Below are 272,402 nucleotides of genomic sequence, written 5' to 3'. Positions count from 1 at the left end.
TAATGTAGCTGTAGCTGGCTGCTGGCTGGAGCTTCATATTTCGCATGCGGACATAAAGGTGGAATCAATCTTCTCATCTAACTCTTGCCAAGAAAGTGGATTAAGCATTATCTCCCAAAATATTGAACTTTGCCTTTAACTTGTTTGTGCGTAGAAATTAGATCCAACTTTAAAGACCCTGCTCACCCACGGTGAACTCACACAGGTGATTTTAGTTATGCTGCCTGATTAGACTTTGTGCACGTGGAGAGTCCATGTTTGATTAACATCTCCATGTCTGTTCCCTCAGCTTTGTCCCACCTGTTAGGACGATGCAAATTGTACTTTTATCATTCTTATCAGAACATATTGTCAAGTGAGCTCTTGTCATTCTCATCATAGCTCTGCTCACCTTCAACCTGAGCAGAGATCAGTCATTTATAACTTCCGCCATTTGAATGAAAATGTTGCAGACTTTTTCAACAGTTAATTCAAAACATCCCAGTTTGTAATGGTTTGTTTGTAATGGTAAAACTAGTTGTGCATTGTCTATACCTTGTCAATAACAGATCAGTTACTTCCTTCCTAATGGCAAAACTCAGATACTCTCGGATTTCTCCACTATACCCATCTGATGTCACTTCTCTGTGACAATGCATAATCTGTGGTGATCAGACAGCAAAGCTCAGAATCAGACACACTGATGATATAAATGACCCACTTGGATTTTCTTTTTCTTGGCTGAAGGACATGTTTCTCAGTGCTGTCCGAGCATATTAAGCCACGTGATTGGTGCAGTGGTTTAGGAGCATCTTTGTAAGAGTTACCCAAGTAAACAGTACAATAAACAATGCTCCTGTTTGATAACTGCAGGTAATGAGCTCACCTCCCCCATATGAATATTAATGAGGTTCATAGCTTTGGGCTAATGTGGCATAGATGTTTACTGCATGACCTTGCAGTCTAAGGACAAGAGTGCGCTGGTTCATTAGCAAATGAAAACATTAACTTGACTGTTGCCATTTTTTGTCCATCTTCTCCAACAGACCAGTAGGATTGTTGGCAGCTGTCAAGTTAAGCACGCAGTTTTACGTGCATCACGTCCAACGTTTTGGGTTTTTTTTGACACATGATCAAAATTTTCAAGTAAAAATCTAGTTTTGGCTGCGAGAAAGCCATTTACTCTACAACCCTGTGTGCATGTGTAATTGTGTGCGTTTTTTTTCTGTATGCATGTGAATGTGCAGGTGAGGGTGAGGGGCCACAGCAGAGGCCGGGTCCATGTGTGATCCGTCACACTCGATGATTGAAATAATTGACGCCTCAATCGCTTCCAACTCGAGCTGCCCATCACAGCGTTACATCTGATGCGTGTCATCGTCTCTATCTGTTGATCATGAGCGGATGCAGTCGTAACACCTGATGCCCGCTTATTCTCCAGTTCGAGGGTCTGTCAGTCACATCTGTCATTCACATGTCAGTCACATCTGTCGTCACCATTAATAAGCGCTGTTGTGTCTGCCTACATATCTGCCCAATTGATTTTTCTCCCTGAAGTGTGCCCATGTGTCTGCATGTGTGCATTCAACACATGCTTTTGAGCGCATACCACTGTGCACGTGCTTGTATAGTGACGTCCCACACTAATGGAAATTCTAATAGAGCTAGACAGGGATTAGCGGATATGACCCTAAGCAGTGGAACTAGCAACTGTTAGCTACTGTGACTCTAAGAGGAAGGTAGCAGGCCAGAAGGGATGTACTATTGTGGCCCAGCAGTACATACATTATTCATTAGTTGTATTCGCATGGCTGGTGATAATGATTTTATCAAATCTGGCAAGGTGGCTGGTTGGGTGGGGGATACCGGCATCCTGAATGTTTATGTGTGCAAATCCTTTTTTTTTTTTTTTTATCCCTTTTCCAATACAGTATGTTCATGAATTTCAATATGATATGTTTAGCAAGAGAAATGGCAGGAGGCGTGAAACGGGAAACCAATCTCACCCCATCAGCTCTTAACTGATATGGCCACCACCGCCCCCCACCCACACATACGCACCGCGATAGGGTCTGATAGGGATTGAAAGGTGGAGACTATTGTGCTGTAAAGGCCAGCTCAGGTGTGCCGGAAGACAGGAGAACAAAACCGGCTAAACTTGGCAGCGCTGCTACCAAATAGTCTGCTTACCCAACGGAAAACGCAACTGGTGAATGGGCTTTCGATATCCGTTTACTCCAGACTGTCCAAACTGCCACCTGCATCGCTGAGGACAAACAGCGTTCACGTTACAAAAGCAGCGTGTCGACTGATGAGTGCAGACGGAGCAAAACAAACAAACAAAAAGAAACCCCAGCCATCCTGATGTTCCTCCGGTCCTCCTCTCTTACATAACATCCTCCACCTGCTGTTGGTATTACCTCCTCTGTAGTCTGCTTGTGCTAACATGCCATCACAGTCATTGCTGAGTTGCCCTTAAACTGCTAACCAGTTCCTCCCCATGTCTTGCATAATTGCATTACAGCCCAATAACGCTATGTTTGGGTAGGAGTGTGGGAACTGGTTGTCTAAGTCGCTGCTCATCCTCCCGGATTGGTTATTTCCTGTTTCAGCCGGCTCCTAGCAGGACACGACCTTCTCCAGCTAATTTGTTAGATAACACGGGGAGAAACAAACCGGGGGAGTGGGGGGAGACAGACAGAAAGAGAGGAAGGGGACAGACTGGGAAGAGAATGAGATCCGAAGAGCAGACAGGTGCCAGGAGACAGTCACACAGACAGCATATGTACACATGCGTGCACACATGCTCTACACAAAAGAAAAAAGAAAAAATAGAGAGTAATAGGCGAGAAGCAATGCAGTGGTATTGTCTGCTTTAGGTGCTGAAATGTCATCATTCGCCTGGGGGTAACAAGCTGTGAATGCGTGTTGTGCGTGCACCAGCGCTCAGTTCTGCTGGCGACTTTGTGCTCTCTCCCCCCGTTGAGGCTGTGTCAGGTCCTTTTGTTGAGTAGATCTGTTACCTTCCCCTGCCCTTTGTCCCAACATGTTTGCCTCCATAAATGTTAAATACTCCCAAACACTGGCTATTTCAGGAGCTTCGCAGTGCAGCAGACAGAGATAATGGGAAGTCATCAACCTGTTATGTAACCGTCCCTGTTTTTCTCATAAAATCCCGCAAGCCAAACATTTTGCTAAGTGATTTGATGATCCTGAGAGAGACTTGTTTTGTCAGTGGATACAGAACAAGTTATCTCCAGAGACAAAGAAAGCCATTTATCATTGGGGTGTGTTCTGTCTGGTTGCTAGCTCATATTCGGATATGTATAGATATACATTACGTTTTTTGGCAGATTAAAGACAAAACAAGAATTTATCCACGCTTCCTGTCTTTTGATCTAGACATTAATCTGCAAAGGCTCAACTTCTCAAGTTAAATTATGTAGAGTAAATTTCACTCTACAGCACGTGTGTGTTAAAAGCTGTGTTTCCACTGCAGGAACCTCCCCCAGGGACTAGGAACTTTTGGAGGAACTCCACCACAGGGACCACGGTCTAAATTAAGTTCTGGGGACATTATTTTACCCCCCAACGATTCCCTGCTCAGTGGGTAGCACTTTCTAAGAGAACAGGAACTTCTGGAGCTGGAGCTTGCGGTGCTGAGCGCTGATGATTGGTCGGATACTTGCAGCATTTTATTTCAGCGTCCATTTTTAAAAACCAGCATCTGCAAACCAGTTTGTTTTTTGTTTACTGTGCTTCTACACATCAACATGGAGTTACAGAAGAAAGCTGACAGCAGATTGAATGATGATGATCAGGCGTTATCGTTGTTGTATACATAAATACATTGTTTAACACATTTCAACATAACATGTTTGTCTTAGTCTTGGAAAAGAGACACTTCCAGGTTGTGTCAAACTTCACACTGTTTGTATTTACTTTTGTCACATGCACCTATGTTTGCTTGTATTGATGACAAAGGCAAATAGCTAACCTCACTAGTCAATAGTAACAATATGAAGGTGTGAATTTACCCATATTTTTGCCTGTGTCTGGAACATACAGAGCAAAAGAATGGACAGTGGAGTAGTGGATCATACTGCAGGAGTAGTTTCAGTAGTTTCTATGGACATGTTGATATATTTTTGCTTTAAAACTGGGTCACTGTTGGGATCCATAGTAACTGTTGTGAATCCAAGCTGAGTGAAGGAGCAGGCTACAAACTTTTCAGAGCCTCCTTTCAAGCCTACAGGTGGTGATTTTTTTGATACTCAAAACACTAGAAAATAGTAAAAATAGCAAAAACCACCACATGAGGATTCGTTCTTTTTATCCGAAGCCTATGTTACAAAAAGCCTGGTGGGTTGTACGATAGTAAAGGAAAGATGGGCGGACAAAAAAGAGTGAAGCAACAGCGTAACAGGAGCTACAGCTGCTCTCGTGGAAGGTTTCCAAGGATTGAGATTCTTCTTCGCTGTGCACCTTTCTCACCTCTCTACTCAAACCACAGCTCTATTCTGGTGCATTCAGTCTTACAGGACGCACATTTTAACATGACCTTCCTGCCATACTTGTCAGCGTGTCTGTTTGTATCATCTGTGATCTTTTTCATAAAATACTCATATTCGGTACTCATTTACGGTACCAATCTATGATGTTTTACCTGCGGGCAAATGTGTTCGCATCTTTACATGCATCCCGTTAGTGCATGCCTGTGCTCGTCCGCCGCGTCTTTGTTTTTGTGGAGAACCAGAGAGGCCAGAGAGCCAGCAATTAAAAAGAGGACTGGGACATCTAAAGGCTTAGAGGCACAGACCCAGCACACATGCTGGCAGTCAATTGGCAAACCAGGGGAGGTGAAATTGGAGAGAGAGAGAGAGGGAGAGGGAGCGGAGATGAGAGAGGGAAGGAGGAGGAGGGCAGGGTGAGAGCATGCAGGAGAGAAGGGGAGAACCAGAGAAAAGAGGGCGGGCTCAGACTCAGGCAGCGCACACACACCCTCTCCTCAGCCTTCAGTCTGGTCTAGGCGTGCAAGAGGCAGCATGTGTGAGTATGTGCTGTAACGTGTGTGTGTGTGTGTAGAGTCCAACGCTGCGCCGGAGTCTGGGAGAGACCTCTCTCACTGATGCAAGGATTCCCCTGTTCGCTCCCGGAGAGGACACGTGCTGACTGTGTTTTAACCACCACAGGGAATTAACTGCTCCACACACACACGCAGGAAACACCGGGAGCTGAAGTTAAAGGTAAAGAAATTCTCAATTTTGAGGATGTTTCGGGAGATTTGTGAGTGACAGAGACAGAGAGATGGAGTTGCTTGGGTGTTTTAAAGATAACTGGCTTCACGCTGTTTGTGTTTTATGATTTGTTAACCATTTGGATGACTGTTAATGGTTTGTGTAAGAAGGACAATAGGAGGTGAAGTTCCAAGAGTACAAGCTTTTTGTTGTACATGGTCCTTATAGATGTGTTTGTGTGTGTTAATGTCTGTATACCAATGTGTTTGTAAGCTGCCATGCTTTCTTACACAATGTGTCTGTGTGTGAGTGTGGTTTCTCTCCTCCTACAGTATACTACTGTTTGGTGGTGACTCTTTTCTCTTGATGGGTCTCTCTATCTCTGTCTCACGCAGACACACTCTCTCTCTCACACACACAAACATTCATACATTACTATAAATGAAAGAGAAGTGCAAGAAACAAAGCCTTTCACACATTATGTTCAAATAGCCATCCTTTATAGGCCGTTAAGTGTGAGTGTGTGTGTGTGTTGATGAAAGGAGTTTATCAATCATTAATGCTCTCACTGGGACATTGCCTAGTTTCTCGCTGGAGGTAATGTGGCGATAACAAAATACCTTAACAGCCCTCCAGGCTGGCACCACCTGACATTTCCCTGCCATTTAACAGACTGCACAGCTCAAAGGGCAAACACGGCAATGCATGTTAGTAGCAGTGTGTGCGTTTAATTGTGTGCTTTTACGTAAGAATTACAGGGGGGGTAAAATTACACGAGATAAAGTAAGATATCAAAGATGACTCACAATGTGCTTAAAGTAATTATTACTTGTTGGAGAGCTGCAGCTTCGTGCTCAAAATTTCTGGTTATGCCATCAAAGGTTCACAATGAATGAAATGAAGAAAGAGGGATCGTACACTAACAGATCTGGATCTGATAAAGACATTAGCCTACTTTGTCGGTGTGTGTGTATGCGCTGTGTTGTGTGGAAATATTAATAGAGTATGGGAGAGGAGAAACGGCTGAAGAGCAGAATAGAGACTAGACAGACAAAGAGGGAGACCTACTGTAAGAGCTACTGAAAGTCTTGAGGGAACAGCAGTTAAAGGCAGTGTAGAACTAAAGACTTGGCAGAGAGCGACAGAGTAAGAGAGGGAGGGTAAGAGACAAGCTGCAAGTTAAAGCAGACGAGTCTGCAAATGTGCACTTTTACCTCATAATGAATACTTCAGACGTATTTACCATCTGTCACTCAAGTGTGTGTGTGTGTGTTAGTGGATGTGTTAGGTCTCAGCTGTGCAGAGGGTCATCTTTAGGCATCCAGACAGCCAAAGAATTACGAGGGGTGAAAGGGCATTGAGGCTCTGCTGTCCTTTCTCCTCCCTCACTTTCAAGAAAGGGAAAAAAACACTCTTTTTGGGTATTTGGTTTGGTCTATTAAGAAAAGCCAGGACGCATCAAATGAAATATAGTGAAAATAAGACAACATGAGAAGTAGTTTAGATTTGTGGGCCATTTTGTTATTAATTCTTTCATTTGTATGGCTTCATAGTGCTGCGGTTTTTAACAAGCCAATCAAACATGACAAGAAGTCAAAAACACCTGCACCTCTCATTCACACACCTACGGCAGTGAGCTACCATGCAAGCATCTGGCATCAACCATCAGGAGGAATTTGGTGATCAGTGTCTCGCCCAAAGACACTTCGACAGGTGACAGGTGAAGCGCCAACCTTGTGACTAGTGAACGACACACTCTACCTCCTGACCCGCAGCTGCTGGAACTTTGTATTTTTTGTAACGTGTTACAACTTCTGTTGAATACCAATGTGCTAATGGATTTCTTTAGGACTGTTAACACTCAGATCTTTAGCAGAACCCTGATATGGTGGTAAATCATAAAAGGTGCTCAGCCTTATCGCCAAGATTTAAAATGCTATTAGATACTATTAGTGTTTGTTTTGGTTTTGAGAAGAATAAGAATTATAAACGAGTCATCGCTCTCTCTCTCTCTGTCTGTCTCTCTCTCTCTCTCTCTCTCTCTCTCTCTCTCTCTCTCTCTCTCTCTCTCTCTCTCTCTTGTTATCGTTTCTTCATGTTATCTTTGTTGCTGCAATTCACTGCTTCAGTTGCTGCCATGAGGAAGTTGAATATTGGCAGGGTGTTTTGAGGAAGTGATCCGTGAAAGGATTTATAGTGTCAGATAAAAACTGGCGTGTGTGTGTGCGCGTGTGTGTGCGCGTGTGTGTACGTACTTTTTTTTTTAAATTGACAAAGACTTTTGCGAATGCCTGGGGCTGTGAATGGGGGGGAAAGCCATTATCTCAAACACTGTTACACACTGCTCATTCAGGTTTATGTGAATGTGTGTCCATTTACTACAAGTGTGTTCTGGACAAACGAAAGTGTGTGTGTGTGTGTGTACATCCACACCACCATGTGCTCTGTCTGTGTACAGTAAGCTAATATAGTATGTGAGCGTGAAGAGGGGGATGGGGCTCTGTTAAGTGAGCCCCTGTGGGTGTGTGAGTGTGTTTGTAGTGTGTGTGTGTGTGTGTGTGTGTGTGTGTGTGTGTGTGTGTGTGTGTGTGTGTGTGTGTGTGTGTGTGTGTACACATTCTGACCCAGATTGATACACTGCTCTCATGTGAAGTCAGCTCACCTATAGCGCAGACATAGGTGTCCTTAAGAGGACATCGCATTCACCTACATTCATCCCGCTAACTCAAACCATAACCAGTACAACCTTTACCCTGACCTTAATCAAACATGCACTCCCACACACACAGTCACAGATACTCTGCGGCCTCAGTATAATCTATACTATAGATACGAATGTTTGAGTCATACTTATCCTTTGATCTGCTCATGTGAGGCATCAAATGACACATTATATAAATCGAAGCAGTAATCACCATCATCAACATGGGACTCAAGCGCGCTGTAAATACTCTCACATCTTCATCCTCTGCAGTGAATATGACTCTTCTGACCTTGTGGCAGGGCAGACGAACGCCCCCTTTATGATTACAGATACAGTACATAAGATGCAGTCTGATGAGCCTGTGGCGGGCACGATAAAGGGATGATGCAATTAACATGAAAGGGATGATCTCCCCTTTCTCTCTCATCTTTGTCCCCCTGCCTCTCTCATTTTCTAACCGTCGTTGGAAGAAGATGCTTCATCCCTCTTCCTCAGTGGTCCACTTATTTCCGCTGTTAAGCAAATATAGGGCTTATGCAGCCCCCAGTGCCCATCTCCCCACACGCAATCAAGCTGTTTAAATGTTTGTGTTCGACCGTGTGCCGGTGGGTTCTCTCTCTCTCTCTGTCTCTCTCTCTGTGTGTGTGTGTCTGACTCTCGCAATTCTCTGCCGCTGTCACTTGCAGCCCAGCAGCAGACAGATATTGTTGAAGTCTGTTTTGGGAAAACCAAGAAAACTGACAGCTGAGGGTGGAGAGACACCGAAATGTTTTTTCCTCTTCTCTGGTTTCACAGAGTGTGTCTAATTAAGGTGCCGGTTCTGTCATGGTCGCGTTCAATGGCAGGGGGAATCCCTTTGCAGTGTCGCCGATATAATTAGGCAATGGTTTCCAAGCTGGGGGTCGGGACCCCCCCTCCGAGTGGTGACGAGACAAATCTGAGGGGTTGAGAGATGATTTGCAGAACAGGGAAGCAAGAAAAAAAGCGCTTGCTACACAAAATCGCATTTACTTTCCTGATGTTCCCCCAATCTTTGTTTCTGGTGAATTAGAATAATTAAACCTCTTTAGTCCTCTAAAACTATTCATAGTCTTTGGTTGACTTGACAAAACAATGACTAAACAATGCTACAGGTGATGATGAGTCACAAGTAGACAATGTTTGATTTTAAAGCACATAAGTGAAACAGCTGGAAACCATTTTCCATATATATGTATGTGTGTATTCTCTGATCTTGGACTTTTGCATGAGCTTTAGAAAATATGAGAAATTGTGCAAGAGGCTGAATGAGTCAGTGTGAACACATAACACTGACTTGTTTGCTTATTTGTGTCCGTTTGTAATGTCACTCGTCTGGTTGAGCAGGGCTATAGGAGTTGTTAACTAGAGGGGGTGCGCAACGTCAGGTGAGGAACATTTGTTTTGTGCCAGACCCGTCAACATCAACCCCCTGATGAGAAGTAGAAGAGGATGCAAAGGGAGTGGGAGAAGCAGAAAGGGATGCCTCTAATTTGTGAGGGGGTCCAGACGGGGGAGGGGTGTCTCCGTGCTGACATGAGCTGGCATGTGCCCTCTTTCATTTCCTATCTTTTGTCTGTTCTGTGTCTGCTGATGAGTTGGGAGTTTCTTCCTTCCTTCCTTCCTCCGCTCCCTCCCTGTTTCTCTCTCTTTCGTTCTTGCCCTCTCTTTTTCTTTGTCTCTCTCTCGTTCTGTCTCCATCATCCCTCCGTCCTTCCTCTCTCGGTGTGACAGCGTTGCCATCCCTGTCGTGTCTGCCCATTATCTCTGATCAGTGTTGCGTTCCAGCCCACACATGGGCTCAGGCTGCCAGCCCATGATGTGTAAATGCATGTGTGTGTGCGTGTATGCATCTACATCTTATTTGATATACAGAAGGTTAGATCTTCATATTTTTATAGGGTGCCCTCCATTCAGAAAAGTGGCGAAAAAGACAGCAGAGAAAGGTGAATAATTTTGTTGACCGAGTGATTAGCAAACAAAGGATGTGTGCAGTGCAAACAAGCTGACTTGTGTCATTCCAAAGACTTACAATTTGAATAGCTGGTAGAGGCTGAGTTAATGTGGTTTAGTGGAAAAGGAAGCATGCTTTGAGACGAGACAGGAAACGGAACACGTTACCTGAACAGGAAGCCTTCGGAGTGAGAGAGTGGAAATGCATTTATGTGTGAAGTGCTGAGTAGGGATTTAAGGGAGGAATTACTGTGCGAGAGTGTCTTCAAACATTGTCTTTATGCTTTGTTTGCACTGGGGAGATTTGGCCTTCCTGGGATCTCCTTTTTTATCTCTGCTTGGAAATCTTTACACCCCCTACTTTGTGTGTTTTGAGTGTGTTGTTCTGTCCAAGTTTACATCCACATGACTGTAATTAAAGCAGAAGAAATGGGCCACTTGGCCATTGCCTCTCCTCTCCTCTCCTCTGCTCTCCTCTCCTCTCCTCTCCCCTTCTCTCCCCTCCTCTCCTCCATCCCCCACATTACATTAGTTGCATAAAGAGCATGTTGACCAGCGACTCAGTGCTCATCACGTAGTCACACTTCACGTTCCTGCTTGTTGACCTGGAAGTGATGCAGTGGGATTGTACAAGGCGGTCTCAAAAGCCTATGTGTGCATTTAGAAGTGTGTGCATGTGCAAATATGTGTGTGAATATGTCTGAATATGTGTGTATTCTCTGATGTGTATGGGGCGGGTTGACAAAGCGAGGATGAAGGCTTATGGGCAGAGATGCGTGGATTTTTTGGCTCTTTAGATTGAGTTTCTGTGGGGATAAAGATCCTGTGGTGAGTGCTGTATAAGGTTTCTATTAGACTGCATGTTTTTTTGTTATTGTCCTTTGCGTTAGCTTATAGAAATGTGAACGTGTGTGCATATGTGTGGTCAGGTTGCCTTTGTCCTCTGCCCTCAGGCCTGCACTCAGATGTCAGCGAGTCGTGTGGAGCTTATACAGGTCACTAATGCACTGAGAGAGGAGGGTCTATTCACCGTAGCCACTCAGAGCCCAAACAATAACCCACAGCTCGTGTCCGCACAAGAGCTCAACTCCCGGGAAATAGACCCACTGACCTAGATCCAAAGCCCATCTAGTGAAGAGACGCCACAATGCTGACATGTTGACATCCTCGTCTCAGTGGCAGTGTTGTTTTTGCCACGAGATGCCTTTTAAGCACTGGCTGAAATCCTAAAGGATAGAAACGTGATTGAACCCTTATTCGAAGCAGCCAGGGATTTAATGATAGCAAACTTTTATAACCTTTATAGTGGCTAGAGTTTACCCACGGTGGCAATAATTCCTACCCTTATAAGCAGCAGTAGAAAATGCAAGTGCCAGAAAGATACTGCTTTGAAAATGGAATAACACATAGCCTGGAGGTCATGTGTTATTTGACACAACCTCAAAAAGACCAATTAATCATCAATGAGAATAGTCATTAGTTTCAACCCTATCCTCTGAGTTTGGCTCAAGATCAATCTCTGTGTGGGAAACTGACCTAATGTGTGCTACTGTGTTGCTGAGACAGTTTGTTGTTGCTGAAATTTAAAGAACATTGATGCAACATTCTGGGCGTAGGTTGTTCCCTCAATCTGTAGCACCTTACTGTGTGCAAGCCTGTTTTTGTGTGTGTGCGTGTGCGCTTTCGATGCACAAATGAAGAAGTAGGCAGCAAGAGGGAGGGTCATTTTTCTTGTTTAAGGGCACACCAAAAAATTACACCATTTGACATGGATTGTAAATGTATAGATCTTTAAAGTGCAGACATCAGTAGCTACTATATATAATATATATATTAGCAGTTATACCGAAAGTGGTGTATCATAGGTAAGATGTATGTATTGTTTTGGTGTGCTGTGTTCTCTGTTGGCCTCAGAGGCAGAGACGCAGCGCGGCGAGCTACTGTTGGCCTGCCACATTCTTGCCGAACATTTCTTTCCCCACATCCTTCACTGCAGCACATTGTCCTCTGTCTCGTCTTGAAGGGGCTGCTTTGTTTGCAAGCACTGCTGTTGACTCAGGTGCAGGGATGTACTAAGATAACTTCCCCTTCCGCCTCCCGCTGTCTCCCTCTCCCCCTTCTTTCTGCAGTCTACCTTTGTGTTTCCGCTAACTTTTTCCTTTACACTACCTGCTTACTCACCTCTGTCAGGTTTATACTGTCATGGTTTGCCTCAGAATCTCTTTTTCGCCTTGTTACTCTTAATTTATTTTCTTCTCCCATCGTACCCACTCCGCTTTATCTTACCTGTTCTTGTGTGGCCAGTCCAAAGCCTCTCTCTTACTCCCTGGTAATGATTAGGGTAGTACTGCAAAGGTATTGCAGAGCCTCAGCAGAAATCTGAATTAATACAGTTCTTCTTTGTGTTTTATTAGCCGTCTTTGCATTACTCTAATAATTTGTAATACCAGAGGAAGTTAATACCTGCATATGGCATTGTTGCAGTATTTAAACCTTAATCACACAATCATTGTCACGCTGAATTTGGAATAAGTTATTAACATATCCAGGTTAATAGCCATTCTTTCAGTTCACTCTTGGCTAGCATGCTGCACGGTCACATTTTTTTTATTCTGTGCAGGCACCATGAAGCAGTGTCTTGGAAAAAACAGCCCCTACATTTTCTTATTAGACCCATATTTCCTATCTCACATCTACAATCGTGTGTACTCAGCTATTAAACATCTCATGTAAACCTGATTTATTGGGAAATAGAGATTACAATAAACCATGTGTGAAGAACTCAATGAAACTATGACATCAATCTGGATAATCGTAATAATGACGCTATTTGTCTGCTAGCATTTGTTCTTGTACGAACAACATAGCATGACTCACAATTATTTTCTTTAACACAAGGACAGTTTCAGTTTGTTTGATGACTAGCTATTATGTTAGTGCACATAAGTTTTAGTTTTATTATCAAAACACTTTCTTGAACTCCTTTCTCAAATGTTGTCTAACCCTGAAATGTTCAGGAACATTTCCTGCATGGGATCAAGTGTGAACGGGAAATCTGGACCACCAATTTCCCACATCAAGCCCCAGTAACGTTTCAGGGAAAATGCCAGGGTGGCTGTGTTGTGAATCCAAGCAGTGTCACTACTCGATCCATTTGTCCTGTCTGATCGGTACAGCAGGCCTGCAGTCACCCACCATCTTCCCTGATCTGCTCTCAAAACAAACCTTGCCCTGCCACAGCCCAAACCCAGTAACGTTAGCTCTGTGGGTGGAATGGCGGCACACCCTGTGGACTGCCTAGCCCAGAGACACGGCTACGATAGATGAAGAGATTGGTGTGTTTACTGGGGAACCCACAGCTCACTATCCCCTGAATCAACAAAGCCGCTGGCTGTTTGTTTCAAGAACCAAACGCAAGAAAAATGCAGACCCAACCAGAGAATACTGAATGACTAATGATTCAGACTATTAAATCATATTCCTTTAGAATTAAAGTTTCCCATTACTCGCAAATCGGTTTTCCGACATAGATCGGGCAGGGACAAGCAGTGACAGTCTAGGAAGAAGCAGGTAAAGGGTTGCGTTTGTCTGACGAAAGATGCCTTAACACGAAGTGAGCAAATTTGCATAATAAATACATTACAAGATCTTTGGACAAAAACAGCTTCTCACCCGCCATGTTTCTGAAAAGACTAAAGACGCCCTCCGCCTCTTCCGCTTACATCCAGCCATCCATTGCCATGGCGTGTCCCTCAGTGTAGCCTCATGAATAGTGAAAATCACTACGGCGCATCAAAAGTTATCGCAGTAATTTACGGAGAACTATGTGTGAAAGAGGCTTTACAGACAATCTGGTCACGTCTACACACACTAACACGGACAATAACCTCTTCAATGACTCCCTCCAGATAGTCCTCCTGCGGTCATATCGTTACTGACAACAAATCAGGCCTGTTCACATCCGCCCTACTTTGAACTGACACAGCATCTATCTCTATCAGCCCCTCAGGACCTATCAGCACCACTCCACCTCTTTACCTCTCATGTCTCCTTCCACCTCACCACACATCATTCATCTTTCTACCTGTGGCCCAACACTCGACTCCACCAGCTCCGCACCGCTCTAACAGCCTCTCATCCCCCTTTCAACACCATTATATTTTTTTCAGACCCTCTTGCCCCTCTCATCCCATTCCCCTGTCTCAGCCTCCCACCTCAATCAGTCTACCTTTGCCTAAAACCCTCTTATCCTTCTCTCTCACTCACTCATCCACCCTGTTATTTCTCTGTCCCTTCAGCCAGCACAGAGCGGAATAGGAGGTATTACCCACCAATTTGGCACCATTCACACCTGTCTGTGTCTGTCTGCAGGTGTCTGTATGTGTCTGCCTCTGACAATATGTAGTGTCAAAATCAAGTGTGTTTGAAATTGGCCTTTTTTTTTTTTACCCCAAATATAAGTTATTTGTTTCAAATACACACGTCTCACTCTAAACCTTGAAATCAATTCTATTCTCAATACTTAAAATACTTAGTGTTGAAAAGAAAAAAAACTTAAAAGGGTTAATAATGGGTAGGAGTCCCTTTATTAAGATGATATAACATCTTAACTCAATCATCTTAGGCTCTTTACAGAGGTGTGTCCCATCCCACTTCATTAGGTTATTGCCATGTCAACCAAACTCAGAGGAATTTGCCTCAGTGCAGCTGAAAGTAAACAGAAAAACAGGACAACCTGCACACATTGCAATGCAATCACAGCAAAAGAAAATCCAGCAAGACAAACAGCACAGGATTCCAGTGTGTGTCAGAGTGCAGCATTTATAAAAATAGACTATAGAGAGGTAAAGAAACTATAGAAGAAACACGATATTGTCAGAAAAGTGTTTAATTAGTATGTTAGTAAATAGTTGCTATGGTTTCTGCCTTCCTCATTGCTCCACTTTGTAGTTTTTTTGGTGATGAAATACCAAGGGAATCACTATGATATATAGATGCTTTTCAAATCAAGAATTGATCGACATGGACAGATGGAAAACACACACAATATTGGCTGCGGATGACACAGCTATCTGCTGTTTAATAAAACCCCAGATGTACAGGTCTAAAAAATGCACACACTGCGATGCCTGAGCTTCTTTCGCCATCTGCGTGCGCGTAGTCGCGTATCATTGCCTACGTGCCATTTCGAGAAATACCAATACGCTGCCACGTCCGCACAGTGCTCTTCCTCTTTTTTAATGCCTTCCTCTATCTTATGTGTACACTCCCGGCCGCTCCTCCCCCAGGCTGCGTCTTGCCCCGCAGGGTTTCTACGGTTACCAACTGAATCTGGAGCACAGTCAACGTCTCGTCCCACTCCTCCTGGATAATTAAACAACACTTCTTTACGGCTGCTCACATATTCTGGGCAGCAAATCACCACATGAATATTCAGGTGATTGGTTGTGATGACTGGGAGCCGATTGTCTGCGCAATCACTGTTTCATCAGGAAGAATGAGTGAACGTTGATTGAGAGAATCTGTCATGCAACCTGCCGTACTGTACGGCTGCACTCTATAAACAAGAGGATATCAAGTGGCACAGTAACCTACAACAGAAGATGGATTTAATTTAGGCTCACATGCCCTGATCTCCTCCTTCATCTCAGAACAAGCGAGAGAATGGAGTACTCTGATCATCTGGTGTGAAAGCCTCACATTAAAATATACATCTTGAAAGATTGTAATGGGCGGTTTAAATCTGTGGGGTTTCCTGTCTTTGAATTCATACAGGGACTCGCTGATGGCTGAGTTCGCACTCAGCAGCAGCAGCAGCAGCAACTACAGGGTGGAGCGTCAAAAGCTCCACGCACTCACTGACTCTCTCGGGCCTCCCGCTCAATGGAGGACTTGAGCTAGTAGGATTTTCTTTAAAATATGGTAATCCCTGACTGCACTGTGCTGCAGAGACAGTCAGCTGAAATCTGAGTTAAGGAGCGTACACTGTAAGCTCCTAGAAAGACGGAGGAGCGTATTTAATGAAGTTAGTGACACTTGAGGAGTAAAGTGGTGTGAATTGGCTGACACTGAATTTCACTGCCCTGCGTCTTTTTCCACTTGATCATCAGATGCCACACAGACGCTGATCCAAAATCTAAAATCTAGCAAAAATCTCATTTGGCAGATGATGTGCTGCACTGTACAGTTATCTCTGTCCCCCCATAAAGCTTGGCTCCTTCCCTCTCTGGCACATGCTTTTTAACAGGAGTGGGCAGTGAATATTCTTACCTTACTTCTATCAACAAAACCCCAAATCTTCAATCTTTGTTCTCCACTTCTCCGTTAGGAGATGACAAATAGAGGGGAAATGAATTACAATCATCTCATTTCCTCCCACTCCACTTTGTTCTGTCGTGTTTTTTTTTTTTTTTTTGCTTTGCCCTCCTCTATGGCCTCAAAATGAAAGCGCTGCTCAGGAAGGAATTATGATTTGTCTGTCACCAGCTAAAAGAAATTAACGTTTGATTTAAGTGGCAGCCGAGACTCACGCTTGCAGGCACGCTGTTTGTGCGTGTGCATGTGTGTGTTTAAGCTGAGAGAAAGGGGGGGGGGAGGATGTGGCGCGTGTCTTGTCAGATCCCGAAAGGATGAATAAGAAGCTAATCTCCCTCTCCGAGGGAATTCTACCAGTGATGTCTCAGACAGTCGCGTCTCAGAGGGACTGTGGGAGTGCAGTGGAGTGTGCGCTCCAATCTCCACAATAGGATGTTTTCAGAGCATATCTGACTGTTATCTCCACATTGGGTGGATATAGTTCCTCCTCAAATGTGAACAATGCACACACACCTAGGTGTGCACACGCAGACGTGCGCTCACGAACGAGTCCCTGCTCCTTATTTGTACAGACTGTTGAGCCTCCCTGCACCGAGTCCTGATTCACATGTTATTCACGGTGTGTTTGTTATCTTTCAAAGCAGGTTTGCTCAATGTAAACAACACGGCAGCCCCTGGTGTATGCATGCTTGTAAGTGTGTATTTCTGTAGGTGCATGCGCTGTGCAGGTGTGTGTGCAAAGTCTGGGAGCATGCTGACGCTCTGATAAGACCCCCTCCCAGATTCCCATGGTAGACTGTGTTGACTTGCTTGGAAGAAGTCTGCACCATCCACAAATTCCTTTGTTTACCCCCCAGAGTGTTAACCTCAGCGACTTCATTCCCTGCCCTGATAGCGGGGGTCCGGTAACCATTTGAGGAATGTGAAAGGTACGGGAAAAGGCCCTAAGGCAGGGGTGAATCCAGCGACTGCGTCATGTGTTTTGTGGCTTGATGTGGAGGGCGGTGTTCGTAGTTGGAGGGTGCAGAGAAAGGTCAGAGAGATCAGTCAAGCTGAGAGCTTCTCTGGTTACAGCAGCGTCTAGACTGGTCACTACTGTTACTGCTTGGACTTTTCTCATTGAGTAATCATGATAAAACACAACATTTGGGATGTCATTAGTAACATTAGTCTTGGGATTGAGCACACACAAGAGAATATTGTCCAGGATTTTTAAGTTCCCAAAAACTTTTGAGATCATAAGAGCATCCTGTCATGAACAGTTCACAAACTATATTAATCCAGTGTTAAAGTAGTGTGGGACTCAGTCTTTGTTTGTGTTGAGTAATACACCGTGACAGCTAATAGCCAAGAATAACTGCAGTAGACAAAGACTGGAACAACAGTACATTCCACAGTGAAACATACTGTACCTAATCAAAAGTCACCTGTCACCTAATGAGGCACCTTTTAAAAGCAGCAGATGACTTGCCTTATTTGTGGATAACATCCTGTTCAAATATGTTAGAGAAACTAATGTGCAACAGGTAATTTATCGTTAATAAAGACAACAGTTTTAAAAAAAAGTTACGCATATTCCAGGAGCCATCATCTCTATTCTGCTCTTGTGCAAATTAAAGCCGTTTACCTCAGCGGCGTATTGTTAAATCAAGCACAGTTACGATGGAGTTGTTGTCTTGATGTTGTTTATGATGGCGCCTGTAGCCAAGGTGCTGACGTGATTTCATCATTTCATTCAGCAGCCGCTCCAGCACGCGGTCTAGACTGCGACATGCTTTAAAAAAAAAAAAAAGCAACGAGGCAGGTTTTGTTTGGCTTCAATCACAGCACAGCGCTGTACAGTAGTGCACATCCACGTCATGGGTGGTTTGAATCTGGAGAGCGGAGCCGTGTGTCATGTAGGGCGGAGCTGGGAGACAGGTGCAGAGATGAAAAGATTGGCGGGGGGGGGGAAGTAGGGTGTGCCTGCTCCATGGCTGTTCTGACAGGCCTTTGGTATTTTTCCAAAGAGTGCGGGAGCATGTGTGTGAGCCAGAAAACCTGCTCACATTTCTCATGGGATTGTGCAGGTGTGTGTGACTGAAAGCATGTCTTACCTTTATACTATTGTACTGTAGTTGCATGCCACAGAATGCTACCTGCTTGTGTGTGTTTGGTGACTGGTGATGATAGGTGTTGAGCGTCTTTCTATCGCAACCGCGGCAATGTGAGTGTGACAGTTCCAGTTGTTGCGCTGTGTGACAGAATAGTTAAGGCACATCCAGTCCCAGTGCGATGCTCAGCCCTGTCTCCGTCTCTCTCTGAGTGTGTGTCCATTACACTCAGAAAGATGAGCTTTCCACTCTGTGCTTGGAAAACCGCAGATCTTCTATTTAAACATGTTGTTAGTGATAAATTCAGCGAATAAAAATCAAATATAGAGATTAGAATGAAGCGAAGGGAGTTGAATATTTATCGCGCTGTGTTTTTGGTAAAACATTTAACCAACATGGTATTTTGTTTCCGCCAACGTCGTTCTTTGTCCCCTCTCAGTGTGTGTGTGTGTGTGTCTGTGAGTGGGCACGTCTGCATGGTAATGATGCTTTGGCTGCTGTTGCGCAGGCCATTGTGTTAATACACTCTCTCAATGTGTTAATATACTGCGAGAACGAGAACGGTAGACTGAGAGAAAGAGAGCGAATAATTATGTTTCCCCTTTTGTCTCGGCTCCCTCAATTAAGCCTGAAGAGAGGCAGCCAGAGCACATGTCTACTTATCCACTTAAAGCTCAGCAACAATAGGACCCCCCCACCATGTCTCTCTATCTCTCCCTCCTCTCTCGTTCTCTGCATCTCTTCCTCCCATCACTTTTCCATATCAAACTTCTATTCATAGCACCATTCCCCAAAATGCTCTTTCTCTCCTTCCCCTTCTGTGTCTGCACCAAACCTCGGCGCCCTCCCCTCCATATGTGTTCGCCTCCAGCCTCGCCTCACCTCTCAGCTCTACGCGGGTTTAGCAGAGAGACCCCCCCACCCCCACCCCCCTCTCCTCGTTACCCTTCTCCCTCCTCCGTGCTCTGCTGCAGGGCACAGGGAGAGGAAAAACGAAGAGACTAAACATTTTAGACTGTACACTGCCAGAGGAAAGGCAGCGATTTGATGTCCCCTGTGTTGTGTCAGACAGGATTGTTTTGTTTGTTTGGCCTACGTGCTTTTCACCTCCGCCACAATGAACTCAGACGGATACACATATAGATGAAGTGTATGGCAATGTACGGTCAAAGTAGCCAAGAGTTCTCATTAGTAAAACTGCATTTCTTGAAGTATGTTGGCAGCATGTTTTTCATGAATGGGTTATTTTTCTTTCCATGCAGCCACTATGTATGCACTATCAACCTATAAATCATTTTACGCATTAAGTCCTTTGTTTGTTGTCTGATTCCAGATTTGAAAAGCAAGCCGAGCTAGATCCAGAATAAATATCGAGCACCTATCAAGCATTCTTTGTGCATTGCACTATGCGTGTTCCTGTTTGTTTTGGGGGTGGCCAGCATGTGGGCCGGGATAAGTCTCATCAGGCCGGATGGGATGGAGGAGGGATGAGAAATAAAGGGTAGAGCGAGAGGTGGAGGAGAAGCATCAGGGTCAAGTTTAGCTTATGTAACCGCTTCCCACAGCTGGGGGAAAAAATGCACTGCATTGGCTAAGTTTAAATTCATGAACACACATGCTGGCATGAAGCAATGTCAGAGCTGAAATGTGAAACAAAACACTGTGTATAGTTTCCATGCATTTGCTCAGCAGTTACCTTCACTTCTCTTATTGTCCTCTCTACTTCTCTATTTCTGAACTCTCATTTCTGCGTCTTTTCCAGGAGCTGTAACATGGTTGACTTTTTTTCTGCCCCAGAGAATAAACAAATTGACAGTGTTATCTGATTATAATCAATAACAAAAGCAGCAGCTGCAGTCAAAGATTAGGCCTGGGGGAACGACTTCCGCTTCTTTTGCATTCTGGAAAAAAATAAAGAAATGCAAGTTAAAATATTTCAGCAGATGTGAAGGATCTCATTTTTTACGTGACAGTGAAATGCTTTATCCTCCATTATGCTCCTGCTTACAGGCTTATCAGAACACAAACAAATCTGACAATAGTGTTTGCAGCATTGAGGGCAGCAGTCAGCTGAGGCTGCTGGGGGCCGACACAAACCGACCGAGAAGGATCACTTCTCACTTGTATCTGCTTTGCTTTACGTACAAACAGCATTTTTGTCTAGTGGTAAACTGAAATATGTGCACAACTGCACACAAGCAAGCATGCTTGTGCTTGCATACCTTCACACTATACATAGCACATTATGGAAATCATGGTCTACTCTAAGCAGCTCAGGGCTGGTATTAGGGAAAATTAGGTCGTGTTGGCATGGATCATTTAATTGAGTCTTAAGCAGAAAATCACACTCCGTAGCTGCTTTCATCTTCTGTCATTTCACAAACTGTGTGTGTGTATGTGTGGGTGGGTGTGTGTGTGTGTGGGGGGGGTGCGTGTGCGTGCCCATCTCTTTGTCTGCAGGGAAACAAGGGGTGTTTTCCCAAAATGTTCTGCGCACATGCCTGTACATGCCTGCGTGGTTTTGGGTAGGCAATGACTTTCAGGGTGCAGTTAAAAGAAATTGTGGTTGTTTGTGAGTTTTTCTCCCCCCGCAGGCTCAGACAATACCTCTGCGCTTTGTTTCTGATGATCTGTGATTTTGTATATGTGTGTTTCTTGTTTGTGTGCTGTTTTTTTTTTTTTTTACTTGCCTCGTTGCATTATCTTAACTCCAGGCTTACTGACCACCATGTCCTTTATTCTCTTTCATCCTGCATGCCGTCTCTTATCCTATAGACTCCCTCTCTAGAGTGTTTCACAGCTTTCCTTTCAACTCGACTTCACCCGCTTTATGTGACGTACCTGGCAGATTCTCTGCAGTAGTTTTTAGAAGCACCTTCCCGTCCTCGTCTTCTTTCTCCTCCTCCTCTCTGCGTTTGACACATCGGGTCACTTTGAAGTTGCGCGAGCTCCACTGAAACACTCCTCTCTCTTCCTGTTCCTCTCAGGGCAACCTGACACCACCGTTTGAGGATGTGTGGAGGATCATGCGGTCGGCGAAAGACGTCCCCGCACTGATGTGGAGAAGCTGGTGATGCGGCTGCTTAACAACAGGTATCGTTGGTCTCATATCACTGCAAAAATCTCCAAAAGTAGTTCAATTTTTTTATTAAATTGCAGTCTATTTGAATGTTTTTACTTTAGTCACATCATAAAGAAACAATTAACAATAAAGGAAGATTCTTAGAGGATTTGATTCTCAATACTGGACTCAATTATTTGTGAAAGCAGATTTTTTGACTTGTTAGAAGAGATTTCTGTCAGTCTCTCTCTGCTGTTGGAGCCCACACTGAGAACCTGATGGTGTGGGTTTGATGATGTGTGACTCACAGAGGACCAGCTGATCTGACAGCAGTTGACTCAGCAGCTCCATGAGCTTATATAACAGAGAGCATGAGGTGAAGCAGGATGCCCGGATAACTTTACGATCAACAGAACGCAGTTAAAAACAACAGAAAACCCTCAGGAAGCCTCTGTGTTTATGCCCCTATAAAACTTAAATTAACTCTATTGTCCCTGTGCGACCCTAGTTGAGTGCATTGTTCTAAGTAAATTACCGAACGTCAGAGTCAGTTAAAGTAGCAAAAAACTAGCAAGAGAATTTCCACCTCAGCTGTGAATACCTGATCCCTGATCTCATTCGCCTGACACCTCAACTCTGCAAGGCACTCAGAGAGATCCTGGAAACCTTTGGCGTACAACATTTAATGGGCCATCAAATGTTACTCAGTCATCCAGCACACAGATTGACCTGGTTTTCAACAATAAATGTGAGTGAGTAAACAGGCCGATTTCCATTGGATTGGGCAAGGCCTACAATTTGGAGATCATTTAAAAGCTATGTATATATCTGGCAATAATTACAAAACAAAATCCATATCTATTAACAACTTTAAACAAACCCAGACTTAATCACAGGCATGGCAGCACCCTTGCCCAGTTCAGTGGGGGATTGTGAGTGAAGTCACTATTTATGCATTAATTAAAGTAAAACCAGGAGTGGATTTTAAAGGTGCCAATAATAAGGTGTTTTGGTGCTTTTTTCAATACCTTACTTTGCTGAGCACAACATAAACCTTTTTTTTTCTCTTGACAAAACCAACTAAATTTACATATGATTACAGTAAATATCTGATCAAAGACTCAGACTCTGACCAAGCATCTTGTGCCAACAGACACTAGTGCTCCTGCTATTACTGGAGAGGAACTGAGGTTCGATGCAAATCAGGTTTTGACGTCTTATTTCTTTGAAACGTCTAAACTGAGTACTTTCCGTCACATATAGAAGCTGCTGTGTGTCCCTCTGTTGGTTTGATTTGGTTTAAAAAAAAAAACAAAAAAAACACAAACAGTTGGCAGATACATGTTTTTGTTTGAAATGTGTGCTGATACTTATAAATGTAATACTGATCTCTCCATTTTAAACATAAGAGGGATCTGGCTCACCAACCCTCTCATACAAGTGGTGTCATTGCTTTGGTATGAGGTTGATTAACTTAATAAACATCGATATGGATTATAGCACCCTTGTTCAGTTTGGTATGAGCCCAGGTGATCTCTGTGCCAGTTAATGAATACAGATGTTAGATATAAATCGCAGATGTGGTGCAGACCAGTAAGTTGTTGTAAAACACTTACATCACTACTTTCTAAACTTACAAGAATTAGTCATAGCCGAAATTAACGGGTAATGGGGCCATTTCTAAGAAGTCTGTATGTTTAACAGAAAGCTCTTCCTTATTCCACAGTTGAATCATGGGAAATGTGGAGAGTCAGAATGGTGACAGTGGTTTCTACGGCGATGTGACGGGACATCTCTCCCGTAAGCACACGTCCCGGTCGCTCCGTCTCTCGAACAAGCAGCCAGTCACCCGCCGTTCCCGGCATTCTTCTTCAGTGAAACAGGAACACAGGAACTCTGAAGCCTCAACTCGCTCCTCCAGCACCCCAAGCATCCCACAATCCTTAGCAGAGAACGGACTGGAACCTTTCAACGCAACAGATGCGTTTGAAGACTTTGGCATCAACCCTCACTGGACACAGCGCGTCGCTATGACAATGAGGCCCGAGTCCTATCAAAACGATGATGACCTCTTGGCCACACCAACTCCTGAGACCTCTGAGGCGGACACTGTCGCCCAGGATGGGGGAGAGGACTCCATGGGGGAGGGGGAGGGAGACATCGTCGGTGAGGAGAGGTACCTCCAGCGAATGACCGAGGGTCCGCGGGATGGAGGGAGTTTTAAAAAGAAGCGCTCCAAGTCAGCGGACATGTGGAGAGAAGACAGCCTGGAGTTCTCTCTGTCTGACCTGAGCCAGGAGCATCTGACCAGCACTGAGGAGATGATAGACGGAGGTGAGGAAGAGGAGGAGGAGCAGTTCACACGCCCCAGAGGCAGTGCGGGTGAGGATGGTAAACACACACGCAATTGTGTGTGTAGTCTATTTATTTTAAACCTTAAGAAATGTCCAGTTTTCTCATGCAGTCATTTAGAATTACATATTTCCCATGAATCCATACAGTAGATATTTATTTTCCTGGACTTTTTGGTCATTATATACTTAGGTTGAGAAAGGTGACTGGTGGTTGAAAAAAAAAAAATCATATATGTCTATATCTGTGCGTGTGGGCAGGGGTGTTAGCTTGATTTGATTCACTTTACAGTTGATGAGGGGGAGGGAGGTGGGAAAAATTGCCGGCACTCACAGAGTAAGGAAAAATGATTTGAGAAAATCTACTGATTGAAGGTTAGCTGCCATCCATCGGTTGCAGTAGTTCAGTTCATCACAGGGTTGTTAGCTTAACCGGCGCTGTGCAGGCGCTGCTCCAGGAGTTCAGCATGACAGCAGGCAGTAGCTGGTAACTTAACTGCTGAAGGGGTCTAAGCGCTGCCCCAGGTGGTCTGCTGGCTCGGAATAATGGATGGGCTTCCTGCACACACACACCTGGGCGTTAACTGGGCGTTAATCAAATGTATGATTAACGCCCAGTCACCAAAATCATACAGATTCACAGAAGGACACAGACACGTGGAAAAGGTTAATTTACACATCAGATGTGGCAAAGTAAGACAGTAATCAGAATACACTGACCTCTCTCTCTCACACACACACGCACACACACAAATACACACACTGCCGTGCAATAACCACCTGTGTATGTTCCAGGCTCAGCTGAAAGGGCATCGTCTCTGGACCATCTGTGCAGCCAGCAGAGTCCTGGCCTCAGGGGGCAGAGGAGCCGCTACGCTAAGAACCGGAGAGAGGCAGAGTGCGATGGAGATGGAGAAGGGGAGGAGGGGTTGATGTCTCCAACCGAGGAGGATGGTGGCGGGTACGGAGCATTCACGCTCCCCTGCCGACGCTCCCACTGCCTGTCTGAGGGCTTGGCAGGGCTTGGCATCCCAGCTGCACCGTGCCCAGCTTTCCAAGGACGCCGAGCACAAACTACACAGGTTAGATCACAATTTATGAATACATGAATAAATATATTAAGTAGATAAAAAAGTAATGAGTTTAAAAGTCTTCTTTTTCTGCTCTTCTCTGGTATTCTGTCTCTACTTTCTGACATACAGACCCCTAAACATAGAATGATAGAGGACTTTGTTTACCGGTAGTATCCAGGAAGTCCAGGGGGCCCACAGACATGACAGTCACTGCGGGATTTAACATTTTGTTGACAACCAGAGACATTTCCTGTGTGTGCTCATGCACGTTATATGTACGCGCCCCCAAGTGTGTGTGTATATGTGTGTAATGAGGAAAGGGATTACAAGGAGTCAGATGGAAAGTCGCTGTGACGCTGCTTGTCCAACACTGGCCTGGTTTCTTCATCCCCCCTACAGAAATGAAAGCATTAAAGCATAATATCTTTCATGCCCCATTCACTAACTACACACACACACACACACACACACACACACAGACACACACACACACTGTCCTAACATGCATAAATATACACATGAAGACACTTTGAACATAATTTAGAAGTTTTTCTTATGATCTTACAAAAGCAGATTCACTGAGAGGATAAAAGAGGAAGAAAAGTCACTGTCATGTATCACAAAGAAGCCATTTAATAAGAGATTCAATGGACAAAAACAAAGGAGTACATCAGTGTAATAAAGAACGTTCATGTGCTTCCTGTAATTTTCATGTGTCACTGATGAAAAAAAGTTGCCAAATAAGAAGGAAGCACTAGAAAAAACGAACCAGGCTTTTCTTTCAACTCATTCCCAGAACCCCCAAGCACCCTTGGATAGCAGAGCACCCTAAGTGCTTATTATAAATTCATCTAGCCAGGCTGTGGGGGTTGTTAGACCGGATATAAATAGACCGACAACACAGCAAAACAAAGAGAAAAAGAACAGAGGGAAACTCGGTTTGGTGAGAGAAACGTGTGAAAGCACAGAGAACCTCTCGCTCGAAGTGAAAAGCTTTCTTTTAGCAGATGTACATGGGCGCAAACACACATTCTGGATCACTAAGGCACCCAGCCATACATACACACACTCAGATGCAAACCCAGAAACCTCTTGTGTATCTTAAGCTGTTTTAAGAGAAAGACCATTCAGGTCAGTCAGATTATGTGTGTGTGTGTGTGTGTGTGTGTATGCGCATATTTTGGCTATCCAAATACATCAGTTCATGAAGAGACATTAATAATCTGTCAGTAAATCAGTTCTGTTCTGTTTTTCTACCTGACAGGACATCTCGGGTGTTTTGGGCGAGGGAAGTGAATATGGTGACAGCGGCATCGATGGCGTCACCACAGAGATAGACGGAGATGGAGAGTTGGTGTCACGGCGATGTAAGGCCATGTCGGCCTCTTTCTCGGTATACTCGGCCACTGAGAGCAGCGTTTTCAACGGGAGCGACAGCGGGAGCAGCAGCGCAGGAGGAGGAGAAGGAAGAGGCGGCGAGGGAGGCAGGGGAGGAGTGTATGAGAATTTCAGGAAGGAGCTGGACAATCAAGCCTGGGTTAGTTACTTTGTGCTTGCGTTATTCTTTTTTAAAATAAAGCTATTGAAGATAGACGTTTGTTGTCATTCAAATCATCCCACCACTCTCTCATCAGACACATCAGGGTCGGGACTGCACGGAGGAGGCTGGCTCCGCCGTGAGCGACGAGCAGAGCAGCGGCACACTCAGCAGTGCATATCCGTCGGACGCTCTGATTGGCTGCGCACAAGGCACGGTCAGGAAAGCAGGAGCGCTGGCTGTGAAGAACTTCTTGGTTCACAAGAAAAACAAGAAGGTGGAACCTGCAACACGGCGCAAATGGAAACACTACTGGGTCTCTCTGAAAGGTGTTGCATACACTTTTTATGTTAAAGATAGTTTGGAAAACAATTACAAGGGTGGAGGTGGAGAGCAGGAAGCAAAATGACCAAAACCTTTATTTTGAACACAATGGTGCAGCCATAATGTCACAGTCAGATAAACATCTCAACCTGACCCCAACACATTTAATCTCTCACTCTCTCTCCGTCCTGTTAGACTGTAATCTCATCAGTTTTAACACAGTCCATGCCCTTGGTTGTCACCTCTACGGCCCCCTCTCACCCTCTTCTGTGTGGCCCCTCGTTCCTTCTCCTTTGGCCTCATCACAATTTAATTTTACGGCAGCGTCCGTGTCTAATCCAATCTGGTCCTTGTGAAATGCACAAGATACAGATACAGCATCTGCAGCTGCCAGTCCTGCCTGCCTCATATCCACCTCTTTAAAAATAAATGCATCAGACAGTCTCATAGTGTTCCTCCAGACCTTGTGTGATACAGAAACACTAATAGTAATCAATGTAGACCCTTAAAAGCAATTGGAGATAAAATATAATGTTGATATATATAATACACTCTGTTTTTGTTTGATTTTTCACACATTTTAAATTTGTATATTGTTGCAATGTGGTGCTGAAAAGCCTTGTTTTCCTCATTAGTTTCAACAAAAAAAGGGTAAATACTTTACTTAATGTGACATAAGTAACAAAATTACTTTTTCTGTCTTTCTTTTTTCTCGCCCCCTTCTTCTGCATCCTTCAAGGCTGCACTCTCTTCCTGTACGAGTCTGATTGTCGTTCCGGGATCGACCACAACAGCATTCCTAAACACGCGCTGTGGGTGGAGAACAGCATTGTCCAGGCCGTACCCGAACACCCCAAGAAAGACTTTGTGTTCTGCCTCAGCAACTCAGTGGGAGACGCTTTCCTCTTCCAGGTGAGAGGGCCACTGGTGTTTAAAACACCCATGGGACTTAGAAAACAAAGGGATGTATAGGGAGGGGGAGCAGTGTGAAACAACAGTTTTATTTATAGTTCAAGACATAATGACAGGACAGTTTTTCAACCATTTCATTGTTCTTTGGACCCACATTGAGTCAACAGATCGCCAAAAGAGGGAGAGATGGCTGGGAATAACATACATAATTTCCAGCATTTGTGTGTGTGTGTGTGTGTATGTGTGTGTGTGGCACACAAGTACATGACATTTAGCCATGTGTGGGAGATAAGCCAGTCCTGTGTCGGAGTGTTTGTTTTATGTCTGACATGTTTAAAGGCCACACTGTCACAATGACAGTGATCCACCACAGTGACCATTGTGTAATATTAAAATGTGTCTATTTATATTCATGGCGGCTGTCCACTGTGACATTCAATCAAAGAATGGCAAGATAAGTAATAAAATGATGATGAGATTATAGTTACCATCCTCCCACAGAAGCTAACAATGGGCCTTCTTTTCTTTGCTATATTACCTGTTTTCTTAAATTCTTGAAATTATTCTTTCAAGACATCACTATTTAATTCTGGTTTTGTCTCCTGTCCTGTCAGACTTCAGGCCAGACAGAACTGGAGAACTGGATCACGGCGATCCACTCCGCGTGCGCCGCCGCTCTGGCTCGGCAGCACCACAGGGAGGATACGGTGCGACTTCTGCGAACCGAGATCCGCAAGCTGGAGCAGAAGATCGACATGGACGAGAAGATGAAAAAGATGGGAGACATGCAGCTGTCCACCGTCACTGATGCCAAGAAGAGGAAGACCATACTGGAGCAGGTATGGAGCAGAGAGCAGTGGGGGCTTCCTCATTGATACCCCATAGACACAAGAGGCGTATTAGAAAGCCTTTTCATATCATTATACTTCAGATTAGTCATACTTTATATCCATGTGATGCTAATATGAACCAGGTTTGTGATCTCATGTGTCGAGCACCCTGCTGAGTCTCCATTTGAGTGGAGTGAAAACACCTAAGGGCCTTTACAGATGCACATCTCTGTAACTTTGAACTGCACTGGTGCTCTCGCACTAAATCATCTTTACTGCATGGCGTCATCCAGACAAAACGCTCTCAAGGAGCACTCATTTCTAAACACGTCCAAGTGCGGCAGGATGCAGAATATTCGCAGCACATGTCGAGACGCATGCGATGCACACATTAGCACGCAGGTGAGCCTGAAGTCTCTTGCACATTCTCCCATATTTAATAGCTGTTTTGAAACAAGTCACAGCTGGAATTTCAAAGGTCTTCTAGCATCGGCGGAACATAGCACCTACCTTTATTCTTACTCGATGCATGTCTGGAGCTGCTGCCGAATGTTAAAGCAGCGTCGCATGTAAACATTGCAAGCAGGTTTAAGAATGTGCGCACTTGTGTGAGCAAGCCCCCATGTCTTTGTATGTGTGTGTGTGTGTATGGCATTTGGTTGATAGTCAATAAAAGTGAACAATATTATGTTAAAAAAAAAAAGCACCAGGAGGTGGTTAAGCACAATCATGCTGAACACTTCCCATTTCTGAGAAAACACAGGGGTTTGATTGCCTTCTATAAAGGCAGATTAACTTGAATTGTGAGATCAAAGGAGTGAAAGAGCCTAACTTGAGTGGTTGATTATATCATTATCTGACTTCTTTTAAGATCAGTATCTGGAACCACATTAATCTACTAAATGAGTTTGCATAAAGAGTCGGCCCTGGGATTAATGTTGAACTAAAGACTCAAAGGAGAAAGCAGTTGTATTCTTTTTGTATTAAGTACTGGAACAAATAGGTGAAGGCAGGGACCAGCACAAATTAAGTCTAGTGTGTGTGTGTGTGTGTGTGTGTGTGTGTGTGTGTGTGTGTGTGTGTGTGTGTGTGTGTGTGTGTGTGTGTGTGTGTGTGTGTGTGTGTGTGTGTGTGTCCCTGTGTTCCACCTCCCACGGCCCACCCTGTGATACATTGCACATAGCACAGCAGGTCGGTGACTGGTGGGGGTTGTGTTGGTGAGTAATACCTCTCCACAGGGGCTTCAGCACTCCCACATCTCACTCCTCCTGAAACCAGCAAATAACCAGCTAACAAAGAGTGATCTTTTATGCATATTTCATCTTTTTTCTTTTTCTTTATCACTGTTTCATCAGTATCCAAATCTGGAACCATTCCACGGATAAATCTGGATCTAATCTGCAAAGTTCGCTTATGTTGCATAATCACAAATCCGGCCCTTTCCCTCCGTTAGATCTTCCTGTGGGAGCAGAACTTGGAGCGGTTTCACATGGATCTGTTCCGCTGTCGGTGCTACCTGGCCAGCCTGCAGGGCGGCGAACCCCCCAACCCCAAACGCCTGCTGGGCTTCGCTTCACGTCCCACCAAGCTGGCCATGGGACGACTGGGCATCTTCTCTGTCTCTTCCTTCCATGCACTGGTATGATTGAAAATGCCCGTGCGCCCCCACACGTTTTTAGTGCTCGTGACTGTTCATTCCAACTGTCTCCATAACTTCCCGTAATTTTACTCCACTTAATCCAAAACGCAAATTCTGCCCCACGTGTCTCTACATGTTCAAGTCATTGCGTGACTGGTTCCCAATTGCTGACCCTCAATACCAGCCCAGCTTGTAGAGTGGGTGTGTTTATCTGGCTGTTAGAGTGAGCGTCTTACCACATACTGTACACCCACTAACTGCAAGAGTTCCTACTTGCCTGACAATCTGTGTGCAGACTAATAGGCATTGCATGTAGCCTGAGGTTAAAACACACTACAACTTACCAGTGGTTACTTGGGAGTAAGAGGAAGACGACATAACGAACATCCCTGTTCGCTTTGCACACGAGCTGCTATGTAAACGTTTTTAGAAATCCTGTACAGGCTGAGTAAGTTTAGTTTTTTATGACAGGCCAGAGTCTGCCAGGGTACAGTATATTGATTTGATTCCAAGTGGAGCAGATTCTCAGCTTAAATCGACCCAAGTCCACGCCTTAAAAATCTAACCCCGCAGTCTGAAGCAGCTGGCTACCTGGGCAGAAACACAGCTTTAGGTTACAGAAATATTTCTAAATCTAGTGAAGGATGGATAGCGTAGACTGTGATGGTCAGGAGGATGTAAACACTGCGGTGCATCTGTAGGAAAGCAGCAATGTTGTGATGGTGAAGAACAAACAACATTAGCACACATGCTAACAGGAAGCATTAAACAGTGCTAACAAATGCTAATAGCATAGCTTGTGATCTTGCTTGACCTAGAAGGTAAGCTGCTAGTTAGTGAGTCACCAGTGTTACAATATGATATACAGATTAACCTAGACTAGTGTCTTAATAGCACACTTAAGTAATAATAAAGACATTAATTTGAATCCTAACGAGTACTGACCCACGTCCAATGTGCCAATATGAGCAGCTGCATTCCACCGCAGCAGTAACAGCCACTGATTCACCATTAATGTTGCAAGTGCTAACATTTAGCCAGCACACATTATTCTAATGCAGCTGATTCCAGCTGAACGTATTTACGCTGCTAATATAAGCACAGAAATATGCATCACATAGTTCTCCTTCGATGTTTCTGAACGCACACTTGTAAGGATGGCTAATTGGCATCGATTGTTTCCATGGGTTATTCTTGAAGACATCTTGAAGTTTTCATTAGAAACACTGCAGCTGTGACATAATTGGTTTCTGTTGAGCCTCTGCCTCACTGCTGCATTCCTTTAGTTGTAGATTTGGCCCTGACCGTGTGGTACTAAATTAATTTCATTTGCTCTGTGGGAAATCAGGTTGACTCTCAGAAATGCTGTTCTCAGGCTGTGGCTCCCGACAGACTACATAAAGTTGAAAATCAATGATGTGACCATTTAACATTTAATATTAATTCCAACCTTTAACGCGAATCTATCTAAACTAGCCTTCTAAGAAAATGCGAACCCAACATAACTGTCCTCAATTTAGAGAATTTTTCTCCTTTCATGTCTCCTTGTATGAACACCGATTTACATGAAGACAAATTGCATTTACATACCTACACACATTGTCTTCGCTTCTTACATTCAGATCATTCTCTTCACAAACTCTCCTAACTTTTTTAGCTTGTGGCTAAAAGCCAATTCATTAGCTCAGCGCTCTGCACCGTGCTCTCGTCACCTTGAGCACTTCAAGAATGTGCAGAATGAATCGCCACCATAGACGGAATAATATATATGTATGCTGATGTGTATCATGCAGCTGTACGCCAAATTTCATCCAGGAAACACAAAGCAGAGCGGAGAGAAAGAGGTCTGTAGACTAGGTTCATACGAGTAGGCCATCACACACACACACACACACACACACACACACACACACACACACACACAGCATCAGAGGTTGATGGTGTTTTTTTGTGATTGGTGGATCAATATGAACTCTGTTAGTAAGCTGCCATCCCTGAGGCGCTTTCCCACAAACAGGCTTAACACTCTCTGCTCTGTTGACCCCCCCCCCCTCCCTTTTTGACTGCCTACACCCTCACTTCCTTTGTCTCGCTCTGTGCTTCCTACTCTATCTCCCTCAGTCTCTCCTTCTCCTTATCTGCCTTATTTTCTTTCTTCCCTTACTGTCTTTCTTCACCCTTTCCTCCATCTCTGTGTTTTCTTTTCTTCTTTCCCTCTTTTTATCGTCACACCCCTTTTTCTCCCAGATGTAAAGTGTGTCATTGTGTTAGTAAAATACTGCCATAACTGGGCACATTTCTGAGAACAGTCAAATATTTGCCACACATAAAGTTACTATATAAATGAACTAAATGAAACATATAGAATAAAGATTAGAGCTTGGTCATTAATTAATGAAATACATTAACATGAACTGATTAATATTGCTTATAGTAAAAGATAACCACCCTCTCTTTGCTGTTATTCCTCTGCAACAAAAGGAACACCTCTGACTCTTTTCTTTTTGTTTCAACAGCAATTATTTTTATTCACCAAGCTTGCTATTATCCATGGCCAAAAGACACGTCATAACAAAACAGGCTGTTAAAAGGCCTCTTGCACACATCTTACATAAGAAGAGTCCTAAAGACAGTTTGACCTATTATGTTTGACGTGTGTGTGTCTCATGAGCGGTGACTGGTGAGGAGTCCAATAAGCACACGCCCACACAGTACAGTATATGCTACAGCGTGTGTACATGGGCATCAAAGTATCCATCCGTGCACCATACAGTGAGTCAGAGCTGCTCATAGCCCAGTAGTTCCATGTGAATTAACCCAGAAATGCCAAGAGTGGTTTCTCTACGAATGTGTAGTAGGTCAGTGGAGGAAATGGGAGGTTGAAAGTGTTCAGTACGTGCTAGTCGTATATACCATGCAGAGTTTTTATGTGTTGGTTCGGTTTTCATGCCTGCGTGGGCATTTATATGTATGGCTCATTTCTAAGTGACTCATAGGGCAAACACAGACAGGTGCTGCTGTCAGTGTACGGTATGTATATGTAATCTCCTTATCTTTTCTTCGTCCTTTCATTTGAACAGCAGCTCAACAATTTAATAAAAACAAAGCATAAGAATGAGATTAGTGTAAAATATCCAAGGTAAGAAGATAGCTTTTCAATATAATTGATATATTATGTAAAATGTTTTTCTGTGTGAGAGACAGTGAATCTGAATTCTTTTTGTGTGCTCGAGAAGTTACATATGCTAAATGCTACTCTCACAAAACTTTTATGTTTTAATGGCTCTCAAATGCTTAATAGATACTGGATGTGGCGAGCTGTGTAGCCAGTGCCGTGCTGGACTCTGCACCCTTTTGTAGATAGCAGGTTGTTAAAGATTAGTGTGTTGTAAGTGGATAAGGATTTATTGTAACTTCCAAAAGACAATGAATAATTTCTGATCAGCTACTGTAAACAATAAGTATTTGGATAGAAAGTCATACAATTTTGTAGTTAGGCTTCAAATAGCCTTTTCCACTAGATTCAGGTTTTCTGTAATTATCGCTCTGGCAGGTGTCAGCCCGCACAGAAAGCAGCATCAGGAAGCGGAACCAGGCCATGCCTCGCACCTTCAGTAAACGCCGCAGCCGTTTCTCCTCTCTCTGGGGCCTGGACACCACCTCGAAGAGGAAGACCACGGGGCATCCTTCAATCAACCAGGTTTCCATAGCAACACGCCCGTGACTGCAAGCGTTTGATTGTGTGCCTTCTAGTTGTAGATGCCATAACCGAGATATGTTTGGGTGCATTTGTAATGTACTGCCGTTCTCTGTCTGGCTGCAGGTGTTCGTTGATGGGATGGCGCCGGCGAGAAAGCCATTGGAGCGGATGTCTGAAGACTCCGCCAGTGAGAAATCTGTAAGAGCTCGGAAATCTTTACTAGAAAAACAGCACCAACACAATATCAATATCCCTTTATATTAAGGATGGATAATAGATATTGTGTCCTCCTTGACGTTTTTTAGAGGTGTTATTTGACATCCGCCCTCCTTTAATGTCGACCAAGATGAAATAAACAAATCTCACGTTTGCTGTTGATAGGTCCTGCAGCCAAGGCAAGATGACAAAGTCTCGAGAGATACTGTGAATACTTATCTCTAGAATAATAACGTTCCTAAGGCTAAATTCCTCCTCCTTTTCTTAGTTTGGTATTCACTGCAGAGAACTAGAGATGATGTAGCTGTAGGCTAATTCCTTGTCATTGTTTGCCTTTCTCAAAAGCCAACATGAAAATCACTGGGGCATCTGATGAACATTTGTACTTGTATAATGGGTTACGGGCTTCTTCAGACCCTGAGGCCAGCAGCGTCGCTGGATTTTCCACCTCCTTTCACTTAACTGAGATCCTTTTGGTGCTCTGGCTCTTCATTTGGGGAGTTATCTGAGGGAAGCACAAAATCCCGGCACCCTTCTGCATCAGCGAGCATTTCTTTGAGGTCATTTTCGAGCTCCTGCTTTGATGTTTTCAGACATCCACTTCTCTCCTGTCTGAAGAGTGAAAGGAGACAGGAGAAATTTGCAGACTAGAAAACGTTAAAAGCGGCTGAATCTCCTCTTACCTCTATGTTATCAGATGTTTATTTGTGATAGATAAACAACGTTTTTCCATCTGCTGCAGCTGTTACTCCTTCTGCACCAGTCAACAAATTGTTTGTTTCACCAGACTTTGGCTCTATTGCTGCTTTCTCATTGTTCTCACTACTGGTGGGGAACAGTGCCATTATTCTTATTCTCTACCTTTTTAGCACATCAAATACTCTTTTCAGATCAGTGTTGACAGATTCCCATTTCTTCTTTTCAATTGCTCAAGGCAATTCCAACTCTATCAACATCACCGGCTATCGACTGGAGGGATATTTCTGCCTGCTATTCCCACTGAGACACATTTGATCTGATATGTTCAGATCATTAGCTTTCTGATGTTTCAACAAATTATGCAGGCATTTGCTACCAAAGGACTTGGCAGTTTCACACCATCTGTGCTCTTGGGTATCTGTGGTATTGACCGCAATTTACAGAGCGTTGCTTATAATGGACAATATCCTCAGAAAGAAAAAAAGATTATCCAAGGCAGCCATTTCCAGTAGTGCATTTTCACAGCCTGGTAAATGATGAATTTATATGAACTGTAAGGGAAAATGTCCAATTACCCATGGGTTGTGCAAGGACGAGCATGCCAGCTCCATATTTTATGAGGCCTCTATCTGAACTCAGTAGCTAGAAGAAAACTCTGCAGCACTAACCCACTCTGACTGCGGAGGCCCCCAGTGGCACCATGGGAGATCCATTTTCCTCCACCCACACCCAGCTCCAGATTAAAGGGTATGGGATGACAGTGAAGACATGCATGGGATGTAGTGCTCTTCGATTGGTTGTAAGACAGAGCTAGAAATGCTGCATCAGTCGAAATCAGCATCTCCAGCAAGATTTATTCCAAATGTTCAAATCTGATGGACTTGTCCCAGCTTTAATTCTCTGTTTGTTTGGGGGAATCCCGCTGATGGCAATAAAAGGGGATGGGAGAGGGAAAGAGAGTTTAGTGCACTGCCCAGGACCCCCGCCCCCCAGCATAGGCATCCTAGATGGGCCAGGAGGGGAGCCAGATGGTGCCGAGCAGGGCTGGGGAGTTCAGGGAGTTGGGGGGAGGTACTAGTTATGGGCCCCCCGGTCTGTTCTCTGTCTGAGAAAATGTGTGTGTGTGTGTGTCTGTGCGTTTTTTTCTTTATAACTCAGTGTGTATGTATTTTGCTTGTGCTTGTGAACATGTGTGTTTGTTTGTGCATACAAAAATGTGCTTTTGCATTTAGTTTGCTCTCCCTGTCTCCTTCTCACACACACACACACACACACACACACACACAGACAGTTCATTTAAACAGGGACCACCGGCCCAGACTGTTAACAGTCAGCAGATTGTATGGGGTGAATAAAAGATGGGGAGGAGGGAGATGATGGAGTGATGTACAGATAGAAGAGAAGGGGCACCAGAAGGAGAGGCAATGATTAGTGGGGGTGGGAGGCAGGGGGCGAGTGAGGAATGAAAGAATAAACGAGTTTGTGGATGCAGTTACCTGAAAGGAGGAGATAAGATATCAGTGACAGACAGCGTGAGGCCAAGTAGAAGAGGCGAGCCGGACACAATCCGAGCAGAGAGGCTGACACGGCTGCCAGATTGTCAGAGGTCAGACTGATGGGCTTAAAGGTTACAGACTACGGTTTGGACAGAGTGCACACACACCCACGGAGGTGTAAACCCACACAGATATGTAACACATACCCACGCAGGGAGACAATCGTATCAAGAGGCTCTCATCAACACAAATGAAATAGATTTTGTAATCTGATCTCTTGCTGCTTTCAGGCCACTGCCAGTTTCTATCATATTAGTTTAATCAATTTAAGCAAACCTTTTGTGAACAAGAAGGGGAATAGTGAAGAATTAGGAGGATTACCACTCGATTTTAGATATTTTAATTGTGGATAATAGAATATGGTTGTGCATTGTCTGGTTCTTATTCTTCTCTTAGCAGAATCTCAACTAGAACTGAAAGGTTTTCTTGATAACATTAAATTTATTATGGGGTGCGTTCTGTTTTTATTGAGCACAAAGGCTACTGAGACATGCATAAACTGTGTGTGTGTTGGTGTGTTGTATTTTCAGAAGGAGAGAGAGGGCTCAGTGAAAAATCTTCCTCAGCAAAACGTGGACAGCGACATTTGGGTTCCTGATTACCTGACTCCCTCCTGGGTTTGTCTGCCGAACAATCAGCCTGTCCTGGTCATCATACAGCCTGGGGAGACAGCCCTTGAAGTGCTAAGCACCACCTGCAAGGTGGGCCACGATGATAGCAGTGCAAACGTTACATTGCCGGAGATTATTCATTTGCTTCTGTAAGACTGAAGTGCATGCAGTATAATGCATTGTCTATAAGTTATAATTTCAGACCAAACTCATGCACTTTTTCAACACTTTGTCCAGACTGTTAGTCTACTCACATACATATAGACACACAGAAATGCACCAGCAGAACAGGTAAAAGTCAACAGCTGTTAAGCATGCAAACAATTAATTTTTACAGGTTTGTCATACACAATCAATCTTGAGGAACGAGCCTCATAAAACTGCGCACAGCTCTGTGGAGAGGAGTTTAGAATACCATAAGTGGTTACATAAAGGTAATAAAATCTTACCATTTTATAGCGTGTCAACAGCTTAAGACAGGCAAACATGTAAAAGTCATCTTTGTGGGGCACCAGTAGCTCACTTGGTAGAGCGTGCCCTGACCCGTCTCACGCAGCTTGTCAAACTTCTCTCCACTTCATATCCTCCTCTTCATAATTGGTCTCAGCTAGAGATGCACTAGAATAATGAGGCCTAATGATACAAGTTAAGAGTCTGTTGAAACACATGCATAAAGCCGATCAACGTGTGTGTGGGCATTTGTGTGCATACATGCCATAAACATGTCACAAGGAACTGGAGCGTCTAATTCATGGCCCCTGTGTGCTACATGGATGCATATATATATGTTGATTACATACATGATTGGATACATGTATGTCTGTGTCCTTTTTGTCACGAAGCGTCATGAGCTGTAGAGTGTGGTAATGGTAAAAGGAATGATGTGAGGTTTAAGGAGTTTAAAATATTATCCAGGTGTTTCATTAGAAGATGGGCTTGGCTTCAAATCGCAGGGACAATAAACCACAAGCAATCAGAGTAATTATGTCTTACTTTGGAAAAGAGAATGACGGAATGTCTGTTTTAGTTTCTGCCACTTACCATGTCTTTTCCTTCATTGCCCTCCTGTCTCTTTTGCCTCCAGACCCATAAGATAGACCCCTCCAGCCACTACCTGCGTTTGAAGGTTTGGATGGACAGCCAAATACTCTTTTATGTTCCCAAACTCGAGGAGGACATCTCTGATCTGGTGAGGAAACATACACTTAAACATTGTGATAATAACTTGTGACTTAATAGGGTGAATGTCCCAATTTTGGAGTCCAAATTGTCACATAATGAGCCATGAAACGACAATATTTCATCGTCAAGTAATGAGAGATATGGAGTACGGTAATTTCACTGTGTTTGTTGTTTGAACTTTTCTCTTTTTTTGGCATTCTTGTTGTATTACAGGCTCATCTGAGGATTTCAGGGTCTTCACCTTATTATGAATTAATTTTGTTGCATTTCAGGCAGCTCTGGATGCAGGCTTGTGCATGTTTTATGACTTGGTTGCAGATTTGATTTGCAATGCATACAAAAATTCCCAGGATACAAAAGAAGCACAATCACATATGCTCTAAATTATGCAAAACAGAACTCTGAGTGTGTTATGTGCACTATGAACTGTACCCATTTGCGCGTTTGTGTGTCTCTGTTTTGATTTTTCCTCATTATTTGTATAAACAATCACTCGGATTGGAAAAGACCTCACATCCACATTATTCAGCCGCCATAAACCCCAAAAGGAATTCTCTTTGTGACGGTGCTTTGTAGGTGATACCCTGAACTCTGTCTCAAAGCAAAGTCATTGTATAACTCACTCTTTTCCTGAAGAGGTCTTTTATCTTCCTGCTTTGATCAGTGACTCATTCCACCCTCTTTCATCCTTCGTCTATGATATTACATTATTATTTCTCCACAGTGAAGCACATTACACACTGCGGACTTCTGTTCCTGTCTGTTGCTTCATACACACAGCTGTGTCTATGCTCTCGCCCGATGTGAGGTCAAACCGTTGTCTGAGCACCCACTCACTTCTTAGACTTGACCCGGATTTTGACCCTCACATGCTCTGTTAAGAAGTCTGAATAATACATGAGCCTATCCATTCTTTATTGAGAGTGATAACATGACCTTGACCTTCTCCATCCAACAGCATCGCCATCCTTCCATTTTTTTGCCAATTAAATGTAATTTCCTTGTGTTTGCAGCTCTACAAAGAGATTGAGGTTTGCCCGAAAGCTACCAAGGTGATCCGGTTTGACAAAGCCGAGTCCTGCACCATTGGATATGGTATGCTCGTTCCTGACCGTACCCCTTTTTGAACCAGATAGACTCAGTTTCTGTCATAATAAATCACACTGATTTCATAGTAGACTTCATTGAGTCATGCTTTGTTAATGACTAAAGGGGGATGACCCAGCGTGTGTGCTTTTTGCCTTAAGTGGATCTAATCGCTTGGTAGTTATACTGCAGCAGTGCACACTGTCACATTGAGATATATCAAAGAGGACTAAAAGAATTAATGTCTGAATCTCTCTCTGTGTCGAATTCTGTTCGTGTGTAGGTTTTTCTGTGGCAGTTATAGATGAGGATGGGACGCAGCAGCTCCATATTACTGAAGTGAAAGAAGAGGGACTGGCCTCAGCTAAAGGTACATATTTCTGTTTATGAAAAAACAAACATGACCTGTGTACATTCACGTACGTGTACTTTCAGTGTCATGGGAGTTCATATTCGCACCAGGAGGACAAAGCAAACAAACAAGCCAAAATTCCTGGACTGTTACCAAAGCTGAAACTGCATGAAGAAACAACAGGTGTTATGTAAAGGGTTTGTAAAAGCTGGGTACATATTTCTGTCTTGAGTTGACGTTGCACTCTCAACACCCAAACACCTGACCTGAGAAATACCTGATCCCACATGACATCTTATCAGTGCAGCTTTGTGTGACTTGCGTTGCATCAGCTGCTGAGCCAGCATAGCTAAAGCTCTTTTGTTTGAGAGAGAAGCCTGGTGGCTTAGGACAGAGTAGAGAAGACACCTTGCCTTGAAAGGCGTTGGCTCAGAGAAAGATGGAAAGAGGGGAAAAGCTGCACACACGTTACTCTACACATTCTTTTTATTTTAGGCCCACCTTGCCCTTTTTAGTCCCGAGAGAGGTCGGCCTCTCAACGTCAGTTTGTCAACATGATGTGAACCAGAAGCTACGAAACAGAAAAGCAGAGTGAAAAGTGGAACAACATCTGGGTGCCTGTATCAATACGTCTAAAAAGATTTGAATCACCTGTACACTATACTTCTCAGTCTGATGATGACAGGCTTTTATTCTGAAAAAGGGATTGTGTGCCAAAACTTGATCCATGAGATAAGAAATAAAAAGATTCCATGCTTCCATTGCAGCTATGGAATTTTTTCTCCTTTCTGAGAGCAAAGAAAAACAGCGTTCCTTTGTCCGCATCTGACCGCTGTTTGAAAAGCCGGGTGTCGAGATCAACCCCCATTCGCGCGCTCCTATCTTTTAACCGAGCCAGAGAGGCCTAATGGCTTTGTGGAACACGCGGCTGTCGGCAGATACAGCACTAATGTACAGAAAATAACATGCCCCACTATTGTGCCCCAGGGTCAGACCAAGGTTACTCAAGTGTGAGATTGTGTCCTCCAGTGCATTAGCAATCTAAAAGCTGCTAGCTTAGCAGGCTGGCAGCAGCCAGAGGATACAGCGGTACTCACTCCCTACCTCTACATGCGAGGAGAGATAGAAAAAGCTTGCGACATCCAGACAACACAATGCATCTTTTTGCAATATTACATTATCGTTTGCTGAATCACAGAATTAAATACCTCAGGCGCGCCATACGTTGGAATGAGCCTGTGTGTGCGTGCATGTGTTTGTCTGAGAGTGAGGAGAATGAATGGGGAGTGAAAGAGATCGCGCTTCGGTTTCTGCAGGGTAAACGCAGAAACCAGGCCAGCGCTGGACAAGGAGCCCCAAAGGGTCTTTTCCCTTCCATCTCTTTTTCTCTCTCTCACTGTAATGCCTGCCCCCCCCCCCCCCCTCCATACAGAAGCACACACAAAGACACATGCAAGCAGCACACAACCAAGCACACACAGCAGTATATGGCCAGAGGGGTTATCTCTCTCTGTCCAATAAAGATTCTGCTACAGCTGACATTTCACATCCCAGACAACTAGGTCATAACTTGGGGCTAAATGTGTGCTTTGTGTGTCTATATATGTAACTGTGTGTGTGTGTGTGTGCGTGCCTGCGTGCATCTCTAGCATTATCAGAGCCATATCACAGAATGTCTGCTGTTTCTATTACGGTAGACGATATAAAATGAGACTGAAGAAAGGACAACAAGCTAACATGTGCTCATGTGTGACTGTGTTAACAGGACCGAAACCCTTTGTCTTACTTAATTCTGCAGGTGAGGCTGCTGTCAGAGCTCCTGAACAGCTGTCACAACCAATCAGGTTTATTGGGCGGGGTTGTCTGCTAATCGGTCCGCTGATTGAGTGCTAATTCGCAATTAGTGGAGGCGGGCACAGGTGGTCGAGGGAAGGGGACAGGCAAAAAAAAAAAAAAAAAAGCAAACTGAAGCTGTGTTCCTGTGAACTCTATGGTTTCTTTCTCCTATATGCTACCACACAGACTGGATACGTGATGACAGGACAGGAATAGACAGGCATTGCACCCTACTTCTTAAACCCATCCAGTCTTGTTAGATCAGGATTTGCCTCAAGCAAACAAGCGTAGAAGGATGCATTTTTAATGTATGGGAACACATTAGAGTCCCAACATGTCTGATTAGCCAGGAAGCTGCTGCTGAGGGCTATGGCAGTAAAGTTTTGTTATTGTACATCGTTTGTATACATTAGTAGGCTTGAGTTGATGGCCCACAGGAAAGTTACTGTGTTGGAGGGTGCTTTGTTGTTTGCTCACAGCCTGACGGATAATCTTTTCACTTACTCTGTGTTGCTTTTATTACTGTGTCAGTCTTTTTTTTGCAACATATTTCTCTCCAAGACTTTAAAGAACACAACTGCTGTTTTTTGGCATTTAATGAGACACCTGTATAAGCTGAATTTTACATTTCTCATTCTCCGCTAGGTTTGAAAGCAGGGGATGAGATTCTGTTGCTGAATGGTAAACCTGCATCTGCACTCCAAATGGATGATATGCGGGCTGCGTTTGTAAACCAAGCGTTGACCTTGAGCGTCAGCACCCTGCCTCAGCTGGACCCTCGGGTTCTATGCTCCCTTCCACCCCGGCGGTCAGACGGGGATCAGGACCTGGCCAAAGACATCTTCTCTCAGAGCCAAGGTGAAGCTTCCTGTTCTTCAGAAACAGTTGTGGATACATGGGATGAGTTGTTATTATTTGTGTTTTGAATACTTGCATGTTTCATTAGATGCAGGCAAACCTCTAGTGTCCTCTAGTGACAAATGTAGTGAGCTTCTTTATCAGTGTCACATTATTTCTAATAAGTTTGAGGGCCACGTCACTTAAAAGTGAGAAATCAAGAGTGGAAGTGAACTTGATTTTGATGCATTTGACCTGCAGCTTTGTCCAGCTGTGACTGTGGCCTGACCAGGAATCAGGTCAACTCACACTCTAAGATGCTTCATGCTGTTATGTAACAGATGCTGTTGGATTTAAAATCAGATCAGGATTATCCGTATTTATGTTTATTGTGTCTATAGCTTGACAGCACATTAGAAAGACGCTTTAATCGGAGAACCAGCAAAAACAAAACCCTTTAGATCATGAAATATCAAATTGCACAGTTCTTTCTTGTTCCTTTTAGTTTTTTTCATGTTTCTTGTCTTTGTTCTACTGTACATCATCTAAAGCCCCAACTTTGTATGGCGGACAAAAGGAGAATGCAGATAGTGATCTTTTTAGCAAAGGGTGAATAGGGCGATCTGCTAATTATGCATGGATGTTGTCTGCTAACCAACCTGCAGGCAGCCGCCAGCTCTCCTCTGACCTGCTCTTTTTATCTGTGCAAGGGCACCATTTGTATTCCTTATAAATTGGGGCTTGCAGTGCATAGGCTGACAAGCTGGCATTGTTTATACAGGGACTCAGAGCAGTATGAATATTAATAAGAATCCTTCAGCAGTGTGGAGCTGTCACTGTGTAGGATACGCCATACGCAGAGGGTCAGACGGAGACTAAAAACACTTCAGCAGCCAGATGGAGGTTATAGATGATGTCATGCTGAAGAGGAGACGCGTGAACGCAAGAGGCCCTCAACACAGAGGAGGCATTTCAATTGGAAATTTCTAACAGATACGGATGGAATAATAACCAATTTGTCTACACCATCATAACCATAATAAATACAGTAAGGGTTATAGGGATGTAACTCAGAACAAACATAAGGATGATGCTGTTAAATGAAGTTCATCATGGCGGAAGGTGTTTGCATAAATCCAAATGGATACGCAAGACTCAGATTTGGCTTTGACGCCTTTGATGTTGTATATTAGAGCCGATTGTGATGTGAATTTTACGATTAGGCTGTAACTGACAAAATCCAAATGGATACGCAAAATCCAAATGGATACGCAAGACTCAGATTTGGCTTTGACACCTTTGATGTTGTATATTAGAGCCGATTGTGATGTGAATTTTACGATTAGGCTGTAACTGAGTATTAGCCAGTGTATATATACACGCAGCGCATGGCTCCCTAATGAGTGGTGTCCTTTGGATCTGTCTCTGCAGAGGACATCCTGGACGATGTGTCGGGGTTGACGGTAAATAGCCCAGATGACAGTTTGGAGGAAGGACCACGGCTGATCCTGCAGAGCCCCGGAGGTCATCAGGAAGACAAAACCTGCACAGGCACTGGACAGAGGGTAGGATGCAGCATGCAAAGACATTGATAATGTGTACAAACAAACACAGACGCGTACATGCAACAGAGCAGGGGATTAACAGTCTTCTGCGGAGATCATACACAGCCTGCCAGATGTGTTGTTGCAGACAAATACCAGCAGCTTTGGTGCGTGTAGCACGGTGGTTCACTTCTCACTGTTTCTGATCTCAGATCAGTCAGACAGAAAAAAGAAAACACTCATACCATTGCTCAAAAATCCAACACATTCTGGATGTATATGTTAACAAATACTGTAGAGTCCATGTGTTAATGATTATATAAAATCCCTCTGGCAGGTCCTCTCAGGTGTGTTTTTTGTTTCTCTGAGCGTTTGTGTGGCATGTAGCCAGAAGGGGAATGCGAGACGTTCAGAGGCTTTTTCTCATGTGATACTTGTGACCTTTACACAAAGGCTGTTTTGGGACAGCAAGATCTGAGACACGGAACAACTGCATAAGTGTTTTGATCCATACACACATCCATTGCACCATATTTCACTCAATATAACTGCTCTGAAGTTGCTTTTTAGCGAATTCAAGTCAAAATTAATGGTTAATTTATGTAATAAATTTGATCTTAATCATCTTACATACAGTAAGTAACAGATTAGTCTTTATACAATGCTGTGCTTGTGTGCCGTGTGTTCAATGGCTTGTGTCTGTGTGTGAACCTGTTACATGAAGCACATGAACAGATGTGTGTTTGTGTGTGTGTGTGTGTGTGTGTGTGTGTGAACCTGTTACATGAAGCACATGAACAGATGTGTGTGTGTGTGTCCTCTCTGGAGCACAGAGATGGAGACAGACAGGTGAGTGAAAGAGCGAGTGAGCGGCATCACTTCCTAATTAAGATTACGTCTGGTCTGATCAGGGTCGGCGCAGTGATTGCTTGGACGTGCTGCCTTGTGCCAGCCGGTCTCCCTTGGATACGGTTGTCACTTCCATTACCATGGCAATGTATGATAACCAGTAACCACCGGAAACATTTTTTATTTTTTTGGTACCTCTCTGTCGATAGCCCAGATAGGAACAAAAGATGATGAGACGGCGCTGTGTTCTCGCTTGGATATGTGTCAGTGAGCTTCAGTCTCGAGGGAGAACTAATGGGTGAGCTCAGAGCCGGCTCCGGTCTAGACTCAGTCCTGTTGAACAGTGGTGCTTCTGTGACTCCAATGTGCCATTATTAGTTGAAAGCAAAATATGAGGAGATGAGAGAAAGGCCGACAGATAGGGTCGCCAGGATGGCTGCATAGGAGCGAGAGGCATGCACAAGTCTCATTTGGTGCACTTGATGTCTGGAAAATAGTCAGCAGTGTTAGATTAAACAAAAGTGCTTGCACCTCTGCACAGTTCCTAATTAACATTTAAAGGCCCTGCTATATTAAGCTCATAGTGTTTCTACATGCAAGCAGAACTCCATTCAAATCAGTTCTAACAAAAAACAGAAAACATAAAATGCAGTCTTTTATATATCAACTTTTGAGTAGTGTTCAGTTTAATCACTTCAATGTTTAAGAGTTAATGCAGTGTTGTCAGTGCCAGAGTATTTATGTGTTGTTTCATATAGTGAAGGAAACCCATCGGAGCAACGTATTACCATTAAATGAGGGCACAATATGCAGCTAGAGTGAAAACAGCCTTCAAGTCACTCTGCGCAAAATGAATCCTATATGTGTGTTCATTGACCAGCAGGATGGTTGATGAATTGTTATAACCACATGTGAAACAATATCATCTCTTTGGAGATGCAATAATGAAGGCTTGCTTGCCCTTGCATGTAACGTTGTCTCTTGGTTTGATGCTTAGCCAACGTGTTTGGTTTGTTGTCAGAGGCTGTTTCGCATAAATATAGACAAAGAAGAAAAAAAAAGCCCAGAGAACAAAACAGTGCATCAAAACAGTGCAACAGTCTATGATCTTCATCTCACCTTTCAGTTCCTGTCTGTCTGATTTAGCCTCCTGTTTTCATCCTCCTTTTTTTTTTCTCTCCCCTCCTTTTTCCTTTGCTAAGTGATTTATTGTCATGTATTCTGGGACCATGTTGGGTGTCACACACGACAGCTCACTGTTTTCCCATCCTGTCTCCTTGTCTGCCGTCCTTTTTTTGTTTTGAAAGCTCTTTCTTTACTCCCGTCCTTCCAGTCTCCTTCTGACTTCCTGTCCTTCTTTACCCTCCTCCTTCTTACTAGCCTCCCTGCTGTTCATTACCATAAACAACATGAGGCTGCTGTTGGCTCTCACGCAGCCCTGCTCCCTTAGCTCTCCAGCCGGCTGCGAGCCCTGACCTGAGCCTGAAGTACTTGGACGCTTCCTCCGTCAACAAAGACGATCCAAACTTACCACAGAATCCCTGGGAACTTCCCAAACCATGTCATTTCTCTTGGAGTGCGGGTTGCCCTTTTTTTTGCTTCATGTCGATCACGTTATTTTTCCCGCTCTCCTCTTTGGACAGGCTCTGAAGCACTGGGGGTTGTGTCTTACCTCATTTCACCCAGTGCCTGCGGTCTCATGGTGGCAAGGCTGAGGAAAAAGAGGCAAAGTGGGACAATTTTAATTATCCCCACATTCTAATTACTTCATTCTCCACAGTGTTTCACATCATTTAGTGGAGATAAATGAGTGTCTGGCTAGCCGGAGGAAACGGGGAGGTTCATTATTTTAGACAAAGCACAGAGCCACCTCCTCAATATGATAAACCAACCAGAGAATAAAACGGCGATTGCTTGCGATTACAACGATAATAGAGATGACGGTGATTACCAGTGTTCTCCGAGGTGTAGTCAGCCCCACTGACAAGTGCCGGTTATAATTGACAAACCTCTATCAGTTTTGGCTTAGAGGCATTTGAAATGGAAAATGCATTATTCAGTGTGTGGAGGGTGGTGGTGGGGGGCAGTTTTCATCAAGGATGGTTTTGATTGACTCCTGATGGTATAATTCCAGTTAAATAGCTCTTTGCATGCAGTGCATCTGTTTAATTTAGTCACTGACTACTAAGAATCCGTAATGTTAGTGCTGTAAATCTATCTTCTTTTTTAGGATCCTCTCACCGTTTGACTTGCCTCTTCCATCTAATCAGGCCCTCTGGCTTTGTCTTAGTTGTTTCTGTCATTTCACAGTCCTCCACTGGAGGGAGCACTGTGCTGATTCATTAGGACTCCAAAACAACAAGGTTTCCAACTCATGCAACGCATGCAACCAAGAGCAGATCTGGTTCTAAATGTATCAAGTATGATAATTGACTGGAATATGTCAGTATTCAACCATTTATTATTATATTAATAATTCCTCGTGTTTGTAATATATGATAATGTAGCCTACAATTCAAATTAAATGCACAAACCTAAGTTTTCTTACGTTCTGTCATTAGTCACCACTGCTTTAACCAAAAGAAACAAAACTCTTACTCTTGACGCTCGCTTCACCCTCATAACCTCCCAGACTTGCAGGAAGAAGCTTGCAAGTCTAAATGTTCATGCATAGATTTGTGAAGACTCATGTCATAACATAATCATCCTTTCCCTTGAGATTAAATGATTAAAGTCGCTCTGTGTCACCGCGTATATATCCCATCATTCCTCTTAGGGATTTATGGATTTGCATGTTTCCCTGATTTCAGATGAAACTGAACTTTAAGACTCTCCCTTCCTCCTCTCGGCATTCACTGGCGTTCACAAGTACATGCCTGTTCTGTCTGAGCAACAATGTCCGAGGAGGGATGAGATACGGAGCACATGCCAGTTAAAACTCCCTGTATTTCTTTTCACTTATACATATGTAGATTTTTACATGCCAGAATGCAATACACCAAGTGTGTAAAGATAAATAGCTGTGAAGTGTTCCTGTATGCCAACTAGTGTGTGAATATGTGGAAGCTGTGTTTATCCTGGCACTCGCTGTACATGGTTTCAGCTGACGGGTGTGAGAGCAGGTCTGGGCTCGCCTCCACGCTCCTCCCTCATGCTACACTTGCGTTACTGGTCTGAAGGGCGGATCTCCAATGTAGTACATTTTGTAAAAGGGTGAGGAGTCACCTCTGGGTTTTGGAATGTATTGGATTGACAAGAGTAAAGGTATTGTGGCCATGGCCTTCTTTATTTACTCCACCCCCCTCCCAACACTTACTGTTTGTTTTTCCTCCCTAGGCTGTTGTGTGTTTCTCATGAATGAGGTCAAAGCTCTGCGTGTTGCATGTGTGTAAGTCTATCTGTGTGTACACGTGTGCTCATTTGCTGGTAACTGATTTAACAAAAAAGGTCCTTTTTTTATCAGACTTGGAAGTGCATCATCAAAACCACACTTGCATTTGAGAAGATTTCTTCTTGAAGTTTTGACAGGACCTTTTTTCAAAGATCTTACTCAACTAAGCTTTTTATCGCAAATGTGTGGAGATGCAGCTATAATCCTGCTGGTGTTCACGCTTTGGAGGAAGGAAAATCCTTCCCTTCATGCATTCTTTTCTTATCTCCGTTCTCTGATCAGCTAATCAATCAGAATTAAGGCTGGTCTTGTTGCAGCACATATTACATAACTCGTGTTTCTCAGGAAAGTGCTGCGGAAGGTGTGGCTTTGCGAGGCATCACTTGGATGACAAGGGCGACGCTGCAAAGTGGATGTCAGGCTTTGGATGGCAGCAAGTGTTGTAGGACAGTTTGAACCTTCAGTCAGACCTGCATCAAATGCAGAACTCACTTCAAGCTGCTTTGGCTGCCAGAGGGAGATGTGTTCTACGTCAGGGCGTTTATTTTGCTGGGTACATCTTGATCCAGATTGGTGTCCAGATTTGTTCCCTTTGCTCACGCGGTCTTTCTGAAAGTGATTGCATTGTGCCGTTGGCACACAGAGTTGATGCTTGGGGCATTTGAGAGACGCGTGTTGAGGCACGAGAGCGAGCTCTAATCCATCAAATTCACCGTTGGTTTAATGACGCTGCTGTCCTTCTCAAGTGTTGTGACATAAGTCTCTCTGGGCTGTGATGAAAGAGAGAGAGAAGCCACATGCCTTTTGTCTTTTCCTGCTGGAGTGCTTGGCTCTCGCCACCCACCGCTTCCTCACCTCCCATTCTCTCCTCCCTCCTCTCTCCTCCCCTCTTTTCTTCCATCTCTCATGAGGATGTGATGTTTGATCTTGCTGTTTAATGTTGCGTTCCACCCCGCTGCTGCTCTCGAACACCTGGGCAGAAGTGAGATAGGCACCAAAGACGGAGGGACAGAGAAGAAGAGTGCAAGCGGGGAGATGACAGGGGGGCATGCGGAGGCAATCCAGGCGGATTGAGAAAGAGAGACTGATTAGATAGACGCTGTGGGATAAGGTGACACGAGAGCGCTGCTGTTTATTGCAGCATCTATTCAATCTGTGTAATGACCTATTTGTCTAGCTTCCACCACAGCAGTGTTTCGCAGAGCAGGGTCAGTGTTGAACAGCAGGCTTTTACTTTTACACTTCTGACCAGTTTGGCTGGACACGTTCAAGATCCATACATCCTGCTCAGTGCACCGTACCAGACGCACCTTTCGGAGGAAGATGAAAACAAATCCCCCTGGTACTGAGCGGCACGGAGGAACAGAGGCTGCCTGGACAGGAAAAGGGACACCTGACTTCTCGTTGAACTGTGTTTGACCTGCGAGCATGTCAGCCTTTAGGAGGAGGAGGAGGAGGAACTCCAAACACTCGACCGAATCCATCTATGATATGTTACAGCTGGTGAGCCGTGTGTGTGTGTGTAACAATTAATGTAATATTTGTCTGATCACACATTGTGGTGGCATCACTTCGTTAATCTTAATCCTTAAAATCAAAAAAGTCAAATTACTGACAAGTATCAGCATTTTTTTGTATCATCATTTATCAACAAGCCGCCGAATTAAAAGTTGTCGTACTTCACTTCTTGATTAGTAGTGTTGGTGGAGCATTAAGCAGCCTTAATGCTCCACCAACACTTCTCCACCCTGTCCCTCTGTCTCCATCTCCCACTGCCATCCGTCTCTGTCGCTGCTCCATCTGTCACTTGGCTGTCGCTAATTCCTCTGGCTGTCGAGGGCAAGACCTCGCTTACCAGTGGCGAGACTGTCAATGTCGTTGCTCTGTTTCTTGTGTATAGAAGCAGGCAGCATACAGTGTGGATCAGCGCTGCTGTTTGCACATTGATCGTGCATCATTTTTTATTTGTTCATGTAACATAATGTCAACCGCAAAGTCAATCATACTTTTTCAGATGTTCTAACATATCTGACTTGCTGTAAGCAACGTTCTCAGTGCACTGTGGGTGACTTTAGCTTTAATCCGTTATGATGGGGTACATTATTTGACTTACTTTTTTTGTGTGGTAGTTTTCCCTGTAGTGACTCAAGGAGCTCGTCTTGACTCGATGGGAGGAGCGGCAGCATGTGCGTCAAAACGTGTGTGTGCATGTGCGTCCGGCAGCGCTGCGAAAACCGGTTTGAATACCACAATGGAAAATTGTGTTTGTCATTGCTGCAGCCCAACAGGAGACAAGCCGTGGAATCAGCAAAGACAAGCCATGTCCCCGGCTGACCAGCTGTCTGTAAATCAGCAAGCAGAAGCACACAAACAGTCTTATCACAGATTACAATTGATAAACATTTTCGCTGACTCCACGCCGATGAGGGATGTTTGTTTGACACACATTTGCATAAAGCAGTTCTATGTCTGCAGGACTGATTTAGGAGCATTAATCCCATCAAACTAAATGATGATTGCTTCTGCTTTGTGCTTTGTGTGGACATTTTGGCTTCCATCACCCGATCAGCTGCACACAACAGAGATCCTCTACGTTGACTCACTGTGTCTAGTTGTGCTGCTTTGTGGTGGTTTCATTGCACTTGTTTGTTTGATTTTTAAGACGCCTCACAAGAAAGGAAGTGCCCAGTATTTCTCCTGCCTTATCAAATCAAACCTTTTAATTTCTGCAAAGCTTTTATGAAAGGCAGTTACAGTTTAATTAGGGTTATTGATGGTAATGAGTTTTGTTAAGGCTAGAAGCAGGCGTGCAGTGTTGGTCTTGGACAGGAGCTCCATTAAATGGGACGTGGAGCATGGATCTCTTGCAATTAGTGTTCAGTGTGTGGGCTGAGCTCATTCATTCTCCCACATTTCAAGGAGATTCTTTTCTCTAATTGTCTTAATCTACTAGTTCTGATGGGGTACAGACAGTGAAAAGATGAAAATGTGCATCTCTCTCACTCTCTCAACAGACCTCACAGTCCTAGCAGCATCCTGCCTGGGCTCGGCTTGCAAACAATCCCATGAAACCACAGATTCACTGATGCTTGATTAGAATCCACAGATAATGGAATTTTTGACCATAGCAAATAAATTAATCAGGCTGTATTTACAGACATTAGAAAGATGAATAATTGTTTTTGGTAGTGTGGGAATAGGTATTGCTGTATTACTCACAGTACATTACAGATTTGCCTCCACACATCCAGCCTCTCACTTTTGATGACGCTCCTATGTCACTTTCTCTCTATTTTTCCATCTCTGGTGCCTACGCACTGTTCACCTTCGCAGCCTTGGGACTATGAAAGAAACATTCAGACGTGGACGAAACCTCTCGATCTTTACTGTGTACGCTCCTGTGTGGGTTCCAGTCTGTCCTTCTTAAACTGTTGTTGCACATCAGTATGTAAGATGAGTCATCTGAGCTTTTTCCAAATGTTGGACTGTGTAGCCAAAGAGAGGCAGAGGGGATGAACCCCTATTTTTTACTTCATTTATTTATTTTTTTACATTACGTACCACCAGTTTGACCTGGCAGGTCTCCTCTTGCTCGGTAATTTGGCACATAAGCGGGTGTTGTTACGGCAGGTTTAGAGAGAATGCACTGATGCATTGTTGGTAGCGCATATTTTCCAGTTTGTTGCAGGTGTCTGTGTATGAGCATTATGAATAGTGGTGTATGTAACATCCTCTACACGAGCCTACATCCAATTTTTTTTTTTTTTTTTGTGAAGCAGCGTCTGTTGTTTTTCTCTTTCCGCCTGCAGTAGCTCACAGGAGAACACATACTTTTTAAAAATGTCAAAAATGCATCCATCAGCAGCTTTCTCGCACGTAAACTGACCCGTAAAAACCATCCCGGCAAATGCATAGAATGTGACGCGTTGGTGTTTTTATCTCTTTTTACGCAGAGCACGGAGCAAGTCACTGCTTTCTGCCGCAGTCTCCACGACATGAATCCCCTGGAGTGCCCCATGTCATCCTCCTCATCGTCGTCTTCGTCATCCCTGTCCCCGAGCCCCGTGTCAGCTTTCCCGCCCACAGCAGGCACCGCCACCCAGAGACAGCTCTCCCACGCAGACAAACTCCGCAAGGTCATCAATGAGCTGGTGGAGACGGAGAAGACCTATGTCAAAGTCAGTGGAAGCTCTCCCGGAATGTTTTGATTTGTTTCAGACGATCTGTAACGTACAAATCGATGCCTAGTGAGTCATCAACATTTGTGTCTGTTTGAAGGACACACAGTCTCATAATCAAGACTTTTCTGCTAAAACCGCATGCTGTTATTGTTGTAGGGAGCGTCATGATCATTACGAAAGGCGTATAGTGCTGGCATTCTTTTCATGCCATGTGGGTTATGTTGATACTTGTGGGAGCTGATTTCTTTCTGTTATGTAAAATCCTCAGTAATGACTCCAAATTAAACAGCCTGAACATCGATAGACGCCTACGTATGCCCTTCCTCATTCCTCCTGGAACGTCTTATCACTGCCTGATCTCGTGTTCCTTTCATGTTCATGTGTCTTTTTCAGGACCTGAGGTGCCTAATAGATTGCTACCTGACACCTTTGCAGAAAGAGAGCTTCCTTATGCAGGATGAGGTACTTTCTACCTGATTTGCATAATCAAAGAGTCAAAAACCGTGTATGAATTGTTGTAGATACTGTATAACATTAACCGTGACAGTGCTCTTAAGGTGGTAGCAGTGTCAGAATGACGTGCGTGTGTGTTGTCGCAGCTGGACGTTTTGTTCGGTAACCTCAGGGAGATGGTGGAGTTCCAGGTGGAGTTTCTCCAGACGCTGGAAGATGGAATCAGACTGGTGCCGGATCTGGACAGACTGGAAAGAGTGGAGCAATTTAAGGTGAGGCAAGGTTGATCCCTTGCACCCAATGCATCATTCAGTTTGTAATCCTGTAATAATTTTGTCTGGCTTCAGGATTATTTCACTAGGTTGCTGCTGTTCAGAACTGGCTGTTACTGGGATAGTTCATTAACTTGGCTCAGGGTGTTGTAGCAGCTGTGCCGACATGTGTTTGCTCTGACTCCTTTTGGCCAGCCTCAGCAGTACAAACGATAAATTTCACTGTATTTACATTTCTGGAACTGCTGGGGAACTCCCAAACAAAATACTTGCTTCACTTTGACTCTAAAGGGATCAAACACAGTTGAGATATTTGTTTTGCTGTTACTCAAAAAAATAATTCCCATTTACTGTAGCGCAGCCTTGATGAAAAGCTAAGATATCTCGTAACATGAATGTTTGTGTCCACAGAAAGTGCTGTTCTCCTTGGGTGGTTCGTTCCTGTATTATGCCGATCGCTTTAAGATCTACAGCGCCTTCTGTGCCAGCCATACCAAGGTCCCAAAGGTCCTGGCCAAAGGTAAAAACACACACATTCCTAATTGGCAAACAGCCACCACTTGCTCCTCTGCTGGTTATATAGTAGTTTATTGCTCTCTACCATCAGTGGCATATTGATAGCTGAGGGGCTGCTGTAGTAAAGGAAGCGTGTTGTTTGAGTCACATGCCCTGCAGCTATAGCAGCGTGTCTCCTTGCCCCCTGTGCGAAAATGAGTGAATGCTCACATTTCTGCTCCTCCAGCAAAGACCGACCCAGATTTCAAGGCTTTCCTGGCTGAGAGAAACCCCAGACAGCAACATTCATCCACGCTGGAGTCTTACCTGATCAAACCCATCCAGAGGGTCCTGAAGTACCCCCTGCTGCTGAAGGAGCTGTACTCCCTCACGGACCCTGAGAGTGAGGAACACTACCACCTGGACGGTAAGCCGGTGTTCTTTTACTCTTTGATGTAACATGGTATAATATAATCTATACTCCATGGAACTGTAAGTAATGAGAATAAAATAATTTCTTGTAATTATGATGAATGTTTGTCATTCATTCAGTTGCGATGAAGGCCATGAACAAAGTTGCGAGTCACATCAATGAGATGCAAAAGCTTCATGAGGAGTACGGAGCTGTTTTCGACCAGCTCATCAATGAACAGACTGCGGATAAAAAAGAGGTAAACATGATGTCACCCGTTTCATTAAGGTTCATGCAGTGTGAATCCAATAGATTTTGCAATGATGATTTCACAATCTGTTTTATTACTTCTGTTTATCTCAGGTGGCTGACCTCTCGATGGGAGATCTTTTGTTACATTCTACTGTGGTGTGGATCAACCCTCCAGCCTCTTTAGTCAAGAGCAAAAAAGACCCTGATTTGGCTGCTTTTGGTGAGGATTAATGTGGCTTTTGGATGACATGGTGGAATAGATTCTACCCTATGATCACCTTTCCTTATATATACCTTTCTTTATATGTACCTTTCTTTGATTTAATTCTATTTCATTTCCTAAAGCAAGACTAGAAGTATACTTCATGCGTTTATAAGTATGAAATTTATCCTAATATATCATACCGAAGTCATAATAGATGCTTCAGAAGGTTAGAATTTATTACCTTTCTTGGTTTCAATGCATCTGATAAACTGTCCACTTGGTGTACAGTTTTTAGTTATGAAAAGGTTCCTCTGTCTTAAATTTCAAGTCAAACACTTCAATACGAATATCTACAAAATTGATTACGTTGTGCCTTTTTGCATCTTTGTGCACAGGATTGGTCGAAACATTATGTAACTTCGAAAATCCCGTCAAATCTGCAGGATTTCAGAGAGATGATCTGTAAAGCGCTCATCTATCAGGGTTTAACTAGAAAAACAGTGTGTGATGCTTTGTTATAGATGAATAACAGACATTTTCCAGATACCGCAGATATGCAGTTACACTTTTTCCAGCAACAAAATGAACTCTGATTCTGTATGTTTTTAATATTCTTTGCTGTAGAGAAACACTGCGTACTGTATAGAAGCACATGGCCCCTTTTCCAACTGTATCCCACATAATGCTGTCACGCATAGTGTGGTGCAGCATGCACAGTGTGATGCTGGGTGCTATTTCAGATGGTGAAGAAATAGACTCGGTAAAAGGAAAACCCGGTCGAGCATATTACATGATGGATCTCCACATTATTCTGTACTTTTCATGTGAAGTGCAGCATGTTACAGTTACATTAATGGGATCACATACCCAGAAGTGCCCTCTGTCTTAAGATTTTACTCAGCCCAGACACTTTTGGCAATAAATATTATATCTGCACAGTATAAAGGCTTTCCCCGGCAAGGCTGCAGTGAACGGGGTTGGTGCTTTGTGCATGCAATGGTGTGACTTCGGTCCATTTCCATCTTTTGCGCTGCTGATATTGTGTGACAGTAGTGTGCGGCTATTTTTCCTCAAAAGCTGTAACTAAAAGCATCCACTGCCATCCTGCATCAAGCTGTCACTGTAGAAAACCGGGTAATGAAATGTCCTTTTGATGTATGCGATGAAGGAGCTCAGACCCTCCTAATGGTTTCTTTCATTTTCCTCTTCATCTCTCTCTTGCCCTCATCTAGTGTTCAAAACAGCGGTTGTATTTGTATACAAAGACTGCTCCAAGCACAGGAAAAAAATCGTAAGTATTATTTTTTTCTCATTTTCTGTTGATTAGTCCAGAGACACGCTGCGTTGGAGGGATGCACTGTGTGGACTGGGCTTCCTCTGAAGTGCTTTTTTAGAATAACATTTTATTTATTTAATTTTTTGGATGGCACATTGACATCCAATAGGCTGGATTGAATGAGAGTAGTTATTGGCGATTGAATAGACTGAGACCTTCTACGCACACTTTACTGTTCCCCTTGTACAGTTCAGTACAGTGCATGCTTGTGTCTGTTAAACCCCTCTTGTGCTCTCTGCTGTCACGTTGATGTATTGCAGCGGTTGTGCGTCAGATATCCAACCAGGCTCTCTCTTTTTCAGGGTGGATCTCACCGCGCGTCTGTGACTGATGACAAAGATCCTTTCCGTTTCCGTCACATGATCGCAACAGACTCTCTGCAAGTCCGCGCCCTTGCAAGTAAGTCTGTATAAATACAGTAACATGAGGCAAATGTAATTTTCAGTCATGCGTCACCATCCCTCCGGGTGTCATGAACACTTTGAGGTCTGGTTTGGTCTACCGGAAACTAGGATTACTGTTGGGATCAGTTCTAGCATTGTAAATGGTGACTCAAGGGATTACCTCACTTTTTTCTCTCCCAGTCTAGTTGACTCTTCTGGAAAACAAAGAAAAAAAGAAATAGATAAATTGTTTAATTTAGGTGCCAACTCACTGATACTTTTTTTTTTCTTTAAGGTTTTCTTAAGTATTCAGTCACTGAAATCTGCAGCATAATTTGAAATAAACGACCTGTAGGAACAAATTGCATCAGAGAAACGTGTTAATTATCCGGTCATTACTCTAAAATATGCATTGTACAAGAATTCAAATGTTTAGGCAAAGCTCTTTGAGGCACCATGTGGAGACTCCTAATTTGTCTTGCCAGGGAAGCATAGACCTCAAAATCAATATTGTCAGTCAGCCAGATGTCCCCATAATGAAAATCTGTCGAGTGGGGAAAGTGAAGGGATTTTTGATTTTGTGCTTTATGCATACATAAATGTATCACACACATTATTCTGCTGAATCTACACCAAAGGTTGGTGTAATTTACCAAAGTGATGTATCCTCACAAGGGAGATATTGGACTTCACGGTGTCTGAACAAGATTTCTTTTCCTTTCCCACTAGATGTGCCCATCACTTCAAAGTGCCCATAAGCCTCCATCATGATGTTGTTTAGGAATAAATGTACTCTGTATTTATATGCTGAGGTCATAGCATGGATCATTTAAATGCTGCAAGTCTCAGATGACTCAATATTCTCTGACAGCGGCTTCAAAGCCCGCTCAATGTTTCTACATTTCTACCCGTCAGAAAATAAATGATAACCCTTTATATACACAAAATAGATGAATACCTATTAGTGGGTCTGCATGCAATCTTTCTCATCCTATTTCTGTCCCAGACCAATCTTAAATCACCCTCTGGCAATTCAGCTCAAGTGTTATCGTTTATCTGCCTAATGGCCTGTTTTTAAAGGGAAAGAAATTGATGGTGGAAATTAACTGAATGCCTTTATACTTGTAGATCACATCTCTCTTCTCTCCCTGCTCTCAGACTCTGAGGGTACGCCAGTGTGCGAGATAGTTCACACAAGGTCCGAATCTGAAGGAAGACCCGAGAGAACTTTCCAGTTGTGCTGCAGGTATGAGTTTTTTTTTTTATTTTATTTTTCAAAAACTGTACACATGTATTCAAAACATGTCAGTTTTTAAAAAGGTGGGGATGCTGTGTAAAACATGAATAAACCAGATTGTGTCTGTTCTCTGCTGATCCTTTTTGATATATACTCAACTGTATGTGATACTGAACGGAGACCCTTCTCTTGTATTTTAATTTTAAGTTCTTCTCCTTTTGTCCAATCTGCAGTTCTCCAGACAGTAAGAAGGACTTCCTGAAAGCAGTCCACTCCATTCTAAGGGAGAAGCAGCGCCGCCAGCTGCTTAAGACAGAGTCTCTGCCACCCAACCAGCAGTACGTCCCATTTGGGGGCAAACGTCTGTGTGCCCTCAAAGGGGCGCGGCCCACCATGAACAGAGCAGGTGACAAAACTCATGTGCAGCTTCTAGCACACAGGAACCTTATTTTGCCGTTATTACAAAGAAAAACACATGTTGTGTAAAGAACTCTGCAGACTTACTTTGTCAGTAACAATGTTTGTACACGACAGTACCAAGATGAAATGACCTCTGTTCTGTCTGTTTAGCATCAGCTCCATCACGAACATTAGCCCGCAGGAAGCTGGTGAGGAACCGCTTCACCATCGATACCGACCTGGTTTTCCATGGCAACAACAACAACGGCAGCGATTCGGACCCCTCCCAACACTTGTCCTACCCGCCGCTGTCCCAGCATGCTCTTCTCCAATCCCACAAAGCTCAAGGAGAGGACACAGACCGCTGGGTGGAAGAGCAGTTTGACCTGGGTCGCTATGAAGACCAGGGGGAGGGCATCGACGCGGGGCAGGTGAAGGAGACGGACATTCTGAGCGACGACGACGACTACTGCGAGTCAGTCCGAACCGCGTCGGCAGAACCGACCGACCTGGACGGGAAGATGGAGGGACTCGACCTACAGGGCGGAGAGGTGAGGAGCCAGAGCCTGAACGGGCGAGCGATGAGTTCGATGCAGGAGGATGCAGTTGATCGAATAAAGCACGGTGATGACTCAGGCTCAGTAGACTCCTTTACCTCCTGTGGCGTCTCTCTATCCCGCTGTGCAACCCCAAACATAAAGCTCGCCCCCTTGAAGCAGTGTGCTGTGGAAGGGGCCACAAACAAGGACCATGACGTCATCTGGGTGCGGCGGGACGACTTTGCCAATGGGTGCAACAGCGACGTCTTCTGATTGGGAGTAAGACGAGATGAAGAACGTGCAAGAACATGGGAGAGAGACTGGATACAAGCTTTAAATAGGAGAAAATGTGTATAGAAGGTATTAAACCTCAGCCAGTCCTTCCTGTATCCCAACACTCTTCCTCCCACCTCACCTGTATCTCCCCTGTTCTGACAATCCTAAAGTACTGACACACTGAGTGAGTAAGGAGAAGTAAAATGTCCTCAGCTTCGTTTGTTGAGACCGCGAGATTCTCATCCTGAACTGCGTCAAAGAGGAACAGAAAGAATACAGGGTTATGAACACACACACACACACACACACACCTGTGGAATTGCATTTGAACGTATGAGCAGCACTGCATGTACACACTAGTAAACAAGCAAGTGTGTCTGTTTACTGTAAGTGCAGAGGATGCACCGACACGAGAGACTGCAGGCAGCTACTGTACCATGCACACATTGTACCGAAGCAACGTCATCACTGAACCCTGACCTGGTGGCCAGAAATGTCTATTTTTCAACACAGGAATGTGGGTGTTCTATTTTTTTGACTCAGAAACTGTGTTTGTATTTCAACACTCAAGGGCTGTGTGTTACTGAACTTCTCTTCAGGGGCTTTTGGCTTAACGACTGCTGTATAAAAGATGGTGAGATCCAACTAGCTTTATCGTGCTCGTTATCATTTTAACTTAATATCAGCTGCACATCGGTGTACAGTCAGGAGGAGGACAGGAGAGTGCTGTGAACCTCTTGTGTGGAAATGTTTTGAAGCTCACTTTTATCTCCTAGCATATGCTTTTTTGGAAGATGGCTCGGACCACAGATGCGTCTACCTATTCCTTATTTAATTATTGCCTTTTTACTGTCATGTTTAATGTTTACACCACGTTCAGCTGCCCAGTGTTACAAACCACCTTTTGTGTGTTTGGTGCCAGAAACAGGCTTGTGAGAGAGCCAGCGCTGCCCTTCACATGAATGTCCACTCTTTACTTTTGTTGCTCAAATAAAATGCCATTGCCATTTTATTAACTGATGGATTCCGTAAGGTCACTAATATACTGGACCTTTCTCACCCCTTGTTCTCCATATTCTTGATATATTACATAATTCCTACAAAAATCCTGTTTTACTTGAATTGTCTTTGTTTTGAAAAGAGGTATTCAACAGAGCCATGTCAGTGACTGTACCGACTCATTCAGTCGGCCTGTCGTCTTCTGACCGATTCAGACTTCTTCTTCTGCTCTCTCCAGCTGCTTTGACCTTTCGTCAGGTCAAGCGGCGTCACAACCACAAAGAAGCTTGCAGAGACAGACTTCACATCCATGACATCAATCCTGCCTGCGTTTTTTCCTGTATCCACCAGGCTGTGCTGTTTCACTGTCATCACAACACCACGCTGATTGCTGAGATCAACACAGTCATGCGCACCTTAATGGATGTATCGAGCACACACTTAATACCCAACTGTGAGGGGGGCCGGGGGGGTCTGTGAGCTGCTCTGATTCAGAGTGAGAGGAGAAACGATACACTTTGGATGTTGTCTTTTTATTATGATGCTGGTTTCTTAGAGTTTAGCTTACTGGGGTGATGGTGCCCAGTAAGGACGTTCAGATTGTGAGGTACAATCACCTGACCTGGAGGCAAGTCCTGTGAGACCCCCTTTGACTCCTTCCTTTGTACTTTTCAAACTGTGTTCGTACATAAAACTGTGGAGTATCATCATTTTTATGTTAAAATAAATTTTCTAAATTTAGTTTTGTGTGAAAGTGCTTATTATTTTATGCTTTGCACATGTGATTCTGCAGTCAAAGTAACCAAGGGTTCTCCCTCACAGAGACACCCAGCGTTTCTATTAACACCGTAACTGCCTCACTGAAGTTATTGGACCACACACCGTTGATAAAATAAAAAATGATTGATGCCAGACCGATTTGCAGATTGAATTACAGTCCTGAAATGTATTATGTCCAATTTAAGGCATTGCAAAAGATGAAATAGATGATCAGAAGCAATTTTGATGGATAACTGAACAAATATTCGGAGAGTGGAGGCAGTTAAAACTTTAAAAGGAAGTAGAGCCTTGATTCAGTAAAACCGTGGCAGCTGTGCTATAAAGAAAAATACATCTCATTTAAATTCAAACATCCGTTAGATGTAATTATATACCAGACTAAATGCCTTTGAAATTCAATTTGCAAACCAGAATGCATCAACAATGTCTGAAAAAAACTCATTTCCAGTGTCCATAAAGCTCCTACATAATATTTTCTGTTTTCAAGATGTATTGTTTCATTCAGTGTGAAGTATTTCTGCAGCTCTAGCAGACATTTACATGTATGGCACTAAACAGACTCTCTGCTCTGTATTCATATCAGGCGAGTGTAGTGGTAGGACGGTTGCCCAAGGACTCCTTCTGGAGAGGCTGGATGGTCATTTTCTGAGTTAATTAAAAGTTTGTCTATAGGCTGTTTGTCAGAGACCCAGGTTGGCAGGGTTTTTTGTATATATTTTTTTTTCAGATCACTTGGCTCCCGGCTTTGATGGAGCTCACAAACACTGATAAACAAAATGTCACTTCCGACATGATCCGGATTCTGCTTGAGGAGAGAAAGGCTGTGAGAGGGCTGGCACCGGGACTCTTCACCTAATCCAAATGTCAAGAGTCCAGAGTTAACAAGAGAGACATTCAAATCTAGAATAAATGCATCTAGCCTCATGTTGAATGCTACTCCAGTGACAAGACATGGAAAGAATGAAGGCACAGTATTCAGTCATGTCTCTATGAAGATGTTAGAATATGTTTGACCCTTCAGGTGACTCTTCACATCATTGAAGATGAATTCCCATGTGCTGCAGCCCTTGTTTGAACACTCCTTCAAGAGTCCTGGGACTGGATGGGAAGGCGTCCAGTGACCTAGCCAGATAAAGACCCTGCTTGTCTGCAGCGAGAGATAATCTGGCATCTGCCCTGTAACCTGAAGATTATTCTCCTCTCATCAGGACCGGTGGAGAGAACCGCAGCCAATCCATCTGCTCCTTAATCCAAACCGAATGGAGTCAAACTAGCCAGAGATAACCAGAATTAGACCACGGGCACCTTCAGCGTAAAAGCTGGTTTATCAAGTGTGAAAAATAGGTTCCCCTTACATGGAGAGATGATTAAAAAACAAAACAAAACATTGATTGATGGTTGTATTTCCAAATATATGACCAACTTTCCTACAACAAAAAGCGCAAAATCTATCCTCGTTGGAGTAAAGTACAAAATAAAGTTAAAACAGTGTGTCTGTAGCCTAAACCTGTTTACAATATAAACTTTTTACAAACGCCAAATCACATCTTTAGACAGTAGAATAACGAAATAAAACACTTGATTAATCGCCTTGAAGTATCTGTTTTCACAATATCTCAAAACGCAGGTGTAGGCTATTACTTACGTATGTTTTATTTTGAAAAGTCCTACCGGAAATTGATTCCATCTCGTCTTCCTTGACACTGATCCACGCGCTCTCACTCCCTCCAGCTGCTGCCGCCTCGGAGGCGCACAGACTCCTGAGTGAAAGTGGACGAATTCACGGACCGCTGGCTGATTTTTTTTTTCTTTTCTTCTTGCAGCCAGTTTTTATACAGAAGACCCGTCTCGTGGTTGATGTTGTACGGGAAAGTTGGATGCACCAGACCGCTGCTCATCATTTGTTTCTTTGATTAGGTGCGACGGAGTGATGCGGAGTGGAAAGAGGGATCGCACCGGAGATGAAACTTTGATTGCGCGCTGGCATGGCACGTCGGGTGTTTCAGCGCTTGGGTAGAGGCTGTTTCTGTCTGTCATGGTGTCGCTATCCGCGGTGAGTTCGCCTGGAGCACTATGGAGGACAGGAAGGGACTTTTCCTCTATCTTCTCTTGGCGGCGCAGCTCTGCCTGAGCTCAGCACAAGTCCTCAGAATCGGTAAGCGCAACAGCTGTTTACGCGCGGCGTTTGTCGGTGTGTGTGAGCTGGATGGACGGAGTGAGATAAGAGAGCATCTCTGTGTAACATTAGTTAAAAATCTCTGCATCTTGTCCCAAGCCTGTCTGTGGTTAGTTTCTCTTTCCTCTCAGCTCTTTTGGGATCAGTTCGGCGCTGTCGTGCGCTTTTGTATCCCATGAAAGTGATTGTGGGATTACTTGTTCTTAATATTACTGAGGTCGTTCTGTCAGTGAGGTTGTGTCAGACTCACTGAGGGAAAGATTACCTGCATCAAAGGACAAAATACACTTTGACAACTTCACTAAACGCTGCCGCCTATCAGCCCTGATTGAGTCCACAGAGCAAATGCACAAAGCAAAGGTCATTAAAATATTCAGAGAAGAATTTAAATCCTATTAAAATGCTCGCAGGATCCAAACTGAATGCAACCTCTCCTTCATTAATCCACCGTCAGTTTAAATGTCACCAATAAAGGGACAGTGTTTTTTTTTTTAATGATGATTGTTAGAATTGACTCAAAATAATCTTGTGAACTTTCAGTTTTGTCATTAGAAGCTTTGTTAAAAGATCTGTCCTCACGCACTGTCTTTGAAGGCATCTTTTTAGTCATTTAAATTTGAATTGAATTTCAGACTACATGCGCTTATTGACTGCACACACACACAGACACACGCAAACACCTAAAAGTAATGGATTATTGATCCCTCCCAGTATCAGAGACTCCTGTTGGAGCATTTTCATTCAAAATATGTCCCCCAGCAGCTGATCTTCACAAACGCAGAAACCTATCCATCACTGAGATGGATGCAGCGTGTGGCCAGTGAGGGCGGCGTGGTCATCCTCACTCCTGCTGTCGTAGGCCAGGGAGAGGAGCTAAGAAGAGTGACAGGACTGCACCCAGACCTGATCAGGCGGGAGGTGGCTGGTGAGCACTGTGGGCTGTGTTCATTATCCAGGCGACTCACTTTCAGGCTTTGAATCAGACCTGAGTTTAACTGTAATATGTGGATCTAACTGGCTGAATGAATTGAGGCTTGGTGGTGTCAGTGCCACGTGTTCTTAGCTTAAATAGGGTAGAGGTGCACATACAGTACACACAGAAACACTGTATACAGGCAGATTACTTTGAAAGTAGTGAGTTACTGCATAGAAATTGCATGGCAATAGTTATAATTAGTAACGTAATCCACTGGATTACAAAAAAATGTAACATAATATATAGTTTCTGGATTACTACAAACTAAAACATTGAAAATATTGCACTAGATACTAAAAATGGAGACGCAGACACAAAAATTAGAGTTCCACAAGTCTTCTTTTTTTCCTCTTCAAACATCTTAAAACATGAAAATGCATTTTGCACATTTGTCAAAGTGTGAGACGCACTAATAGAGGATTGGTTGCCATATTTCCAAGACACCGCCTGGGGTCTTTCTGTGTGGAGTTTGCATGTTCTCCCTGTGCAGCGTGGGTTCTCACCGGGTTCTCCGGCTTCCTCCCACAGTCCAAAAACATGCTTCGGTTAATTGATAACTCTAAATTGTCCATAGGTGTGAATGAGCGTGTGCGTGTTTGTCTGTATATGTAGCCCTGTGGTAGGCTGGCGACCTGCCCAGGGTGTCCCCTGCCTTCGCCCGAGAGACGGCTGGGATAGGCTCCAGCCCCCCCGTGACCCTGCAAAGGATTCAGCGGTGTATAGATAATGGATGGATGGATGGATTTCCAAGACACAATCAACAATGTAATTAAGTAATCCATGACATATAACTATAATCTGATCATACATTTTTTTTCAAATCTAATCTGTTTAGTTACAGTAATATGATTATGTATTCCTGATCACATCTAATAAATTAGTAACCACCAACAATATTATAACAATGTAACAATGTACCTGTGCAGTATGTCGTCATGCATCACCTACAATGCCACTATTCCACATAATTAGGAAAGATTCAGTTTTATAATAGATGAAGAGGGGTGGGTGTACCTTTTGAGCTTGCCTTTGTGGCCAACAGTCAATAGGTAGGGTTTCTGTAAAATGCTGCGTTTTGAATAATAATTTGTGTCTCATGTGGTTTTTCCACAAAGAGGTTGAATTCCAAGCAATTTCTTCTCCCTCATTGAAAATCTATGAATATGCAAATATTTTTAGCTTCAGAAGTCGAACCGCCGGACGCAAGGTGCCTCCTGCGCCACTGAAAAGTTCAATCCCCAGTCTGTGTGCGCTGGAGGTGTCAAGTTTCCACAGCGCACTTGCATAAACTGCATATTGGATCGTGAATCGGAGGCAAAATCCAGCCGCTATGTTTGTTTTAAACTCAGATGTAAGAGGAGCACAGGTAAACCCCCCACCCTGCCTTTTCAGCAGGTAAACGTGGGAGCAGCCTTTTGCTGTCAGACTGTGCACATGCATCATTCTGCACAGCGAAAGCCACACATTTAAATGAAGTAACACATTTTTGAGTGAAGGGGGGCTTTAAAAAGCCTTCTAAAATGACAAAATTACAGAAGATATGCACCAGCCAACCCGAAAGACCTCTCAGCATAAGCATTTTACTGTATATCTGCTAAATACTGATTCCAGAGGTGTTATTACTGTTATTGTGCTAATGCATAGAATTTAAGCATTAAATAAGCCTTTAACAGCAACTTGAACACAAGTGCCCAAGCAATACTGGGTGAAAAATCTGAAGAAGATGTCAGCAGATATTTGTTCTTAAGCATAAATGCATAACATAAGCAGTCAGTGCTGATGAGGATCAGTCAAAATGTGACCAAGATATGAATGAATGAGGCGTTTTAATGCTTTTCTTTTCACTTATCGGCTCACATACTGCATGCACCAGCACAGCTATATTTTTTGCCAAGCAGAATTTAAGGGTTCTGTTATCGGCTGCATTTCTTGGTGCACGCTTGCCTGCGTGTTAGATCTTTTTAGCATGGACAGCATTTGTTCATTTCATCCGGTGAAGTCCCCACGCAGGGGGTTTCTGATCTGCAGTTTAGCTCCGGGTCACAAGTTAATATTCAGGCTCATTCAGGACCAATAAGTTCAGGTCCGATGGTTCGGCTGAGACCCTCTTGAACAACACAAGTCCCGGGATTCACGCATGATTTACGCACATAGACACTATCAGTGTCTGCGAACTGCAAAGTTTGGCTCTGGGTGTCGCTTTCTGTTAAATGGAGTTGCTTAAGTTGGAGCTGTAACCTACATCTATAAAGAGGGCACCTGCTTAATTTTATTCATTAGTTCCTTTCTCTCCAACAAATGGCCATTAGGAATACGAATGAATCTCCCCTCAGCCAAATTGCCAGAGTTTTGGAAAGTTGGCCTCACTTCTGTCGAAGATATATACACAGATAAACTGGGGAATTGGCTCCCTCGGTCGTGTGATCGTTTATCATCCTGGCAGAAGCCCAGCACTCTTGGTTGTGAGAAAGGAGAGGGAGCTGTAGTTTGTGGCGAACCTGCACGGCGTTACACTCGTACTCATTTGTATGTATCGATCCTGTGATCTCATGAGGCTTTTCTCGTGATGAGTAGATTGATTTCAGGAGGGCGAGTGAAGCGGAGTCACTTCTCTGCACTCTTTTCTTTGTCTGATTCGGCGGCACCCGTGCCTGTCCGGCTCGTGAGCGCAGAACTGACGATTCTTGAACCTGAGAGAGACTCGACCTGAAAGGAAGCTGTGATTTTCTTTTTTTTTTGTCAGCACAATGAAAACTATAACACATGCTGCCTTCATGGAACAAAGCCAGTACCATAAATCACAAACTACAGCTAATCTTTTTTTTTTTTTTTACTGTCCTTTCAGCAGTTATGCAAAAAAGTGTCAAATTCTTAAATCATAAGCGGGTATTTAGCAACATGCTACAATTGAGGCTACTTATCTTATATTTTTAGTTTTTGGTTTTGTATAAAGGGATTCTTCTTGTGCCCCTTTTGCTGCTCTGGTTTTCTCTCCTCTCCATCCCTGAGTGCATTTTCGCCTCGTTTGCCCATTTGTACGGCTCCCTTGATTTGTTGGCGGGAACAAAATGTTTCCCTTGTGTTTTTCCCAACCAGGGTGCCGTCAAATGTCTGTCACTCATTTTGACACCTGAGCTCCCACCCCCCCACCCTGTTTTTTTTTTTTTAACCCTCCCTGATGCATTTCCTCCTGCCTGTGGCTGCATCACCTCTCCAAAGCGCGCAGAAATCCGTGTTTTCAGAGAGACAAAGATGGCAGCCGTTTCTGTTGCTGTCAGCAAAAAGCAGAACTTGTCCAGCTCAGTGATCTTTCAGAGATGTTAGAAAGAATCCATATTTCTTCCATCTCAGGTACTGAGTGGCAGTTTGATGTGTCACTGCCCACCGCTGAACAGTCCAATTTTTTCCCCTCAAACTTCCCTTATCTTGTCGGAAATGTGAAAATCAGTGGAACACGCTGAATAATTGCGAGTAAAAACCCTGAGTGGTTAACCACTAATGTGCACATGTAGCATTTCGTAGAACTGAGGCAGGCTGATCACTGTAATGATGGAAAAGCTGTGTGGAACAAAGCCCCCACTTGTTTGCATCTGTATGCAAATGGAAGGTTAGCTAACATGTTGCTGTCTGCAAGTCAAAAATCTCTTGTTTGGAGAAGTAGAAATGCCACAGCGCACAGTTATGCTACACAGACATTAATCACCACTGAGGCAAACCGAAAAACTTTGATTGTAGGTTCATGCCCGTCCTCAATTTGGCCATAATGAGCTGCCCTGTGTTTGAAGCAGCCTCGGTGCAGCTCGAGTGTGCTTATATTTTATGCAGATGAAATCTACCTGCAAACCCCAGTCGCATGTTAAAAAGCATTTATGGAGTCCCGTGGGTCGTCTGAAACTTTTAACGCTCATTTATGCTGTAGGACAGATGGATGTGTGTTCCTGAGGCAAATTATTCCTCATTATTTCGGAGCTGAATGAATGCTTTTAGAGCTGCGAGGTACATTAATTCATTTGCAAGGAGGGAAAAAAAAACACCTTGTTACAAAGAAAAAAAAAAGAACATTTTTGTGACTCCAGCAGTCACAATTCACAGTAGAGTTCAAGAAGGGATGAGGCATGACTAATGTAAAACGTAATTATTTGTAAATAGTGAAGTGACGGATTGATGGTGTCCATGCGCGCGCACACACACACACACACACACACACACAAACAAACATCTTTATCTCCCCGGTGGGTTGTTGAAGAGATTGATCGGGTCTGCGTGACAGCTTGGCACAAAGCTCAGATTCCTTCTTCAGCTTTTTGTTTTATGTTTTCCTCCCACCACAGCAGGCAGATAAATCTCTCATCCACCCGCTGAACTGTACCACACAGCCACATTTTTATGGCACAATTTTCCTCCAATTACAGCTATGTACCTGCTAATCACAGTAATTGCAGAAGAAACTACATTTTTATGTTAATGGCGTAGTAGTTCTTGATTATAATTACTAATTGGCTGCCGTTGTATTTACATGGATTTATTTGTGTCCAGGACGTGGTGTGAGTGCCTGTGTTTTTTTCAGATGCTTGAATTTAGGTACTGTGTTTGTGTGTGGGGAGTAAAGGCCTGACAAATTCACATTCCTTAAGCGTGCATACCAACCCAATCAAAGCTGATAATGTGAGGAAGCCACATGCATCAGCCAGTGATCATGATTGCACTGTAAAGCCCAGACATTAAACCAGGTTGGTAATAAAAAAAGATGTGCGATGCGCTAAGCTTGACCAGCAGTGGTTACCAAGCGTCTCCAAAATCCTGATGTGTTTCCTCCCCCTGCCGACCATATTATAGTGGCTTGTTTTATGTGAGCAACAATTAGCCTGGTCAAATTAATTGTCGGTAAATGTGTTGTGACGGGCAAATAATTCATCGCATCAAACGACTCCCCTGGACCTTCATCACTGCCTGTTTGTGGAAATGAGAAGCTGGACTTCAAAGGACTAGTTAAAGAAATACAGACTCTGAAGCACCCCCAGTGTCACCGCAGGGACCAGGTTCAAAAGGACCAGGACAGATCCACAGTATGTGCAGTCTTTGCACAGGATGTGGAAACCCTTTGTTCTGTGTCGTGCTGAGTATTAAAAAGGAGAAGCTGTAATGGTACAACTAGATCTGTAATCTTTTTTTTTTTTTTTTTTTTTGGTTTGATAGCTCCTCATTTAGACTATTTAATTCAAAGTTCTTGTATATGTGTTTCCCCAAAGTTTTAAGGGAAATATGCTTAATTGCTTTCTTGCTGAGAGTTACATAAGAAGATTAATACCACCCTAATGGCTGAACTGTGGCACCAGAGTCAGAAAGTGATTAGCTTAGCATCAGGACTGGAAGCAGAGAGAAACCATGGAACTATTTGTTTGGATGGGCCAGAGACTTCCTGGAGCCAGGCAAGACATAATTAGGGGATACAATTCCCCGTAAAACCACAACTTTTTGCATTCTTGCATTAATTTTTTTTTGTATGGAGCAAATAAACAAGGTGCAACCTGTAAATTCGTGGCCTTTAGAGGTGCTGGCAGGTGGGTTTTTCAGAACAAGGCTAGCTGTTTCCCCCTGTTTCCAATCTTTGTGCTAAGCTAAGCTAAATGACATGATCATCATATAACTCTCAGCAAGATAGTGAATAAGTGTATTTTCCACACTTTCACACCTTCACTTTTTTGAGCTATTCTCATTTAATAAATGACACATTAGATATTTTGTATCAATGCCAAACAACCATCATGTTCCTTTTTTTAAGAAAAAAATCACTCCACTTTCTATGAGGACAGTGTTGTCTTCCTCCAGGATTTCTACTCTTCTTCTCTACCGTTGTCTCTGTTCTGCCACACAGTTCCAGAGTGAGTGTAAAAGCTGCAATATGTTTGGTGAAGCCATCGCTATCTCCACATAACGCATCAGCAGCAGAAGAAAGGCAGGACACATTTTACCCGAACTGAACAAACAGTACAACAAATAGACCAAATTGTTTATAATTAGATTAAGTCTGAACAAACAGCTGCAAGATCAGCAAGGGAGCACAAACTTGCTTTTTCATGCAGAGAAAACTACCCTGGAAAAAGTAACCACAAGACTGACAATTACTTGTCCAATGATTTTTTTCTTTTTTTCTGTTTTTTCTTTTTTTTTTAGTCCCCGTCTTGACTGATGTGACTTGACTCGTCTTTCAAAAGCCCGTTTTGAACCACATGAAGCTCTTATAGCCTTTTTATTTCCTGCCCTTTCACACCGCGGGAGCAATTACGCTACTTCCGTTTCATCTCGCCTCCGAGTCCGCACTTCACATCTTCTGCACTCCGGATGGCAGGATGTTGATGAGGCGTTTCGGGGCAATTTCAGGAGTCTGTCTGAGCAGCATTGTTTCTTCAAAGCCCGCTGCCAGCTGGTCCATGCAGTGTGGCCGACGGTCCCCGTACTATAAAAGTGAGACCAGTGGAAGAGCTGCTAGCTTTCAGTCTGGATGACTTTCTCCCCACTTTGAGAAACAGAGTGTTTGGAATAAAATATGCCGCGGAGGAGAATTCTGATTGTTCATCTTGGAGCACTTAACATTCATCTTCATTTGCATGCTTCTGTGGGAATTCCAAATTAATTCTCTGCTTGTAGAATATTGAAGCTGGAGGCACTGAAACTGCAAATATTATCTTTTATTGTGGACATACCGTATTTATGGCATTGGTTATGAGTGGGAGATTTGATTTGCATAGAGAGGAACTATCTGAACTGACCCTCATTAAATCAGGCTGCAGAGAACACTTGGTTAAATTTTACATTGTACAGGCTGTTGCACTGCTTTGTTCAACAATTATACAGCGTATGAATGTTGTAGACCTCGTCTGGGTCACTGCGGTGACCGTTTTTGTGAATCCTTTTCATGTCTGTCTTCTGCTAATTGGATGAACTTGATGTCATTTCAGTAATATGGCACAATTTTCTTTATGGTAGAAGTTGTAATTCTGTCTTTATTAATGGTTAATAACACTTTCCCAGATGACCTTTGAGTTGCCAGCTTGTGAAAAAGGATTTGATGTTTAAAAACCTTTTTAATGAGTTATTCACGTTTTCAACTAGAGACACAATGTTTTAGAAAAAGTGAAAAATAAATGGATTACCTATATAACAGCATGAAAGAGAAAGGATATATAGCATGCCATGGAATGTTTTAAGTTAAGTTTGTTCTCGTTAATGGCTTAAAACTGATCTGTAAAGCATTACTAAATTACTACATTAATAGTGCATATAATAATATATAATGAAAAAAAAGATTAGTAACAACTTATAATAAAGCGAGCGTTATTAGAAAGATGTTTCTATAATACCAAAGAAACTGAACTCAGTTCATTGAGCCCATGACATAAGCTCCTCTGTTAGTATTTTCCTGTATTTGATGTAATGAAAGCAAATTCATCAGTGCTGTTGTTTGTACATTTGCACTGGCACGACTACAAATGTGTGTGTTTTCTGTTTGAACGGCAACCACTTGTTGATTTGGATCAGAAGTCCAATAATTCAGGGACATAATTACCAAATTCCACAAATTAAAACATTTTCCATGTTACAAACATTATTCATTCAGTTGCTGGTAGCTCATCCACCTCCACCTCTCATTATTTTGACTGTATTTGCTTCTATTTGTTCCTATTTAGCTTTATCAATCTTCGCACTTTTGTGCCACTCATTTATTTGTCATTGTGGATTTTCTATATTCAGTATTATTAAGTGTGCAGCTGCCTGTATGCTAAATGAGCACATTGACGATACTACAAGGTGCTTTAGAGGCACACATTAAAAGGCACATCGTTAGTGACAGGTGGAAGTGTGACAGCCAAATTGTGAAGTTTGTGTGTTGGGCTTTGAAGGGCTTCCACTTCACATAAACAGGAGCCCAGAATCCATCGCCTGTTATCTCGGAGGCCGCCGCAGTCGCAGCGTCTGTGCACATTGGCGGTGACCGTGTCCCTCTCTTTTTGTCCCCCGTCTCCGTGTGCAGGTGGTATTTTTGAGACCCGGGAGAGTGAGTTGGTGAGCATGGACGAGCTGGCGTTCAAGTTCGCCGTCAATAACATAAACCGCAACAAGACCCTGATGCCCAACACGACTCTGACCTACGATATTCAGAGGATCAACCTGTTTGATGGCTTTGAGGCTTCAAGAAGAGGTGGGATGTGTTTTAAAGACATAGCTATGCTAGCTAGCTACGTGATGGCAGCATTTTCTCCTTTGTGCATAGATAAGTGCTCTGGAACACTTAGCAACAAAAAATAAATGAGAGCTTACAGCAGTTGTAATTTTACTTTACTTATATTTTTATTTTGTGGGCTATTTAATATTTCCTCTATTATCCAGAGTGGGACAAATTTATTCATGTCATTGTGGTGTCTACATGCTGTTTGCTATGCTAATCTTACTGATTAGCATAGTGTATCTTAATTAGCATCTCTCAAAGGTAAGGTTCAAAGGTAAGAAATTCAGCCTTTAATTTCTCCGAACATTGGTGTATTTATGTATGTTCCTAATTCCATTAACAAAATATTAAACCCTCACCACTGAAAAAGGCGTATTTTTTCAAATTATTTAGCACGACAGCTAACCACATGAATTGAGGGAACCTTGACAAGCTAACATCACCATTTAGCATACAGCAGTAGCTAGGCTAACAGTAGTCATACAAAGGTGATCCATGTGTTTGTCTCACTTTGGCCAAGAAAGAACTATAGTTATGATCTTGCAATGGACTTTGGTTGTGAAACACTCTTAAATCAGCCTGTTCAACTCACACAAACCTGTATTCAGCAACACCTTTGTGTCGTTCTTTGCCTTTAGTGTGTGACCAGCTGGCTCTTGGGGTGGTTGCTGTGTTCGGCCCCTCTCACAGCTCCTCTGTCAGTGCCGTTCAGTCCATCTGCAACGCCCTGGAGGTCCCTCACATACAGACCCGGTGGAAACACCCGTCAGTGGACAACAAAGACACCTTCTTCATCAACCTTTATCCGGAGTACACTGCCATCGCCAGGGCCATCCTGGATGTAGTCACTTTTTTCAAGTGGAGGAAGCTAACGGTGGTCTATGAGGACAGCACAGGTAGGGCCCACTGGTTTTTTTTTTGTTTTTTTTTTATCAGTCCGATTGCCATTGCAACTTTCAAAACTGGTTAAAAAAATGGATGCATTAAAAGGGACATAATGGAAGGTGAGCCCCTTGATTTACTCAACCTTTCATGTGGAAATAAAAACGAATTTGCAGAAGCAAAGCCGTATCAAACTGAGTTTGAGAAAGAAAAACACCACTAATGTGGATATAATGATCAAACAGGGAGAGATAGATTCAGAGCTTATTTCACACAGCTACAACAGAAATCTGTCACTTAATAACTGTGATATAGTCTTTAGGACCAGGGACACATAATATATACTTTATCACCACAGTACCATTAAAAATCCCATTTTGGATCTGGATTTTAAGGTTTTTATGAATATCTCCAATAATAACTGAGTGAAGGCTGCATCCTGCTTAGAATTTTATTTCCCACTGCATTACTGGATATCAACCATAACGCTGCATGACATTTGAGGTGAAGAACTGAGAGGGAGAAGAGGTCAAAAGCGCTGGCTTGTGTTTTCTGGACCTTACAATATATTCATATATCATGATTATAATTACTCACAAAATTCAATTCGGCCGTCTATCACAGTCACCTTCCTCGTGTTGGCCAGTGAACCCAATCTGTGACAGGGCAAGAGTGGCTCACATCAAACAGCTGCCAGTATTCCCGCCCTCTGACTTTGAGCCAAGCTGCTCAAACACTGACGGCCATAAATCCACCAGAGTCCCATACAGAGTCCCTGCCCACGAACCAAGGAATATGAAATGCCGCTGTTGAAATGCCATAGTTTATAGATTTTTAAAAAATCTTTTCTACTCTATCAGAAATGTATTTTCCTGAAATGTCATACGGACATACACCTACACAGTTGCACACTGCTGCTCACACACATGTATGGGATGCAGGTACAGACGTGTTTAAAAACAAAGTGGGAGACTCTGAGAAGATGTAGGGAGTTAAGGAGGAGGTTTGGCTGCAGGGAGGTGCAGTGAATAGAGATCACATCACTTACTTAAAGGATAGGGGTCCAAGTTCCCCTGCTGAAGTGTACTTGAGCAAAACAATGAATTTCAGGAGTGATCTCCATCTGACCCTGACCTATGACCTTCCTGCAGCAGAGGAGGGAAAAACAAATGCTGAAGAGGGGATACTTGAAATGTCTGATTTGGTATTTTTATATATATATATATTTAAGGTCTAATGCGCATGCAGGAGTTGATCAAGGCTCCGGCAAAGTTCAACCTGAAGATTAAGATCCGCCAGCTGACCCCGGGTAACCAAGATGCCCGACCGCTGCTTAAGGAGCTGAAGAAAGACAAGGAGTTTTTTATTCTCTTTGACTGCTCCTATCGCATGGCCGCAGAGCTCCTGAAGCAGGTTTGTGCAGGGATTGATCGACGCCTCTTTTCATTAGTTTGTTCTGCAGACTTTACAACACACTTATGTGTCCTTTGGGGGCAAGAGCCTTAATGATTCTTTAATGGCTTTTGTTGTTGTTGGAAATCATATGAAACCTATTACCTTGTTTACTAATGCTTATAAGCTGATTTGAATGACAGCCATTAAAGGATGTGATGGCGAAAAGTTGCTGAGTTGGCTCTTCAGGAAGAAATAGCGCTTCCCTTATCATCATCAGAACTTTAAATGGTCCACAACTTATTTCCCATCCCGTAGATTTGTGTCTGTTTGGGAAAGCTATGCTAGCTCATTATTTTTGAAATTAACAGACATGCTGACAGACGTTTGTGACTATTCTTGTGTTCATCAATTCCAACATGTCTGATGGACAGAACAGTGAAAAGTCTTAACTTTAATGAACCTTTGTATTAAGCCACACAGTTGTTTCATTTATAACCAACACATAGAGAAATTCATTAATCACTTTTGTTCCTATTTGTGTACAGTGGGACATAGATTTTGAAAGTCATAAAGTAAATTAACCTCAGCGTATTAATGTGTAACACATTTGTTGCATCATGCAAAAGAGAAATGAGCAGAGAAATTAGTTTCTTATTGAAGACGTGATAATCTAGCTGTAGCACTGGAGAAATCATCATTAAACTCAAGCAAAGCGGGCTGACATTTGCTCTTCTTACACTCTTTCTTCTTTTCATTTCGCAGCTTTCATCAATGGGAATGATGACGGAGTACTACCACTTCTTCTTCACGACTTTGGTGAGAAAAAAGCACAGCTAAGCCACTGGGCAAAGTAAAACCACGCTCATCACCGTGAATGTTGCTGTGCGTCATCAACACAGTAAAAAGCAGAGAAAGTGACACCCCGACCTGGAGCTTAAATCTCTGTGCTGCGCTTTCTCTGCAGGATTTGTTTGCCTTGGACTTGGAGCCGTACCGCTACAGCGGGGTCAACATGACAGGCTTCAGATTGCTGAACGTTGATGACCCGTGGGTAGCCTCCACGATGGACAGGTGGGCCATGGAAAGACTGCAGGGTCCCAAACAAGAGAGCGGCCTGATGGATGGAATCATGACTGTAAGCCCTGTACTGTTATTTTGTGTTACAGAGCACCAACAGTACGAGCACCTACTCTGCTGAAAGCCAGTGATGCGCATTTGTATGCTGCACACGATTGCTTACAATTGTAAACTGCAAACATCTGCGAACCTGTAAACCTTTTTAGGAGCTATATATCAGCATGATTTAAATATAAAGAAAATAAAAAAGTATATTAGTTCCATCATTATATCTATACCACATCCTTGTTAGTTTTCTAATGGCACTTCCTGGAATAACCACTGCAGTTTGACATATTGCTTTTTTACTGTGATTCAGCTGTTTACAGCTGATGTTTAGTTGGGCTATTGAGCCTTTTGTGAGAAAAAAGCAATACCAACCCCATCTTCTTCCCGCTGCCTTCTCTGCAGACAGACGCAGCCTTGATGTACGACGCAGTGTTCATGGTTGCTGTCGCGTCCCAGCGGGCCACTCAGATGACCGTCAGCTCCCTGCAGTGTCACCGCCACAAGCCCTGGCGCTTTGGACCCCGCTTCATGAACCTCTTTAAAGAGGTCAGTGTCAAGATCAGGGCTCGAAAACCGTAGAGCTAAAACCCCTGTTACATCACCGGCATGACTTAAGGAACACCTGTTGCTTTCAGCTTGACCACCACACATTCTCAATGATGCGTTTAAAGGGCCTTTTGAAAGGGCCTTCCTGAGCACAAGATCCTTCATGTCGTGCCTCTCTTGCAAATCCACCAAAACTGGATGTCAGATCATTTCATGTGATTTGTTGCTTAACTGACAGGCCATGCTTTGCTTCTGAGAGTACACAACATGAAAATATACGGTATTTATAGACTTGTAAGTTGAAAGCATGTGGCCTGGCCCAACTGTCGGACTTGGATGCCTACAGACAGAAATGAGGCCTTTGATGCATGAGTGTTTTGATCTCTTAAGTCTTAAATCCAGCACAGGACTGTTGCCTGCCATGGAGAGGGAACATTATCATTCAATCCCCTTACTCATATTTTTCCTCTTGATGCCCCCCTTTCCTCCATCTCTCATTTTTTCTTTCTTCTTCGTCGCATCTCACTGTCTCTCTCCTCTCCAGCTTTTCGTTTTGTTTGAAGCATCAGTCCTCCTGTGTTATTCATCACTAGATAAGGACCTTTTTGATTGCAAGAACCTGTAATATGTCTCACACAGCACTCAATTAAAAGCTATTTCTGACAAGAGAGCGCAGAATATGAGGACACAGCTTTCATTTCAATGGCTGAAATTAAATCCTGGCCACTATAACCTGTGTGCTCGCTCTCTCTCTCCTCCAGCTATTGTAGCATACAATAGTCAGTTTTGAATTGTATTTTGAGTATATTGACACACTTTTGTTATTCAGTGCACATCAAATCATGACAAAAAAACACAGAAAAGAGGTTCATATCCTGGATTTTAAATGTTGGCACAAAGGTGCTTCTGAGCTTCAATTTGGGTGTCTTTTGCTGAGCTTTCGTGCCTCCACGCCAGCGACAGCTTTGGCGGGAGGCATTATGCTTTCGGGTTGTCCTGAGCAGACTGCAGAGCACTCAACGAAAAACGGGTTCCCAAAATATTTAGAGCCCGGTTGCACCTTTGTGGTTCAATAATGAACCAGGGTCAGTGCAAAACAGATTCAAAATCATAGGGTATTTGGGGGAAAAAATGGTTCCAACAGTATTCTCCCCTATAAAACACAGTGACTAATTCAAGTTTTAGTCATGCAATTACTCTTCTTTTTGAGCAAAAACTATTTCAAATGTAAATTGTACATTTGGTGGCTGAATTACACTGTCTGTATGAATATTAAAATAGGCATTATTGTCAGAAAGAGGAAAAAACATCAGTATATCTGGTGACTACAAACCTTCGAACTGTAATGTAGACTCTCAGGTAGACCTTCATCGCTCTCTCTCTCTCAGTAGTTCACAAAAGAAGAAGAGAATCAGTTTTTGATTCACATACATGTCTAAGAAAACGTCCAAAAACAGCAAAATATGCAGCACAGAATGAGTGAAAAACATGTTGATGGTATTACATGATAGAGGAAAAAGGAAAGCATTAAATGAAGTGACTTTGTGGAGGATGTGAATGACTATTAACATGCATTGTCTTTTGTGTTTCTATATCAACTCAAATGAACTTTTTGAATATCCCTACTGTAGAGACAGTAGGAATATGCATGTAGTTATTGGATATCATGAGAGAATGTACTACAGAACAACCTGTAGACGTCTCCCAGCCTTCATCTGATGTGATCCAGCGAGTCTTCCAGCCGTCTGTCAACACTGACGTCTTCTGGCTGCCTCTGGATCCTCTTCCCTTCTCCTCCCGGGACTCAGCTCCGAAGCTTCAATAAGGCTCCACACTGAACTCAGACTATCTCCCACTTCTCTCTCCCTCTGCATCTCTTCTCCGTAGGCACAGTGGGATGGACTGACAGGGCACATTGTTCTTAATAAGACGGATGGCCTGAGGAGAGACTTTGATTTGGACATCATCAGCCTCAAAGAGGACGGCACTGCCAGGGTGAGCACAGAGGCCTGGAACAGCCAATTACACCACTCTCATGCTGCTTCCACGCCGGCTGATTCATTCCATTAAGGCGGATGTGTGTGTGTGTATGTGTGTGTGTGTTCATAAAAGAGAGTGAGGTACTGTAGAGATTTTGTTTCCTATAACCCATCCACACATTAATTATTTGTTTTATCTTTGTCCGGTCATGAATATCAATAACGCTGCAACAACCGATTATCTCTCTCCACACTGTCTGTGCTTCATCTTGCCCACTTCACATTTTCTAAAGGGTGTTGTGGAGGGCGGGAGTCGCCTCACGAAAAGGTGGATCAAGGTTTGTGCCAGTGCCATGTTTGGTCTAAGCCTCCGTTGTTCGCCCCCTCCCTCCGTCTCTCCCCCCGCCCCTCTTATTCTCACTCTGTATGCCGCACACCTCCCTGCTCCTTGCCTTGTCAACCTTGTTTCTCTTCACTGGTTTTGTGTACAGCAATGCCATGTGTTTGACATTTCAGTTCTCCCTGTGTTCGGGTCCAGGCGTCGCTCTGACACTTGTCAAAACTTTTGTCAGCAGTGGTAGAAAAAAATACTATATTGTTCAAGCAGACATAACAATACCTCAATTAGAAGTAAGTCAGTCCTGCAGTTTCACTTAATGTAATGTCATTCAGTTTCTGCCGCTGGTGGCTGTGAGTAATAAGAAAGAAATCCTTCATTTTTGCAGAGACTTGTCAGTTCACTACTTAAAATGTGCTTCGCTATTAGGCTGCCTTCATACTTCCATGGAAATCATACAGGCTAGAAGTGCTTAATCGCAGCCAAGAGGGATCCAGTTAGCAGAATAGACAGCGTAAATCAAGACTTGCTGCATGAGGACCAGATTTCCTTTGTTGGCCTTCGACTGACACATGGACCCGTGCACATGTTAAATGCACACTCCAGTTCTGACAGACTTGTATCAAATGAGCCTTGTTTTTATCAAATTTAATATCAAATAAATTTAATGATAATTAATTAGCCCTGCTCTTATAGTTTGATGAGTGCAGGAACGAATGTTGAATTAATTCATCCCCTCAAACACATAGTGAACGACCAGAGGTAAAGTTCTTCCTCTCCGTCTGTGTCAGTTGTCAGACAGACAGGCATGTAGGCAGGCAGCAGCTGTCAAGGTGCAGAAGCAGTGATTTATACTGTAATTTTAATTCCATTCAGTACTTTCAGCCCTCAAAAGCCTCCCTCCAGAGGAGAGACCACAACATGGTAAGAAGGTCACATAAAATGCTTGACTTTATGGTCATGAAAAATGAATTATCAGTCCGTTGCAGTTGTGTTAGTTCTTGGGCACTGGAGTGTTAAATGCACTCTGAAGAGGATGATGGGACTAAACAAAGTGAAAGTCTCTTGGGAAATAAAGTATTTCCTCTTAAAGTTGTTGAATTTCTGGAAATAACAGGGTTTCCCCCCCCCTCTCAGTTTTCTTGGCCTGGCTTAGCATGTCTCCTGCTCTGTGGTAACGGTCTTCCAGTCTGATTTGGTTCTGGATGGAGAAGAGCTTTAGGATTCATAGATAACATTTTACTCCGAGCGTATGAGAGAGACTCCCTGTCAGTTTTTATAGCACACTTTGTTGTTGGAAGCTTCTCTGGTACGCACGATAAATTTGCAGGGCTATACACAGTAAATCCATGACTTAGAGGTTTAAAAGATGATGACTGTATGCTGTGCAGCCGTCCCAGGCTATATTTTAGCATTGATTTCTTTGGCTTGGTCAGATTACTTTATTACTTAAACTTCAAACTGACTAAACGTGCCGTTGATACTTCATAGAGGATGATATTTCCCAAAATAACACTGTTTTACAACACATGACTTGAGCTAGATTATGTGAAACCGCACAGACCAAAATACCCTCTGTACTCTCAAAAATATTGTTCTCACTCTGTCCATTTATCTTTGAGATTGAGTACAATACAATTAATTACATCCAACCCCATTCACTCGGTTGCTCATCTGCAGTGTCCATAGATAAGACAGATTTATGGACTCCTGCACACAGTGGACCCTTGCGAAAGTGCCACGGTGGAGATATAGAGTGCTTTTAGCGAGGTTATAAGTGAGCACATTTTCTGTCTGTCTGACTGGTTGAACAGAATAAGATAGAACATAATGAGGAGTGAAAAGCATGTTATCTTTTCCAATAGGTAATCCCACATAGCCCCTTTTTCTGAAAAAGAAATTGTGAAAAATAACACTGCACCTTCTGCAGAGCTCAGTTTAATAAGAGGCACTGATGCGTTCACCACTACTCATCCTCTTATACAGTGAATGGATGAACAGGCCATTGTTTCTGACTGAAAATACCCAAATTCATCACTTTTTCTTCACAAACTAAATAGCGAAAAGGAGGAACGCTCATCCCTGCCACTCTCTTTATTTCTTATTTACAATGAAGCTTGATCATTTAATGCACTTAACTTTATTGCATCACTGTCATGAGCCCCCTTGAGCTTTGCTCAGCTCTTAACCAGTGAGGGGATTTGAAAGGGTCAAAATCCAGCTGCCAGACGCCTGCTCTAATCTGATAACTGTGTGGATTATACCGCCTGGTCCATTGAACCGGACGCTCTCATTCACAGTAACTGTGACAGTGTGGAGGGTAAACACCATGTCGTCTTCTATCCCCCCACCCCGACCCTGTCTGACCCTGTCCTTCTTCATTCATGCTCTTCCTGCTGGTGTGATTTTCAATTCCTCACCATCATACTAGGTCTGTAAGTAATGATTACCACCTGTGTAAAACATAAGTTAAACAAAGTGTGATTACTTGCTAATCCTTTTTCGAGAAATGCTTAATTAAACATAGTACAAAGACGATATATTCAATGTTTAACCTCATCAACTTTGTTGGCTTTTGTAAATATCAAACAAGTTGGGACAAAAGACTGGGAAAGTTGTGAAACACTCCAAAAACACCTGTTTGGAACATTCCACAGGTAAACAGGTTGATTGGTAACAGGTGATAGTGTCATGATTGGGTATGAAAAGAGCATCCTGGAAAGGCTCAGTCGTTCATCAGTGAGGATGGAGCGAGGTTCACCACTTTGTGAACACATGGTTGGATAAAGCAGGTCACTACATGGGCTCAGTTTACTTCATAAAGCTGTTGTTGGTGAAGTTTGCAAATGAGTGCATTCTGTTCTGTTTATTCATGTTTTACACAGCGTCCCAACTTTTTTGGAATAGAGGATGTAATTCTCATTATTGATTACCCTGTGGATTAATCAATTAATCATTCAGTGTATAAACTGTCAGAGGAAAAGATACTTTATACAGACAGAATAGTTTCCTAATAGCCTAATTCAGTGTCATCAGCTGTCTTGTTTTGTCCGACCAACAGTCAAAAGCCTAAAGATATTCAGTGAATTGGTACATAAGGAACAAATTCTGGAAACTGGGGATGTTTAGGATTTTTGCTTTAAAAATAATAATGCAAACGGACCATAAATAATTAACTGATGACTCAAATATTTGCCAGTGTATCAATTTATCACCTCAGCTCTATACTCAAGTAATAATATGCACAAAAGCAAGTTGTCCAACAGTTGTTTTAATTAACATGTTTTTTGATTTATGTGTGTTTTTTAAAAATATCAGCTTTGTAGTATCATAGATTTAAGTAATGAAATATAAATGCTAATGGATGCCCATGCCAATCCAAAGCAATAATTCATCATAAAGAAACTTTAGCCTTCACATTTTTTAATGAAAAACAGCTTTGCTGTTCAGGCTGTGCGATATTTTGGATACCTGAGATTCAGATAAATGGCTGCACACAACAGGAGCAGAATAGCTGTAAACTTCTACCTGACACACATGAAGTTTTCGGCACTTGGCCCAGAATCATCAGAGCAAAGCTGAGCAAAGGGAAATAGCGTTTTGTATAATAGTGAATGGAGCAGAGGGTTGAAAATGAGCCAAGAGTGTCAGGTCTTTTCACCTTATACTTTTTCATTTTTCTGTTCGACGAATCAGAAAATGTGATTAATATGCAGTGTATCGGAGCAGTTTCTAGTCTCCTTTAAGACTTGGAGACTAAACCAGCCTCTGTTTATTTGGTTGTCTGAGATAATAGGAATAATCCATCAGCTTCTTTCCTTTAACAGCAACAAATGTTAGTGACCATTAATGAACAAACACAGCCTTATTCGAAGCTTTAACAGGAGTGCATGTCTATACACTGCCGTTTTGTCTACCACAGGGACTCCAGTAGCAGGCATCAAATGTGTCGAGCTGTGACTCTGATCAATGCAGGAAATGTGGTTCAATAAAACTGAAGCCCTGTTTGCCTTTCCAGATTGCTGTGTGGAACTCGTACAGGGGGATGAACCTGACGGAGTCCAACCGAGACAAGAATAACAATGTGACAGACTCTCTGGCTAACAGGACTCTTATTGTCACCACGATACTGGTGAGGAGGGAGGAGGAAGGTTAAACAGAGGACAGCGTAGGGAGAAGGAGGGAGTGCATATGGGATGTGTAGCGTGCAGATTGCAGGACGACAGAGGGAAGTACAATGAGAGTGGAGAGAGAGTTGGTGGGAAGGAGTGGCGGTTAAATCAGAACTGGATAGTTTGAATTAGCATTTTTCACAATTTTATCGAATTATGCACACAGACAAACGGCAGGAAAAAGAATACTTAAGTGATTCTTAGTCATCAAAGTCAGAATATATTCAGACGTGCTAGTGGTGAAGCATCTTAAAGATTAAAACCCAAATTAAGTAATGTGCTTTGAAAACAGTAAAATATAGCCTTTTCCTTTGCCATACAGGAAAATCCATATGTGATGTATAAAAAGTCAGACAAGGAGCTGGTCGGGAACGATCGTTTTGAAGGTTACTGCCTGGACCTTTTGAAAGAGCTCTCCAACATCCTGGGTTTTACGTACGAAGTCCGACTGGTTGCTGATGGGAAATACGGAGCCCAGAATGACAAGGGAGAGTGGAACGGGATGGTCCGGGAGCTGATTGACCACGTGAGTTAGCGGCAATCACACTTGTTGTGTTAATGAGCGACATTTGGGCGGAATTATGACTTTTGGCTTCATTAATGTATTACAACCTCGGCGTCAGGCTGCTCCAAAGTCGGAAAATGAATCTGGGGGGTTGTGAGGTGATTATGGGTTAGTAAATAAGAAATAACTAATTTTTGTCATGCAAATACGTGTTTTGTTTTGTTTTGTTTTTTGCACTGATGTCTAACTTTTGCTTTTTTGTGGAATATTGGATAGAGAAATCTCTCTCTTTGGTGGAACTGCTGTTCCTCAGACATCTGAAACGTGACAAGGGGACCCCACTAAACATTGCTTATTTGCACGAGTTCACAAGACACAAAATGTTGGGAAACACTGGTTTAAACTTTAATAATGCATTGAATTTTTAAAGCTGATCATATGCTTTTAGAAGATAAACCCTGAATCCGAAAAGTAAGCAGTAACTCTAGCTGTCAAATAAAACCCAACTCCTCTTGAATCAGCTGTCTTCAAAAATAAAAGTCACCCACATAATGCTGATAAAGATTCACAGATGTGATGCGTTTACAGACCAGTAAAACCATGTTTCTTTGATAATAGAATAATGAGAGGTACAGCATAGTCAATGGTCTTAGCTTGTTTGGACCAGTTGACCCCTCTGGCTATATAAACAAGGCTTTTAACAAATAACAGGTTGACCATAGCTATGAATTGTAATTGATTTTTTGGTAACACTTTCTATGAAGGTCATGTCTTTAATGCATTACAAGCACATTTACAAGACATTTTAAATCAAGGCTTTAGAAAACTCTTTATGAATGTTAATAATTATGCATTACATCTTATAACAAGGTTTATAAAGTAGGTGACAGCACTGTATTTCCAGTTGTGTGATACTATAACATAATCATGAGCAGTATTTGCTGTCTGCATGTCAAACGTTCAAACAAAAATAAAATTTAGAGTGATTATTAAAGCCATGTCAAGTCTGGCAACACTGGCCCATGGCACAACACTGTGGTAGTAATGGCCAATCCCCCAGGACAGGTGTGTATGTGCAGCAGAGATGGAGGCAGGGTGTGGATGTAAGTGAGCATGTCAGCCAACCTACACTGGATAAATGAAAGTTAAGATAAAAAATAACAGAAAAACCAAGTTCATTGCAGTCCCAGTTTAAGGCTTTTATTCACCAGTGAGGAAAGGTTGTACATAGGTACCTGGTGTTTCAACAATTATGAGCAAAGTATTTCCTAATTTCATTCAACAGACGACCAAAAACATTACATCTATGATTATATATTCATAAGCCATGTTATAAGATATCATGCATGACTATACGCATTGATTAAGAGGATTATAAAGACATATACCTGCATTACAATGTCTGATAAGTGTGCTTATAATGCCTTAAACACATGGCCTTCGTAGGAAACGTTGAAATATTTTGCTCTTACATATAAACAGAACCGATATTCTTTCACAGGACTATTGACACTGATTGGTTTAAAGTAGCCTGTCGCTCTCATATTCTTTCACCAGTCTGAAGGAAAGAATCTGCAATTTTCCTCCATTAATCTCTCGCAGCTTTTCCACTGTCATATTGTTCTGTATCACTCATTTTTTCAGCACAACAGTTTGTTCTCCAGTAGAGAAAAACACTTTAACAAGGCTTTATGTTGTTCGGCTACATGGATATTTGTTAGCTCTGATAGAAGCAGAGCAAATACCGGAAGAAGGCATATGTAACCTTCAGCAGTGCTTGTTTCATCTTGCTCCGTCTTCTGGCTTTTTAAGGTTGCAGATCTTGCCGTGGCTCCCTTGACCATCACCTATGTTAGAGAGAAAGTCATCGACTTCTCCAAGCCATTCATGACCTTAGGTATCAGCATCCTGTACCGCAAACCTAACGGCACCAATCCAGGCGTGTTCTCCTTCCTTAATCCCCTGTCTCCGGACATCTGGATGTACGTGCTGCTGGCCTGCACAGGAGTTAGCTGTGTGCTCTTTGTGATTGCCAGGTAAGAGCACGGATTGATGCTTTGTGATGATGAGATGATGTCTGATGGGATGGAAAAATACAAGGGTCCCTGAGTGCATACTGTTGGACATATAGATGGTGACTGGTTACAGAGCTGTGCACGATGGGCTTTGCCACAGGCAGTTTTGTTAGTATTTTAAAAGGGAAAGGACAGGAAAGCTGTGAGATTGTGCCAGCACAGAGAATTTAAAAACAATACACAGAGTCTAACTGATGTAGGAAATTTCTAATTATGCATTGCCATTGTAAAAATAATCAGAAATATGCTTTTAGCTGCCTGTCAGATGCCAGATTGGCTTCTATTGTGCTTGTGAAGTAGTCAGGAGTACTTGCTCGCTCTTCACCTCCCTCTCCAGTATTATGTGAACCCCCTGCCAGCAGGTTGCACCTAGCAACCCATAACTGATGTATATTTATTGTGAAAATCAAAAAGCAAATCAGTGTGAAGTGTATAATAACTGGAAGCCAGCGTTGAAGTGAAGTGCATGGCCAAGATCAGCTGCTTTGAGTTTAGCTTCTTTAGGTTTTGCATCCTTTTTTCTCATATTTCCTTTCTTCTCTTCTTCTCTCTGTTCTTTTATTGTCTTCCAGGTTCACTCCATACGAGTGGTACAACCCACATCCATGCAACCCGTCCTCGACTCTCATACAGAACAATTTCACTTTACTCAACAGTTTCTGGTTTGGGGTCGGAGCTCTCATGCGGCAAGGTATTTATGAAGCAGTTGTAATCAATATTTTTATATGAGCAGTGGATCAGATGACTACTTATAGGTGTAAAGGGTTGCTCCAAAAAGTCATCTGACAAAATACCTAATTTGTCCTTGCACAATAGAACAACGCAAGAATTTTTTTTTGATCTATTGTCCCCTAACGGCAGCACGGCATCTAACGCCTTGAAGAAGGTTACAAAGGTTTAGGTTAGGTTAGGTTTAGGCATGTTTAGGCATAAAGTCAACACGGTCAGGTTTAGGGAAACAGTGTGATTTAGTGCTGCAAGAGGGTCAGTTTGGTCACTTGCTGAACTCAACTGATGCTGTTGTTCTTCTCAGGTTTTCCGGTTCATTCCGATTAATTGTCACTGCTCTCACAAGTGTTGTCTTTGGTTGCACCAGGCTGCTGTTTCTAGCTAAAAGGCTTTTGATAAAACCCTCTGTAGGTGACCTGCCGAGCACCATACAGCAAATTAGCAACTAGCTGGTGAATGTATTGCAGCATTTAGCAACCAAAATAACAAATATTTCCCTCTGATGTTATAGTGGAAACCAGCTCAGAGCTCAGAGTACTTAAATTTCTCAGGTGGTTAGAAACACAACTCCAGAAAAATCAGTTATTGTAGATTTAACAGGTTCCTAATAGCAAAGGCTCAAAGGCCACTGGGCTCTTACAGTAGAGCTGTCTGGTGAACTGCCCGTACTGCAGGAAAGACTAAACCTGCACTGTAAACTCTGCTCTAAGCTGTTTAATTCAAAACATCAACATTCGCCTCCGTTTTTCTACGAATGGCCTTTCCATGTAGCCTGGATCCAGTCCCAATGAATTGCAACCGTACCCTTTCATGAGAATGATGTTGCGCTTGACCTCCCTCAGGGCCGCAGATTTGGAGAGGATAAGTCCCCCTGATTGGATGCCCAACAAGCCTCCTGACATCACCAGTCCACAACAGTATGGTGGTGCTGTAGAAATGCTGTGATTTTTCTGACAGCAAGCCACATTTGTCAAATTTATCAGTTCTTCAGAAATGCAGCAGCATTGATAGATGACGAGATAAGCGAGTGAAGGTTTTATGAACAAGCCAATGCCTTTACATTTTGGTTTTATTTTGATTTCTCATCTGTAAACCAGATTACTGATAAACCTTCACCATCCTGTGTCCCGTTGAACTGTAGCAGGATTCCCATCACACAGTCCATCATCTTATCACAAACAAGCTCAGACAGGTTGCATAGTGAATGTACTGTGAGACAGGTGTCTCAGTGCGTGTGGCGTGTGTAACCTAGCTGTTCGGTGGTTAACGGTGGTCTTAAGATTTCTGTAGGATGCCTGAGAATAGCTGCTACCTTAGATCAGCAGCTGTCAAACCAGCCCTCCACAATCTGTAACTGTGAGCGCGCAGTTGAGCCACTCTGAGTGAAAAAGGTTTAAAGATGTTTAAAGAAAATGTACCCAAACATCCCAGATTGTTTTTTTTTTATTCTTCTTTTCTGTAAAAGCATCTCTGAAAAGATTAAGATGGGTGCTTTTTCTGGTTTATTTATCTACCTATTACATTTTCTGGCATGGTGTGCTTCCTCATTTTCTTTATATTCAGCTTTCCTTTTGGTTTGTCACATTTGGTTGCTCTAATTTGTGCTTTTTCTTCAGTTGTTTTTTTTTCACACTAATCAAAATTTTTTTTACAACTGTGTTATCTTGATCTTTTTGTTGTTTTAAGTCTGTTGTTTTTATGCAGCTTTCTCAGCCAGGACTTCCTTGTAAAAGAAATCTTGAATCTCAGTGGGAATATTCCTGGTGAAAGAAAGGCTGTATAAAAAAAGAACGAATAAGTAGTGCAGAGTGGAGAAAATAACCATGCTATATGAGGAGGTGCACAATTTATCATTTAGGGCTGAAGTGAAAATCCATTTGGAGCTCTGGTGTGAATCCAGCTATTAAGATAACCCCATTTGAACCAGGGTACTTGACTTTGCCTTTGAAGAACATAGATTTGTTTTTACAGCCACACGTTGTACACACAAACTGCACTTTTTGCAATTCTGGTTGTACCACACTGGTTGTAATATACTGATGTTAGTCTTTTAAGCTGTTTTTTAACCTTTTGTTCCCCATCACTGCGCTTCCAGGCTCGGAGCTGATGCCTAAGGCTCTGTCCACCCGTATAGTCGGGGGTATCTGGTGGTTCTTTACCTTAATCATCATCTCCTCCTACACGGCCAACTTGGCTGCCTTCCTCACTGTGGAACGAATGGATGCGCCCATCGACTCAGCAGATGACCTGGCGAAGCAGACCAGGATTGAGTACGGGGCAGTGAGGGATGGATCCACCATGACCTTCTTCAAGGTACAGCTGGTGAAGGCTCTAAATGAGCTTTTGACTTTCATCAAAGTCACAGCATAAACACTCATAATTGAAATTACTACGCAGAAGTGACTGTTTGTTTTGACAAAAATTCATGTCAAGTTGTATAACTCGTTAAATTATGTTATACACGTTGGTGAATTTAATGAGTAGCAGCAGCAGAGGTCAAATGAAAGCCTTCATCCATTTACAGTGTAATTTCCCATATTAGATACATAAAATCCTTCATTTGACTATTCCCTTTTTTAGTAAAATGTTTTTCTTTCAGTAAAAGCAAGAGCTTGAAAAGGCGGATAGCTCTCTGTTTCAAGTCATCTTAAGCAAAAGAGCTAATATTTGTGAAATGTTTGCTTTAGCTGTGTCCTGAACAGCCCTCCTCTAATTATATCATCTCAAGTGCAACCTGACAAGTTTATTACAAGCTTACAAAAAAAAATCTAATTTCAAATTATTTAAAGACCTGGAATCATTCCTGTAATCATAAATTGTGGCATCAATCTATGCTGTGTTTTTGAATTTAAATCTATAATGTAAATAGCTTCTCCATACCAAATAAACCAATATTAAGATCAACCACTGGGCACAATCGTCTCAATAGTGTGTGCTCAACTCTAATAGATTTTTAGTTTTCTCTCGTCTGGTCATCTGACTCAATCATCTCTGTCACAGGTGTGAGTTGAGACAGTGATACACAACCTTTCCTCCATAAAATCAGGGTCCTCAAGGTTCCTTCATCTGCTCCCTCCACCATCCTGTATCTTTGCCAAAAACATCCATGAAAAAGAAATTATAAAGACAGAAAAAAAGCCTCGCATTTACTTTAATGAAAGGCAACATAGATGCATGAAGAGGTGAGTATATGATGGGAAGTGGAGAAGATGTGCATTAAGAGACTACTTGAGTTTTGGGTCGTCTGTTTGAAGGTAAACATATGCTAACTTTTTAGTTCGTGTTATATCACGCATCGCTGTAGCGGTGTCCTCAGGCAGGGCTTTCACTTCCTTCCCCCACCGCCACCCACTCTCCTCGCATCCTGGTGGCTCAGCAGGGGTGATCCATGCAGGGCTTTATCCTCCCAGATTGCAGCCAGTGATTATGGCTGCCTGGATAGGAAGAAGCAGGCTGTGTTGATGGCTCGAACAAATTGAATCAGCTGGAGGAGATTAAGAACACAGCTGTCCCATTTTCTCTGACTGAGCAAGGAGAAACACACACACATACACTGAGACACACACTCAGAAATAGAGAGTCCCACACACCCTGCTGTTAAACCTATATGTCTTCATGATAGTATTTGAAACATAGTTAAGTACATGTATGGGGTGAAGATGCGCAGCTGCAAACACAAAACTTAGTTGTCGTCCTCACCAACTTTTGCTTCTTTGGCTCCTTTGGCAGAAATCAAAGATCTCCACCTATGAGAAGATGTGGGCGTTCATGAGCAGCAGGAAGAACACCGCATTGGTTAAGAACAACAGGGAAGGCATCACCCGGGTCCTGACGACGGACTACGCCATGCTGATGGAGTCCACCAGCATCGAGTACATCAGCCAGAGAAACTGCAACCTCACACAGATCGGAGGTCTCATAGACTCGAAGGGCTACGGAGTGGGAACACCTATCGGTAAGAAGTCTGAGACAGAGATGTGGATGTGGCGTCCGCAGCAGGTTTACTCCTCACCACCGGCTCTGTTGGTTACAGGGTGAACGAACAGTCGCTCAAGAAAACACTCATACTTATCACTTACGTATCACTTTTTGATGTCTTGTTAAAACAACTCCACATATATTCAAAATGAGATCAAAACCTCCTGTTGCAAAGAGTTGTTGGCGTTGTACTGTGAAGGAGTTTGTTGATGATTGGATAAACTTTCTGGCATTTATATTGTTGTTTTCTGTGATAGACAGCAGACATTTAGCCTCTACAATACAAGCCTATACAAAAATACAGTGAAGGCCTTCTGACAAACGTACTGGCAGGACAGAATTTTAATAGAAATCACACTGTAGACACAAACCAAAGTTTCTCTGGAAATTGTGTTTTTATTCTTCAGGAGTTCAAGTACAGAGCTGCTCTCCTCTATATATCTACAACATGCAAATGCACTTCCATCAGAACGGTCTGCCAGCTGTTCACTGCAAATGTTCATGGAAGGTTTCAGGCCAGTTTGCTGGATTGGGAACTTGAACTGGAAGCAAGTCAACCCACTGGACCGTGTTTGCAGTCGGTACCGCTGGTTGTTTACTCATGCAGCTCTCTTGTGTTTTCTCTATTCCCCTTCCTGTTTTTCAGTCTTTCATTTTGTTGTAATTCATTTATCTTAAAATATTCTTCTCCTTAACTGTCTGACTCACTGAGCCTGTTTTTATTTATTTATTTTTTTTTTTTGCTGAGCACAATCAACTTGCCAAGAACATTCTCCACATCTGCATAAGTTGCACACATCCATGCTCAGAGTCTGCCAAGTGCAGAGCATACATTAAAATGTTTGGCACAACTGTGGAAATAATGAGGGTGGGGCCACGGCCATCCAGTTAATTTCTGTAATTACCATGAGTATCTGTGACATTTATATACTCTATATTAATACACAGAAATTATTACCTCTTTTATCAACTCTGTTCTTAGGTAGGATGTGTAATCATTAAACAATATTTATCCTAAAGGAAATATTTGTACAAAAGATTACTCATGCAATATACAATAGAGCAAGGTGCAGTAATTCTGTAAAGTGTAAGACGTGTAATTCTGAATAAGATTAAACACCAGGAAAATGTGACGTTAAACAAAAGCCAAAGTTCAAAGGTTGCAAGGCTTTCCTCTCAGCAGCAGGGGGAGAAGTTGTACAGTTTGATGGCACAGAAACGAAGGACTTCCCGTAGGATTTTTCGCTGAGGATCAGTGGCAATGCCTCTCACCCCCTTCATGATGTGAGGATGGCACGCGGGGGGTGGGAGGCATGGCCATTGAACCTCTGTAGTTTGACTGACCTCCACCAGAGACTCAAGTTCCACTCTTGCCCGCTATCCAACCACCCTGATGAGCTTGTTGATCCAAGCATTGTTGGCTGCTCTCGCCCTGCTGTGGGGCATAATGATGGCAACCACAGAATGGAAGAACACCTGCAGCACAGATGGCAAATGACCACATCCTCCTCAGAAAGTTAAGTCGGTGCTGACCCCTCTTACATGCGGGAAGTGGTGTTGCTAATCCAGTCCAGTTTGATGTTGACCCGCAGGTGGTTCGGCCCACATCGTTTGTCTGTGTTCAGCCTCTTTTCCCTGCTGGTACAACGGCAGACATGTAAAGGTTGTAGAAAGGGGGAGAGGGGTCAACACCTGTGATGTGCCTGTTACACACTGTGACTGAGCACTCTGGTGATTTTTAATCTATGACACTAATAAGAGAAACTGCCTGCATGTCCATGAGCGTAGTAGAGGTCAGGTCAGGTGACATCGCAATTACACTTCAGGAAAAATCTAAAAAATTGATGCAAAGCAGGAAAATGATGCCGTTATTCAGCTGGTGGGCAAACTGCAAGGGGTCCAGGGATCGGATGTGTATCAGCACCGGTCCCTCCAATTATTTCAGGACTTTTTTTTACTTGTGTGGCAGGATGTTTTTCACAACACCAGGGGTTCAGGTTAAAGATGTGCTTTACAACTAAACACAGCTAAGCAGCACCCTCGGGCTGATGCCCTCAGGGCAGATGCAGCTGTGCCTGGGCTGAGCAGAGCTGAGCTGACGTCTGAGTTTGTTGGAGGTCATTGGTGGATAGTGGAGAGGGGCCCGAGAGGCGCTGACCTATTAAAAGTGGTTTAATTGCTTCAGCTCCTTGACCCTATCCATGTCTCCTGGTCTGTGGACTGCTTGAAGCCAGTGAAGGTTCTCATCCCACTCTGCACCTCCTTTGTGTTGTTCTGCTGTAGTTTTCTCTCCTTCTTCCTGCAGCAGTCCTTCACCTGAGCAGGTTCTTCGTCAGATGTGTATGTGCTTCAAGCTTATATGAGTAGGGCTTCGCTTTGCTAACCAGTGCAGAATTTAGTGTTTTTCATAGGATCAGGTTATAGCAAATCATTTGTGGCGAAATTTTAAATGAAACATGTATAAAAAATGATTTAAACACTGTAAACAAAGTAAATAGAGGGGTGCCTCAGCAAGGGCATGTCATGCCTTATTTAATTAAATGTAAATTAAAGGTACCTAGCAATAAAGAATGACAAACAAGAATTAGCACCTAATTGCTCTGCCAATACATTTCTATATGCTTACTCTCTCCCCAGGTTCTCCATATAGAGATAAAGTGACCATAGCCATCCTTCAGCTGCAGGAGGAAGGGAAGCTGCACATGATGAAGGAGAAGTGGTGGAGAGGCAACGGCTGTCCAGAGGAAGACAACAAGGAAGCCAACGCTCTGGGCGTGGAAAACATTGGCGGTATCTTCATCGTCCTGGCCGCTGGACTCGTTCTCTCTGTGTTCGTGGCCATCGGAGAGTTCATCTACAAGGCCCGCAGGAACGCCGACATAGAGGAGGTGAGTGAGGGCGGGAAACCTCTGTCCTGCTGAGTGATGGGGACAAGTGACTGGATTAAAGGTATTTCCCCTCTGAGGAAACTAGAAACTGGAATGAGATCTTTATTTCAAAGTTTGCAGTTGAAGAGAGGAGGCGGTTTAGTTGACTTTCGGTTGTTAAAAATCGTGTCTAGCGTAAGAAATTTGAATATTTATGCTAATTTATTCTCACACACATTTTCAGAGACTTAGGACAACGTTTTGTTTAGTTTTTCTATGTTAATTACTAATTAATATTTTCTAACCATAGAAGTGCTTGCTAGATGTTGTTTGCTTGATCAAAATTAATTTACACAGAATCATATTTGCACCTGCTGGAAAGTCAGTAGACGGCTTTGTGACTCTGACAGTCCTACACAGTAAATAGTGGGAAGAATGCAGTAACAACGCGCTGAGCTGGCAGCTACAAATGGCCGACAACTCAACCGTTATTATTATTTGTGTATCTTGATTCTTTCTCATATGCCCCCAAATCTGTCATGTAAGATTCATGTCATCAATTTAAAGTGGAATTAGTCTTATTTGGGGGCTCTGTGAGTTCTGTCTGCTTTCGAGAACAAGAGCTTCTCTTCCCATACTTTTTATGAAAGAGCAACACTACCGTTCACATGATTAGTTCCTTTGCTTTGTCTTGTTTTTGGTCTTACATGCTGTGTTTTTCTGTTCTTACTCACATTTTTCTTTGCTGTCAGGATATTTCGCCTTTTTTCACATGTTTGTTTCGATCTCTTTTGTGTTTCCCCCCTCCATCCTTTTTTCTGCGCGCGGTTGCGTCAGGCCTTTTGTTTCTTTTATGGAGTGCAGTCCCGTCAGTTCCAGCGGCGTGGCTCCACCTCCTCCTCCGGCACCTCCTTATCTACTGATCTGGAGAGCGGCAGGCTGCTGGGGGACGACACAGAGTAGCCATGGCAGCACATTCACATCACATACAAAGTCTAGACGATAGGTTTGTAACCAGGTGTCCTTCTCTCTGCCCCAGTATACCTGCACCTGTGTCAGCCAATCCCAATTACCATAACCGTTTTACCCTCAACACCTGCCTCTCTTGCTCACACTTCTTCCCTGCAGAATGTTTTTTTCTTCTGGTTTCAGCTGAAATTTTCTTCTTGAATATATTCCTTTATGTCCTAAGGCCAGAGGAAGTCACGACAAAGTTTAATAAGATTACAGGGTGGTTTTATACTGTATAACTGGGTGTATTCAGACTTCACAGACTCGACTTTCTTAGGTACCAACAAGCTTGTTTTATGAAGAGAAGACCCCTCATCTTCATGCAGGCATGTGTGCTTTATAATTGACCACCCCCTCCTATTTGCATGCTCTTATTATACAACATGTAAGGAGCACTTTACTGATGAAAGCCTGAAAATACACACTGTAATTAGGGAAAACACTCAAGACATCTGGAAAGCTTTTTTGAGTCACCTGTTCGTGTCATTTTGAGCACAAAATTATTAGAACTGTAGATCGCTTGCAAAATGAGACATTTAAGTTCATATAAACAGCGTAGTGCTCTGCAGGGCTGCCCTGCTGCTCTCCTGCTTGTAGCCCTCCAATAGCAGCCCACAAGTTTAGCTTCATTCAGTGCAGTCTCAGTAGGCATTTGTGTGTACTTTAGAAGCAGACTCTGAATGCCATTTGGGAAATCAAAAGATAGGAAAAGTTATTTGAATATTTTCCTCCTCATTAAGCTCGCTGGTGGGCTGGTTTGGTTGGCTGAAACGTGGATAACAGTGATGGAACAACATGTCAGGTTAAGGTGTCCCCTGACACAGATCTTAAGCCAAAAGTAAAGTCGTAATTTCATAAATAACGTCCGGTGGCTGCAAGACATTTTAACTTTGGCAATAATGGATTGGATCACAGAGGCATACAGACTTTCAAGGTCTTCACTGCTCCTCTGGACTGACCTTGTTGTGTAATCGCAAGATCAGTCTCTGTCCAAAGTAAAACCCAGATTCAGAGAAGTTGGGATGCTGTGTAATGCTGTGTGCAGTCATTTTCAGACGAGCCGTTTTTACTGACAAATGTTTTACCAAGTGTTCCCGAACCCATGCAGTAATATCCTTTATTCAATATTGTGCTGCACAAAGTGGTGAACCTCCCTCCATCCTCATTTGTGAACAGACATGAGCTGAATGTGTGCTTTTTGCTCCCCTCCCTCAGTCTTTAAGGTGAGGCTGGTACGAGGTAGGTTTTCTCCACTGATGCTGAGTGTTGCTGATATTCGTGGGAAACCCTGCAGGAAGCCACATTCGTTTGAGAAGCCTTCGGCAAAGCTTGCGGATGAAAGCGGGGAAGACCTTCTGTGGTCCTTGGATGCAAAGACCATCAGATAAAAACGGGACAAGTTTGTGCCATGAATGATAATTTGCTCAAATAAATTTAGCGCGCACCCCCTCTGGAGGAGAGGAAAATAAAAGGCAAATAAACATGATCGAAGATTAATGAGTTCCGTGCGATGTATTATTCTGCAGAATCAAATAAGCCCAAGGCTTCTCATTTCAGAAGGCCCTCTCTTTGATCATTTCAAATAATTACCATATTATGAATTCATAGCTCCCTGCATTAGGATGTTGCACAGCAGACGTCCTTCATCTCTTGTCTGTGCAACTGGATTTTACGATGAGACAACAGAGTTTACAAATCTTTTACAACTCTTTAAGATAAATTTACAGTGTATGCGTGTTCTGTCATTTCTGGTGTGTGTGTGTGTGTGTGGTCATACTTTAGCGATGACTTGCAGTCACTGGCTGCCTGCTCACATTCAGCTGCAGGCAAGCTGAATCAAATGTCATTGCCTTAGCTTTAAAATTGAATTAGTATAGCTTTTCAGTTAATGCTGTATCCAGTAATTCCCTAGCTGATCCAATTATGGAGCAGCAGTAATTTTTTTATGCTAGCACATTCACACAGTCTTTAAACTCATGGCCAAAGTGCATAATGACTTTATTGGAAATCAGCTTCATTGGTGTCTTAACCCAGGCCTGTAATTGTTTTCTCTTTGGCAGTGCGTGTCTTTTGGCGCCATGATGGAGGAGTTGGGCATCTCCCTGCAGTGTTACAAAGGCATCCGGAGGAGGTCGCGACCCCACAGCGGAGCAAGGTCAGCTTGCATCCTCTGTCAACCCAAACCCGCTGCAAAGAGGGAGGGAGCGAGACGGGACTCCAGCACGTGAGCCTCGGATCTACAAGAGCTGATGGGACTTAGATCAGAGACTGCTCGATTGATCGCTTTCCACTCCTCAGATTTGTTTGTGAGCCGCCGAATGATGTGAAGTTGCTTCCTCATCTCCCCTGTCTTTATACTGTTTGTGTATGGATAATACATTAGGCAATGTGCTGTAGATATAGTTCACAAAGTCTTGGCCTTCTGTCAACATGAATAATGTTAAAACAGGTGACAACCACGAGAATGAAAGCTCTCTCGTCGTTTAAACCATCGCTGTTCCCTCATGGCTGTAGTGTGAATCTGCACACTTTAAAGATACTCCCATTGTGTAAATGTATCACGACTTCACTGATTTTCAGAGTAAATAAGATTTTTGCATTTTTTAAACCGTCCAATTTACTGCTGTTGTTGTTTACAGTCGGCGCTGGCGTGTGAGCGTGTTTCTTTGTGTGCCTACTGGCAGGCAGCGAGGTAGCTTCAGAGCGGACTGCTGAGCCAACTCTGGCCAGAGAAAAGAGATAAGGACCTCTAAGGAAAGTCAGGAACACACCTGCTGTTTTATACCCTTCAAGCACCCAGATCACAGACACATCTCCTTCCCCCCAAACACACACACATACACGACCTCACAAATGCTTGTGATCATGGCATAGCTGCCTGCACACCGGAGAAAGAGTATGATACAGGGAGAGGGAGAGGACAAAATGAGAGGCCGTTTTTTTTAATATGCATGAAATTCTCAGGAGGTCAAAGACAAAACACAATTTCCTTGTTCCCCTGGGAGTAACCATCTTTTTTCCCCAAGAAGCCATTTTTTTTCTGTTTGCAGTTGTCGAATTTAAAAGCCTGAGGGAGGATCTTGTCTCCTGGTGGAGACAGTGGATCTCAATGGATGTGTGCAAAGTGGGAAGCTCCTCATGAAGTACGTTACAGGCTATAAATCAATCAATCAACTGCTGCATTATTATTTACCATGAGATTATAATCCATTGAAAGAACCATAACATTGACATAAAACAACAGTCATTCCAACAAAAGTTCCTCCAGAAAAGATCCCTCATAAAAGAGAAATACCTGCCAAAAGACGTTTCACGAAAACTATATTTGAATTTGATCTTGTTTGATCTAATTCACAAATTCAGTGTACTCACGGCTCGGACAAACAGGTGTGCTTTTCCACAGATTCAGAGCAGGAAGATCTATTGCCCGACAGCAGTGTAAGCAGCATGTTGGCCTTGACCTGCAGGTAATCACAATGAGGGATGAATATGTTCCCTGCAGCTGCAGCACAATTACCTCTGTGCGGCATGAATACAGAGAGCATCAATTAATATTTTCATTTTACAAATCCTTAACATCCTCATAGCGTTCTTTTCTCATCACCTCAGAATTGTTTGTGTCCTCTGAACTTTACCTCAGGGTATAAGAAATGAATCAAAGAGGAAGAAGGACGCGAGAGTTCACTCATGCTCTTTGTCTCTCTGCCACCTCTTGCTTAACCCTTTTAATCTCTTCATCAGCACCATCAGTCCTTCCTTTACCACAGTAATCTTACTGCACACCTGCCTTGTACTCTGTCAGCGGACCAGACTTTTGCTATGTGCTGTTTTGGAAAAGCCTATCGATTCAGTGTTCCTGACATTTTGGAAATACTGCCACCAGTAAAATCACAATGAAGCCAAGAACGCAATCATTCAGCGCACGCGAATGCAGAAAAGATTACACTGGCAATGTCAACACGAACAAATGCTGGTCAGACCCTAACTGCAGAGGGGGAAAAGAGAGAGGAAACTGCTAATGGATCACCTTAAATATTAAATCTAAACACAATTCACTATCAGTAATGTCAGGACTTTCAAAACTGACCTCCGATCCGGTGCTTTTACAGCTAATGCAATGACATTTCAAACAGGAAAGAGCAATAAATGGATGTAAATACTTTAGCAATGACTCGAGTCAGAGGTTTTGTTGTGGCACTTCCCTCAGTGGATTGTGTGCACTGGTTTGTGTGCATCCTTAGAGAATTGGACCGAGCTTTTCTTAATCTCTTCATGTAATGAGTTTTCTCTTTTTTGGTATTCAGATTAATTCTGGGATTGAGCTCCATCCAACGTAATAGCGTTTGGTTGTGTCTAATCTCCTAACCCCATAATTCTTAATCAAAACCAAAGTCAGTTTTTTTTTTTTATCATTATCTAATCCGTCATGAATGAGGCCATGGATTACAACTCTGACCTTGGCATCCTGCACGGCTGAGCAGGACTCCGCTCCTCCTCGCCATCCCGAGGCGACCTCACCTGAGCGACGTTCTGCTGTTGCTTCTGTCTTCATGTCCTTGCTTTGTTTCATCCGCAGGCACTATTTGCCGCAATGATCCTGAAACACAGAGCCCTCAGCCTTGGTGGCGGTGGTGGAGAGGCGACAGAGTTAAAGGGAGAGTGGCATCTGTCTGTCTGTGCCATCAGTAAGAAGGTCAGAGATTATGATCCATACTTCTATACCTCTCGCACAGATGAACAGAGAGAGATTGAGAATAAAATTCCAGAGAAAGCGACATAGAGAGACAGCTCAAAGAGATGCTTTTTGACATCTCAAACACGCCCAAAAGGGCAGAATATTACAGACGGGATAAATTGAACCAGCTCGTATAAAAGCAGCAGCATTATAAAAATCAGTTTTACGTCAGAGAGAAGCTGCATATTGCTTGTTGTAATTCTACCTCTCTATGCATCTCAACTCTCACATATAAAACCCTCAAACCTGTCACATCTGGTTTTATGTACCACTACACGATGCTCTCACCTGTACACACAAAACCCCTACATACAGGTACAGAAGAGTCAAATCTAAACTACGACTCCGGCGTGAGAGTGGCAGACGTTTGAGCGTGCCCCATCCATCACAATGAGATGAACAGTCTCTGGGGCTGATAAGGCAGGTCTGTGTCAACAGCCTGTCAATGAAGACAAACGAGGAGGAGGATGACTCTTGGAGGTGCAGACCATCATTTATCTCTCTCTGTTTGTCTCTCTGTCTCACTTTCTCTGCTGCCATCTGAAAGCCTGGCTGTAAGTAATGCAAGGGGACGTCTGGTGGTCTTATGTACAGTAAAATTGCACTAATTCTGTTAGAGGATGGCAGACAGTAATGTACAACGCTCTTTCCCCCCCTTTTATACCCATCCAAACATTATTATGATGATGATGTTTAAGCCTATTATGAATTCTAGTTATGCACATTCATGCACTCACATTCATTCACTCGTCTGCATATAAAGAGGCCAGATGGAATCCAGAGAGCGATGTCCTTTACACAAGTTGCATTTTTTTTCCAGCAACTCTGGACACTTCAGATCAAATGCAAAGCACTGCTGGCAAGTAAAAACAATAAATTTCAACTTTTTCTGAGCAACTTTACAACTTGCATTTTTCAGATAATCTAATATGGTTTTAAACTGAATTTCCTCTAACTAGGAAAGAACTCTTAATCCTTCAGTTCTGAGAGATTCAAAAGCTACGAAAAGTAAGTCCTGATGTCCAAGAGGATAAACCATGCACCTCAATCTGTATGTGTGTCTATATTTATACGTGTTTTAATATCTAAAAGGGGGTTCTTTAATTTAGTATCACACCTCCGTCATGTTGAGGGACTACCATTCTGAAGGCTTGAGTTTGCCATTATGGACGTCGCCATCTTAGTTTGTTGGAGCCAGAAGTTATCACAACCTCTATTGGATCTGCCTGAGGACCCGCTGTGGCAGCCACTTCTTGACCGCAAGGTAACCATAAAGCAGAAGCTGCTTTATCGTCTATTTCAATCTAAATGAGACCGTAATTTAAAAAATGACCATCATGCTGCATTGAAGAAGACTTGAAAGTGGTGATAGAGACCATGAGCTCATTAGGAAACTGTTTGCTGAGGTAATAAATTGAGAGAAGTGAGCTTACACACCATCTGACTTCTTTTTGCAACCAGTGGAGTCGCCCTCTGTTGGCCATTAGAAAGAATGCATCGGCCTCGCTCCATTCATTTTGCCATCTATGTTTGCAACACAGTCTTTCTTTTAAAAATGGTCTAAATCCCAGTCCACTCCAATTAATATCTACAGTTCTGTTCCCAAAACGTCAATTCCCAACAACAACAAAAGATAAACAGACTGGTATGCTCTATTTTCCTCTGCAAGAGCTTGACTATTATAACACGAGATGTTCTTTCTGAGCAACTGTCTCATTGCACAGCTATTGCAAAGCCAAAGACCATCCCAGCGGCATGACCGTGTCACTCAAAGCAGCGCCGGAGCGATGGGCATTTTTGCGGGCTGGAGTCATGTCATCTGAGACATTTAATTGGGCCCGGGCCACCACAGGGGGACAGCGGACGGCATTCCTCCACCGCCTGCGCCCTGTTGTGTTGCTCTGCGCCGCGTGGCCGCAGTCCGTGGATAACATGTCCCGTGCCCACGCAGACCTGAGCGCCTCTGACTGACACCAGGGCAGCGGACGCCTCGGCTATGGTGGAAAACCTTTGAGCGCAAAATAATACAGTTGGAGTCTCAAGAGGGAGGCGGTGGGCAACTCTTGGAGCTCTTGGCAGCGGCTGAGACGGAGCTGCGCTTTTCCTGGAGAGACCTCGGCAGCGAGCGATCAGGACTGAGGACGCGCACTGCCGCACCAAACTTTTTAAAAACCGGAATTTCCTGGGTCGGGTTCGTGCTGCTTCAGGTAACAAAGACCTGCTGGTCCAGATGGGTTCTTTTCAGCTCCACAGTGCATGCAGGAGATTCCATACGTGTGAAATATACTAGTCTCCATCATAATGTGGATTGCAGTCTATGTGTGCGTTATTATTCTCTCACTAAAACTCATATTTTAATGCAATGCATGTTGTGATTAGTTGGTACTGCATCAAAATTCGACCTTTCAACCCTTTCCCAGAAACTGAGAGAGACGCTCATTAAAAAAGTGCTTATTTGCTTGTTGCAGAAGGTCACTGAGGTACAGTATGCTGTGTGAGACAGAGGGTTTACCAGGGTTAAAGCAGGCAAATGCCCTGATATAAAAAGCCTGTACCTTCACTGGAGGGGGGCATGCCAAAACCCAGACCTCAGAGCCAGTCTGTCAAAGCTCCCTAATTATTTAATCCTGCTGCAACTCTAAATGCATGATGAAACTGGTGTGTGTGTGTGTGTGTGTGTATGATCATAAGACTCCACACTGGCGTGGTTTAATCACATGCTTTCTCAAACAAGCTGCAGACTTTCATCCAGCTGAACATTACACCTGCTGAGTTCAGTGTTTAGCTTTTCTCTCTGATTAAAATCACAATCATGGACGAGGCTGGAATAAAAACGGCCACTTTTCGCCTTCAGTTTGGACACCACAGAGACAACACAGAGGGACTAGTGATCAGTCTGCTGATTTGATCTATTGATTAATTGTTTGGTCCATAAAATGGATTTGCATCAGAAGAGATTTGTCTTTAAGGTGCTCACTCTGTCCAGCAACAGTTTAAAACCCAGAGTCATATAAAACAGAAAAAGGCTGGAAATCGCCGCCTTAATGAAGCTGGAAACTGTCTGTTTTGAGCTGATCAGCTTATCGTTATTTATTGCATAATCACTCGTCTTTCATGAGGCCCTTTTGATTGTGCTAACGCTTCTGTTTTGTGCCTGTGGCCTCGTGAAGGGATAAATGATCACCTCAACCAGAAGAGTGTCTCCCGATAAATCTGAAGTTAGGATCGCCTTCAGCCTCGACGACACATCAGGTAAACACACACGCACCCACAGAACATCCACACACGCTGCCATATGCTCGCCTCACACACACACACACACACACCTGTCTTCCAGTATCTCAGAATGATTGTAACAACTTATTTTGAGTTCCCCAATTGCTCATTTAACACCCGACAAAGCTCGGAGCTCTACTCTCACTGCATTTCCAGTATGTGTGTGGTAACGCATGCACAACATTCTTCCCACCAAAACAGACAAGGCCCACCCTCGACACACACACACACACCCACACACACACACACACCCACACACACCCTATCACTTTAACCGTGGTCATTCTTCTAAGCTGTAGCTGAGACAGGTGCCCCCTCTATTTCTGTAGGACCTCAGCATATTAAAAAAAACAACAGCCACACATGCATGTGTGCAGCTGTGCACTTGCAAAGCAGACATGTATGCACCCACACAAGTAACTGCACTGCTTTTCATGTGACTAGCACTTTTCAGTCTTCAATCAAAACATGCACAATCCTCTGTCCCACGCACACATCGTGGAAGGTCTAGCCTACCGATGGTGCTAGGTGCTGTTTGTCAGGATGTTTTACTGCAGTGGGGCCAGGCACTGGGACAGCAGCTGCAGCTATGCAATGGCAGAGTCAGGTTTCCCCTCTAATACTAACAGTGTCCTGCTGCCTGATTCACTGTTCAGCTTTTAGAACACTGGCCTATATTTATAAGCAGTTAACACTTCCAGTCCTACTCCACCCACCTCTGATCCCCCCCCTGTCTTTCTCTTAGGAAGTGAGATGAAGGGCTGTAGTGGGAACGACACCCTGAAATCCCGCTCTACGCAGAGAGTCAGTGAACAGTGAAATCATTGAATTCTGCGTGTTGTTTCCGCATGACGACGTGGCCTCTTACTGAAGTACTTTTTGGTTTCTTAATCGTTCGCGCTGCCGTTCTTTTGTGTCTATCTTGCTGTTTCTCCATTTCATCCTTCTCCATGCTCATCCATCTGTATTTTTCTTATTCAGTTTAGTTTCACTTCGCTTTCCAGTGAGTTTTTGTTGTGGGCTTTAGTCGGTGGCGTGATTACATGCTTTTAGCTGTAATGCAGTTTTAGTTGTAGCCCCAGAGTTGTTCAGGCACAATCCGACCCCAGCCTCCAAAATATTCCCTAGACGATCATGTTGTTGTCTCTTTGAACCCGTGTTTCTCAGCAGGGGGACTGAGACCTGTGCTCCGTCTGGGGATCATCCGCTAGGCCCCTCATGACTTCATGCCAGGCATAGTTATAACCCCACACTGTGTCAATCCTAAACATGAGAACTGTATTTATTCCACATCATAATTGGCCCCATGGCTGCAGGCAGGCCCGCTAATACTCCTGCTTTTAGAAGGTTGCATCATCCCAGGATTCTCCACATGTGTTCCACAACTCCAGGGGGACATTGCTGGCGAGGCAGACGCTGGTGCAGACAACCTGTCTGTTTCTGTCTGTCTGGCTGTCTGTCTGTCTGAATCCCTCTCCGTCCATACATCTGGCCTGCCTGTTCTTTCTGCCCGCTGTGTTTGTCTGTCTGCTCACATAGATGTCCCCCCGTACTCTTACGCTGCCTGTCTTTCAGTCTGACAGCTCATTACTGCTATACAGTAAGAGGACATGGCTCATTTATAAGTGCAGCGCTGTGTTGCTATGATGTGGTGGCATTCAAGAGGCCCCTATACTGTTTCATTTGGGGCCATTTATGAGGCGGAGAAAGCAATTAAAGCAACTGCCTGTAGGACAAGTCACTTGGCTGTGCATCAAGGACATGCAGCAAAGAATATTCATGAAAAAAAGACATTTTTGCAGAGAAGACATTAGGCGGAATTGACATTGTCCTTCAGCAGTAGCTGCTAAAAGGATAAATTGTTTGGCTCCCGTTTATTTAAAGGACAGAGCTGAAAAACTTGTTTGTTGCTTCCTGCAATACTTTCAATATATCAACACAGTTGCTGCGTACAGTTTCTAACTGAGATTTGACAAACAAATTGACACTAATTAAGGCTGATTATGATGGAGCGGTTAAATGAAAGGAAATTACAGTACATACAGTATGTACATGTCCTCAAGTACAGGTTTCAGGTACTTGTACTTCAAGTATTAAAATCTTGAGCTACTTAAATCATTCATTGCATTTGAAAGGCAAATATTGTACGTTTTACTCCACTACATTTCTCTGCTACAGTTACTAGTTACTCCGCACATTAAGATTTGTTTTCTCATGAAAAGATGCATTGTTATGTTTTAGTAACAAAATCTATGATAAAGTAACACTACGGTCCAATAATTACTATTATTTTTGATATTTTAAGTACATTTTGTGTATGTCCTTTATATGTTTACTGAAGTAGAAATTTGACTTTTACCTGTAGCATTTTTTTACAGCTACAATTTAATGCTGCTTTTACTTTTAAGTAGAAGATCTGAATGCAAGGCCATACTGTGTGCTTTGGAACATGCTCAGGAGGAGCACATATGCAGTTTTCACTAATGAATTGTTGGTATTGTTGACCAATACACGATCACTATTTATTGTGTTTAGATCAATATTTAATCAAAGGCATTCTAAATAGTATTACTTTTGCAATAATCCGTCATAACTAAATAACATCTTCTGTTTCAATAGATGTAAAAGATGTGGAGGACCTCCCTCAGACTTTCCCGGACCTTGAACAGCGATTACAGGTACAGAAAAATCCATCCTGAACAAAAGCTATTCTGCAATATTGAATTTCATGTCTGGCTGCTGTGTGGCTCAGTGCTGCGTTCAGTGAATAGTTGAACAATTTCATGTTTAAAACATGTTTTGATTTTGTGAAATTTCTATTGCTCTCATTATTTCATTATTGCATTTTCTACTTAACTGCATAACTAACTCACAACTGAAAGCCAGACCTGAAAAAACATTCCCGAAATTACTTACTGAAAAAGAGCTGGGCAGAAAAAGTAGATTAAAAAACAAAATCATAAAAGAAAAAAAACAAACTGGCTGATCTGTGGTTAGCTGGTAAGGTTGAGGGGTCGATTCCCGGCTGGGGCAAACCGAGTTTCCATCCTTGTGTGGTTTTCCTCCAGGGGCTCCAGTTTCCCCCACCATCAAAACATGTATTTTAGGTGAGCGCCCCTGACCAAGGCACTGTCTTGCAGCTGAAGTTGGTCCCTGGGCGCCGCACAGTGGCTGCCAACTGCTCCTTAGGGATGAGTCAAAATGCACAGAACAAATTTCAATCACTGTATTAAATTTGATTATGTAAATGATGACGATGATGATGATGAATGATGGTGGAATTTTTGGCGCTCAATTCAGTTTAGTGCAGAAACTGAATCTGTTCATTAGCAGGAGCTTGGGTTTAGTTTACCAATCCTGTAAATCAGTGTTTTTCCTGTGTGCACTCACTCTGCTATTAGTGTTGTCATTGAATTATCCTTCAACGTGTGCCAGTGCCAGGGTCGCATAAAGTGCATGTTGGTTTAGAGTATCAAATGAGAACAGGAGTACCAGGCCAATGAATGATACACTTCATACGCTGAATTACAGGCTAATAGAGGCTGGCAAGTTTTGAATTATTTTTTTATTTATTCACAGGAAATCATATCATACATTTCAATTTATAGCACGGTGAGCGTTTTTGGTCTTTTGCGACCTTGACATCTTCTGATCTGGTGTCAGACATGCTAGATGTCACGTGTTGTCCTCAAGCAAAGCAATGTCACGTTTCACCAGTGCTGATATCTGCAGCAAAATTTCATGGATGTTCTTCCTGTAAGAGATAACCTGTCACGGATCAAAGTACGTGACAATGTTGCTGCTGGGGCACTGTGGGAGCGGTCAGAAGGTCACTGAAGTCATTAGGGATTAGCCCTTTAGCAGCCTTTCAGCACAAATTGGAATTAGAAACAATGTCAGGGAAAAGGGAATTTGCAGGTCCAGGTCTGTACCTCGTGCTGCATGTGTGATATGACCTGTTTTTTCTATATTGCTTAGTGTTTTGTTTCGCTTGATAGCAGGTATCTCTGATGTCACATCTCTGTCTGTGGCCTCTTGCAGCCAGTGCCCCCCTGTGTGTCTCTGAGAGAGAGCGTCCAGGTGTACAAGGAACACTGCAGGATGGCGAGAGAGTTCCACCAGGTCAAACATGAGATCGCCATGCTTGAGGACCGCAAGTGAGTTTAAAAAAAAAAACAAAAAAACAAAATCTGAGATCTGTACTGATAGCTTAGTCTGTAGCCTTCTTGGCTAAAGATTGCATGTGAGCCACAAGGAAAAGGCATTTTGACATGTTTCATATCAATTACATATACACGGTTGAGTAACATTGATGCAAGGAGTCCCTGTGGTGAAAGAAGTATTAGATTTTTTCCTAAGAGGAGCAAAACCACAGTGTGCAGGGTTTGTCCATACAAAGCTTCACTTAAATTTCTTAGGTAAAAGTATGTGAGTAAAGGATCAAAAGTGAAAGTGCTCATTATGTAGAGACGCCCATTTCAGAATCATACATGTTATATTATTGGAATATTATAATTGATTCATCAATTAAATATTGCAGCTGGTAAAGGTGGAGCTAATGTCAGCTGCTTTATATACTTCTGCATGTATTCTAATGATGCATTAATTAGTTAATTATATGTTGTGTAATAATCTGAACCTGAATCTGCAAAGTAACTAGTAACTAACGCTGTCAGATGAATGTTGTGGAGTTAAAAGTACAATATTCCCCTCAGAAGTGCGGAGTAGAAGTAGAAAGTTGCGGAAAATGGAAGCACTCAAGTAAAGCACAAGTACAAAGCTCCATACATGCATACAGTACTTGAGTAAATGTACTTAATTACTTCCAACCATTGATGCTGGCGTAAGACTGCAAGGCATTTTGGATCAATATGGCCACCAGATGGCACCTGTTGACAGCTTCCATACAGCATTTAGCACATGATCCCCTGAGAGCACTTTCCTTAAGGTGATATTTGAGCAGCTGCTAATGTATGACTTTGATTTCAGATGTATTTTTCTATTATTATTACAATTACTTTTAAATTAGGCACATGCTCAAGTATGTGTGATGAGTATGGGTGTGAGGGTTGCTCTGAGCACAGGGTTTCTTTGGCTTGCTCTGGGTCATATTTGGGAAGAGTAACACCTCTGCTGGGGTGCGTATCACACTAACTGCGAGCCTCGTCAGGTGGAATTGAGCGAGAGCCGTCGTATGTGTTAATGCACATACGTGCTGTATGTACATAAGCAGGGGTGTATAACACACCCCTGTTCCCTCAGCAGCTGTGGGTAGACTTAGCAGGGGGATTTTCAAGACCCTTGCCGTTACCCCACCACACACACACACACACACACACACACACACACACACAAACACACACACACACACTACCTACACCACTTGGCAGTTCCTAAATAGAGAACAGCAGGCAGACTCTGATGGGACGACTTTAGCCTTGAGTTTAGATAAGAACGTGATGAGTCATGCTGGTCGAAACTCTTGGTTCTCTCTTTTCACACTGTCGCTCATGCCAACATCGACTGACACGTACACACAGACACACACAAAGTAAGAGATATACACTCACATTGAATTGAAACACAACTATAAACCACTGAAGGCAGCACCACAAACCATGCTTTTACTCCAGTACTAAAAATATACTTTTATTCTTATATCCTCACATGAATATCTTCATATTCTCTTCAGATGTGTGTGATAATGAACATTTTGTTACTTCCCGTATGGGCAAGATTACACTCAGAATGGTGTTTAGCAAGGATGACAAGAGGAACAACACACAACACCAACCATAACCCGCCAACAAGGGATTTTCCATAAATCACTCAGTCTGCTTTTGGTCAGTATCCGGCTGTGCTGCAGCACTTATCTGTACTGTGAACTTTAACTGCTGTAACTATCCAGTTTTAACTAAATCAGTCAACTCCATCAAGCCAATGACCTCAGCACAGCATCAACTAAAACACTGATCTCTCCAAGTTGGAAAAACACTCCTCACTGTGTATCGAAACGTTGATTCAGACATTGATATTAGGCCTAATGTAGTTAAGCCTGTTAGTGGTATCATCATGATGCAAGGGGATTACACAAGATTGTGAAATAGCTGTAAAAACATGACTTTCATGTTAACATTCATGTCCGTGTTAGAAGTTTTGAATTTATTTTGACGCAGGATGAAGTATTTGGGTTCTCTGGTTTCTGGATGAGTTCTTTTAAATTGAAAAGGATCTCTTCCCCTTTTTCAGGCTCTCTCTGTCACACACATATGCACACACACACACACACACACACATGCATATACACAAACGTGTTTCAACTTGCTTCCAACAAAGTGGAAAAAATATTCAGATGCATGTGAATCACTCATCTTTACTGGAAATCGGTGTTTTGTTTGCAGTGAAAAGTCATGCAGGATTGTAAAATCATAAATTACAGTAACCACGTCTCTTCCCCTCGTATTTACAGCATGCGTGTGTCATTAATTATTAAAGCAGGTTCCCAGCGTCAAAGCGATGTGTAAAAACTAAAAATAGATTGTGGATGTGGAGGCTCACGTATCAAAGTTTCCGTCAAACAGCTTTTGTCATTATTGTTCCTGGTGTTGCAGGAAATGAACTGTCTGAACCTGATTTTCTTTGCACAAGAGGATTTAATATGAAAAGCCCATTGAAATTCACACATCACCACTTCATTATTTAAAATAGCTGATTGTTAATGATTTATTTTTCACTCAATAAGTTCAGTTTCTCTATATAAATAGGACATGTTGCATGCCATAGTCAAACATAGTTGGAGATTTTTTTTGCCTCTATGGCAGCCCTATCACATGTGTGTGTGAATTGAGCTCAACTGTAAATGCAATTAAGGCCTTTAAATTCCCTAACATGACAGACAACTGAATAAAAACCAGCGCAGCCATCATTAAAGCTCCACAGGCAGCACGTACTGTCGAACGCAGACTCCTTTCCTCCTTTGTTGATGCTGCTGTTTTGTGACTTGGCACTTCCCAGCTGTAATACAACACTGACAGTCACACACTCTCGGAGGCCACGACGCGCACATTCTACGCATACGTGTGCGTGCGTGTGTGCTCACACTGCCGCTCAAAGTCCAAAGGCTGATCTCTTCCCTGAGTGTGAAATCGCTGTTCGCCAGGCGAAGTCAGGTCATGCTGCCTAAACCGGAGTTTGTCAACTGGCTGGGCTTCGTTGGGAAAGAGTTGGGATGGGGAAAAAAAGGTTTGCCAGTTCATGTTATTAAGTGTGTCATGCACATACCAGCAAGATCCCAAAAACACCAGTGGAGTGGAGAAACAATTGTCAGAAATTGCAAACAAAACGTGATAAAATCTGCCATTTTATCTGCACCAAATCTGTGCCTGAATGTAGTGTGCTCTAACTGTTTTTCATGAGCCAATATGATTGGAATTAAGGTTCATACCAGATATCAACACAACAATTTGCACTGAGCATCATCAATATTACACAGTGTTTGGCCATGGCCCACCAAATGCCTTATTTACTTACTCCACAGTGGTTGCCTTTGTTGCCCAGCAGGATCAATGTTTGTTCCGCGGCTCAGCCCTTTCTTAAAGTTTGCATTGCCTCCATGCTTATTTTGGTTTCTCTGGTTTCCTCCCACATTCTGCAAACAAGATAGCCGGAGAATCTAAATTGCTCATAGGCATGACGCTGTGTCTGCCTTCCTCTGAGCTGGGAACCTGGTATGGGTGTTTCCCCGCCTCCGGCCAAGCTGTGACGCTCTCCAGCTTTTCACGTCAACTTCGGCGGGAAGAGATAAACAAACATCAACAAAGAGACAATTAATTGAAGCTTTTGGAGAAACGTTACACTGTTCATGCAATAAATATAAAAATGTGCACCTGCTGCTGTCTCACTCATCTACTTAGGCGCAAGTTGCTGGCAGAGCTGGTGGAGGATGAGAAGGTGGCCATGGAAATCGCCCGTCTTGAGGAGGAGTTTCGGCGTCTAACGGAGGAGAACCGCACCTTGGTGACCGTCCACGACGAGCGCGCCCGGCAGCTGGAGAGCCTCTGCTTGACCAACCGAACGAGGCAGGACTCCTCGTGACCCCTTACCTCCGCGGAACCTGAGACCTTTTGAGCACCCAGCTGACGCCAGGCCAGGAAAACTGAGCAGAAACAACGGCTCAGCTGGCGCTCGTTCTACACAGTCAGTGAATCAGCTAATTACACAGAAAGGCCATGTTTATTCATGTCTGAGTCATTTGTTTGAACCACAGACTGTACTGTCATCATCAGTGTGAAGTTGTTATAGTGATTGTACCGAGCTATGACACAAGGCCGCTCCTCTGGGCGATGTTTTGTTCTCATATGATCTTGCAGAACCATCCTGGTCGCTTTTGCAATACCTCACAGCCTGTTTATACAACGCCAGCAGCTGTGAATGTGACCAGGTATTCACACATCTGTCTCAGGTCCCGTGGAGAGTCAGATCTTTTACCTGAAGTCTCTGGAGGGAACTAACGGTGGTATGATGTGGTCCAAACGTTGTATTTTGAGGAGTGCCCCTCCCCCCCTCGCCTCCCTCTCTCCCTCCCCCAACACTTGCCATTCAAAGTTCCTGTTATGATAAAAAAAAAAAAAGGAAATGAGATGAGATGAGTGTTTAAAACAGTGTGTCAGGGGTCGGGGGAGGTACAGCCATTTGTGAGGAACAGCAAAAGAAGAAGGGTGACTATCCGTTTCACAACAAGTATCTGCAGCGACACAACACTGTCAGGGTTGTGCATTTTCTGATGAAGCGTGTCTCGCCCACCTTTCAAAGGGGAAGTGTACCGCAACAGAAACCGTTGCTTATTGTCCTCGTCTATTAATAAAATGCATTTTATTTTAACACCAGCATCAGTTCCTTGGTTTCATTTCTCTAAGCCGGGGCTGTTGTGTTTACTGTCTGCTTTATGATGGTATTGCGGCACTTACATGGAAAAAGGAACTTTTTTTTTTTTTTTTCATGAAGGAGATTAGCTCACTGTGGAATTATGAAACTGTCACCTGATTGGCCGTTTTGGCTCTGGCAGGCATCCCTCTGCCTCCTTCAAATCATGTGACATTGTGAAAACAGTGTTTTGTAGTGATACTTTGCTGCCTGATGCCCCTGCGTCTTTATACAAAACTCACTTTCAAAATTTGAGCACTGCAGTACTTTTCTGGCGGTATTAATGCACCTCTGTAGCCGTCCGCTCACAAATATGTGGTCAACATTTGGGTCACAGTTTCTCACACCTCAAAGGCCACAAAAGAAATCGAAATTGAAAATTCATATGTAGACAAATATTGAATTAGGTTTATAATTGTGTTGGTACACTTTTATGGCTGTTTGCTTATTGTACCTCTGCCAGGAAGCCATGCTCACTCTCTCTCTCTTTATGACACACACACACACACAAACACAAACATAACAAAGAAGACTTGAACTGCACTCCCAGAAAGATTTCCTGCTCCCCCACAACATATGAGACAACAAGGACCCACTGAGAAACACTGACACAGTAGCCTCCGTCTTCTTGCAGCAGGTCAGTTTAATTTTTTTATAAAACACAGCTTGTTCTCAAACTGCACTGTGTCTGCAATTAGTCGAGTAAGTCCAGACAAGTGCGAGTCTAAAGACACAGACAACAGACTACGTCCTGTTTAAACACTGGGGCTTTATTCCCAACCTCCACCTTAATCTCTGAATTTGTGTTTGGGGTAAATCTATAAAGGGATTTTCTGGGAAAAAGTTTACCAGACGGATCCGAGGGTGGGTTTGGTGCGGACAGGAAAACTGCTTGCTCATCCCATATCAGCAGGAGTGCGTGAGTCAGCGCTTGCTCTGTTACACCCACAGCTGTTGCGACACACACACACACACACACACACACACACACAGATACACAGACACACCGTCATGTTTCCATCACTTCAGAGGACACTGACTTACAGTCACTTTCTGGGGACTTACCCTTACTTGTCTAACCCTAATCCTCACCTTAACCTTAACCTAACCTTACTTTAGCCACAACCCAAGTCTCCCCCTGAAAATGTAGTGATTGACATTATGACATGGCATTTTGGCCCCCGTAAGAGAGGCAAGTCCCTACAATGTGACTGTAAACAGATTTATGTCCCCACAACATGTGTAATACATGTTCACTCTCTCTCTCTCTCTCTCGCTCTCTCTCTCTCTCTCTCTCGCTCTCTCTCTCTCTCTCTCTGTGTGTGTGTGTGTGTGTGTCTCTCTCTCCCTCCCTCCCTCCCTCTCACATACTCACACACAGGCCATATGACTGAGTCAAGCTCAGTTTTTAGTTTGTAGCCGAGTTGAGATAAGGCTTTCTGGGAAACGTAGCCTGGTTGGACAGCATTCCATTTAGAAATAAGCATGTGGGCTCAGCAGCTGGGACTTTCTTTCACACTCTAAGAAACTTGGATATATAGTCAGCCTTTTTGCAAGGTAGGCTTGTTTTTCTTCTTATTTTTATGGATTTTTCAGAACGTGTCATTACAGAGGAGACGTGGTTGACTATGGGAGTGTGTGTTTGTGTGTACATATAGGGGTCCCCGACGGCCATGTCTGCACCCCGGTCGTCTGTGTTTACATTTGAGTCTACAGCACATTCCTCCCATGTGCTGCGCTGCCTGGACGAGCAGCGCCGCCGGGACACGTTGTGTGATGTGACGGTGGTGGTGGAGGGTCAGAGTTTCAGAGCCCACCGCTCGGTGCTCGCCTCCTGCAGCGAGTACTTCACCGACAGGATCTCCTCCCTCACACATCACGGAGCGGTTGTCACCCTGCCACAAGAGGTGAGGTGTCACCTCGTTGTAAAAGTGAAGTGAGAAAAATGACTGAAAGGTTTATTTGATGATAAGTGTTGATGATCAGTAGACTGACTGAGATTTATTAAGTGTGTATTTTTTATGCTATTTAGTCCAAAATCGTGACCTGTCACCTTGTGCACAGCTATCTGTGACTGCAGTTTGCCTTTGAAGAGCAGCGTAGAATAAGCCTAAATGTACTCCACCGCTCTTACTACTTATCAACATTGAAGTGTTGGTGGTTCTTAGTGGTTTCCAGTCTGCTACCAGCAGACACATCCAAGTAGAGCAAAGTATAATTCCAACTGGGACTCCAGTGGGGCTTTAGGAATAATCCTGAAGTTAAAGAAAAACAAACAACCGGCTTGGTCTTCAGGAGGAAACTGAGGCGTAGACTTGCTAATAAGGCTGTTTAAATGATCAGATCCTTTATGAACATTTCTCTAGTCGTAATTTCATCGGCACTAACACGAGTCTTTAAATGGACAGACCTGCTGCTACCCAACTTCTTCAACTTAAAAGCAAAAGCCACAGAAACTGGACTTTTTGGTCACATGTATTAACTGCTGAGCCAGCACAGTCCTACAATCCCGGGACTTATTTCATGACACATTTGTGGTCAGATTCTTTTTATTTTCACATTCTGGCCAACAGTTTTGTGTGCAGGATTATCTGACAGAAAATATTACCTATTACCTATCATTGAGAACTAACTAGAGGATAGATGGTACACACTTATGTCATTTTTCCTCTTTCACAGGTGACAGCTGCTGGCTTCGAACCCCTGCTGAAGTTTGCTTACACATCCAAACTCCTCTTTGGGAAAGACGATGTCTTAGAAATACGCAGCTCGGCTTCCATTCTTGGTTTCAGAGACCTAGACGAGGCATGCTTTGATTTCCTCCTCCCCAAGTTCTTCTCCAGCAAAGGCTCTGCCCCTTTGCTGAGAAAAACCTGCTGTAAGGAGAAATGTAAGAGGCGATTTTCAAAGGAAGACCGTGGCATAATCTCTGATGGCGTATTGGATGAGAAAGAAGCAAAACCAGTTGCTGACTCACCATCTCAGCAGGAAGTGGTTTGGCTCTGTAACAAATCAGTGAACAGAAAAATGGGAAGTCAGAGCAGTGCAGGCGCTCTTACACCTGCAGCTGAAGGGACAAATGACCATTTTATGCAGTGTCCAAAGTATCGCAGGCGGCTGGCTTGCGGAAAGGAAACTTGTGTCACAGAGAAAAGTCTGAACAATCCAGTAGCAGTGATCAGGGATGACTGTGATCTCTCCTGCTCGCCCCCCTCAAGCAGTGCCAACAGTAAGAATGAAACTGAAGTTGAACTCCCTGGAAATTCAACCTCAAATCCCACCGGACAGAGCAAAGGAAGTCCTGACCACCCGTGGAAAAGTGAACTACCAGACAAGAAGACTAGTGTTGGCGGAGGCGAGGTTGATATGGTTAAGAAAGAAACAAATGAAAAGCAGGGGAAATGGAGTAAGAAGGAAAGAGATATGGATATGGAGGAAGACATCGGCTTTTCAGACAGATCCAACGTCAAGGCAGCCTCCTCAGGGCCAAGCAGAGCAATGGCTGAGGGGTCATCAGGGTTCAAATTGCATCATTGCCCCTTGAAGACCTTTGCTGAGGGCTCAGCAATCACTGGTTCACTGGGGCATGAGAGGTTTGTCATGGACATTACAGAGGACAAGAAAACAAGGGACTCTGGGGTATCAGCATCCATTCATCAAAAGGCAGAGGAACAAGGAGAGGCTGCATGGAAAAGGGCAGATGAAGAGATAGATTCTGGCTGGCTAGAGAGAGGAAAGGCAGGACAAAAAGGCTGCATGGAGGGAGCAAGTCATGCCGGAGAGAGGAGCACCACGGAAAGGGAGGTGGCCGAGCACCTGGCCAAGCGGCTGGGCTCTGACGTGGGCTTGTCTCAGCTGAGCTTCCAGGACCCCGACGCAGGAAGTTCTTCCGACACAGGGAGCGGACGGGCGCACAGCACATCCCTAGAGTGGCTGAACTTCCACGTCAACCTCAGCTCCAAAAGCAGCGGCTGCCCTTTTTTGCAGGATCTGGACCAAAGCAAATGTTTATGGAAGGGAGCGGAGCTGTCTGAGTGCGAGGGGGCCTCTCAGTCGGGCGTGTCATCCCTCAACTCGGGGGAGGACGGAGACTCCGAAACAGAAACCGAAGGGGACAGCGAGTCCTACACAAGAGAGAGGGCCAGACAGGTGAGCGGCTAAACTGTGATTCAAGCCTGCCAAGGCTCCTCGACTCTGCTCTGTTCCTCTATACAGCGCCTGTCCTGATGCCACCTACTGTGTGGCTCACGCTGTGCTGAAATTAATCTGCGTCAGCAAGCTCACCCTTCCTGAAGCTTGCTGTTTGTTTTAGATAAGAAAGTTAGGTACAGGTCCAAAAAGAAATGGTGTGCGTGTGTGTGTGTGTGCACATGTGTGTGCACGTGTGTGTGTGTGTGTGCATATGCCTTACTAATTAGTCCAGAGTCCAGTTCAGCAGAAATTGACAGCTCAGCCTGTTGCGTTACCAGTGACTACAGGCGAAACAAACACCAGAATTGAGGAACTTCTCATGCCTCAGAGTGCAGTGAGTGTTCAGACGAAGTCGTTTCAGAGGAGAGGGGGTAAATTTATTTGCACTAGATTAAAACACTACATTTATACTCTTCCAATAAACTGGTGAGTGTACACTTCCTGTCACACTTTGGCAGCAGCAATAACCCAGCATAAACCCACGTCTGCTTTTAAACATTAACTCCTCGTTTTTGGAGTTAATAATTAACAGCGTGGTAAAAATATAACCGATTGTCTGGACTCCACATGCATTTTGACTTTTGCCTCGTATAACTTTTTTTCTTAACATACAGAGAGCTCCACACAGATTTTCAATCGTTTAATATTTTTGATTTGTATTTTAGTTAATTGGATGATGTCCTGAGACTAGTTTCATTCTCTTCAGACTCAAGAAACACATGCTGACAACGATCAGTTGATGTTTTGAGTAATTCTTAAATTCAAACCTTCTCTGCAAGCCTGCTGCTTTAAAGTAGGTGTATGTACACTATACCTGTGGGTCATTTGAGTGCTTTCAGTCCGTCGATCTAGAATAGTTTGAAACAGATTTTAAACAGTGACAATCTCATGTCAACTATTATGTGAATATAAAAATATGCATACAAAACTTTAAATTGGCTACACCTGTCATTAAGGGTGCTCCCTCATTGACGTAGATGCTCCGGCTGCACTTTCTTGTCTAACCTTCACTTCCTGTCTGGGTGTCCTCAGGTGCAGTTGCCATTCTCTGTAGACTGGATTGTGGATCTGAGCAGAAATGACTTCCAACAGCTGCTGAAGCAACAGGTCTTTACACGTGAACAGCTGGAGTTTGTCCACGATATGAGACGGCGCAGCAAAAACCGTCTCGCAGCTCAGCGTTGCCGCAAGAGGAAACTAGACTGCATATATAATCTGCAGTGTGAAATCAACAAGCTGGTAAAGAAAAAACCCATATTTTTTAAAGCAGTACATGTTTATTAAGCTGCTTCTTATTTGCAGGCATGTTAATCAGATGTGTTTTTACTGCATATGTATGTTGCAGAAGACAGAGAGGGAAAAACTGATGATGGAGAAGAGCCAGCTGGGCCAGCTGAAGTTGAAAACATGTCACAGTGTCTCTTCCTTGTGCCAGAGGGTCTGCAGTGAAGCCAACCTGCAGCCAGAGCAGCTCCAGGTGTTGGCCAAATACACCTCCCCAGACTGCCCTCTGTCCTCTTTCTTCCCCCACATAGACGCACTCCTCTCACAGCCTGGGCTGCCACTCCAGCTCCAGGCCTGTTCTGTGGGCCTCGATGAGCATATGGCGTCTGAGGAGGCATCATCCAGCTCCGGCAGGGATACAGCTACAGGAGAGGGTCAGCACTCACTTTAGACTCACCTCCAGCACACATAGCTGAGGCTGTGTGTGAAACCCATAGGATCCACCCTGTATCATACAGCATCTGAAGACATAACCACAGACTGTGGACTGAGTGCTGGCTGCAAAGCACGGCAGTGGCATACCTGTAATTTCATCATGTATGACAAAACATTTATAACGAGAAGGCTGTAATCAGCACATGTTTTAATTAACTCCCGCTAAGACTGACATTGAGCGGTCAGGAATGCATTCCAGGTGTCTGAAACCATCCGTTTCCACCAGTTCTATGTCTCTGATGACCCTGTAGCTTTGCAAACGTCTTATCACGGCTTGTTTTTTGGTGAAAAGCTAAATGTGCCCAGATTCAAATCAACACATCCAGGGTGCATATTGAGAATGTTAAGATTATAGCACTGAGACAATCACAACTTTAATCCTAAATCAAAGGGAACAATTGTCTGTGTTATATTGTATATGTCTGTGCTTCTCTGCCTGATTACCTCAGCGTAACACACTTTATTCTTATACAGCACATATGTACTTTAATTGTTTTAAACAACATTTTGATACCATTTGACACAATAAGGTTCTCAGGTGTTAACAGGAAAATTCAGCATGACATACCTCCTGCAGACAGTCTTGGTTCGCCCCTCTTTATATAGAGTGGTATTTTGCACCAAAACCAGACAACTCAACAAATAGACTTGGCACAGTGTGCCGTGTTTACCCTCTGGTCGTATGTCTGGCTGTCATATTTCAGGCTGTCATTGTGGTTGCCCGACCACAGTGACACAGCTCTTCTAGGCTGCACACACCTCTGAGAGCTTCGCTTTGGCTCGCTAAAACAGACCTCACAAATTTGTGCTTGTAAGAAACGCACCAAAGCAAAGCGTTTATACATGAACAAAGTACACTTTTTGCAGAAAAACTGCCTCACACTGCTTAATGAAATTCACCATTGACTGTCCTGTATTGTGGCACGTTTAGGACTTCTATTTTTATTAGGTGGAAATAATGTGCGTTACCCACAATGTGGTTATCTTTAACACCCTTATCTAAATTAACAATGTAGCAAAAAGTAATTGATGGATTCAGCACAAACAGAGTTTTGTCCATATTTTGTGTCTCCTGCACAGTCAAGAGCATGACTATTTGTATTGGTTTTGTGCACCTCATTCATTACTCACACATAACCTTTCACCCATTTCCTCCCTGCTTATTGTGGATATTTGACACTCAGGACGGCTTTGCGATTTCTGATTCCTCACAATCGGGTTTCACTGTATTATATGTTCATATCGTATTTATGCATTTATTTTCACACATTACAATCATCACAGTGCAGCTGTTCTTAAATTTGTGTAGAATATGAAATGATAATACTGCTACTACTCAGAAAAATAGGTACACATTGACTTTATGAACTAATACTGAATAACCACGTTGTATTTTTAAGAGCAGTGAGGTTTGAGGGCACTAAGACGTCAAGTGATGGTTAATGACACGAGGATGATTTTTTTCTCCTAGCGCGCAGACTTCAGACTGTACACTCAGTCAAAGTAAAGCATGATAATGCTGGTGCTTATTGCCCTCTAGTGGCAGTGCATGTACAGTGAATAGCCGTAGGGCCGTACAGATGTGTACTACAGTATATGCTGCACAAGCTGCTGTTCCACTGTGTTCCTGTAGCTTTAACACACACAAAAAAATCACTGTATCTTTCTGTGACAATGTCCAAATGGATTCCTGCATTTTTGTAGCAAGAAGCGAAACAGAACCAATCAACATTAAAACAGAAAAAAAAACCTCCAAACAGTAAAAGATGTTTGTTGTCTTTGAGCATTTATAAAGATGATGCGGTGTTATTGAAAAATCATCAGTAGGTTAATGAGATGTAAAACCTGCCAGTGTTCCGTGTGAATGATGAATAGCCGAGCTCATGGGGTCTTCAGAGGACTCATCTTTCAACCTGGACAGATGTATTAATGATTTAATACAGCACTTCGTCTTTCATGCGTCTCCCTCCTGGATCTCAGCCACTCTCTCCCACTCCTCTCTGTTACTTTTAATTTACTTTCTGAGTTTCTCTTTCTTCTAACTCTTTCTTTGCTCCTCTCTTTCCTTCATTCTCTCAATCTCGCTCTCTCCCTCTCCGAAGGCTATTTTAATTAGCCAAGGCTCGTGTTTCATCTCTCAGTTTTCTTTCATGTGAGCAAACATAGCGTTATACTCCCCGTGTGATGAGAAAACTACACTATTGTCTGTAAATCACAGTAACGTTGGTCGCACTCACTTGCTGTTCAAGCTCCTAAAGGAAGATCAGCTTGGCCTAATAGATTCTGGCGTGAGGGAGTGGGAACCGAGACTCGCTGAGGTCCCAGGGCTCAAAGATGTGAAAGTCACCCTAACAGGGGTCATTTGCTTGGGAAGGCATGTGCTGGTGTTCACACGCATGTCATTAAGTTTCAAATCCAGTCATTCCCAAGTGGCTGCACTCCACTTTAATGCGAGTGTGTCTGTGTGTGTGTGTATTACTCACGTTGTGGGGACATACGTCTGTTTAAACAGTCACATTGTGGAGACTTGTCTTCCTTATGGGGACAAACACAAGTCCACGTGACGTGAATCATTAAATTTACTTGGGTTAAGGTTAGGGTAAGGGTGGGGTTTAGGCAAGTAGTGGTTCTGGTCAGGGTGAGTGTGTGTGTTTTTACTTACACTTGCTGCATAGTGAGGACATTTTTTGGAAAGTAAGGACATTTTGCCCGGTCCCCACAACGTCAAAGGGCTGTTTGAATCTTAAGACTTGGTTTTAAGGGTTACGTTAGAATTACTGGTAGGTTATGGTTAGGGTGAGGCATTTAGTTGTGATGGATATGATTATGGTAAGGGGCTAGGGAATGCATTATGTCAGTGAACTGTGCGTATGTCTGCGTTTCTGCATGGACATCTAACAGTGTTTATCTTTGTGGTTTTTCTGTAGAAATGAGACATCCTTGGAGACACGCAGCATGAGTCAGCCCTGGTGACATGTCACCATATTAGGCCATAAAAGTTCAGGTTAGTAGAATTTGTATGATTCCAAATAAAGGAAAGGTTAGCAAATGAACAGCCTACCAATAGAAATTAAAAAGGGCAGGTTGTTTCAAATCGATCTGCATTCATACCTTTTACATAGAATTTTCAAGCCACTCTGAGGTGAATAAAATGCCTGCGGTGCTACTAATTTGACAACAGGTGGCACTACATGAACAATTAGAGAGCTGCAGCGAGAGGAGGCTAAAAGACGCTTCATCAAATCAGCTCCGGTCCCTTCTATCATCTTGACTTCTTGCAGCTGAATTATGTAACTTTCTACATGTGATTAAGCTGGCCGAGCATGTTCCGATCTAATGGAGGGTTATCAGTCATAATCTGCGTGAATTCAGTCTGGGGAACATTTCAAACACGGCTGAATATGTGACCCGTCTGACGCGTCTGCTTCCGTTTGGGTTACCTGCACGCACTCTTGATGAGCTGTCTGCAACCTTTTGTTATTGCAAACATTTGAGATTTTCTTCCATGTCATTTTCTTGCTACCCTCCAACGTCTCTCTGTGTCTCTTTCTCTCTCTCAGAGGATATGTGGGTGTTTTCTGGAGGTGGTTCTCTGGCAGAGCCGAATAACTACAGCGAACACAATATGCTGGGCTCATAATCCCAGTAATGAACAGTTAGATCTGTGCCAGCTGTTGTCACAGGAAGAGTTTACAGACCAAAACTTTGGAGGATTTTCTTCCAAAATGAAATTAACGTTTAATTGTATTGTTTTCTTTTTTCAATTACATCTTTAGAAATGTAATTACCCATGATACTCTCACAACTTCATCAACATTAAGAACATTATTTAGTGAAGAGTGAGCTTGTTTCTGAAGCCATGTGCTTCATTTTATGTAAGAGTTATTTATGTCGTTTAAATATTGATGAATTTCGACTGACAGACTCATTCCAAAGTGGTTATATAGCGTCTTTGGAACATTTGATGGGTTGTTGGTGGTGATGTCTTAACACGATCCAAGAGCAGACGACCAAATCTAATCCCTCAGGCAGAGAATAATCCACGCAGTCATGTGGCTCCCTAATGAGAACCTGAGAGTCCTGGATCAGCCTGAAGACACACACACACACACACACACACACACACACACAGCCGTGTTTCTACTTCTACTTCCCTAACCCTTACCCCAAACCCAAGCATTCACCATAAAATTTAATGATTTACATTATGGGGATGCATTTTGTCCCATTAAGGAAGACGCCTCCTCACAATGTGACTGTATAAACAGATTTATGTCCCCACAACGTGAGCAATACACATCCTCTCACACAGACACACACTTACACATTTCTCAGTATAAACTAATGACATTTGGAAGCTGTTTGTCTCTTACTGAGATTTGTGAAGCCTTACAGTGATCATGAGGCTGTAAAAGGTTAAATGGCATGATGTGTTACAAAAACAGGAACATGTGTGAAATTAGTTCATTTATTTCATATTGCTTTACAATAAATAATGAACAAGAACAATCCACAAGTGTCGCAATCAGCTGCAGACAGTATTGTCCCGCACAGACAGGCGCATGTGTGTGTGTGTGTGTGTGTGAGCTCTAATCAGTTCAAACATCTATAGTGTGACACCGTGCTGATGTCACATGCTGCATGATGTCACACAGCCTCATGATGAGCCAAGTGAACACTGTGACATTGTAACTGCATTGTTTGGGTCTGTCAGGCTCTCATGTGTGTGCTGAAAACTACCACTAAGGACTCACACAGCAGCACATGACACTGTTGTGATCGGGCTTTCAAACACCGTGCAAGCACTGCTGATGAACAGCCACCACAGGAAACAATGTAGCATGTCATGGCATGCACCTACTGTGCATTTGCGTAAATGGCAACAAACCTACTTATTGTATCCAGCTTTGGCACATTTTACACCTAGGGATGCAGTCATATGTAAACTTCAGTATATGTAGATGCTGATGACAGTGGATTAAACTCCCCAGCCTTTTAGAAGACACTACTACCAAGTAATACAGAGGTGCAGGGTTGCCAAAAAAGAGGAAAGCAACTTCACATACATGCAGCCAGAGTCAACTGGTTGGAAGATCAATAAAAGTGCTGCATCTGTGGGTGTGTAGTCGAGCCTGTGCAGTTTCTAAAGTGTGCCGCACATACTGAATGTGAGAGAAAAGGGGCAGGGGACATACAAAAGCAAGATACTGGAAGCAGTCGTATTTAGAGAGGACAGAGAATTTTCCAGGATGAGAAACAATAACGGAGGATGGAGCGGAGTGGGAGAGGAGAAAAGATGAGGTAAAAAAAGCAACAAGGACACGGAGGGTGGAAAAAAAAAATCTGTGTGTGTGTATACGTGTGTGTGTGTGTCTGTATGGTTGTGGGTTCAGCGAGAAATAGCTTCACAAAGACGTTAGAGGATACCCATAAAAAACGACTTGATCTAGTTACCATGGATACAGAGGGTTCAGCTTTGGCAAGTGAACTCATGAGAATGTCCAGCTTACATCCAGACAATCAACACAATTTCCCTCCTGACGAAGACAAATTACACACAAACACAAATTAGCCCGCACTCAGAAGGAAAAGCAGACATCGCTCTCATACAAAGATCTTGGCTATGACAGCAGATTTTAGACAGAGGGACAACGGCTCTCTTCCATTAACAAGCAAACATGTCTGACAAGCCTTTTGTCCCAAACTGGCTCAGGGAATTCATTAAGGGGGAGGGAGTCCAAGGAAGAGATTTACTTAAAACGACGATAATTTACAGCAAGAGTGTGCAGCTGAGCAATGAAAGCAGTGCATGGATGTGTGGCTAATGTGCTATGGAGGCATTACGGGTGCAAACCGAAAGACGGTGATGCGGGGCGGATGTGAGCTACAGGAAGGGAGAGGCAAAGCCTACGGGCCCAGGTGAGCTTAATCAGCCAATTGCCCACAGGGGTTGGTCAGGAAAGCATCCAAATCAGCAGGACGGGCGTCACACCTTTGATTACTTAAACCTGAATGACTCCCGTGGAACCAACCACCGGCTATAAAAAGACTAGTTACACCAGGCAGATGCTAGGATGTTTGTGCGTGTGTTTAACTCTCCTTTTCTTTGCAGCAGCTTGGTCTGACCAGGCTGTTGCTATGAATAAGAATACGTAGTTATTGAAAACGTCTGGTTTTAAACACGCTTTACACAATAGTCAGTTGTCGGAAAGGTTTTAAGCACATGTAAAACATAACACGTTAACGAGCATTACACTCATAAAAGCACGGAGTAAATAAATTAAAATGATGATAAAAAAAGCAATGCATGTGCAAAATTCACATAAATATACAAGAGCAACTCTGGGATCCACTAATAGTGGCTTTCTTTGGTTCTTGCAGACCATCGGCACGAGAAGTCTCATCTTTTCACCTAGTGTGTGTGGAGGTGAAGGTAAACAGAGGCAAGAACTTTAAACTTGCAGCATGACGAGTTGCCAAAAACTCTGAGTCCATGTGATTCTAGGTTCCAAAAACTCTGGTTCGCTTGTACTGAGAACACAAACACGTGGAAAACTAAAGTCTCCAACTCTGGTTTGGACCAAAGAAGCCAAACTGTACCGCAGCTAAGGCTCGGAGGGCCGTGTGGTGTGCCTGTCCCTCTCTGTCCCGCTGTGTCTCTGTTCCGTTCGGCCTCGCCATCGTTCACCTCCTCTCGTTATTTGAAGCAGCCGGAGCAGCTCATCTGCCTGTTGGGGTCAAGCTGAGGCGAGATGGTGTCTGGTTTCACGCTTTTCAGGATGTCGCTCTCTGTGGCCATGATGTGCTTGACCAGGAAGTTTGCGGCTTCAGCGATGTTGAGATTGTCCTGATGGAGAGAACTGCAGTCAGGTATGGTAATGACACTTTCATCACCCTTTTACAGTTTTCTATTTTTTGCTAAATATCCTGTCTGGCATTTGGATTTTCTATATTATAGCATAATGACAAAGGGCAAAACTGTGACCTCCAAGAAAAAGATGTCTCAAGTAAAAGAAGTAAAAACATGATGGACCTTTGGAAAACATTATTTTAATGGAATCTGTAAAGCACAAAACATACTTTACCTTGTTGTCAGTGCTCACCGTGTTCATTTACACCTACAGCAGGTTCAAAATGTGGGTAACTAGTATGCTATCACCTTCATGAGAACACCACCACTTGTGCATCTTGTGTTTGAAACTGCTTCATATGAATGCTGTAAACACCAAAGAAGGATATGTATGTCTGTTTGCACAGCCAACCTCCGACACCTCTGGCTGAACCTGCACCTTATGACCTTTGACCTTTCAGAATGTTGAGTCTCGATGCCACATGAACGGCGGCACACTTACAGCGCTGCAACACATCAGTGTCAACAGAGGATGTGTGAATGAAGACAACATTTGCAGAATTTATAGCTGGCTAGAGTATTTTGGAATACTTTATTTATCATTATTTGGCAGGTCCATACTTAAAAAACACATCCGGTACTGAAAAGAATTCTCCAAACACACATAGTTAAATTCTAGTCAAGATGGCGGTGTTTCTGAGCAAAACAAAATAACTACGGGGAAATATGTGATGCACAAAATTACTAGAATTTTTATTTGCATGTAGTTCTACAGCCATAAGAAAACATGACATCTTGAATTTTAAAATTTCAATCAATAAAAGTTAAAGTATAAAAGTTAAGTATAACAAAGTATATATGTGATGTGGTCACATAGTTTTTTTTATATGAATCTACTTGAGAGAGAAAAAATGAATAACTTAATGTCTGAGTTTTTGAACACCAGGCAGAAAAAACCCCACCAATCCTCTAATACTTTTAACCTTTCACTTCAATAACTTGTTCTGGCTCTGCTTTGTAACTTTCCATGAAGATATGAAATTCCAGTGGGCTCCGTTGGGATGTTTTTCACTGACTGAGGTGACCTGAGTGGGAGACGATCTCCACTGAGCGCGTCAGCCACTCACTACAAAGGCCTGCAGTCTGGCCCATTCATTGAAATGCTGACAACTAAGGCAATCCGTCAGCATTTTGGGAAATGCACTTATTTACATTCTTGCTGAGAGTTATACAAGAAGATAGATATCGTTCTCAGCTCCGTCTGTTAAACGTGAAGCTACAGCTGGCAGCCAGTTAGCTTAGCTTAGCATAAAGACTGGAAACAGGGGGAAACAACTAGCCTGACAACTAGCTTGACTTTGTCTGAGGGTATAAAATCTGCCTAACAGCACCTCTGAAACTCATTAATGACGATGTAAGTCACTTTGCCCAGCTAAGGAATAAACCTGCATATAACCACTAATAAAACCACAAATTGTTGTTTTTACACCTTGATTTTTACACAGATTAAATAAACAACATATAACATATTAATTTGCGACAATTAGAGGTGCTGGTAGAGGGAGATTGTTACCTTTAGACAGAGCCAGGCTAAGTGTTTCCCCATATTTCCAGTCATTATGCTAAGATAAGCTAATCGTCTCCTTGCTGCAGGTTCATATTTACTGGGCAAACATGACAACAAGATGGATCTTCTCATCTAACTCTCAGCAAGAATGTGAATAGGAGTATTTCCCCAAATGGCAAACTATTCATTATTACAAAGGGCCCAGGGAAAGGCAGGAATTTGTTCCTTGTCACACACTGCAAACAAGAATATCTCAACCGTGCTCTGTTCTCACCTTAGCAGAGGTCTCAAACCAGCCGACAAAGCCATGGTCTTTGCAGAACTGGTCCATTTTGATGCTGTTGTTGCTCAGCTCCCTGCCCTGGTCACACTTGTTAGCCAGCAGCACAGTGGCAATGCTCTGTCCATCTGCCAGCATTAGTTTAGAGTCCAGGTCCTCTTTCCACTTGATGACGGCCTCAAAGGTCGTATGCCGTGTCACGTCGAACACAATGAAGGCTCCCATGGCTTCACGGTAGTACACTCGGGTCATGTTTCCAAACCGCTCCTGACCTGTGATGAACACACACACAGACACACACACACGCACACACACTTCATTCATTAGCGTGGAAACACTGTTGTTCCCAGCCATCGGTCTGACAAGAGATTCTCATTGTTTTCCTGCATTTTTTGCAGCAAAACAACTAATGCAGCTGGCATTAGGACTGCAGTTAGCAGGGGCTGCATTCCCACGAAACAGCAAATTCCTGTGGTCTTACTGTCACGTTGCACTTACCCAGATGGTCAATGCAACTGCTTGTTCCTGTTGATAATAGGCCTACTTAAATTAAACCTGTGTTTGGCCCTGACTTGCAATGAAACTAAACTTTAACCTCGACTATAACCTTACTCACACAACTTATCTGTGAGGACGTAACCATGTGAAATGTCTGTGAGCATGTATGCATGTATGTGTGTTCTTTCCTGCTTGTGTATTGTGCAGGGGGATGGAAATTAGGTGCCTGAGGGGTTACTGAGCTGTCAACATGACATTCCCCAGGGGTGTGTGTTCTGCCGTCTAATGTGAGCATTTGCTGGTCCAAAACTTAGCATGTGGGCGTGTGCATCCGGCTTGTTTTACATATCAAGCCCTCTCAGCATAAAAAGTTTACATGGCTGATAAATATTAATACCTGAAAAGTCCACTTATAGCTTTGCTGAAAATACTCTGACAAGGACAAAATGCTGCTATTTGCCTCACGAGTGAGAGGAAATGGAAATTTTGACAGGACATGGATTGAAAGCTTCCTCTTTTCGTGCGAGAGAATGAACGAATGATTTTCATCACTCACAAGGAACCCTCATCTGCAGTGGTGCGACAGACGGACGCACACGTCACACGTCACCTGACGCTGGCGTCCAGTGAATTGATGGTGCTTCACATGTGACATTTAGCACGCTGTTAATTATAATTCACGCAGGTAGACAAGACTTGTGATCAAGCATGTGGCTGCATGTTTCCTGAGTGAGTGAGTAATCATGTTTTGTTTTTTATTTAGGCTTCAATGACGCTCCTGTGACTGGCCTTTAAATCTCCCTCACATGGGCGTAATCACATGGTGCAGCAACATACCTTGAATTAGTGACTGAATGACAGCGTGCAGCTCTTCCCGAAGCAGCAGTTAGTGTGTGCGTGTGTTTGTGTGAAAGTGAGAATACTGTTCATGTCAGATACCAGCTCTCCACAGTGACAGCGCATCTTTCAGCCATGAATGTTTCAGAGTTTTACAACAGTCACACCTCACTGTCAATCTGAAGATAAGTCGTATCTCCCCAAAGCATCAGCATTTCAGGAACTGTGACAAACAGCTTTACTGAAACAACATTTTTGCTTTTTTTTAAGAGTATAAACTGTTTCTTAAATCTTGCGCATTTTTAACACGAAAATACCTGAAATCTAATCCATCAATGAGCTGCACTGGACCCTGCAGATGATTTACCCGGAGTGGAGATGATAACTACACATCCAGAAAGTAAAAGGCATTAAACATATTAACGTCTTTTCTGTCCCACCTGCAATGTCCCACAGTTGGAGCCGGACAATCTCAGAGTCCCAGTTCAGCACCTTCAGGGCGAAGTCCACTCCGATGGTGGCTCGGTAGTTGGTTGAGTAGGTCTGGTGCACGTAGCGCCTGATGATAGAAGTCTTCCCGACCCCCAGGTCTCCGATCACCAGCACCTTGTACAGGTGCTCCTTCCGGAGGCTCTGCATGCCGTTGGAGTGTGACGCGTGATTGGTCATCCCACCTGTCGGATCTCGGACGCAGCGGCTCCCAGAAACTTAGAGTCGGTGTTTGAGTGAGAGTTGGAGGCTTCGCTCTGCTGATCCCGTGTGCCTCCCTCCCCGTATTGGGTTTAGGAACCGCCCTCATAATGGGGAAGTGTGTGATCTGCTCAGGGGCCGTGCAGGAACTAGTGACCTCGCCTCGTCACTCTGGGTAGACGCGCAGTGCGCACAGTTTATTGAGGGCGCAGCACTTCCCGTTGGACTCTGAGTTTACAGCCACATTATGTTACTGTTGTCATGTTTTAAGGGTGGTACTGGTCCTGTCTTTTTGTACTGTAAAAAGCGTCCCTGCCAAAATGCTGAATTTAAACTCCACACAGGTTATCCGCCCCTTAAATATCTGTTGCATGCAGCTCAAAAATGCATTTAAAAGACTAATATCAGCTTGTCATGTTCATGTATAAACTATATTCACACTGTAACTGTAGTAAGATAGAGTGCTCCCATTTTAATACACGCAGAAAGGTATTTTTCATATTTATCTAAAATCCTGAGCTAATATCACTTTTCACCACATTTAGCCGCATGAGTATCTGGTGCAAACCTTAAACTTTGTCTTAGCAAAGCCATGATTACTCTGTTTGAGAGGCCTGATCCGGCAGGCAGACGTCACATGCTGCTAAATGTGCTGAAAAGTGATAGCTGAAGGTTTGCAAGCACCACAGAACCAGAAGAGCTGGTCAGAGGTTAGATTCTGCAGGAACATGATGTGAATGGGGTGGCTTCAGCGATTCGTCTGATTATGATCCATAGAACGTTAGTTAGTATGTAAGAAACTCATTCTAATCAGAGTAATGCCTTTCTGTGATTTTGGCCATAATTGGATTATTACGTGTATGCAAACAAATTAAATCAAAAACACACAGAGAAGACAGATGAGAGATCAAGAAAGTTCACATAAGCCCTGAGGTCACAGACTGATGTCACTCACAAAGTTACAGAAATAAGGCAGACCTCAGACTGGAACTATCTGCTATATCTGCCAACCAGAGTCCTGGATTTTAGTGCATAGAGGCTGGCAGTCACTTCTCTCAGTCTGTATCTGGACTTATACTCTGGGGGATTCAATACAAGGGCTATTATGTCATATGAGGGGTTGCCCACAGAGATCTACAGGACAGTGACTAAACTGACGACCAGCTGCTGCTTGTCTCTTCGTGGCATCCCACGTGATCTGGGGTTTCAGAGTCTGCCCTCTTGCCTCGGACAGCATCCGCACACTGCTGCTGGACGGCAAGCAGTCGAGGCCGTAATGCCAAACTGGCTGTTTTCTATTGGCTTTAATAACGCGTACATGTTTGCCAAGTCGGAGATGAGTAAGGCTGTGATTGTGCATATGTTCCTGCAAACTCAACCCCCATATACACTCAAGCCACGGGTTTTGATGGTGTGAATCTAAAGTTGTCTGCAGGAGTGAGAGAAATCATCAGATGCCTCCAGTAACATGTCCCAGCATGCAGTATGTCTGCATACAGGCCATGATGTGTAGTACCTGTTGACCCTTTTTCTGCACTTTATTATGTTCTGTCATAAATCTTTATCCCATGAAGGTGCCGGTGTTCAGTGTGTGTGGAAGGTGTTGATTCAGCTTTATGGTCGTTTTGAGGCTGTAGGTTGTGGTGCTGTTGACTTCTATTACACTGTACTGAGGTATAACGTGCATTTATATCAGCGAGAGTAGACTATGGAACAGCTTACACCGCTGTCACATTTCAAGGATAAACAATGAGTTGGTCCGCTGAGGTCTTTCTCTCTCTCTCTGGGCTCATCAAAGCCATTATGCTCTCACTATGAATAAACGTTGCCCACCTTCTTGCGAATATTAATTCCACGGAACAATTTTGGTCCACAATTTATGGCGTAGGAAATTATATCACATGTTATTTAATAAAGAGTGCCCCAGAAACTCTATTTCCCATTAGGTTTATTAATTATCGCACTGTGATTTGACACAATTATCTTCTTATTTAGAAAAGGTTCAGAAGTAACACCGACTCAGGAGGTGTAAAAATAACGCTGCACATGATCCAGTTCTGAAGGAAACGTGACTCCATAAAAGATGATGAACATTAATCTGAGAATTTAAATTTTTTTAAAGAGTCATTCAAAAATTTGTTGTCTAACAAATGTAAAAAAAAAAAAAAAAAAACACCTACATATTCTCATAAAATTGTTGCTGCAGGAAAGGAAAGATGCATGGTATATTAATATAATTACGAATACTTTTGAGACCTTTGCTTCCAGTGTTTGATTTTTTTTATAGTGAGATGAGATCTTGTTCCTGTAATTGCAATGAAGACTTTATGTCATGCAAATGAAGCATTCCTACAACGTAAAAAAGGAGCAATTGAAAAAGAAATCACTTTTTGGATAGAAACCTTTAATGCAGCACAAGTCTAAATAGTAAGTTCTGTCTAACTGAAAGGCAGATGACGAGATAAGACCAAGACAAACGTCTTCTGCGGAATATGTTTGTATGATTATTGGCATAAAGAGTAGTATGCACCTGCAAAACTTCAGTTGGCACAAACCTGCATGCAGATATGAGAAGTGTCTAAGATGATTTTTACATTGAAAACCAGTAGAAAATACTGCACATTAAAAAGAAAATGGACCACATTCCTGCTTGTGTAAACATACAGAAAAACACAAGCTAACTCCCACGGGAAGATAATCAGTTACATCTGCCAGCCTGTGAATCCATACTATCGTTCAATCTACATCCCCAGAGGCCAAAAATACAGAAACAGAAAAGAACTGAAAAAGAATATTCACTGAATATATTCAAGCATAAGAAACAACATAGTCAAAATGTCATAAAATATAAAAAATAGTATCCTCCTCATAATGCCTGACGGATTATAATCTAAATGGGCTTACAGTAGGATTCTCAGTGTGTGCCCATTTATGGAAACACAATGTAATTTACTGCAGTGAGACATTGGCACATACGTAGGCAAAAAGCCAGACTGGAAACAAGCTGTTTCGCAATAGATGTCTGCAAAATCTGTCACACTTTCAGTTTGCTTCTCTCCTCCATAAAACTAGCCTTAAAAACACATCAACATCACTAATAGTATCATTACTTTTGCTACTGCGTCTATTGATCTTAATTGGTTCGACATGTACGATATTAAAAAGTGTTTCTTTACAAATATAACTTAAGGAGTGCAAACAAATCTTGACATCATGCAAATTGGGAACAGACGACGGCGCTCATTCGGCAGGTAGGAGTCGAAGTCGCAGAGTATTTTGGTTCAGACACAATCCTGAGGTGGAAGATCGTTTTGGTCCACTTCAGCTGAGAGATTATCGTACATTCAGCTAAGTCACATTTAGATTTAAAGAAGACACCCAAGTAGTCCATAAGCTCTTTGTGGGTTAGACACCTGATGATTTTGTGTCCATAGAGACAACGTCTTACATTCCTCCTGTCCTCCCAGGTTTATTCTCCGTAAAGGTTCTGTTTCCAAGAAAAGGGAAGAGAACACAGAAAAAAAAACTGCTTCGCATAATGCAGTGTCTGTACACTTTCTTCTGTATGATACGAAATGCTCCCTTTGTGTCGCCTGTGATTGACAACCAATTAGAGTGCAGAAAAAAGTGTCAAGTTTGACCTTCTGATTTCAGTTATTTGAGCAATTTTCAGTCTTAATGCTGCAACAATCAGCATCCACCTGGATCTCAAAACATGAAAGATTAGGGCAATTTGTCAGCAACGAAAACATCACATATAAAGAAAGTCATCAGCAATAATATTAGCAAAAAAAAAAACAACAAAAAAACATATCAGACTCTCTATATTTATGATTAATAGATGAAGCAAAAGGAAAAAGAACAAAAAAATTAAATACAACTATCTTTAAAGTTCTAATAGATTACCTAACTGAGATTCACTAAATTATTTCTGGCGTAATCCAAAGAAACGCTGAACATAAATATTTGGTAAATTAAGATTGGTAACCATTTTATGATAAAATTGAAATGTAACTGGCAATTTTACATTTGTTTTCTTAGCTTATCAGTATTTCTTTGGAATTTGTAAAAGTTTAAATCTGAGTAAGAAACCTGTGTCAGTACCTGTGTCATTTAAGAGTCTGTAAAATGCCCGTATGAGTGTCAAGTTTTCTCAAACTCACTCGCAGACAAAAGATGAAGCGCTTAACTTAATTATAGCATTTAGTGTTTGCAGTCTTGCCACTGGTATTTTTCTCTCAGTCCTCTTAATTGAGGCATGCGTGGGTGCGTTCAATCGAATGAAAATGAAAATATTTTTCAAAAACTGCTTAAACATTCCACATGAAGGAAGGCATCCGAGAGTTTGGTCCAGTCTGAAGCTTTGTCTTTTGGGGTTTAAAATACTCCAGACAGAGCAGGTTTACAGAGAGGAGGAGCTCTGGCTGTAGTGTTTCAGCAGCAGCTGGTCGTATTCAGCCTCGGAGGCCGGGGACATCGGGGGCGGCGAGCTGCCCTCGGAGCTCAGAGATGAGTCTCTGAACGGGGACGGAGGCGTCAGAGCCACCAGCTCCTCCATATCCTTTGCTCGCCTGGTGCTCACGCAAGTCCCGGCCAGGTGCTCGTAAATCTTACCTGTTGGTCGATTCTCGCAGAAATTGGAGACGGTCGCCACCTCAGCGTATGTGGTGACGGTGGAGGGCGCCTGTCTGCTCCTGGGTGGGTGGTACTGCGGCGGGCAGGGGGCGGCATCTGCGGCCGTGGTGGAGGTGGGGCTGACGGTGACTCCCCCTGGCAGCATCATGGTGTTCAGCTCACTGATGTTGGCAGTGAAACGGTTAACCACGCAGCTGATCTGGTCCATGATGGTGGTGCCCTGAGGTTGGCTGCCAATCATCCCAATGCCGATGTCACCCACACCTATGATGCTAACGTCCCCGCCATCCACCGCGCCGACACCCTGGCTGTTTTCCCCACCTCTTCTGCGTACCCCGGCGGGGTGCTCCGGTGCATAAGTGGGTAAAGCTTGTGCCTCCTCCCCATCCTCCCCTCCCTGGAAGCCCCTTGCTTTCGCTGCCTGCTGGCTGATGGCGGGCAGAGGTGACTGAGGGGGGGAGCAGGCGAAAGGCTGAGACTCCTGTGGCTCTTCGTACGACTCTTTGACACCGGTGTCCGCAGGTGTGTCTCCTTCTTTAGAGAAGGGCTTGATGATGGCTGTCTGGTTCACCTCCACTGCTTCCTTTTTCTTGACATGGAACGACATCCTCTTCCACAGGTTAGGTCTGTAGCTGCGCTCATTCTGCGCCCATGTCACCGATTTCCCATTGGAGCTGCAAAACATATGAAAGAGAATCAGATCTGCTGTGTGATTCTGTGTATTACTGCGTTAGAGAGATAGACACACGTATACTGCAGATTACATCATACCAGAATAACACTGAAAAAAGAGCCCCTTCATCTACACTGACTGTCATGTTCTACTTCTTCTTGTCAGTATTTCCACCATCCCCCTTTCTATCTGTTGCGTTCTTTGTAATTCCACATATCCCTCCATTTTCTTTTATCTTCCCTAGAAAGAGAAATCCTTAAAGGCAGTGGGTCCCCTGGGAGTACTTAACCCAAATGAGGTAGCCTTTTCTCAGCTCGGGGAGCAGTTTTTCTTGGTCTATCCAGCCTGTTGTGGTGGATTCAAGCTCTGATTTACCACAGACGGTTTAAGAAGGAACAGTTGTGTTTTTGGAAATATCTGAGCAAAGTCTTCATCGTTACACATACACTCACGGACAGAAACATCTAAAGTATGATTGGCAGCAAGAAACGTAGTTTAGATTTCCTAATAATAAGCCAAGCAGGTAGTTCCTCTGCTATTAGACTGTCCCTACCTGTCTGGAGTTTCCCCTATTAGCCCCTTGCATTGCAATGCAATCTATGATTGGGCTGGTATTTTTTCAGGCAGTAAGACCTAATGTAGTAGAGTCTATAAAAAGGTTTGACTGTCTCATTCTTCTACCACGTTTTTTAAATAGTTTCAATGGCGAAAAATGAAGCTGACATTAAGTATTTTCCCTTATTTGAAAAGCTGGGGACATGCGTGCAGGAGAAACCATCACTAAAGAGCTTCCAAATGCAGTTTACATGTATAACATATAATATACAGAACTCTTTTTCTTCAGAAACTTAACTTTAAGGAAATGTTCTCTTAAGAAGTGTTATGCAACTGGGCACAGGTGTTTGAAATACCGAGGCAATAATTTATTCATAGCTTAATACCCACTTAGTTCCCCTCATATACCTGATGTTGTCCTGTGCAGACCCACGGCGTCGAAATAAGTTGGCCATGCTGCTGGAGGATTTGCCAGACTTGGCAGCTTTCTTGGCATCACCCACGTGCATGCGCACCACTGTGGATGTTGTGAAAGCACTCCTGACATTTTTCTCAGGCTTGGCGAGCATGATGTACACCTGACCATGAAAACGAAACAAATAACCGTTAGCATGAAGATGTAGGGATACAAAAATAACACCAAAAAAAGAAGACAGAACATTTTAAGATCTGTGTGAGTTTTTCTGAGTAACTGCTCGTGTGAGAGTATGTGTTTGCACTTCTTACCTTTGGGACAAACATGCAGCAGAGAGCCACGGTGGCACTGAGGCTGACGCTAAAGCACATGGTTATGATCTTGTAGTTGGAGCCAAAGTAAATCGGAACAAAGGCCAGCCAGATGATACAGGTGGTGTACATGGTGAAGGCAATATACTTGGCCTCATTAAAATTAGCCGGAACATTACGAGTCTGCAGGAGAAAAAGAGGAATAGAATTTTTTTTTAAGCGGTGTGAGTTGAAGTAGAACAGGACAGGACACAAGGAGACGAAAAATGAGAAGATGTCTGAGTGCAAAGTAAGAAAAATGTGAATACCTTGAAGGCGTAAAAGGTGCAGCTAAGGATAAGCAGGCCGTTGTAGCCCAGCGGCGCCACCACCCCCAGAGTGGTCAGATTGCAGATCAAGTGCACCTCGCGGATGCTGGGGTAGTCATAGATCACCTGAGAGGGGAGAGGAAGGAAGAGGTCGCTCTAGTTGTATAAATAAATGTAAATTAAATTAAATCCCCCACATTGTGAAACACACACACACACATACACACACACCTGTGGTGGCTCTATGATAAGAAGTGCCACAATAATCCCCAGCTGCAGCAGTATGAGTAGGAAGGCGATGACCAATTGTGCGCAGGCGGACATAAAGCGCGGCTTCTTGGTGCAGATCTTCTTCTTGCTGCCTGCAAGGATCCGTGCTATACGGTTGGTCTGGATCAAAAATAGATCAAATGGTTTTGCAGGCTTCACTTACATCAACTGTGGATAATACCGCTCGCACTGATTCATAACAATAATCCCCTTTTCAGTTCCCAGATCTTAAACATCAACCTCAGCCCACGCACAGATTCTCGACTTCTACCACAACTCCCTTACAATTGGCCATCATCCAATCTCTGGAGGTAGCTCTTTTACTCCTGCTCTTATCCTTAGAGGCCTTCTATTTATGCTAAAAGTCTCAGAAATATTGGACTATGATAGTAGACAAGTTGCCTGATCAAACGTGGTTGTTAAGATTAGAGATGTGCCATGAAATTAAACATTGCTATGTCAGCGCTGGAGTCTTTGCAATGCATCATCCAGCGCACAGAGATGACCCCACACTGCAAAAAACCTATGTCTTGACTAATTTATTCCCATATGCAATATGTCTAACAGGCTGACTCACGCTAACAGCTGTATTGTCTAATTGGGTGTCAGTTTGCAACATCATTGGCAGCTCTCTCCTCTGCCAAATCTCCTACACAGTATACTGCATACTGTATGTTCCTCCTTTTTGTCCTGCACCTCCTCTGTAAGTGTGTGTGTGCGATGAAAGGAGTGTCCTTCAACAGCTACTTTCAGTGCACATTTTGCAGTTTGTTCTGCCAACTTCTGAACCTTCTTTTCAAGTGCATGTCACTCCCAACATCCCGTCTCAGTGTGTCAAAAAAAGGAAGAAGCAGAGAATTTCAAATCTCAAAGCCATTTGATTAGACCTGAATTGGGAGGGTGCAAAAGATGAATTTTACATTGTAATATTGTTATAGATATATTGTAGAGTTTAATAGAAAAATCTGATATCAGATGAACCATGGAGCTTTAGCTCATAAAGTTTCACATGAAGTGAAACATGCCACCCACTTGGACTGTGTATATTTGTTCCTCTATCTCCTGGTAACAAAACAGAAAAGAAAGTACCTTGGTGACCAGAGCGGAGTAGCTCATGGCGGGGGACAGGCCGATTCCCAGCCGCTGGAGGTAGCAGTAGACTATGTGGGGCTTGGCGATAAGGCTGAAGGTGCACAGGTAGCCCAGACATATTCCAGCCAGGATGATGTAGCAGAGCTCACGACTGGATGACTTGACCACAGGAGTGTCCCAAAATCTACAGATGGATCAAATTATATCAAGGTTCACAAATCTGGTAAAAGATAGCTGGAGCAGTAAAGGGATTGCACACTGAAATTCAACACATAAGCTTGTTGGTTTTTAAGCAAGATTCCTTATAATTTCAAACAAGCCCTTTTAGGTTTACTGTAGAACAATGCTATTTTTTTATTTTCACCTACTGTTAGACACAGTTTTACCTCAAAACTGTCACAAATGTATGGGTAACCGCACAAATGCAAAGAGTACACATATTGTTAACATTCAGTAAAAAATAGTGACATGCAATTTTTAAAAAAGCCTTTGCATTGGGTGTTTTTTATGGATACTGAATAAAGTTCGCCCATTATCGCATTGGATCAACTTTGATCCATTTCTTTTTACTGTGTATGTTCATGAGCAGTAAAGCTGTAGGCCATAATTACTTGATAAAGACAGAAGTAACAAAAAGTGTAGCCATGAGGCCCAGACAGGCGAAGACCACTGCAGCGATGGGCTCTGGGTCCCCCCAACGCACGTACTGCACTGGGATTGGTTCACAACCTGAGGGACACAGAAAGAACATGTGGACAACAACGCCCAGAAATGTTCAAGCAAAATCTGGATCTGACAGCATGAGTGATGAGTTTGCATGTATCAGCGTCATAGCTTGATGTGGATGCAGCCAAAGAAATTCACTCATACTGCACTGTTGATTGTGAACAACAATAATTTCATTGTTATGTGTAAAATCTTCAGGCCATGATACAGTGGGGTCATGAGAGATGAGGCAAGTTTGTTATAAAACATTAAAGGGATCACGCAGAGGCAGAACAGAAATAACTGGATGAACACAGCAGTTCTGTGGAGGATACACATAAAACAACTTGCTTCATGTGTTTCTTCAAACAGCAGAGGAACAGAAATATTGTGGGAGACAATAGAGCGCTGCAGGGATGACGCGTTTTTGTAGGCCAACCACGAAGTTAGCATCGCCCCGGTTCCCTCAACAAAAAGCCAATGGGATTTTTCCTCTGGATTTTGGATTACTGCAGAAAACAAGCTTTGTGCCAAAACAAAAGTTTAGCATCCTCACTCGTTTTATTCAGACGGACAAACTTAAGAAGCGAACACCACTTTCATGATTTTTTAAAAACGTCAATGCAATCGCCAGAAGTAAAACAGGACTTTGCCACCATCACTAAGCTTCCTTCCACACCATAGCATGCACACTTAACTATAAATGGATAAATCTACAAGTTGGAGTTTGAACATTTTGCAAGAGCGCGAGTATAAACACAACAAGGCTGTAAAGATGGACTAGCAAGTAGACTAGTTTCAACCTCTGTAGTCTCATTTAGCCACTTGTTAGCAACCACCTTTTTTTTAAGAGACATAAAAGCTTATGTTGAAGAATAAAATCTCTGAAAATCTCTTAAGCATGTGCTAACCACGGACTATTTCATGCATCTTGCCTATTCCTATTCAAAAAAGCCATTGACTTCGAGACAATGGAACCAGAGGTGCAACAATGCTAACTCATTTCCGGGTGTTAGGACTCATTCCTGCAGCACTTTATAAGTGTTTATAAAGGGGGAAGAAAAGGAATTCAAACAGTTTTTACAGACTTCGGAGTTAAGAAATCTGGCTCCAGCCAAATCCTGTATTCTGGCAAGGATCTAAAGTCTCTTGGAGTGCTTACAGTACATGAGTGTTTGTGTTGATTTCTGTGCTCTAATGAGTGTGTCTTAGGTCAGTGTTTGCCAGTTTGTGGCGCGGGTGGTACGTAAGATGTAAGGGGATTGCGGGTGCACCGTCACTGTGTGACCCAGATTCAAGGCTATTCTGGCCTGTTTGGAAATCTTGTATTTGTAGAGTGACTGCCACATACGAAAAGTGCGTTTACCAGTGAGATCATCTGTGGGCCAGGAGCCAAGGACACAAGCTCGACAAGTGTACTCGTCAAACACGAACTCGTTCTCCTTGCAGGGAGTGCAGGTCCAACAGCAGCTCACCTCTCCTTTACGGATCACCTGGAGACGTGCATTCACACACACACACACACACACACACACACACACCAGTATGAAAGGGTGGAAAGGTCTCAAAGCTCCAGTGGCACTTTCCTGTAGCTAATCTTACACCCTGACTGCCCGGCAGAACAGGGACATTTCTTCATTACCTGTGATGGTAAGCTGGGACAGACAGCAAAAAGACAGCAAAGAAATGCTTTACTAAGGAAGAATGGAATGCGGTCAAGGTGGGCACAGTCAAATCCAGGAACGTGAGCTGGGGTTTATGGCCAGGAGGTGCGTACATGCAGAACCTTGTGCAGGAGACTGGAGCTCTGAATTCCCTACAAGCTGCCACTTTACAGGGAGTCAGTGTAGAGTGTGTAGGAAGAGTTTAATGTTAGAGACTTTTGGGATGAGAAAGAGGAGGCAGACTGCAGTGTTCTCGATGATTTGGATGGGCTGCAGGGAGTTACGAAAGCCCAGATGGGACATGATTAAAGCTTGAACAAAGAGCTTTGCTGAGTCCTTGGTTCGGTACTTGAGGATCTAATTGTACCAGTTTTTTAGATTGCAAACATGTGGCGCCAAGTCAAGGCTGCTGTGTGGGTCTTTTTTGACAGTTTTCGTCAGTGAAACTACGATATGTTCTTCTGTAGTGAAGCATGGAGGTATAGTTGCCACATTTAACGCTACCTAAACAATAAAAATGGGTTCAAAATTCAGCACACCTTTTTGATTTTAAAGCACGTGTGCTGGAGCGGTGCGTACCTTAATCTGAGCCTTCTGGCAGGGCTCAGAGCAGACTGACTGGATGACCTCACTGTTGTTACTCCAGATCTCCTCATCATTCATCTTGAGGCCACCCTGGTCCCAGCTTCCCACGTGGATGTAAGCGTAATCGTCCTCGCCGATGCGTTTGAAGTTCATGATTTCATATCTGAGGTGAGACACCATATGCATAACATTTCTTTCTACTACTGTCCATCACCTTCCCCCATCATCGTTACCCTTACCTGCCGGGTGAGTCCCCATTCTGGTCAAAGAGGATCGTCTCCCCAGATACGCCAGTAAAGTTGGTTTTCATCAGGAATTCCAGCAGCTTGCGTCCATCAATGGGTCGCATGGACTCACACAAACCCTGGCACCAAGAGAGGAACCAAACACTGTGAATACCGTCAGGCCCAATGTGAAAGCAGAGAAACATGCACACTGTTCATTATCGTACCTTATATCCTGGACAGAGAGTTTCCTGCATGGCCTGCAGACCGTACGCCATGGAGTAGATGGCATTTATGACAAAGCCCATCTTGGTGTCTTGGGCGTACTGATGGCGCAGAGACTCTCTCCCTGTGGAGAACAGAGACCTGCTCATAAGGAGAAACCCAGTCATGGTAATCTGAACAGAATGTCAAGAGGTGAAAACAGTGGAAAGTGTGTAAGGAGGTGTGAGGAACTCGATCTCTGTGTTGTACTAACAGGTGCAGGTGCGGTTGTACATGCTGCTCTCCTGCGGGTGTCCCCTCAGCCTGCACTGGAAGCGGTGCTGCCAGAACTCGGGGAACCAGGGGTTCCTCAGGTTGGCGTCGGGCTTCAGGTTCAGGTAATAATCGTCGAACCAGGTCACATACGCCGACTTAAGCTTTATAGTGATTCCACCGGCTGCCTCCTTCTGGTAGCCATCGGTCACATCGTACCTGTCTGCCCAGCCATCACTGGACCGGAGGAGGAGAAGGGCAGAGACAGGCAAAGGTACAACAGTTAGAGTTTCAGTCCCAGCAAGACTTTACATTTTATATGATTTCTTCTTTATTGTTGCATCTTGGTAACTGTTTATCATTATTGGAACTCACACCAGGATTTGATTGTTTTAGACAGTGTTGCCTCAGCAAGACTTGTGGAAAACTTTTTATTTTGTGTTATCTGTAAGGAATAGTCAGTGCACCCGAAACAATGCCAGAGAAGCAAATAATTAAAAGCTTGTAAAAAGATTTTTTTATGTGCTGTTAACAGAGGCAAGTGAACCTGGAAATCTAGTTTCATAGGTGGTGGGTGGAAACATCATTAAGATTATGAAGTTGAAGCCAAAGAACAGCTCGAAACATGTAACCAGCACTGGATGTGTGTACTGGGGTTCATTTAGCTTTGGAACAGGTTCACAATTACAGCCAATGAAGCTGGTCTGCCCAACAGAAGGATAACAAGGTGGCTGACATGTTGAAATAGTCCAGCTTAGCAGTCCAAGAAGCAAATGTTACAGCAACAGCCAATATAAACTCATTAAAAATCACACTGAGGCAAAATATTTCAAAAATCAGAAAGTTTTAACTAAACACAGGATTATGGTACAATAGATTACCGTATTTAGTTTATAATGGGCTTATAAAGCAGAATAAGACCTGGTCCATGATGCAGTTTTAATATGGCCTGCTTTAAAAAAAACTAGTTGGTGCTAATGACTATATTTCGTACCAGTGTTTCACAGATTGAAGGAGACAGGTGGCGCCTTGCAAAATGAACCTAATGACTGCTCTGCAGAGAGTTACAGTAGAATAAAATATTTATCATGATGACTCAGATGTACCAACACAAGACTCAGTGGGTGATGAAAATAGAAAGTATTTGCTCACCAATCCAAGTTGAGGAGTTGTGAAGTGAATTTTTTAAATGATGTTCATGTGAAAAGATAACTCAAAGGTTGATGCTGGGGGGAGCTGGCCGGCTGGGGTAGAGAGGCCTGTTGTGCCTTTTCTTTTCAGCATGTAATTTTGTGCTGTACGCTCTGTTTTGCATGTGTTGCTTCCATGGTCACATAACTTTGTTTGCAAAGTTTGTGTCTGACTGTTGATTAATTAGATCTCTGTAGGCTCATTATCCGTGAAGTCCACTGAGACACACTTATAATGAAGAGCATATTGATTTGCTTGACTTTCACCCCTTGAGAAGCAAATATCTCGGTGCAGATACAAGCCCTGCATTGCAGATACATACTGTCCACGTTAATGTATTTTCAATAAATTGATTTGTAACTTGGAAATGTAACTTATATTCCAACACCCTCTGATTGTAGGTACAAAAAGATACCTGATGCTCAATAAGCTGTAAACAGCAAACAAACAGCAGCAGAGTGCAGACGCATCTGATCTGCTGTTTATTCAAAAAAACCTTGTGGGCTTAGACTCAATAAGCTATTTCATCAGTGAGCTGTTTGAAAGGGTTTCTACTCTGTCTATTATTATCTTTCCCTCTGGACACTTGTCTACAATCAACAAAGACAGAAGGTTGATCACACCTCCACACACACGTGCATACATGCAAACACGCACACCTCACTGAAATGCACTCCTCTCTTTATATCAGATAAAAAAAGCAAAAGAAGTCATTTTTGAAAACTTCGCTAAGCGAGCTGGAGTTACACAACAGTTGTGTGGGTGTTTTTTTTTTTTTTTCTATGATGGCTGGTTCTCTGGGTGAGGTAGGAGATCATTTCATAACACATCCTTAGAGAAGCGAGCACAGAAATTGCACACTGGCATAAAAAAGACAGGAATGGATATGAAAAGCATGGAGGGCTTTGACTCTGGATAGTTTGAATCACTCTTGAACGAGAGCTCTGAAACCCACACGTTGACCTGGGAGGGCAATATGCTGCATGCAGCATGTTGCTACACCACCTACAAGCCTGAAGACACACACAAGCACTGCACACACACACACACACACTGAACTCTAATTGCATTCAACACAACGCTGGTCAACTTATCCAGCCAGATCTTTCCTGAGAGGACACTTTAGAACTCTGTAGTGGCACAAACTTGAAGCTGGAACGGCGTCTGCTTCTAAAATTAAACTCAACAAGACATGAAAAGACACACAAAGTGAAACAGCTGTCGAAACGGACTGGAGGGAAAACACTCTCCCACAACCTGAGCAACTTTGGTTGCCATTGTTTCCAGCTTAGGTGCTCCAACAAGCACAAATTGCAGTGCTTGCGGATGGGAAGCCAGTGAGGGATCACATTGCTGTGCTAGCATATAGTCAGACTAAACTAACTGAATAGAACCAGACATGATCTTAACTGTGACTTTATCATCAGTAGAAAGAAAAAAAAATCTGATTAACCCCTTAACGCTGATTGTTGCAAATTCGTAACATCATCAATCCACATTGCAGCCGAATCACACATGCATTCCCCGGTTTGTGCATACTCAGCACACACCTAGGAACCTTTTGCAAGCACTGGTTTCTCGTCGGACCGGATAGTTAGTTAGTTAGTTAGTTAGTTAGTTAGATAGATAGATAGATAGATAGATAGATAGATAGATAGATAGATAGATAGATAGATAGATAGATAGATAGATAGATAGATAGATAGATAGATACTTTATTAATCTCAAGAAGATAAATTATGAATTTTGAAAAAAAGTATTTTTATTCGCTAATTTGCATCATACCTAAATTTATATCTATTGTATGTGCTACAGAAAAATTAACAAACTCCCATTAATTTAGGATCAATTTGAAAGCAAAAACACAAAGAATTAATTTTTTAATATAATTCTAAATAAATTCAGGCGTCAAGGGGTTAACGGAGAGTAAAGTATAACACAGTACCACGCCAGTCCTCCCGTCTGACTCCTCCTCGTGACCTCCTCTGCTTTATAGACCTACTGTCGGAAACTGACAGGAAACTTTAAGTTTTAACAAACCCGAGATGTGATAAATGGATAAAACCCTAATTAAAATCTTTGCTGTGATTAAAATCTTCTCTGCTTTGAGATGAAAGATCCGATTAATAGTGTGGGAAACAGCTTTTGAATTATTCGTGCTCCTGTTGATTTCAGTGCGAGAGGGTTTTGCAGCGGTTAAATGAGGGGCATTAATGATGGAGCGTGCACATGCATGCTAGCTCTTTGAGGCTGTGCTTGGGCACAGTGGTGATTTGAGCGACATGCTAACATGCCGATGCTCAGCAAGTAATGTTCACCATCAATTAATAACCTTAATTAAGCGTGTTAGTATGCCAACATTTGACAATCAGCCGAGTACAGCTGAGGCTGATGGGAACTTTAGTTTTGCAGGTATTTTGACATATACTGGAGGTTATTGGAAGTTACTGGGGGTACGTGTACTGGTGTTCAGTACATGTATAAATCAATATTTAACCAAAAAAAAAAAAACAGTTTAAACTGAATTGACTTTAGAAAAGGTCAAGGGATCACAAATGTCAGCAGGATTCGTCATCTGGGAACTATGAATGTCTGTACTTTATTTCGTGGCAATCCCTCCAATAGTTGGCTAAAAGAGAGTGTGTACTTGTGTGACTGTTTGCCCCATATTGAGGAGTAAGCCTCTTGGAGCATCTTAATTCTATAAACGCAAGAATTTTCATGTTTCCATTGATTTCTATTCAAACGAGGTCAGTGCTGACAGTGGCTTAGATACAACAGTTCAAAATCGGCTTAAGCAGTGCTGGCAACAAAACAAAACAAACAAACAAAAACACATTATCAGCCCCTTCGGTCTCTCTCTCTCTCTCTCTCTCTCTCTCTCTCTCTCTCTCTCTCTCTATAAATGGAAGCTAAGCGTGCACTGCACACACACAAACCTGCTGAGGAATCCTGCAGGCTGACATGAAAAACATGCTTGATGCATTTAACTTACTAGAATAACAAGATGAAGCCGACAAAGAGAGGTCAAAAAGATGGTATCTAAGAAGGACAGAACTCTTAACGGGACACACACGTAATAGTGCTCGTACATGCTCATGTATGGCCGCTTAAATGCGGAATGTCAAATCTAACACCCTCAAAACAGAGCAGACGTCTCAACAAACACGTCTCTCAGCAGCCGACATCACCTCAACCGTCTGAGAGCACTGAGTGGCAATATGGATTATAGAGCGTGGTGTTTTGCAATATGTAGTTCAAGGTTATTTTATGTTTCCTGCTGTCAGATTTGAGCGACAGCCTACATATGTGGCTCCTAATGAGGAAAGGCATTTATAGAACACCAGGGACGAGAGAGAGAGCCAGAGAGCTAAACCTTAAAATAAAACGCCATACTCTCGGAGAGTGAAACCTCCTGCTTAAATCAACCCCTCTCTCCCACTTATCTTTGTAAGTTTTATTTTGTATTTTAAATTGCATACATGTCTTTAGCTCCCTAATAGAATTTTGAATTTTCTAATGTGTAATCTATCACAATGAATAACACGTTTTTCTGTTCATTTCTCTATTAAGGTAGCTTCAGGCTATACCTCCTCTTCTTGAGCTGTTGCATTCTCAGATTGTGGACAGAGTGTGTGTGTTCAGGCACATTTCTGCTGGGCGAGTGTGTATCCCCATTTGACTGGGTTTTCTAGCAGAAGGATGGTCTTGCAAAGCACACTTCTGCTCCAATAAAACATCTGCATGAGTGAGCCTTACTGGGATTGGCAAATTAAAAAAGCAACAGCGCATTGGTAAAAATAGTATCAAGTACTTCAAATTTGAAGATAAGCAAAAGGTTTGTCATGTTTATACAACAAAAAGTTCATTAAAAATACCTCAGGTTTTCTAGATCACCATGAAGTTGATGGGTGCGATGTAGATGATAATGAGGATGATGATGAGAGGGCAAAGACGGCCCCAGTGACAACAAACACATCCTTTCTGATGAGGCCGGACGTCTGCAGAGACTCTGGATTGGGAATGAATACACAAGACTAAAAAAAACCTCGAGCACAACGGATGAGTAAGAAATGCAGCCATACATTCGACACCCCACAAGCCACCGCTCACCTCCCAACCAGCAGAAACTCTCCCACCAGCCGCTGCCGCCTCATGGCCATCAGTATCCCTCGCACCGTCATGCCCTCGCAGAAGCAGGCCACCACCCTGGCCTTGGGCAGGTGGCCTCGCAGCTTCTGCAGCAGCTTGTCAAAGTTCTGCTCCCCTGCGTTGCTGTATATCTTATCGGAGTGGGCGATGCAGATCCCCTCCTTTGCTGCCATGTCTTTAAAAGCCTCCATACCGCTCTCGCCGTAGTTCCCTATGGAGGGGGAAACATGAATGGAATGGTGTTCATGCACCCACGGCACAGCGGCGCACGCAAAACCTGGGGGCTCGTTACCTGATCAAAGCTAACAAACCGAACAAATTGGACTGTGACACAATTCTCAAACCCACCAGGACTCTTTGACAGAGCGCTTTAGCTGTGTGTAGACAATCAAACACGCTGGTGAAGTGCCAGCACAACACTTGACAATCTGGAGATTTTGTCTCCGTTGTGGGAACTGTTAGGGGCTAGACTTCCCCGCTTTTGCTGGAAATGAGGTCACCTACTTTCTGTACTCTCAGTCTAGGCATGACACTGTTTGAGGCCCTCTTCATTACTATGTGTGAGTTTTCCTCCCATATGTGGCATGCCTCCTAGAGTGTTATCATAGTATGTCTTTTTTGGAACTGTATTTTCACCTCTACTCTCTGTTGATGTTGCTGTTGATGCTGCCATTTCTGTTTGCACTATGATTATTTTTGCTCTTCTTAATATTTCTTTCCTCCCTCTGTAACTCTGAGAGAGGCCCTTTTACAGTCCATGCAGCCAAGATTGTAAATAAGAATTAGGTTGTTGCCTACGGGTATAGGCGAAATGTAACTGAAAGGAGGGTGAACAGTACAGTGATTTACAACCGCTACTAAAACCTCTGGGGCTACAGTAAATCTGTGGAATCTTTGCATTTATCTACTTGAGATATCTTTGCAAATGCAATGCCGAGTAACAAACGAGGTGGACCAACGTTTGATAGATAGGACATTTTAACTGTGGTGTTGGACAACCAAGGTTGTGCAATGTATTTGTACCAATTCACAGAGATCAGAAACCCAAAAGCAGAGGCAGGCATAGAATGTTGCACTGAACCTTTACTTTGTTCTGCTGTCTTGTACGTAGGCAGCAAACTTGTACAAGGCTGTCTAGGTCCGACAGGTCAATAAATAAACACATAAGTAAATCAGGTGTGTGTGTATAATTACATAAAATAATAAAAAATAAAATAATGAGTGTGCAATCGTTTTGACAACATGCCACTGCCTGCTGGACTCTGCAATATACACGTTAAAAACACCAGGCTTTTCTTGTAAGAAGAGCACCCATGACATGAGGTTTTATCCTGACAAAGAACATTCAGCATGCAAGGGATCTTTTTTTAAAATCCTGCTGTACAACAGTTTGGTATTTTTGTGGAATAAACTGGAACGATCCAGTCAGGATTTAGCACTTATTCTGATCAAGGGGGATTTATTGCATAAACATATGGCCTCATGTGAGCCACTGTGAGGTTAAAGAAGAAGCAGTGAGTGGATGGGAACAGTGCTGAATATTTAGGCTGTTATTGAGACTGATGTCAACGCTATTTACTTTGTTTCTGAATAGGTGGGATTAGTGATTGAGGGGCTGGAGCTTTTGAAGTTGTGATGACCCTGTGTGCTGATATTGCCTTTTGCATCCCCCACCCCCTCTACAGTAGGGGGTGGGGGATGCTTTGAGATAAGAGCTGAAGATCAGCCTTCATCTGCTGTGTGGTAACAAAAACTTTTGTATTTCAGCCAAACATCACATTTTCCACAAAGAACTTTAACTTCAACTTTAGCTTTAATAAAACTTGAAGCTTCGCCAACAATGAACAGAAATACAGAGAATATACGATCAGAGCTAATTTCATATGTTTAATATTTATGCCACAGGTATAATGGCCTCTGCTGTGCAGCCACAACTAGAATCAGAGGTTTTGCTGGGAGTGACTTTATGCTTGGTAAGTGAGTGTGGCTTATTTTAGCTCCAGTGTGCTTGCTGCAGGAGGCTATTCACACTGAAAATGATATACAGTACATGATTCGGCTGGGCTTTTATGCTGATGGAAGGTCAGAATGTCAGAAAGTAAAAGTGTAATGCTTCTCTCTCTCTCTCTGCCCCTTTAGACAGAAAACTCAAAAACTAGTGAAACTAAGAACTGAAAGTAAGAACTGAGTCAGGCACTGCCCACAATAATGCAGATACTGTATGTGTTTTTTTGGTTTGTTTTTTACATTTCTAACCTTGTGTTAGGAAACAATTATTATAAGCTTCACAAAGATACGATTTACTGTTGCACTTTTGTATTGCACGACAACAGATGGCACAGAAGCGGCTGATAAACTGGCAACTCACTGCAGACGTCACGAATGTTGCTTAATCCATGTCTAAATAAGACAGAGACAGAGAGATGAAAAGAGATTGACACAGTGACAAATGTTAAGTAGTAACACACATGCATGCACAGCCTCACCTTCTGTGTGTATTGCGGACACGTAGCTCCAGCCGTACCGCTTCACAATGTCCACCATGGCTCTGGCCTGTTGCATATCTGACGGCACCACCCTCATGAAATATTTATACAGGCTCTGTTGGAGGGAATTTACATGTTCACAAGTCTGGCGGTATACTTGGTATGTTCCCATCTGACAGCCTGTCTCCCACTTAAACATGCATCTAAAATAGCCCCTATCATAAACCCCATTTAATTCACACTCACAGTACATTTAGAGCAAATTCACTACAAATCAGATGCTGCAGTGTTTAAGATTCTCTCATGTATTTTACCTGCAGTCCATTCATTCATTAGAACATGAAAAACCTAATTTAGGAAGGTAATCACAATGCAATGTCTGGTTTCAAACCCAAAACCATTAATTGTATAATTCAAATTTCTAATATTAGAATTGAACATCTCCCAAACTTTGTTGTTCTTGTTTTTGCTAACTGGTCTTACCTTGTCACTGAGATCCATGCTTGTGGCCGAGTAAGCTATCTGTGGGATGTTGAAGAGCTGGAGGAGATTTTGCACCTGGATGGCCACCGAGCTGGATCCCGGTCCGATCAGTCCCACGATGGGCTTCTTCCCCTGCATCAGCAGGCTCCCTGCCTCGACAGTGCACCTGCCCTGGCTCTCCTCCTCCTCGTTGGACACTAGCGTGTCCCGGATGAACTCAATACTCTGCTCCAGCGCCACCGCGGAGTGCCAGCACGAGTCCCTGCCGTGGAAAGATCGGGTTCACACTCGTTTGGGCAGGCAGCATGGGAATAAGAGGAGGATAACTTGGAGTAGCCAACTGGATGCTTTTTAAGCACACAGTCTGTGCTTCATGCTTTTCAAAGCACCACTTGACTGACATGATTTTTGGAGCAGTGAGAAGTCTGCAGTCCAAAATTTTGACAAATCTAATGTGAGGTTTCAGCAGTCTGACTCAATCAAATCAAGCTGGTATCTTCCAAAGTCTTTTTAGTACAAATTAGCCTTTTTTGCATTCTCTGGACGGTTTCCTCGCTGAGCTTTGGCGAAGAGATTCTTCCTATTAGTCACACGTAGGTTTGTTGACACTGGGTGCAAGATCAGCCTCATCTTAGCTTCAGCTGAACTTTGAGTGATTTTTGTGCCAAACAGAGACTGTACTCTTTGCACATACACATGGCATTTGTGTGCTGTAGAAGCTTCCACTTGAAAAAGTCTGAACCTGTCCTCTTTTTAAAGCATTTTTAAAGCAATTTCTCTAAGTCCCGTTTGTCAGGAGGTCAGATCGCCCTGCGGTGGTGACTTGTGGGTCTTGAAAGGTTTACTGCAGGTTACTGTACATGGATGCCTGCTTCTGTCTTTTTTATTTCACTGCCTACACGCTTAAGTTACCTGTCAGTCTTCTCTTCTGGCCTAATTCCTCCAGCCACAGTTCACCTGTCTGTAACCAGCCGGTTACCTACGGGCTCACTGGAAGTTTGCCTGCTCCTCAAGGGCTACACTTTGAAATACAGTACACGATAATCCTTGTCTTTATAGAGTGTTGGAGCCAAACAGTGCAACTTTGCTTTACTTACTTTATTATTGTTGAATTAAAGAAATAACAGCTGTTTTTTTCTACATTTTAGAGACCATTAAACCGTTTGCCCTCCTCAAATAATAGTAAAACATTGCATTGTGCATTGTTTTTATCATAAATTCAGGTAGTTGTTCTGGTTGTTCTTGAGTCTGCCTGCTGATTGGATCCCTGCCGATCTGAACTCCTTACATACAACAGTTTTATGCCAAACCTCCAGGTGTTATTCCACCCTGCATGTGATAAACTCTATATTTAAACTTCAGTAGGATTACTACCTTATCCATGCATGCATGTTGATGTCTTTCTGGTCATTTTATTGCTATATAAGCACAACATGAGAGGGTTTGATTGGATTCTGACCTGATCTCGCAGCCCAGGGTGATATTCGGAAGGATAGTGGGGTCTGCGTTAATTCGATCCAGAGTGTGCATCATGGCCTCCACTCTCTGGATCCCGTACTGCTCACGCACCGCCCCACACTTTCTCTCATGGACCTGTGCAAAGTGCACCACAACTGGATTACCATCATATATGGACAAAATGAGCATGCACGCATAAACACACACAGCATCTACCTTGTCTGCAGGTGGTTGATGGTGGACAGAAAACAGAGCTCCTATGATGATGTCGCCGGGGATATGCGCTAATACCCTTCTCTCGTTGTTCTGGGCGTTGACCCCAACCTGGTCTTTCAGGCCTAGCCAGCTCAGGTCAGCTCCCAGGCACACACTCACTGCCAACAGCCTCACATAGAACCCTGATCTATTTCCCATCCCCGTGTTCCTCCTCGCGCCTCCTGCCATCCTCTGTCCTCTTAGAGCTGGGGTTCAGATGGATGTGCCGCCTTTGGCATGGTGCTTGTGGTGCCGGGGGTAAGGGTTAGAGTCCTGCAGGAAAGCATAACGATGGGAAGCAAATGAGCTCTGTGTGTTGTTTAACACAAAACACAGTCTGAAAGATTTTTCAGTATGAGATAAATCAGCTTTTTCAGCTAAAATATTCAGAATATTTATTTATGGTCTATTTATTCACAAATCACAGGTTATATACAACTTTCTCTTTTTACTGTGCTCCCAAAAAATTATATCGAGTTGCTGTCCACTGTGCTGAAATGACGCCATTGAACTTTGGTAAAACCGACATCCAGGCTGGTGGTCCAATGAAGAATCAGCACCCTGTGTAAAACTCCTGATCTCCCCATGTATTGGAGAATTCATCCATCACAGTGCGCACCGCGTACCCAGAGTAACAAAACAACTTCAGCCTACCTCTTCTGTGCCAGCAGCCGCGCAGATGCCATTCCTGTTGAAACCGTTTCCATCACAGAGGAGCCGCAAAAAGAAGAAGCGCTGCCGGTTTCTGCTCAAGCTCAGTCTGGCGCCTTGGCTACAGCAAACTGCAAATAGCAGCAGATAATATAGCCCGTTATTGGAACATGTTTGACTTACTGACGCACACGGCGCCCCCCTCCACCACCCCACCAATCCTTCTCCACCTCCTCCTCCTCCTACTCCAACACAGTGGAAGGCATGGATCATCAGCAGTGACTAAATTGATCCTGTGGAAACTAGTGGAGAGCTACGGGAGGCGAGCCACGCAGACGCATGTTGAACATGAGAAAACAGAGAAGTAAACAAATGTGGAGGCAGGGATGCGGACGAATCAGAGTCGAGATCGGCTTTAATTGGAAGAAGTGTGTGCACACGTATAAAAGGGATTTGACTCCGGTTTCTCAATGCACTGAGCGCAGGCCTGCAGCTAAGAACACGGACGACAAGTAGAGAACAAGTGGAGGTAAAGAATGGCACCGAATCAATGCAAGCATCAGCAGCGGTGTTCAGTGTTGAGCGGCTCTAACAGTCAGCTGATGCTGCGGGTTCCCGGCTGGTCCTCCTCCCTTTCACCCTTTTAATGCGAGTGTGGGAACAGACTCGAAATGATCAATTATTCATTCATCAGACATCATTTAACTGGACTGTGAATGCTGTTACAGTAGGCTACATCCTGTTTCAAGCGCCCAGCCACCATGCCTGCGAAATGAGACGGTTCCCTTTAACTGGAAAGTGACATAAAACATCCAGTTTCAGAGTCCCACTTCTGTCAAACACCACTGATGGAGATGAAAGCCGTGACGTGTACAGCCCAGTCTTTTTGGCTCCGTGTGAATGGTTTTGTTTTGAGGATGACCCTCTTGTGCTTGAGGCCGATTTGACTCCATTCACAGTTTGAAATGTGAAAAAGATCAAATCAAATGAAAGCAAATAGATGGAAAATGATAGTGTCGAGAAATTAAAAGAAGAAAATGAATAACCGTCAAAGAGAAATGCTCCTTTGATGCACATCCATTCTAACACTTTCCCTCTCCTTGCTGAGGTCAGAGTGACCCCCGACATAATTGAAGGTCTGTTTTGTATAATAAAAAGTGCATTTTCTCACCTGCTTCAGTGCATTCTTTCCAGATTGTCATGACACCCATTTTTTTTTTTTCGAATCAAAGTCATTTAAAAAAACACGATGTGACCAAGCCAGAAGCTCGTTGTTCGCAGCGGAGAACAGTGATCTGACAAAGGGGTGAATCTAGTTCTCACATGTACACTGTAAACTAGGTCAATTTGACCCCAATCACACGATAATTATGTAGTTATGGTGTTTTGTGATGACTGGCTTCATTTGCAGTGGAAAACTAGGAAATAAACAACAGAATCTGAAAGCAGCAAAGCACCCAATCAATATGTATCTTCAGCATGTGAGTGGCACATGCAGTATCTTGGTTCAGTGCCATTAACTATTGAGTTAAGCACATCTAGGATCAGCTTAGGAAATGCAGTGGTCACATCAGTGGAAATGGAGCATCATGCTTTAACATAGAGGGGCCTCACCGTAGCTAAACCCCATACGAACAACGTGTGCAGTTAATCCTTCTGTGACGGACAGGCTAAGATAATACTTGGAAGACACAGTCACAGTATTCATTAACATTTCAGCGGTTCAGTAGGTGAGTTCCAGTGGTTTCTGGTGTGAGATGCAGGGAACAACAGTTCTTTCAGCTCCCAACTAAATAACATAATTTCAAGTCAGCTAGAAATGCGGTGAGAGTGTATGACGTGAATGTTTTGTTGGGTTAGATTTGTGATGCACATCCAACAACAAAAACCTTTTTAGAGGACGTTCAGAAAGCCTAATCGAATGGAGGTCAGATGTGTAATTGAGGATATTTCTACGCGGGGATTCATTATGAGGAGGAGAATGAATGACTTTTTGCCTGCAAAATTGTGGTTAGTTGCCTGGGGAGACGGGGAAGAGAGCGAAAGAGGAGGTGAACTGTTATTTGTGGAGACAGAATGGTGTTGGAAGTAGTCGCACGGCGCCCTCTGCTGGAGACTATTTTCTGTCATGGACGTGCAGTTTGTTTGTTTTTTTTTTTTTGTTTGTTTTTTTTTACAATCGTTAACGCACATTTCAGCACAGCAGAAGTCAGTGTGGACTGAACGGTGGATCACTTCTTGTTGCTTTGACACGAACTGCATTCATGACCTCGCGCTTCATAACTCATGAGCTGTTTTCTCACTCATTTTGCAAGCTTCATTGTAAAAATGGTTGCATTTGCGTTCCAAAACCAAACATAACACAAATTTGCTGTAAATTGGACTGAAACTTGCTACATCTGAATCTAAAAAAATCTAAATGCATAAACTGCAGGAAGGTTTATGCATTTATGCAGTGAGGAAAAGGGGCAGGTGAGGACAATGAGGCGTTTCACCATCCCTTCCAGTCACAGAGTGGTTTACAGTCCATCCCATGGTGTCACTTTTCCTTCCACCTCACTCCCCATTCCTCAACATCTTAGAGGACATCTTCTCCTCATGGAGGTGGAAGGTTTGTGACCAGCAGCCACATGATCAGATGTCCCTTTTGGACACAATGACTGCAGATATAGACAGGGATGGATCAGACATGCAGAAAGAGTCTTTCCGGGTGGATTGCAAGAGGGGACATAAGATGTGATGTAGATGACAACTTGTGGCTAAATGCTGACGACAGGGATCTATCCTGTACAAGTATCTATATTGATTCTGCATAGTTTTGTATTGCATAAACAGGATTGATTTAGTTTCATTTTGTGCACTTGAAGTTATTATGCAAACATAGCAACAAAAGAAAAACCCAGTTGAAGCAAATTGCAGCATTTCTGATTCATTTCTGTGACATTTGCTGTAAGGTTGAGCAATCCAAGCAATAAAGAAGCGCCTTTCTTTTTGTTGTGATGGAATCTTGGTTTGTGAAAAATGAATAAAAGATGCTTCTAAGACAACAGTGACTGATATTTTAATGCTTCCTGTTGCTATGATTTTTATGATAAAGTGGTTGTGTTGGCAGAAAAATGTTGGTGGTGTTCAGGCACAAGAGTCGATCCTGAGATGTGAATGAAAGGTTTTGGTCGCATTAGTGCATTCTGGATGTGAAATTGCGTGTCGGTACACCTATTTGAACAGGGTATAGAGAAATGTGACTTACTAATTTAAAAAACAAAAACAAAACCAACCATGCCTTATGAATATCACATGCAAACCACATTAGAGTAAAGGTCCAAGGTCAGGGTGCCCAGTGGTTGTGTTCTCAGGTGCTGAGAGCCATGTGAGAGAGCAGCACCAAGGAAGCTCTGAAGTTTTCTTCGAAGACAGCATTGCACAAATGCAAATATTCTTGCCTTAGGGCTTGCTTTTACTGTGCTTTTCTCATAAGCTCAGTTTCCTCATATAACTCATCCTTTGTTTTAAGCCCCTGCATTAGTTTACACAGCAGGGTGATGAGATACAGCATTGTGGGTTCATGTGATCACACAGCCATTCGATTAAAGGAATCTTTTGTAACACACTGAACATCAAAAGGTGAGTTTTCGCTTTGTCAAATGTGCAAATAAAACATCCCTTTTCATACACATACTCGACTTAAAGCGTTGATAAATTTGAAATGTTTTTCATTAGCTTGTACCTGTAAATTTGTTGATGGCCACAGGTGATTTGCCCTCAACTTTCTCATATCACACACACACACACACACACACACACACACACACACACACACACATATATACACACAACTACATATGTGAACCTGCGTGTGTGTGAGAAATGTGTGTGACAGAGGCAGAGATCATGAGTTGGGCTCGCACTGCGCTGATGATGCCCTGACTTGGACCTTCAAAGAAGAATCTCTGCAGAATCATTGTAACCACAGACGATGGCTTCAAGACTTATAAAGATCTGGATTTCTCTTTGGTGATATTATTTAAGTCGCATCATATAAGTCATCGTTATCATAATGATGGCATTAAACTTTCCTCTGGCCCTCACCCTGATCAGTATAAATACTGCAAATCCCATTATAGAATTGAATTTAGAGTAATTCCTCTTTTTTTGTAGAAGGAGTTTGGCTGCAGTCCTGGGATGTGTACATTCGGGCTGATTGCCCCCCTCATGAAGTAAGCTTCACCCTGAGGTTAAGCGGCATGTGACTGGCTCAACGCAGAGGAGGGGGGGCCCGGGGAAAAAACCCTGAAGAATTTAAGCCTGTGAAAGCATCACATGGGCTCTCCCACTCCATGGACTCGCTTCATTTCTCGGTGACCGCTTGCCGTCTCCAAATTAACACCTTGCCGTCATGTGGCCCCTGATATTCACTTTCATGGTATGTTTTGCGCCCAGCTATCAGCAGTTCCCCCGTCCGTGTGCCACTCGGGAGGCCTTGCTCGCCAAGGAGTGCTGTCCGTCCTGGGAAGGGGACGGCTCGCCCTGCGGAGCCAATTCGGGTCGGGGCTTCTGCCAGGACGTGGAGGTGCCGGACCAGCCCGACGGGCCGCAGTACCCCTTCTCCGGGCTGGACGACAGGGAGAAATGGCCCTTGGTTTTTTACAACCGGACTTGCCAGTGCGCAGGGAATTTCATGGGCTTCAGCTGCGCGGATTGTAAGTTTGGCTACTTTGGGGTGAACTGCAACGAGAGGAGAGAGTCCCTGCGAAGGAACATATTTCACCTGTCCAGGGCCGAGAGGATCAGACTTGTGTCCTACCTGAACCTGGCCAAGCACACGGTCAGCAGGGACTACGTTGTGGCCACCGGGACCTACCAAGAGATGGAGAACGGCTCCAGCCCGATGTTCGCCGATGTGTCAGTGTACGATGTGTTTGTGTGGATGCATTACTACGTGTCCCGGAACGCGCTGTTGGGCGGGCCCGGGAACGTGTGGACCGATGTGGACTTCGCGCACTGGGCGCCAGCCTTTCTCCCGTGGCACCGCGTGTACCTGCTGCACTGGGAGCACGAGATCAGGAAGCTGACCGGAGACACGAGCTTCACCATCCCGTACTGGGACTGGAGGGATGCCCAGGGATGCGACGTGTGCACGGACGAGCTGATGGGCGAACGCAGCACCCAGGATCCAAGTCTACTCAGCCCGGGCTCGGTCTTCTCTTCTTGGAGGGTGAACACACTCAACTGTCTGTTCTTCTCTTCTATTTTCTCTTTTCTTGATGATCTTGAAAGCATCTTGCTTAGAATTTTTACGCATGTACTGAAAAGAGCATGAAAATATGTTAAAAAAACAAAGTAAATGAATATCAGTGCTCATTATAGCCTTATTTAATGACTGTATACAAATAGAAGGACATTTGCACTTTCTCTAAAGTTAATTGTCTGTTCATCAAAAGGATAATAAAATTAGTTAGTTTAGGCCTGAAAAATGTCTGCTCTTCACTTCACTGCTGGGATTTGTGCTGATGCTCCAATGCGCTATGCTGCAATATGTTTCCTGTGTGTGTCCATCGACAGGTGCTGTGCTCCCGGGCAGTGGACTACAGCAGCAGAGGTGTGTTATGTGATGCCAGGGAAGAGGGGCCCTTGCGGCGTAACCCTGGAAACCACAACCGGAACGTGGTTGAACGATTGCCAACTTCAGCAGAGGTGGAGTTCACTCTCAGTCTGCCCAACTATGACACCGGAGCCATGGACCGCAGTGCCAACATGAGCTTCAGGAACACTCTGGAAGGTCAGATAAGCTTGACCACTAATGCACACACACACACACACACACACACACACACACACACACACACACACACACACACACACACACACACACACTGACTGTCCTGCCATACAATTGATAGCACTCTCTGGTGATATACAGCTCTGCACTGTTACTCTTCACTCTCGCTGTGTTAATGTGTTACTCCGTCTGCCCTAATGTGCTGGCTATGTGTGGGCTTTTCTTTGTCTTGTTGATAACAATTCACACTTTAATTTACAGCCTCACGTGACTTACATTTATCTTATTAGCACTGTATGGGCAGAACAGATGAAGGCATGCTCACCACTTTCGATATGGCTCGTAATCTGATAATGCATTAAAACATCTTATTAATTGCAGGAAAGCTGTTATATTGCATCAGTAACACCAACATGTTACCCAGGTTATGAGCCCATTTGTTCCCTTTGTTTGGTTGGAAATAAGAATGTCTTAGAGAGTTTAGAGAGAAATCTACACTATAAAACAATATAAATCAACCGTAAATAGTGGCATGTAAATGTGAATATGTAAACTGTATGATAGACAACAACAATGAGCAGCCATCTATATAGAAACATATCTGCTGTGCAGCATTCTACAAGTCATAAGAATAAGAGCATGTTAGAATACTACTACTGCTAATACTAGTGCTATAATAGTAGCAATAATAGCAATACTAACAATAACAATAATATCTAGAATTATATATAGTAGTACATATATATAGTAATAATAGTATATCGTAATATATGCTACTGCTACGAATAATGATATTAGTAATAGCAGTAGTAGAATAATGCAGTATAGATGCCCAGCTCTGATATCTGGGTGTACATTAAGCTCACTGGCACTAATGTGAGTTCAGAGTTACAAATTATGCACAGTTCTATTGAAGGAAGCCTAAATGGCACATTGAGAACAACACAGCACTGTCCACATCGAGTCCAGCAGAGCTTTAGAGGCTTGTGATAGTTTGCCAGGACACCAGTAACGTATTTGCATCTCATACTTCCTGGAAAAATGGTCCCCTGTAGGACGTCTTTATGGAGACTGGCATTGCCACACACATGCTTAGATACAATGCATGTCTGTCTGACAGGTTGATTTTGTGCAACAAAAAGCCTTTGTTTCCCTACTCACTACATGCTGCCACCGCCTAATTAGACACGTCTCATCCTGTAGGATTCGGGAATCCTCAGACTGGGTTAGGAAATAGTACTCGTATGGGCATGCACGCTGCTCTCCATGTGTTCATGAACGGCTCCATGTCTTCAGTGCAGGGCGCTGCAAATGACCCCATATTCCTTCTTCACCACGCTTTTGTTGACAGGTGAGACACTTTCCAAGAGACATGTTTTATAATTCCAGTAAAGTTAAGCACTTGCATCTTTACAGCAATACTGTATTTGTCTTCATTCTCTTTCAAAGCATTTATGAGGAGTGGCTCAGGAGGCATAGACCATCTCCATCACAGTATCCAGAGTCTAATGCTCCTATAGGGCACAACAGTGAGTACCACATGGTGCCCTTCCTACCCCTCCACAGAAACAGAGAATATTTCATCTCCAGCAAGGACCTGGGATATGAATATTCCTATCTGCTAAGTGCTAGTAAGCTTTTCTATTTTCCATATTGATTTAATTTTTCAGTACATAAATTATTGATTTCCATTATCTCTGCTACTATATCATTTTCTTCATTCCTCCCATGTATTTTCAGGAAATACATGCATCCGTCGAATTTTGGAAAAAATAATTAAACCACTACTTGTATCTTTTTTCCAGACCAGAGGCTAGCAGAATCCATTCGTCCTTACCTGGAGGAACTGCAGGACGTGTGGCCGTGGCTGCTGCTTGCAGGCCTCTGCGGAGGAATCGTAGCAGTGGCCATAACTGCCGCTGTCCTGACTGCCAAACGGCGATACAGAGGGTCGACTTGGCTGCACGTGGGGAGGTGGAAAAACTTATTTGCTCTCCCAGAAAGGCAGCCACTTATCTGGAGCAGTGACACTGATGAAACCAACCACCGAAACTACCAAACAACTATGTGAAGGCACAGCCAGTCCTGTGTGGTGACACACACGTCTATGAATTTTAAAATCAAAACACTGTGAATTATATATTGCATTGACTAACTGTAATGAGCCTATAATTTTTGTTAATCGCAATGTATTTGAACTGAGGGCTGTTAAAAGAGTAAAAATGGGTTATGAGGCATGTTAAACTTGGAACATGTTCCACCCACTACTCGCAACTTGACAAATTCCATCCATGGCTTTTCACTTTTATTCTCCAGGGTTAACGTGGTATCACCGATTACCTTCAAAACCTGGTTCTGCACTGTTGCAGCCAGTTACATCAGTCAATAACACGGGCATTTATTATGAAGAAATGATATCCAACGTGCATCCAGCTGCAGTACACAAACTCTTCAGACAAATTTACAGAAGCCTTGGGCACCTTTCTTTGTTATCTTCACGTGGGAGTTGACTGAACCACATTTTGATTAACATTTAAATTGATTCATGTTTGTCGTGTGAGACGTGCTTTTGGAAAGGGAAAAAGGTGATGATGTCTGCATGGATGTCAGGGTCTGAGGCATCTCCACAGCACCAGGACATAGTTCAATACTGTAACCTTTGAGTTATGTAATAGTTTAAAAAACTTTATGACATTTGTAAAAGTCACTGCAATTCCCATACGTTGCATGTGGTACAAAAATCCTCACTTGAAAGGTCACCCCTGCTTAAATTCAAGAGAAGGGTCTAAACTGTTGAAAGAGTCAGTTGTTAATACCACTCTAACAAAACTTGCTATGCATATTCTGTATGTCTGCCTAGGGAATATTCACAGGACATTAACCAGAGCACACCCATCACATCAGCTTTAAAAGTTCAACACAAACGTTTATTTTTGGTAAGATAAATTGGATCTCTAATAGTTTTGCCCTAACATCACGTTCTCATTCAGCCAGACTTCACTCATACATTCTAAGCCTTGTGACATGCTGTCTAGCGTTGCATTTTTATAATGCACACTTTGCTCAAAGTACTTCATATTCAATTGGCATTCTCAGATATTACAGTACATCGTCATTATTAAAACTGCGCCGTGTCATTTTGACAGGAAATGAGATAAATACAGCATTGAATATATGGAAGCAAAACTTGTACAAAATATACATTAGGTATAATCATGTCAAAAAATAATTTGGAGTAAATCTACAATTTTAACTGTGGAAAAGTTGGGATAGTCGGCTGTCAAACATTTAATTTCTAAGAGTCCCGAGGAACTATTGCATTTCTTAGAACAGAAGTTTATTCGGAATAAACTCCATGTCATTCAAGTGTGGACATTTAATACATCCCAATTTCATCCTCAAACTGCACACAGATATGGGAGGACAGCGTTTTGACTGACATGACAAAACAATGCAATAATTTATACAGTTTATGAAGCAAAAGGATTTCCAAACATTGTCATAACTCTCATTCATTGTGATGACTTCATGTGAGCAGTCCACATGAAAGGCTTTATGGGTCAGAGATTAGGCATGGTCACACGTGTCTTATCTTACTGAGTGGTGTTATTTTCCAGGGGATTTCAGTGCAATTAACAAGTGTGTCATTGTTTGACTCGACTGAAAGTCTATGAAAAGTCAGTGTTTCCCCCCATTATCCTTCAGCACTCGAGTGAAAAACTGTCGTTAAAATACCTGAAGATTGTTTCGCATTCCAACCTACATTATGATCAATAAAAGGACCATAACTCCAGAAAAACAGGCAAAATCAAGTCCGTTGACTAATAAGAATGGAAGGGGAGACACTATAATGTTGGCCAAAGTTCCATGACAGCAAGAGGTGACTCTTAAAAAGAGGTAAGGAATGGACTGTGTGGCTTGGATTCAGCTAACTGTTTTCATTGTAATTCCTCATCATTCGTCTTCATCCTCGCTGTCAGCCTCCTCTTTTTTCTTCTCGCTCTCCTTGGGTGGGATGACAGGGGGAGGAAGGTCCAGGCGAGCCCATGACATGGCCTCGGACTTCTTCATGGCTACCTCGATCTTGGCGGCCATCATGTTCACTATACTTTTACTCACATCTATCACCTATGAGGAAAGGAGGGAGTGTGACAAAAGATGGGCTTAACAAACAGGTGGTTAAAAAAAAGTCTATCAAAAGACCTTATTATCAACGCAAGAAAGCTATCATATTGGATAATAATAAATATTCCTATTATTATTTAAGTATATTATATTGTGGTAACTTGACTGCTGTACAAAAAAGTGCAACCCTTTGTACTGTGGGATGTTAAAATTGTAAAGCTGTATAAAGTGTCAATCACAGCTTTTCCACGTTCTATCAGTCTATCTCAGGTGAGCTGTGCCCAGAGAAATCAGTGGTGTTTCTGGATATGTTGCTTTCGTTTTGCATTGCAGAGTCTTCACTTGCATTTGTAAATGCAGTGACAAACTTTGCTTGCCAACAAGATGTTCCTGAGACCATGTAGTAATATCCCTACAATCGTGTTGGCTTTTTTAGTGCAGTGGCACCTCAGGGATCGAAGGTCATTGGCAATCAATATTGGTTTTCAGCTTTGCCCCTCACATGCAGAGCTTTCTCTGGATTCTCTGAGCCTTTTCGTAGTACTATGGATTTTAGATGGTGAAATACATAAATTCCCTGCAATTGTGCATTGGGAAAAGCTGTTCTTAAACTGTTGGACAATTTGCCCATGAGGTTTTTCACTAAGTGGTAAACTTCTCTCCATCCTTGCTTGTGAAAAACTTTCGAGGAAGTCTCTTTCATACCCAATCATGATACTATCACCAGTTACCAGTTGGCCTGTCTACCTGCCGACCAAGCAGGTGTTTTTGGAGCATTTCACAACTTTCCCCGTCTTCTGTTGCCCCTGTCCCAACTTGTTTGAGATGAAGTTGATGAAGTGAAAACTAAATATATTGTCTTAGTACTGTTCTCAATTGAATATATGTTAAAAAGGATTAGCAAGTTCTCGTCCTCTGTTTTATTTACATAGGGTCCCACCTTTTTTGGAATCTGGGTTTTATTTATAAAAGTATATATTACTTTTACTCTGAGTTCAAAGTGAAGCTGTACTTACTCCCCACAAGCTGATTTTCTGCACAAATTCCTTCTCTCCCTCAAATATAACATGGATGTTGAGCTGAGAAAGACAAGAGAAATAAACATTAGGTTGAGCAGAACCCAATCAAAAATTAAGTAGTTAAATATGGACTGAAATCATCTGACAGGCATTAGTATCCCTCACCGTGGTGCTGTTTGCATCCACGTAGCTGAGCTCTGGTACGGCATTCTTGGCGTAGATAGAGATGATGACCTGCGCCCCCGTCTGATGCCAGTCAAACCGACATGGAACCACCTTCTTACCCTGCGAGGAGATTACAGATAAACGACATGTGAAACAGTGTTAGATCATTTTACACACAAATTCAGCCATTCAGTCTCTTCCACAAACACTTATCTCGCCTGTGCAACCACACACCACTAGATGGAGTCACAGCTGAGACTCTCTCATGCAGACATTCACACATAAAATGATGACTGGCTGTCAAGCAGGTGCACCTACCGCATCTTTTTTCCTCCATAGATGTGTTCCCTTGGTGCAGCCCTCTTGAGAGAGGAAGGTGTTAAAGTCTGAGGTTTTCCTTTTACAGCAGCTCCAGTATTTCATCCTGGAGATGCAGGAAAGACATACACCCTCTGGATTTTAGCAGTCGATAGCGTGTCACTCAAGAGAACCAGAAAACAAGACTAACAGGAAGACTAACAGGAAAATACTGGTGTTGATGTTCCCACGTCTTTTACAGTTTCCAGAGAATATCTACTATTTCATGTCAATACTTTGAAATGCAGGGAAGGAACATTAAGGGTTTCTAAGCCTAAATTTTAAAATTTCTTTAAGATGAGGTAATGAAATCAACAGTAATACTAACCCTTCATGGAAGATAGGAAATCCAGAATGATATAAGCACACATCCGAATCGCTTGCAGGTCCATCAAAACTCTGAAGACAACAAAAGTGTGGTTCAAAAGACGGAAGCAGATTGTTTTTGTTATCAAAAATTCAAAAGGGCTAAATTGCACATGTATGGCACTTTGGCTCTGCTAAACTAATGAGACTCTTAGCTAAGAGTCACAGATTACTGAACTGACAAGTCTTAAATGATTTCTCCAGTACTGTCATCTCTTTGCAGATGGAATAGAGGACTCTTTTATAATCTATTTCTTATTAAAGAATACTGCTGAATATTATTGTGATGATAGAGGTGGAAGTATCATCTCCTAGGACTCAGTAATGGCTACATTTTTTTTAAAATTCCAATTTAGAGTCTACCAAGACCCAAACTGATTAATCATCTAAAAGCAGGCAGCCCTTGGGAGAATATGTCATGGCTTTCTATCAAATCAGTTAAAGTACAATTATGTAAATCACTCAAGTCCTACTCCAAGATTCTACAAAACTCAAGTCAATGCAAATGTTCCTCACAATTTATTTTCTAATCTTGGGGTTTCTGCTCTGACAGGCCAGATTAGCTTGAGCAAAAAATCTTTGCTTTGCATTCGTCTCAGAGCAAACGTGGAGGAGGAGGAAAAGTAGTTGTATCTTCTTCCCCTTACCCAGAGCCATGAGCTCTTTCGGGGCGTTATAATTTCTTTGTCAGGATCAGCTTGGATAATCACGTTCTGTTTTTGTTTTCGTTTAATGACATCTGTTCATGGAATGTTTCAAATATGTTGACTGAATTTGGCGTAGAACTTGAGATGAACTGGAAACTTGTTTGGCAGAGTCCATGAGAGAGAATTAGCATGAATTTAAAGTAAAAATGAGAACATTTAAGCTGCCAAAGCCCTACAGAAGTATGGATGGAGATTTATACACAATTCAACAGCGTGAGAATCTATTCCAGAATGTTCTCCCTAGTATACAGCCACAGGTTCACCTACTTTAGTACATCCTCCGTTTTTACAGGACGTTCCAATCTTGATCTCGTCACTATCTTCCTCTAGAGAGACAGAGAGAAAGAATTGACACCCACACTTTGAAGAGCACATAAAAAACGCATCCACACTTATGATGAGTCGTCCTGTCCCCGTCAGCTTTTCTTCAAATGCCATGATGTGAATGACGAAGGTGAGGGCAAATTCCCAGCGGCTATCCATTAACTTCCACTGTCAACATGACCTTCCTGTCTACTACAACAAAAGTGGATTGTAGTGGTCTATGATAAAGATGACAAAAAAGGGGAAGGGAGTTCTGTCCTCACCTTTCGTCTCTGCGGCGCTCTCAGAAAGCCTCAGTTTCTCCAGGGCCTGCTTCAGTGAACCAGAGACTTTGTGCTGCATTCTCGCCATCGGCTCATCAGCACTGTGACAGTAACAAAACAATTATGCATGAAACAATAACAGAGGGAGAGACAAAAGGAATTTTTTAATGAATTTGTTGATTAAAAGGGTTTTGAAAGGGTATTGTGGTTTTTACTTTAAGTAAGAAATACATTGTCTACAACAAAATTAGGTCTCAGGTACAAAGCCAGCCAAAGACCAATACAGTCGTTAAAAGGAGTTCCTCTAGTCAGTAATAATCACCTCATTAGTCACTTGTACACTTCATTTTGAACTCTTTTGGGAAGTATTCAGGGAAAAGACTGGAGAACGCCTCTGACTATCCTGTGGATCCTCAGTGTACGACTGACGATTTCAAGCTGATTTAATACCTTGGATACTGTACCTATCCTTTTATGCATTCGACACATAACCGGAATACTAAAGAGCAGAAAGTAGTCCACTGAGCTAATAAGGATATACAGTTCTAAACTGGAAGCCCCGTTGATGTACTGAATGGGAAAGAGTGAGTTCTTCTTCTCCTGTTTCTTTCCTTTAAATCTGATTTTAAAAGCAATGGCCGTTTTAAGTTTTGATACAATAAAGTACAATTTTACTATGGACGGAATTTTTGCATCTCCAAAAACATGTCTGCTATATACTACTACAACTCCATACATGTCTTACCTCGGTCTGCGTATCGCCTCCTGAGGCTTTGGTGCAGAGATGATGTACTCGTTAAACTTTGGTTTTTGGTCATCTGTGTCTTTCTTTTCTCCTGACGATGTCACATCCGGCTTCACCGGCTCAGGGGGCTTCTCCTTGTTGTGGGGACCTTTTGTACAGCCCTGTGAGGAGAAAGTCACAAACAATGACCATTCAGGTGAATATGTGCACAGTCAATGTCGATGAAAACAACAGAGAAAGGAGACGTGACCATGGAGGATTAAGAGTATGGATTAAGACCGACACAAAAAACTTACAACAATACTGAGGAAGTCTGAGAAGTCAGTAGTTCTTCTCTTGCAGCAAGACCATCCCTGGAGAAAGTCAGAGAGACATTAACTTTGTCCAGATGACGATACACAAAATAATGGTGCATTTTCAGGTATTTTACCTTCAATGCATCGTGGAATACTGGGACTCCTGGATGATAGGTGCAGCCATCTGTGAAAACGGAACACAAATTTAGAGGAAAAATGTGTGGTGATATACAAAACAGTGGTACCAGCGTTGAATAACCTGACAAACCTGACTGCTTATAGATTTCTAGCTTTTCTGGCCTACTTTTACTGAATTCTGGTTCCATACAAGAAACAAAGCTTTCAGCTTTTAAAATACATCCTACATTAACCAACTGTGGCTAAAAAGATCATTTCTTTTACAGAACGAAGAGTAGAGAGAAAAATAGCACTTTCTGAATGCGGTGACACAATTTGAGAATCAACAATTACAAACAATCTCTAGTCATATCAACTGTTTGATGGGCACTGACCCTTTGATGGTAAAGCACTACAACATCAATGACGTCTTGCCTGCACTCCCTCCAGCTTTCGTGTGTGGTGCATCTCTCAAAGGACTTGGTTCAGCAGTGTCTGATACTGCCTTCATGAGGCGGTGTGAAGTCATTTAAGAAACTGAGCAGCAAAAAGTCATGCTGCTTTGTGAGTGAACTAACTCAGCTGGTAACTGTATTATTTCCAGCAGCATTTGATGGTTGTATGGAGTGAAGTCTGTCCCTAAAAGTATTAATCATAATGTACTCAGGTAAGTGCAAAACAAGTTGTAAGTTACGAAATTGCCTAATACGATTGGAAATTGTGTGTAGATTTCAGGATATAATACGATATAAAAATGTCATTATTGCGTCTCTCTGAAGGCAATTTAGTAGCTTACTGCAAGTAATTAATGACAGGTAGAATCGTGCTTGGTGTTTTGAACAAGAACAGATCACAAGTCCGGAAGTGACAGTGATACAGAATAACTAATGGATAAAACAAACAGCCACACTACAGACTTAACAAACTAGAAAACACAACAGATAAAGAGAATCTAAGCTTTGGCAGATAATGATTTTTCAATACTCAGCATTAACTTTCAGCTTGATAAAAAACAAACAGCAATTTTACATAAAATTCAAATGAATTTGCATTTGTCCTTGTGAAGCGCAGTACACACATTTCCTAAATCATTAACATGGGCATTAAGAAATTAATTTTGAAGATTTATTAAACTCTCCTTTCAAAAGTTTTTCAAACAGAAGCTACATTTAAACATGAGCAACATAGAAGCCAAACAAGACAAAAGACAATTTGAAAGTTTTATATTAATACAATTTTAAACCAATGGATTTATGAGACCACCAGAAAGTCTGACAATCCATCATTTGAGATTTGCCTTCAGTAGAAAGTACAGCATGTTTTTTTCAATGTGCTCTTTTTGTAACTTCCCTAAAAGACAAATCACTCTGGAATGAATATAAAATATTTGGCTGGTTGACACCAAAAATTGAGCATTTTCCTTACAGTTGAGCCTGAGCCCCTGCCATGATATTACCTTAGACACACCTCTTAGATATCCCTAAAGGGAATGATAATATACTGTTATGAAAAGAGGCATCCAATTAAAATGGAAATTAGACTTGACTCCTGCATTAAGCATCTCTTATATGCAATGGTATATTACATGAAGACAGAGGAGGACATTTCTTTTTTTACTGATTGCTATTTTGATATTTTATTATGTATAGTTTGAGTGAGTGAGTCAGTGAGTCAGTCAGTCAGTCAGTCAGTCTATTTATAACAAAAGGAAATAAGGGACTCATTGAAGTTTTGTTGTCAGGGCTGAAGACTACAATGTCACCTTGAATGTTCAATAACATTTAGATCATAGTCATGAGAAAACTTTACCTTAAGTGAGGAAACTCAAGATCAAGAAGTAAATTATCATGAAAATAATCATCAACAACTTAAATCATTGAATTTCCTAGGGGTGTTTTTGGGGTACTGCACACCTGGAAGTTCACACAGGTTTTTCATAAAGAGAACTAGTTACTAAACTTGTTTGTATAAATCTACGAAGAATTAATAATCACAAATCAACTATTTCTCACATGAAACAGGATGATATATGCTATGCCAAACATATACACACCAACTATCGCTTCAAACATGAGGAAATGAATCACAGGCTAGTGAGTGGTGTTTCAAATGTCTTTTGTCTCCTTGCATTAAATTACGGATTTGGCCATTGTTTGGTTGAGGAATATGCACTGTACATTTTTCATGATTGCAACTGTGAAATATAATATTTCTAAATGAGGGCCCTGGTTATTGAGGGGGCTGACTGATATTTAACTGCTTTAACAGTATGGCATGAAAATATACTTTGGCTTTTCCTTGGGTTTACGCCCTTCTGGGACTAAGGAAAAGGATTATCTTATGGACACTAGATATGCACCGATACCGATACGATTGTGACACCGACTCAAATAGCTGGATCGGGTATCGGTAACAATGGTATGCTCTGGTATCGGATATCACTATTTTAATAAATACAATTCAGCACATTTACATCTATGTATTTCTTTGTTTTCTGAAGTTAGGAACCCAGTGTTTAAGTCAAGCCTGCTGTTGCCTTACACAAACGGGAATGATCCCAATATCTTCCCCACAGTGAGGCATACAGCTGATCAATCAAACACTCATATCGGATCAGTACTCGGTTAGTCCACTTCTGTAAGAGAGACAAAGTGGGACCTGTGATGGGACAGCTCGATAAAACGAGCTAACACAGACATAACGTTATTTCGGTTAAAAAGCTGAAACTCGCTGTTGACTGGCCACTCGGTTTAACTGCTCTTTGCCGACTCTCGAGTTGAAAAAAAAAAAGTAATTCCGCTGTTTTTGCAATGGCATTTGTGGTTATGGTTATAGGAAGATATTCAGAAATGTGCCGAAGATAGACTAGGTGAATCGTTTCAATAACCGTACCATTAACTTTAAAGCGCTGACTGTGTGCCCTGTCCGGGACAATGGTTTGGAAAGTCTAACGTTACCCTCGTACCTGCTAACCACAGGAGCTTAACACGTTAACAACACCGTGATAAGTCAAAGCAGGCCCACGTGTCGTTAGCTTCCTGAGTTATAAGCTACAGCAGTGTAGTTAAATGAATCGAGCTGTTCATGTTTTGGGTCCAACCCGCCAATATAATGTTAGCTACACGGGCCCGGTAGGCCTGCACGCTGTAGAAATTTCCAGATGATCAGAGGTTAACGCTAGCTTGCTAACAGCCTGTTAACTGGCACAGCCACAGTTAACTAAGATACTACTCACCGTCTGGGTTACTCTCTGGATCAAACCGCTGTCCGCATCCCTTATTATAACACAAAACTGACATGTTGGCCTGTGAAACAAGTTTATCTGGTGGCCAGATTTGCTACTAACCACTGAAAAACTCGTGAGTGTGTGTGATACTGTGCCGCAACCGTTGTCTTACAGTGCCGTACATGGCACCGCTCTCACTTCCGGATCTTGTCGGCTACATTCGGCAAAGATCGGCGCCTGCCCAACCCGCCTCATCCATCCTCCGAGCGCGCCGTGGTCCCACACAAGCGACAACTGATGCTGACCGCTTCCAAACTTGCGTTAAGCGACATGCTCTTTATCCCACATTTATTTCGGACCTTAACCTTCCCGCAAACGAGCACCCAACTATTTAGCGACAGTTTTTGTGCTAATTTGTGGAGATAAAGCCGATATAGCCAACTGCACTCAGGGTTACAGTAGTCAGATGCATGAAACTGGAGCAATAGCTATTTAGTTTTACGAGGATGGCTGCAGCCCAGTAGACAACAGCCTGTCGGGATATGTGCACATGATTTTTTTTCCGTTTCGCGCATCGCCATCGACTTCTGCACGACTGTTTTGCGCGTTTTGCCGTTTCTTTTTCTTTTTCATATTACTGCCGGAGAGAGGATGGGAAAGGATTCGCTTTCACTGATTACAGCTGTTTCGTCTGAAGGTAAGACGCGCTGCGATGTGCGAGTGCTGTCTGTGTACAATACAAGTTAATTCAGCTGCAGACTGTAGCTACAGACTGTCGCCTCCTAAACTCGTGAATTTTGCACGGAGCTCCGCTGGATCCGCATCAACACGGGAGACGATAAATGCAGCTCAATATCTCCCGGGACAGCAGCCCTCTGGGGAATGTTGATTTGATCCGCGGAATTCTGACTGTCTATTTGGTGCTTATATTAATCTATATAGATCCTACATACAGTGTAACTGGCCTCTGATTTCATATCACCAGTTATTTTATTTATTTCAAAGTTGTATAATCAAGAAAAGACTGCTGTAAAGGCGATGCACACACTCAGCATACACTATCCCCTACAATATTTAAAAACATTTGCAATTGAAAATAAAATGTTTTTCATCAGGCCACCTTATTTTAAGCTTCCTTTCCATTTCTGGCTGTTATTTAATGGGTTTAAACGTAAGGCTGTGAGTTTTATTTATCTGTTGATAACTTTTAGTAAGAAGGTTGTTTCAAAAACTAATTTATAAGAAAGTTGGTCTTTTGAAAATATCCCAACCCTGGTAGTCGCTGGCTAAAGAAAAGCTCTTGTGTCTTTTGGGAACGGGATTGTTCCTGATCCCTGTTATTTTATTTGGTGACATGACATGTTTCGCAGAGGCTGTGCAAGTGTGCTGCGCTTTGATGGGGTTTGTTTAAAGGCATCATTATTTGGGTCTGAGCCTTTCGGGTGCAATATTCAGTGTTTGACTGCAAACTGTGCATAACATTGAATATGCCATCATATCCTTGTCGTGATGAGCACTACCCCTGAAATGTCTTTGTAACTTTTGTCTCACAGTTCTTTATCAAATTTTTAGCATGCAGAGAGCATGTCTCTAACAACTCACCAACTGAATCCAGATCTGTTTTTCTTTGTTGTTCTTTCTAAATATAGGGTGACTGGGTGATGGAACAGTGATGAAGCCTAAGCGGTGGGGAAATATGCTTCCTCTACCCTGCTTCTCTCTTCTTTTCCATTTCATTTGCTTCGTCCTCCTCCTCTGTTTCCCCTTAGCCAGTGCTCAGTTCCTGACAGAACCGAGGGCAGGACAGGGCCTGCTGCTCTTCACCCAGCCTGCCTATAATGCCTCCATCTTCGAGAACTCTGCTGCAAGAACCTATTCAAGAAGTGAGGTCAAAATGGGCATCATTCTTGGGCCACCTCGGTCTTTAGACATAAAATATTCCATTGAGTCTGGAGACAATGAGGGAATCTTCCAGGCTGAGGAGTTTGTTATGGGAGATTTTTGTTTCCTCCGTATACGCACGAACGGAGGCAGTGGTGCCATATTGAATCGGGAAGTACAAGACAATTACACACTGACAGTTAAAGCATCTGCCCAAGGAGGCCTAGAAGCCTTAGCCACTGTTTATATCAAAGTCTTGGATACCAATGATCTCCGACCCCTCTTCTCCCCAACTTCCTATTCATTCGTTGTTTCTGAGAGTGCCCCTCTGGGTGCCAGCGTAGGGCGTGTAACAGCCACGGATGCTGACATGGGCTCCAATGGGGAGTTCTACTACTTCTTCAAGAGCAGAGTGGAGCTCTTTGCTGTTCATCCGACCAGCGGGGTCATCACCCTGACAGGTCGGCCCAGGATGGACAAACAAGACCGATTCGAGCTGGAGGTGCAGGTGGTGGACAGGGGGATGAAACTCTACGGGAACAATGGTATCAGCAGCACTGCTAGGCTGGTCCTAACTGTGGAGCGGGTGAATGAGTTCTCCCCTGTCCTCAGTGCAGTTGCTGTCGTTCCATCATGGGTGGACAAGGACTCAGTCTATGCCGTGGTGACTGTGGAGGACAAAGACGAGGGCGTATCTGGGGATATAGAGTGGGTGTCCATCATTGAGGGTGACCCCTTTGAACAGTTTGTGGTTGACCGATCACCCATCGGGAATGAGTACAGAGTTAAAACTTCAGAATTAGTCGACTGGGATACGTTCCCTTATGGCTGCAACCTAACCTTCCAGGCTAAAGACAGGGGCATTCCTCCTAAGTTTTCTAATACTCAAGTTGTTCAGTTGTTGGTTACAAAGCCAGACCCAGTGTTGGCGAAGTTCGAGAAAGATGTTTATGTATTTAAGCTGAGTGAAATAGCTCCCCCAGGCACTATTGTAGAGGTGGTGAAAATCTCCCCAGCTCCTCTGAGTGTCAATTACAGCTTCAGCAGCCTCTCAGAGCCACTGTACTTTGATATAAACCCTTTGACTGGAGTTATTACGACCACAAGGCAGCTGACAAGGATATCACAGGATTTCATAGAGATGGAGGTGGTTGATATTATTAGTCAGGAGCGGGCAAGGATCAAAATCACCATAGAGGATGCTAATGACAACTCTCCGGTGTTCAACAGGCCGTTCTATGATGTTGCAATCAACGAGAGCTTACCTGTAGGCACTGTTGTTCTTGTCGTGTCCGCTGTGGACGATGATAAAGGAGAGAATGGGTTTGTCACCCACACAATAAGTGGTGATCAATCTCTTCCTTTTACCATACACCAGGACACAGGGGAGATGAGGCTCACACGAGACCTGGACTTTGAGTCATCAGATGACATGTATACTTTTGCGGTGCGGGCCTCTGATTGGGGTTCACCCTACAGAAGGGAGAGTGAGGTTAATGTCACCATCCGTCTGATAAATGTCAACGACAACCAGCCTCTTTTTGAGATGGTTTCGTGCAGGGGGATGATTAGCCGTGATTTCCCTGTCAGCCAGGCTATTGTCACCTTGTCAGCTGTGGACATTGATGAGATGGAGATGGTGAGGTACAAGATACTGTCTGGGAATGAGTTAGACTATTTTAATTTAAACACAGAGTCTGGGGCTTTGTCGTTGAAACGATCGTTAGCAGTGGCTAATTTAAAAAGTGGGGTATTCAACCTGAAAGTGGTCGCAACAGATGGAGAGTTATTCTCTGATCCTACATTTGTGAATGTATCTGTGGTGAGGGGTAGGATGCCACCCAGGGGGTTCAATTGCAAGGAGACCAGGGTAGCCCAGCTGTTGGCAGAAAAAATGCTCTCAAAAGCATCTGCTATGGCTAGACTAAGACCAGATGAGAGATTTACAGACCTTTTTTCTGTGAACAAACAGGCTCCACAGTTTGAGGCATTACCCACGAGTATTCTAGTGAGAGAAGACCTTGCCACTGGTGCCAGTGTATTTCAGGTGAGAGCGCGAGATGGCGACACAGGCTTCAATGGCCGTGTCCTCTTTTCCATATCTGACGGTAACAAAGAAAGCTGCTTCAATATCAACATGGAGAATGGGTTGATAACTATACTGCAGCCGCTAGACCGTGAGCAATTGGATCGTTACTTCCTCAATATCACCATCTACGATCAGGGCGTCCCACAGATGTCCAGTTGGAGACTCCTGACTGTGATCATTGAGGATGCAAATGACAACGACCCCGAGTTTTATCAGGACAGCCTCTCTGCTCTCGTCTTAGAAAGCTCCGCCATTGGCATGGAAGTAATTACCATCAATGCATTTGACAGAGACATAGGTCAAAATGGACAGCTCTCCTACATAATGCTGACCAGTGTCCCTCAGTTTGGAATTGACAGTGAAACAGGAAGTGTGTTTGTTGCCAGCCACTTGGACAGAGAAACCATCCCAATGTTCGTATTGAAGATCGAAGTGAGAGACAAGGCTGAAAGAGGCACTCGGAGGTCGTCAGTCACTACTCTAACTATAATAGTGGAGGATGTCAATGACTGTGCCCCAGCTTTCATCCCAAGCAGCTACAGTGCACGAGTCGTGGAGGACCTTCCACCAGGGGCTGTGATTACCTGGGTCCAGGCTCAGGACCCAGACATTGGCCCCGGTGGACAGGTCCGATACTCCTTGATTAATGACTTCAACGGCACTTTTGAGGTAGGTGATGCCACTATTTGTATTGTCTATACTGTTGCATATGCTGATCCTCTTTTTATTGGCAGTTTATGATGAATGGGGTTGTAATGCTTTGTCCAGGTCGATGCTGTGAGTGGAGTGCTGAGGATTAGGAAGGAGCTAGACTTTGAGAAACAACAGTTTTTCAACCTGACATTACTCGCGGAGGACAGAGGAGTACCTAGCCTCATCAGTCAGACATTTGTGGAGGTGGAGGTGCGTAGCACACACATGCACACACATGCACACACACAAAACACAACACAAATTTGTATCAGAACAATTCTAATGATCAGTTTCATCAATTAAGGATTAACACTGAAAATTTTCGTTAATGCTTCCGCCATTTTTAGTGTCAGGTTACAAATACCTGTGTAACAGCATTTAGATTGTGGTACTGTAAAGCTCAACAGTCCAACCCACCACAATGAAAATAATGGATTATAATAAAGGCAATATTGGGTCATTTGTCCAATGCTTTTCAGTGTTTAAATCCATACTGTACAGTGCAACACATATCTTCACTCAGTTTTTCTAAATTTCAGCCAAAATGAAAGTGAATCATTTCTTCAGGTGGTGGATGTCAATGAGAATTTGTATGCACCCTACTTCCCTGACTTTGCTGTGAGAGGCTCAGTGAAGGAGAACTCTCGCGCGGGCACAAGCGTCCTGACAGTCAGCGCTAAGGACGACGACAACGGACGAGATGGCGTGCTGAGGTACTCTGTCAGAGGAGGCAGCGGACTGGGCACTTTCACCATTGATGAAGACACAGGTGTGACAGAAGATCAATTTTGAAGCCTATTTATGTAAAGTGAAAATCCAATAACTTGCGGTGCCATGCATGGAATATCAACTCCCAAATGTACTGCTGATCATTGCACATTAGTCGGAATCTTTCTGTTTCTCTGCCATCGCTGATCACTTTCACATGTGTGTAGTTGTTGCTCACCTCTCAGTTTTGCACCCATCACACTGTGGTTGTAAGGACACACAGAAAGCATCATTGCTTGATAGCATGATTTTTTTGGAGTAAATGTGTGTGTATGTGTGTATTAGATTGAGAGAGGTAAAGAGAGAGTGTACAGAGGTACAGTCAGAGTCACCGTGTAGATGGGGCCTCACGTGGGATCTGTGTACTGGGAGATCATTACTGTAATGAGGGCAGCATGGCAGCTACAGTGGCTGGGCCTCAGGCCGCTTAGCACAGCTGATCCAGTGCTGTGTGGATAACATTGATCAAGGCTTTCCTGCACAGCACCACCACCCTTTCCAAGAGTAGCAAAATCACTGTGACTTATTTAAGGAGGCCTGACCCAAAAAAAAAGCATGTCGTTTGTCTCCAACTGTCCTACAGTGTAAAACTGCAGCTGAAAACATGTTGAATCAAACGAGAAGCCGTGACTCACTCATCCAGGGATAAAATGAATCAAATACCCAGTATGAAAATAGGACACTTCATATTAGTTCATATTGGCTTTGAATATATATTTATGTAGGACAGCCTTTCTCTGTCTCATTTCCTCTCACTCCTCTCACTCTCTCTCCATATATATATATATATATATATATATATATATATATATATATATATATATATACATACATACATATATATATATGGACATGGTATTTTGCATTCAAACTGTTAGAGAAATAGGAGTTCTGTGGGCACAAAGATATTTGCTTGAATCTTAGACCCCTCCATCCACAGCCCTGCAAAAACCAACTAAGCAAAGTCTGCACATCTGAAATTTTCATGGGAACGAAAGTAGGTGTGAGTGAGAACTCTTGCTTTCCTATCAAGGCTCGTTGCAGTCTGGCTCGATCTGTGCTGCTGAAGCTTTTGAACCTAATCGCTTCTTGTGTATCTCTCCATAGCGCTAAAACATTCAAACTTCAAGCTCCGAAATCAGTCCATCATTCCCTCATTCTCTCTTCCGAGCGTGATACCGCAGGGTACTCCATAGTGAGTAATGTTTCATAATCACCGCTGATGCTCAGCGTTACCACTGACAGGTGAGAAAGGTGAGAAAATTTTGAAGGCTTAAGGTTTCTGTTTTACTGTTTGAAAGGAAGTAGTCTCTGTTATGTCACTGCTGAGCCTGCTAACGGTCTACTAAAATTTAACTAGATTATCTACATTACAGCAGTGTAATGGCTTAGGCTTTACAAGTATTTCATTTAGCATTTCCTCACTCAGTAATCACTAATTTAATTACAATATATCTGACCTAGTTTCACTCATTTTCTCTCAATTAGTTACTACATACTGGGAAGTTTTATTGTCACAAGTTGTGACATAAAATGAATGAGCAGCTTTCTGGTAATCACCTAGTAAAACCTAGATCCTGACAGTCAACATTATATTTTACTAAATAAATTTAGTGGATGAAAAAAATATTTATTTTTTCAATTTTAATAAAACCTTAAAATCTAGCAATCGCTATTTAATCAAATGACAGCACAGTAATAACAGACACACCGTAGCAGCAGGTGATAAGAAGTTCTTATTAATTCAAGATCACATTCTTTATTTGTCATTTGCGCAAAAGTCACACTGAAGCAGTTGTTGGCAATGAAAAGCCTGTTCCCAGGCTCCCTCCAACAATGCTCATACAATATGTATTAAAAGAAAATCATGCAAGTAAATGAGAAATGACAAAAAGAGAATATGAGACATAAAATAGTGGCAAAGTCAAAATATAGGAATGAATAAAATATTATCTGTCTGTCTGTCTATCTATCTATCTATCTATCTATCTATCTATCTATCTATCTATCTATCATACATGCATACATGGATATAAGCACATTTATTATTATATATATTTATTTTTCTATATTAAATACATATAAATATAAAGTATGATACTGTCATAGACTGATGCACAGTGAATGAACTGTTTTGTAGGCAGGTTGTGTAGTTATGTAGTAAATGTATATGCTCAATGGGAACTGGTTGTAAACAGGTAATGCACATAAATATACACACTGTCAAGGTTTAACAACTTGTAAACAGTATTGAAATAAAAAGAGAAAACAGTAGCTATATATATTTATAGTAGTATGTATTTCGTAGTATACGGGTAAAGTATACCAGTAACCAGTGCATTATAACCAATAGACAGGGAATAGCCCCATAGAACTCAGTTAAAACTATTTACATTTAGTTAGCAATATAAATACTAATAATCTGGAAATTAGTCTCAACTTTGTCACTTGGCAGTTATACAATTTCAACAATAATCTATATACAGAGCAGTGGTTAATTTTAGCCTGTAGAGTTTATTATATTGTTATATTTTTAGGAAACACATGACAGTGTTCCTATTCAGGCCTCTCACTTCACCTCTTGTCACTCTGGTCCCTACTGTACATGACTTGCACTGGAGGCCTGTATTGACCTTTAAGTAGGCTAATTAGTATTGACTGTATCGGAAAGGGAAAGAGATGGACACATAGAGAGAATGTCTCTCACAACCTCTGTGCCTCTCTCTCTTCATATACGTCACTGTGTACACACAGTTACGCATGTGTAGCATGCACTGTGCTCAAAGACAAATCAGTGTTATAGTACATATACAGATCCCCACAGTCTCATGTATTAAAACCTCAGTAAGGAGCATCGCAGCCGGCGAGTTGAGTTTATTGAGTGCAGATTTTCCAGGGGAAATCAGAGTGCTTGTTAGAGCAGAAAGTGGAGGGAGGGGGAGTGGAAGTGAAGCGAGGAGAGGGAGGAAGAGGATGCAGGGGAGTCTGGTGTACATGAAAAGTGTCAGAAGAAAATACTGCTTTCTTCTATCCTTTTTATATTTTTAGTTTTTTTTTTCCTTTTGGGAAGTTTTTTTCTTTTTAAGCTGTGTCTTTTGTTATTTTTTCCCCAATATTCCGAACATGCGAAAAGATCAGTGCCTTTTTGGTATTGGATAAAGAGGCACAGGAGGGACACTCCAAGTTTTACCCTCGTCAAGTGTTTCATCTTATCTAGTGGCGTAAAAGTCAGTTTTGTCAGGCGTGGACAGAGTGGCGCTGCTTCGTCCTCCCACCATGCATTTAGCTGCCATGTTGAGTGGCTTTGCTCTGACTAGTTGTCAATCATTGGCTCTTAGTGCCAAAACTAAGCATGTGAAGATAGAGCGTGACAGACATTGAGAGAGAGTGAAAGGGACAGAGAGAACGAGAGAAAATGTGAGAATTACCCTTTTTTTTGGCCTGTCTTAACTTGTGCACCTCCACCCCCCCTCCGTAGTGTGTAAATTGGCTCTACGATGCATCTTATGTTGCTCATGACACACCCGTTGTCTGTCGCTTACAAAGAACGGCTTTTCCTACATTTGATATTTAGATGTTTCCGATGGCTCACTCCAGTATATGGCGGAAAGCGCAGGCGCTATCAAAAAAGAAGTAGGATCTTCTCTGGCTTAAATCCTCTGTGCTGCTGTACTTTGAACAAAAAAATTGGTATTCTTGTCATTGGTTAGGGGGAAAGCAAGCCCTGCAATTTCTCATTGGGCAGCTGTCAGAAGCCACTGCTCTTCTATTAGTGAGTTTGCAAGCTCCAGGATTTATCACAGTCAAGATAAAGCACTCTTTAAGTTACAGGCAAACGCACGTTTAAAAAGCAATCCATTCTACATTTGTTAAAAATTAACAGGCTGTGTTTTTTTGTTTTATGTTTTTTTTTTGTTGTGATGTCCTCTTTTCTGCCACACACAGAGCTATTCACTGATTTCTCAAGATGCAGAGAAACACAGTACGGTGTACTTTCTCATCAATCTTAGGATTGATTATTGGATATGCCGGCATTAATTAGACAGTGGCACCCCAAAATCTGAACGGAGAAATTAAATAGACGCGACAGATTAAACCCGAGCATATTGTGAATTTCTGGATTAGAAAATGTGCCGTGACCCTTGAATTTTTCTGTTCACTCTGTGAAGTGTGTTACTTATGGTGAGAATGAATGCTGTCAAGTCAGATTTATATTGAATTCACTGAATAGTGCCTGTCGGTCTTAAAAGTTCAAAGAGCTTTTGAAACAGCCAGCTCTGTTTTCCTCGTCTCTCTCTCTGTCAAGCTATCTGACAGAGATGAGATGCGCTTTGAAAAGGACATGGTCAAGGACGACAGAGCAAGGATGTGTTTCAGCATACACTCTTACTATGCATTGTGCACGCCCTGTACAGCTGCTTAGTCATAATCTGACACTTCCACACACTTTCTGGTGATAAGGTAACACCCTTGTCGTGCGGCTGAAGAGGCTGCAACAAGACTGGCTCAAGCACACACAAAAAAAGTCAACACGGTCACACCTCTAGTCGCTGATTTGTATGCTTGTATGACTCTAACCTGGGCATGTGGGGTTTGTGGCTGAGTGGAAGGCCTAAGCCAGGGAGCAGCAGACATCTAGTGTATGACAGCATATCAAGTTCATTTCCTGGCAGCCCCAACAAAAGGATCAATCTTTGTCTTTTTTGAGAAGAATACTAATGTAATAGTTTAATGGTATATTCAGAAAGGATCACTGGCATGGTGCTTGTGCTCAAGTTTCCGGTTAGAGGATTTTCACTGAATAACAACATATTTTTCTGATTGTCGAGATGATATCCTGCAAAATGTTTTTAATAGGGTGGCCCAGGTCAGGCACTGAATCAAGCAGCAGTGGCACTGAGTATGTTTACCCCAGGGGCCCGAAGGCTGGGCTGAACCGCCTTGGCTCTCGCTGCCTCCCTGGAGTCACGGATATAGACCTTTATTTATTTTTGTCAAATTAAAGGAATCCTCGATTTGGTCTTCTGTTTGCACTGCATGGCTGGAGAAACACAGTTCTTTGATAAGAATGCGTTGAGAGCAAAAATAAAGCAAAAGGAGTAAAAAAAATAACCAGGCACTGATGTTTACTTATCTTACTACTTTGCCCATGTTTAACACAGTATAATAACAGCATGTCGCCATGGCAACAATGTGGTTTTTCTGTGTAATCTCCCTTGACAATAGGCTCATCTGCAACAATAAGGCCAACCAACACCAAACACTACTACTTCTAATCCTAATTCTAATGGAAACACATTGTAAATCTGTGCAAAGAAGAGATAACTCCATCAAATTCACCGGTCCTTATTTATAAAAAGCATGACAGTAGAAAATAGCATGAAAGAGCCAAAGTAAATATACACTTGCTCACACGTCACAGTCTCAGCTCTGTCTTGTGTCTTCTTGGGGTTAATTGCTTGTGTACTCGAGCGCAGATGCAGAGGCTCTGCAAGCATCGGCCACATTCTGTAGGAGTTCCTTTCACTTAGCTGAAGTAACAAACTCATGCTGGCTTTTTGAAAGCTCTGTGGTTTAATGAGGAGAGTCTGTGTGCTTTGAGCAGAAATGCATCACCTGCTTACTTTGGAACAACTTGTGCCGTTTTGTGTCGATAGGAACGATGCAATTAGAGACATGTGTTATTTTTGAGCCGGACATTTGGTTTGCTTGTTTAAATGACCTTGCACCATTGTGCTTCAGTGCTCTTGGCAGTGTTTGGAAATGACATGAAAGAACCCTAAAATCTGGAGTGTGAACTCACGCATGCGTGTCATTTTTCGAGTGTTTGTGTAGACCGTCCTGCATGACTGATTTGAAAAGAAGAAAAAAGAAAAAGAGGCACCCGTGTGTCATCCATTGTGAGCGTTCTCTTTGTTCCTCAAGAGGTCACCAAAGCTGTCAGCCACTCATCTTCCTTAAGGCCACTAAGCACACGCCAGTCAATGTGTGTGAGTGTCTGAGTGTCTGTGTGTGGGTCTTTATTGGTGCAGGGCAGTTCAGAGTGCATTTAGCACAAAGCGAATTGCAGCGGGAGCAGTTTGGTCAGCTGTGATTAGCTGTAGAGAAGCTGAAACATTGAAGGTGACTACAGCGGCGCCACTAATGCCTGTGAATGTCAGTGACGCCAGGACACAAAGTTTACTCTAAATTTGTGTCTTTGCCTCTGGAAACTTGGTATTCAAAGTCTTTCCCCTTGAGATCTTTTAGGGATGTATTCTGCTGATGACACCCAAAACTGACCCTTTACACACACACACACACACACACACACCTGATAGAAGTGTATTCTCAGGCACAAGTAATAACTGCATAAATCGTTCTCTCCGCTTCAACAGGGGTGATTTACACTGCTGGTATCCTGGACTGTGAGACCAAGGACTCCTATTGGCTTACAGTCTATGCCACAGACAGAGGGGTTACACCCCTGTCAGCATCTATTGAGGTCTTCATTCAGGTATCCACACACCCACACTAGTTCACACATTAAATGAAACATGCACAAGAAGCCTTATACAGAGGAAATTAATATAAAACCTGTAACCTCCACCTCCCGGTGGTCCAGAGCTCCAATGCAGCTAACTTGCTAACAGCAGCTATCGTTAGTAGCTGTTAGCAGTTATGTTAACGACACCTAAAGCTGTCTGTCCACCAGGAAATTCCATAAATCACAGAGACTTAAGGCAGAGCATCCGAATGTGATCCAGTTTCAAAAAAATCAGTGACAGTATAGTGTATTGTTACGCATTTTCTGCAAGAGATTGTACCTAAACCCAAGTTACATACTGCAGAGAAAAGGCTATAGTTGTATAAGCAATGTAAATAATTACATAATGTTGCTTTAATGTATTCAGATAATTTCTTTGCAATTCTCTAAATTCCAGATTCATCTTTTACCCTACCTTTATTATACATGCCTTATTTGGTTATGCAACTCTCAGACATATACATTCTTACACAGCTTGCAAACATGCACCTGCAGGCTAGGTTTAGTTTAGTGCTACATCCAAAGCAACAGCATGAGGCTAAACAATCAGTGTGTTACTCTCTAAAATGCTGATGGTGCTCAGTGCAGTGGATAACTTTAGCAATGCTCAGTCTGTAAGCAAGAGATACAGACTGGAGGGAATTCTCTGCTTCAGCTTTTGTCTTATTTGGCACTAAGTAATCCACTGTCTAAACACTGAAATACAAACATCACTGCTGCAACGATGCTTACCCTTTAGGGAAGAGATCAGCAGTGTGTAAAACAACAAACAGCCTTTCCTGGCTTCGGGATATTCAGGTGTGGTGGTGTGTTCGGGTGCTTTACTCCCGGCCTCTTCATCACAGACAAAAATAGAGAGATTAATCAGCCAAAGGTGCTCCTCATTCAGCGGCTGAACCGTCTTGGCTCTCCGTGCCTCCCAGCAAACACTCAATCAACGCTCTGTTTGCCATAAATATTCTAGATCTATGCCGTAAGAGGGGAAATTAATTTGCAGTGCATTTAAAGTGTGACATCTATGACATTTTCTGGTGAATAAATTTCCATTTTGTGATTGATAATGGATCAACCCAGGCCACGCTGCACTTCATGAGTCGTTGATTAACAAAGATACTAAAATCTGCAGATGAAATTTCCTCACAACAACGCAATATAACCATGTCTGCTGATTTAGAGGGTTTGATCGACGTGTTTTGCCAGTTCAGATCCAGTTCACATAATCTGTTTCGATAGGTACAAACAACACTGCTTGTTCCTGTTACTTGTCCAATTCCTACCGTCTCCTCCTCTTTATCTCTCCCTTTTCCTCCTCTTCGTCTTCTCCGCTCTCTCTCCCTCAGGTCGAAGATGTCAATGATAATGCTCCCCTCACCTCGGATCCTATCTACCACCCAGTCGTCATGGAGAACTCTCCAAAGGATGTGTCAGTCATCCGTATCCAGGCGCAGGACCCTGACCTCACCGCCACGCCCAGCCGTCTGAGTTATCGCATCACTGCCGGCAACCCGCAGAACTTCTTCTCTATCAACCCAAAAACAGGTGAGACTCACAGACACACACACACCTTGAAATAATTCAAATGCCTCGCTAACATAATTGCCAGTATATATGTGGTAGACTAATGGCATAATTAGTGATTTATATCCTTTCATACAACAAGTAATTTTCGCCAGTTTATATGTTTACATGCTTCCGAAATGACTTAAATTTTCTTTCATCATGCACCTCCTACTCCACGTTCATTCAGTAAAAGCCTTTGGTTCCCACGCACCAAATTAAAACGACTTTTGCGCCCACACAGTCAAACATCTAGGACACTGATGAGCCGCCCAGACAATCGTCACTGCACTCTTAACTGAATATTGCTTCCAGTCTTCTTCAGGGGCGAAAGCTCTTCGGAATGTACTTGAGGAAATTAGCGTAGTTAGTTTTTTATTAAGCCAGCGTGTGGGTGAATATCTTCTAATCATGTAGGAATGTACAGTGAAAGCAATTTTCTTTCCCATTACTTTTGTTCCCTGAAGAAGGCCCAAGTAGTCTATTTCTATGCATTATGTTATATATATATAGTAACATGAATAAAAACATACTCTTCTAAAATGGTTATTAAAAGGGGAAAATGAAAGCAGAAGTTGGCAAAAAGTTTCAGGAGAAGTTGGTTGGATGTGGAAGTATCAGGATCACGGGGGGGTCTGAAAGAGTCGGAGCTTGTGAAATGATGCTCAGACAACCTGTGGTTGCACAGTGCCACTTTTCAGCCTGTAGCAAAATACTACGTGACAAACTGAAGCCTGTGAATCTGTAAAGATGTTGGCACAAAAAAGGATATAGTTTGCACCCTGTTCCTGTCCTGACCAGTTGTGCATGTGCAAAAAATACCCATCTGTTTCTGATAGGAATGCAGCCTGATTGGGTGGTAAAACCTGCCTTCTATTTTATGTAATAGTCTGTAAGTAGTGTCTGGATGGACTGGACTGTAAAAGATGGGCTCATCAATTGTGAGTGTATTTCCGATTTAGCATTGCACTCCCACAGTGTAACATTGTTGGACTCGCATAAAAAAAATCGAAATCAATGCAGCAGAACAAGAGTTATTGTCGTTTTTATTCCACACATTCCTCGTCCCTGTCAAAACCTGGCAGCTACATTACCCACAATGCAACTCGACCACTGACAGTTTGATTTGGCAGATTTGACTTTTTCCACATATGCAGCATACCACTAAATCTTTAGAGAGACTTTGTGTTAAATTTAGGACCCAACAATGAAACTTTGAGCTTTATTTATACTTTATTTAGATGTTCTCAAAATGTTTCTAGAGCCACAAATCTTTTCTACACATCTGTGAATTTTATGTGCTTGTAAACCTTTTTTTAGACATTCATACTCTTGAATTCCTAATGCAGTTTTTTAACAGCCTCACAAAAAATGATTTACAACTGCAGCCTGTGAACTGGATATCACGTCACTGTGCCTGAACCTCATTTCCAAACTCTTTTAGAGCCTCTGCAAAACACAGGATGGTTGTCAGAGTTGGCTTGGCGCCATACTTTTCACAGTCTCGTGAAAACATTTTCAAATCGTCTTTTATTTTTCAAGTAACGCCGATTTTATAGGCAAAATGTCCACATTTGAAAAATTAGAAGATTATATCTCTACAGAATACAAACACTTTCAAGCAAATAAATTCAGATGTGTTTCAGTTTTGGCTGCCAAGTTTAAAATCAAGGGAGAGCTCCATGCATTCTCAGAACAAGCTTAGCTTGAAGCTTTCATTAAAGAATTATTGACGAGGTGAAATGTTTTATTCAAATCCTGAGGAAAAAGAAAATTGTGAAGTCTATTCTGTCTCTGCCCTAGTTTAAGTTATGAGCGTTTCAGTAAACAACAAAAGGGATATTTCAGCTTTCGCGGGGACCTGTGTTCTGATTCAAAGAAATATCAATGCAGTTATCAAAAATCGATGGCCTGTATGTAGCACACAACCTGTCAGTTATCAAGCTTATGATAGAAGGAATTCTCTAACGTTGTGCTGTTGCGTGTTCGCTGTTTGTAGTTGGGTATTTCATTTTCTTTTGCTTTATTCCTGTCCAGCAACGGTGCCCAACTTTTTATCCTTGGAGGGCCCCAACTGAAACTAATGGTGGGCAATGAGTATTTTTACCCCACATAAAAAATAAATAAAGCAGCATAAACAGCAATTTATATTACAGCTTTTTAAATTCTATTTTATTTCACTAGAAACATCTGCTGGGTCAAATCAAAACTTATGAAGGGCCTGCAGGCCCCACCTCGGGCAGCCCAGCTCTGTAGCATGAATATGCTTTTGTGCATTACACCATCATGGATGCATAATATTGACAATATGTAGGGAGGTGGTCTGGATGGAACCAGGGTGTTCAACACACACTCATTCACACGTAAACCCTCTGAAAGAAAAATACGTACGATTCAGGTCATGTATCTCTCAGCTGTAATAATCAATCACTGTGCCTGTGTTGATGCATCTGTGCCATTAATACATCATCATACAATCACACCAAGCACTGTTCACACCTCGTGTGTGTGTGTGTGTGTGTGTGTGTGTGTGTGTGTGTGTGTGTATGTGTGTATGAGGGAGATCATGGGTGGCAATTTAATCAATTGATGAATTGGTTACAGCAGTGTGTTCGAGAGGGCAGCTCTGTTGTTGTCGATGAAGATGATGCTGCTCTGTGGAGTGTGTATCCACATGTGTAAATCTCTCCGTGTGAACCTCAACACACATCCAACAGCTGTATAAAAACCATTTGTGTGTGTGTGTGTGTTTGTCACAGGGGAGAGTTTTTAGCCATCTGAGCCCTGCTGTCTGACTCTGTCAAAGAGACACATTATTTTGTTATCTGTTACTCATTAGTTCTATACAAGGGAACTCATATTGATGACCATCTTGTTTACACTGTGATAAATGAACCTTCACTGCAGTGCTGAGCAATTGGTTTTTAATGTTTCATGCAATCTTCCTCTCAGAGGCCACCCTTCAGGTTGGCTTCCACCAGCTTATTGAATCCCAATAAATAATGTGAAAATTGTGGATTTTTTTGGAGGGCTTTTGTGTGAATATACTACATTCTGCAGTTTTAGAAGGGCACAATCACAAAGTGTGAATCTGAATACATCATTACCATAAGTAATGACTGACATTGCCAGTCTGGTGGTTTGGTAATGAGAAATGCTTGACTGAGAGTTGCATTCAATATGAATCACTCCTCACTGTTTACCCAGTCAAAAACTTTCCATGTACCAGAGTGATTTCATTGGATAGATGAATAAACAAAACCCAGCTGATTGATTTGCTTTCACGAAGCAGCCGTCAGCCACACTATGACCTGAGCTGCTCGCAAACGCCTTCAAGTTTCAAATTGTTTTTCAAAACTGGGTTTTGGGGTGGTTCAAAGTAATGCATTTTTCAAGTTCACTCTGGAAGTGTCAGTTTGATGGGTGTGAGGTACTGCAACAATTCCCAAAATGTATTGAAGCTAAACTTTGAATGAGTGCAAAGTGTGTAAATGTGCTGTGACAGCTTACAGTGCTGTCTGTTTGTCTCTGGGTGTGTGAGTGAAGCCTACCTCCTTTGGGGGGGAAAACAGAGCAGATAAGTGTTGACACAGGGTGTTAGATGGAGCGCTTCTTATAAAAGCATGCATGTTTGCCAAGTGTCGTCATGGAATTACGGTCGCAGCGTGACCTTTTTTTCTTTTTTTTTTTTTACAATCCACTATTGGATTGTGTTGGTTTTGTTGCATCAGGATAGTAAGAGATCAACTGCACATGTTTCAGTCAATAATAATGATCAACAATGAAGAAAAAGTATGAATCTTGAAGTCTGAAATTTTTATTTTTATTCTTGCCCCAGTTAGAAAGTGAATCAGAGCTATTCCCCTTACATGGTTGAGAAGTAGGCTATGAATTGACAGTATTTTTTAGGAAAGAAGTCTAAAGATGAAACAGGCCACTGGACCATTACATACACTTTCTGTGAAGGTGTGGGTGGGGATTTTTAATTTATTTTTTCTCACGTCCAATTAGAACGGAGGCTTGTCCAACTGCAGATGTGCTGCGAGCTGTAGATCATTGATTATTATCAGAGTTGTTACTCGTGCTGTGTTCTGCTGAACAAGCCCCACCTCCCCCCTCCAGTCTCTCTCCTCTCTCCTGCTTGTGACCGCTGCTCTAGATTTACTCCTAATTTGCTTAATTGAAGTTAGCCTGCGTAGCAAGCTCAAGGTGACACTGTGATATGCGCGAGCACGAGAGTGTGTGAGCGTGAGTGCGTGTGCACCATTAGCCTATCCACTGAGTGTTGACTGCACATTATTTAAACATCCAAAATAATCCTAGTTCACTGCAACGCTTCATTACACTGAAACAAACACATTACCACGATTCAAGCACATTCGGTGCAATCATTTCACATAGAAATCAGCACAGAAATACTTTCAACATATATATGTTATTATTTGTACATGTATCCATGTGCGTATGGATGTCTTTATTTGCACATGCATGCAGAGTGCTTTGTGAATGAAAACAAGAATGCTACAGCAGGCAGATGTATCCTTTTTCTGAAACAAGAAAATAATCGTATTGTATTTTCGGCTGTGCATTTGTATTTGTATGTAAAATAGGACCAGGCTATGACAAATGTACCCATTTCAATGCGTTTGGAGGCTCTCGTGAGATGTTTAATATTATACAAGGAATGTGATCAAAACATTCATTTCTCCTGGAAAATAAAAATCGGCTTACAATATTGTAAAACTGACATATAATGGGTAAAGCTTCTTATGGATTAGTGCCTGCATTTTTCTCCCTTGTTTCCCTTCTAGCCAGAATAATGTCTAGGGAGCTTTTGATTTGTTTAACTCACAAAGTTTTTACTGAGCAAACCCAGAAAATATTGATTGATTGGCACAAACTGTGCATGTGTGTCTACATGCGTGCACGCGGGCCATCTTTGTACAATGACAGTGAGCTAGCAAGCGAATGAAAATATAAGAAAATGCTGAAATGAAAAGAAAGAACAGAGAACATCAGGGGAAAATGCATCTGTCGTTGTCTATGATCTCCAGTGCAGTTTTTCAAACCGTCTAACCACCATCTGAATAATCCGGTTCCATCAAAGCTATTATCAATAGCCTCACTCCTTTCTCTCTGTCCTGGTGCCATGCTGGCCAGCTGAGTGACCCTCAGCTACAAAGTGCCATATGAACATGTGCCAAATGCCATCCTCTCTGCCAAGGCTGCAGGCTCTATTTTTTCAGCGATATGTGTGCGCGAGAGTGTTCACACACACTCATTTTTAAGTTGAATATTTTCTAATTTAGCTTTAAAGAGTTCCTATTATGCTCATTTTCAGGTTCATACTTTCATACTTTTATTTTAGGTGTCTACTGGAATAGATTTACATGCTTTGATGTTTAAAACACACATTTTGTTCAGACTCTCCACTGCTGCAGCACTGCTTCTCTCTGTGAAATGCTCTGTTTTAGCTTTAGTCCTCCTTAAGGCCCCCCTCCCAAAAAGCCCAGCGTGCTCTGATTGGTCAGCTTGCACAGGCGTGGGCCAGCGCTGCTCACAGTGTTTCACCTCAGCTCTGCCAGTGATTTTAGCTTCCAGCTGGCTGCAGTTCTACCGTGAATATCACCGCTGTAACCACTTCTGAAATAAAAACTTCACCACTGCACATGTTCGAGCATGAATCTGATCCGTATTTGACTCAGGGCCAGTGGGCCACTAAGGTTACAGCTTTGTAACAATCTTTGTATGGTTTAAACAAGCCAGCTGCTGATTGTTAATCAAAATTACCAATTAACAAAATTACTTATGTTGCCAAGCACATGAATTCCTGCAGTTTGATCACTTCTTCTTCACACGTTGCCAAATCGTTACTTCACATCTATGAAGTAAATTTACATACAGCAACGCATGCACACATACCAACAAGGATCCTGGAGCAGGACGAGCTCTGCATAACAGCGAAGCTAACGCTAGCTGAGCTAGCGCTGCAGTATAAACAAACAAAAGCAACATGAACAGTTGCTAGCATCAAACCTATTCTTATTATTTAGCTAGCTTCATATAAGGCTCAAAGTTCAATCAGTTTCTTTTGACTGCCCCTCAATATTACATTAGTTCAACATCGTTTCCAGTCCGTGGGAGTAGCCACATTAGCTGTGCAACATGCTAGCGCAACATTGAACAAGCTGACCGACAGAATAAATAGTAAAACAACATAAAAAATTACTAAATTTACAGCTTCTAAGTTAGTCATGGACAGCCAGTATTGATCCTTTGTTGAACTTGTAGCATTACGTTTAGCAGTTCGACAGAGTAATGCTAAAATTTGCACACTGTATTTAAAGAAACGCGTCTTGTCGGGGGACATTTACGTCACATTTTCCATCAAAAATTTAAATTTAAATTTAAAAGTTAATCGACTGCATCTTTCCTCTGATGGTGGGTGTAGAAGATAAAGACTTTTATGTTAGTTCTTGCAGCCAGCAACAGAGAAACTGGCCACTTTGCTCGTTACCTTCCACGTCTTCCTATAACAATGGCAGGCAGGACATCATCTAAGCAGAGGATGGTCACCACACTGAAGGTGGTGCTGTGTTACATAGTGACATAGACGAGTATCGGAAGAAAAGGCTGAACAAGGACAAGGGGTTTCAGGCAGTTCAGGAGCACTTACTCCCTTTGGGCTGGACTTTACACGTACAAAAAAGCAATATAAAACACTAATAGAAAAGGAAAACCCCAAACAGCATCATATAACCGATTTAAACATGTGAGTATTCGTAAACTTGTGAAAAGAGATGATGAATATTTTCTGAAAGTTGTATTTACACTAAATGATGAGGAGACACCAACTGTAACTTCAGGTCTTTATCAACCACCTTCAAATCTGTGTGTGTGTAATCTAAAGTTGCTCTTTTGTGATTTTTAGGGCTAATCACAACAACCGCGAGGAAACTGGACAGAGAACAACAGGCAGAGCACTTTTTAGAGGTACAGGAAAACCTAAACATTGTTCATGGGTGTATGGTATTATTATTTATCTGGCCCTGCCACCTGCCACAGCCCACTATTAACAGAGACAGGGTAGAGGACAACCCTGGCAGGCCCTCAAGGATCCATAAACTGTGATGAATGGTTGTAGTTTTGGGCCCCAGGTTTAGGATTTCCTAAATGTAATCATTCATCATTGGTTATCTTCTCTACTCAGGATGAGAACGAGGACGGGAGGAGTTGGTCTGCCCAGCATTTGATAAGCGCAGACACTGGGCATACAGATAGCTCCGTGATTACCATTTCTGTTGCTCCTTCTGCTCTGCATGCAGATGAACCTGATAATCAGAGATTCTCCACTTCAGAGACATGAGCAAACTTCTACTTCCCCAGACTTTTCTTACAACTTATTAAATGCTGCTGAATCTACAAGCACTTTGCTCTTCTACAAAACGGAATGAAATAACCCGCAGTTGACCCACAGTATTGCAGCTCGGTGCTATGTTTCAGTATTGCCAATTGACTTGTCTAGACTCAATAACTCTTTGTACAGCTTTGTTCAGCCCCAGTACTTAATAAAAACCCAGCCTACTGTGTGACACCACGCTCCAAAATGAAAGCAGCAAAAGTTGTAAAAAGAACCTTGCATCTAACAACAAGATACGCTTAAACATTCACCCCTACAAACAATTTAAAACTGGGGTCAGAGAAGTCTTTGTTGTTGCATCGTCCCATCCTGTCCTGTCCTGTCCTGTCCTGAGATTTCAATAGGAATGCCAGTCCAGGCATGCCACCCACTGCTCTGCCTGCCAGTCTATGCTGCCTGTTCGTAATTAATAGTCTAGTGAGCAGTCAGGCTGGCAGCAGTGGTGTTCACCCTGATCTGATCCAATTGATCAGTGATCAGACCTCTGCCTCTGCCTCCAGGGGATCAATAATACAAAGAGATTTCCCGTGAGCTCAGCAACACGTGGTCCTGCACTCAGCACCTCAGTCACAGCCAAGATTTAAGATGACAACAAATGTATGCACAAATAAAATCCAAATATGGCAAAACATGTCCGAGACACAATGATGCATCTCTACGACTGTTATGTGTGTTTTGTTTTGTATGTGTGCTTGTGCACTCGTGTGTTTTCCTCAGGTAACTGTTATAGACGGCCCAGTGACCACCCGCCAGTCTACTGTGTGGGTGATGGTTCACATTGAGGACGAGAACGACAACCCGCCTACTTTCCCCGAGGTCACCTACCGCATCAGCCTGACTGAGCGAGACCGCAACAAACGTGGCGAACCCGTCTATCGTGTCTTCGCTTACGACCGGGACCTTGGAGCCAATGGCAACATCACCTACAGCATCGTTGATGGTAATGAGGACGGAAAGTTCAGCATTGACCCCAGGACTGCCATGGTGTCGTCAAAAAAGATGGTGACAGCGGGAAGCTATGATATCCTCACTGTGAGTGTCATTTACCAGGTTTTTATAAAGGGTCCTGATTCTTTTCTTTTTCTGATGTTCGGTTTAAACTTTGTGACTAAACTTGGAGAGATTTCAGTCAAAATACAGCACTCACTAGCAACATGGCAAGCTTGACAAAAAAATCCATAGTCTGAATTACAGGGTGAAGATGGTCTTATTAGGGATAAGACTGATCCCTTTCAGGCACAGTACGCTTCTCTTTCCAGTGCTGCTTTTCTTTTTTAGGGATGCAAATCGAGACCCGGATCCATTGAGAGCAGGTTCCAAATTGTCTGATCTGTCTGAATCTCATACCTCAGAGCTTTTATCGACGCATTTGCGCATTGCAAAACAGTGATGTCAGAGTCATGCATATATGCTGCTGGTAACACGGAATCGCGGCAGAGAGGGAAGAAGCAAAAGCGCGGCTTCATTTCACAAAGAGAGATGCCATCAGTGGCAGTTGTGATGTGTTAAAAAATTATCATTTCAAATAAGGGTGGAAGCACCAGCAATCCGCTGAAATCCCAGGAATGCGACGTATTTGACACTCTACACATGAGTGCCGCTGCTTTCTCTGCCAAGCCGCTCGTCTGCAAATATTCAATGTTAAATTAACATCAGCGCCGTGCAGGCAGGCTTAGCGTATTTTTTCCTGACTGAGAAAACCTAAATGAAAACGAGCGCCGTACAAATATTCTCTGATTTCATCCGTTTTAGATGATGACAGACAGACTGTCGCTACAGCCAGCCCTCAAGATAGAGCAGGCTGGATTAACACTGATCAGGAATCAAAAAGGGAATCGATAAAGAACGAGTCTGATAAGCAAAATCGATATGGCATTTGTATCAGTAAAATCTTACCAATTCCCATCCCTGCTCTTGTTACAGCTGAATTCATAGCCAGCCGGGGCTCCACTTGTTCACAGGGCTCCGCTCCCACGGGGGTGCAAATGCAGCCGCAGTGAGCTCATTTGAGGCTGTGCGGTTTTGGCCTTTCCACGGCCAGTGAACTCAAAAGTTTCGTCTGACTAACAATGAATTCACCCCGCTCCAGCCCCTTATACATATGCACCGCGTTGATTGATGATGCACTGATTCTTCTCATGTGTCTGATTCACTGATCAGTCCGTCACGCCCATTTGCCCTTGGAGTTTGTGTTTGCGCTCGGTTGCAGTGGACAGCACCTCATAGTTGAGCTGTGGAAGCAGCGTTTTTCCAAGGACAACAAACACACCAATCTTCTCCCCTTCAACTGTGTTTCTTTATTTTCCTGGTAATACCGTTCTCTAGAGAAATTAAGGTTCAAATAAAGTATTACTCTTACTTACAGGTTCTGTTCTTAAGTGAACGCTGCTTGTTGTGGCATATTTCATCATATTTCAATTATAGGCTCATATGCGTTCTTCTAAAGACTTGGTTGATTTATTTCTGGTTCATACTTTTCTTATTTGGTGCGAGAAAAGCAGAGCTTATTTGAAGTCAGACAGGGACAGCCAGTCCATTAGACTATAATTGCTGGGATCAGTGGGACGTCGTCACTGTATATAGTTATAGGAGATGAGTATAGATCTCATCCATATAGTTTTGAAAATCTGTGTAGAGTGGCCAGAATTCTAATACATCCATATCCTCATCTCCATTTCTACTTGCCCTGAATACATACATACTAACACCAGATCCAGTGTGATGGAAAATCCATCTTACAGTAAATCTTGTCCTTTCATCTGTGAAATCTTCTGTTTTCCACTCTGGTTTTTCACCGTTTTAGCGTTTTGCTTAAAATCCCGAATGTTTGATTCATTGGCTCTTGAATGTGTCAGCTGAATGTGCGCTCTCTCAATATTGTTCCTCAGATAAAAGCGGAGGACAGCGGTGACCCACCATTATGGTCTACTGTCAAACTCCACGTGGAGTGGATTCGCAAACCTGTCCCCTCGCCTCTGCCCCTAGTGTTCACCCAGAGGTACTACAATTTCTCTATTTCGGAGACAGCGGCTGTAGCCCAGCCGGTGGGAGTGGTCGCTGTCAGCCAGTCGAGCACGCCAGTCTGGTTCAATATCATCGGTAAGAAAATCTACATACGACATTAAACTAAAAGGCTGGAGAACAATTCATAATCAGAATTTTTTTTTGTCATAACTCATCAGCTATTGTCTGATGAAGATTTAGCCTCTGGAGGCAACAGTCAATGTTTAATGGCTGCTGGTATAGCCAACAGATTACCGGATATCTGGGCCTGGACTTCCTCTTCTCTGTGCTGGTCATTGTTTACAGTCCTAATGCAGATACATTTTAAAGTGCCAAAAAAAGTGAAATAATTGATGGCGATAGCCAATGGGTTCTGAGATTGCATTTCAGCCACTGTGTTCCTCCTCGTTTGCTCTCCACACACAGTGTACCTGGATGCAACCAAAGCTTGCTCAAAAATGATAGTTATGAATGGTAGATAATCTATACTACATGGATTACTCAACTCAGATGAACTCAGATGCATTTATTCAGGGTTTTTTTTACGACGATAAAAAATAGCTAGGCCCCACTAGCAAAAAATTAAAAAAAGAATCTTGTCATTTGTCATATTCAGATCGTACTTGCACTGTGAGTACAAGAGACTGAATTGCCCCTGAAGGGATGAAGTATTTTGAAATTAATTGAACTGATATAACCATCTGCATGGCAGACTATCATGAACAAGCTTTTGAGAGATGTTATTTGGGTTTGTGGGTCAGACCTACCCTGGATGATCCAGAACCAGCACAGTGGAAGCGATGCATTGCACACCATGCATTGTGAAAGGTCGCTGCTGCCAGCTTTTAAGGTTAACTATCGCGGTTATTTCTCATAATCACTTAGCTTGTTAAAATCAGAAGGCTGCTGACACATTCTGCAGTTTATATTTATTGTGCACAGACAAAAGTGCATTATGTATATAAAACACTTCACATCTGTATGGGTTATTTTGCTAAAAGCAAGCTGGCAAACAAAAGACGATAAAGAATGGCTTGTGCTGATACTCAGGCTCTGGCAGAGACAATGAATCTTCTCAAGAGCATACTAGTTCTACACCAATCTGCCTGTTTCAAACTGGAGCTTTGTCTCGCTCCTTGATTCAAATCTTTGAAAGGAAAATCAGTGAATAGCTTATTATTGATTGCTACTCAACAGTTCTCATTAAAGCTCCTTTCCCCAGATATGAATATGAAAAGGAGTTGATTATTAGTTGATTATTCTTTTTCAGTCTCACACACACATCAAAGATACTGAAAATGCAAATGTGGTGCGTTTTTGCTGTTCCACTCTTACTGTTGATATCAGAGGAGTAATTGTGCAGGAAAAGCTCATCAATATTTCACATATTTTTTTACACAGACAAGTGGAAGTGTGGTGATTATCTTTTCTCTCAAACTTCCAAGAACTGGACTTGAACGCCACCTGTGAATGAATCACATTTCACTTTCGTATTCTGATGAAAAGTCCACTTATATTAGTCAATAATACATATAATTGTGAAAAGGTGGACCGCAGAGTGCTGTATGTACTGTAGATGATGAAGACCTTTGATCAAAAGAATATCCCTGACTCCCTAAATATTAATAACCTCTTTCTTTCTCTCTCTTCCTGTTAAGGCGGACGGCTCGCCAGGGAAATGTTCTACATTCCTCAGAATGCCTGTGGAAGAAACTGCTCCCTTGACACAGGTCTGGTCAAAGCTAATTTTGCCACTCCTCTTCCTCAAATGCCAGAGGTCTGGAGAAGTTCAGAAAATGCAACACAGAGCGTCAGGACCCTGTTTGGCCAAAGGCAGTGCTGATTGATCTGAGCATGAAAAAGGATTCTCACACAACTCTGCACAAACAGCTCTAGTTTGTTATCTCTGCTGAGGCAGGACAGGTTCATATGTTTAGTTCAGCCAGTGTGCTGCTACCTTGGAAAGTAAATGGGAAGGGGATGTGACACAGTTGGCCTCTAATTGTGGTGTTCCTACCTCAGAGAGACTGCTCCAGGTCAGTCTATTTGAAGCAATACCTGAATGTCTTGCTGTGATGTTAGCGCTTTCAGAATCCAATTATGTTCCGTACACAAAAAATCAAAATATTGTGACGGTGGCTTTCTGCTCTAAATACACTCATAACTCATTAGCAATAAATTAAAAAAACAGATTAAAACACTTTAGAATTTGTTATTTTTTCTCCCCATTCCAATGCACAGGGAATCTGAACGTGAGGAATCACTTAATTGTAAAAATGACACTAAATAGTCTGGAGAGACATTTTTTTCAACAAAAAAAATCATTAAGTTATGCTTTAAACAGAAAGCATATGTATTTTGTATTGTTTTAAGTTCAATTATCTCGGCAAGTCGCACCAAAACAATGTAGATGGATAAACAGCATTACAGGTGAGAGGTAACAATATGATTGATAGATTAAAATGTGCTTACACATCCTCCTTCCTTCACAGTGGGCCAGTGCTCGCTGAAAAAGGGAGTGAGACACTACTGCAGTCCACTTTAGATGCTGTGGAACACTGCGATTAGGTTATAGACATCCAATCAAATATCAATTTTGGACGTTGAGGTGGAGTCAGATGGCAATAATCATAGATTTAGACACCCTAGAAAAGTTATAGCTGACCTCTTCCGCGGTTCAAATTCTGGCTGTCTGTATTTTTTGGGTTGATGTTCGTGCGTGTCAGAGCATTGATACGGCCTCTTGTGTGGAGAGACTATGTGCTGCAAACAATACAGGGACTCACTCAAAAGAATTACTCCACAGCGACAGCATTGATCAGAAACTCCTCAGGGTCCCTTTGAGTCATTAGTCGAAGTCTTCTGCTTATCTGCTGACAGCAGTTAAGGCTGTTATCTTAAAATAAGACAAAAAAAAGGTGAGTAATTAAAATGATTGGCTATTGAACAAAATATTTCATAGTGAAGTCATGATTTATTGACTACTGCTACGCAGTTTTTCTGCAGACACATACTGTGCATAGTGTATAACTTACCTCCTCAGTGTTTGTATTGCTGTGTGTTTGTAAAATACAGATGCTACCAAAAACACTAAAACTAACTCTGAAGCATGATCAGACCCCCTAGAGGCACCTCTAGCAGACAGCAAAGAAAAGGTGCCTCCTTTTATTTAGAGACTACAGACTGTGATCTCTGTTTTTCCTGATGCTGCGAGATTGTGGTGTAAAATTGACCAGCCTCTCCTCCAGAAAACAACAACAACAACAACAAAAAAAGAGAGAATCCCCGTGGCTTGCGCCGACTCAACACGCTTCAGCGGTCCTGTGAAAAATGCCCAATCAGTATTCATACACTGAGGAGAGCTCAAGCTCCCAGATATCTCGAGAGAGAAGCTGGAATGAGACGAGGGATGGGACTGAATACCTAACACACATCAATCCTCTCGCTCGCTCTAATCAAACATTAAGCCTCTAAACTGTACACTCGCCGCCCGTGGAAAAGACCCGGCTGCAGGTTTTTGATCTCTGAGATGGGTTGTGTTTTGGAGTGATAAGACAGATGTTTGTGTGGCTGTTAACAGCTCTCGGGCTGCCAAGTGGGTTCGGCGCTACATTGCATTGCATTTCAGTTCATTTTATTTCACAGACCCTCCAGCTCCAGACGCAGGCACCTGGCCAAAACAATTACACAGTAATAACTTAGAGCACCTGAGTTTAGCACGCAAAGTGAATGCTAAATGACTCTGTGTGTGTGTGTGTGTGTGTGTGTGTGTGGGTGTGTGGTTGTGTGTGTGTGTGTGTGATTCCAGGGAGCTTTGACATGCAGTTTGACCTTCAAGTGGGGGTGGGGACTCTAGTCGTGGCCAAGCCCCTGGATGCAGAGGTGCAGTCTGTGTACAACATGACTATACAGGTGACAGATGGGACCAACTTTGCCACAGCACAGGTACGCACACTTTTGATTTGTTATGCGCCAGCACTGCCTCACACACTCCACACCCACATCAAATTAAATTATTGTTACCTCTTCCTCAGGGAGCTGTTTACTCTAAGCTTTTCCTCCTTCCGCTTGCACTCCCTTTTACTGAAATTATCTCTTGCTGACTATGAAATGTGCTTTTTGTTGCTCTGTCTTTGACATTTCCTGTGCTCCTGCTGTCTTGACTGCCCTACTTAGTCTGGCTTGTAAGGGAAATCCTCAATATCAGTGGATTAATGGGATTAGCTTGGGCAAATAAAGGTCAAGTGTTTGTATAAATGCAAAAATTGCCCACATCCCTCTCAGAAAAAAACCCTGTCTGGCTTTAAAAAATACCAGAACCATACTCTATAGGGATTTAGTGCAAATGCTGTCTCTATCTTCACCTCGCAAGAGAAAAATTCAAAGGGTAACACCACCTTACAACTGAATCAAGTATTATCAGTCACCAAAGCTAACTCTGCACCAGGGCTCTTATCTTAAAGGATAATATACTGAGCACAGTTCGGCTCTGTGCCTAACTTTGACTTTTCAAACTCCACTTTTGCCACTTTGTTACACAGGTTTTCATTCGAATACAAGACAGCAACGACAACCCTCCAGTCTTCTCGCAGCCAGCCTACGACGTCAGCGTCTCAGAGGACGTGCCGGTCGACATGGAGCTGCTGCGGGTCCGAGCGACGGACATGGACGAACGCGCCCGTTTGAGCTTCTCCATCTATGGCAGCGTAGACCCGGCCAGCATGAGACTGTTCCGGGTCAACCCTGGAACGGGGGTCGTCTACACTGCAGACAGGTTGGACTACGAGGCCAGAACGCAGCACATCCTCACTATTATGGTGAGGAGGGAGATGTGGAAGAAATATTTTCCTGCGTGTGCTCGGTTGAGTCATGATTCTGTGTGCGTGTGTGTTACTGTATGTGCGTACCCGCGCTCACTTCCAAGTTCTGCTCCTCTTGGCAGCTGTGCCTGCCTCGCTCCGTTTTAGCTGATTTCTTTCCTTTATCACCTCCCACAATGCTATCCATATTCATCTCTCATTTCACCCCAGGTCAAGGATCAGGAGTTTCCATTTAACCGTGACCTGGCTCGCATCCTGGTGGCAGTGGAGGACTCCAATGATAACATCCCCTACTTCACCAGCACCATATATGATGCTGTGGCCTTCGAGTCTTCTCCCATAGGCACCTCTGTGCTGCAAGTGACAGCCTTAGACAAAGATAATGGGATTAACGGGCAACTCACGTATACAATGGAAGCAGGTGTGATGTTATCTGAAAATAAAGGCGTTTATTAGTTTTATATCGTGCTTTCTTACTTTTTTGAGCCGTGGTTTGAACTGCTACTGGCTTTTAATGCTCTGTCCCAACAAATTAGGATCTGCATGCAGGATGCCTGTAACCTTTCTGCTACTTTCAGGTAACACCGGTGGTGTGTTTGGCATCGAGAATGCCACAGGCGTTATCTTCATTGCCAAGGACCTGGACCTCACCTCCGTGGGCTTTTACACCCTCACTGTGCGTGTCACGGACAGTGGATTTCCTCCGTTAATGGCCACAGCTTCGGTGCGCATCTCCTTGATACTCTCCGACTTCTCCAACCCCAAATTCTCCCAGAAGGAGTATCAAGCTGAGGTAAAGAGAGAGATGGCTGATTGAAAAGAGGGGTGCATGGGGGAGAGAGATGTGCAATCAAGAAATGGGATGGTAAATGAGTGAAATTTTGCACATAGCTCACCAAATTGATTTCAACTCTTTGTATTACAGATAATGGAGAACAGCACTATTGGAACACATGTGACCACCGTTAGCGCCCTCAGCCGATCAGCACTCATTTATGATATCAGCAGGGGCAACGAGGATCACTGCTTCTTCATCAACCATCACACTGGTGTAATCAGCACACGCAAGCTACTTGACTTTGAGGTTCGCTGTTGCTAGTGTTTCAAAGTAGTCGGCATGCAAATTCATACCATCTGCCAAAGCTCAGTATTCTCACTAGTCTAGTCCTCACTCATATATACACATGGAATTTTAAGATACAGCTTTTACTCTTTGGCAGCAAACAACATCCTACTTCCTGGTGGTGCATGCCCTGAGCATGGCCGGAGTGGAGGCCAGCACCACTGTCATCGTCCAGGTGGGGGATGTCAATGATAGCCCACCTGTCTTCCAGCAAATCAGGTATCAGTGGTGGTCCACTGACATGCTCCTACGCCGTTTGCTGAGCCGTGCCGAGCCCTGACAGCAGGTCATTTTCTGGAGTGATTTAGGTGTGGCTCTCCTCTGTTACAGCAGTGTCCTCTTTTTACCTTCACAGGTACGTGGGCGCAATCAGTGAGGCTGCTCCCGTCAACAGCGTTGTCCTGGGAGAGGACGGTAACCCTCTAGTCATCCAGGCTACAGATAGGGACCGCAATCACAACGCCCTGTTGGTGTTCCAGATATTGGACGAGACTGCTCGTATGTTTTTCAGCGTGGACTCCGGGACTGGATCGATTCGGTAGGTGGTGTGTAGAAACCAGACCAACTGCATCACTATTGAGGATGTCTGATTCACCTGCTGATAAACTGATATAGCTCATCAATTCCGTAGCAAGGAATGGCTTTCTTCTTATTTAAATTATTCTTAAATTTTAGAACGATCGCGAGTCTGGACTATGAGACCTTTTCCGAGTTCCTCTTCTGGGTTCATGTTAGAGACAGTGGGCAGCCTCCCAGGAGTGCTGACAGCCCGGCAGAGGTGCTTATAAAAGTAAGTAAACAACACATGAATCAGCTTCCACTCACTTTGATTCTGAAGTCACACCTCTAGACAGTATTCTCATTGCATGTATACTCTGTCTTAGGTGATCAACATCAATGACTCACCTCCAAAGTTATCACAGGACACTTACGAGGCCGTGCTCCTCCTGCCGACCTACACGGGAGTCGAGGTCCTCAGGGTTGAGGCTTTCGACCCCGATATGACCTACGAGCTCACCCCGAACTCCGACAAGTCCATCACCCCCCGGCTGGTTTACTCTATGGTGGACAACAATGTGGAGTACTTCTCTGTGGAGCGCTACACTGGAATTGTGACTGTCAGCAATCAGAACCTCAGTAAAGACCGTTACCGCTTTAATGTGAAGGTAAATGATTTGGCGTGACACATGACAAGGCTGGCTCTCAGAATAATGATCTCCACTGGGAGGTCAGAGCATGGTCAGCTGCGTTTTGCACACAGAGCCCTTGGTTTTTCTGTGTCTTGTTGTAGAATACTTCAGCTAGTTGACGTGTGGTTTTCTGCCCAGGTAGGCAGGTGGTCTCCTGGTTTCCATGCCAAAAAAGGCAATGCATGCAAAATGTTATTTAATACGAATTAAATTCATGACATTGACCCAACAAGGCTTCTGTTTTTGTTTGTTTTGAGGTGTGGGACGGACGTTTCTCCAGCGTGGCATCAGTCACAGTGCTCGTCCGTGAAGCGATAGACAGTGGCCTCCTCTTCACTCTCCCGGTCTACTCCGCCTCCATCCCAGAGAACATTCCCAACGTCACCTTAGTGACTGTTGTCAACACAGTCGGCCACAGCCTCAATGAGCCGCTCAAGTACGCTCTGCTGAACCCGAGTGGGCGCTTCACGATCCGGCCGACCTGCGGAGTAGTGCTCACCACCGGTGTGCCGTTTGACCGGGAGGAGAAAAGTAGTTACGAGCTGGTGGTGGAGGTCAGCAGAGAAGATGAGGTGCTGAGGGTGGCCAGGGTGACTGTACAAGTTCAGGTAGGTGTGGAAATCTGTGTGTGAAAGCGTGTCTTAGTTCCCACCTGCATGGACACATCAGTGTGGGCTCATATTGTGCGTCAAGTTAGTTTTATCTTACAAACAATGTTTGTTTATTTTGCTTTGTGAAACACCTCGTTCTCTCATTCACAGCTTTTTACATTCTTGCTTTTGCAGTTTTGTTCAGAACTTTCCCTTTAAGTAAAGTTCTGAAGTCTTCTAGATCCTATGAAGACGATTTTTGTTTGATGCTTTGTTTTTTATTTGATGTTTTTGATGTTTTTTTGTAACTGTAACAACCATGGTGTTTTCAGTGAAAGTTTAGAACAAGCAGGATGAGAATATTATGCTATAAGCTACACAAGGAGAAACTTTGCAGGGAATTAAACCCAACGTGAACCTGTTACCAAATTTTCGGCACTGATTCTTTAAGCCCTCGGGTCCCACAAAAGTCTCTTTTTTACTTGCTTTACAACGACCCCATTGGATCTTGTTGAAATAACTGTTCTGTCTTCAGGTGGAGGATGTGAACGACAATGCTCCAGAGTTTGTGAACCTCCCCTACTACGCTGCAGTGCAGGTGGAAGCAGAGCCGGGATCAGCTATTTTTATGGTCTCAGCCGTTGACCAAGACTACGGTCTGAATGGAGAAGTGACTTACAGCCTTAAGGAGCATCACAGGAACTTTCAGGTAAGATCTACAACTTCCTCCTCTTAGATGTTTTCTTAATTCTACATAGTGGGTCTATACATTGGTCATGGGTTTGTACTTTTTTATGCTTCATGTTACAAACCAGCATTTATATATTCCATGCAGGTGAACCCTATGACAGGAGAGCTGACCTTAAAGAGGGCCTTTGAGGCTGACTTATCTAACGCAGAGTATAAAGTGGTGGTTGTGGCCACTGACGGTGGCTTCCCCCGACTGTCCACTGAGGTGGAGCTGCCTGTTACTGTAGTAAATAAAGCCATGCCGGTGTTTGACAAGCCCTTCTATGGCGTCACCGTCAGAGAGGACGTGGCCGTCTCCACCTCTGTCCTGTGCATCAACGCCACCAGTCCGGAAGGCCAGAGCGTCATCTTCACCATCACGGATGGAGACCCTTCCTTCCAGTTTGACATTGGCTTTGACACAGGAATCATCAGCGTGATCTACCCGTTAGACTATGAAACCATGCAGTACTACCGCCTAACGGTGAAGGCTACCGACACGCTGACTGGGGCCAAGTCTGAGGTCGACGTAGACATCGTCGTGCTGGATGTGAACGATAACCCGCCACTGTTCCAGAACACCTCATACTCCGCAGTGCTTCCTGAGAACTCCATGATTGGAACGACCGTGTTAGAGGTGTGTGTGTCTTTGTTTACTGAGTCAGTCTAGTGTGTACTCTTACTGAATGATTGTTTGCACCTATGACTCACTGGTGAATATCAGATGCCGAATAATTTATTTATGAGAAGACAGTGTGATATTTCCCAGGAAATTTCCCAGCGGAAGCTCTTGACCTTTAGCGAATAATAGACCAGAGCTGTTGTCACATGTTTGCACAGGGCATTAAATTATTGAATTCATTGATTTCTGTAACTATTTCTTTGAGGTTTCCCAGTCATCAAAATAGATTAATGGCCTTATTTAACTATGTTTACTGAATTCAACAACAATGAGCAGGGCAATCTAAGAATAGTGGATCATATGAATGTTTATCGTGGGTTTAAACACACTTGGGCTCAGCAGTAGGCCATGCATTGTAAATGCACTTTGTGAGCTGCAGGCTTATCATCACGGCTTATCATGGTTATGCCTCTGCCTTGAAACACTGACATATTATAAACGCAGCACTAAGAACATAAAGTTTTTTGCCACCTACACGAGAAAGTAATTTTTTGTTTGTGATGCAGCAAGACTTTTGCATCCTAAACCTCCACATGAATATCAGACTGTTGGAATTCTTTTCACTCAGTCATGTTTTTGCACTTAATAACGTGACAATGGTTGCTCGTACAGTATTAATATGCTTTTGTTTTTAAAGTGATTCAACAAAATGATCATGCCGGATACGCGACAATGTTTCAATGTGGTTTTGGGTACAATTATGTAGTCAGTATCTCAGTGAAACCCAGACCTTTATTTCCTTTTTTCATTTGGACATGGTGTGGGTACTGCAGAGTGTTTCAGGGTAAACAAATCAGACCTCCTGTTGAATAATGCATGAGGAATTGTAATGTTTAATGTTACTTCCCTTGTAGGTGTTTGCCCAGGACCAAGACTCAGAGAAGAACGCCATTGTGAGCTACCAGATCCTATCTGACATCTACAACAGCACCGACTACTTCCATATTGACAGTAACAGCGGACTGGTATTCACGGCACGCCTGCTCGACTATGAGCTCATCCAGCGCTACAACTTCATTGTCAGAGCGACAGACAGCGGCGACCCTGCCCTCAGCAGTGATGTCAGTGTCACCGTGACCGTTACTGACACCAACGACAACCCGCCTAATTTCAGCCAAGCAGTGTATGAGGCCTTCGTCAGCGAGCTGGCTCCCCGAGGACACTTTGTGACTTGTGTTCAGGCGTCCGATGCTGACATCTGTGATGCTCATAGGCTGAGGTGAGGAAAAAAAAGTTGTTTCAGAAAGTTTACGGTTTGGTGTTTTCTGCATTGTGTTTCCAGCACCTTCTGAGCAAGATAACATCGCACAACATCGTCAACATTGCACTCTCTTTTTCATTTGCCATCAGGTACAGTATTCTCTCTGGGAATGAGAGAATGACTTTTATGATGGAGCCAGATACAGGAGTGCTCAGTCTGTCTAACAAGAGGCGACAAGGCATGAAACTCTCCTATCAACTCAATGTGTCTGTGTCAGATGGAGTCTTCACCAACACCGCTCAGGTGAGACAATTTCTCGGCGGTTACGATTTAGTTCTGTCAGCTGATTTGCTCTTTTTCAACCTTTGCGGTGTTTACACGCAGCGAGCCGAGTGACCTTCTTTAGCAAACCCTCGCTTCGAATTTGTTGCACGCGTTCGCAGCTGTCCAGCACGACTGCTGTTTTCTACCACTGAGCAGCTCTGCAGTTGGGGGTTAATGTGTGTTCATGTCATATCGGATTTACTGTGAGGATGAGCTGCCAGCTGGAAAGAAATGTTCACATCTGTCTTTTAGTGGTAATTACGAGTGGGACTCTGATATCCCACATCTCTGATAGTCCACATTATATGTTGCAGCAATAACATGTCACCCCATTCTTTTGCTTGTCTTTCTCCTTGTGACATGATGCGTTGACACAGCGTACATCCACAGCAGTTTGTCAGAGGGTAATGAGTGTTTGCAGCAGCTTCAATCACCATTTGGTCACCAGCCTGATGCTCTTACTGCTGCCATGTTGACGCGATCATGTTAGACAATGCTGATTGCTGTGAGCAAAATGTCTGCAGACATGACGATGATGATGGTTGGGTGGCGATTAAAACCGTCATGGTGATCCCCAGGTGATTGTACGTGTGCTGGGAGCTAACCTGTACAGCCCTGTGTTCAGCCAGAGGTTCTACCTTGCTGAGGTCCAAGAAAATGCCCCCCCAGGGTCAAAGGTCATTCAAGTAAGTTTGCATTCTCGCTCAGTAATGTTTCCCTCGGGACTTTGAATAGGAAATTTCCTGCATGAATGGTGCTGTGGAACCTAATCTGACCTGTTTTTTCTGAATCTCTGAATGGATTTCCAGGTTCGTGCAACAGATGAGGACTCTGGGCTGTTTGGCCAGATCACTTACTCCTTCATCAATGACCTGGGGAAAATTCAGTTCACCATTGATGCAGATGGAGTCATATCCACTGTTCAGAAATTAGACAGAGAAAGCCCTATTAACAAGGACATGGTGCTGACCGTTATGGCCCTGGATGGTGGAGGTATTACTTCTGACTAGACTGACTGTAAACTAATCCCTGACAGAAACCATGTCAGCCAATATAAAACTTCCTCTTACCTTAAGTCTGACAAGTCAAATATTTAGCTAAGATTAATGCATGGGTGGTCACTGTTTTTTATAAGTGCTCTGTAGGCATAAGATGATAGCTTTTGTATAATAATACCCTGCACTCCTGCAGATTAATGAATACTTAAGCATATTCACATTACAGATGCATTACATTTTATCATCCAGAATGACAGGAGAATAAGGCAAATTCAGACTGTATTAAAACTATGTACATTTAATGAATCCACAGAATACATTTCTGTTCTGTTATCCTTCCAGGCCGTGCATCGTTTTGCACGGTGCGAGTGGTTCTTGCTGATGAGAATGACAACGCCCCTCGGTTCAGAGCGGTGGAGTACCGTATGAGCATTAAAGCCAATGTGGCCAAAGGTTCCCTGGTCACACAGATCCAAGCCACTGACCCTGACGCTGGGTCTAATGGGAGGATCACCTACTCCCTTTACAGTGAGGCACGTTTATCGCTGGTTGACGTGCTGGAGGTCAGTATGTTCTGCTCTTTGACTTTATATTTCTGTAAAACACATATGCATTATGTAGCTTTGTGTTTAGCTTGAAAGCTGCAAACATCTCCTCAGTTCCCTCAAGACAAAGAAGATCCAAACTTCTATAAATGTATATAATGAGAGTAAATCACATTAAATTTCATAATATTTTATATGTCCCTGACTTTCAATAAAGATATATTCTAATTTGATGCCCCAACCAAATTTCAGTGCATTAGCAGGCATCTGTTAACTGTAATTATACATTTTTACTGATCAAATCAAAATGATGTTACATTTAGATTGATGCTTAACTGGTGAACAAATGAACACCTATGAGTATAAATGAAATAAAAAGCTGTAGTATAAGAGACTAATATAATATAAATGTATTTTAAAAAGGAGTATTAGTGTATGCATATAAATTGATACCAAGTGCAAGTTCATATAACATTGTTTACTGTGTTCTGAATCACAGAAATAAAAGGACAAATAAATGTAATAAAGTTCAAGCAGGAGGCCAAAACAGAAGGACCCGTTGGCTCAAGCACCGTCATGTTCAGGCTGAGAGTCCATGATGTTAGCCTTTCAAGTGGATTATTGTTTCTAAAGTTGATTTAAGTAGCATCTTGATGGTGTCCAGGTGGAGCCAGACAGCGGTTGGATGATGACTAAAAGCACTGTGGACCACCTCCAGGGGACTGTGTTGTCCTTCTTTGTCAAAGCCACAGACTGCGGTTCTCCAGCCAAACACTCACTGGTGTCGGCCTTCATCCACGTCGTCCCACCGGATGCATTTGTCCCCTCCTTCAGCCAGCCTCAGTACTCCTTCACGATCCCTGAGGACACAGCAGCAGGAACGGCCCTGGGGTCGGTGTACATGGGCCCCGGACAGACCGGGTTCTTCACCGTGGTTGGAGGAGAGACATTCGACAGCAACCAGGGAGGGACCTTCCTGGTGGAGAGGGAGACGGGTCTGATCCGTCTGGTCAAGCCGCTGGACTACGAAGAGGTCAGCACCTTCCGCTTTAAGGTCGCGGCAACAACGAGAAGAGACCTGATCGAGTCCGTCTCCACTGTAGACCTGGAGGTTAAGGTTGGTGATGCAGTTAAACATAGAGCCTGCTAGCCTCATGCCTAAATTTGAATTCCCTGTCGCATTATCTGTGGGAGGATTCAATGAAGATTTGTTGTTCTGCAGATCCTGGATGTGAATGACAACAAGCCAGTGTTTGAGACTAACACCTATGTAGCCACGGTGATGGAGGGGATGCCAGTAGGGACAAGAGTGGTCCAAGTGCGTGCACTTGATCCAGACTGGGGCTCTAATGGGCAGGTGTGCAGCATGACAGCTCAATCTTTTGTTCTTTTTCTATGTTGCTAAAAATGTGTTTCTTGGTGCAGTTATTCAGTTCAGAGTGTTGGAGATGCTTTTAAAGGTTACTTTATGTGTCTTTTTTACTTGCAGGTAACCTACAGCCTCGGGCCTCTGCTCACCTACAACTTGGACTTGACAAAAGACGCTCGCTCCTTCAGTGACTCCATCACCACGAGCTCTGTCTTTGCAATTGACAGTAAAACCGGCTGGATCACCACAGTGAGTCAGATGGACCACGAGGCCTGCTCCAGCTACAGCTTTGAAGTGGTGGCCTCTGATCTGGGGGAGTCACAGTCCCTGTCCTCCACCACAGTGGTAACCATCACCGTGTCAGATGTTAACGACAACCCGCCGCGCTTTGAGAGGGAGCTGTACCGGGGAGCGGTAAAGGAGAGCGATCCCCTGGGGGAGGTGGTAGCTGTCCTTAAAACCAAAGATCGAGACGGCACGGATCAAAACCGCCTCGTCAGCTTTTACATCACCGGTGAGGAAATGAAGAGAACGCTAACATAACATAGCTCAGCACGTTCTGTGCTGCAGCAGTTGTCCCTCACGCAGTGAGACGCAGTTATCTTGCACAGAAATTATTCATTGCCCTAATGGGGCTGCTATTATTAAAGGTCAGACTTTAAATTAGTTTAAACTCAAATGTCAAACATGCCTTTTATTTGTCACATTGCATTTTCATTTTAATAAGACAAGCTGTGCATTATACAAGAAAAGATTTCAAGCAGGGCAGAACCTGAAATTCACATTTTTATTTCTCAAAATTGGAAGACAGAAAATACCAACCCAGGAACTTCTGTTTTTAATCATTAATGTGAAACTATGTGAACTTACTAGTATATTAGTTGGAATTCACACATGACTTTGTGTGGTCACTCCTTTTTTTATGGGAGTAATAAAAAAAGCATTGTGAGGCCTCTTCAGCAAAGCTTTCACCTTGACATTGAGCTTGATGTTTTCTATTCACATAACAGTGTGTAATAATCACTAAGGATGATATATATTGGCCTCATGTCCTGGCATTTAAAAATACTGATTGGCCTAATGGAAGCGCTGTAATAAAAGGTCAAATTTTTAAACTTTCAAAGGCCATTGCTGCTGCACCACCAGCCTGGTTTACTATGATGATAGATGTTTATTGATTGTGCCAAAGGGTACCTGCATTATTTGTGTTTGTGCGCATGGATGGGTCGGATGCTCATGCTTATTCATTGCGTGAATGAGCAAGACTTCCCCTTTGTTCCCAAGTGTGTTACAATGCATCTTCACCTCTCTCTTCGCCGTGCAGTGTCAGCATGTGAATGTTCCCGTGTATCATCTCCAGGGGGAAACCCGCGAGGCGTGTTCGGCCTGGCCCTGGTGCAGGGGGAGTGGAAGGTTTACGTGAGCGGTCTGCTGGATCGTGAGCAGCAGGACTGGTATCTGCTCAACATCACAGCCAGTGACGGCCTGTACGTCGCTCGCACCGCGGTGGAAGTTACCGTCATGGATGCCAATGACAACAGTCCCATCTGCAACCAGGTCAGGGACGCGGACGAATGGAAATAGGTGGAATGAAATCACGCAAAGCAAACAAACACAGAGCAGACTGCAGAATGCAGGGGAATGAAATACTGTGTTATTTTGCTGAGGGGCTTTGGGGACAATTATATTTAAAGTAAATTATTTTTTTTGTTTATTTTTTTCATGAAATACTTTAAGGCTGAGGGCAACATACAGTAACTGCACTCATGAATGCGATGTTATTAGATGCTATGTTTATGTTTTTACTGATACATGATGACAATATACACTATCATACAGATTTGATTCGTTAGTTTACATATTATATTTATATTGTGTATAACATAATAATATTCTTGAAAATGCCCACAGTCAAAAGCTGTTGCACTGTGTTCTTTAAATTACACTAATAACAGAATTTACACAAATGTCATGAATCAGTGAAAAGACCAATCAGCTTTAGATTCCGTGCTAATTCCTCCCTCGCTGCTTTAAGACTCATCCTAACATTAGCGTTGATACTGTGCCGAAAGCTGATCTATGAGAGGAAAATCAGAAAGGGAGGAAGAGGGAAGAAGAAGAAGAAGAAGAAAGAAAGATAATTGGGCTGTGCGATCTTCTGGGGATATCCCTTTTTCATTTTGTAAAGTATTCTGCAATTCTTCAATTTCACATAATTAGTTGAGAAACTTTCATTCTCCCTCTAAACTCTTACTAATTCTCTTTGAAATCAATCCTCCCGGTCTTCCTCTCCTCCTCTTATATTCTTTCTGTTCTCAGACGAGTCAGACCTGTGTAGCTACAAAGTGGTTACTCCGGCATCACACGGTAGCAGAATCAAATGGATCAAACCACAGTGCAGACAGTGCACCATAACTGTGTTGTTAGCAAATTATTCTCATGTTTTTTTATATTATTAAGGAGTAGTTGTAGCAGGCAGCTGTAGAAGTGGGAGAAGCAAAAATGGCAGTAAAAGTACTACTGCCACTTCTGCTTCTGCTGCAGCTGTACTACTAGTAGTACCAGTATTACCAGTGATGTTAGTGGTGGACATTGATGGTTGAATGTGTGATAATTCTAAATGTCCTTTTGTCAAATATGCTATTTTTAAGCATTATTGTCAGCAATTGTTAGATGATCATTATTTCAGTTGTAATGGGGATGCAACTAACAATTGTTTTCATTATCAGTAAATCTGCTAGTAATTTTTCCACTAATTGATTAACTTTTTATTTTCACTGTTTCCCGATGACGTTTTAAAATTGCCTGCTTAGCCCGACAAGCAATGAGAAATGCAAATATATTCAGTTTTCAAGCAAATAAAGCAGAGAAGAGTAGCAAATCCTCACATTTGAGCTGGAACCAGAGAATGTTTCGCATTTTTGCTTGGAAAATGACTTCAACTATCAACTATCATGAAAGCTCCTTTAATGCTATTTTCATGCTACTAATTGGTTAATCGACTTATCATTTCAGCTCTTTTTGATGATGAAACCATTTACAGGATCACCCTGAAGCACAAAGCGATCGCAGCAGGGTGGGATATGCTGCACTGCACTTGGACATACTACAGTAGTTTCCCATTGTGTTGAAGTTCATTTCTAAAGGCAGTTACTGGCGGGAGTAGAGACAGGGTCAGAAAAGGGCAACTAACTCTGTTGTGCTAGTTCTATCAGCAGGGATAATGGATGCAGCGCCCCACAGTTTAATGCGCTTTTTGATGTGTTGGACAGATGTGTTTTTTCCCTGGACAGTGCGGTTTCACTTTGTGCTTGCATGTGTGTGTGTGTTGTGCCAGGCGGTGTATAGCGCCTCTTTTCCTGAGGACATTCCCACTAACAAGGGCATCCTGACAGTGGGCGCAACAGATGCTGACTCAGGCTCCAGTGCTGAGATCCAGTATTCCCTGTTTGGCATTGGGGTTGAAGATTTCTACATGGATGCAAACACTGGTGCATAAACACAAATCTTTCTTTAGTTTCTTGCATGATCTAAACTTTACGCTACAAATTAAACGCCTTTCTGCAGCATTACACACCTCTCCATTTGCGCCCTAAGGTGAGCTACGTACCGCCACTGTCATGGACCGGGAGATGACGGCCACCTACAAACTCATTGCCCAGGCAACTGATGGAGGCGGGCTGTTCTGCCGCTCTGACATTTCCCTCAAAGTGTTGGATGTGAATGACAATGCCCCATCTTTCTCCTCTACTCATTACCTGGCCAGTGTGTTCGAGAATGCCGCCCCCAAGGCGTTGCTTACCCGACTGCAAGCCAGCGACCCTGATGAAGGTAAGCTGTTATGATGCTATGCTGTTATATGGATGTGTAACACGTCAAGAAGGGGGATAATGAGCACAGAACTAGAGTCCTACATGCACTGAATGCAGGTTCAAGCCACTATCTTACTAAACATTCAAGCTACTGACTTCTGTCTGTGAGAAACTGTGAATGTGTAAATGCATCTAAATCTGGGCGTGTGCACTGAATTGTCTTTTGTTCTCTCCAGGTCTTAACCGTACAGTGGTCTATTCTCTGGTGGATTCAGTCAATGGGTTCTTCTCCATCGACCCGGTATCTGGGATGGTAATTCTGGAGAAATCTCTGGACAGAGAGAGCCGAGACTCTTACCGTGTTCGTGTTCAGGCTACTGACCAGGCTGGCCAACAGGGGGCACTGTCGTCACAGGTTGGTGCTCCCAGTGACACACCTGCACCTAAAGCTAAGCCTAACTGCAGGGAGTGTTACACAAAAGATACATGCAATCCCAAAAAACTGCTAGCAATAAGAGCTCGCTGGAAAAAAATTAAAGATCCTCTCCAGACATGTTTTCAGGCGTATATAAAACACTGCACTTTGACTAAAAATGTGTTTCTGATATGCGTTTCCACAAACATTTATATTATCTTTTTAAACATCCCACATTAAAAGGTAATGAATCTAAGCAAATATGTATCATTTCAAAAGTTTAAGTCTGCTTACTAACTAAAAGTGCTTTCTCAGTGTTTGTTAATTTGAGGCTTCGAGTTTCAACATCATACTCATGCAAACTGAATGTTGCATTGTGCCAGGATTGGATTGATTTTCAGTTAGCGTAGAGAAACCTCCCACTTTAAGCAGATGAATGTGAAAACAGAAACTCTGCACATACTTCAGCCTTCACAGTGAAGCTCACACATTCAAACATATTCTTTAGTGGAGGAGGACTTTAAACAATAAAATTTACTCGTAAACAACATTGAAATTCACAGTGTTCATAACATTTATTTTTTAAATGAGATAATTATGGTTTTCTCAGTTATTACTGTAAATCATATACAGAGTAATTTACATCACTTATTTCTAGCAGAAACCACAGATACATATGATTATGTAATTAAACCATTTTACCGCCATCATGCAGCCAGAATTTATAAACTGCATATTAAATTTCAGATTAGTCGGTCATGGTTTCATCTGTCTGGTGATGTGCAATCTGCATGTCTGTCCATATGCATGGAAAAGAGAAGCCAATTAATAAACACATGTTGTTTACTGAAGAGATCAGATAAAGAACCTGGTAGATTTAATCAAGATAAATCTTTATCGGATTGTGCAGTGGGTGGGAAAGCTGGGGGAGGTGAGAGTTACGGAGATGGAGGCAGGGCAGAAACGCATAGGAAAAGATCATAAGACATGCTGAAACAGTGTTTGCTCTCTCACACCTCTAGGTTCCTCTTTCTATGGACCTTTTGTGGCTGTCAGAACAAGCCATAAACACAAACTGAAAATAAAACACAGGCAAAACTGAGGTCAGGTGTTGCCTTTTTGGAGGAATATATGTGCAGAAAAAGTAAAAACTAGATCATAAAATGTGGGCTACTTCCCAACCCTCAGCTACCTCAGCTACAATAAACTTTTCCGGTCTTTCACAATGTTTTTAGTCGTGCTGCTTCTGTGTGCAATATCCTCCCATGATAAAACGTTTAAGAGGCATTTAAAATGTATTGATATTGAAGGAATATCAATCTAGGTGCTGTAAAAATAAATATTTTCTCTTTATAACATCATAAGGTTAACTTTTTGATTTTGTAACAACACAGCCTTTTTTATAGCGTAGTTTTGAAGCTCACTCCAAAGGGCAGAAATGAAGCGACAGCACAGGAAAGGTGAACTTTTGGCTCTGATTCAACTGAGCCAAAACATAATTTATCTGACTCAGTAATGCCACAAATCTCTAACATTTATCCAGTGGCCGAGATATTCTCTCTGAGTCTGTGGTGTAAACAGTCTTCAATTGATTTTTGCCTCAGTCCGCTATCTTGTCAGTAGAGCCTTTAGTATCTTTTGCTCCCATTAAAGTAATAATCTCGAAGATTTTCACTGAAATAAATGTCTGTTAGCTGACTATCTATCAGCAAACAAGATAGCACTAAAGTGATTGAGCCTATGGCCCGCTGATGAAAGCCCTTGCATTTGCAATATTACAAACTGGGTGCCTGTTGTGACATCACCTAGGCAACAGACTTGCTCTTTAACTCACTTGTGTGTGAGGCGGCGTAGTGCTTTTTCCAGTCTCTCCTAGTGTTGTGAGTACTATGGCCGAACAAATGAAGAAAAGATCAATGATTACTGATGATGACGATGGGAAGTGAGGCCCAAAAACAGACCTGTCACTACCACTTATCACCACAGGTGCCGCCAAAGAGAAGCAGACAGGGATTGCCCACTGTCCGTGGTGCTGAAACTGAACTCTCAGGGTTAGGCCCAGCACAGACGAATGAATTGTTAGGGAGCCCTGTTAACAGTGTCTCGTGTCCCCCTCAGGTTGATTTGACCATTTTGGTGCTGGATGTGAATGACAACGCTCCCGTCTTCCAGAGGAGGGACTACGCTGTTACCGTCCCCGAGGACGTAGCCGTGGGAACCGAAGTGCTACGAGTGTTGGCGACGAGCGTTGACATCGGACCTAATGCTGAGATCACCTACCGCATCCGGTCCGGCAACGAGTTGGGAAAGTTCACCATCGACAGAAACCTGGGTGAGCAGAGGTCCTTGTATTGTCATGTATTGCTTTGCATTTAATTGAATCCTGTATATATCATACCATGTGTATGTTTTAGGCTCTATTTCAGTGGCTGATGATTTGGACTTTGAGGTGTGTAAAGACTACTACCTCACTGTTGAGGCCTGGGACAGCGGTAACCCTCCTCTCAGCACTGCTACCATGGTAACCATTGAACTCATGGATGTCAACGACAACGCTCCAGCCTTCAGTCAGGACATCTACAACGTTTTGGTCAGCGAGGACGCGTCTGTTGGGCAGACAATTACAAGGGTAACGTTTTGACTTTTACCTCTGCCAAGGAGTTCTGTTGGGTGTGTTTGTTATTTTTGGTTTTTGTCAGCAGGATTAGGGAAAAACCGCTGGCCCAACTGTCATTAACATTTTGAGACAGGGCATTTGGCCTTGGTGGAATCACTGCCATACATCTTATAATCCAGTAGATGGTAGTAAAATTCAACAGTGACAAAACATAGCCGGTTGTAGAAATACGATGACTCCATAACACAATACGCGTTATGTGTATTATATTATATGTAGGCCTATATGAAAATAAAGTGTTTCCTGATTTACACAAGTATGTGAAATGTTTCCAGGTAAAATGAGCAGCTGAGATTATGAGGCTTCAGCCAGGCAGAACCATATTTTGATGTAATTGTAATGGTAATGGAAATATATTGTGCAGATTTGCGTATCATAGAAGACTGGACTGAATCTTTCCTTTTTGTCCCCCATTAACTTCGGTTTTCTAGGTATTAGCAGAAGACTTGGACAGCCAGGTGAATGGGAGAATCACCTACTCTATCCTGAAAGGTGACCGGAGCAACCAGTTCTGGATTGACCCTGTAACAGGACTGCTCAAAGTCAATAAGCGGCTGGACAGGGAACTAGTAAGGATGCATCTTTAAGTACAATATCTCATAAACAATCAATAGTAATTTTCTGCTTCGTGAGCACAGCCAAGACAGAAAATACTAAGTCCCCTCAAGGTCAGCACACATTGAAGTCTCATATTATGCAAGCATGACAGTGCTTGCTGTGTTGCCTGATACATACAGATGCTATGCTGGCGCTCTCATCCCCCTCTGCTGCATCCAGGTGTCCAGGTACTCTTTGTCAGTGCAGGCGTTCGACAGCGGCTCTCCTGCCATGTCCTCCACCGTCACGCTTAACATCGACATCTCCGACGTCAACGACAACCCTCCCGCCTTCAACCCTCCCAACTCCACAGCCATCATACAGGTAACAGCCTTTGCGCTCACGTTTGCATGTTTCTGTGCTAAACTGTCCACCTCAACTCCTCTCTCTCTCTCTCTCCACACTTCCAGCTGAACCAAGCTGCAGGCACCACCCTGCTGAAGCTGTCAATCAGCGATAAAGACTCCCCCAGAAATGGCCCTCCCTTTGAGTTTCGCATAGTGTCAGGAAATGAGGGGAACTTCTTCTCCCTGGACCAGACCGGAACTCTTAGGTCCAACCGTGTGTTTGACCCTGAAGCCCCCAGAGAGTTCACTCTTGAAATCCAGGTCAGCAGCAGGCGTTTTTAACCACCATTTATTCAGGAAAACCTTGGTTACACACTGTCAACATCAGAAGCTGCCCATTACTCACACAGTCTCTCACTGTTAACTGCTAAGTCATGCTTTTAGAGTCTTGGGTTTTAAAAAGTAGCCTTATAAAAACACATTTGTGTATGTAGTGGAGAAGCTATTAACACCACTAATATAGAGGGAGGGTCTTTGCTTTCATATTGGCTGCTTCACAGTGGCAGACTCAGGCTGTCTGAGGGGCAGAGGCGACAAGGCTAAAAAGGGCTCTGGCTGCTTGCACTTCATTATGTTTTCTCTCCTGGAAGGGCACCCTAGAGGGCACTGCATCACATTTTCTTGCACATTGGGCCACCGAAGAGAGCTCTTTATCGTGTTTTATCTGCCGTAGGGGCATGCCAGAGGGCATGTTTTCAGCATTTCAGCAACACGGGGACCATGAAACCTTTCTTTCAGGACTGTGATACAGCAGTGTGTTGCTGTAGCATCACTGTATCGGACTTTGTCATGTCTTCTCCTCTGGAAGGACGATCTCCTGAGTCGGATACATCGCTGTCCATATTCATTGTTTTTAATTGTGTGGTTGTAGAGACGGCATGAGAGTCTGAAAGTAAACACAATCTTATCATGACCATTTTTATGCCAATACCGTCTTTACTCAGTAAGATTACATATTCCAGCAGAACTGCACCTCTGATTGTTTGATCTGAGTTGCTGAATATCTCACTGTCACTTTGTTCTGCTCTTACAGGCAAGTGACTCTGGTAAGCCAAGACTTACCTCTTCCTCCTGGATATTTCTGAGGGTCATCGGGAACAGTCAGTACAAACCTGCCGTGTCCCCCCTGGAAATCTTCATCGTCATGGTAACAGATACTTTCTCTGGCGGCCCGATCGGTCGGATCTTTGCCACCGATCGCGACCCCAATGATGTGCTGACGTTTACCCAGAAACTTCAGGCCAAGAGCATGTTTAAGATCAACAGACAGGATGGCAGCATCGTGGTTCTGCCGGGCCTGGAACCTGGCAGGTACACACGACACCACACGTGCACAAACAGTTGATATGGAAAAAGAGTTTTCACTTAAAAACACATTTCTCTGTCCTCCCCCAGATACCAGATGAATGCCACAGTGAGTGACGGACGTTTCGCTGTGATAGCTGATGTGTCAGTCCGGGTCGAGCAGGTGACAGATGTACTGCTGCGTAGCGCCCTCACCTTACGTTTCAGCTCCCTGACCGCGGAGGACTTACTTGGTCGCTACCTGAACCAGATCAAACTAATGCTACGGGGACTAGCCGGATGGAAATGGTCACCAGGACAGCAGGATCCCCTCCACATCCTCAGTGTACAACCAGTGATGGGGACATCTGGCGTGGACTTGCTTCTGGCTGTGGAGAGGCCAGAGACATCGGGCGGCGGACGGATGGGCGGCTTCTACTCCCAGAAAGAGCTGTCTGCAAAGCTGGAGGAAGCAGCAGAGCGGGGCCAGATTCGAGGCATCCTAGGTGGGGCGGTGGTGGTGAACAGCGCATGTTCTGGGGAGCTGGAGTGCGGGGACAGGGTGTGTGAACAGACACTGGTGATGGAGGGTGACTCGCCTGTCACCTACAGCACAGAGAGGATCAGCTTGGTGTCACCGAGGTTCAGCCCTACGGAGGTCTGCACCTGCCCTGGTGAGCTCTGCACGCGCGGTTGCACTCGCAATCTAACCAAGCCCAGTTCATGTTGTTAGTGTGCTGGATTCCCATCACAGCTGCTCATCCAAGTACATCACCAGCATTGGTCGTTAGTTTTGATATAAAAATCAGTGTCTCTGAATTTGTCGGGATTCTGCTACATGGACATACTGTACATAGACTTTTTGTGTTTTGTTTCTGCCTTTGCTATTGTATTTGAACAAACTTCTCTTCATAGAAGTAGTATATTTGTTAGTTGTTACTCATAGAAAGATGCACACATAGAAGAACAAATTCAATGTAAAGGATTTTTTTTCGTATGAGGACAGATGATACTCTAGTATTCTGAAGGTGTTATTTTCCGTTTTTCCCGTATTTGCCCCTCTCCAACCAGGAGGGACATGCCCCACTCCTGTGGAGCTCTGTGAAGGTCAGTCCTGCCCAGCAGACATGCAGTGCGTTCGTTCTGGTCCTACAGCGCCATCTGTCTGCCAGTGTCAGCCTGAGAGACTGGAAGAGTGCGCAGGTATGATTTGATCCCTGTCAAATCTGATCTGATTGGGATAGATGAGTAGATCACCACATTGCAAGGATTTGATTCTGTATTTGTCTCTTTTTGTGAAGCCTTTCACCTCTAATTATTAATCCTGTGTCTGTATTTTTGTGAACGTGTAGGCCAAACCTCTCTGAGTTTCTCTGGGAACAGTTACATCAAGTACAGAGTGACAGAGAGCGGCCAGAGTGGAGAGATGAGGCTGGGCCTGAGGATCCGAACACTTCAGAGAAGAGGAGTCATTATGTTCACGCGTGTTAACCCCTGCACCATGCTCAAGGTAAACACAGTTACATGCTAATGTCAGATCTGCTGAGTAGAAGGCGTACTCACTTTTAGTGGTTGCCTAATTATTAAACATACAATTTTGATATTTTTCCTTCCACAGATTGAAGGGGGTCGACTCTGGTTCCAGTTGGACTGCGACAACACCCTTGGCATTATGGGTATCTCTGGCAGACCAATAAACGACGGCCTCTGGCACGCTGTTGCCCTGGAGCTGACTAGAAACTACACCCTCCTGTCACTGGATGACAGCTATGTGGAGCGCCGCCGAGCAGCCCGAGCCCCAGTTCGTCTCTGGCCCCTGGCCCCAGATTCGTCTTTTTTCTTCGGGGCCCAAGTGCGGCCACCGAACGGGCAGGGCGAGAGGCCAAGCCCGGGGCCAGGGAGAAGCCAGGGGGGGCCAGGAATCGGGGACCGTGGCGCGAGGGCCCCGCCGAGAGCCCAGGATGGCTTCCAGGGCTGCCTGGGCTCACTGATGCTGAACGGTAACGAGCTGCCACTCCAGAATAAGAGGAGCCGCTACGCCGAGATAGCCGGCCTGAGCGAGGTCAAGTTGGGCTGCGTGCTTTATCCAGATCCATGCGTCAGTCAGCCCTGCCTCAACGGAGCCATCTGCAGCAGCCTGCCCTCTGGAGGTCTGTTCAGATGACAGTATGAATGTGTGTGGGTGTTAGTCAGCTTGTCATATGGAAAAAAGTCACAGTTTTATAGCTTGAGTGTCAACTTTAGCATTTTGCCTAATTCTAATCAGTGTTTTTTCTCTCCAGTCATGATCATCTTACATCATCTATCTACTCAGGCAGTTACTCACAAATGAAAACACATGACATTAACTGGATTTTATATTGATATTATTTATTAATATTTATGATTACACACATTATTATGAGACACTTTTTGAATCTCTCTCCTACAGGCTTTGTGTGCAGTTGCAGTACTGGCTTCACTGGGGGGCGCTGTGAAATTGAATTGACATCCTGCATGCCAAATCCATGCCAGAACGGTGGGGACTGCAAGGCTGTGGGCAGTGCATTCCTCTGTGGCTGTCCTAGAGGACTCGGGGGACTTATGTAAGATTAAATAGCCTCTGATCACACACACACACACATCCACACACACACTTTTAAACCTTAATTACTGATTGTGAAAACAGCGTTGATGAATGGCGTGCCCTGTTTATACAGAATATACACAATGACAGCTAGGTTAGTGATGATTAAGACACATTAACATCTGCATCTTCCCTCTCATACACATTCACTCATGATAGGACGTGCAGGCTAAAACACACACCCCCTCATTAGCCCACATTAGCACCCCAGCACCCACTGTGTTGTTTTCGTTGTTATTGTGCTAGATGAATTAGTGTTTCTAATTTAATTCAGTATAATTTCGGTTGAAAATCCTATAATCATTCTCTCGCTTCCTTCTTAATTACAGCTCAGCAATTGCCTTTGAAATAACCTCTCTTCTCATGTGGCTGTTCAATGGAGTCACCACTAGAGAGCAGTTTCCCCTCAAAGGAAAACACGCTTCTGCTTTTTTGTGACTTTGACAAAGATGCAAAACTGCTTTTGATGAAGTTGGACAAAATTTAATTTTTTTGTTTTTTTTTTGTCAGGCAGCAGATTGTTCAGATTATTATCAGTTAATGATGAACACACTATATTCTGCCCCATCAAACAGCCATTGAGTAGCAGATTGGTGAATGCTTTGTTTAACATGTACATTTAAATACAGTAAATTAAAGTACATTCCATCGGAACATTCCTTAAAAATGACAGCAATTGAAGAATTTCCCTTTGAAAAGTTGAATCGTACATTCAGAAATACAATACAAGTATGACACATCTTGCTGAATTCATTGAGGTTTGTTAATGAGGGTATACAGTATTCATTTTCTAAAATATTCATGCATGACTATCACTGGCCAATATACCCAGCCCTCGTACTGTATATGCTTAATGACTCCCTACACTTTTAGTATTTAAAGCAAAACTTTGAACAGCTATACAAGGAAGCTTCCTGCAATACTCCGAAGTGCTTTTTCTTCTTACATCAGACCTTTTGTACAGTGTTTTGAAAATCCCATCAAGAAAAAATAATTGAAAAAAGAAATACATGTATTTTCTATCTCCCTCACAGCGGGCCACCATGTTTGAAATGACAAGCTCAGATGAGCATGTATGTGTGGAGTAAAATTATGTTTGTGATGTTCTGCTGTAATTTACGTCTTTATCCAAGTGTGCGTGTGTGTGTGTGTGTGTGCGTGTGTTTGCAGCCAGGCATATTTCTTTAAATCAGAACCATGTAAATTGAGGATAACAGGGGATCCGTGGAGATAATCCCTTGATTTAGCAAAAGAAAGGCCCTATGAAAAGATGATCTCCAAGTATTTATTTTATTTCTGTCTTTTTAACTCACTGTCACACTTTCATCTTTTATTCTCCTCTTTCACTGTGATACAAATCAACTTCACCACTCCCATGCATAGCAATTTATTTGTCTATGCCTCTGCAGATGTGATGAGGATCTGAATGAGTGCGTCCAGAGCGAGTGTGGAAATGGAGGAGAGTGTGTCAACACGTTCGGGTCGTTCTACTGTAACTGTTCAGAGGGGTACGAGGGGCAGTTTTGTGATGATGAGATGCCCGGTGACCCGGGGGACGACACACAGGTAAAGTATGAATTTACGCAGGCATGAATCTTACAGAATATGCTCAAATATAATCCAGAATGTACTATCTAGCTTGTTGGCTCCCTTTTTGTACAGTCAGCTTGCTCCTAATGTGACTTGGCACACTCAGTGAGGCTGTTGAGAATTTTGAGTGTGCCGTGGCCTCCCGGGAAGGTTTATTCACCAGCTTGGTATGTTTGTCTCTGAAGCAGATGAATGAGAGTGTGGTAATGGGTAAATCACAGTTTCCATTTGAAGTTGTCACGCTCTTGACTTTTGTCATGAGCTATATACCTTATATTGAGACTGCAAGCCCAATTAATGTTGCACATTGTGAGAAGGATGATGCTTCCATTATTCCCAAGAAGACTGTAATTAGCAAGTAACCGTAGTCGACAAAACCCATTAGGCTGCTTTCACAAGCAATAGATACTGTATATTAGCTTTGTTTTAAGGACATTTGAGGCTGCCTGTTGCTGGAAATAAAGCTGAATAAAAGTTTCCTTTTCTAATGGCGCTTACTTATCTCATGCTCTGGCAAAACAAGATTCTGTGAAAGTAATCATTAATTGCATACTGCAAGACCAGACATGTGATTCTTGCACTCCTTCGAAATAATAAGTAGATGAAAATCATTGCATGACAAAAACAAAAGCTTGTAAAATGTATGCCTCCATCCTAAAAGTACTAGTGGGTGGATGGTCAGCTGTTCTGTATCTGTGCCCTCCACCGTCAAACATGCATATTAGCTACAGTTGTCATGTGGCTGCCCTGGGGATTTTAAAGAATCTGTGCTAATGTTGCAGACTGAGGGCAAAAAGCCAACATTTTTTAAGGAAAGGTTTTATGCAACAGGTGCAGAAATTTCTCAGCAAGTTGGAAACATGATTGTTCTTTATCTGAATGAAAGTGAATTTTAAATATGAAAATCCCCTAAATTGAGTCCATTCCACCAGACAGTGATACATTTGGAAGTCCAGTTCCATTCATATTTTTATGATGCATCTCTTCAATTTGCTCAGGCTGAGCCCCTGTCTTACGTCGGACCTGGAGAGATAATCGGCATCGGGGTCCTTGCCTTTGTCATCATTCTGCTCCTCATACTCTTCATCGCCTTTAGGAAGAAAATCAAATTCAGGAAAGACTCAGACCCGGGCCCCGGGGCCCAGACTGTGATGGGCGTGTCAGCTATTTCCACAGAAACCAGCTACATGCTGCACAAGACCGGCATGGGGGCAGAAGGGATCGAGTTTAAGGCCGTGCGCGTGTCAGGTTCACCAGGGACCACGAGCACCTATGGCGAGGTGGGAGGCAGCACTGGGGGCCCTCCACAGGTCATGGTGCGTCCGACTGCCCACTCGCCTCAACCAGGAGGACTCAGCAACCTGGGCATGAGGAGTGGGGATGGTGACAAAACTACTTCCAGTGAGGGCAGTCAGGTATGCAGCAATATGCATGAGCATATTATATTTTATTACCTGTCTCCTGCATCATAACATTACCATCAACTGACAGGACTGGGAGACTTTGTCATGGCAGTTTTAGTTAAAATCAAAAGAAAATGATTCCGAGAACAACTGGGTAATATTGAAAAATCTGAAATTCTATTAATATTTTTACTACTAATAAAAAGAAATGAAATAAAAATCCAAGGCTTATATCAGTTTTATATCATGGTATCAATATTTATATCATCTTATATCTTCTAGCTCCCCGTTTTGATGATGCTGTGCTTCTGTAATTCACTTTCTTTTATTGTTTGAAAGAGACCCAGGATATTAGTATCTCTATTACCCTTACAGTATGAATTAAAGACAGCCATGGCGGTTCACTGTCCTCAGGGCTGAATTATGAAAAAAGTGCTTCTATGGCAGGAAGTAAGAGTGATGGAGTTTCCATATGACAGAAATATGCAATGAATTCCAAAAAACACTGGGATGCTGTATAAAACAGAATGTGATAACTTGCTAATCCTTTTTGACAAATACTCAATTGAAAACATTACAAGTCAATATATTAAATGATTCACCTCATTAGCCGTTTCATTCCACAGGTAAACAGGTTGATTGGTAACAGGTGATGTATCGTGATTGAGTATGAAAGGAGCATCCTAGTCGTTCACAATCGAAGTTCACCACTTTGTGAACACATGATTGAAGGATATTACTACATGGACTCAGGAACACTTTGCAAAACTGTTGTAGACAAACAGTTTTGTCAGGGAGGTGGGGATTTAAGGGAGCTATGGGTACCCAGATGCAGACTCGAGGGGGCGCTTGGTTCAAGTGAATACATTTATTCAACAAAAGGAAAACCAAAGAAAACCAAAACTCAAGGAACTACGACGAAACACTAGGGTAAATGGGGCTACACAAAACGAGGCAACACAGGTAAACAACACACAAACACAAAACGGGGCATGGGTTAAGACAAAGACTAGCAACTCGCTTACATGAAACATGGCATGACTAAGACGACACTAGAAAAACACTAACAAAAAACATGGCTTGACAAAGACAATACTAGAAATACACTTACATGAACTGTGGCATGGCTGAAGACAAAGACAATCCTAGAACACACTTACATGGCTAGGGAACATAGACAATACTAAAGACACTGGACAAACATTTACAAGAACGCGACAAAGACGACAGCAAGAAAGACACTTACAAACAACGTGGCATGGGGCAAGATTTCAAAGCAGCAAGGGAAATGCAGACAACACTAAATGACACTGGACAAACACTTACATGAAACTTGGCATGGCAAGGAAACAAAGACAAGACTGGAAAACACTTAAATGAACATGGCCTGGATATTAACAAAGACAACGCAAAGAAAAGCACTTAATAACGGGCATATGGCAAAGACAAGGGTTTGTCAGACAACCGCCTGACAAAGACTGGGGGGGAAGACACGGACTTATATACACAAGGAAGGAAGACTAATGACACACAGGTGAAGTATATCAGACAATCACAAGGGCGGGAAAACACAGGAAGTAAAGCAAACTAAGAAACACATCTTAAACCTTCAAAATAAAACAGGATGAGACAAAAAACAGACAACGACAACACACAAGGGGAATCTTCAACAAAAACCGGCGTGCACAGCATGGGTCATGTCAAGTTTGTTTGCCAATGATTGCGTCTTGAATTATTACTTTTGAGCGGGTGTCAGGAACTGAATGATAGTTAGCATACAAGATTGAAAAAGAAGTTATTTTTACTTAAAGCTGCCATGTGAAGAATTTGAAAATTCGTGACTTTGGTGCCCCCCGGTGGTAGTATTAAAAAAGGCCTCTGCAACAAGGAGCCTGGACACTGAGATGAATGGGCTGAAAGCAACGTATAAACGGCACCATTTTCCACTGATTCTGTCTCATTCTACAAATAAACATGTATGCCATAAGAACAAAGATGTTTCTTGAAATAAAATGTCAAAGGATAAGAATGGCTGTAATTTAAACATATAATTACAACAAATGCTATGAAAAGACCAAATCCAGCATACAATAGTCTGTCTTTCAATGTTCTCCAACTTCCTTCTTCTTCCTACTGAAGACACAAATCTTTAAATATGGGTCACAAAGAAATGTTTTTATTTTTAAATTGGGCTAAATAATTTCCTAAAACAGCTGAGCACTAAAGGTTTTAGCAAACATTTCTAAACAGGAATAAATATTGCATTTGTCGGGGACTATTTTGAGCTGCACATTTGGTACACTAGTGAGGATTTATGGGAGCAGAACGATGTATGTGGCATTGACTCAAAATGCCCATGTTCATTCTAATGAAAGAACATGTTTCCCAGTGCTACGGTGCTGCTCAGTGATGTGTTTTAACAGTTGCAACGTCGGTCTTTTTTCATTGGAGCTTTCTTCCGTCTCCACAGTTCAGCAGCTTCCTCTCAGACATGTCCAATGTCCGAGGTGTGGCCAATAGGAGGGGGATCGCAGTGTGCAGCGTGGCGCCCAATCTCCCCTCGGCATCGACCTGCCGCTCAGAGCACAGTCCGGCCCACAAAGTGTCCTGGGAGGGCGAGGAAACCAGGGAGGAAGGGCTGGAGAGGGTGAGAGATGAGAGAGAGGAGGAATGGGGGCAGAGAGCTTTTGAGTTGGAGAGAACACAGAGAGATAACAGTCCACAGGGTAAGACTGCAACTATGTGCGCACACACACACACACACACACACACACACACACACACACACACGCTGGCATGCACACACAGTTTCTAACCTCTGATCAAAAAGGCGCAGAGCACACAGGCCGTGAACTCATTGTGTTACACCCGTACCATCATCTCCACTCAGAGAGCTTATTTCACAGTGATCTATGCCTTTTGATCACACACATCAAAGTAAATGGCCCAGAGTAAGCAAGAGTGGTTAAGAAATAACATTTTTTTATTTTCCTTATCATTTCATTTTAGTTTTACTATTTACTTCCTGCGAGCCATAAATGATAGTGTAACTTACTTTGCTGTTACACCCCTGAAATTGGCAATCATGTCCTCTTGTATCAGAATAAGTCTCTTACATCTCCGGTGCGCTTCTGTTTGAATGGTCAGGGTAATCAGCCAGAACTGATGTCCTGTGTTCTTGTCCTACATTTGCTCCAAAAAAGTCCAAATCAAACTAGCTGGGAACACAAAGAAAGTCGACTTTTCTGCAACCTTTCCACCATTTCTCTCTCTTTTTTTTCACCCAAGTTTGCTTCACGTGTACCTTTGTCAAGCGAGAGGACAACAAACCGAGGGAGAGCGCTGAGAAATCGTTGTCAGATAATTCAACTTCAGTCTGATATTTAGCTTCCAATGCTGTCAACAGCGAGGGCACAGTTCACAGTTTGTTCTCTGTCAATGAAATAACCGCGTTGCCTCTCTGTGCTCACATATTTCGATTCTCTGTCCAACCTGTTGTTTGAATAATACAGCCTGCAGCGGGAACTTCCTGCTTGTTAATTATTGATTTCTTCCTGTAGGAATGGGAAATAAGTTGTTTTATTTTTTTTGCTCCCCTGTCGAGCGTATGCATAAAAACAAAGAAAAAAACAAAAAAGAAAAGCATATGCCCCGAGGGGCCACAGTAATATCACAGCCCATTAATTAATATGTGACTAAGCTTATAGCGCACTAATATTCTGTTTATTGCATTAATGACTCTGGTGTTAACTGCCAGTTTGATTAATCAATTGTAAACAGTTATATATTTACACCATGGCAACCACAAACAAGTATCATAATGAATATTGCAGTAGATGGCACAAGTCAATACATGAGGAAACATATTGGTCGTGTTTCTGTCACTACCTGCTGCTCATGAATAAATAACAAGGAATTAATAATGAAATGCTCGGAAAATACTTCAGGTCCCATATTGCTCAGTTTTTGGCAATTGTGCTCCCTCTGAAGACGTCTGCTCTGATATCGATCTTCAGGGTTTTTGCAAAGAAATACAGTTTTGATACTAGCTTTGTAATTCAGTGACAGCCGAGACTTCTCAGAAACAGGCTCTTCATGTAGACGGAGTAAACCCTCTTCCTGGAGGCTCTGTAGTCTAAATGCTGTGACTGTTACTTGACCAGTTACAGGACTAATTACAGAAAGCAATTTGTGAAGCTGTTTTGGTGGCTGAAAAGAAGAGTAGAAACTTGTGAAGGTTAGGATTAGACCTTTGTTTGCTTTGGTATTAGTGGTAATAAGTATTTCCAATTAAAATGTTGTGGACTGGTCTGAATGAAAAGATTAGGAAAAAATAATGGAAAAGGTGAAGGGAGCCAAACCAGATCTTGTGCTACTTAATTCATTAATGATTAGAGTTAATTCAACTGAATTAAATGTTATTAACTGAGGTGTAATGTGAAGTTTTACCAGTTCAGGCAGATGTTATCAGCATTAGCTAGCCTCCTGAGGATTGTTTTGATGGCTCTCACAATAGGAAAAGTGCAGGGGATTTAAAAAGTTTGGGGCCGTGATGAGGCTGTGGTTTGGCTGAGCGTTAGCGTTAGGATTAGAGCGGGGAGGGTCGGGTCCGTAACCTCAGGCATGGCTGCCAACGTTGGCACACGGCGGTCGTCACTGGCACAGCAACAAATGAGTGTGTGTGAGGAAAGAAAAGAAATGGAAGAGAAATGTAGAATAAAAAAGATGTTCACTGAAAAAAAAGAAGCGTAAAGCTCTGGTATATAAGTGTCCCCTCACCTGCATGCTGAATTAGACCAGTCGCTGCTGCGCTGCCTTTCTTATTTAGTTTGATTGATGGCGCTGCCTTGCTGCTCACATTCCCACAGGCGCTTTTCACTTGTTCTGTACGCACTGGACCACGACCACCTAGCTCGGGCTCAGAAAGCTAAAGTTGACGTCCAGACATCCTGGCCCTCGTGGACGGAGTGTGGTTTTGGTTACAAGATGGGCCGAGCTCCGGCTGCCTGCTCGCACAATATCCAGTGCACAGCCCAATTTCCAGACAGACAAGTGGGTGCGAGAAGATGCGGCAGACAGGGGTGACAAAGACATGCTGTGCCCAGTTATGAGAAGCAAGGCACCAATCACAAAACCTCTTAAAATAATCCCTGCTACCGAGGTACGCTGACAAATTGTTTATTGCTTTGTCAAGCAGGGAAAGCTGTTTACCAGTGCTACTGTATTATAAAGGAGCAGCTGAAAGAGCTGGAAAGCACAGCAGCTCGAGATTCATACACTTTCACCTGTTACATATCTGCACAGGGTCGCTGAAAACAGCAGAACCACGCTCGGCTTGGTTTTAAAGTTTTAGATGTTGTGCTAATGCATCGCGGCAGCTTAGTTTAAGGAACAGAAGCATGTTTTGTTGTAGAAGGCTTTTTTTTCTGTGACAAAATATGTCTCAATGCATCACTATTTACTGTGTCTAAATATAAGCAGCTGAACGAGAACTTATCGTCTTTAATTACCAAACTTACGACTGAGACAAGGAATAAAAGGACACTCAATTTCACACATTAAGGTCAGAGCTTTAACTGTATTTAGATTCGGCAGAAGTGGCAGTGAGAAGTAAACTGTTTTCTCTTTCTGCTCTTTCCCATTTGTTCCACCTATCAACATAAAGCCTCTTTCGTTTTGCCAAAAGTTACTTTTAATCACATCAGCAGAGCTGCCAGCTCTTATTTCCGAGCAGCTTTATATTCCAAATAGAATTGTTGCTATAGCCCATGCAAATGATTTCCACTCTGGTGGTCGTCTGTGGCTCTTTCCCAGTGTGAACACTAATGTGAAACCAGGCATTTTATTGCTGCTAGATTAGAGCACCTGGCGGAGGAACGTACCTGCCTCTCGGCTCATCAGACGGTCTTACAGACAGTTTTCATGGCGTCTTTATCTGCAGTCATTAGGGCACATGAGTGCCCCCCCCAATACCTTCTCAGCATAGGAAAACAGTATCAGCAATCACACTGACTTGTAAACATCTATTTATTTGAAATGTTGCCTCTACAGACATGCGGGTTAAGGCTAACTAGAGACCCTGAGTCTGGCAGCTTTCTCCAAATGAAATTTCCTCTGACTTCTCCGCACAGACCAAATGTCAGGTTTGCGGCTGGAAATAAGAGCTTTGATTGCTGCGACGTAAGCAGTTTGGACTGTACTTTCCCAATGTACCTGCTGTTTGCAGGAGTTTGTGTTTCTCATCTGCTGCACTCCGCTACACTAGAACAAGTAACTCTGTGGTCCTTACCCTCTGCGACTCCTCCAGCTGGTGCAGACGGCATTGAACGAGCAGACCTGGAGTTGCAGTGAGTGTTGTGGGATTTGGCGAGAATGCTGTACTCCAAAACAGTTCGGCAGCCTTTTGGGAACAGAGCAGAATTCATTTTGAGTACACTGCAGCTTAGATTGTGTGCAGATTTGAATAGTTTGTTATGTGTATGAGTCTCTCTTTACCTAGCCTGCTAGAAATGAGATGGAAAGATGAGTGGAAGTATGAATAGATGGATGTTAAAAGATATTCCGAGTCTATATTAAAACAGTAAAACATGGCCACATGTACATTGAAAGAGTTTTTGGTGGTTGCAATCTTTTCTACTGTCGATATCCCCTCAGCGTAAGAGGTGGGAAAATCCACAGTCCTTGTTTAATGCAAAAATTCATTCAAGTGCCAAATCCAGTGTCTACCCACTTGATTTGGCTAACTCAGACTGCATAAGCCTCATATTACCTTGGAGTCATGCCAGAAAGGGATCTCTTCACAGCCAGGGCGGCCAGAAAGAATGATTACAGCATTCAATGAGTCTTTAAATGCACACGCATTTATATCAGCCCAACAATCTCTCATTTGCCTTTAATTCTGAGTGGAAATTGTTGATGCGGGTCGTCGGCTCGGAGGAGAACGCTTCCAGAAGGGGTGTGGAAATCAGTGTGTGTGTCTGTGTGTACGTTAGGTGTGTCAGAACTGGCGGACGAGGTGGCCTGCCTCTCGGACTCCACCTCGGAGGAGCACTCCCTCAGTTCCTACACCTCCGAGTCCTTCGATGACAACGGTAAGACTCGAACGACCCATCGTGCGATGTTTGCATTTTTCTTGTGCAGTACTGTTTTTGGTTTTGGTTTTTTTGTGCTAATTTGGCACAGAAGATCTTGAAGTTTAGGTTATTCAAAGGAAGAGAAAATCAGTCCTCAAACAGACAGTGCTTCATGTTTAGGAGTCCACAAGCAGGAAGTCTTAGAGTCACTGCTGTAGATAAAACTCCCTGTATGCAGGAACAGCCTACTTTGCACTTCTACCACAGTGCATCAACTATTATTAACATACTGAAAAGCAAGCAGACAATAGACCAGTGGAAATCTGCCATTAAAGGTACCTTAACACAACCAAATCCATACATAAAAATGCATCAAAGGCTACAAAGGTCTTAAGTGACAGAGAAAAAAAACATGTTTAGCCCTTTTCTTGAAATTCTATAGAGTGTCTTTTTCCCAGATAACTCAATACCGTTAACCCTTTCCATGAATTCTATAGCTGGGCTTTTTCCCAGATAACTCAATACCATTGATCTTTCTTCAGCTAAGTGTAACAGGTTGGAAGCCAAACACCCTAACGATCATGTGTGTGGGTGTGTGTTTTTCAGATGGGGAGCACATGGAGATGCTTTGTTTCCCATCTTATTAGCGTAGCTGCAAAGAAAGGAGTCCTCACGTCTCTCCCACTCCCTTATAGGACACACACACACACACACATGCATAGAAACGTGTTGGAAAGACTAACATGTCTCCGCCGTTCCCAACACGTGTGCACACACATGCTCCGTCTCATCTCGGTCACACCCAGCACATGAAGCCTTACTGTCTTCATAGAGGCACTGACATTGTTACTGTTCTTCTTCTTTGTCTCTCTCTCTCTCTCTGTGTTCTGCCAAGCCTCCATAGTGACAGTCATACGTCTCGTCAACGATGCTGTTGATAATATTGAAAGTGAAGGTATGAAAGAATATCCTCTGTTAACCCCTCTGTCTCGCTCCCGCCTGTCTCCTGATGCCAAAGTGTTTGTTCAGTGGTGTAACACTGAGATATAATGTTCTGAATGCAGCCAAGCCGCCGCTGTTCAATCCCCTTTTCTATTCAGAATCAAACATCCTGCTTAGATTTCCAATATTTTTTGTCAGTTTCGAACACTGGATCTCTCTGTGTTTCAATTTTTTTCCCTTTGGTTTCTGTGTTGTTTGTCTCCGTCTCTCTCTGACTTTCGCTTTCTCTCTTCCTTTGTAGTGTCGAACATGGACAAAGAACAGCGGCGGAACAGCCCTGGTGAGTGAGTTGCAAAGCAACTGAAAAACATCTTATTAACTTGCCATCCCTTTGGCTTTATTTCTCAAGCTCTGATCCCAAAACCCAACCTTTTGTATTCTTTACATTATTTTCTCTGAATACTTTTATCATACCCCATACAGCAGCACAGATTACCATTTCTGTCCCTCTTTTGTTCTTTTATTTTTTGGCTACCCAGACTTTGAATGTAAATGTAGGTTCCCAGTTTGTGGTTGTGCTTCCTGATTCCCAAATAGCTGTGGTTTCTGATTGGTGGTTCTGTTTTAAAACTATAGCAAAAAAGCAAATAAGCCAACTTTCAGCCTTTCATCGTTGTCACATTTGTCTCTTAAAATAATCAATGACATCAGGTGTGGCTAATTATCATCAATTCTAGAGAATGTTGGGTAATATATTGATATATACCGATAAGTAAGAAGAGAAGCTTATTTTTTAATTGGAAAATGTTCCGCTTGGTTACAAGTTCTTAATAACCAAATATTCATGGATGCTTATCAAAAATCCAGCCACAGTGAAGCTGTTAGTCTGGTTAATATGCGTCTGCGCTCGGCTTCGTTTTAAAAAAGAAATCCCGCTTTCAAAACCCCCTCTCTGCCATCGTGAGTGATCTGTGTGTTTGTACAGGTAAACAACAGCAGCAGCGTGGCACAGCTCCTCCACTGAAACATGAGTGTCGGTATTCAGAGTCTCTCATGTAGCGCTCGGAAATATCATGTCAATATTGTGACTTCCAGTGTTTGGAAATCTTATGGAAGACGTTGTGCTAATGCGTCGGATGTACATATTCAACATTTAACTTTAGCTCGCTGCAGATTGTAGCTGCAGGTTGAGATTGATTGTCAATGCTGTGAATTGCTAATTAGGCTTCCACTCAAAACTGCTGTGTTTCCGCTTTCTGAGCCAACAAAAGCTGAGAAAGCTCTCCGCTGAATCTGAGAGTTTCAGTTATTTATGTCTTTAATTACCTCCAACTGTTGAAGACTAAAACAAAATGGGTTTGATAGGATTTGGATCGGAGGAATGGATTTGGTAATGGATTCAGACTCGATGAAATGCTATCAAACTCAAACCTGCAACACATTTTCAATGTAAAATTACTAATCAAATATAGGCCTTAGATCAAATATATTCTAAACATAAAACAGTCCAATTCATGCAAGTATAGATTAGTGCCTGCTGCACATATAATAGCTGATTAAGGTCATTTGAATTATGCTGAACATTCACTAGCTCGATCAACTTGGGTTTTGTGCTCCTCACTCCGAGCAAAGCAACTCTTTCACCCCGGCCTTGTGGAGGGTCTCAGTGGATTTTAGGGGCACTTTGAGCCAAGCCTCACATCCACATAGAATGGCAGAGGAGAAGGCAGCTTCAAACACTTTCCTTTTCACTCTAAACTGACTTTCCCCTTTTACCAAATGCGTGCTTTTGCTCAGACGAGGACCGGGGCAGTCGCACCTGTCCTGCGCGATCCCTGTGCTATCGTCACTTGCCCGCGCCGCGGCCTTAAAACCGATATTAATTGCCTCATAGTTAGCAAGTCTGTTTGTTCTCAGTTGCATGTAATTTACTAGGTCCACAAAGCATTTCAGTACTTACACACAGCGAGGCTGCGTTCATGCCTCCGTCTCTGGCAGCCTAGCGAAGCATAAGAAGCTTTTATTTCAGAGAGAATTAAATGATGAATGAAATTGCTGTCCAGTGGCTTGCTCCAAATAACCCAACGGACTCAGTGCCTTTGTGTTAATAGAACCCATGTACAAACATGCATTTCCTGTTTTTTGCAATGAGTGTATATTCTCATATGTTAGAGTGCTACAGAAACAACTGCAATGCTGTTGTTAACAGTATTCATGTCTGTTTTTCTGGAAATGGGCTGTGAAATTTTCAGCCTCCATCTGACATGTCGTTAATGCTGCTCGCTTGAGATGGCATGTGCTTGTTTGTAAATGGCTCCACGCCAGCCCCCCCCCCTTCACTGCCATCGACGGTGTTCTCTCCTGTCGTAATTCGCCGTGTCTTTCTGCATTCAGCCGTTTCTGTGAGAGGCGCATTTCATCATCAAAGGCCTCCCGTCCCGTGAGATATTTGTTTTGTTTTCCACTTCGCTGACAGCGAGTCGCCACCTGCAGAGTAAAGATCAGATTTGTGTAGAGTTCATCAAAGAGTACATTGTGGATTGTAAGAGCATTAATTTATTTTTTTTCACCTTCATGTGAAAACATTCCAGCCAGAGGTAGAGAGTTTGAGCAGCATGGTATGCAATAAGAACGCCCACATTTTTTTGTGGTTTGTTGGCACTCTGGCACCGGCAGTCTATTAGATATCTCTGTCCATGTGTCATGCATTATATAGCAGGAGTAGGCATTGCTAATGAAGGGCACTCTCCGTCCCACACAGAGGATGACCCCTCCGGGTTGTCTCACTTCATCAATATGATATTTTTTTCACTCACAGCTCATTAACCCGACCATGAATTATGCAACCTGCATGCTGTAGTTTGAAGGAAGTAGTGGATTAGCGGGGTGTTCTGCGTCAGCCCATTGAACGGCACGAACTCGGAGGCAGAAAATAGGAATTTTGTCAACAGATTTCATTTGCACATTAATAAATTCTAAATGAGAATCGGAGCAATTACACAACTCAAACACGCAGTCCCGCAGAACGCGCGCTAGTAAACTCCACGGCGGCACAATAAGAAGCAGCCATTCACGAGGCTCCCGCTTCATCACCGGCGCGAGCAGACGTGCAGCACACACACGACTAACAAGCAACACATTTCTGCGAAAATAAAAAGAGATCAAGGGAGTAGATAATAAGCAGAAAAAATAGAAACAAACACAACACGCCAGAGTATATACACAGGCTATTCATTAATGTAACGGAAATTGGCTGACATTTTTTCTTTTGGGTAAAGGAGTTTGTTTATTAGGAGGCAGTGAATCCCAGATCCTGGCACTGTGTGTGTTTTTACACCTAGACTTCACTGCTGTGGCTTCAGGGGGAGGGGGGGCAGAGATGGAATCTGCAGTGATTTGAGTAATTGTGAACATCTTCAGATCAGTCCCTCCAGTAACTGATTCACAAAAACTTATTCGCTGGTGTCACCTCACTTAGCTCGTGCAGATAAGATCGTGATGATACTGTTGTTTCAGAGGGGGGGGTGATTTATTGATGTGGCACCTTTCGCAGGCTGATCCTATTAGATAGATAATCTCATTCCTAGCTCTCCCTGTGCAATGCAGACTGGCTACTCGTAACGTAGCACATTCTAGTGAGGACTACATACTTCCAGTGATTTGGCAGCAGTAGTTTGTCCAGGGAATAAAGCCTCAGGCTCCTAACGCAGTATGTTAACTCAAATCCCTTTCTTAACTCTCTTAAGTAGGTCATCTCTCTACTTGTTGTTGCATTAAACAGTATTGGTCACTGAAACTATTCCAAACTATTTCAAAAGATTTATTCTTTCTGTCCTTTTCTGTGCAGCCTACCGCTGGGAGCCTTCCAGTCAGACTTCGAGCTGGTTGTCACCGTCACGTCTGCGCCCACCAGAGGTGGGATCCCATTACGACCTCAGCGACACCCAGCAGAACATCAGACGAGGAGGCAGCACGCGGTCTCTCCAGCTGGACTACAGAGTGATGGGCTACGGCGGTGACAGGGGCCAAGAGCGGGGACAGGAGACCGAGAAGAGGACCTTCCAGTGGGAGAGGAATCAGTCGGGCGGGTGGGAGAGGAAACGCATCCTGGACAGAGAAGAAAAGAGACGGCACGACGGGGAAGGAAAGAACCCGGGCAACAGGAGCAGAGACATGGGGGCGCGCCAGGACCGCAGAGACCATCCACAGTTGCATAGCCGTGACAGCTGCGAAGACAGCTCCTCACCTGTCTACGAGGAGTACCAAGAGTCCAGCCATGACCCGGAGCAAAGTGAAGACACAGAGAGCCTCTACGACACTCTACCCCCAACCCGACCGGCCTACGAAGGGTACCCGTCAAGCCCGCCGGGCATCAACCTGCATCCGGCTCAACTCCTGCCCCCACTCAGAGCATGGGACTTACAGACAGGAGAGTGGAGGGGATCGCAGGAGGATCGCGGAGGGCTCGGCTCCAGCAGTCTGGCAGGTTCCGGGGACGAACTAGAGAGACTACTGAACCTGGTTTCCCTCAGAGCCAGGAGAGCCACGCGAATAAACAGAGCCTCGACCAGATCAGAACCCACAACGGACTGGGATGGATTCAAATGAGCACACAAGACTGATTAAAACAAATACATTTAATATTCCTTTATAAATTAAAGAAAGGCAATGACCCTATCTGACTATACTTGACATTTATAATACTACACCGTTGGTCCACCACCTAGAAATAATTAAAGGAGAATATTACCATATATACTTTTATTATCCGGCATTATTATCCCGCTGTAAGCAAACACTAATCCACCACCAATCCCCCGGCTCATTTGTAAGCTGGAGGAATAAGAGGAAATATATGTGTTGTGTAGACGCCTTCACCTGTGCTGCATGAGAGTTAGCCGAGATTGGCTGTGAATCAATGCTATTACATTTATTATTTATAGAATCACTGGAGCACAGCATTTATTAACATCAAAATAGGAAAGGAGCCAGGCTGTCCCTGTTTTAGACGATGCCAGTGTACGTACACATGTTATGACACATTTCATACGTTGTTCTGTTGAATCGCACGCATACGGACACACACACAATCGTTCTGTTAGCTCAACCATGTAATGCATTTCTTATTGTTATTGACACACGCCCGGGGTTGTTTTGGAGAGAACGCACATCCCAGATGTGGCCTCAGAGATGCTGTTAAGATTACCATTAGTTGATACCAGGAGGTCATTATTCAAACCTAAAAGAAATCTTATTTTTTGATTTTTTATTTAATAAATACACTTATAATTTGTTTGGTTGCTAATGAGCCTCTTCATAAACATACACATCAGGGGTATTTGGCTCATATAACTATGATTAAATGCAGCACTTTAGGTAATGCTACTTTTTATTTTTTGTTTTACTCATGCAAATCAGCAGTAGCTTCGACCTCTCATTTGAACTCATGCAGATTCACTTATGAACACAGATCCTCTCAATGTACATTATGTACCTTGTATATATAACCAAAATTGAGCGTTTAGCAAGGCTTCAGATAGAATTTAGCCCACTTTACACCTGGTTTTGAATGTGATGTGAATTTTCAGACTTCCTGTGCTAAAAAGGGTTGGATAACTATGTGGAAATGAAGAGATATGCAAGATGTGGACACATGGTTGACAACGCAGTGTAAATGCTGCTGTTTTCCCAGTTCACACACACAACAGAGGGAATTTAAATGGAGTTTGAAAACTTCAATGTTAAACAGCTTTGAAACACGGGCAGAATAAACAGGTAATAGGAGAATTTAAGGATTATGGGTTGTGAAAAAGCCAGACTAGATGTCAGCCGCACTGACCGGCTGTCATCTCACACTTACCATGTATACTCTGGTAAACATGACTGCTTGTGCTTCATTTGAAATGGAAATAAATGCCTTGTGGCGGAGAGACACTTAAGGCAAACAATATACGTGACAAAACCGTTTTGTACTCGAGGACGGGGTAGATATTACCATCTCCATCAGACAGAACGCACTTTACATGTATATTAATGAAAATGCATCCATCCAGCCATTCAGCCGCCCTACCCATTCCTATTCAGGTCTGCTCTGTAAGTGGGTTGCTGAAGCGTGCCCCGGCTTGCATCGGGCAACAGGCAGAGAAACATCCCGGGCAGGTCAGACCAACACATGGAAAAAAGCAAAAAAAAAACAAAAAAACAAACAAAACAAAAACATTCACACCTGTGGGCACTTTACAGTTTCCAGTTCAGCTGCCCTGCGTGACTGTGGACTGCGGAAGGAAACCCACCAGGAATACTGTGAGAACGTGCAAACAGGGCAGCAGCTTCCAAAGGCTAGAATTTAGACCCAGAACCTCAGTGCTGTGAATCAACACCGCTGACATGTGAGACACCTTTTACTGTCTTGTTTTACTACTTCATTGCCATCCAATCATCTTGCAAAGTACCTTTCAAGTCGACCGGATTTACAGTTACTTCAGGTCTCCGACTCGCTGAAGCACAATGTTTATGTGCCGCTGTGGATGTTTGAGTGGCTGCGCATTACAAGGACTTGAAGAATATGCTCCAATCAAGCAGATTCATACTTAACTGCAAAGAGAAAATGGCTTTCGTCTTAAGGGTGAATGTGTACCTGCTGCGCGGTGGCAGGTGAGCTGTGTCTCAACGCAGGCTACATGGGATGAATACTACCCACAAAATATTTAATCCTATCAAGTCAGTCTTGTCACGCCTCTTATATATTTTTCTTTCCTTCCCAACTGGGATCTGGCAGATTCATTTAGTGGAGCTTAAAGTCATCGATGTCCTGAGGAGACACGAAGGCTAGAGAATGTCTTCTGGAATGTTAAGTGCATAAACTGTACCATCAGTCAGGCAATACATTTTATTTTGAAATCATTTGAAAAGGGTATTATGATCATGACTTAGATTGCTTTGGCTGTACTACACCGCCATCAGTTGAGCAGATTTCAGCTTAATCCTCTCATCATGCCCTTTTGTTTACCTCGGGAACTGCCTCCTTTGCTGACTTGAATAGATGTATCCGGCTCGTTGTGTGGCACTCTTTGTTCCTGCGAGTTTCAGTTTTTTGCCACTCTGACCCAGCGCTATGATCAAACTGTGCATCTCTAAAAGCACATTATGTGTGATCTGTGCAGACATTTGTTACGAGTCTTACAGCACACCGGTCATTAGCCGCGCATGAAATGTATTTGATTAATAGAACATGCACCTCTGCACATAATCCAAATTAAAGCAACTTTAATTACTGAATGCTGCAAGGTCTGCTACTGGCGAGTAAGGTGACATTTCTTAATCGCTTCATCTACAGCCTCAAAAGGTGACCAGTTATTAATTCTTGTTTGGAGACAAAAGGTTGATGGCAGGCGATGGTCAGCGTGCTCCATGTCCACGCTCTGCACTCACTCTATTTGCAACTAACAACCAATGCATCGGGGAACCTTTGTGGCTTTTGATTATTTCCTCTCCTCCATCCCCCCTGTGGAGTTGACACACAAACTTTGTCCTTGTTATCCTCCAACCCTCCTCGTATGAACACCGCCGGGCTGACTGTCTGCCAGAAAACATTCCCATGGCAACCACACATTCCCCTGATCATGTTTGTATTCCCTTTCCCCCGTCACATGCAACACATTTTGGCCAATTTAGGGGCAAGGAGGTGCATGGGTGTGGGTTTGGGTGTTTCTCTGTGTGTGTGTTTGCTGTATCACAGATGCATGATGTCTGTCTCACACTAACATGCCTGCTCCCCAAATACTGTATGTTTATTTGATGCAGTGCTACAGAGAGCAGAGTTATTTGACACAAGAATAAGCAGTCGCCCACTCCTAAACATATAATATGTAGGTATGCGTGCGCTGAGATAAGTCAGGATCCGGTGGAAGCGTGCATGAGTATGTGAGGTTTGGGAGAGAAAAAGGTACCTTAAAATTATTTATAAACTTTTTATAGAATCTGTCATTACATCCTTTAAAATGACTATTTGCAAAGTGTACATTTTAAGATAGCCAACAGCTGCAGCAGTAGCAGTATTTTCATGACAGCAATCATTTTGTCAGAGTAACTGTTACATTTTTTGAACAGTGGATATCATTTTTGAAGGAAACACTTCATATATCTTTTAGTGCATGCCAGTTTGTGTCAGTGCAATAGATGGAAATAGCTCATAGTCAAATGTTGGCTGGCTTGTTCCAGTTCTATTCTCTCTCCCTGCAGGAACCATGAACCACAAAAGACACAAACAGGTACAAGGCAGAACTCGAGGGAGATGAATTTTTATTTTCTTCAGCCCAGGAAAGATTCACGCATTACTGTGTAAAATGCACATAAAACTCTACGAAACCTGGCACTGCAGGAGACGTTCTCAAACTCCTATTACCAACCTCACCACCTAAAAAATAATCAGCTTGCTTTGCGCCGCAATGCGATCACAACACCTGAATTTATGTTTCCTCTATTACCCCTGCCTGTCACAACAAGGCAACACAGAAAATGAGATTTTATCAATTAGCATAATATGCTAAAGGTGTCTCAAGTGAGAGGCCCCTACGAGGTGCAGGTGGCATGTCGGCTTTCACTGAATCCACCCATTCATTTGTGGGGTTTTTTTGTGCTGATTCTGCCTTCATTTGGGTCCTCAGAGGGAGAAAAAGAAGACTCATTACCCACAGGACCTGCATCCTTACAGGCAAAACCTTACATAACATTACCTCTGCCTCTAGCCGCACACACTGAATCAACAACAAAAATGTAAACAGCACACCACAGGTAGAAACAGTCCTGCTGTCTGGTCAGAGGGAGGGGAAAAACTACAAGCAATTTATTCACCCAGATTCACAGCTTATTAAATTATTCTGACAAGGATTATGCAACATGTCCCAATAACTTACATACTCTCTCTGGCTCACTCTTTTGATGACCATCCTGCTTGTTTAACGTATTCCAAGCATGCTGGCTGTCCTAGTGACAGGCACAGGGTCATACCAAAGGCAAATACCGAGGGCGTGTGAGGGAGGAGAGACAGAGGGAGAGAGCAATAAACAAAGTGACTGTTGTGTTTATTCATCATGCATCAGAGGAAACCGATGAGGACCTGCCAGTCCCTTTAGCTCTGCAGGCTTTTCATTGGACCATCTGGCATTTACACCATCAGTCAGCTAAGCCACTTAAAACCTCTTTCTACCCCCGCAACCCCGATTTTTTTCTCCCTCCCTCCTTCTTCTTCTCTGCTTTTTTCACAATGACGTTCCTCCAGATCTGGCTGGACACCGCAGCGAAGGGATGGGATGGACAGAGGGACGAGAGGACGTTACATAAAGGAGGAGGGGAATGACGGAGAGATCGTGTAAGAAAGGCGAGAAATGAGTGGAGAAGTGGGAAAAGTAAAGAGAGATTACGATTCCCCAGTTTCTGCTCATTGAGGGGTAGCTGTGTGGGTGATTATAAATCCACGCTGTTCTCAGTAACACCAGGATTACACACCAAGCCAGTCCTAATCTATGCGCCTAACATCTGCCTCCGATGACACAAACACATGCGAGTACACGAACAGGCTGGCATGCATGACAAACATGCATGTACAGCACTCACGTGACCATACTGGTTACAAATGCGGCCGGTGTCTCAAGCAATTTCACCGCATGTATTATTCAAGAAAACTTTAATCTTATGAGTGGCCTATAATCAGACCCAAGATGCCTACACTGCTAAAACAAGGCAACGGGGGGATGGGGAAATTGAATGGCAAGGGGTCACGTCCATGTATGACAATATGAATTCACATCAAAACACTGCCCTCAGCCGTGTGTGACTGAGAAGAGGAGGCTGTGCGTCCCATCAGCCCCCTCCCCCCCTGCTGTTTTAACAGATTATTACTATGGCAATCCGCTGGCATATGCCTGCAAAATGGCTATGTGTGAGACAGGCGCGTTCGCTGCTCTGCTGCGTACTTCATGTCCTTTATTGGATTTCCTCGTGTGATGAAAGGGCATAAATGTCATTGGATTATGCCACAACTCAGCTGGTATTGAACATTGTTATGTGACATAAAAAGGCGGCACTTGTCTCAAACTTTGGGACGTTTCTCTGGACGGAAAATGGCCACTTTCTGCAAAGTACAAAAAGCGCAGAGGAAACTGAATCCCATTATCTGGGATGTGTTTATTTTACCCTCTGCAAGTCTTGGCTTGAGCGCTGATATGCTGATTTGGCAGGGGCCTTCAGTGTCACCGTGTTGGACGTTATTGCGGCGCACCCGAGTTTGTTCTGATCTTGTAAAGAAATGCTGCCTTAAACAGAGGTGAGACAGATCAAAATGCTGTGGAGAAATTTGGCTGCATCATGGGCCTCAGCGCTCAGCTTGTTATCTGCTTCAGCTCTGAGGAATTGGTACGCTGTCACCCTCGAGATTGCTGATATCTGATTTTGGTAAAAAGGAGGCCTGCTCTATATTGTGCTTTGATCATCAGGGGTTTTTATGCTTGCACGCAGAATAAGCATCTAGATTTGCTGAAGTTGCTACAACTGTAGGATTTTTATAAGGTCCTTGTTGAACTGTGCAAGCGTGAAATGCCTGTGGTAGTAACCTTTATAGTCCATCTGATGACTCGAATGTAAGAACAGTCATAACACGCAAGACTGTGAGACTAACTCACCTAACAGGCAGCCGAAGAGCACAAACCACTGCCAGAGCCAATTCTTGCTGTCACACCTGAAGACACTATTCCTAACAATGACATTTTAAATTTGAATGATTTCTTGAGACTGCACACGTACGGCTGGGATTAATAACTCAAAGTCTTGTGTGTTGTTGCTATAAAGTGATAATCTAATGGAAGAAATTCCAAGAATTTCTTGGTTAAGGGACCATTTTCTATCAAATTTCACACAGTATTTTTGTGCTTTTGAGATTTTGCACCAGTTTTTTTGGCCTTCGTTAGTAAGAGGAAGTTAGTGAGTCATCTGAAAACATAAATGTTACAGGAAGTAATCAAATCTGCAGTTCTGAATGTCAAAAGGTTGTTAATAAACAGTTTTCAGATCAGATAAGTGGTGACATGGTCTTCAATATGAATTAAAGAAGTAGCTCAAAAGACAAAGCAAGTGCTGTGATGGAGTAGGATAAACACTGGGCAGCCTGAAACGTGTTCACATTAGAGGCGTATAACTGAGAGGAGGCAACAGGTTTATTAACACTGATAAATCCTTTATCTATAACTTGCAAATGTTAAAAGATGGTCAAAGCCTCGCAGAAGTCCACAGTCATCCCTGCAGCTCTGTGATGATATGCTTTAGCACAGCAGTTAGCTACTAAACGCTAGCGCCAGTTGTTAGGATTCATCCTTTGAGGACTGTGAAGGTCTGTGGAAAACTTCATGCCAAGACATCCCATAGTTGCTGAGATAATCCAGTCTGAGTCTGGACCAAAGTGTTCAGATCACCCACCCGTACAGCCACGCCATTAGCATGGCTTAATATTGCACACATCTGCAAATAGCACCGTTTTCTGCATTTCATCTCATACATGCAATAAATTATTCATAACAAAGAATGGTCCACGCGGTAATCAGACTTTTCTCTCACATCCGCAAACCTTAAATAAACATATTTTAGCCATCACTGCGTTTCAGTTTTATTAAAATGAACTGCAGGACCACCGATGCTGTATCCATACTGAATGCTGCTAGAGACTGCAACCCCCTTCTCCTCCAAACCTGTTTTTCATCTCAATAAGTACTGCAAGAAGATTAGATGTCTTTGTTTGTATCCACGACTGCAATACAAATATGGTTACACTTGTTACATTATTAAAGACACTCGCAAGAAGGAAATCTATTTAATAGTGTTAGTATAGTATTGCTGGGCAAGTTTTCCCTTGTTTCTTCACACCCTTCTCTCCAGACATTTGTTTTGGTGGTGCCATCTGGTGATTTGAACGAACCTCTCTGCGGAACAATGGCTTTGAGAGAGTTCGCCAAGAAATATTCATCAATATTAATCAAACCGTGTTGTCCTGTAGAGTACAGCAGAAAGAACACGGCCATATGGAGCAGCCAGCGTCACTTGTTGTGGTAGAGGACGGTGTTGATGACCAGCTGTTGCGGCCGGTTTCCATCCATCCGGTTCCCCATTCCTTCTTTTCTTCCCTCCATACAATATGCTCCACTACCATAAGTGAGCACTTGAGATTAGTCAAGGTTCTTACAGAGCGGGCAAACACAGTAATCACATCGGCTATAGATTCAGAAGCCTGTGAAGCAGGTCCACTGCAGTCAGCACAGCTTTATCAGGGCTCTGCAGCATTCAATTAGTCGATTTATGTTTTGTACTGTCATTTCCTGTGCTTTTCTTGATGTGTGATATGCATTCATTCAGTCGCTGCCCATGCTATTGTTTCCATATTCAAAGTGTGTGTGTGTGTGTGTGTGCATGGATATGTGTGTGTGTTTGTTGTTTTTTTTATCCTGGAGGGGACTTTAACCTGACTGCACACAAACCAGTGGGACTTCCTGTCACCGTGGGATCAAAATTGAGGTCCCCATGGGTGCTTGAGGGTAAATGCTAGCGTTAGGTATTCAGTTGCAGTGGTTAAAGCTGGGGTAAGAGGCTACAGACTGCATTTTGTCAATGGAGAGTCCCCGCTGGGATAGTGATTCAAGCATTTCTCTCTCTCTGTGTGTGTGTGTGTGTGTGTTTGTGTGTGTGTGTGTGTGTGTCAGCGTGGCTGACCCCACAGCCAGAGCTGTCTGTCTCCTGGTCATCACATCATGCCTGTGGAGCACATCACCCTGCTTTGAGGCCGGCCCGCTCTAATCTGTTCCTGTCGCCGTGCTTGAGGGCATCCGCTGCAGCCATACGCCCAGTGGTGGAGAGTTAAACAAGTGGATGGCGCTGGCCTCAATGTGTCACCGCCGCCACTGACAGTATTGATGACATATAAATCCACTGGTTCTGATGGAGAGTTCGACTTCATTGCCGCCACCAGTTACCCACGTTAAGGGATGAATGGGATTAGACTGCCACCTCCACTTGATCTGACTGGACTGTGAACCAAAGTGAATCATACTCCAGAATCCAAATATGGCACCCTGGGGGAGGCATGCTCACACTGTGAGAGGATATTGGTTTAATCGATGATGTATTGTACTTGCAACTGAAAGACTCCCACAGCTCCAGATGTTTGCTTTTATGATTTGAGTGTTTTTTTCAAGGTTAATGCATTAACACAGGGTTTAATAATCCTACATCAGAAAATGTGTTTACATATATTTGAATTTCAGACAAAGACCTACAGAAAATTATTGTACTTTCAAAATGTTCTCCTGCTCATCTGTGACAAATGCTGCACATAAGTCACAGTGTTGCTGATTGGACTTCCCGTGCCGACCCACCGCTGTGTGTACACTTAGAGCAACTCCGAGCATTGTGCCGAGATCAAAGACAAATTCTGGGAAGTCACGCTGGGGATGGCCAGGGGAAAATGAGGGAAATCTTCGTTTGCACGCACACCTCGGCGCGGCAGCAGGAGATGGCGAGGAGGAACTCAGAGGAGGAGGCAGGGAGGGAGAAACGCATAAAGCCAGGTCGGAGGTAAATATGTTGATGGTGAAGCCGTGTCTCTCTCACCGTCCCCACTCAGTGGATTTCTCCACATCCAGCTGTGTGCCTTGACGGAGGGCTTCTCGGTGATATTTACCACAGCACCGCCTCGCAACGCACAACGCCGGTTGCGTCGTAGCTCAGCGCATGGCAAGGGCATCACAAACGGTTAGGGGAGACGATTTGTTCCTGCGTTTGGACAGAGTATAGCAAATTAATCAGAAGGACTCTCGAGGCGGTTCAGCGGGTTGACATTTTAGAAAGGAATAGCCTCCTTCTCCTTTTTTTTTTCCCAAACGTGGGCGCATGCAGACGGATGGGACTTCGAGATGCCAGCCGGCAAGACGGGGGCACTTGAGGAGGATGGAGACTTGAAATATGAGCGGTCTGGACCTTCTAAAATGAAATATTTTCGAATATAATTTACATGTCCTTTCTTGGGAGGAGGTGTGGCACCGCCGCGTGTCCGATCAGCTTTCAGCGGCACATGGATGGATGACTTTTCGTGCGAAGATAAAGAAAAGAGTCCACGTAACTTTATATAGGGCACACCACATAACATCAAGTAACTCATACCGCCCGTGAGTCGCAGACTTGACGTGCGCTCTTGTGGAACTCGGGGAGGCACCCAGGTGCGCTCCATGTTTCATTTAGGACACACCGGTACCGGCGGTACCTGCGGGACTTAAAGCACAGTCGGGACGTGAAAGCAGCGTCGGGCTGCGGGCCAGTGATGCCGGACACATTCACACTCATAAAGAACCGGACAGAGCCACGGCTGGGGCAGCTAGAGCGCACACTGGCCACGGAGGGGAGCGCCCGCCCCGCCTGGGTCATAGGAATCCTGGCCAGCGTGCTGATCTTCACCACGGTGGTGGACGTGCTGGGGAATCTGCTGGTCATCATCTCGGTGTTCAGGAACCGCAAGCTGAGGAACTCGGGTAAGATGCCTCGTCCGCTGCGGTGATTTAAAAACCTGGTGATTAATGAGCATCACCTTTAATTCTAACTCATATTGTGAAGGAAAAAAGTCGTTATGCGCCCCCCTCCACATGCATGCCTACGCTGGAACTTTCATTACTATGATTACTACGAATTTACATAATAATGTAGGCAGTGTGCCTGTGTGTGAAATCGATTCTATAGTGAATTCTGGGGAGAGTAAATCTACTTTCCCCCCCCCTGCACCTCTCTCTCAACGCTGCTTGTGCGCATTTCATGTTTTGACCCATACGCCTTCGAGCGCACTTTCCACCAACACACCACTGACACCAGTGAACCCAGAGACGATCACAACGCAGCTCAGTGCCCTTTACATAGGTTTAACACCAAACTCACACCACGCAAGCTGTGGTTTCAACTAGATCAGAGTGCCAACCTATTTCTGCAAGACTGCTGCAACCTAAATGGCTAAAAACGCCCCATAGCTTCCAGCTGACAGCATCATCCTGAGCACCAGAGGCTTCATATCTTGCTGAAGGGCATGTGCACAGAACGCCAGGCAGCCGGTGGACACAGTGATGGCTGGATTTAACCAGCACATTTTCAGTTCAGGGATAGTGCGCTGAAGACTCAGGTGGCCAATTATGCCCCCACAACTTTATATCACAAGATAGTGACAGCTTGATTGAAGCCTTGCGCTATTAGAACCACTGTAACAACTTGGTGTCTCTCTCTTGCCTCATCCTGCACTCTTTACCGGAGAGGTTCAAAGGTAGTCTGACTCACACCTGCCGTGTAAGAGCCGGTTAATAACCGCAGGTGAGTCCTTCTGAAAGGCTGGCAGCACTGATGTTGATGAACCTATTCTGATGTGAATGTGTGAAATTACCCAGGAGGCCTCACGCAGCTACAGTGTGGCATAATGCCAAATCATAAAGGCATTGGAAGCACTCTTTCACTCCAGGTTAAAAAAAAAAAAAAAATGCTCCCTCGGGGTTGTAATTCAACTCTTTTCTGATGAAAATTAGCTCCTTTCAAGGATTTTTACGGAATCATACACAGTTATTGGTGAAACGGCTAATTTTCATCTCTTCGATAAAATCTACTGACACTTTTTGTTTACTGAAAATTAATGAAACTAATTATTCCAGAGGCTATTATCTCACCTACTGATGTGAGACTCAAAACTTGTCAAGAAGGATGTTCTCCGCAGTGAAGTCTGCAACGCTGTGCTGACCGGATATTTTTTGCTTTATCAGGCAACAGTTAGGGCAGAAAATATGCATTTATTTCCATATTCAGCAGCTATTTTTCAGCCAGTACGATGCAACCTGCAATCTTCCTTCCTTATTAGTCGATGGGCAAAATACCCAGAGGATTAACCAAACAACTACTTTCCTTTCATTTAAAGATATTATGAACCTCTCCTTGTATTCTGCTCACATGGGAAAACATTTTTCTTTTATTTAAGCACATTTTTTCGGATAGATGGACACAATCATCACTGGAGCATTTGAATAGAAGCCTTTAAGTCTTCAGAGAAAGAATCCCACCTTCTGAACTCTTGCATGGATTTCTATTTTTTTTGTAAACCAAAGTTTAGGTAAGGTTCAGCTTATTCATAGCTCTGCATCGTCTTGAACCAAGGGTCTTCATTCATTGAAGCCGCTAAGAAGTGGAACTCAAAAAGTTGAGAAGCGTGAAGCGCAATATGTCAAGTGTGATTCCATTTTGTGTGTAGCGTGACCTACAAACATCCTTTTAATCATTATCTTATTAAACTGTAAAATAGCTGCATTCACATGTAATAAAACAGAAGCCTTCCCACTATTTGAGTGAATAAGATTATGGTATGTTAAAAGGAGAGTTGGTTGAGCATGTGTTACATCAGTTTTACTCCTGCGTTACTTTGATAGGACCTTTAAAGACAATCTTGGCAGTATACTATAGTATACTACAGCATGGCCACAGTGAGGATCCAACAACAAGCGTGGCAGCTTGTGTACCACATAAATCTCACTCTGCGCACACACCGCTATTCTATAAAAATCACTGTATTGGATAAGATCATGTTTATCCTTTGGCAAAGCACGTTTATCTGTCCACACAGCCTGAATCAAGTAGCTCTTGTGCTTTTCAAGGGGAAGCACTCGTGGCATGGATGCCAGAGGAAAGGGTGATCATGTTGATCTTTTGCTGAAATACGTCAATGACACCACCGACAAGCTCGGCAGTAAATCCTGCAGTCCAGGACGCACAGTACACCTGTCAATCTCATCCCCAATTTCATGAATAATTGCCTGTAAGAGGGACGCCTTGCATATCTTGGGGTTAATCACCTGTCTACAGTTTGCCCCATAAAGATCAACTAATAAGCTAGATAAGACCGAAGATGTAATGAAACATTTACGTCCTTAATTAAAAATTCCCTGCCTCATTTCTATTCAAGTTATTCTTGGATGTTGTGGGTTTCCCATAGCCTGCCTCTCCAGAAAGAGTGATCTATTTGTGTTTCGCCACTCACACGGTGCACTTCTGCCTTAAAGCTGATCTCTCTCAACAAAAAACAGCCCACTCAGCAGTTCACAAACCACGCTGAACCCACAGCTGTGAACTCGCAGGACGGCTGCTGTAGATCGGAGCAACCCACTCAACAGTTTAGATGGGAAAACACCTGACTTGTATATAAACAGTCTCAGCAGGAGCAGAGGGTTGACTCTACATAAGCTCCTGCTGTGGCGGAGCGAACAAGATGAAGTGACCGCCGAGTGTTGGACCGCAGTATTTCGTCAGATGCTAGCTGATGACTAACTGCTGCATGCTGTAGTAAATATTATAGTTCAGGCTCATTATTATTCTGACACTGAATTGAAGATATCTGTGACTCACCCGAATGAAAACTCTGATGCACGTTGGTCATGTAACCAAGCTGCGTTATGGGCTGCAGAGGGATCGCACGTTACCTCTCTGCCCTCGTGCTTTTTTTTCTGGTGTTGTCTTTTCAAAGACCTCAATGTTTCCTTTAAAGGCCATTGTCTCTCATCATGTGGTATTGTATGTGGGCAACACTGTGCCACAGACACACAATCGCACACATTCGCCAGCCATTAGAGCCATTTGTCCGCTGAAAGGAGCTTTGACTCATACGCAAGCACTCCAACATACAGGGGTGAAAATACAGTAAAGTCTACGTGTGCCGTTGTGATGTTGTGCTGTTTGAATGTGTGTTTAAATGAGTCTATGACAAGTGCCTTGTACAGTTGTGTGGGACAGAGGTTTTTGTCCCCTGAGATTTGTCTTTGAAGGAGCTTAGGTGGTGCGAACCTTCAAAGAGAGTTATACAGGATCAGACAGCACAGAGACTCTTCACAGACACTTTATTTACATCATACCCCCCTCCTCTAAAGCTCTCTCAAAAATAATGCCTAAAATATTCTCTAGTTAAGACTGAGGCTTGAAAAGCCTCTTTACCCGGTGCAGTGCTTCACGTCCAGTCGCTCTCAGCCTGCCGCTGTCCATGGTGCTCGAACACCGAACACCAGCCTCTCCATCTGTGTCGCTCAGTGGTGCCGAAACACTCGGACCTGAGGCCTTTTTCGATCTGCGTTCTTGTCTGTGCTTGTGAAATGTCACCAGTCACCGCTCAAGTCCTGTTCCACCTCTGGCCAACTGCAGCCAAAGTGAATGAAAGTGTTCCTGCACCGTCCAGTCTTATCGAGGATGCTTCAGAGGCCGACTTGCGTTCGTGCATCAAACAACAGCAATGGTGGCGAATGTGCGCCAGACCTGCAACTGTGTCGTGATTTTTGTCCCAGAATTCTTATTGTGTCACTCAAGTGAAACTAAATGAGAAAGAGAACATCTAGATTTCAAATATGTGGTCGATTAAAGCAGAACGACTGGCAGGCAGGCCGTCCAGGGTGAGAACAGTCTTATCTCGAGAAGCCATTTGGTAGTTCACCAGGTGATGTCTCCGTAGTGTTTAGAACACTTTGTGTTACTCATTTTGGAAGATAAACTTTGTTAATGCCAAATTAGTTTGTGTTGGACAGTAACGATATACAATGGCGCTGCCTCTGGGAACGTTTTTCTAACCACATATCCTGAAAAAAAAAATACATACATTGGAGTGACGATAACTGCTGAAGTTAAATTTAGCAAGTTTAACTTCTCAACTCCCAAGGACGAGAGTCCGAACCTTCACTCTCTGTGTCTGGTTCTCCATGGTGCTGAAACATTCAAACCCAGTCCCTCCCCAGACCTTTCTGTCCCTCCCAGCGGTCCATCTACTGCTACTACTAATACTACCGCTGCTCTGTCTCAGCTGTGGCTAGTTAGCTGTTCTCACATTGATAAAACATGAAAAAGCGATTAAAATATTCATACAGTGGAGAGAGAGCGAGAGAGGGAGGGAGAGGAAGCGTGCACATGTGTACGTCTGATCTGGTATAATTAAAGTTGTGAGGAGCGACTCTTGAGAGCCCAGGCACTGCTAATTGGTTTGTGACAGCCCGGCCTGACGGCTTAAAAGGCTGATTTCTCCTGGTTAAGATTTGGGACTTGGTTACAAATGGGTATAGATTTACCGGAGGTGTTTAGTGGTCATGTTAAGTGTTCGCCCCCAGTGAATGAGCGCACGTCAATACATTGTCCTCCCAAGTTTGCAAATGTGCGACTGAACAAATGTGAGAAAAGTGAGACAGAGAACTTGTGTTGCAAGCGGACAACTTCGGCTTTTCAGTTTATTGGGCTGTTCCCGAGTCTTTGCGTTTTAGGCATTCCGCTGACACGTTAATCCAGAGCGTCTCCCAGTGAATAAGTATGGAGGATTTCCGTGTCTTGCTCCCAGACATTTTGACAGGACATACGAATGTTGGCAGACTATTGCGAGGAATCTCTCCGAACACCATCACCACCCAGCCGCCCTGTCTATACCAACAATTATTAGGCAATGGGTGATTAACATTCATGACGTACAGTGATTTTAAAGGGATGAAGGCAGAAGCGCTCATCTTTGAATGAGGAGAGAAAAAAGTATTTTTGTGGCACATTCACAACGGATTTGTTTAGAAATGTCAGCTAGAGCGAAGCCTGGCTGAGATATGTCGCGCCATATATTAGGCAATGTTGCACTTCTCCACAAAATATATGACCAAATACTAAACTATAGTGTAAGTTATAGTCCTACTGCAATTGTTGAATTTTGCTTTGCTTAATGTTGCAGAAATACATCACTTTCACATCGAAACTATATTTCAAACTGACAAATGTTGTTAAAAGTGTGACTTCTTTCACTTGATTTGCAACTGCATCTTATGCATTTTATGAGATTTATTCCCCTGAAATGAATTGATACAGAAGTGAGCATTTTTTGAGTTGAGCACGCAGGATTGGGACTGAAAAGCTGTCTACAGGGGGCTGTGCTGTTGTGAAAGTTGACTTATCTTCCAGTTCATTGTTCTTTGTTTCCTCCTCCTTGAGCAATAATCCATTCGCTGTTTTCAAGATCATCTCCAGATTGTCTCAGACTGCTACAGAGACGAAGGATATGAGAATAAAACCAGGAAACAGTCAAAACCACATCAAATATGCTGCAAAAAGAAATCACAGCCGATAAAACAAGGTGTGAGACACAGGGCATATACAGTATCTAGTAGGAAGATCCTTTTATGTTTGTGCTGCTCTTTTTGATATGAGGCACTTTGCAACCCTGGTGTCAGTGTTTCAAAAGGTGCTGATTTACTTACTTGCTTCACAAGTATAATACTTGTTATTTTTGCATCACTTATATTTCAAGCATGTACACCCACAGACTGCAGAAACTAAGATTTCATCGAGGTAAAAATCCCCTAACCCCGATCCAGCATCCCTCCAAAACCCTTAGGTTTGGAATGGATTTTAACATTCAGCTCATCACTTTTAAAACATAGTTATGCCCTTCATTTCCACTATGACCCAGTGGGTATCCTCAGATCCTCAGCTTTCTGGTTTCTACTATAATTTATGCTCCCGACCAAGGTTTTTTTTTTGCCATGGGGGCACTTGGATGTTTGATTTTAATTCATTAAAATCAAAACAGGAGATCAGCCAGCTGAACAGGTTGTCAGGTTGATCAGATTTCCTTTCATCCTGAGCAGCTTTCCCAGCTTTCTGATGCACGGATGAAAAAAAAAAAAGGTTTTCCAAACCAGACAGCTGAAGGCGGGCTCGTACCATCCGCCCAACGACCCTGTTGGAACCTTTTTATGTGCGTAACAGAGGAGATGGAGAAAAGGAGGCAGGGAGAGGGAGAGATCACAGAGCAGGCGGAATGGGAATAGAGGAGTTTTAAGCTGTAGCTCAAAAAGAAAAGGGGAAGAGATTAGACACAGGGGCTCTGTTGCTAGTTTGATTTGAATTAATCCATTTACTTGATATTGAATCATTTGGAATCACGCGTTCAAATTGCATTTGACATCCCATTACACATCCCATTGTGACAAATATTAGCCACTCGGTCTAGCTTCATCGTGACGTTTCATGTAGAATCCATAGGGGAGTTGCCACTGATCTATAATGCATGGGAGGAGAGTGTCTGAGGGGCTTTGGGGGATTTTCTGTATGTGTTGAGGCTTTGCCATATAATTCTTTCATCATCTGGTCTTACCGTTTTTTGTTTTTTTTTGTCTTACTCAGTGAGTATTTAGGCAGAAGTGAAGGTTGGACATGACTGCTGGGGATGTTTTCAGCAGTTTTAAGTGCTCTGGGAGTCTACTTCTGCCTGAGCTGTGCCCAGACACTGTCCTGTATCTTTTGGGTGAAGCATGACTTCTGTAATTCCCTTGAACACAGACAGTTGGATAAAGGAAACGAGAGGAGCTCAGACCGGCTAGATGGAGAGGAGCAAGGCTAGAGAGAGGGAGAGATGCGAAAAGGAAGGAACGGTTTGGATGCAGCTCAAAAACTGAAAAAATGACAAGGACACTGGCTATAAGATAGAGAAAGACAGGCCGACATTTAGATAAGAGAAGGAAAGGGCTGAAATCCCTCGCTATGAAAAGTAGGAGAGTGATGCTGCTTTATGAAGGGAAGAGGCACAGCCGAGACAATGTAAGAACTACTGTCATGTGTCATCACAATCACCCAGTTGTTATCAGTACTTTAGTGCTGAGATGGGGGATGACTCAATAGCACAAGTTTGCACATATGCACACACACACACACACACACACACACACACACACACACCAACTGACAGAACAATTTTATTTAATCTCAATAACCACGAACATGAAAGATCGGCCAATTTAATCTGCCAAGCAAGTGATCGGTAATTTCATTCCTTTATTCCTTATCGAATCCCGTAATGCCTGCTGTGTCTCCCCATATCCATAATACATGCATTGTGATAATTTGAAGTGCATTATGTAACAGTTTCTCAAAACCCTCAGGCAGCAGTGGGTGAAGAGGTGGAGGAAGCAAGGGATTTGCTGCAAGAGAAGGAGGAGAAAGAGAATGAAAGGAGGAGGGAGGTGAAATAGAGAAGACGTGAGATATTAAGGGCAATCTAGGATGAGAAAATGAGAACTGGACGGAGGGGAGGGGGGGGGGTTGTCGCAGGGATGTGCAGAAGCGTATTCATGCAAACGACTCCACGAGCATGACAGACAAACAGAGTGTTTGTTTCAGGCAGACGCAGAGAGAGAGAGACAGCAAAGCCGGATGGATGCCACGTCCTAATCTACTCCTGAATGCAGCCCTGCAGAGATGTAGGTGAAGACTGTAAACGCACATAAAGGCTTAGAGGCCCAATGTGAAGTGTATGATATTGAATTTTAATGTTTCTAAGAAGTTATATTTAATTTATAGGATTTTGTGTTCAGTCTGCGTTTTAGTTACGATGGGATTAGTCTGGGATCGTTCTGGTAGCGACTTCACGGCGGCGATGTTTGAACTGAAAGCCCCCACACAGCACAACTGATATCGCATCATAAAGCCAAAGAAATCGTTGCAAGCTTTATTTTTAGAAAAAAAAAAAAAAAGAAGAAGTTTCACTTTTCAGCCAACTGTATCAGCACAAGATTGAGAGCTACACTTTGATGTGTTACACTCTGGTGCCGCTTAAATCATTCAAGTGTTGTGTCAGTGGTATTTATGACACTGAGTGCTTTGCTTCAAAGAAAATTAACAGATGAAAAGTGTTTAGTTTTCATTCAACTAGTTTTCTGTTTGGTAAACCCTGAAGACATGTTAACTACAGTACAGCAGTTTAGATACATCTCATTAGAGCTGGGTATGTAATCAGGCCCTTCAAAAGAGAAACCTTGGATGGAAGACATATGTGCAAAGGGAGCATCTGTTTCTGATTGACTTGAAATCATTCTGAACTGAATGCTTAATCAAACCTTATTGATTTCGACTCACGCGTGGTCTGGTCTGTAAAACTCCAGTTGAAGATGCTCAAGGCTCCAGAGTCAAAATGGAAATGACCTTTTTTCGCAATTAAAAGCATGTTTTTCCCCTCTCTTTAGCCTTTTAAAAGTTTTAGAACTTTTTCATCATACTGACATGTTTGCAGCTCGAAGGGTTCAGAAGGCCGAGCGAATGAGACAGTGACAATTGTTATTCTAATATGGCCATTAAAGCAAGGACATTTCACTAAAAATCACATAAAGTGAAATTAGCAGAAGAAGTGTTTGTGTGTAAGTGCGGGCAAAAAAAAAAAAAAAACCCCAAAAACAATCAAACGAAGTCACTTTTCTCCTCTGGGGGCTACACGTCCTTTGGTCTTGCGCTCATCTGTTTCACAACTCCGGATCTGAGCATGTTCGCAGCCCTGCTGTAACTTGGAAGCTCGCAGACAGCTAATTGCTGTGCATTCAAAATGCCAAGTTTTCTGATCAAACACAGAAATGCTGAAAGAAATGAAAGCCCTTCAAAGGCTGCAGCCGGTCAGGACACAATTCTGTAAGTTAAGACAAACATTTTACGTCATGAAAGAGATTGTGACTACTGTGACTTGATAATCAATAACGTCGATAGTGATTTCTCCCTTTCTGCAGTGCAGCTTTAATCTAGGCTTGTATTTTCCCGATGTTCACTGTTATAATGATGAGCTAAGACAGCTTTCTGGTTTAATCATCTGCTTTGCTTTACAGTTCAGTGTGCACTTCAAAGGTCAATCTCCTAGGACTTACCAGACTTAATGTCTGCCTGCTGTATTCAATAGAAAAGCCAGTAAGCCACAGCATCACAGGATGTGGGTCCAATGTGTAAAATGTCCAAATCACAGATATAGTCCAACACATTACCAGGAATCTACTGTGCAGAAGGGTAACCTTGCTGGGAAGAGAGGTTGAAATTGAGAGTTTGTATTATAGGCAATAACAATTTGTTCTTTGCACTAGCTTCTGTCTTAGATCTCCTAACTAGACATTGAACTATTGCAAATACCCTCTGAGACAGACTGAGGTGTATCTGCCGGTGCTCACAGCCTGGTAGGCTCAGCAGCATGTGCTGCCAGACTGAACAGAGCATTTTGAATGAGAAGGAATAGAGGGAGAAACGGGCGAGGGCCAGTCTTGTCTTTCCTAAATGGGGGAGGGGGATTACAGAGGGATTGGCTAGCCCGAGGCAACGCGTCCACAAAGTGCATTTTGAATGTGAACTGTCCTGACCCGAGTTCATCTCCACGCTCAAACAAAACTTTACCAACAGATGACAATCTGTTGGTAAAGTTTTCATCAAGTAGCCTGCATGCATCATTTATAGCCTTGTCATGCGCACAAATAGTTTCTTCTGTTATTCATACAAGATATTGTACACGATTTCATCTGGTTGAAGAGGCAGTTTGAGCTTTATTAATACCCTTGCAAAGATAAACAGTTGGCTGCAATATATTTCCCTTGTAGCCTCTGAAAATCTGACCAATAATTTGCTTCACTGATTTCGCAAACAGGCAGAAGCGTTCTAGTCCTGCACAACTCTCAAGAGCCAGCTAAACTCACTGAAACTCCCTGCCGTCACATGTCTGTTTATGTGAATGAACAACAGCAGCCTCATAACTTGTGGATTGCTGAGGACCCAAGGAAGTGCAGGGTCGGGCGTGAGCTCTTGAGATCTACAGGTCATGTTATTAGCTGTGCGTTACTACGGCCAAAAGTACACACTGTGTAGTGTATTGGGAGAGGACTCTTATTAACTGTTACACCACCAAACGGCACGCTGGGCACGGCTCGCTCTTCGTCGCTCACTATAGTACATTTAGGAACAGATGAAGAAAGAGAGACCGTAGATGTTGCATCGTAGCTCTGCCGTGTTGTTTTCCATAACTCAAACATCTCAAGCATCACTGATGGAACGTTTTGAATGAACTTTTGCTGGGTTCCCAAATAGTTAGCTGTTAGCAATAACAGGAGCCAGCTGATTGTCTCATGTTCACTATTAAGTTGAAGTGACCTCTATTCACCATTCAATAGCCCCAAGTATGGGAGTATGAGACACTTGTTGCAAAAAAAAAAAAAAAAATGCATGAATGCTTCTTCGTCTTCCAAGAAATAGCCTGGCCCCAAATAGCGAGCTGTTAGCAATGACTTCAGAAAGCTGCAAGCAGCAATACCGGAAGCCAAGCAGTCAGGCACTGCACCAGTTCTCATAATGTTCACTGGAGGATAATTCTATTATCTCCTGAGTATTGTCAGCATTACTTTCCCATATTAAATGTGATTTCAGACAGCAGTGGATATCATAGAGAGCTCTGCACACGAGGCCCGTTTGTGTTGCTTCCTCAGAGAAAGGAAGAAAGACCGTACGCTTGTAGTTAATCGCCATGTTGATGAGAACGCTTTGAGTACAAGTCAAAGATTAAATAGCCGAAGTTAATGTTAATGTTTCTGTTCAAGCATGCAACGTTGATTACAATCCATGTACGACTGTTTGCCAGTGTTAGCACTTTGTAGCATGTCTGTAAGAGCAGCTAACGTCTCTCTATCAATCCAACAGGAAGTGCAAGGCGACCCATTTAATATAGAATTAGTTAAACGGTTAAATCAGATTGAACGTTTCACCCCTCCTTCCTCAGCTGAGGAAGTTCAGCGATCCTTTTCCAACAAACATCTGCCTCCTAACCCTGAAAGTGAGCCGCAGCTCGCAGGTCTGCAAGCTGTATTTGAAAACACTTCAATTAGGCCAACAAGAGGTCAGCTGCTGCCAGGCACACACATACTATATGTGGCACCTGTGCATGTTTGGGAGACAGGAAGTGTAATCACACCTGATAGAAAAACAAATTTGTACTCAGAAATCTGGCACTAACAGGTGTTGACAGACCTGAGCGTTATTTTTTGCGCTGTGCTAACTCGTGTGCACACCCGAGGTCAGGCTATAAAACCCATTCCAGGGCTAATGTGGCATGCGTTAAAGATACAAATTGAAAGTTAATGACAGTGGACTGTTAAAGAATGACATAAACCATTCACAGAGCCCGTTAAGAATTTGATGCTTGATGAAGTGTCAAGCAAGGAAAAGAAGCGTGGACATGATGAGCAGATTAATCCATTAGTGATTACACTTCCAATTACACCTGGTGGAAAACATTACACCTGTCAGGCCACGGGAATCAAGCATTTATCAGAGCTGCTATATTAACGCTTTAATTCAGTGGGTTGATTTTAAAGAAAAACTTAAACCTTTAATCTTTTCCACCCTGTCTCCATCTATTAGTCAAACCGGTGACATGTTTATAAAGTCCAGAGTCGCTGCCGGCCTGAGGCAGAACTGACCCGAGCGGTTGCTTGTGGTGCCACGGCAACCAAAGGTCCACACAGAGGCTGAAAAAGAACAAAAATAATTGTTTTTTAACTTTTTTGCCAGACACATTTTTCACAAAATACACTCAGTTTCAATATTATTCCGCTTTCTGATTTATTCTTCTTACACTTTAACATTCTAGTTGCACCTATTAAAGTTACTTCCTCTTTTCTTATTGTAATTTAAACCAGCTATAATCAATTTTTATACGAACAATTTATGACATGACAAACCCACAGAGAACTTTCACAGGATTCTGCAGAGCTCCTTTGCTCCTTTTGAGCTTTGGTTTTGTCTTATTGTTTGTTCTTGTACTTTTATTTATTAGGAAGAAACAGTATCAAAGTATAAAAATAGTAATACAAACTTTTACAAGATTTATTTTCCTTCTTTCCGGCAAGATGATTGGTCCTCTGCACATTTTGCATATTACAGTTGCAAAATGTTAAATAAGTGATGATAGTTTCAGACGACCAAATTAATGATAGGGTTAATGTCATCATTCATTTTTAATGATTATACAAGGCAATGCTTCTGCGACTTACTGTGTGTGTTCAGGTGTGCAGTGCAATGACTATGAAGTCAAATTCTCCATATAGGGCCCTCCAAAAATCTTGAAAGGTCCCATTCATGAAACGTACCAGTGCACCTTTTCTATGGAACCAGCTGTTTCATCCCAGTTTAATTATGCAGTGACAAACAGAGTTCTGACATGAATGAATGGCAGCAGAGGAACAACTGGCAGAGCTCAGTCTGTTCCCTCCTTACTGGAGAGCACTTGAAATTTTATGTTGTCTGAGTCAAAGAGGCTTCCTATGAGCCAGAGTCCACTGCTAAACAAGTGCAACACAGAGAGGCAGAGGAAGGAGGATGCAGCTGACGGTTGGATCACAGCTAGCGTAGCTGGAGAGCGGCCTGCCGGGCCAGCAGCGGCAGCATCATCACCTTAAGCCAAGTTGATGAGGACTGAGCTGCTGGGAACCAACAGGCAGAGCTGACTGGCAGCACTCGCGCTGCAGTTGCCCAACTGAAGCTACAGTAAATCACTATGCTGCTGTGAGCTTCACCATAGCCTGTAATTTTTCACCGGACAATGTTGCTGACGCCAGCACAGAGAGGAGAGCGCCGACACGTGTGGCGACAGGAGGCTTGAAACTTACCTCGAAGAAAAAATTGAAATAAAAAAAAACAGTGGCAAGTGCAACAAGAGGCAAGCAGAAATCTTTGCATTCAGTAGATATGTTAGGGAGCACGAAAACGTACTACCTCAGCAGACTGGGCTCCCTGGTCGTCTGGGTTTTCTGTTAAGACTGTTCTGTGGGACAGCGGAGGATGAGTGGAGCCTAAAATAGTTAATGTTTTTAGCTACATTGCTAGTATGGGATTTCCAGTGGGGCTCCTCCCTTTATTCCCAGGGTCCTATGTTCCCAGGCGTGTGTGTCTCTTGACTTAATTGATCACATGAGATGGTAAAGGTTTGCTCTGCCCCTGTGGAGGCTGTCTAAAGTCAAGAAAACTGTCTAGTCTGCAAGTTTAAGGGCGTAGGTTTCAAGGAGTATAACATCAGCAGGCTATAAGCTGTACGTAGGTGAGAAAGATACACTGAGCATTTGACCTAGGGGGAGAAAAAAAACATTGTTGAGAGCATAAAACCTTTGAAGAGGCTTAATGTGGATATTGAGCTGGGGAACATAAGGAACAAAGGGAACATGGATACACTTCCTGGCACTGTTGGGCTGTCAGCCCACCACTTTGGGTCGATTGGCTTGAAATTTTGTACAGATATTCAAAGTCCCATCAGGATGAAACCCACTCTTGTAGTCATAGTCTTGTTTGGACTGTAGACTACCAGGGAAGACGAGCATCCACACAATTAGTTTCAGAATGTCCCATTAGCTATGCATTTCTTTTGATTAAGCACGAATTGTACAAGGTGCACTGTATACTTAAAGGTGGTGAGGATAGTGTACTCCTTTTTTGGGCTGTTCTTTTGTTGGTCAAGGACAGGTTCTGGAAAAGCGCTCCACAGTCTCAGTATCAGGGCCAGGAGTGCTCCACATTCCCAATTAGCATTAAATATGATGCAGTCATTGTATCACTAGCTTCTCTTTTGACCTGCCTGGTGAGCCCCATGGACCTGCTTTAATCTCTGGCTCTTTGATATTATCTCAGCGCAGTCCTCCATCAGTGGGGTACAAGCAGCACAGGGATGTTAGAGCGAGCTAGAGATGAACTTAAGCTTCCTGTATGGCCCGTGCATGTCAATGCACAGGGCTCGGGCGTTGGATGAACTTGAACTTTCCAACGCCAAGTCCTTGAAACTTTCTGATGTTTTTTATTAGCGCTCGCTCTGATCGATTCCACACTTCAACTTCACTGCGCTGTTGGATTTCACAGATGCTTTCTGGTTATCCTGAGATCCTGAGAGCTCTGTCTCGCTCTCACTCTCTTTAATAGTGCCCACATGCAGTTCAGCAGCATGGGAGAGCCAGCAGTTCCCATCAGGCCGGGGGCTACATCTGATACCATTGTTGAATGTAGTTTATTAGTCTTAGAGGAGTGGTTCACCCAAATTATATAAAAAAAAAAGCCCACAAAATTTCACAATTTCCTTTGGTGGTAAGATGCAATTCTGTTGTACTTGCTTGGGTTTTGTGATGTCTTCTTTTTTCAATTCTGCCACCTCTAAAGTGAAAAGTTTTTTTTTTTTTTTGTGGTTGTCATTGTATTGAAAAATGACTTAAAAAAATTCAGCAGCAACATCTCTCTCCAAGAACAGTGTCCTGGTTACTCTGGGTAACCCACATGACATGCTGTCGACAGACTTCATGGAGACTGTTTCTTTAGTCAAACTGACTTCCAATGAAAACAGCTCGCAATTTTTCTTTTTCTAACTTCAATAAAAGCCGACTTTTAAACACAGTTTACGTGGATTTTTGCATAGCTGGTACAATGTGTGTAACGATTCCCAAAGACGATCCTCTTTGCGTGTTTAAAAAGCATATCTTGGAATTTAAGGAGCTACAGAAATGCACATTATTCATGTTTTTTAAATTGTTATTATAATTTCCATTATTCAAATTAACTGCCTTCACTTCATGCCCCCCTCCTGTAGCAATCCCCTCAGACAGACCCCAGCCCAGTGTTGCCTCTACCTGCAATATCTGATTTCTAAAACTCTTTGCCTTTAAGTTCTGGTATATTCTGCCATTTTGCTGTCACTGGTTTGTCTCCAGTGCTGTTACACAAGATGCTGACGCTCTCTCATCGAGCCAGTTCCTCCTTGTTTGTGTTTGTCTTTGACAAATCATTTGGCAGTACCCATGAATTGAGTGATTTTCACATGGGCTCTGGCTCATAGCATATTCACAATGCCTGACAAAAGACGTGCCCCACGTAGCTCATCCAGGAACACTGAAGAGTTATTATTCCATCTTCACTTCGGAGTTCATTTCATGTTATTTGTGACACAGCAGTCGATCATTTCACTGAGCACAGATTGCACACTACATAAGATAAATTGCAAATGATACTTTTATGTGAAATGAAAAATTGCCTGTTTTTATTCATTGGGAAATTGGGAAATGGCTCAGACACTGACACTGCAAATTACAAATATGATGAAGCTTACGTGAGATCCTGATTGCAGACTGATCTTTGCTTTGTAGCTAGTTTTGTACATTAGTCTAGTTACGTATGCTCATCTGTCTACCTGGCCATAGTTCTTTGGCTTCAGATTTACACACGTATTGTATGGTGCTTATGCTCATGGTGCCCTTAGCCTGTCAAGCCTGTATTGTTTTGTCTAGAAATGTTTTAGCAACAATTATCTGGTCAGGCGTACGCCCACTGAAACAAAAAAAGACTTGGAATTACTACCATTGTACAAAGTGACAGTTTTGCCAAAGGACAGAGCTGGTGGGACACTCAAAATGTGAGGGCTGCCTCTGCATACATTTGTGAAATCATGTCCCTCTCCAACAAAAAAAGAGGAAGGAAAAATAATAAAAACAAGGCCAAGTTAAATGGTTTGTGTGCTCGAAACCCGTTCAGCATCAGGGAGCGTGGCCATGACAGAGAAAAAACATTTTGCAAGACGGTTCCTGAGGGTTTGTGCGGAATAAAACCACCAGCTGTAAATCCTTCACTCATCCCTCCACCTGACAACCTTTTTATCACATCACAACACTGTATTATAATTCCACCAATGCTGTCCATATGCTGACTTTCTCTTGCAGCACGAGGCCAAGACAAGCCCCAAAGCATGTGCCTGAACAGGAAACAGCCATATGTGCTGGCAGGACTAATTATGCAAAGGCCAAACACCATCTCCTCTCATTCTGCTTTGAAACTAAGCAGCTTTCAGACCTGGGACCAATATCTCCGATAGTGCAGCAACAAAAAGAGATATTTTGATTTGATAAAGGTAACACCTCCAAACCAGAGGATTTTTCTCTCAGACCTTTTCTCTGATGTAACTCCAACTCTGCAGGCTCTCATGTATATGGTAATAGGGTCATGTTAGCCAGTCATCATTCGATACAGAAGCATCTGCCTGCTCAATGCCTCACGCAGGGTAACGCTCACATCACATATGTAACCTGTGCATTTTTCCCTCCCCAGGTGTTGCCTGTGTTGTTCTTACATTGTGCTCTATCAGATATGTTCGCTAATCAGTCTGTTATATTGATAATTAGCAGAAACTTAGCAATGTTCTGTCAGTTGCAGTGCCAGTGTTTACTCGTGGAAACAAATCTGTTGTGCACTCCAGTCTATTATATGACAATTTAATACTCTCACTATCGCTGTACTATAAAGTCTTTTATTGCTTCATAACTTCAATGGCATACTCCACATCCAGAGTGATTTATAATCCTGTCCATAACATTAATAATACTTGGTTAAGTATCTTATGCATCATACTATGATGAGGCATGATAATTGAGCTCAACATTTGTCATTATGAAAATAAGTTTGTTGGCCATTCTAATTTGTCATGAAGTCCTTGCATGGCAAAAATCCGTTTTGTGCAGATATATTTGAAGAAATATCCCGGAGGATTGTGGCTCAAAACAAATGACTGTCTATGCCAAAAAAAAAAAAAAAAAGTCTCTTACCCATCCCACACATAACAGATAACACTTTGAATAATTTAATGCGTGCACAGCCACATTTTGAGGCATAATTTGCACATGTGCAAGCAACTTAGCTCAGCTGCACAAAGCTTCGCATGCAGATGCACCCGTCTGCATTAAGTGGGACAGCACGTTTAGCATAAACTGGTATTCAGATGGATGTGGGATCAGTAAGATAAACATTAACACAAGCAGCACATTCGGAGGCTCACTCAAACTGGGAGATGAATGACTTTGATAGGTTCGTTTCTGCACGGCCATTCTCTCTGAGCGTGACAGCATAAAGGGCAGAAACGTGACCCTTCATCCCACATACTGAATACAACAATTGATAGCAGTTTAATATGCATGTTGTTTGTTTGCAGGGGCCAAACAGATCTATTTGCATATTAAGATATGTATAAAACTGTTTGGTTGTGAAATCCATATGCGATTCACTGGGACTTCAACATAGTGTTAACAGAATTAATATCATCAGACTCAATCAATTAACATTATGAAAGTAATTGTTGTTGTTGTCTTTGCTGCTGCTGTTATTCTCTGTTACAACCCCCCCCCCAATGATATCTGAAACGTCTTCATTAATTTCACTCATTCCTTCTCTCCACACCTTCTTCCTGTCTTTACGTCTGACTGAACATGATTTAAAGTGCTCTTTATCATTATGGAGGTGATTACGCAGTTTCGGCTGGTTTGCACGTTTGCCTGAAACTGAGGTTATGCTGCACGGCACTTCCTTAATTGGTTCTCAGTTAATTAGTGAGGCGAGCACAGCGTGAGAGCTGTGTTTGTTTTTGCGGTCAGGGTTAACCCTTGACCCCTGCAAGAATAATAGGAAAGTGATGTGACAGTACATCAGATGGAACAAAAATTGCATATAAATGCAAAATGTATAAAAACTTCCATAAAGGAAAGCTTCCCAAAAGCAACGGCAACAATAAAAGCAAAATACTTTTTTATTCTTGTTATATGTGTTGAGATTTGGGGTTTTTATGTGTGTGTGTGTGTGTGTTTATTTAAGTTTTTTAGAATTATTTATGCTTCCACTGTGGAAACTTACTGATTTCATCATGTTGCATTAGATATCTCGGAGCTAGTTGCTTAACAGTGTTAACATGGTAATTATCGACTAAGCTTATTTCTAATGATATTTAGAAATAAGGCATCATATTGGGTGTTTCACATTGTTTACACTGTAAACAGTCTGTGACGGTGCCATATAAACAGGCAACGGAGGCAGCGAGAGCGAGAGCTGAGAGAGGCAGCTGAAGAAGAGCTCCTTTGCAAAGCTGGTTTCAAAGCAGCAGCCGACCAACAGCTGATTCATATTTACTGAAATATTCAGCAACTGGTTCCTACACACTTCCCCCCAATGAGTTTTTTAGCTCTTGAGCAGAGTAACTCGGCACCAGTGCTGAAGTGCTACAGTAATGTAGCAGTGATAGAGGTGACGGAGCACACACAATGTTGGAGGTGATCAGAGGTGCCAAAGATTTGAAACATTCAACCAGAGGAGGTCAGCGAAACTGCGTTTCAGCTCGGTGTGAGGTGACTCTTTAAAATTGGAGGAACGCATGTAAACCGAGACTCTCTGGACTGCAATATGACGTTATCCATCAAGGCGCTGCGGCGGCATATGTGAAATACTTGAAACTGCACATTCCAGGTATTTCTGCTATTTACCCTGTGAGAGAGATTGTGTTTTGATGTCTCCTGGATCATATTTCACTGTTCTACCAGCACCTGAAACAACACACGGCCATCAAAGCAACCCCTCGCATTGTTTTAGGCAGAGGTGAAGCCGGGTATAGTGTGACATTGTTAAGGCACTGCAAAATCTCTTAAGCAGGAGGTTAGGTGTTTGTGTGTATAAAGTGTCTGACTTTGACACAGGTGGCCATGCTTTGCATCCTGTCACCGCTCGACAGTCAGTGTTTGTTTCCTTTAAGCGTGAACTTAACCTTAAGCGAGTAGTTGTTGCATGCAAGGTGCATAAATTCTGGTGCAAAATATTTTTATCTTTCTTAAATTGTTGTTATTTTACTTGCCATTTTGCACATTTGCATTTACCCTTGGCACATACACATTTGCACACATTTACCGGTACATTTGCACATTATTATTATTACTATTAGTACTATGGTTATGTCTTTGTAGTAGTTTTTAACTTGTAAGTTTTTACCTGTTTTTGTTTTTTACCTTAACTATTTCATCCATCTTTCTAGCTGTGTGTTGAGCTGTTTGTCCTGCAACAAAGCAGTCTCCCTGCAGGGATGAATAAAGTTTTTCTCTGAATCTGAATCTGAATAACAAAAACCTAACCATAGAGGTGGCAGATCAGAAAATTGTATTGCTGTATTGGTCCAAATATAAAATAAGATGACCATGACCATAAGACAACAGGAAGGCTGATATAAATACAACAGATCCCTGAACGTTTGATTACATTTTGTAATGAAATGGTTTAAGGTACTTGTAGCCCATTGGTCTTTGTAATTCCAGTTTACCATCTCAAAGACACTCCGCAGCATTAACCTTTTTTTAAAAAATTGATTTACTGCCCATGTGCATGTCCCCATGTGACTCATTTGAGATGGTTAGAGTCGAGCACTAACTTCCAGGTAAATAACGATGGTCAAATTGAAAGCACTCCTACTAGATAAATTGCTGCACATTTCTAATTAAAACGTTACCCCGGGGCTATTTATACCAATTAACTCAACCAGGATGACGGTTCCCCTCTGCACTTCAGACAGAATGTACCGGTGGCTCAGACAAATAGCATGTCAAGCCAAATATGTTGGAACAGCCTCATACGTAAACAACTGAATAGGCTGATTGACTCCCAGAAGAGCAGATATCACCACTGGAGGGAGCCAACATTGGGCCGCTGGTAGTAGATCTTCATCGTCATGTCTGTAACATTGTCACATTGTGTTTGTTTGACCCATCCATCCACCACACCCTCCTCCATATGCAGATTTTCTTGCTCTTTATACTCTCCTTTACTCCCGTCATAATTACTATGGCTACTCGAGGTCATCGCCTGAGAATACATCAATATGGATCGTAATAATCTGCTTGCACAGTTGACCTATACAGCTGTTTTTCTGGAGAGGACGAGCTGAATAGGATAGTTGATGAGCCTCTGATAAAGAGTTTGCAAACAGGAATTGTCTAGACATCTATTTAGAGAATTTCTTATTTTTTTATTTCCACCTGTCAGACTTTTATATTTGATTATGTGACAAATGTTGGGACCCTTCAAGCGTGTTGACAAACAAGTCACGGCTGGAGATGTTAGTGATGCCAGCTGAACATCCACATGCTGTGTGTTTGCCGGTCTCATGCTGATTTCTAGCTATTGAAGTAACACTTTTTTCACAGCCCCCGACCTAAATTGCCTGATGTAACTAAAAAAACAAACAAAAACAAAAAATCAGACACTTAAAAACAGATTTGGATGTACTGCTGGCCGCATTTGTCCTTGCTCCTGCAGGAACTGTAAGCTTATGAGAGTGTAAAGTTTAGCTTGCTGTACACTAGTTGCCTGAGGCAACTGCTGCTATTCAGTTACAGCAAACTTTTGCTGATGTTTCTCTTCTATTGCGAACTCCTTTTAATTTGGGGAGTCAAGAGAGGAACAGTGCAATTTTAAGGTCATTTTCTTCACATAGTAGTAGCCAGACGTGCTTCCAATCCATTTCAGGCTGACATCAAGGCCCGATCATCTGCCTACATGAAACATATTCAACCGTGGTGAGGACGGAGGGTTATTAGGTCATATTATTCAAAACTAATGCTCCTTGGTTGAGAAATTTCAAGAGGAATCTGAGGAGTGGGTAGACAGAATAAGGAACAGACAGTGGTGGAAGTGAAAGGTTTGCCTTTCTTTCCCTCGCGGGGTCGGCTGGGCCAAACTGAGACTGACATGTACGACCAGGCAGTCGGCAGGGCAGAGTGAGGAAGCAGCTGGCGCGCTGAAGAAAGGGCTCTGATGTATAGTGGAGATGACAAGATCGCTTATTGCCTTGCCTGCAAAACTATGAGAAAATGTATTACTCCCTTATCTCTATCTTGTTCTGTCACCAGCTTATTCCCCCTTCCCTTCGTCCGCTGCTAACGACGGCATCCTTTGCTGACCTTTAACCCCCCTTCATTGTCCTCATTTTCTATATCCTGTTGACAGCTTTATGCGTTCGTCTCCGCAGGCTGAGTCGGACATTGCCTTCTCTCTCTCTTTGTGTCATGTTCTTCCATTGAACAGATTGAAGAAGTGAACAGAGGTGACAGCTTCATTATAAAATAACAGGGCTGTTAATTGTCCCGATCACATCTTGTGGGAATCGTATCATTTACCCTCCTTAAATGAGACTGGCTCACCACTTTTAAAGCGGCCTTTCCACATGAAAGTGGCGCTTTTATCGTGCCTGACCACTTTTCCCTCCACATCACTCCTCTCTGGATTCGGTCCCCATTCCTGTCATCATTCCCTTGCCATCTATTTTTTGCCCCCGTTCCTCCACTGAAAACAAATTTAAATGCAAACAAGGCAAATCTGCCTTGCATGTCCTCCCACAGGAAAGACATTAAAAAAAAGCAAATGAGAGGAAAATCTTTGCAATCTCTCCCCCTGGGGAAGTGCTTACAGACATGGAGGGAAAACACACAAAATCATTTTTGGTTTTAATATTGTTTATTACAATAATCACTCGCACATTCCTTTAACAAAGAAGATTACGCTTCACTTCACATTTTCGTATGCAATTATGTACACGTGAATAACCTTGTGAGGAGCTGTGCAAACTTCAGTTTTAACACCCAATCCAGCCGTTAGGCACAAAAAGAAAAGAAAAAAAAAAACACTGCAGTGCAAAAAAGGCTGTTTACTATGCACGTTTGTTCATTTCCTCTTTGATTGGTGCAGCCAAATAGGTTGCTACTGCAAATTAAACTCAACATTCAGACTGTGTATATACTTTCATCCAGAAATTCAAAAAAATCAAGGTCCCTGAGCAGTTGGTTGTCCAAATTACGCCGCGTTCCCAGGGGGCTTCTGGGTAAATGAAGTTGTAGTGTAATCTAACCATAGTTTACATTGCTCCGAAGCCTGAAAACAAGATTACAGCACTTAATCTTGGGCTCCCATCTACGGTATGAATAATTATGAAATGTGATCATCATCATAATCCACGGCTTTAGCGAACAGATGGTTCAGAAATTCTCACAGGTGTGTCAGCGTGCATCGATGCGCGCTCCCCACATGTGAAACACTTGTTTGCTGCCTTGTTGAGTGCGTGCTGCTCCCTGTCAGGCTGATGGCAGACAAAGTGAAGCGGGCCAGCTACTGCTCTCTCTCTCTCTCACACACACACAGAGACCCAGATTCGCTGGGTCCGTGCCAGAGCCAGTGCACATGTGGCTGCTTATCCAGCCCTCATGCATTAACAGCACTGCGTGGTCAGAGAAGTCATAAACAGCTGCAGGAACTATCGCAGAGAGGATTTATTTTTAGTTTATTTTAATAATTACAACCATCTGCTTTGCTTTTTTCAGCTTTATAACTGCGCGGAATGATGCATGACCACTAGCTGTTTGCGTAAAGAAAACAAACTCCTTCATCTCTTCCCTCCCTGTTTAACAGTTGCACCATCACATCTCATAATATTCACGCAACAGATTTAACATCATGTAATCTACTTTCCCGCTCATTAGCTCTCAAACAAAATAAACTTCTCTCGCATTCATGAATAAACACATCTGTTAAACAATGCTTCAACATAAAAGATGAAACAAACACCAAATTTGGCAAGCCTACCTGAAACCTGATTTAGTCCACAATTACGCCCGAGCAAGAGCCCATACAGGCGTTTATGTAATGCTTGCTAATTCTCATGTGGCGCGATGACATGGCAGTGTAATAGAACAGCGGGTTGTTTCATAGGTCAGACATTTTCACAGTTTAGACGTGGCGGTGAATGCCTTTCTAAACGAAAACACAGTCCTGACAGCTGTGCGATGATTGTCCAAATGCTTTAAAACTTGAGTACATGCAGCTGAACTGACACCGTGCCAAAGGTGCTGCACTCTTTGCTCCGCTTGAGGTGACTCAGTTCAACGTGTGAATTCAAAATCAACTTCGCACAATTTTCACAAAACCTTGATAGGCAGTCACTTCTGACTGCGCAGAGTACATTTTTTAAGGAGAAATGTTGCCAGGTTTTGAGCAACGAAGGTTGAGAATAACTTCTGAATTAATTAGAGGTCAGTTCAAAAGAAACTGTCTCTTTTCTAGAAAATATTTAACAAAAAGATTTTCTTTTCCTTTGTGCATGAACTCTGATTGCTGATTCTTTTTTGTAGGCTCGAACCATTTTAAAAGTTTTACTGCCTAATTTCAACTTTATGCCAAAACGACCATGATTAAAATGATCGCATTCCCCTGGCAGGCTGCTCATTGCACAAAAACATGAAAAATAGACCTTGATTACCAAGTGCATTTGCTGGAGCATTAATTTTAAGAAGAATGTTTAAAAAATGTAATAGTTAATGATCCAAAACTTGAGCAGTAATTCTTAATGAGGTCTATTATCAATGTATCCAAATCGATGTTGTTCCCACAGCTCATGAAGGCGTATTTGTCTGGGAAAAAGAGCGTAAAGGCAAGTTGATACCAACACAATTCATGCTGTGAGAACAAAAAGATACTGCAGGCTAGACAACTACAAGAAATAATATAGTTCTAGAGTTAATTGCACAAACGTGAGGGATTCTTCTGCATGAAACAAGGAGCAAGCGCGTGGAGAGAACTGGTGAAACAGACTTTTATTGTGCATATGGAAGGTAAAGTTTGGATTTCAACTTGCAGAGAGTTCGTGTGTGCTTGCACCTCCGTGCTATCCAGACACAAAAAGATAATTGGTGCTTTATCATGTCTAAGGAGGCCTGTGATGACAAGACTCGTATTAAGTTTTTTTTTGTTTTTTTTTAAAAAGATACAGAACATCGTGCCCCTTTTCATTTTACAGTATGTTCTCGCTCCCTGCTTCACACGTTCGAGGTCTATTCAAATACACTGGAAATGGAAATGAACAGCGCTGCATTGTGAGGATCATGAAGTCTCTCAAATACATAATTGTCCACATTGAGACATTTTTCTGGTGAACAAATTAGCTTAGTTTGGCTGTGACTGAGACGTATGCCGCGCTGTGACTTTTCCCTTGACGTCAGGAGTTTTTAAAGTCATTCACAGTAATATGGACTACACACACACGCTGAGCTGTGACTGGTAATTGTGTTAAGTGATTATTACGATAGTGGACTCTGCTGGTGACAATCAGTTTAGATCACTCTGTGTTTATGTTGTGTGCATTGTGCTAAAAGTCATGTTTCATGCAAATATTTCTTCTTAATCCTACATTTTGAGGACAAAGTGCAGCTACAGCATGTTCTAGCTGTGTTTACAGATAATTTCATCCTGAAGCAGGATTATGTCTTTTTTAAAACGTTTTTTTGGATCAAAATGCTGCTCTGTCTCTCCACCACTTTAGTCCAGACTGAAATATCTCAAGTAGGGCATTGACTGTCAAGACAGTCTGTTCAATTATTATAATGTTCTCCAGAGGATAAATTTTACTGACTTTGATGCACCCCTGACCTCTCCGCTAGTGCCACCGTTCAGATTAGTGCTTTTTGGGGGAAAAAACGAATGGTCCGATCAGGCCCAGCTGTACCTTGTGTTTAGGGCGTCTTAGTTGTATGTTAACATGCTAACACATTAAAGTATAGAGCGAGGAAGGGAGACCATGCCCACACCAACACACACACACACACAAAGTAAACAAAACAGCTGGAGGAGACAGTGGGCTACTGGAGACAGGTTTAAACTGAGAGACATGATATTTGGGGTGAATCTTTATGTGAGGAGAGGGTTAATGAATATGGACCAACATAATGTGGTGTGAGTTTCTTGGAATCATCAAGGGAGATCTTTAAAAGAAAGCCAAACTTCCTGACCTGGTTGATAGTGGGGGGCTGGAGTCAGAGGCAGAAGTGCGTCAGTTCTGGTCAGCAGAGCAGAGCAAGGTCTCGTGGGCATCATTCCAAATCTTATAGCGACTGCAAATGTGGGCTTGAACAGAGGGAACTGAAGTGTCCCTCCAGAGCTGAGAACAGAGGTGGTTGGAAGCCTATGGCACATTTGAATGATGACATACATGTGGCAGGGCTTGACAGGGAGTTGTGTCGTGCCTGATTAGCAACAGGTAAGTGATCCGGAAGGAGGGGTTCCCGAAGGCAACGCAGCGAAGCGTCGCTCCCAGGTCCCGGTTGGCTCACTCCACTCTGAGTGATAACCAGAGGACAAACTCACCGTACCTCCAAGGGCAGAGAGGGCCTTCCAGGCTTGGGAAGGAGGACCCCAGTCAGACAGGATGTCAGTGGGGATTTCATGGAGTTGAAAAACATGGCACAACAGGAGGTCGGCTGTTTCCAAGGCTGTGGGGGAGTTTAGGGACAGCCGCAAAGTGTACTGCTTTAGAAAATCTGCCCACAGTGGTGAAGTACAAATACAATAAGCGCAGAAGTCCAGTATTAAAAACTAGGTCTATGTGAGACCAGGATGACCAGGGACCAGCAGGGGGCAGAGTGAGAAAAAACCCTTTTCTTTGAAAGTGCTTTGTCTCACAGTCCATTTTGTAATTGTATAAACTGTTCAGAACACCAATAAAGTCATGACACATTTAAGGTGTGTATACACTCTATATGCCATTTGTCTGCATTTATTCACAGTTGTGTGTTAACCCCTTGACGCCTGAATTTATATATAAATATATATTTATATATAATTATATTTAAAAATTAACTCTTTGTGTTTTTGCTTTCAAATTGATCCGAAATTAAGAGGAGTTTGTTAATTTTTCTGTAGCACATACAGGAGTTAATGCTTAAATGAAATAAAAATACTTTTTTTTCAAAATTCATAATTCCTCTTTGGAGATTAATAAAGTATCTATCTATCTATCTATCTATCTATCTAAAAGCCACAAAATTGTTTACAACTATTTACATTATAGCACCAACTACAATAGGGTTCAAACAAACTGTATCTGTCCACTTTTTTCAATACTTCAATGCAGTAAAAACGTCTTTTTTGTGTATTCAAAATTCATTTATTTCATCAAAACAGCCACAGAATTGGCTTGCAACCATTACATTGTAACAGCAACACAACGGATGTAGTTTTCACTTTGACCGGTCCGACGAGAAACCAGTGCTTCCAAAAGGTTCCTAGGTGTGTACTGAATATGCACAAACCGGCATTAGAGGAATGCATGCGCGATTCGGCTGCAATGTGGATTAAGGCGGTATGATGCCAATCAATGACAATCGGCTTTAAGGGGTTAAACACTCAGTGAGGTGTAAGATTACACATGGAATTGAAATACAGTCGAACAATTGGTTCAATTCATTGCTTTTATATTATATACTTTATTAGTGAAACTATTGCTTTTCAGAAAAACATCTTCTCTGTTTGCAGTGGGCCTCTGTTTGGTCATGATCAGTCAAATCTCATCTGTTCCCTTCCGTCAGCAGCAGAGCGTTCTGTGCCATAGCACTCTGACACTTGAACGATGGAGGACAGGAGTCCAAAGTGATTTTTCCTCAGAAGGAGGGAACTGATGTCCTTGTGCGGGAGGTGCTGAATTGCTGTCTCCACTTTGCGCATCATGGCGCATAGTGACAGTTCTAGGTTGACAGCCACACACCAAGGCCACATGTGCACACACTAGAGTTAGTTGTGCAGAAACTGCTTGGTGTAGCTATAAATAAGGCTCTGGTGCACTTTGCACCGTGCACTTTTAACATTGTTCGAGCAGGTGGATTATACAAGACATGGTAAGTATCCCCAGTCCCCTGCTGAGACATGTCTGAGAACATGACACACAGCCTCTACCAACCCCAGCACCGGGGTCAGGGGTCCCTCCAGTGCTCCTGGTCCCTCCGGACGAGTACAGGAACAATCACTTGTTGTTTGTGGATGAGGGTGCAAATGCTGCTCTGCAAATGACCTCCACAGGCATCTGTGGGTGAAACATGTGACGAGCCACATACGAGACCTAGAAGGTGCAGCATAGTAAGACCTGTCAGTGCAATGCCCTATTATATCTGGAATTACCTTTACAATACCATCTATGTTGTTTCTAGCAAACAAGCCTGAAATATATAGCAGAATCCTACACTTCCAAGTATAACACCTTCTTTATAACAAATGGTTACTCAGATCGCATGAACAAGAATAGATGTTTGTTAGATCTTAGCAAAGTCAGTAAAGAACATAAGGTGGAGGTTAGGGTGGTGGAAGGAGCTGTGACCATAGGTGTCAGTTTATAATTGCTGTAAACCTGCGTGGCATAATCTGATTGGATGTTGCTAGTCTGCTGGTAGACTCAGTAGCTGACGAATGAGCCACTAATATTGATGCACGAATGAAGCTGAACTGTTGCCAGTTTTCGAATGCAGCTACAGCGCTCTGCCTAAACTAAAGCAATGCTTCATTTATGTGACATATGAGCTGGATTTTGTCAACCGGAGGCCACGGTTTGGATTAGGCTGGAGATCAGCTAGATGAAAAAAGACCTGCAAGCCCCAGTGTCGAAGAAGCTCAAGAGCTGTGTCAACAAGCTTGTCCCGCTACTCTGTCAAAACACAGCGACTCTGCAATCCCTGATAAAACTTTGTCTGGGGTGAGGCGACCGGCTGTGGGGCAGAGGCTAGAAACCTTTTGCATGCAATCTCTTCCCTCTCTGCCAACAATCTGGCCAAGCTGGACATGCTGAGATAGGCTCCTTGTGCATTGCCAGGTCTGGTGTTTGCCCAATTAGGACAGTCCTCTGTATAAAACAATGCAATACTTTAACTCACATTGGGTTGCTGTGAGAGAACAAATAACTGAATGAAGGAATGCACAACAATCAAATTTTAGTTGCCCTCCTTATTGGAGCAATTTGCAAAATGTGCATGCGGTTAGCTACAAAGCTACACCATCCTGCTGTAGCAACACGACGAAGGTGAATACTGGAAGGAAACTCTGACATTGTAACATAATGTCAGCCTTAAAGAGCCATGTAAACCAGAATATGAGTGCAGCTGTTTGATATGCAAAACATATGAGCACTTTAAATGTAATGCCTTCAAAAGTGGGTAAGGGCTGCTCCTGCCGAGCATGAGCCGCCAGGGTTGAATGTGCTTATCCTGATTGGCTTATGCAAGCAAATTCTTTGTGCTGAGATGAGAAGACGAGGGGCCAAACCATCAGAGCCACGCTGAAAGGGGAATCCAGCATTAACAGAACTGTGCGATTATGGTGTGTCCAGCGTAGTAAAACATGACTCGTCTCACAGTCAGAGGCGAAGTTACTGTAAATGTGTTTAAGAGACCGTCTCTGTGTGTCTTCCTCTCCAGGTAACGTGTTTGTGGTGAGTTTGGCATTTGCTGACCTTGTGGTAGCCTTCTACCCGTACCCCCTGGTTCTCTATGCCCTCTTCCATGATGGATGGGCGCTGGGAAACACACAATGCATGGTAAGACCACACCAGAGACAGCATGTTTAGTTTACTACCAATGCCAGTAAATCCACCCAACAGCACAAACGCCACTTCTTCTTCTCCTTCAGGTCAGCGGTTTCCTCATGGGCCTCAGTGTCATCGGCTCCATCTTCAACATCACTGGGATTGCGGTGAACAGATACTGCTACATCTGTCACTCCTTCTCCTACAGCCGGCTGTACAGCTATCGCAACACTCTGCTGTTTGTTGCCTTAATCTGGGTGCTCACGGTAGTGGCCATTATCCCCAACTTCTTTGTCGGCTCTCTGCGCTACGACCCGCGGGTCTACTCCTGCACCTTCGCCCAGAATGTCAGCAGCTCCTACACAGTGGCCGTGGTGGTGGTCCACTTCTTGGTTCCCATTGCAGTGGTTACCTTCTGTTATCTACGCATCTGGGTGCTTGTGATTCAGGTCAGTCTTCTGCTTCTCTGTGTGGTTATTTTGTCTTTCGGCAGGGCTTAATAGAAGGACTTTTTGAATAGCATAATAACAACCAACCAATTAAACTGGTAAACATGCTGTGAGCTGTGACGAACACCCCTTGGGCCAAACAATAACGAGATCCATCGGCCTTCCAGGGTTCATCCAAATCCAAATCCAAATCCATCCATCATCTATACACCGCTGAATCCTTTGCAGGGTCACGGGGGGGCTGGAGCCTATCCCAGCCCGTCTCTCGGGCGAAGGCAGGGGACACCCTGGGCAGGTCGCCAGCCTACCACAGGATATATACAGACAAACAACCACACACACCACACACACCACTCATTCACACCTACCAATCAATTAACCTCAGCATGTTTTTGGACTGTGGGAGGAAGCCGGAGAACCCGGTGAAAACCCACGCTGCACAGGGAGAACATGCAAACTCCACACAGAAAGACCCCTGGCGGGATCGAACCGGGGACCTTCTAGCTGTGAGGCGACGCTGCTAACCACCGAGCCACCGTGCAGCCCCAAATCCAAATCCATGTCCAGAAATCTGGTCTTTCTAAGTTTTGGAATTTTGACGTTTAATTATTGATCAGTGTGCTCATCCCGTCGCTGAAATCCTTTTTGCCACATAGCATTTCAGTGAAGCAGTTTGACTTGTCATTACCGTAGTAACCGTAGATTTAGGACAAACTCTAAACACTGCCAAGTTTCTGTTTAGGTTTGGGTTTCTGTCTGGTTTTATGTGTCTGTATGTAGGTAAGGCAGAGCGGCGGAGAGAAACATCATCATTTACAGTCTAATTCCTGTTAAATGTGTTTTCATCATCCAGGTGCGACGTAAAGTGAAGACGGAGGAGAGCCCTCGCCTCAGACCAAGTGACTTGCGGAATTTCATCACCATGTTTGTTGTCTTTGTGCTGTTTGCCATCTGCTGGGCTCCGCTCAACCTGATCGGATTGGCGGTGGCCATCGATCCGTCCCGCGTGGCCCCCCGTATCCCCGAGTGGCTCTTTGTGGTCAGCTACTTCATGGCCTACTTCAATAGCTGTCTGAACGCCATCATCTATGGCTTACTCAACAGGAATTTCAGGAACGAGTACAAACGCATTGTCACCTCCGTGTGGGTGACTCGGCTTTTTGTGACAGAGACTTCGCGAGCCGCCACGGACGGCAGGAGCATGAGGAGCAAGCAGTCGCCGCCGCCGCCGCTCAACAACAACGAGTCGGTCAGAGATCGCACAAACAAAGAATGAAATCTGGATCCTTGAGCCTGTTAAATGGTAATTCCTGGTGTTATGTGACATTCAGACGGTTGTGCAGCTAAAGAGTATCAAGAGAATCAATCAAACCGGAATGCATGGCTCGGTTTTCTGATGGCTGGCGGCGATCAGAACAGGGCGCAGATAAACACGTTTATATCTGTAGATGATTTTTCCCTCATTTTGGCTAAAGTTGTGAAGAGTTATATAATTAATATAATGGGTTCTTCAAAGTTTATCATTTATATTATTAACTCAACAACTTTGCTAAAGTGCTATACAGAGTTTTCTTAGCGATGTTATTACGTCCTGGGAGAACTGAGCCGTGCATTGCAGTTTTATTTTGCTCTTACTCTAAAAACAATCTGAATGGTACATTAATATTTCATTAAAAAATGTAATATCCTTTAATGTCTGCTGCGGTAGACTCTTCAACACATTTCACAAACTGGGGTAACCACTAGACATACACCTCTCTTTAGTAACTTCAAAAGCCTCAAATATAGTTCAACTCGCCTCAAATGAATGCTAGATTTGAAGAAGAGGAGACAACGTCAGTCTGTCTATCATGTATAAAATCAGTCTGATGACAGTAATGTGGTCAGAATTGCA

At 43.1% G+C, this 272,402-nt stretch overlaps 10 protein-coding genes across 14 annotated transcripts; 7 read left to right on the top strand and 3 right to left on the bottom strand.

Annotated features, from left to right (window-relative positions):
- Positions 1-5,006: 5,006 nt before the first annotated feature.
- Positions 5,007-60,065, top strand: LOC121616985 (T-lymphoma invasion and metastasis-inducing protein 1-like). Of its 4 annotated transcripts, none has more exons than XM_041951924.1 (29): positions 5,007-5,225; positions 21,287-21,392; positions 23,087-23,694; positions 24,507-24,793; positions 26,049-26,321; positions 26,419-26,650; positions 27,385-27,557; positions 28,172-28,396; positions 29,841-30,026; positions 33,580-33,726; positions 33,850-33,924; positions 36,728-36,898; positions 37,893-37,997; positions 39,004-39,085; positions 39,360-39,446; positions 41,910-42,122; positions 43,533-43,666; positions 51,839-52,063; positions 52,460-52,528; positions 52,666-52,791; positions 53,203-53,311; positions 53,534-53,713; positions 53,839-53,957; positions 54,062-54,170; positions 55,388-55,446; positions 55,794-55,890; positions 57,033-57,120; positions 57,345-57,517; positions 57,682-60,065. In XM_041951924.1, the coding sequence occupies exons 3-29, from the start codon at positions 23,094-23,096 to the stop codon at positions 58,320-58,322; spliced, it is 4,986 nt and encodes a 1,661-aa protein (XP_041807858.1). In that variant the 5' UTR covers positions 5,007-5,225; positions 21,287-21,392; positions 23,087-23,093; the 3' UTR covers positions 58,323-60,065. The 4 variants fall into 4 exon arrangements, with proteins under 4 accessions (XP_041807858.1, XP_041807857.1, XP_041807860.1 ...); XM_041951923.1 differs by having other exon boundaries at positions 23,087-23,742; XM_041951926.1 differs by lacking the exons at positions 5,007-5,225; positions 21,287-21,392; positions 23,087-23,694; ... (12 more) ...; positions 41,910-42,122; positions 43,533-43,666 and adding an exon at positions 47,702-47,758.
- A 2,112-nt stretch (positions 60,066-62,177) lies between these two features.
- grik1a (glutamate receptor, ionotropic, kainate 1a) lies at positions 62,178-95,556 on the top strand. 2 transcript variants are annotated; one of them, XM_041953066.1, is made up of 17 exons: positions 62,178-62,259; positions 71,289-71,456; positions 72,122-72,379; positions 73,597-73,778; positions 74,523-74,576; positions 74,725-74,895; positions 75,288-75,431; positions 77,319-77,426; positions 77,704-77,748; positions 81,766-81,879; positions 82,242-82,445; positions 84,237-84,460; positions 85,072-85,190; positions 87,324-87,541; positions 88,958-89,183; positions 91,844-92,094; positions 95,145-95,556. In XM_041953066.1, exons 1-17 carry the CDS (start codon positions 62,178-62,180, stop codon positions 95,310-95,312), a joined length of 2,736 nt encoding a protein of 911 aa, XP_041809000.1. In that variant the 3' UTR covers positions 95,313-95,556. The 2 variants fall into 2 exon arrangements, with proteins under 2 accessions (XP_041809000.1, XP_041809001.1); XM_041953067.1 differs by lacking the exon at positions 77,704-77,748.
- A 4,140-nt stretch (positions 95,557-99,696) lies between these two features.
- Positions 99,697-109,941, top strand: map3k7cl (map3k7 C-terminal like). The gene is made up of 5 exons (XM_041952618.1): positions 99,697-100,026; positions 100,990-101,071; positions 103,715-103,773; positions 105,137-105,252; positions 109,009-109,941. The coding sequence occupies exons 2-5, from the start codon at positions 100,996-100,998 to the stop codon at positions 109,187-109,189; spliced, it is 432 nt and encodes a 143-aa protein (XP_041808552.1). The 5' UTR covers positions 99,697-100,026; positions 100,990-100,995; the 3' UTR covers positions 109,190-109,941.
- A 1,476-nt stretch (positions 109,942-111,417) lies between these two features.
- On the top strand, positions 111,418-117,684 carry LOC121617211 (transcription regulator protein BACH1-like). The gene is made up of 5 exons (XM_041952302.1): positions 111,418-111,574; positions 111,676-111,924; positions 112,697-114,166; positions 115,241-115,447; positions 115,554-117,684. The coding sequence occupies exons 2-5, from the start codon at positions 111,691-111,693 to the stop codon at positions 115,881-115,883; spliced, it is 2,241 nt and encodes a 746-aa protein (XP_041808236.1). The 5' UTR covers positions 111,418-111,574; positions 111,676-111,690; the 3' UTR covers positions 115,884-117,684.
- Positions 117,685-120,443: 2,759 nt separating this feature from the next.
- On the bottom strand, positions 120,444-126,675 carry rab38b (RAB38b, member of RAS oncogene family). Its single transcript, XM_041952233.1, has 3 exons — positions 126,400-126,675; positions 124,619-124,896; positions 120,444-122,774 (listed from the first exon to the last, which is right to left on the bottom strand). Exons 1-3 carry the CDS (start codon positions 126,626-126,628, stop codon positions 122,625-122,627), a joined length of 657 nt encoding a protein of 218 aa, XP_041808167.1. The 5' UTR covers positions 126,629-126,675; the 3' UTR covers positions 120,444-122,624.
- Positions 126,676-131,051: 4,376 nt separating this feature from the next.
- grm5a (glutamate receptor, metabotropic 5a) lies at positions 131,052-148,777 on the bottom strand. Its single transcript, XM_041951830.1, has 17 exons — positions 148,550-148,777; positions 148,335-148,468; positions 146,876-147,137; positions 146,393-146,507; positions 143,868-144,117; positions 138,565-138,800; positions 138,314-138,435; positions 138,102-138,226; positions 137,857-138,025; positions 136,980-137,106; positions 135,520-135,637; positions 134,906-135,092; positions 133,778-133,936; positions 133,547-133,672; positions 133,239-133,421; positions 132,921-133,090; positions 131,052-131,958 (listed from the first exon to the last, which is right to left on the bottom strand). Exons 1-17 carry the CDS (start codon positions 148,775-148,777, stop codon positions 131,052-131,054), a joined length of 3,618 nt encoding a protein of 1,205 aa, XP_041807764.1.
- Positions 148,778-153,635: 4,858 nt separating this feature from the next.
- Positions 153,636-157,089, top strand: LOC121617177 (tyrosinase-like). The gene is made up of 5 exons (XM_041952248.1): positions 153,636-154,454; positions 154,802-155,018; positions 156,222-156,369; positions 156,468-156,649; positions 156,824-157,089. The coding sequence occupies exons 1-5, from the start codon at positions 153,636-153,638 to the stop codon at positions 157,087-157,089; spliced, it is 1,632 nt and encodes a 543-aa protein (XP_041808182.1).
- Positions 157,090-157,918: 829 nt separating this feature from the next.
- Positions 157,919-166,905, bottom strand: chordc1b (cysteine and histidine-rich domain (CHORD) containing 1b). The gene is made up of 11 exons (XM_041952310.1): positions 166,738-166,905; positions 163,520-163,569; positions 163,386-163,442; positions 163,090-163,250; positions 162,345-162,445; positions 162,025-162,083; positions 161,013-161,083; positions 160,646-160,751; positions 160,328-160,447; positions 160,160-160,222; positions 157,919-159,146 (listed from the first exon to the last, which is right to left on the bottom strand). The coding sequence occupies exons 1-11, from the start codon at positions 166,799-166,801 to the stop codon at positions 158,973-158,975; spliced, it is 1,026 nt and encodes a 341-aa protein (XP_041808244.1). The 5' UTR covers positions 166,802-166,905; the 3' UTR covers positions 157,919-158,972.
- Positions 166,906-167,379: 474 nt separating this feature from the next.
- Positions 167,380-232,427, top strand: LOC121617564 (protocadherin Fat 3). Its single transcript, XM_041952756.1, has 53 exons — positions 167,380-167,425; positions 168,498-171,367; positions 171,467-171,601; positions 171,959-172,160; positions 178,537-178,655; positions 180,026-180,224; positions 187,174-187,235; positions 188,380-188,694; positions 190,551-190,761; positions 192,324-192,395; positions 194,474-194,610; positions 195,207-195,482; positions 195,696-195,906; positions 196,064-196,278; positions 196,411-196,569; positions 196,706-196,827; positions 196,964-197,146; positions 197,284-197,398; positions 197,493-197,774; positions 198,056-198,406; positions 198,924-199,097; positions 199,224-199,754; positions 200,654-201,018; positions 201,150-201,303; positions 201,903-202,010; positions 202,134-202,317; positions 202,665-202,885; positions 203,532-203,984; positions 204,090-204,224; positions 204,357-204,750; positions 205,597-205,793; positions 207,574-207,727; positions 207,834-208,067; positions 208,285-208,463; positions 210,582-210,795; positions 210,878-211,092; positions 211,572-211,709; positions 211,918-212,061; positions 212,148-212,345; positions 213,118-213,395; positions 213,480-214,042; positions 214,440-214,571; positions 214,721-214,878; positions 214,987-215,222; positions 215,274-215,518; positions 215,800-215,953; positions 217,404-217,560; positions 218,589-218,999; positions 221,458-221,713; positions 225,980-226,078; positions 226,956-227,015; positions 227,304-227,342; positions 230,850-232,427. Exons 1-53 carry the CDS (start codon positions 167,380-167,382, stop codon positions 231,608-231,610), a joined length of 14,223 nt encoding a protein of 4,740 aa, XP_041808690.1. The 3' UTR covers positions 231,611-232,427.
- An 8,931-nt stretch (positions 232,428-241,358) lies between these two features.
- mtnr1bb (melatonin receptor 1Bb) lies at positions 241,359-271,784 on the top strand. The gene is made up of 4 exons (XM_041952006.1): positions 241,359-241,566; positions 269,953-270,071; positions 270,164-270,508; positions 271,362-271,784. Exons 1-4 carry the CDS (start codon positions 241,359-241,361, stop codon positions 271,782-271,784), a joined length of 1,095 nt encoding a protein of 364 aa, XP_041807940.1.
- Positions 271,785-272,402: the final 618 nt, after the last annotated feature.

This window comes from Chelmon rostratus, chromosome 14 (genome assembly GCF_017976325.1).
Source record: "Chelmon rostratus isolate fCheRos1 chromosome 14, fCheRos1.pri, whole genome shotgun sequence".
In the NCBI taxonomy this organism is placed as follows: domain Eukaryota; kingdom Metazoa; phylum Chordata; class Actinopteri; order Chaetodontiformes; family Chaetodontidae; genus Chelmon; species Chelmon rostratus.
Note: the sequence above shows the minus strand (reverse complement) of the source record. Positions and strands in the feature narration are given on the sequence as shown.

Bases quoted from the DNA above. Each gene is read 5' to 3' on its own strand.
- LOC121616985 (XM_041951923.1), top strand. From the start codon at position 23,094: ATGGGAAATGTGGAGAGTCAGAATGGTGACAGTGGTTTCTACGGCGAT. The intron at 53,714-53,838 runs GTAAGCCGGTGT...TCATTCATTCAG, and splicing joins GGAACACTACCACCTGGACG to TTGCGATGAAGGCCATGAAC. The intron at 55,447-55,793 runs GTAAGTATTATT...TCTCTTTTTCAG, and splicing joins CCAAGCACAGGAAAAAAATC to GGTGGATCTCACCGCGCGTC.
- grik1a (XM_041953066.1), top strand. From the start codon at position 62,178: ATGGAGGACAGGAAGGGACTTTTCCTCTATCTTCTCTTGGCGGCGCAG. The intron at 73,779-74,522 runs GTTTGTGCAGGG...TTCATTTCGCAG, and splicing joins CCGCAGAGCTCCTGAAGCAG to CTTTCATCAATGGGAATGAT. The intron at 84,461-85,071 runs GTAAGAGCACGG...ATTGTCTTCCAG, and splicing joins GTGCTCTTTGTGATTGCCAG to GTTCACTCCATACGAGTGGT.
- map3k7cl (XM_041952618.1), top strand. From the start codon at position 100,996: ATGATCACCTCAACCAGAAGAGTGTCTCCCGATAAATCTGAAGTTAGG. The intron at 101,072-103,714 runs GTAAACACACAC...CTGTTTCAATAG, and splicing joins CAGCCTCGACGACACATCAG to ATGTAAAAGATGTGGAGGAC. The intron at 105,253-109,008 runs GTGAGTTTAAAA...TCATCTACTTAG, and splicing joins GCCATGCTTGAGGACCGCAA to GCGCAAGTTGCTGGCAGAGC.
- LOC121617211 (XM_041952302.1), top strand. From the start codon at position 111,691: ATGTCTGCACCCCGGTCGTCTGTGTTTACATTTGAGTCTACAGCACAT. The intron at 111,925-112,696 runs GTGAGGTGTCAC...CCTCTTTCACAG, and splicing joins TTGTCACCCTGCCACAAGAG to GTGACAGCTGCTGGCTTCGA. The intron at 114,167-115,240 runs GTGAGCGGCTAA...GGGTGTCCTCAG, and splicing joins CAAGAGAGAGGGCCAGACAG to GTGCAGTTGCCATTCTCTGT.
- rab38b (XM_041952233.1), bottom strand. From the start codon at position 126,628: ATGACCAATCACGCGTCACACTCCAACGGCATGCAGAGCCTCCGGAAG. The intron at 124,897-126,399 runs GTGGGACAGAAA...TGTTCATCACAG, and splicing joins CCAACTGTGGGACATTGCAG to GTCAGGAGCGGTTTGGAAAC. The intron at 122,775-124,618 runs GTGAGAACAGAG...TCTCTCCATCAG, and splicing joins GGTTTGAGACCTCTGCTAAG to GACAATCTCAACATCGCTGA.
- grm5a (XM_041951830.1), bottom strand. From the start codon at position 148,777: ATGGCAGGAGGCGCGAGGAGGAACACGGGGATGGGAAATAGATCAGGG. The intron at 133,937-134,905 runs GTACTTTCTTTT...TTTTTGATCCAG, and splicing joins ACTCCGCTCTGGTCACCAAG to ACCAACCGTATAGCACGGAT. The intron at 133,673-133,777 runs GTGTGTGTGTAT...CTCCCCTCTCAG, and splicing joins TTATCATAGAGCCACCACAG to GTGATCTATGACTACCCCAG.
- LOC121617177 (XM_041952248.1), top strand. From the start codon at position 153,636: ATGTGGCCCCTGATATTCACTTTCATGGTATGTTTTGCGCCCAGCTAT. The intron at 156,370-156,467 runs GTGAGACACTTT...TCTCTTTCAAAG, and splicing joins CACCACGCTTTTGTTGACAG to CATTTATGAGGAGTGGCTCA. The intron at 156,650-156,823 runs GTAAGCTTTTCT...TCTTTTTTCCAG, and splicing joins TTCCTATCTGCTAAGTGCTA to ACCAGAGGCTAGCAGAATCC.
- chordc1b (XM_041952310.1), bottom strand. From the start codon at position 166,801: ATGTCAGTTTTGTGTTATAATAAGGGATGCGGACAGCGGTTTGATCCA. The intron at 160,223-160,327 runs GTGAGGGATACT...TGTCTTTCTCAG, and splicing joins TGGATGCAAACAGCACCACG to CTCAACATCCATGTTATATT. The intron at 159,147-160,159 runs GTAAGTACAGCT...CTTTCCTCATAG, and splicing joins AGAAAATCAGCTTGTGGGGA to GTGATAGATGTGAGTAAAAG.
- LOC121617564 (XM_041952756.1), top strand. From the start codon at position 167,380: ATGGGAAAGGATTCGCTTTCACTGATTACAGCTGTTTCGTCTGAAG. The intron at 197,775-198,055 runs GTAAATGATTTG...GTTTGTTTTGAG, and splicing joins GTTACCGCTTTAATGTGAAG to GTGTGGGACGGACGTTTCTC. The intron at 215,954-217,403 runs GTAAGATTAAAT...ATGCCTCTGCAG, and splicing joins AGAGGACTCGGGGGACTTAT to ATGTGATGAGGATCTGAATG.
- mtnr1bb (XM_041952006.1), top strand. From the start codon at position 241,359: ATGCCGGACACATTCACACTCATAAAGAACCGGACAGAGCCACGGCTG. The intron at 241,567-269,952 runs GTAAGATGCCTC...CTTCCTCTCCAG, and splicing joins CCGCAAGCTGAGGAACTCGG to GTAACGTGTTTGTGGTGAGT. The intron at 270,509-271,361 runs GTCAGTCTTCTG...TTCATCATCCAG, and splicing joins TCTGGGTGCTTGTGATTCAG to GTGCGACGTAAAGTGAAGAC.